General features: G+C 38.7%; 1 protein-coding gene across 3 annotated transcripts; it reads right to left on the bottom strand.

The window, feature by feature from the left end:
• Window positions 1-48,050: 48,050 nt before the first annotated feature.
• On the bottom strand, window positions 48,051-262,784 carry ntrk3b (neurotrophic tyrosine kinase, receptor, type 3b). Of its 3 annotated transcripts, none has more exons than XM_084928310.1 (17): window positions 262,142-262,784; window positions 225,901-225,975; window positions 220,870-220,941; window positions 169,910-169,978; window positions 155,529-155,683; window positions 154,878-155,020; window positions 153,305-153,446; window positions 147,113-147,412; window positions 146,516-146,530; window positions 143,829-143,872; window positions 141,465-141,558; window positions 97,737-97,925; window positions 81,138-81,268; window positions 75,154-75,326; window positions 72,990-73,233; window positions 59,053-59,211; window positions 48,051-52,143 (listed from the first exon to the last, which is right to left on the bottom strand). In XM_084928310.1, the coding sequence occupies exons 1-17, from the start codon at window positions 262,381-262,383 to the stop codon at window positions 51,958-51,960; spliced, it is 2,433 nt and encodes an 810-aa protein (XP_084784436.1). In that variant the 5' UTR covers window positions 262,384-262,784; the 3' UTR covers window positions 48,051-51,957. The 3 variants fall into 3 exon arrangements, with proteins under 3 accessions (XP_084784436.1, XP_084784429.1, XP_084784445.1); XM_084928303.1 differs by having other exon boundaries at window positions 141,456-141,558; window positions 262,142-262,782; XM_084928319.1 differs by lacking the exon at window positions 146,516-146,530 and having other exon boundaries at window positions 141,456-141,558; window positions 262,142-262,783.
• Window positions 262,785-288,358: the final 25,574 nt, after the last annotated feature.

Here is a 288,358-nt window from a genome sequence, read left to right as displayed (position 1 = left end):
AATATGAGTCCTAAGCATCCCAGAAACGACACAGAAAGTCATAAAGTCAAACATAACTTTTAAAAACTCCAGTATAGGCTCATAAGGCCCTGATAGTAAAAACTAAATTTCCACAAAATGACGTCACTTCCGGTTTCGGGCAGGTCATGGCGGACATGCGATAGTTCGTGCTGATGGACATAGGAAGTGTTACAAACAGCTGATCGGATCGGCACAGCGTGTTTGTGAAATATTATGTTTTTGTTGCTGCAAGTGCTTTTTATGCAGTTTTTGCAAAGCTATATGTGGAAGGAAACCGTGACCTAGGACAAGCTGATGGCATAAGATGTAAGTACAACTCCTCCGGTTTCATATGCAAAAAAAATTATTGCGCTAGCTTACGTGGTTGCAGTGCTACCGGGATTTTAAAAAAGTTACGCAAAACGGAGCGTGTCTGCTCCGACCGGCTTTAAAGGGTTAAAGAACTAATTATCATTAAATGAAGTAGTCATATTGTAAATGTAATTTTATTTTAACCCAAACTCTGATCTTTTAATAAAACAATTCATTTTGGTTCCTAAACACAATCAAGCAAAGAGAAAAAACAATGAAAAATAAGCAAACAGCAAGAACTAAAAATATTAGTTGACTGCAGTCAGTTAGGGCAAAGTCTTTTGACTTTTGCCATTACCTGCTATGACAGACTTTCTCAGAGTCTCCCAGAGTAAAAGCACTACAATTCATGTCTGTAAAAGAGACAATTTTGTGAATATTTCACAGGCTGCCCGGAAACTGTGTTGGAGTTTGACAGTTTACTGTCGTGATATTTTGGATGCATTCAACAATGCTGACTTAAACCAACTATAAAAGAACATTGTGCTCTAGAAACCTCGTTTTAGTAATAATGTTCAGCTATTTGCTTTTACGTCACATGGTCCTGTCAAGCTAATTCTGTTTTCTAATATGACTTCAGTTTATGAACTTGGACAGGAATAGTTGGACGCACAGTTTTTCAACAGTGATACATTTTGTAATTTAGCATCTATATACCATCACAAAGAATTTCAAATAAACAATCAAGTGCAAACTTTCAGTTAAAACTCAAAGGATATCATGTTTTAAAAATCAGCAACATTTTTCTGCATTCTCCCATTTTCTTAAAAGTAATTGGACAATTGATTGACAAACATTTTCATGGCCAGGTGAGACCTATTCCCTTGTATTCCCCCTCCATTGTATTTTCAAGAGAACGCTCAGTGTGAATAAAAAATATTCAATTCAATTTTATTTATATAGTGCCAAATCACCACAACAGTTGCCTCAAGGTGGTTTGTATTTCAAGGTAAAGAACCTACAATAATAGAAAGAAACCACAAAAACACAATGAAGTCCAAAGTGGCCACCCATATGGAAAAGAAATAGAAAAAACTTATAAAAGACTTGCATCAGATGTGGCCTACTTCATATAATGAATCATATAAGGCTTATATGATTTACTCATGAAAGTGGCCACTTTCATATATTGTTTTAGTAAGTATCCAAAACATATAAGTTTCATTTATATAATTTTTCTAGGGATCTTATATCTGTTTTCACTCTTGTATGCTTCTCATACAAGTTTCACACAAGACATATAGAAATCTTATAAAGTTTGTATCTATCTTTTCCATATGGGCAAATCAAAGAGAGAAGACACTGACAAGCTCGACAACACCAGAAGCTCTTGAGGACCACTGGAGACAACTAGAATACATTATAACAAATGGTTGAGAAAAACAAAAATTACACCGTTTAGTCAAGTTAAGAACCTTCTCAAGGAGGTGGGCATAAAGTGTACAATCAACAGTGTCCATCATGAATGTAAACGTAGAAGTTTACATTAACAGCAAACCACTGGTTACACTCAAGAACAGGAAGGCCAGACTAGACTTTACCATAAAACATCTAAAAGAGCCTGCAAAGTTAGGAAATTAAATCTTTGGACAGATGATCAGAGATTAAATTCTACCAGAATTCTAGGAAGAGAAAAATATAGAGGAGCAGAAAAACAGCTCATCAGCTGAAGTATACAGCATCATCATCTGTCAAACATGATGGAGGCAACGTTATGGCATGAGATGCCACTTTAAAGCCAGTGGAACTGAGTCTCCAGTGCTTATTTATGATTGCTCATAAAAGTAATAGGATGAATTCTTAAGTGCACAGGACTAAATCTTGGGTCAGATCCAGTCAAAGAAAGAAAGAAAGCAGCTGTAAACCTGTTTTTTTATGATTTAGTAAAGCTGTTTCTAGCCTTTCCCCCCAGTGCTAAGCTAAGTTAAATGGCTGCTGGTGTAACTTCATATTTACTCTGCAAACATGAGTGTGGCATCAGTTCCTCATTAAGCATTCAGCAAGGAAGCAAATAACTGTATTCCCCAAATACATTCTTTCAAAATATTAATTTCAGCAAATTGAAAGCAGCTGCTATTTATAATTCAACGTAATAGTTGCAATCATTTTGCTGCACTTGCTACACGGCTTCAGTTGGCTCTGAATGTGTTTTAGTACTTCCTTTTGACAAACATTCCCCATCTGCAGATGAAGACAATTTGACAGAGGAAATTAGGGATAATTAAGCACTCAACTGTAGCACCGAAAAACAGTTTTAAAATGTCCAAGCTGACTCTGTTTTAGCTAATTTTAAAAAACACTTTAAAGCCATGACATTCTTTAATCTAGAGGCAACTGTTATTACCATAAATTACCATACAATTGTTAAATATAAGCCTACATGAAGACTTGACATGGTCTAACTGGAAGACTTGACTTTTAACTTGGAGTTCTAGTGAAGTACAATGTGAACTGCAATGTATTTCTTTGAGTTGTGTTCGTAGTAAGAGAATTATTTAGACAATGTCCTTGTGTAAAAAGAAAAATGGAAAAAAGAAAGATGATTACAATTACACAAATCAATAAGGACTTCACTTCAGAGCTGTCAGACATCTGGCAAAGGACTGGAAAATTATTCCACTGATATTATTTCTTGTGTCAAAAAAAACAACACTTGGATGGAAAAACTCTTTCGCTAAACACTGGCTTCATTAGCGGTCACAGAAGCTGATTTATGAATTGAGCATGGCAGGGTTAGTAACCCTCATTTCCATGACTACTGTTTCTATTGGAAGCGTTTGCCCTCACTGACGAGTGAAGATCGAAATATGTGCGAGTTTACAACCAAGTCGTTCATCTCAACGACACCTGTCAGAGCCCCACTGACCTACACCCATATAAAGGTCTAATGAACAAATTGGTAATGCCTCTGCCAAGGTCCTGCTGAATGCCCACCACTGACTGCATGACCCCTCGGGTCATGTGACAAGCATCTCAGAACTGTAATCAAAGAAGTCCTTGCACCGCTTCATGCCAGACTACATAAAAGCAGCAATGAATGGCTGTAAAACTCAGTGAGAATGTCAGAGGCAAGTCACGTTTCATACATATGTGTGTTGTCACAAATACTCCCACTTTTGTTTGTTCCTATCACCATGAAACCTTTGAGAGGTGAGGAAATTCTGTCATCTATTTCGGCCTAGTCGAAAAAGGTTGAGGGGACTGAGATGCCACTTTAAAGCTTTGAGTCAAAGTAATTTCAGAACAGTAATTTTCCCCTTTCTCTGCGTGCAGGTTACCTACACACCACTCTGTCAGCTTTCTGAAAAATCCTCAGCAGGGGATTGCCAGCTATAAAGTGAGCATTAAACAGATCTATCACGGAGCCAGATCATTGGCTGCGACTGGCACTGGTGTCCAATAATACAGTCTGCTTTCTCCAATTTCAAATGACAGACAGGGAGACGGGGACAATAAACACATTTTACCTCCTCACACACTCTCACAGTGTCTCTCTCTCAGACCAATCCTTTCTCTTGTTATGGCTTTATCATCAGATCTTTCTCTCTCTCTCACTGAACACTGAAGGTTTTCAATTTAGCCAAGCTATGATTATGTTTCCTATTTTTATTATTATGAGAAGAAAAAAAAAATCCTAAGTGTTGATGGTCTGTTTTGTTCATTTATTGTATCGCTGCACTCTTGCTAACCTCACCATTGGGACTGATTTGCGTATGAATGTGTTTTTCTGGGGGTTTTGATACAGCGGGGAAAGTATGGGCCTTCGGAAATGTGTCTGTGGAACATTTATATGTGTGCTTCTTCTACAAAATAATGAATTTGCACCAGGGAGGACAAAAGAATGGGCTCTTCCTTTCAGGTGAAAGGAGGCAGACTGTTAGAGACAGGTTGCTTGGAGAGCTGTGGGATTATTCCACTGTTTCATGTTGAACGTTATCATGGGCAGGCAGACTGATGTGAGCTAAAACTAGCAATGCAGCACAACACCTAACCAAGGTCAAGCACTTCCTCTCTGTCTCTCTGCCTGTCTCTGCAAGTCGTAGGGAGATTTGTTCGGGAAAAAGTGAGATGAAATGTCAAGAGCAGAGTGATTGCCTGGGAAAGGGAGATCCTAATTAACTCTCTCTGGTGGAGCTCTCCTGCTACCTCCCTCATGCCGCGTGTGCCTGTATGAATCTTTCATCTCCTCCTCCTTGCCTTTCCTCAGAGGACACGGCTCCACTTGCAAAGCCAGCCAAAGGACAGACGGATACAACGAATGCAAAGGTCAAAAAATAAACAGTGTGGCTATGAATGACAGACCCTCTCTCAGGGATGTATACAGACAGCAAACCAATCCCTGCAGCATGTCTACAAAGCACAAGCAAGTAGCACAGAGAAGAAGTAACATCAACTGGTGGCCTGTTATTGAAAAGGAGGATATTGACAATGGTGGCCTCCAAAGTCAATGATGTTGTTTTGAGTCCTTATTACTGTATAATTAATACCATGCGAGGGAAGCATAACTGGAATAGATGCTATGTTAAGGTATATGTTTACTTTGCTTTGTCCTTTGCTTTATCATATACTTAACTATAACCTTGGCCTTTCCAACTTATCTTATTTAATCAGACAAAGAAGTCTCTTAACAAGCTGTAGGTGGTGAAAAGTTTAGTTGGCAACAGTTAATTTAGCTGTCACAGCCAATGGATATATACACATTCATCTGTCTTCCACTGCTGCTGTTCATTGCGTCGATACATCAATGTGGCTGTAAAGGTTGGATGAAGCATGACCCCCCCCCCTATATATTTGCTTGAATATGTGGACAGACACAGGCAAGCAGTCATTTCTACTGTTATTTTTCTAATCGACTCTGAGTGCAGATTTGTACACACAGATGTGTGTTTGAACCCACACATAACACTAGTGAACTGCATTAATGCATATCAGAACCGGATGCACATTTATGCATCCATGATTAACTAATTTTCCAGCTGTCCTATTTTTTTTAGAAACATCAATTTAACAGTGATAAATTATACTGTAATATACAAAAGAACTTTCAATCCAAAATAGTTTCGGTAACAACACTATTACTAAAATGAAACTCAACTTACTACATAAATGATATAATGATACATGTAAATATAGCTAATTAAGAAAAAAAAAAAAGAAATCAAGATCCTAAACTGAAGATATGGAAAAATTTAAATTAAAATATTAATAGGAGAAGACATATGGCTTTCGTAGTCCTGCAGGAGGAGTCCCAGCTAAGACAGTCAGGAAAGAAATGACTACAAGTTTCAGGCCACAAAACAGAGTTACTGACCTTCAAGTAAAAGTAAAGCTGTTACATCAGAATGAGCTGCCGGCTGTGTTGTCTTCAATTCTGGAAAAGGATGAGAACCTGGAGGTTTTGGAGCTGACCGAGGCGCACAGTACAGGTTTCTCTGGGGATGGATCATAAGCAGTCTCCTGCAGAGTTCGGAGATCAAAGCCAACCAATTATAACAGAACTTAAACCTCTGTATTCACACTGTGCACTGGATGACTATGACTTTATTAACCAAGTTTCACAACTATGTCTATGTCTATACATTTTCCTGACAAATACAGAGGCTCATTTAGATATTCTCAGCCAAATTCTCAGAGTAAAAAAAAAAAAAGGCATTTGTCTAAATAATGGTCTGGGTTAAAATCATTGACCTGGACTGATTGTGGGTGTAAATGCTAATCTTTTATTCATCTTCAGCTCTTGATGAATGTGATGAATAGGATGCTGTTTGGTCTATTCATCATATAAGGTCACTTGATTTCATTTATTTGGCAAAATGCTAATTTACCCACATATTTCGGAAAGAGTTCTTCAAGCAGGCGTTTCACGAAAGCAATCATGTATTGAATAGATTGAGCCCTTCATTGCTCAGTATATTGAAGTGGACTGTGTCAATAAAGGTCAGATGTTTCAGTGAAATGCACCCATGTGCCAAGAAGTTATCCATCAAACAAGACATGGATGTGGCGTGCATGGTTAATGAAGGCAGACCAGCTATCACGTGTATCACTGAGCTGTGTGTATGCTGATGGGAGCCGCTCCTGTAAAAAGCCTTGTTGTTAATAAAAAATTATATTATTGCAAAATAGACCAAAAAAAATGCAAAATAAATATTGGTTAAACTGCATGATTATGTTTATTTTCATAAATTTTAGGTTTGACATACTGACCTGTTCTCTTTTGCATGGATTGGCCACGAGCTAATATGAAGTAATTCCTCTAAAGCATGCAGAGATGAGTCATGATTACAGAGCTGATTTTTGACTGTTTTGTTTGATTCACATTAAAACAAAATAAACAAAAATCTACTAAATTACTGCCCAGCTTGTGGTCTAAGGTAGCACTTGATTGAATGAGATGCCATCTGGAAAGAAAAGAGCCTTCCATTGATATTTATCTGGGAGGATATTGGAACAGGAATGGCTTCCGTATTATTTGATTCTGTGACTGAGCCATGTTTTTCCTGTTATAGTAAAATTGCATTTCCTGCAACTGATTATTTTATCAAAATCTTGCTTTTTAAAACCGGACAATACATTTTCAGTTTCTGAAATCACATCTACATTTCCCGCAACATTCTGGGAGGCCAGCATCGCCATGGATATCTGTCAGATTCATAAAAAGATGTAGACATGTAGACTAGGGCTGTTCGATATAACGATATATATCGGATGACGATATAAAAACGTCTATGTTTCATTTTACGCTATCGTTTGTTTCGTGGTGTCGCAAAATAAACTGTTTACGGCAATATTTTTTTCATCGTTTTGATGGTCACTGTAGTGGCTATATTAATTTCTTAAAGTTCTCTCTTTCTCTTATATTTTATATAACCACACTACAGACGGACAAGCGCCTGTTTTTATGGGTTGTTGTTAGCAACAACGACGGTAAAACCATTGCATGTCCGCTTGTTTATGTTCCACATAAACCTTTCACAATAAAGCTCAAGATCCTGTTGAGACTTTTCAAAATAAACGGAATCACGTGAAAAAGTATTATTGACGGATGAGAAGCAAAAAAAGAGTCGTCAGGTGCTAAAAAATAAACCTTAGACTCAAACGTTAGAACAGGCTTTTCCCTGCACCTAATAAATACTCACAAAGAAAAAGGCGGCTGTTACAACCTATGTCTAAAAATGTGTAGTTTTATGCATCGGTTAAAACTCTCGACTCCAGGTACACGACGCCCAGCTGGAAACACTTCACCTACCCGAAATTCACAGAATTTACAGAAAATATTAAATTTTTTGTGATTTATATCGTTATCGGACGATAGATGTTTTATATCGGGATATGAGATTTTGGTCATATCGCACAGCCTTAATGTAGACTATACATCCCTCCCTATAGAATGTGTGTCCATCAAACTGCTTGTCTACTGGAAGCTTCTTTGTTATTTCTACCTGCAATATGCACCTGCCTTTTCTTTTGATGCCTTTCACGCAAACATACTTGTTATTAACAGAAATCCTGTGGTTTCACACTTGTGGTGAAGACTGCTGTGTATGACACAGCCTTGAATAATGTTGATTATTAAGTGACAGGAGCTAAATCCTCACACACTGGCTCATGTTTCTGCAACTTCTATCTCCTCTGTCTGTTACTTGTGTGACAGATAAAAAAAAAAAGGACGGGCAGTTGCTGGAACAGAAGAGAAAATAAATCTGCATAGAGAGAGAAAAAGATAGAGAGAGATAGAATGTGCTGTGCTCCTACTGTGTTTTATTAATAATTCATTGCAAGAATCTGATCAACTGGCTCTTCCTCAGGCTTTTTTTTTTTTTCAGGTATTTTAAAATTTAATATTTTATATAAAGAGCTCTCTAAACAGTGAAAATCTACTATAATATTGATGATAGGGTTGGCACTCATCAAGCATCTTTGTGAACAATTGGCAATAACCTCCGCCACTCCCTAAAAAATAAGGAAGCAGCACAAAGAAGTGTGTACATAAACTGAGGCAGATGAGGTGATCATATGTGGAGTGATCTCTGCCGTGTCTCTGAACCATTCATGAGCGATTGTGCAGTGTTATGGGGTATTTTACCATGATAGGTTAGGCTGCTGCTACCAGGGAGTGGCTATAGTCCCACAGGGGGTGTACAGCAACATTAATATGGATGGTATGTGTCATGTGGTAGTATCCACGTATATGCCAGATTCCCCTGCACAGTAAATTTCACACTGCATTCCAAACATGCATAGAGAAATGCAGTAAGCAAACTACAACAGCACAATTAGTGTAACAGACTAACTTCGCAGTCTGTTTCACTTACTATTTTTTCGCAACCACAGCTTATCAGCACACTTTATGGATGACTGAAATAATCTGACAGCCACTAAAAGCATTCACTTTTCTGTCACCGCTGCAACTTTTCTCAAACACCGATAGACTCCTATCTCCTATGACAAACCTGCTAAGTTAGACTGAGTCACGCAGCTCAGTTTAACAGGTGCTATGAAACCTCTGAGTCCATACTCTGAGTTCAGTTGAGTAAAGCTCTGAAGGTTTTCACCTAGAAACTCCCAGCAACCACTTGCCAACCTGTCACAGAACATACTTTCCCCTAGTGGTCAGTGGTTGCCATATGGTTTAGGCCTATGCAACTAGCTTGTTGTCCCCGATATCTGATCCAAATATCAGTTCAATAAGGAATTCTTGATATATAGAATTCAATTAACCTATTTGGCGATTTGACTCCAATAGTCCATCACAGCAGAATAGAATCCCAGCAGTGATAGGTCATGACCTCCTGAAGTCTACATGCTGGTGGTAAAGATGAAGATAGAGGCTTTGAAGGAGCCTGAGTAACATGGAGGAGAGGCATAGATGGGAAGGAGGTAGGTTACAAGGGAGAATGACAGATGAGCAATGAGATTTAAAGTACACAGAGTGGAGGCTGGTTGGACTGAAGAAGTCGGATAGAAAGATTATTGGACTACACCACTGACGTCACCAATGAGCCCGTCAGTGTGGGAAAGTGCAAATGATGTAAAGCATAGATTAGTTCAATTCAATTTTATGCACGTACCACCAAATCACAACAACAGTTGCCTCAGTCAGAAACCGAATATGTAACTCGTATCCCTCTGATGAAAAAAAAGCACTGTGATTACATGTAAAATACTATGAAAGCACAGCAGTATGTGGACTTACAACTATGCAATCTTTCCAAGCCAGTCCCATTAGCTTTCAAAGGAGCCGTGCTTTTCTTTTTGTAGTTTTTTTTGAATTCTACAAAACCAAAAATCTTACAAACCAAATTACAAGAAAAACTGAATAAAACATTACCTGTGCTAATCTTGTAGTGTCCTTTTCAGATAAGGGACTGAACATACTAGAAAAACTAAAAAATGCAAACATCTTTTTTTTTTTTTTTTTTTTTTTTTTTTTATCTACTCACACAGTCGACAGTGCTTTTATGCTTGAGAAAACAAATGCTGCTTTTATGCTTCAAAAAAGGGATCAATCTAGGCCAATCCTTACTGTGGTATGCCTTTAATTTGGGGGGTCCCAATTCTCTCAGTGTCTGTCTTCATTTGTCTCAGTGAAATACCATATCCAACTGGGACTAACTGCAGATGCAGTTATTCTGGCACTGTGCCTTACTCTTCATCATGCTGGTAGAGCCCAATTTAAATTAACTTGACTGCGGTATATTTGGCCTGTTGGTGGCTTTTAGATTAGAGAGCTGGACTGGTGAGAATGTTGCCAATTAGAATCCGCAGATCAGCTACACAAATTTAAGTAGAGAAAACAAATGCTCCCTCATTTTCCTCACATACTATCATTAAAGTGTCCAAATTAAAGGGGGATAACCTTCTCTGTTGGTTAAAACTAAGAGTCAAATTGCATTATTGCAAAGAGCTTAATTGCTTTTTGTCTCCACATCATCAATATGTGAAAAAAATGGAAATTTGCCCACCAGTATTTTAATTTCAAGCTATTTAATGCCCTCAAAAGACAACGGAAAACTGCTTGCTCTGCTCAAAATTCAGTGTTAAACTCCAGAAAGAAGAACATTTATCACTGAACTCACAGGATTCCTCTCCATCAACACCAGGGATCACAACACAAGGATCTAAAACTGCCCTGTATCCTCTTTTGTCAAACCCAGGCCTGCTACACATAAAAACACAATTATGGTGCACCAATTAAATACAGCATGAACCACTATGTAAGGGCTCCTTATTATCAGGATCTTTTTCAGAATAAAAGTAAGGATGATGATCCAAGTCCCACTCAGTCAACGCTCTTTTGAAAACTGGGTCACTATGCTTGCACTAGCTGTGGTGTGCAGCCTCTACTGCTTAGTATGTGTTTTATATTTTAGATTCAAAGTGTAGCTCTTGCTTAAAGACTTATCCTCTGTTGGTTATTCTCTGACCATGTTAAAAGGGAACTGAAAATAAAAATCTGTACTGTGGAAATGTATTTGGTGCTACAAGAGAAGTGTGAATGATTCAAACCACAAAACTTGATGTTAGCACCAGTTTTTATCCATTGTGTATCGTGCAAGGTTTCTGTTTTTTTTGTTTTTTTTTTTAAAGGTACTTGGTGTATGAGTTGTTCCCAGCACCTTGGAGAATTTGTCACGGTTCGTCCTACCTTGCCATCTTGTTGTAAAGCTGGATCTCAATCAGAAACTTTTGGGCATGACTACATGCCTCCTTGGTGGTAGCAGGCTGTCTAAAATTATCCATCTATCTTCATCCACTTATCCATTTCAGTGTTCTGGGGCGGGGACTTGAGCCTATCTCAGCTGTCGTACAGCAAGAGGCAGAATACACAGTGCACAGGTCACCAACACCTATATACTGTAAGTGAGATGACAGTGTTAACAACTGCACCAAGGTGCTGTTGTCTACATTTAAACCACAAATTTAATGTTTCATACCAATTTAATTTTAGTTTATTTTAATGTTATTATTTTTATGACTTTTATCATCCATTAAAATTTATTTAAAAAAATATAAATGGCAAGTCAAGTTTTGCAAGTCTAATTGTGGTTTCACATTGCACTATTGGAATCAGCCGCAGCTAATCGTCATGACAGTTTTACTGCCCGGAGGAAGGCCTGTAATCCCAGAGGAGCTACGGGGGAGACAACAAGGCTTCAGAGGTCGAGCAAAGTAGACATCTAAGTTTAAATATAAATCACCTGTTCCAGCTATCATCACAGGGAATGTGAGGTCTTCGGACAATAAGACGAACAAAGTCTGTTAGGTGATTAAGACCCAGAGGAAATATTTTAGTAGTTTAATGTGTTTTATGGAGACAATGCTACTGTGCATTCACGCTTCTTCAGGACCTTTCAGGAGAACTTGGATTTTAATTTGAGCAGTAACAAAAGGTATGAAGGGATTGTGGTAGTTATGATTGAAAAGCAGTGTAATCTCAGTTACTATGATGAAACATGTCTGTGGCCTGAAAATGGACCCAAAATGACCCCACTAGGTTTATGTATCAGGCATTTTTGTATTCTCAAAAGTATCTTATATAGATGAACCAACCTTGAAGTATAATGTGTCTTATCAATTTACTATTACAATTAACTTTTTTTAAATGTATAAAAAAAAGCCTACAAAGAACAAAATCTTAAAGAACAGCTTAAATTCTGCTTGTCATGTCTTCTGTCATCTCAATTCATGTCATTTTGCGTGATCTAAATCTGAACAGGTGGTGAAAATATTGTGTACTTCAAAATCTCATTTATGAAACATCCAAATAACATTTAAGAATCCTTCAAACTAAATTTAGGACAGTTAATCATTTTGTAATATTTTAATTAGTAAATAAAGACTTTTTAAGGACTTGCAGATATCCTGAGTAACAGATAAAACATCGCACATCATATTTATATACATATGAGAACTAACATGTGGCAAAAGAAAAAAAAAAGGCAAATAGAACTTTGACTAAAATAGGAAGCGCAGTTCAAAATAAGGTTAATAAGGTGTATTTGTATAACTCTTTATTTAGTCCTGTTAACACACAAAAGATCTTTACACAATGACCGTACAACATCACAACAATGTGTGTGACGAGTACTGTTTGTGTTTCGTTGACATTTAGTAATGTGTCCTACAGGACATAGCTGGATTTATGATCAGCACCAGGTGACTGAGGTAAAAACCTATCAATTTAAGACTACCTGAAGCAGTAATTATAACATCATTCATTGCTTTTTTTGTATGTCTTATGTTCCCTTTTAAAATCAGGCCCGCTTTGCCTTATTGAATCCTTTTGCTAGGCTGAATTCAGTTATTTTTGGAGATGCCAGTTCTTAACATAAAGCATTTTGTAATGAAGCCACTATTCCCAAAAGCCTTAAACCTTCATTATGGCTCATACATAAGTCAACCGAATAACCTAATTTCTTTCTATATTGAGGTAACACTAGGCTTGATGGCTCCACTTCTGATACTGCTCTAAGCTCAGTAGCATTTCTTTTGTCTGCCAAAAAAGCTAATTTAACCTCAGTTAGAGTGACCAGATCCAGTCCCTCAGCAGTCTGACGCTAATGTTTAATGGCATCATAAAGTCTTGTCTGGCCTGACAGCTTTCCAGGGAAAGACAGTCAAGTAAACAGCCAAAAGTCAATGCTGGCCTGAAGCATCCTGGGTACACAGGCTTCATTAATGTAAGACCACCACTCTTCTAAGTGAAAGAAATGAGCCACTGGGTAGGACAGATGCCCAGCAGGGAAATGCTTTCTTCTATCTGTGCTTAATCCAGTTTGTGACTGAAATGGCTATAGGTTCAGAGCATTTCACGCCCAAGAAATGAAGCCATTTGTGATGGCATCATTTTTATGCTCCTCACCTTTTGCCATCAATGTGGACAACACAAATAATTATCAAGAATGCACAGAAGTTTCACTAGAATTCTGTAGAGAAGCAAAATGCTGTAGTCAGTCAGGATCTCACTTCTGTTGAAAAGTTGTCTTTAAGGGGCCTCATAAGAAGCTTCTCAGACCTGCTGGGACTTGAAGAACCTTGTCTCTCCTTCACCAAAGCTTAGAAGACACACTTCACTCACTGTAAAACCAAGCACTCAGGTCGAGATTAAAGTAGGGAAGGAAGATGAGAAGGAACATAGTTGCAGATTCTTAACAGCACTCCCTGATGGAGGCAGACTACAGCAGCAATGGGAACAGAAGAACAACCCGATTAGGCTACCAGTCTGCATTTCAATCTTATTTAACACACTGGAAATACCCTTTTCCCTCTTATTCTAACATTTTCTTTTATGTTAGCCACATACATCTGTAAAAGTTCATTGCATCACACAGATAAGCATACTCATATTCATCTGAGGACAGTTCAGCCTCTGAGACACATTTGTTAACACAGCAAGCTTATTCTTGGTTTTGCATTACTTTATTGTTCCCCCGACTTTTCCTTCAAAGAGCTTGTCCACTTGTACTTTAGTCAGTTATTTTCTGTATTTTATTGAATGGCAATTCCAGACCCAGAGAAAATGTTTGAACTTGATGTTTTTTCAGTCAAAGATAGGTATATAGGAAAATAGTCCTTGATTGCTGCCACGGCCCCTTTCAGCATCACTGATTTGTTGACTTCTGAAGTTTCTGTAAAAGGGTAAAAATTGCCTTCTCCAATCTTACTTACTCAGGATTATGCTCGTTTGTGACTTTTTGTTGCAAATGAACATAATCACACTGACTGGGAACAGTGTGCAATGGTAAATGGACTAGAGATGTTCTTGGCGACTAATTTCAGACTCATTTAAACTGGAGAAAAAATATAAAACTAATAGACTAGTATAAAAGTAGAAATCAATGAGAAAACAGTCAAAATTAAGAGCAATTAAACTGGGCTAGTTAAACTGTTTTCCAACCAAATACTGTATGTACTTATTTTGTATACATAAGAGCTTTTTATGAGTCAGAAACACATTCTTCAATAACCTAATTATATTTGAAATGTTGCTAAAATATGTGGCATGTACACAACACAACAGACACATCATGTCAGTTTACTTAGAAACAGCCAACATTACATACCCTTCATTTTATACATCAAAAGCTTCAGAACTGTCCTGGTCTGTCTAATTTTTCACTACAGGTTTGGAATCCCTATAGAGTCCACAATATCATCAGAAATCTTAATTCATAAAATGATACGATTTCAATGTTAAACATTTTCCATATGCCGAGTATTACAATACCATAAACTGCAATACATTATTACCACTTTTTTTTCTCTACAAACTATATCCCAACTTTGACTTGAGCGTCTTTAACACTGTGTGTGTCTGACATGGTGGTCAGCAAATGGTAAATGGCCTGTATTTATATAGCGCTTTTACTAGTCCCTAAGGACCCCAAAGCGCTTTACATATCCAGTCATCCACCCATTCACACACACATTCACACACTGGTGATGGCAAGCTACGTTGTAGCCGCAGCCACCCTGGGGCGCACTGACAGAGGCGAGGTTGCCGGACACTGGCGCCACCGGGCCCTCTGACCACCACCAGTAGGCAACGGGTGAAGTGTCTTGCCCAAGGATACAACGACTGAGACTGTCCAAGCCGGGGCTCGAACCGGCAACCTTCCAATTACAAGGCGAACTCCCAACTCTTGAGCCACGATCGCACCAACACTGGAGCAAAACAAGGGACCATCTTCTCCCCTTTCCTATTCACCCTCTACAACACAGACTTCAGCTGCTGCACCGACACCTGCACCTGATGACTCTGCGGTGGTTAGATGCATCCGCTGGGGTGATGAGACGATGAGGTTGTGGTGGACTCCTTTGTCATATGGTGCAAGCACAATCATCTGCAGCTCAATGTAACAAAGACCAAGGACATGATTGTGGACCCTGTTTCAATCCAGGGAGTTGATGTGGACATGGTGGAGGACCATAAATACCTCAGAGTACACACTGACAATAAACTAGACTGGGTTAAAAACAAATGCACTGTACAGGAAGGGCCAGAGCCATGACTATTTATGAGATGGCTGAAGTCTTTTAATCTGTTGGACAATGCTCAGGATTTTCTATGAGCCTGTTGTGGCCAGTGCCATACTGTCTGCTGTTGCATGCTGGGGCAGCAGGCTGAGGGTTGTGGATGCCAGTAAACTGATCCGCACAGCAGTAACATTGCGGAGGTGGAGCTGGACTCTCTAAAGGCGGTGTCAGAGAGGTAGATGTAGTTTAAGCTAAAGACAATGCTGGACAATATTCTCCCAACCACTCCATGACGTGCTGGCCAGTCACAGGAGCATGTTCAGTGCGAAACTGAGATTACCCAAATGCACCGCTGAACGACACAGAAAATCATTCCTGCCTGCGGCCATCTCTCTGTACAACTCCTCCATCTAAAAGCAGAAGTACACACTGCAGTAGTTGCACACCGTTAATATCTGCACAGTCTCTACAGAGAAAATAACATCAAGTCGGGATGATAAGAGGGGCACCTCAATTACAACTTTATCTATATTTAATTGTGTGTAATATATTGAGATATTTATATATTAGAACTATTTTGCACACATATAGGGCCTTGGGGGTGGGCACGTTTTACAGCATCCAGAGGATGGTCGTTGTACTCCAACCCACCTCTGGCGCTGGTGCCCTACCCTCAATTTTAAATGCATTTAGACACTGAGGGTTTTCGGGTCTTCTCACCGTCTTTTCTCCCCTTTGGTTTTCTTTCTCTCCCTCTCTTTCTTTCATTCTTTCTCCCTGTCCTATCCCCCAGTCACGTCTGTCCCGTTTGTAGCAACTGAAAATAAAATAAATACATAATTATAATAAAGGTCAATCAAATGGACCAATATGGCAAGGCCATGATGATCCACTTGGTAAAATAAATCCGCTTGGCATCTTTCTTGGCCTTAAGACAACAATTCTGATGGCTAAAGATCCAAACGGGACACAAAAAAAAAAAAAAAAAAAAAAAAAAAGAACTATTTTGCAATATTTTGTAAAATATTGTAATATTTGATTGGTACTTTAACTTGTTAGTTAATGTTCTTACTGTCTTGGAGCAACTGTGACCACATAATGTCCTCTGGGATTAATAAAATATTCTGTTTCTGATGAGTTTTATCCAATAACATAAAGCTTCCAGTCTTTTGCTGACAGCCTACTTTTTTCCTATAGGCATTTTGATTACAGTCCAGTGGTTACAAATATCAAATGAAGAGTTAACTGTTACAAAAATAATACATTTTTTGGTCGATGATGGTCTTCTGACCTATCCGGAAACTTTCCTCCCTCTTTACCCACTGGCAGCTCAAATAAACACTGACCACTGACACCGACATCCCACACATAGCTTAAAATGGAACTAGTTAAACTGGCAACAGACCTTGGACTTCACTACTATGCCAGTGTTCCTGCTCCATTCATTAAAAAAAAGAAATGAATAACACAACAAATTTTTTAAAGGCTTTGTAAGACCTCAATTTAAAAACAAAACTTTACACCAAAAAATAATAATTACTTAGTCAGGTATGCAAATATTCAACACTTTACTAATCCTTACAAAACTCTAATTTATGTTTTTCTTTGTCACACATAATAGCGAAGTGAGTCTCATTGGCTTTTTTTGACTTAGTTCGACAAGGCGGCGTATCTGAGGATGTGAATTTGATTTGCAGTTTGAACAATTTACAGTGTATTATTATTTACTGTCATATTACATTCAGCCATAGTGCTAAAAAATTACACTTTAGTTGTAGTCTAATCTGCATTATCATGAATAATTTCCTCCCAACTGTATAATAAATGTAGAGTTACATGAATGTCAGTGTTGGGGAGTAACGGAATACATGTACCACTGTTACGTATTTAAAATACAAAATATGAGTAACTGTATTCCGTTACAGTTACCGTTTAAAAAAGTGGTATTCAGATATAGTTACTTTGCTGAAATAAAGGGATTTTCCTGTTTCATATGTTCGGCTATGCCCTCTCTATTTTTGGTTTCCACGCCCCAAATAAAACACGCATTAAGAGGCTCTCGTGTCTGTGACTCAATCTTGCGGCCCATGTCACCTCTACTTGCGGCCCGCATAATGACGTGAAGAAATATTTTAAAAAATTATTCACAAAAATGATTTAATATAAAGGCAATAGGCAGAGTGTTACAGGCATAGCCCTAAAGAATGTAGCTTCATGGGCAGTGTAGTCCATGCTGCAGGGAGGATGGACTGCCATACCCGTTATGTGTTTGTGAGCGCGAGGGAGGGAGAAAAAGGAGAGTTCAAAGGTACGAGTTGTCACCGAGCAGAAATGGGAGATGGAAGCATGTAGCTATAATAATAACCACTGCAGCCAAGAAGAGTGCCTGACGAGCCCAGTTGTAAGTAAGCTATTAAGACTCGACTGTACACTATATTCGTGTTTTCCTTCGAAACAATAAGTTCCGTTGGAGCAGCCTTTTACCGCCTCTCTTTGTCTCTCGCTAGCAAAGTTGACTCAGACAACAAAGTAAAGCTAGTTTTCGGCTATGAGCCCGACATGGAACCCAACGTATTAGCCAGAGGTCCCTTTACTACAGTTTGGAGCCGCGTACCTGTTTTATATATGCGTGAAACAGTTTTCTATACGACATCGCTGCAAAAAGTGCAGCCTTACCCTAATGTCCACCTACTGTTACTCATTTTATATTAAGATTTAAAAATCTAGTCGGTATTGGTATGACGAGTAACCTTCAGTAAAAGTAATAATTCACACAGCAATCGTACATTCATGTAGTTGTAAAAAGCATGAGAATATAATAGGTAATCCAAAGTATTCAGAATACGTTACTCTCATTGAGTAACGTAATAGAATATGTTACAAAATACATTTTGGGGCATGTATTCTGTAATCTGTAGTGGAATACATTTTAAAAGTAACCTTCCCAACACTGATGAATGTAGAGTTACACGTAGCGTTACATACTCATACAAGACCACTACCAATACATAACAGTGCTTAATGAGTACTTAAAGGCAGGCAGCAGCAGTGAGGGAATACTGAAGCATAATAGTTTTTTCTGCAGGGTCATAACCGAGTCATTGACAACTGCCCTTTGTCGATACTTGCCGACCTGGAGATTAATAAACCAGTTTCGGCTTTTATCTACAGGAAGAGCTCGTGTGGATCTTGTAGATTAAAATGGGAACACATGTAAACAGTAAGTTAGGATTCTTCACCTATAGTTTACACTGATATGACAGCCTGATAGAATAATACTAGAGTACAAACAAACAAAAAAAAATCTGCCTGATCGCATAATCTTTTCTCATATTCTGCATCCGATTGCAAGTAGTTGCTGTTACTGGCTGACAAGTGCTTGACATGCAACACCACCAACCTCTGAACAACTACATTTAATCTCAAAGTGACTACATAGTTTATCTGGTGGGAGGCAACTTGTCAAACAATTTTAGTCCAATTCAGATTGACCGCAAACTCTCCCAGCCAGATTGGCATAGGTTTTCAAATAATGGCTGTCTAATTTATAAAGTCTGACATTAATTGCAATTTCTCTTTGCAACAGCAGACTTGTGGAGTCGAGTCTGGTGTTTGGTATTCTGATTATATTCCTATATGCCAAAAGCAAGATTACAAAGTGTCTGTGTCATTTTGCAGTTAAATAACTGTTGTAACATGTCTAGATATGCCAAGATTTTTGTTAATAGGTCTTCGAGAGTAACCTTGTTGATGCAAGAATTCTATTTCTTGCCCGTTGGCAGTTTTCATGGATTTGACTAACAAAATGGTAACAAATTGTGTTTATGCAACAGGCTGTGCCTAGTGTCCCTAAAGATATCATTTAAATCTGTTTTTTTTTCCCTACAGTTTCAGTTGTGTAAATTTCTGTGTATGTTGATGACAACAGGTTTGCAACTTTCACCAAAGTATCACAGTATTATTGTTGCATTATCACAAATACATTGCATGTATTTGCAAACTTGATCCCATTCAGTAGAAAAGTAACAGCAGACTTATCATCATCTTATCTTATTGATTTCAAGTTCTTACACACAGTCACAATAATTTTGATTGTGCCGTGGTCTTCAGCCATTGTTTTCCCTGTGTGACTGTACCATTAAGAGAACTCTTCACAAGTAAAAAAAGAACCTTGTGTTACGACTTAATACTCATAATTGTAGTCAACAGCCAGTGTGGCAGTGTAGTTCACTCTGACACCAACAGCACGCCCAATCTGATCCCACAAGTGCCCAATGGGACTGAGGTCAGCATTGCAGGCAGGATATTTCATCCTTTACACTCTGAAATTCTGGAGGTAGTCTCTGATAAACCCAGCTCTGTGAAGGCAAGCACTGTCATCTTGCAGGACTGAGTTCGATTCCAGACTGTGGACATATGGGATTAAAGCTGGTTGCCAGATCTCATCTCAATATCTAACAACACTGAGATTACCTCCAATTAGGGCTGCCACGATTAGTCGACTAGTCACGATTACGTCAACTATCAAAATCGTCGACGACTGATTTAATAGTCGACGCGTCATTTGAAGCTTTGTAAGATCACAAAAGACGCAGGAATAAGTAGTAGGATTTAAGAGTGTAATAACGGACTGAAACAGAAGATGGCAGCACTGCATGTACAAGGATGCCAGCTGCCGTTAAACCCCGAAGAAGAAGAAGTAGCTCTGTCCCAGAATTCATAGCGCGGCCCAGCTCATTTTCCAACAATGGCAGCAGCTAGTTAGTTTTAATATTACTCTTATTATTCTTTCTGGGTCACAAAATAAACGTTTAACATATTTTCAGGCGAGAATGTAACTGCGTAAACCTCAAATATCTGCTCAATTTATCAAGACACCACATACTTTCAAAAGTGCTCCGACGTTTTCGGAGACGTCTGTTACCCTCTAGCTCGATAGCTAGCCGGGGGCAAGGCTCACTAGAGCCGGTGAGAACACCGGACTTCCGGCAAATCGTTTTCAAACCCACCGCCGTCTTTCGCTACTCAGGTTAAACATGATATATAAGTCACTTAGATAACTTAAAAATTTTATTGTTTGGCTTTTTTTTTAGTATTTTATTTGTTCCTGAGTAAATCGGTTTGGCTGAGATTAAAGTTATAGTTTTTACACAGCTGAATAAATGTCAAGCAGACAACTGATTATCAGAAGCATGAGATGCTCGAGAATATACTCCGGTGTCCTGTTATATTTTAGATAGCAAGGAGTTTATTAAACTTCACCGAAACAATCTGCAAATTTCATTAAAATTTAACAAACTATCATCTTGTCTTTATTTTTAGTTAGCACATACCTTAAACACTTAAAGCTATAAGCTAATGATAGTTATATAAGAGCAGATGCATGCTGGTGCAATAAGCTGTACGTTTTACGTCCAATGGATGCATGATCTGATTAGTCGACTAATCACAAAAATAATCGGTGACTAGTCGACTATCAAAATAATCGTTTGTGGCAGCCCTACCTCCAATGATGTCAAGCCTTGTTTTTCCAGCGAGGGACATGTCGCCCCACACCACGATACTGCCTCCGATACTGCCTCCACTAAACTCTGTTACCCTATTGGTCCAGCAATCAGGATAGAGTTCTCTACATCTTCTCCTTCGACCCTTAGATGCAAATGCCATAGGCAGAATCTGGACTCATTGCTAAACAGCCCTAATCAGGTGCCAGTCAGGACTAACTGTCAGCACCTGATTGTCTACGGTACCACAAGGTCAAAACAAGATGCAATAGTAAAATAAGCTGTTTTGGTCCAGACAGGTAAGTTTTTTTAATTGGTGCAACCCACATACTCAGATGTGGTAATATTTAATGGGAAATGGACAGGCTTTCCAATACCACAAATAACTACCCAAAGAATGAGTATTACTTTAATAAACAAAACTTAAAGCATTTGCCAGTTATTAACAGTATTTTAATCTAGAGGAAATAAAACTCACTCACAAAAACAATTTTAAATTACAGTCCTGATTTATTCTTTTATTGAGCGCCAAGATTTTCTATACAGGGAGTGCAGAATTATTAGGCAAGTTGTATTTTTGAGGAATAATTTTATTATTGAACAACAACCATGTTCTCAATGAACCCAAAAAACTCATTAATATCAAAGCTGAATGTTTCTGGAAGTAGTTTTTAGTTTGTTTTTAGTTTTAGCTATTTTAGGGGGATATCTGTGTGTGCAGGTGACTATTACTGTGCATAATTATTAGGCAACTTAACAAAAAACAAATATATACCCATTCCAATTATTTATTTTTACCAGTGACACCAATATAACATCTCCACATTCACAAATATCCATTTCTGACATTCAAAAACAAAACAAAAACAAATCAGCGACCAATATAGCCACCTTTCTTTGCAAGGACACTCAAAAGCCTGCCATCCATGGATTCTGTCAGTGTTTTGATCTGTTCACCATCAACATTGCGTGCAGCAGCAACCACAGCCTCCCAGACACTGTTCAGAGAGGTGTACTGTTTTCCCTCCTTGTAAATCTCACATTTGATGATGGACCACAGGTTCTCAATGGGGTTCAGATCAGGTGAACAAGGAGGCCATGTCATTAGTTTTCCTTCTTTTATACCCTTTCTTGCCAGCCACGCTGTGGAGTACTTGGACGCGTGTGATGGAGCATTGTCCTGCATGGAAATCATGTTTTTCTTGAAGGATGCAGACTTCTTCCCGTACCACTGCTTGAAGAAGGTGTCTTCCAGAAACTGGCAGTAGGACTGGGAGTTGAGCTTGACTCCATCCTCAACCCGAAAAGGCCCCACAAGCTCATCTTTGATGATACCAGCCCAAACCAGTACTCCACCTCCACCTTGCTGGCGTCTGAGTCGGACTGGAGCTCTCTGCCCTTTACCAATCCAGCCACGGGCCCATCCATCTGGCCCATCAAGACTCACTCTCATTTCATCAGTCCATAAAACCTTAGAAAAATCAGTCTTGAGATATTTCTTGGCCCAGTCTTGACGTTTCAGCTTGTGTGTCTTGTTCAGTGGTGGTTGTCTTTCAGCCTTTCTTACCTTGGCCATGTCTCTGAGTATTGCACACCTTGTGCTTTTGGGCACTCCAGTGATGTTGCAGCTCTGAAATATGGCCAAACTGGTGGCAAGTGGCATCTTGGCAGCTGCACGCTTGACTTTTGTCAGTTCATGGGCAGTTATTTTGCGCCTTGGTTTTTCCACATGCTTCTTGCGACCCTGTTGACTATTTTGAATGAAACGCTTGATTGTTCGATGATCACGCTTCAGAAGCTTTGCAATTTTGAGACTGCTGCATCCCTCTGCAAGATATCTCACTATTTTTGACTTTTCTGAGCCTGTCAAGTCCTTCTTTTGACCCATTTTGCCAAAGGAAAGGATGTTGCCTAATAATTATGCACACCTGATATAGGGTGTTGATGTCATTAGACCACACCCCTTCTCATTACAGAGATGCACATCACCTAATATGCTTAATTGGTAGTAGGCTTTCGAGCCTATACAGCTTGGAGTAAGACAACATGCATGAAGAGGATGATGTGGACAAAATACTCATTTGCCTAATAATTCTGTACTCCCTGTATACAGGAAAACCCTGTGTATGTTACTAATATTTCTACCAGCATTAATACATAAAAGGAGAAATTTAGCATCTTCTTAAATGACTCACTGTTACCCTGGAGGACAGTGATTTCCAAAGTGTGGGCCATGGAGGAACTAGCTAATGACAACTTTAAGAACTAATGAAAACTTAAGAACTGTGCACCAGGAGCTTCATGCTACAAGTTTTCATTATCAAGTCAGCTCCTGTAAGTGTAAAGTGGTTACCAAGTATTTTGTTTATTTTTTTGTTTTTCTTACTAGCGGCAAAGAAGCAGCTATTAGGTGGCAGAGGCTTGTTAATAGGAAATCAACCTAAATAAGCAAATAGTGATCAAAATGAATGCACAAAAACACAATGAAGGAATTACTTTATGTTGAGCTCATGTTATAATCGGATTTTTAGATTTTGAAACTGGGCCGTGGCAGTCTTGGGAATGTCTGCTGTAGGAAATGATGGCAAAAGATTGTCGCTGAAATTCTTACATCAACCACCATAACAGACACAACCAATACCTAATGGTTTACACTGAAAGACAAAGAAAGAAAGAAAAGAAAAGAAAAAAGAAAAGAAAGAAGACCAGATGGGGAAGAAAGAAAAGCTTATATTCAAAGGTAAAGTTTTCTGAGAGGGTACTTACTCACTGCTGATTAGAATACTGTTTGCATTTCAGTCTTAATTATTGAATGTGACTTCCTGTAGTGAGCAGATTTCCTGCTGTATCAGTGCCCATACCTGAATTTAATTTGGCCAAACAGGGTAAATCAATGGCATCTCAGTTAGAAATATTGGACTGCATTACTCTTGTAGGGCTCAAACTTCTGATTTAATAAGACGGGTGCTTGTGTACATATAAATTTGCTTCGGTGCAGCTTTGAGCAAATATTCAGACAGTTGATCTTAAAAATCCCTTTTGATCTCATAGTGAAAACGCAGCCAGCATTAGCTCATGGTCACACAGTATGTCACTGATAACATGTTTTTCTGGTTGATCTCTTAGCAGACAGTCCCTTGGGCCTCTTCTGATGTCCCTCTGACACTATCTGCTATACTGCAGTCAGACAAGCACACTACATGACTAGTAAATCAACCAGGAGAGACCATTTTCCCCCACTGATAACATCTCACTGCTGCTTTTCTTCTCACTATAGCATTCAGCAACCGCTATTCAGTACTTCATCCTATTCATTCACGTTCCACAGAGGATAGGAGACAGAGTGTGTGCCACATGCATGTAAAAGCAGATGATTGTGAGACTCATCTGATAATCCACTCAGAATGCTGGTTCGGTAGTACTACAACAGTTAATAATGTATATTGGTAGAACTGGATAAAGGTTCAAAACCAAGCTAACATGTGGTAGCAATAAAGGGAAATTACAACTCTGTAAGACTCTGTACAAATGTCTTGCTTTGACCCTACCTCAGGTATGGACAACATTTTTCTCTGCATGGCCAAACCTGGTGTGCATCTACCTAAAAATGTAACTAAAGGTTGCGTCAACGCAGCCCACAACTAGGGCTGTTCGATATAACGATATATATCGGATGACGATATAAAAACATCTATCATTTCATTTTACGCTATTGTTTGTTTCGTGGTGTCGCAAAATAAACTGTTTACGGCAATATTTTTTCATCGTTTTGATGGTCACTGTAGTGGCTATATTAATTTCTTAAAGTTCTCTCTTTCTCTTATATTTTATATAACCACACTACAGACGGACAAGCGCCTGTTTTTATGCGTTTTGGTTAGCAACAACGATGGTAAAACCATCGCGTGTCCGCTTGTTTATGTTCCACATAAACCTTTCACAATAAAGCTCAAAATCCTGTTGAGACTTTTCAAAATAAACTGAATCACGTGAAAGAGCAGATTATTTACGGATGAGAAGTAAAAAAGAGCCGCCAGGTGCTAAAAAATAAACCTTAGACTCAAACGTTAGAACAGGCTTTTCCCCGCAGCACGCCGTGTAATAAATCCTCACAAAGAAAATGGTGGCTGTTACAACTTATGTCTAAAAATGTATAGTTTCATGCATCTGTTAAAACACTAGACTCCAGCTACATGACGCTCAGCTGGAAACGCTTCCCGCAAGTCGAGCTGAATGAGATTCACAGAATTTACAGAAAATGTTACATTTTTGTGATTTATATCGTTATCGGACGATAGAATTCTTATATCGGGATATGAGATTTTGGTCATATCGCACAGCCCTACCCACAACTATTATGATTGGCCAGTTCAGTAGCATAGATCCCTTCTGTGCAATTCCAGCTACTTTTCTGCCACATTTTTTGAATTTCTCAGTGAGAGAATAACACATAAAGAATAATAATCACAGCATCAATATAATCACTCATAAATGTCAGCAAATTGGGACATTATTGAAACTGTCAGAATGGATGTACGGGAAAGTAAAAAAAAAAGTGGAAAAAGAAGAGGAATAAATATGTTTTCCCCTGACAAAAAATGAAAAATGACTTACACAAAGACTGGGGACCCAGGAAGGAAAAACGTCCCTGCATTTTGGTTGTTTCTATCATGTCTGGCAACGCACACAAATCACCAGGACACGACCGCAAGGTAATAAACACATAATAGACCAGAACTCGAGGCATAATCATTCCAAACAAATGGTCACCAATGTGAGGTTAGGTAATGTCAAACCCTAAAAGTCTGGAATGGCTGGAATGGTTCTGAAGTGGCTTTGCTCATAAAAAGAAAACAGGCTTCTGCACAACTAGCTAACAAAATACTGGTATCAGCTGCAGAATGATAAATATGACCTTGACCATGCATTTGAGTAAAGACCCATTAGATTATCATTGTGTGCAAATTTCACTGAAATCTGAACAATACTCTGGGAGTAGTAGTGATTCTTGTTAACTGTAGACAGAGGCACAATGGCATTAGCTCATTGGTCCTTTAGCTGGACGAGCTAATCAGAAGTTACAAGCCTGGGTGTTACTCAGTGACCTCAGTAATTTAATAAAAAAAACAGGAAGGCGATAAAAATCACTCTTGCCTTCAACGATCTGATTACTTTTAAGAACTTTTTAAAAAAAAGACACAAAACAGCAACAACTTATCTAAAGCTCCACTCTGAGGCTCACAACCAGTGTGAGGACAGGATAGCGACTTTAGCTTCTCCAACTTATTCCCCAGTCATTCTTAAAAGTGAGTTGTTTAAAGTTCTTTTAATGATTTGCAAAACATTAAATGGCTTAGCCCCAACCCATTTTGTAGAGGTACTAATCCCAGCTCATATCCCACGGTCCTCCAATACTCCCCTGCTGCTCTCGCACCAGAGAGCCCATAAACAAGCTGGTGGTGAAGCCTTTTCTGATTAAACACTCGAAACCTGGAATGCTTCACCATCTCATGTTAAAAAGCCACATTTTAAAAATTTGCTGTGCTTTCTAAAGAATAGCAAAAACAAACAAATTAGAATTTTTCCAAGTCCATTCACAACTTTTGACATCATCTTTTTGTCCAATTAATGAAACCACTATATGAACCACACTTTGCAAAACTTTAAATGAAATACAGATAAATCACCTGAATAACTAACTACCCACATCAGCCAATTATCAGTTATCAATGTCAAATATTTTTTGTTTTCACATTATTTTGTACTAGCTAAATGCTTAAAAATTGGGATGAAGAGCTGAAACAACCATTAAATGTTTCAAGATTAACTATCCTTCTGCAAAAGTGGGAACAAATAACTACCAAGATAAAACAAATAAAATAACAATACAATATAATACAACTTTATTTATATAGCACATTTAAAACCAAAGGTATACCAAAGTGCTTCACAATAATACAATAGACCAAAATAAATGTATATAAAAGTAGGGCAGGGCAATTAATTTTCTTATCATTGCCTAACATTATACCGGTATTACCGTGAACAGTATGATATGGCCCAGCCCTATATAGAAAGGCAGTAACAAAATACAAAACAAGCACTAGCACTAACACTAACAGATGGGAAGCACTAATTAGACCAGAAGTGTGGGCTCAATAAAGTAGTTATCAGACCTCAATTCAGAGATAGGGTCAGTTCACATATATAAAATATCAACTAGGAGGCTAAACAAAGATACAATAATAAGATTAAAATAGATGAGATGAGGGCACTAGCTAGTCGGGAATGCCAGATTAAATAGGTACGTTTTCAACCGTGATTTGAAAGATTGGATAGAGTCCGAGGCACGAATAGTAGCAGGAAGGCTGTTCCAGAGGTTAGGTGCAGCTTAGACAAAAGCACGATCACCTCTGGTCCTCAGCCGAGACCTAGGTTGCACCAAGAGTAATTGACCTGATGATCTTAGCGCTCGACTAGGAGTATACAGAGTTGGAAGAGAAGGTTATCAGCTCTGTGGTCTTATGGTCTGACACAGGCTGATGTTATTTGACAAGTGCTGCCAGAGCTCCAGGAGTCTCAGTGTAAAGTACCAGCTTTTTTTCCTCTGATTATTTCCAAACTTAAGAAGGTGCTGCTGCTCATTCCTGACAATGCTGAGAACTCAATGTGTTTTTACCACTCAGAGCACTGACTTCTGGAAGTTAAAAATATTTTAACTTTTAAAAAAAAAAAGGAGTGCTGCAAACAGGATTTCACTAATCGCAGAGCAACAGCAGGAGCCACAACTAGAATTTCAACAGAAGCCTGTTTTAACCACTGAAAAAAAAAAAGAGAAAAGAAAAAAAGATGTTAGTGGAAGCAGCTTTTTTTTTTAAACATTTGGGCTCCGTGACCCTGTCACTCTCCTCTCTGCAGACCCTCCCTTTCAAACACATGTAAACTGTCTATCTCATCTCTAACCAACACTCATCCCTTTGTACATCAGCATGTTTATTCATGACACGACTCTCACTGTGGCACATCAAGAGGTTGCTTGAGGAAGAGTGGCGGGGTGCTGTGAATTTCCACGTTGACAACATGTCAAAGGAAGACAGACACAAAGGAATAAAAAATGCCCAAATTCAATTGCTGCACAACGCTTGGGATCGTGATATAAAATGAACAGAACAGTCAAAGCATTAGACTCGATATGTGCATCGGAGGTACATACAAATCACCTCATCCAGGTGACGGCTGGAGTACTACACATTTCATAAAAATAAACACACTATTCTCCGTCGCTGATTCACAGAGACAAGCCTACATAAAAAGACAAAGCAGATCAAAGACGTGCAGAGGAACAATGTCACATCCTGTAGACAAATATGGCAAACCTTGGGACCATACTGCCTGTGGCAGTGCATGCTATCTGCAGCTTAAAGCTATGAAATCTTGCCTTAATTTGCCAAAGGTGGGCAGAGCAGGAGGCAGAGAGGGAAGACACTGTGACTGTGTGACTCACTGTGGGGTTTCAGCTCCTGCTTCTATGTTAGTCTTGTGTTTGAACATGAAGAGCTGAGGAAATAGCTCCACTTCTGCAACGCTAATGGGGCCTAAGGTTAGACATGTTGAATAAGTAATATGGGGAAAGTAACACCACCATGGCCAAGGAGTGTCTTCTAAGCCTTTATACATAATTCAATCAAAAAACGAAAAAGAGGCTCTTTTCTGCAACAGAAGGTGGTGTCAGGTTGTTGCATATTTTCTAATTCAGCCAACTTTGTCAGTGGCAGAAAGAAATATTCTATTGTCTAACAAGGGGAAGAATGTTGAATAGTAAATTTCAATCTCTGAAAAAAGAGGCCAGTTGAGGATAAAAGATACCAATTCTGCCTGAATGTGTGCGTGAGTGGCGGAGGTGTTTTGGCTCTAAGGAGGATGGCCGGCTCGCTGAGTCTGATGTAGTGCTACTGTATCGCTACTGAAGGATTTACAATAATGTCACAGCCAAGTCTGAGAATCGCAGTAAGAGGGGAAATTTAATGCAGAATCTTATTATTATACTGACATAAACATATGTGCAGATGCACGGCCCACGCACGCACAAATGTGTGCACATACAAAGACACACAAAGAGTGGAATTATTGCGGTGTGAAGCTATTTGAATTTAGAGCATATCTAATCTTTATATCATCCAAAATATGAACCACTGACTTCACTGCCACAGAGAGTGGGCAGTTTGCTGTGCACAAACACACACACACACACACACACACTACCACGCCTCCAAAACACACTCAAACTCACATATAAATATATGTCTATATATACGACATGGACAAATATGTAACAAATGCTTGTGGAGTGTCTAAAAAAACATGAGCTGTTGAAAATCCTGCTGTTGATAGACTATAATTCTCAAGAATTTTGGAATGCTTCACACAGGAAATGGTGCTTCACTTTTGAAGAAAGCAAAGAAAAGTCCTCAAACATCATCATCATTCACATCATTCACAGCCCTTCAGTTAATTGGGTCTTAATCCTTCCATCACACAACCATAATCCCAGATCAAAATACCTTTACAGGTCAAAGGCCCGGACTTCTGCATAGCAATAAAGTCGAGAGGACACTTAAGACCAGCGTAATTAGACTCCAAACTTTAAGGTCTGGTGCAGGTACATATATTAGGGAGCCAAAAAAGACCCCACAAGTCAAGGCTGTGCAGTTTGTGGACTACCAGAGTTACATTTGATCTGTGAAAATGTCCGGCACTAAAGCCTAATATTCAGTCACCACCAGAGAGTATCTTTAACCCTGTTTGATCTTCTGTGCCCTAGCGAGTCCACAGAGAAACACATGCTCTATCAGATTTTGAGTATTTTCAACATAAAGCCCGTTCAGCGTTGCAACAGGGATTTAGTGTGAAACTTCCACTGCATGTCATTCACAGCATGCAAGCAGCCAGTCAGCAGGTTTACAGCTGAGTAAATTCAACACTTTGTTGCAAGACACTGAATTTGAATTTGAATAGAGGTGCAGTGATACAGAAATTTTACAAATAACAGGAATACAGAGTGGGACACAGATGTTTTGAGACTTTTTTGCTCTGTGTTAGTAAGCTGAGGCATCACATTTATTATTATCAAAAACTATATATCAGTTTTCATCTTAACCCTTCACCTCCCACTGTGGATTCAGCCTTTTCATTTCTTTTTCTTAAATTCCTTCATAGTGACTCGACACAGCCGGCAGTTTTGTTTTAAATAGTTACTGAATTATTATAAGGGGAGAAACTTTGTTGCCATATGTTGTTCTAGTATGGATGGCATAAACAGTTAAATATACTTACATAACCTAATGCCATATATATTTAAAAGATAACTGAATATCTCAAGAAATAAATCTAGAGATTTCCTAAATGCAGAAGGGCATAAATGATATAATGCCACGGTTCTTAAAGTGGCATGTTTCTGAGTGGGCTGCAGCTGTTGCCTGCTGGGGCACAGGTTAGTGGTCGGTAACAACACAGCATCTCAAAAAACAGCAGCTAACTGGCGCTGCATTACATTAATATATTAGAATAATAATTTATTTAATCAACATGTATTTCTAGGGCTGGCTAGTGAGAGCTTCAACATTTATAAAAATGTTCCATTTCCAGGTCCAGGCCTCGTCTGTTTGGTCAATTTTCCATGTCTTATTTGCGCCATACAATGGCATCTGTCGCTGCTCATCAGATGCTCTCAACATGGACTATCACTGAGAACAATTTAACCCTCATACTGATGTGTTAATACAACCACAGCTATCTACTTAAACAGCAGGTACACATCGTTACACAATACACCAACTACACAAACTTTATAAGCCCTCAATTGTTTTTTAATTTTCATTAATAGTTTGCATCCATCAGTTAAAAGCACTACTTTTCATTTTAGTTGTTTTAGAAATACTTCAGTCAGAACATATATATCAGATATATTGTCTTCAGATGTCTACTTGCTTTAAACTGCGCAATCACTTCAAGTGAGATTGGGACCGCCTAAGTTATTATAATAAAAGGTAAAAATACATAAATGAAGATGTAAACAAAACAAAACAACAAACATTTCAACAAGTTAATTTAACTCATTCATTTATCCTCCTTTTTCCCCATTTCAATTTTTATTTCTGCATGGATGTATTTTAAGGATTTTTTTAATCTCTCCAAATGTTTGTTGTTTTACTGGCACTACAAAAGTTAAACTAAAATGAAAGTCTGGGCACAAAAATAGAAACGAAAGGAAGAAAATGTGACTTACCCAAGGTCTTTTAAACAGTGAACACTCAAATTGGGTTAGAAATTAAAGGTTTTATTTGGATCGTCCAAAACATCCAAGAGACCTTGGTGATATCTCGGTGATATCTGTGAAGTGTTTTCTTTACTAGGGCTACATTAAAAAATTCAAACTCTGAATAGTAATGTCAGGACTTCCTGAACTAGCCAGCCATAACAACAAACCTATTCTAAGTAGTATATTTAACATTTCTTCTCACCAAAAGGTTGACTTTTTACTTAATTTGCTCCACAGACTGATATTTGTAGAGATGCTGCAACAATGATGATCAGATTTTGTCTTGTGGGCCTCTGTTGTAAATTATCAACAGTTCTGTAACCCCTGCACTACACCCAAGGGTGGGTAGGTAGAATTGAAACCTGCATTTCACGTGAAAAAGTGTGAATATGCAGCGCAACCTCTGTTAATAAAATAAAAAATAAAATAAAATAAAATAAAGGTACTTTCTATCAGCACAAAATCCATAAAACATTAAGTGATATGCTTTATGGCGGTTCAGTCTCTTTAAAGATCATACACAGATCCTTTGCTCTTCTAGAGCAGTGCTCCTTATCCAGTAACAACATTCATTTCTTTGGTATATTCAGACTCCGTTATTGTCCTTAGCTGTAGTCAGTTTACTTGTAGGTCAATATGTCATAAAGGGGGGCGATCGTAGCTCAAGAGTTGGGAGTTCGCCTTGTAATCGGAAGGTTGCCAGTTCGAGCCACGGCTCCAACAGTCTAGGTCATTGTGTCCTTGGGCAAGACACTTCACCCGTTGCCTACTGGTGGTGGTCAGAGGGCCCGGTGGCGCCAGTGTCCGGCAGCCTCACCTCTGTCAGTGCGCCCCAGGGTGGCTGTGGCTACAATGTAGCTTGCCATCACCAGTGTGTGAATGAATGGGTGGATGACTGAATGTGTAAAGCGCTTTGGGGTCCTTAGGGACTAGTAAAGCGCTATACAAATACATATATACAAATAGTTCTGGCAATTCAAGCAAAAGGACTGCAGTAACTGGGTGATTGTCCTACCATAGTGCTCCCACCAAACGGAGGTCTGTCTTCTTCTTTCTGAAGATTGGTAACTTGCCATCACTAGAGATAAGCCAGAGTCCAAGGTCCAAGACACAGTATCCTTGAGAAGTCTCAAAAACCTAGCACAGACACCAACAGGACTGTTATTGTGGGTATTATTGCAGAGTATATCCTGAATAGTAAATTGATAAGCACCCAAAACTCACCAGAATTGTAATGAAAATAGATATTTAATCAGTTTTGTTTATTGGGATTTCATTTCTTCATATTATTAATAAACGATCAGAAATAGGGAAATGTTCATATTTCTATTTTAAATAAAACTGACTTTGCACGAACCAGTGTGCGAAATGACCCCTCAAATTATATGGCAGGGAAACACCTGTAAGCTAATCAATAACCCTTAACGTGACACTGCAGTTCAATCAGCCATTAAATGCGTAAAATCGTTTTCATTTTAATTCTGAATTTTAAAACGTAAACCATAGAAATTGTACACAGAATACATCTATCATGAGCTCAGGAACAGTACAAAATGTACGCTAAAATAACATAAATATCAAAAATATACATACAAATTAAAAAATATTTTAAGTGATTATACACGATGTCTTTTACATATTTTCTTATGGATGAATAAAATCATCATTTAGGCTTTAAGCAAGCAGAATACTTTCATTACAGCTAAGCATAAAGCACCATTAACCATTGCAGAAGCGTTCAAAAATTTTACCTGTAATATCTTGACAGTAAATTTTCACAGGTGTATTATTTAGGTCACGCAGTTGCTACGCATTGCGTTAAAACAGCTATTTGAACACAAATGAATCACCTTTCCAAAATGTTTACACGCTGTTTCCGCATCAGAGCTAAGAAGTTTTCACTAACTCAATTCCGTTGGTCTTGCAAGGCTGGATGGGCGGGGCTTTACGCATTTCATTCAACAGGAAATTTTTTCCTTCTCTAACCAATCAGACACCGAATTCGACCTGACAGTCAATGATTGACCAACCACGAAATAGTCCAAAATAAAAGAACACTTTATGGAATTTGTTTCTCCAGTGGATTATATATATAAAAAACAAATGTAACACTGACACGAATGCCCTCTTTTATGCAAGGACACGCATCGTGAAACACAAAGCCCCAGAGCCTAAGAGCTGCATCATTACCAAACAATATACCTTGTATTTATATTTAAACATACCTTTATGTTGGTAAAATATGTCCTGTTTGTGTTGTTGTATAACATTGCCATATGTTACAGAAAATTCTCCATGCAATCGGATTATTTTGAGATCATGAAAGATCTCTGAAAGTCACCATTTCGTAATATTAGAAATTATGATGAATTTAAAACAGCCTTCTGCAAACCCGATTTCGTCTTTTTTCCTGCTTTCAAAAGATCTGCATCAGTGACATGAGACATTTACCACACTTCTCTTCAGTAGCTTCAGGTACATCTTCATCTTGATGCCAATATAAACACCAATATGAAATAAAATGATGAGCTGAAGGCCACATAGATGCACTTCTATATGACTGTGTCTTGATTTATTTGGGACATAGCATACCTTGGGGTAAAACTGGGAATAACGACACTGCCTTTATTTTTATTTTTTTCAACTATTATTTAAAAGCTTGAATTTTTATGAACTTTAGGCAACTGGCTGATTTTTTCATCTTTCATATATTTTATAAGATACAAATTGTTTGAAACCAGATAGGTTAATGGCTAACTGAAAAATACAGAATGAACTCGTATGCCTTTAAGGGCCTGTTTCTTTATATGACTGAAGCAAACAACTAAAATGTGCCAAAAACACTTTTTCTGCTGCTTTGGCATTTAATGGTGAAAACTGTCAGTGGATTAGGTCGAGAGCTGCTTAGATTATTGTGCGTTTCACAGGAGATCATAAACACTGTTATTCCCACTTGGCAAAAATGGGGTCACCAGCATCTCCTCACAAGAAACATTGTTCTACGTTAAAATTCAGTTACTGGAGCTACACCACCCACTTTCATTGAAATGTGCTGTATTGGTTTAGGAAAATATATTAGTTTTGCCATGTTTTATTCATCCTCAAGCAGAAGGACAGAATCTACATTGTTTTCCATTTTTGTCCGAACTGACCGACAACCCCATCTGAAATATTGTTCTTTCTCAGAGTTGCTATGACAACAGGTTGTGTGACTTCCACTATGGATTTTACGCATAGCAGAGAATATTAATTCATTGTTGCCAGCTGATATTCATGTTCTCCACTGTGGAGTGATTACATTTCATTCACAGTGTATGGGTTAATTAGTAAATATATGTAATTAGTATTTACATGGCTTTTGCTCAGGAGCAGTGGTGATGAAATGATGGAAGAATTACAATTCATCTCAACCAGCATGTCATTAGTTGCCATGTTTTATGATTGTCCTCCTCTAGACAACTGCCATGTCTTCGACACAAAGTTGCGTGTAATGAACTCGACTGAGAAGTATGCAGCATTTATACTGTTTGCAATAATTTACTCAAACTTAAAATTACTTATTCTAATAATTTCAGATACTAGATTCCTGATTTTTTTGCCTCTACAGTAACCTGTAATCACATGTATTGAAACATAATGTATTTTTGAATTAGTCTTTTTGAGATGAATTAATAAAGTAATCTTTATTTTAAACCCACATCCACTCCGTCTCATTATTAGCTATTTTATGTAAGCGTGCTGTACTACACGTCTTTGTAGTTTGATGGAGTTGTTTTGTTCCCTCTTCTCGTGTGATTCTCAGGGGATAACTTCACCAGCCTTTTCATTAGATACACTGCTGAACTGCTCAATAAAGTAAACATCTAATCAGCCAGTCACATGGCCGCACCTCAGTGCATTTAGGCACGTAGACATGGACAAATGACTGCTGGAGTTCAAACAAAGGATCAAAACGGGGGATGAAAGGAGATTTAAGCGACTTTGAATGTGGCGTGTTTGTGATGCCACACAGAGCATTTCAGAAACTGTTGAACGGCTGGAATTTTCCTGCACAGCCATCTCGAGGGTTTACAGAAAAAGAAAATATCCACCGAGCAGCAGTTCTCTGGGTGATAAAGCCTGGTTTATGCGAGAGTTCCGAGAATGATGTCCAGACCTCTTTAAGCTGAAAGGAAGACAACGGTAACCCAAATAACCACTCATTACAACCAAGGTATGCACAACAGCATCTCTGAACACACAACACATTGAACCTTGAAGCAGGTGGGCTACAGCAATGAAAGACCACACTCTTGTCAGTATACTGATGGCTGCTTTCAGTAGGATATTGTGCTGTTTTGTTGAACATAACAGTGAGTTCTCCATATGCAAATGGCTTCCACAGTCATCAGATCTCAATTCCATAGCGCACCTATACATTGTGTTGTATACATAGATGTGCTCCTGACAAATCTACATCAACTGCAAGATCTAGGTAACTATCTTTTATTCTTCATGCATTTTTCTTTCATAAAGAATGACAATAAAGAATCATTTATGCTATTTTGTCCATACAGACTGAAGTCTCTGAAGAATGTTTCTAGCACCTTGTTGAATCTATGCAACAAAGAATCTGTGTCCAGTCTGGTACTAGCCAGGTGTAACTAATAAAGCGGTCCGTGATAGTAAATCATTTCACCTGTCAGTGGTCTTAAAGGTGTGATGCAAAACAAATGTAACAAGTTCACCAGATTCAAACTTGACTTCAAAATGCTGGATTGCAACAGTGTTGCAACGACAACACAAGGAAATTGCTCTGATTTGATATTGTGCTGACTAATTTGTTTGAATCATCTCTGAGGTGTTAGAGCAGCCAAAGTACATCACTGTACAACATATTGTGACAGCCCCAGGCCTCATGGTAGGTGTTTTCTCATTTCTCTAATTTGTGCTCCCTTGTCTACTCTGTCCTCCATCCTGCTGCCCGTGACCCAGAAATCAGTCTCAGTGCTGAAGGGTGTCTCTGTTCCTAAAATGCATCTGGAGGACACAAGACAGAGGGAAGAGGAGGCTTGTTGGAGGAGCTTATACAGTAGGTGTAACCTGTGTTTTTTACCTTCAGTGTTTAAAGCGTCATGGTCCACAGCTGGAATACATAAACCAAACAGGAGGAGGACTGTGTGAACAAAACTTCACATGTATTCATATGTTATTATTAAGTTTAAATGTGCTGCCTTTCACTATTTTCTATATCTTGCCACATTCTAACATGTTATGAATTTAATTAAAGGTATCTGTAAATATAAAAGAAGTCACAAGAACTATTACACCAGCTATCAGAAATAACAGCAGCTGTCAAGGTCTGACAAAACAATTAACAATGCAGGTGTGTCCAATGTCATATTTAAATGATGTTGCTATAAACGATGCCTCAGAGGTTACTCTTCATTTTGCTTCTTTTGCTTTCACTTTTTCAGGTCCCGATCAATAGGTTTTCATAGTTAGGAGTTTGCGTATGTCAGTTTCCTCCCTCAGTAGTTCTCTCTCTCTTGAAAGGCTTGGTTTACATTTTCTTTGCATTGAATGCTTTGGAGTTATCACTAGTTTTGTAACCAGTTCAAGCAACAAGTTGTTTTGGGTTATCAGCTGCTCTATTCGGTTCATCTTTAACACACTTTTCAATAGTTTTTGACTAAATTGCTGTGTGGATCTCCTTTTTTTGTTATGTCGGTGCAATGTTTGTAGACAGGCAAATTACCAATATAAAATTTTGGTGAAATATGGTGAAAAGATAAAAAAAACAAAACGTTTAAATTAGTTTAAAACGAGGATAGGCTTAAAAGGAGAGGAGCTTGTGTTAGACAGTGAACAAACTGAGGAACTGCAGCCACGGCAATCATAAGATAAACAAGGATTTTTTTAAAACTATGAATTATGCAGACCATCTCTCTGGAGTTTCAGAATAAAAATACGGAGCTGGAAATGAGCATAATACACCCACTTTAAGGGTTAAGTTGTACATTTGATACAGAATTTACCTTTTGATGTTGGCCCCATATGAATGAACCTGATAAGCACCAGGAGCAGCCAGAGTAATATGAATTAGGGCAAGCATTGTTGGGTTAAAAGTCCCAGCCAAGTTTGCCATGTCCCTGCAGCAGTGCTCTCTGATGATTTGACTGACAGGTCAGCAAATGAGGGGCAGTACCTGAAAGCCTCGGGGACTGGGTACAAGCTCTCTGTGTGCATTCTAATAAGACCCTGCTTTCTGAGCCTCACTGCCAGCTTGTCACATCCTAAACCTGGCCACAACCCTTTGGCATCAAATTTTAAAATACTGGGTATTTTAAAAGCCTATTTTTTCACTCTGTATAGCTAATTTTGTAAAGGGGTGTACTGTTAATTATTATTTTGGTGTGTAAAATTGAAAACTCAACAGTAAGTGAAAACAAAACGTACACAGCAAGTAAAAACAAAGCCTCCACACTGGACACAAACTTTGTCACTCTTTCAAACCAGAGGGTTTGCTTTCCAAGTTCAATATTGCTGTGACTGATGTGTCATGGCACCAAAGGGTGTTGAACAACTTATATATATATGTATATCTCCGAGATGCCAGCGGCTTTGACTGAAAGGCAGTATTTGATGCCATGGAAATGAGAACAGGTCGGCACTTCCAGAGGAGTTGTGCTCACAGCAGTCCAAGGTTAATCTAGATGTCAACACTTGCTGAGTCTGCAGCATATTGCTGTGGGGCGACATCGCCCATCTTCCCCTATGCTGTAGAAGCTTAACACAGCAGCTGATTCCTCCTCTTCCTCTAGCGGGAAGTGTAGGGGTTGGCATTTCTGTTCTGCCATGCATGACGATTCCTCCTGGCAGTGTTGGCTGCTGACCTCCTTACGTGCTTGCTTGATTGCTTCCTATCCACTCTAGCCACACTCCCATACTCCTCTATGATATTCTCATATGGGCTTGAATGCAGGATATTTATTTTAGGTGGCTTGGAGAAAGCAACATTCTCACAGCCTGTAGTTCATTGTGTAACTCTTTCTATTAACTCATTGATGATATAATGATAACATGATAACATGATTATGGCAAAATAAAAACTTGTGAAAAAGAGGATAAAACAGTGTGAAAACAATATTTTCATTGTGGAAATGCAGTAATTGTAATTGACTTATATAGTTCTTTGCATTCAGTTCCAATCACTTCCATGCCCGCAGGTGTATAAAATCAAGAACCTAGACATGGAGACTGCTTCCGCAAGCATTTGTGAAAGAACTCTTAATGCTTACATTAGCAAGATATTTTGGACAAGACATTCATGCTCCCAACGTTTTGGAAACAGTCTGGGATTTCCCCTACCTATTCCAACATGACTGCACATCAATGCATAAAACAAGGCCCATAAAGACATGGATGAATGGTGTTGAAGAATTTGACAGAGTCCTGACCTCAACTCAATAAAACACCTTTAGATGTTAGAGCAGAGACTGCAAACCAGTCTTCTCATCCAACATCAGTATCTGACTTCACAAATGCACTTTTCGAACAATAGATAAAAATTCCTATGAACACACTTCTAAACCCTGTGGAAAGCCTTCTCAGAAGACTTGAAGCTGGTGTAGCTGCAAAGGGTGGGCTGATATCATATTAAACTCTATGGAATAAGAAGCAGATGTCCCTCGAATTCATATGCATGTGAGAGCAGACAAGTGAATGGTGCCAAAATGCTCAATTTGAGTCTTCCCAATGTGGAGTCCAGAAACAAATGGTGGAATTAACCCTCTTTTACAAACAGTCTATATTTATCACTAAAATTATCCACTGCTCAAAGTGACATTGGAGTGATGTCTTTGGGTTGTTTTGTAACACCAAGTGACATCTGAACGTTTAGTGTTGATGTCCATAGGATCTCTGTGTACGGGCAATTTATCGTCCAAATGGTTGTCTTGGACGTCTTTTCAAGTCAAACTTACACTCATTATAATTTTTTTAATACTGCTTCTATAGGGTCTGTAGTCCCATGTTTCCCGAGGGCTGAGGACATGTTTTCTGTACAGAAACAGTTGTGTGAAGGAATGCAGTGATCAGCGGACATGATGGCGCTTAAACAAAATTACTGCTCGGTGGATTTCGAGCATAAATGTCACCAGCTTCTCACAGGCAGTTTGCAAAATGTTTGCCTCGACAAACACTGCAGAGCAGATATTCCACTTCTCACACACACACACACACACACACAATTCTCACGCCTTCTGTCGGATCTTAATCCTGCTACTGATCACAACCACATTCACTTCCTTTTACAATCAGCTCTCTTCAAAATAAGACAGGATACTGTAAAAATAAACCATATATAATGTTAACGCTCTTTTAAACTTTAAACTTTTTTTGTACTCCATTAAAAGGAATTCCAAAAAATTTTCTAAATACTTTAACTATTATTATTTTGCATTTATATATATATATATTACTTATTGGCATGTTCAACTTTCATGTTCAAACTGTAGTGGGTTACACAGTTAATTAACAATTGTATCCTTTTTATTTTTAATTCTTAAAAAATATTCCCAGTGTACCTACACTTTGCACCTCACATGATTTAAAAGCTAACTAGTCTAGTTTAGCAGAATTTACCAACTGTACACTCTCAAATCTGATCAGAGTTGTGGAATTTTATTAAATTGCTTGGTTTCAGATAATCAGATAATTTGAGTGGCTGGTTATCTGATAGCCCTAGTTTCAAATTACACATTTAAGTCCTACAAATGAAAGAACTTTTGCAATTTTTTTTTTTTTTTTTTTTTTACCTATTTATTTTAATGCACAAGAAAGCTGAAACAAGATAACATGAAATTTTTACAAAGATATTTTTTTAGTTTTGTAAAACTTTCTAAGAAAAAAATCATGAATCATATTTGAACTATTTCCTTCTAATTCACAGCATTAGTCAGCCAGAATCTACAATCTAAAAATAAATGACTTGCTATAATGAACTTGATGGCATTCTGAAAGGTGTTAAAGCTATAATTCCATTTAATAAAATATATATTTTTTAAATAATTTCAATGACACTCTCATGAATGCGCTCAATGTAATTATTTCCCATGGACAGATTTTTAAAAATAATGTTCATTTTGTGTCAGCTGGCACATTTAAAGTAAAATACATAATGAAACAAAAATGCTTTGCTGAAAGAGAGCATGTGAAATTACTTGAAAATTACAGGTCCCTTTTAGCAAATTGTGGCTTAATTGCTGCCTTCTTCCTTACAGGGAGTAACTTTTAAAGAGTTTTTAAATAACAGAAAAAAATAGTACCTTAAAAAAAGAAAGAAAAAGAAAGTGTGTTGACTGAGTGAAGGCAGAGCTTTCCAACTGCCAAACTGTTAAAGCCAGCCTGGTATTATAACAACAATAAGTTCTCAAGACAGTCACTACCCTATATTTTTCTTAATACCCTTATACTTTTCTGTTCTGGAAGGGCTCATTAAGAGATGCAAAAACAGCCACAGCATCATCAGTGAGTATCACCCACTTGACCCTGAACAATTACGCTGACCAAACACCGTATTTGGAAGGCACCTGAAGCCAAAAAATCTCATTTCACTGGTAATTGTCACCCATTCCCCAACAGTGGAGTCACTTAACCCCCAGAAACCTCCAGAATCTTACCCTCTCCTCTTCTGTCACACTTGCCTGTCTAATCCTCTGGGCACATTTTTTCTTTTTTCTTTTGCTTTTTGTCAAAATTAATTTATTTTCTTCACACATCAACCTAATTAGAAGGAAGGCTTGTGGTGAAAATACATCTTTATTGCTGTCATTATCAATATCACACTCCTTATCTGGGTCACTGCGCACTGATTGGCTGCATGGCAAATGGAGTGGAAATTTCCTATTTTGTTCTGAGCCTTTTATGTTTTAAACGCACACCAAAGATGCGCATACTGGAGGGAGTAAACAGTTAATAGGCCTCCTTTCCCCACAAACAACTTTTTGGGAGGGAAAAGAAAGACGCAAGAATAGAAAATAAAAAGATAAAGGTTAGCCTGTCTTCTGGGGACTGAGGGCACTATTCAATCATACTTGATAAGAAAGCCGTAGGGATTAGTCAAAGGCATTCTCCCTGGGTGGGGAAGTGGCTGCTCTGGGTTCAGGTACTCAACAAAAACACTGTTTGCAGTGAGATAGCACCAGAGACTGCTTTGAGGCAGAACAGAAGATTATGATTTCCCAGCTTATCATATGGAAGAAACTGCTTTTGATCAAACAGCAGCAGGCAATTTTGCATTCAAGGCCAGTATATTTGCCTGTGAGTCTGCAGGTAAGGTAAGAGAACAAGGTGCAGGTTAATATAATGAGCATAAACGCAGCTTCGCTTTTTTGTTTCACAAACTAGCTCACCTCCTCCTCTTTGCACCAAAGAGCAGATGCAAAGAGCCCTCAGCCCCCATTTCCCGTGCTTGTGTTTGCTATAAAGCTGCCACAGTTATCAATGAAGTCCAATACAAGCTTATCCACGGTGAGCTGACACAGCTGTATTAACTTCAGGATTATTTTGACAAAAGAAGACAGACCATCTCCAGTGTGGAAGGTGAATCATTTCCCTGTAGTCGTTTTGCGTTAAAAAAAAATGCAGATGAATCAAGGTGAGGTCTCTTTTAAAAACAATTTGGGAGCGAATCTTTTCCCTCTATATGCTTGGATTGCCTCTCAAATTGCTCGGCTGTGTTGCAGCACTTGATGCTGACAAGCAATACTTAAATAGAGAGAAGCAATCTTCCTGAAACATGCAACAATACAGCATATTCACTCTGAATAAGCTCTCACCATATTTAAAGCTTTCATATCACAGGGGAGCAATCAGCCAGCTAGCTGGTGTATATGGACTGGCAAATAAATACTGTTCTGTACCCGAGTAATGTATTGATTTTCCTCACAATGGTGACCTTAATCTCTCAAATGTCCAGTCAAACTATATAAAATAAAGCCCCTAACAATAATAGTAATGGATTTTTGAAGTAGATTATAATGAGTTTCAATAGGCAACCTCTTTAGAAAAGGATGACTCATCGCAGTGTTAGGTAGCAAAGAAATGAAGAAGGAGCTTTTTGCTGATGGGAGAAGGTTCTTCTAACTTCTGGTTGATGTTGTTAAGTTAAACCTAACCAAAAAATCAATGTATTTCCTGGCCGAAAGTGATGAGTGATTCAAACCAACACCGCACCTCTGAGTTTAGATTCTGTCAGTTTTTATACTGCCTCAATAAAGGCACTGGTATCAGGCTTTAAATGGATTTTTAAAGCCTGCTCTCACCGCTTCAGCTAAGTTACCCTACACATTGCTGACTATAATCTAATACATGCTTCACCTCACCTGAAAAAGTATTAACAGTTGTCAATTCCTGAAGAGGATTAAAGCAACCACTGCTTATTTAGGCTGAGGTTTTTACATCATCCTGTTTACATTACATTTTAGTCAAAAAATAGCGAATGAATTAACCATTACAATTTCTTTATCCAGTGCGTATTCACGCAAAGACCGTCTGGTTTATCTATCTTTGGAGAGCGTGAGTCACGGTGAATCTAAAAATATGCATCGTGTCTGCATGTTCACATTTAACGTTATCCTCCAGGCTGCAGGAGTCAGTTAACTGTGGGCTGCATCTTGAGCTTGGCAAATTATCCTGTATTTGTTGACATGTTACCACACTCGCAATAATAAAAAGAATGCAAAATGCGATCTCAGTAATTCATATTTTAATCTACCAATGAACATGATATCTGTCATCACTTTTATATAATACTTAACAAAATACTTAACATAGAATTGATTCTATGAGAAATTGTGGAGTCAAAATCAGTGTCTCTGTTTTATGGAAGATTATTCAAATAGTAATAAATTTTTGTTTGTGTGTGTTTGCTTATGTCTGCAGACATTCCTTCTCATCCAATTCTTGGTGGTTTAAAGTGCTTGAGAAAAAGGCAACTGGGCTTGTTTAGATTCTTAAAAATATTTCACCCTAATCTGAAAGTCTTCTTCAGCGCTTTTAAACATGTCTACATAGAGCTGAATAGAATGTGTGAATTAAAAAAAAACTGAATCCAAATTGAAGTGATTAGGCACTAAAGGTTTTAAAGAATGTTATATTTCGTATATAAGATATATCAATTATATTCATTATTATTAGAAGAATAATTACCTTCTCCAGACTTTACTTGCTTTTAAATTGATAGCATATAATAAAGGAAAAGTTCATTTGCATTTAGTGAGATGAAATATTAATCGTAAATATGCACATGTATAGTACATATGTCCATAAAAAAGCAAGACCTGTTTGGGTTGCAGTAAAACAGACAGTGATTTTGCCTTAGAAGCATCTGAGTGTGTTCTCACTCAGTGTTTTTAAAGTTTTTAACAGTTAAGTTGAAATAAATTTGTGCATCAACTAAAGGCTTATCTTCAGTATTCATGTATTGACACAGATTAAAGCTATATTGTTTTCTTTTGTATTTCTATATGAAATCTAAGTTGATCTATAACAACAGAAAATCATTCAATAATGTAAATGTGATCAAAATAACCGTGTAATTGTTATTTTGTTATTGCTTCTCTACATTTATGGTTACAGACTCCCTTACTAGCTTACTACAGTAATGTTACTGATAATATTATTGTTATCAGTGTAATTAGTATTGTTATTATTATTTTACATAGCTATAGCATTAATATCATTACTGTGAATAATTCTAAAGGTGTGCCATGCATTCAACTGTTCGCTCTCTGTATATGTGACTCATATTGTTAGGCTTTGTTCACTGAGCAGGAAAATAAAATTCTTATCAGCATGTGTACAGATAATGCTTCCTTTATGTAACTCCGCTAGCTGTTTGACACTAAACATTTGAAAACACAGTTCTGGTGTCATAGTTCAAGAGCTGCCAGATGAAATAAAATTAAACTTCCATCATCTACATTTACAAGAGCAATATTTTCATGCAGGTGTTTTTATATTTCCAGCATTAAAGCTGCAGACAACCTGTAATGGACCTTTGTGCAGCAAGCTAACTGACACTTATGCTCTTGCTCTCAGTTGAAAGCTAACACAGTTATCTAAAACTTAGAAAAACATTCAACTCTTCTAAACTTAATTACTAAGAAAAATGTACTGTGTCATACTTGTGGTACTTTTCCTCAAGCTGATGTTGGGCAACAGCCAGAAAACCCAAACCTCAGTATGAGTACACACGCACACACACACTGAATCCTAGCACACCAAACACTTTGTAATTGTAAATCAATACACAATTATAGTACCACCGTCATAACACACTGCTTACTGACCTCAAATCCCTGGGCGCTGCCTGTGTCTCAGCTTTCTTCTTGTTTGCACACATATGGCTAAAACAATACTGGACACCACTGTCATTTAATGTGGACACTTGCCAACAGAGCCTCGAGGTTTAAAACCACTAGGAAACTGAAGTTTTTCCATGTGTGCAGATCTGCAGCAATATTCATGTGGATGGTAATATTAATTTGATTGCTTGCATCTGTTGCTTTCCAGAAACAGATTGCATTGAAATATATGATCAATATTATTCACTTATTCACTTCACCTGTTTATTTAGAGTTGTGGCATATCTGTGTTGTAGGATAAGATTGAAAAGTTGAAAGGGATCATAGCTTTTGGCATTCTTAGTGTCTTAAATGTTCTTCTCTACATGTAAGGTTGACCTGATGAAGAAGGGAGGAACTAAATATGTTTGAGATTACCAGTTTTAGCTCATCATGACCTCAGAGCCATGAGTCAGGCAGTGCTTCAGGTTGCTTAATTTTAAAGTAAAATGATGCTAGATTGCCAGATCTCACCTTTGTTTTGAGTAGGGTGAAAGAACTGTGTGGGAGGTGTGGCTCTTTCAAGCCCTTACTAATTGGAATCTGCCATCAGCTCATAATTTAAAGCTTACATAAGTTGACCACACAAGAAGAAAGAAATTATGGGGCTCAAAAATATTAGAGTGTTATCAAAAGTAGCAACATTTGGGCTCATTTTAAAAATAATCTAAGAAAAATGCAGAAAATGGAAAACAAGCTTGAAGACAAGAATAGGTTCAAAATCATCTTAAATGTTCAAGAGAAAAAAACCCCAAAACCTATACAAGTGAAGAGCCAGCTATCAAAGCTCTCCAGGTTACTGGCAAAAATGTTTCCCTGTGAACTGTCAAGATTTCATGAGTGGGACCTCCAAGGGCTCAGCACAAGATGCAAACTCTGATAAACATCAATAAATTGAGAACTCACAAATAAAGAAACTAACTTTCAGACTTCTAGAGAGCGGTGAAGATCAACATCTTGCAAAGTGCTGAAATGAATGGAGGAAAAGAAAGAAGCAGCTTATGGCCCAGCGCACCACCAGCTTTTTTAAACGTGCTTGTGTGTGTGTGTGTGTGTGTGTGTGTGTGTTATGGCTTTGGGCATGTATGGCTGAAAATTCACTGCATGACATTTCATCTATCAGCCAGATCTTTTCAACTTGAGTTCTTCAGGGTGAAGAGCTGGACTATACTCCATTGATATCAGCTGCTAGATCTCAGTCTGATAATGATGCATTCATTCCCTTCTTTAAAGTCAGAGACACTCCACAGCAGGCAGAAGCTGTAGGTGTCTGCAGTGAAGGCTGCAAGAGCATCACCATGGAAAATACAAGGATCGGCTGATGTCTGAATGCCACTTCAGGAAGTAATTGGACTGTAAAGGCTTTTTCTACATAATACCTAAAACTGAAACTTTGAGTTTGAAAACAGCCAGTATGTGTGTGTATCTATCTATCTATCTATCTATCTATCTATCTATCTATCTATCTATCTATCTATCTATCTATCTATCTATCTATCTATCTATCTATGTGTGTGTGTATATATATACACACATATATACACACATACTATATATATATAGTGTATGTACATACACTAAGATATTTTATAGGGTTACTGGTTACTGTGTAAACCAACACAGCTTTAGAATTGACAATAAACTCTACATATTTTCAACCTTTGTGTCATCCATTGGTTTGTGAATTCCCATTTCTCACCAAAACTAGAGCACAGAATTCTTGGAGAGGCTGTTAGTATAATTAATAATACTGTAATCCTAGATAATTGCATTAAAATACTAGTCACCAACTAACCATACCAAATGTTGAGAGGTCTAATTCAGTGACTGGAATTAGTGAAGGTAAAGCTTAGCAGACAGCTAGTGTTGGTGTTAGGACCTACTTGTCACTCAAAGCAGCCATGCTCTTAATAACCCATCACATTAACCACGTAATCAGGTTCATTTAAAGCAATCAGCAGAAAAACTAAGCCAACACAGTTCGTCAAACTGACACATGAGGCTAACCCCCAAATTAGTCAATCCTCATAGACTCCCTGTTAAAACGTCCAAGCTGAGGGCTTAATATGCTTGCAGGCTGGTCTATATGGTGACCTCTAACCTATAAGTTAAGGCTTGAACTTAAGTTTGGCTCTGTTGGTGCATATTTTGATGAAAAATTTCTTACTATAATGTGGCACCTTTCCATAAAGTTTGTGTTCATGTTGTGCACTTCACCCTCTTGTCCAAATTGATCACGTCTGGATTCAGAAAATTATCAAATTATTATTAAATTTAATTATTAAATAATTATAAAATGCTCAGTCACACCAGAGTTAAAATAGGATGCCAACCTCCTTGCAACTAACTGATGGTTGCCTAGTGATTGCATTGAATTTCTTTTCTCATTTGGCAACTGATTGCAAGTATTTAAGGTGACTGAAATAAATGCCATCTAATTTACAAACCTGATTGCCAATATGTTGGAATCAATCAGAGCTGATCAATGAGCACAACTTGTCTGCAAATAACTGTCAGGTTGTAGACTGGTTAGATTCTGATTATATTCCTATATAAAAGCAAGGTTGCCAAGGCCTGTGTTATTTTGCAGTGAAATTGCAGTCCTGCAGCAAATATGTTGTGGAGGAATTTCTGAGTCCCTGTTTCAAATCGATGACAATCTGGCTGAATGTACACTAAGTCTTTAATGTGAATTAGTGTTTAATATGAATGTTTGTGTATGTAGATTTAAACTGGTTTACAACAGATGGGAACAGAATTTGTGATTTTTACCAGTTTATCAGTTAATTGTCAGATTGTATTTAATTGCCTGGTTTTTTTCAGTGGAATCTAGTTGACTGATTATAGACTGACTCTGTCTTATTACTATCCTCTTGACACATCAGAGTTGCTCTGACAGCAACTGACTGCGAGTGGTTGCAGACCTGGTCCCTATCTTTGGAGCCACTATTTCAAAGGCAATGAATTCCCAAGTTCATTGCACACTGTTGCAATAATTTTGGTTATCCCTACGATGTTGTAGCACAAAATAAAATATATGAAATGAAATGTACCTCCTGTTAAGTTGTCATGAAAAGGAAAATAAACTCAACAAACAAAAACTGATTTTTATACCAGGCTGTAAACATGTGGGGTTTTTTTTCCTGTTGTAAAGTTGGACATTTTAACATGGGAGTCTATGGAAAAGCCTCAAGCGGGCCTTAGACAAACAGCATTGGCTTCATTTTTCAGAAGAATTGGTTTCCCCTTGGACTCATCCTGTAGTGTCCAAGGATATAAACTATGTACCTGTAGAAATACCAAACTACCTGAGAAAAAGACATATTTCTATCACTTCTATCACATCAACAATGGATAGAAGAGGAGAAGACAACACAGACACACACTGAACCCATGCTGTTCAGCTTTGTGAGAGATTTAGATGAAGACAAAATTTAGTCAAATTCACACATCTTTATAAGACAGGACAAAATGGAAAAAGAGATCGTCTGATTGTTTGAAGACATTTTCTTAAGAGAGTCACATTAATACAAAGATCTATCATGGAATACCAGTATTTTATATACTGTAGATGTTATACCACATTTTAATATTCTGTAACATGTGTACATGGTAATATGCCAACTTTGCTTCAAAAAGTGTTCAGTTAGTTCATCCAAGAAAAAAAAAAAAGACTTTTTAAAGAATATTCAACTCACCATGAAAGGATTACAATACCCTGCAAACGCTCACGGTCTGTGTCATAATGTCTTTAAGCGTTTATCTTTACCACAAGAGAATACACAAAAACTCAATGCTTTGGGTAACTCAATGGACTGGATCTCGCCTTTCATACAAAATACTTGAAATAACCAAATGCTCATTAATGATTTACACAGTCCCAAGGGAAACAGAGACAACATTGTGATACTGTGAGAATTCATGTCAAGATAATAAGGAAGAGATGTGAAGAGCTCCTTTGTAAACCACTCTATATCCAGATATAACATGAAATAAAATAGTTGCCTGAGGTTTATCATTCAGTGTGTGAGAATGCTTCAGGATCCACTATGAAAGAAATAACTCATTTTGTCAACTGAGCACTTAATTATGAGATTTTTCAAAAGTAATATCTATTTGGTTGTAGGTTTTGAGTCGAATTGGATTTTAGAACAAAACTCTTCATATTTCTCTTTAAGTTAATACTGTAATTATTTTTAAAAACTGCAATAATACCACACAATTAGTTGACCCACTTCAGTGGTTATTATTTTTCGTGTACAGCCCAAAAATTAAGACAAGTATCCGCCTGTTGCAGCCACGTCTCTGTAATTATAACAGGAGTGTTTTTCTAATCAGCCAACATCATTCTTGTGCAGCTGATGGAAGAGAAATCATGATAATAGTAATAAAAATGCAATGTGTTTCTTTTAACAGCGTGTCTAGTGATAGGATCCTGATGACATCAACCTATAATACTTTAAAATAAGAGGTCTACATTGGGGAAAATATCCTATTTTGCTTTCTTGCTGAGCGTTAGATGATAAGATCAATGCAGCTCTCATATCGGTATTGACAATGTATAGCTAGCACCAACAGCTTGTGAGTTTCGCCTGGCTCAAACGCTGGAAATAGGGAATAGCTGTTTGCAACAAAATTAGCCTCCCAACATCTGAAAATGCACTTCAGTGTGGGGAGAAAGAAAGTTGGCCAATAACCTCAGTTTAACACAATCAAGACATAAGAAACCAAAGCTAGCTAACCCTCCATGTCCAGTGTAGCTTACCCAATTAGTTTATTCCACCGAACTGTATTTTTGAGAAATGTTTCACATTTTATGACACATTATATGTTAAAACCTTAAATTTTAAAATTTGTTACAATGTAAGGAACATTGCTACAGTCTGCAGAAATTTACTAGCAAAGCAGCATGGCTATTACTTACATTTTCAGGTTTGTTTGTAAAGTCTTCAAAAGTACTGATGTTTATCAATCAAAACTGTAGCTATGGCTTTAACTGACTCTTCTAAAAAAATCTGTTTTTGCAGCTATAACATGAATGTTGAACATACTTAATATGTTAATATGTAAATAAGCTAAACAACTAAATTTATCATTAAAAGCATAACAAATTGGTCTAATCACTGGATTCACAAAGTGTTGACCGTAAAGATACTGGAGGCCACAAGTGTTTTCTAAATGGCAATTTAAACTACAATTTTAGGAGAATTGAGTTTGTGAAAAACAGCTTCCAGGGTGTTTACATGTGAACAAAGTACTTAATCCTACTCTATAAACTTATCCGATAAAGTGCTGTTATATAGGCTAACTCAAATAATAATCCTTCTGGTTTTAATCCAAGGAACTGGTTACAAACTCAAGTTGATTTTTCTATTAAAGTTTTTCTTTTGAATTTGTTAAGGATTTTTTTAAAACTTGGGTTTGCTATTATTCTTCATTTCTGACCTCTTTCTAATCCTGGATGCTTCTTATATCTTATTAGTTGAAAGAACTTAATTTTGAAAATGAAGCTGTTTATGGAGAATAACATTCAACAAATATCAAAAGTTATCCATGAAAATGGAAATGAAATGTTGAATGTTCTACTTGTGTAATGACCAGAGATGTGATCATGCATAAGATTTTAACATTTTAATCTGAGTGTGAGTGGTCTGACGTTTGGGGTTCACTGTTTTAATTGTTTCTAATTGGCTACTCACTCTAGCAGTTTTTTTCCTTTTCGTAAATCAGTAGCAGTTTTGGGTATATTCGGCTTAAATTGGGACATAAAAATTACTTGGCAGGTTTTCCATTACAATTTCATGATTGAATAAAAAAAAAATCTGAAATAGGCCTAACAATAAAATTCAGAGCAGAACAGAAACTGAATAAATAATATTCGATTTAAAAGAAAAAGCTTTTTATGTAATTATTTTTCAGTTAAAACATTACTTATTATTCACAAAGCTACATATAAGCTCTATCAGGATAAATATATGTGTTAGTTAAAATGTCAATGTGCTTTTCAACAAGTTTAAAAAAAAAAGCTTAACTAGCTGATGCTTTTTTTTTAACTAAGCTGAGCTGACCATGTGCTGAAACCTGTAGCCACATATTAAAAAATAAGATATAAAAGCTGCATTTGTTATAACTCTCAGCAAGAAAGCAATCATATTGGTCAAAATGTCAAATAGTTCCTTTAACACATACAATAGGCTGTTTAATTCAAGACAACAACCCTGCGACTCACAAATGATGAATACACTCAAAGCTACAAAAACGCTGTTTTTTTTAAGCAGTTTTACATCAAAAAGCTTGAATATGAGAAAGCGTGTGTATGTGTATTTGAGGGCTGAGGCGTGAGATATTACTAACCAACTTATAATTCTTGCCATAAAAAGCAAATGAAAAGGAACGTGAATCCGAGGTTCCATCACCTCTTTGGAAAGTGTCATGTTGAACCATGGCTCTGAGTCATCCCACGTTCGCCAAAGTCTCTTTGATTCGGTGTCAGTGGGCTTTTCGCATTGTATTCACTGGCATTCACCTTCACCACATTAGACAACCAGCACTGACACGAGTAATTCCCAAGGAAATCTCCTCTGGATTAGGATGAAAACAAATACCATAGCTTTATACTTTAGCCACCCAGATCACAGTCAGAAAAGGAATCAAAGTAACATCGGAAAAAATAAGTTAACATAATTCTGACACATAGAATTTTACAATATGTACATTATCTTTAAATTAAAATAGATTTGTCAGTTGTCTGATTGGGTAGGTCCTCTACAGAGCGCTGCTATTTTCCAACCATCCAGTGTTATTCCAAAGAGCTCCCTTTATGAGCTCAGAGCCAGCCAATCAGAGTGCAAGTAAGGCTTCCAACGTCAAGTCCCTGCCAATAGTTTGTCGGTGGCGTCTTCAGACAGGGCCAAGCCCTTAGCAACACACATGGGAGACCCTTCAACACCTTGACAAAAAGAAATAAATATAAAATATATGTAATATTTCTATATATATTCATAAAACCAAACCTAGGATAGATTTGAACTCTGATGTCTTCTCTCCATAATATAATCAAATTGCGGCCCCTTCCTACTGCCAGTCCACTTTCCTTTCGGTCTCCATTTTTGTGTATTTTTGCAGTTTTTCAAGGAAAAACAAAAAAAAAAAAAGTCTTCTTCAAACCTGTACATCTTATACACAAGTAAACAAAATGTAAAAGTGCGTGTTTTTTGAATACGTTTTATCCACTATATCCAAAAGTGTTGCAGGCACTTAAGTCCTTCCCAAACAATGCAGGTGTTTTTTCGACAGTGAAGCAGGTTGGTTTGGTTATTCCTGGATCCATGTGGGTTGTTCTGTCTGTATGTCTCTGTCGATCTTTGCGTCTGGCGAGGCCACTCACGGGCCGCTGCTAGCCCAGGATGTCCAGGTAGACCGGCGTGGCTTTTCCCATGGCGAACAGGACCTTCTGAATGTCCTTAATGTTCAGTCGCTGCTGTGGTTCCCGCTGCCAGCAGCCTAGCATGATGTCATAAACCTCCTTAGGACAAATCCGTGGCCTCTCCAGAACCCGACCCTGGGTTATGCACTCAATGACCTGCAGAGGAGACAGGGCAGTGGAGTGAAACAGGAGATTCTCACTCACTGATTGCTTTGGTTTGTTCATAATGAGAAAGCGGTGACACTGAGCAGAAATGTCCTTTGAGGTTTGAACTAATGAAACTGAGATGAAAGAAATAAACAGAACACATTCAATCCTAAATTTGGGCAATAATAAGAGGGAAACAAGACTGTTTTTTCTGTCCCACAGCACAAACTAACAATAATACTGACTATTTGGTGGGGCTGGGATGTTTTAGATGTTGTTAAAAGGCTGATTGATCTTTTCTCTATTGTGCTTGCGCACTAATTAGCCAGAAGACTCACTGCTGTCGTGATAATTTGGCTTCATTTTCCAGGGCACTGTACTTTAAAAGAATGGATAGCAATCTATTTGTGTGAAATGATTGAAACTGTGATTTCTTAACATTATTTACACTTCACACTTGTGTACTAATCAAAAATAGCTCAAACATCTTTTTTTAAGTTTTCACTTTTCAAGGCGTAGAAATTAACAACACAGCTGAAGAGGGAAAACAGAAACTTTCCCCGTAAGGCATATTATGGTGTCATGCAATTTCACGCTCTTGCAAGTCTGCAGCACAACAACAGTGTCAGAACAAAGGATTTGATAATCTACTGATATGTAAAGCCTAATTTTCTGGAAGGAATGTATGACAAACCTGATCTGTGTTTAAATAAATGTGACTTTACTTTACTCAAGACAGCAGTACACGTTATTAGAACAAAACAGGAGGGACACACTTGATCTATTGTTCTACCGTTTGTTTACTTTCTGTTATATTCCGTCTGTCATGTCTCATCCCCAAATGATAAGAGTCTCCAAATGCGGACGGGCTACCTTTAAGACTGACTGGAGCCTTTATGCATAATTCCACAATCGCAAGCGCTACAATCAAGCAGTAGCTTTGGAAAATCCACCCAGTGCTTCTCTAACTGTGGTGCATAGAGCCACTGCAGGGGGTGGGGGAATGTCATGTTTTTGGGGTCCTTAATTTGTTTGCTGGTACAGTTTTTTTTCTTTGCGTTCCTGGTTTTCTCTTTTCTCTCAGTTATGTTTAGTTTTATGGCGCACTGTAAACGTGTTTAATCCCCAAAACCAGTTCTACTTCTAACAGTAATGTGATTGGTGTGTGCACGGCTGCAGTCAAGTGAACTGTGCTCTGGTCCAACTGAAGACATGAGCCTTGCTCCGTTAGACCCAAGCACAGTACACAAGTAGTGTGATTGGTATTCGAATGCTTCCTCAGTGACAGTGACTGCCCCTGTGAAAATCACTGTGTTATGTAAATCTGTAATGCATGTGAGAGGCCAGTGTGTCACCGCTTCCAATTAAGCTTCAAAATGCATAAAATCATGAAGCTCATTGTGCTCTCTGAAGCGAAGTTGAGATGTTGAAACAAAGTGAAGTGTACTTGGGTCTGCATGTAAAGAGCAGTTTGAGCACAGGACAGCGAGGCAGTGGGAAGATGGGACAAACACACTTGGTGTTGGTACGAGGCAACCATGCTTAGTGTGAGTACACCCTCAGTCTGTTTTGTCTCTCTGTTGTTTTACTTCCTCTTTTATTTAGTTTTCTCATGTTTAGTCTCTTGGTTTTAATTTCTGATTTTGTTCCTTTCCCTCCTTTTCCCTCCGTCTATCTTATCCTTTTTATTAGCACTTGGAGTTTATTTTTTCCCCCCTGTTTTTTGTTGTTAATGATAAAGAAAAATGAGGATTGTTTTATTGATCCACACTATTTTAAAACCACAACCACCTAAACTTTGGAACAGTCCTCCTCAGTGTATTAGGTCGCCTAAATCTGCTGAAAAAAAGGATTTTGCCCACTAATTTGGGCCACAGTTTACATAAATACATGCATGTATATACTGTGATGACACTGAGACCATATGGTTAACTATGTGTCTGCATGTGTTGGCTTTTATTTCAAATAAAGCACTTTGTAAAAGTGTGCTTTAAAAGCGCTATGCACATAAAGTTATTATTGTTAAATTTGCACAGAGACTAAGCTCGTGTTTGATGTTATTAAACATCATGGGGGCTACATTAATTTAATGGAATAACAATTGTAATCCATCAGGTTCCTCTGCGTCGTAATGATAGAGCTGTGATATCGATAAATCTGTTAACTTACACAGTCAGCATTTTTCTCAGCTTCCCTCTCTGGCTTCAAATAAGCGAGACTTTATTAATATATCAGGTCTTCTCCAGTCTTACTGACCACACACATTCACAATCTGCTGCTTTGGCTGTAGCAGCTGTGTTATTTTCAGCCTGTATTAAGTGTTTAAATTATTCATACTCTTCCCATAGTATAGTTTTATCTTTGTTTGTCAAGTCAGCTGCTCTGTTGTAAGTAGACCTGTCAATGTTTCTGGTTGGTTATTTGCACCCTTTCATGTGACTTATTAAGCTGACGCCTGCCTTTGTGTGACCACTTATTGTTACAGTTCTGGTGAGTGAAGCCAGATAATATAGATAATATGTATTCTGCAGGGCTTTGGTGATTTACAACCTTTATTTTTCCTTGACATAGTACTTGGACTCAATTAGAGCCTAGAGTAGTCTCACTTCCCATCTGAGATTCAGATTGTAGCACGCGTCCTTCGTACATACATCATATACTTGCAAATATGATAACATGTACTAATAGACAAGTGAAAGTGAAAACAAGGGTGTGATTAGTCACCCTAGTTCTATGATCACAGTTGGGGTCTCTGATCCCAGTACAAAGCATAACTCCAACCCCCTCACATAATAAGCAACTTGAGAGGACAGATAAGCAGCAGCGTGAGGGCAGATGTAATAAGGCTGGACTGGGATCAGCTGCTGCTAATAGGCCAAGACAAGAGGGGCTGCACGAAACAGAGCAGGTTGGCTATAATATCCTTGACCATCAATTTAGCACGCAGTGTAGTTTTCACCTTTTGCTTTCTGCATAGTAGATTAAATGAGAATTATGTTTTTTTTTCCAATAATGTGTCTACTGTGGGTCATGATAACTTTACACCAGGGGTCGGCAACCCTAGGCATGGTTAATTGATGGCATGGCCATAGCTGGAATGGCCATCGGGCATACCTGGCATTTGCTCGGTGGCCCGATGATTTATTATTAATTTTTTTTGGTAACGGTATAAACAATGAAAGGTGTTGGATTGGCCAGATGCTGGCCGGTGTGTAAAAATAACTCAGTTGTTTGGTGGTGGCATCGCGGAGCTTCCAGAGATTCAGTAAAATTAACAAGTGGTGGAGGCCAGCACGTGGATGAGGGAGATCTGAGGCAGGACGAGGAGAGACCCGAGGCGGCCGCCGGTCCGAGTGTCAGGTGAACTGAACTTCAGGTAAGAAGTTATGAAGTGTAGTCTATCTGGGTCAGATATAAACCAAGTTTAGGTGGAGTTTATTTTCGTTGTGCTGACTTTTTACAGTCAGTTACAATAACTCGTACTGGGTACTAGCTAGCATGACGGAGTTTCTATACAGCTGGGTGGGTGCTTTGATGTTACTGATGTTGAACTTTATTTAATTCATAAGGTTAGTTGATCAATGATCAGCTGATCGGCTTTTCTCTCTTGTTTGTTTATCGCCCACTTTGCGCCAAAAAGAGGAAACCGCCGGATGTCGCACTAAACAACAGCAGCACGTTTAAGCTTGATCAGCTGTTGTTAGAATTTATTTAATATTAATTTCTAGTATCAGCTGAGGTTTGCTAGAGCCACAGCTGTAAAAGCTGCTGGTCATGATATCGGTTTGTATATCTGGTGAGAGGGAAACATGAAGATGAAACCAGGAGATGTCCTTACTGAATCATCAGAGCTGAACAGGTGATGGAGAATCAGGTTTACCTTTTAGGTGACATGAATGAGTTGAAGGGAAGTTATGAACTGTTTCTGAGAGACAAATAACACCAGGATCCTTTTTTAAGTAGCTGACAGCTGGTAACTGTGCAGGGGTGGATCTAGCAAAGCCCTACCTGGTCCGGGGGCCAGGTAGGGCTGTTTTTATGTCCCAGTCCAGCCCTGGGCACGACACGCAGTGAATTAATCTGAGAAGGTGCATCAAAAAATAAATGGCCGCGCCAGCGGTGCACATCGCAAATCAGCTCGCATAGACACATTAGTTGTGCCTCTTCTTAATGACGGTATCTTACCTAACAACCCCAACTACCAGATTCAACTTGTAATTGGCTAAAAATAACTTAGCCTACTGGTGAGAGGGACGTTGTTAGCTTTCCACATTCCGACACTTCAACAGCTTCAGGAGCTGTTCGCTCAGCACAGCATCAGCACCACGGAGATACACGGATACATCCGTAGACTCGAGACACAATGCATTTTTGGGACTTTCAGGTGTATGGACCAATGTTTTATTTTCTGAACAAACCAGAAAGCTTTAATGAGCAGCTAGATTTGTCTCGCATTAACTGGCTGAGTTAATGCCAGTTAATGCAACATCGAAGCAGCTGGAATCCACAGCTGTGTGTGTCCATGGAGCTGCATTTTCACCTGCTGGACATCACTACCTGACAAGTTTAACTGTCTTCAGAACATTGCAGAGGACTTATTGACAGTATTTGGCTCTAAATATCTGTGTGAGCAGATTTTCTCTCACATGAGTCCTCAGGTAGCCGTCTGAATGCTGGACACTCGGAGACCTGCTTCTCTGAGTGGGAGACCAGAGATCACATTAACATGTGTGTCTCTGTATTAACAGACATGCCATATTGGCTTAGTTTATTTTTCTTATCATTCTTGTGAGGAGACCATAAATAGCATTTGTATTTTCTGTTGTACAGTTCATTTGCTGTTATGGATTTCTTGTTATGGATAAAAAGTGTCTTTTTTTTTTGCTTTCAAAATAGCTGATAACTATTCTCTGATAGCTGCCAACATCTGCGAACAAATATAATTCTATAAAGTGATTCTATATATTGTGTAACTGTTCATATAGAGCGTTATTAAATTTATTGCTAATGCAATCATATGGCACACTGACCTCTGAGGAAATTTTAAATGGCACTCGTCATCAGAAAGGTTGCCTACCCCTGCTTTACACTCACAACTTCCATGATAGAGATTTTGGAGAAGTGAGAAACAATGTGTGAACACCTTGTTCTGGAGTGGTTTGTATTAGTTTTCTGCTTCCTTCCAACTTCCAAAATTTTATATTCATTATTTTAACTGGAGAGATCATACCAAACATGGTACCCAGAACATTAAATATTTCTTACAGCTTTTACTTAAATTCATGCACCAACATTTATTTAATGGTCCATGTGTCACGGTCCTGGGTCGATGACCCAGTGTTTTGTGTATTATTGTTGTTATTCTATGATTTCTCCTTTGAATATGACTTCTTGTATTCTGAGTTCTTTTTTTGTATTCTAGTTTTAAGGTTTTGTTCTGTGCTCAGTCTGTTTCCTGTTTTACTTTGAAGGTCAATGTATTCCATTTTGCTTCCTCCCAATCTCGTCTTTGTATTTAGTTTCAGCCATGTTTCCCAGGTGTTTGCTCTTTGCCCTGTTCCCCACCTGTATTTAGTGTCTACATGTGTTCCCGTTCGTTGTCGCGTCGTCTCTAGTACTAGCCTGTGTGTTCTGTTTTCATGCCCCATTTCTAGCTCTCCCAGTTTAGGTTTTGTTTTGTATTTGCCAGCAATAAAGCTGTGGTTTTTGAGTCTGAGTTCTGCCTCTGTGAGTCTCCATATCGGGTCCTTTTCCTGCCTGCCTGCACACAGACCACGACACCATGGGGTAACCTGCTATTCCGTTTTGCTATCACATATAAAACTAAAAACGGGCATCTTGGTTAACGGGCACTAAACAGAATAACTGTTTGAGACATGTCTGACACAGAAAATGCATCACACTCTCTGCTGAAGAATGTATTTCTCTGTATAGAGTACATATATTATTCTTTGCTGTATTTAGAGATATCAAAAAACCAACCAACCAATCAAACAAAAAAAAAAAAAAGCAGACAAGCTGGTCGGTGTAGCTCCGTAGAGGATGATAGTGGAGCCAGTGGAGCCCAGAAGTGTGATGCCTGTTTGAAACATGTTCCTACAGCACCCAGGTGATACTTTACCACTGTCACTGAGTCACTAATGCTCATTTATAATTATTGCAGTAATTTTTCAACGACTTAAACAATGACAACAACTGAATAATAGGCATGTGAATAAGTGAATAACACAAGTACAAGAATTTCATCTGTACTACCTGTACGTACAAAATTACATTTGGAAAACAATTTACCTTCTTTGGCTGTGATATAATAAAGCACTCATCTCATCACAGTTTAATCAGCCGAGTGTTTCATTTAGCATGCCTAAAAACTTCTTCTGCGCAAGATGCAGAAAAATATGAAAATATCAAATTTGTATAAAGCCCAAAAGCACATTGACACTTCTATCGATATTTCCATTCTATTGTAATGCCTGGGCTTACCCTACAAGCGTAATCCTAATTGAATTTTATTGATTTAAAGCAAAGACTTCAATGAAAAAACAGACCGCTCATGGGCGTTATGTAATGTGGGCATGGGCATCAATTTATCACCTCACCAAAGAGTGAAGAAACAACACAAGGCAGTAGATTAAGATCCAGAATAGCAGTGGTCATTTAAATCTGCTATTAGCAAGCTCGGGATTTCAGCCTTTCCCCACTGCTGACGACATGTGGGGAAAGATTTTGATGTGCTTTGCAATAAGCTGCCCTACTTGATGTTTGGAAATGGAAAAGTAGACTTTCACATTTACCACTAGATGACCCGGAGCTATAATTTCCAGTGTGTGCATGAGATTCTGCAATTCAGCCTTTGATAATATGTGTATGTGCTATATCTTGTGAAGGTTTATCTATCGTGCTTCAGGCGCTTTTTACCTCGTTGTTACCCAGCTGAAACCAAGGCTGCTTCCCATAGGTAAAGATCTCCCACAGAATGACTCCAAAGCTCCAGACATCGCTTTCCGTGGAGAACTTCCTGTACATGATGCTCTCTGGGGGCATCCAGCGAATAGGTAGCATGGTGTGTCCTCCAACCTGAGAGGAGAATAGAGGAGAGGGGAGAGGAGATCTTTATTGCAAACAGAAATGTTGCAGCTAAGACAGAGATAAGAAGACTCAGTCATCAACACAACTCCCTGATGTCTGGGGATTAACTGTCCATACATGTAACTGATACTCTGGGCTTAACATTTCATGAATGCCAGCTGCACTGCTGAATGTTGACACTGATGCAATATAGAAAAATGCTGACAGCTCTGTATGCATTGAAGCAATAGAAATACTTTAGGTTATCGTATAAAATGGCCCCTTTGTTCTTAAGTAAAACAGCAATCCTTTCTCTGCAGAAGTACAGGCATTAAGAAGAGGATCAAAGTCTCACAGCATGGAGCTGAATGTGGAATTTAATCAGTTTTTAAATAAATCAACCAAGGGGATAAGAGAGCTGCTGAATACACACTTATGCACCATCATGGTAAAGACGTTCATGTGGCTTCTAAGGAATGTGATTAAATTCAACATAGCGGCATGCAAACATGCGTTTCTAAGATCTGCACAAGGCAGGGACAGTTGAAGAATAGCACATATCAGCTTGAAGCAGTTTGGTGTCTGTAAACCAGCAGCACATGAAATGAAGTCTCCCCTTGCTGTAAATCCTTTCAGGGTGGATATTAATCGATTAGACAATCACCCATTAATCATCAGCTTCCATTAGCAGGCATTGTTTTAAGATCTATTTCCCATTCGTGTCAGTGACTGTGTTTTAATCATGGCCGTGTCGGGTTGAATAAGACCGATGTGGGAATGAGCTGCAAAGTATTGCAAGTTTCAGCTCAGAATATGAGTGCAGTATCACTTACGGTGATTACAGTGAATGCTTTAAGTGTATTAGAAACAGATTTTTGTTTTTAACATGCAGGTGGTCTGACCTTTGCAGGAGAAATTTTTAGTGCTATTTTCTGATTGCCAGAAAGTTTACTGGCAATCAGAAAATAGCTTAAAGGGCTTAAATAGCCTATCTGTCATAACCACATACATGTCAACACATGATTAAAGTTCAATACTCAGGCCATGTGCTGATTTCATGAGACAACAAATGTGGTGAAAGCTGCACAAATATATTTGGATGATGAGTACATGTTTTTCTTTACTTTTTACTGAGGTAAAGGTTACTCTCAACATTTCCAAACAAAGGCTTAAGATAGTAGGATTATGATTACTAATTAACTCCCAAGAGTAAACATCTAATAGCCTTTAATAGACACTTAGTGTGTTTGTTGCCATATAGAACTAAGCAGACAGCAGTCTACATAGTTCTAGTTTATGTCCTAATCCTACTTAATCACCATTCATTTGTAACATTCTAATACAAATGACTACTTACAATACTAATTCTAAGCATTCTGTTGCCCTATCACTTCCTGCTGTCATTTATTTGTATTATCTGGTTCAGTTTTTGGCCTTTGCTGTTGTTATCTTGACAGTCCTGTTGAGATAAAATACGATGGATTCTAAGCCTCTTTGAGGTTTTTATCTCTAAGTCAGTGAAAGCACTCCTGCAGCATATCAGACACACATCTATCATCTGTCCATCATCAAAACCACCCATCCATCCATGCATTCACTGATCTATCCATCCATCCAGCAAGCAAGCAAGCAGGCCAGCAAGCAAGCCAGCAAGCTAGCCAGTCAACTACTCTTTTGGGCTCATTTTCTGTGCTTAGGACAAAATAAAATCCACAGTCAGACGTGCCATAGGCTCTGAAATCATCATTAGGAAAACCTCTTAGCTCGTAGCTGCATTCACCCTCATATGGTTCCTCCTATCTGTACCTCTGGGTTACAACACAATCAGATTCATTTAATCATAATAAGCTCTTTTCCCAACTCCATTTACCAGCTCCAACATCTGTGTGCCTTCAGCTGTGAGTGCTGCGTGGCATTTTAAGTATCGAGAAAAAAAACTCAGCTCAAGTCTTACTAATTACCTCCTAGTTCCGTAGCGCGCTCATTGCACATTTCCTTTGAAAGTCAAACACAATCTCCGTGTGTCAGCTTGACGTAGCAGATGAATCTTGGTGGATGTTTTCAAAGAGACATAAGATTTGTCAGTTTGCCAAAAGTCTACTCCTTCCTGGGCATTTATTCAGAGCGTCCTTTAGTTTGTACACTTCATCAAATTTAGTTGCTGAGTTAGAGGCCTCTGTTTGTTTTCCTCTATATGTCCTTCATCTGCAAACTTCTCGAATATCTATTAAAAGCACCAAGTTTATGTGTTAACTCTTTCACTACTGACTATTAGCTACTTTCAAATTAGTCTTTTGTAAAACTACACAAGACAGTCTTGGAAACTATACGACACAGTCTTAGAAAATATACCCAAAAGTATCAATGACAACACTGGCTGCCCTTACAGGCATATAGTGAAGATCAAGCAGCAACCTCCAGGGTTGAAAAATGAAGCTCGCCTCAAAAAATGGACCAGGAATGTGGTGTTGGTCCCTTTTAATAGAATTATCTAACAAATCATATGTCTTGCTGTGAAGTGCAGCGCATCCAAGAAGCTTTTGCTTCAGTTTTGGTAAGTATAATCATATCTTTGCCTGTGCTGGATGGCAATCACACCTCGTTAACTGGGCTTGCTAGCATTGCTAGCTAGTTCACATGTTTCAGGTTTCTGTGTTGAGCTGGGCTCTCTGCTTCAGGCTGTGTGTGCAGTCAATCAAAAAAGTACGTTTCATGTGCCTATGACTCTTTCACTATGAGTGCCACCACCTCCCATCAGAGCTGTTATCAGCTAACAGTGATAAAATCGTGAAAAAAATCTATAAACAAAAACATACTACAGTTAAAAAAAATATAACCAGGAACACAAACCTGGCTAAGAGGTTGGAATAATTTGAGATAATATGATGCAGAAAACCGTTAATCCTTGGATTTAGCACACGGTAAAAAATCAACATTTTAATTCTAATTAATAATTTTAATGCTGGATGCATTCTTGGTACTGCATCCAGGCCTGCACTGTAGAACTAGGTAACTTTAAACTGTATAAATGTAAATATTAGATATTACCATCCATAGTCTAATAAAGGAGAGATGTAAATCAGTTTAGAGAATTAACAGCTTAATTCTATATTTAGACTGAATTAGATACATAAAGAAAACATTTATACATTTGCACCACTCACCACTTGCCCACTTACAAAGAAATGAACAGTCTCTAATTTCTACATAAAAGCTATCAATTTATAACATTTTGTATTTTTATATATGTTACCGTCCATTACTATTTATAATTATTTGTAAGACTGTTTAATGCATTTATAAAAATAATCTATAAACCCAGACAGAATGAGAGTGGACTCGTCTGAGACGCATCTCTTTGCAGTAGGGGGACATTTGGTTGTATTCTAGTTATATTCAGTTTATATATTATAGTTATATAAAAACAAAGTTACTGAGCATTTATGTGAGCTTCATGTAATTTTGAAGCTAAATTGCAACTGACAGCAACTACGTCATTATTTGTGGAATTTAATTTATGAATTTCAGTTTTAAGTGCTCTATTTCTGCTGATTTGTCACAGTTAATGACCGTATTATCACAAACCGATTTTGTATAATTGCAAACTTGACTCCATTCAATCACAAACTAACAGCAGACTGACTGGTCTTGTGTTATCTCGGCCTTCACGCACCAAAGTCACTTTGAAGATGGCAGCTGACTGTGAGTAGTCACAGACAGAAAGAACCATTTCAAAGGCAACAAGATATCATGCTTACCGCACAAGGTTGCTTTAGTTTTGTTCATCACAATCTTCAATCCCTGTTTTCCCAAGTGTGACTGTAGCACTACTCAAATGGTAGCTTTTAGAACATATTAACTAAGCTGTTCGAAAAAGCCACAGGTCGCTCATCTATATTTCATGCTCTAAATAAGTCATCCTGTATTAACAAGCCAACATTAGCATTTTCCCTAAGTTCAGCTATACCAGGCAGATAGTAGGTTGAAAATAGTTATGACTCAGAAATGACTTGTTGGGTACAAGCTGTTTAATTTTAGTGATAAAAAGGTGTCAATTTCCATTTTTTAAAAGTTGTTAGATATTATAATTGGCTAAATCTGAACCTGTAAGTGAGACTAACATTTAAAAGAGGAACACAACCGTTTTTGAAAAGGTTAATTTTGATGACTGAAAGTCACACATACAATTTTGTACACACAAGTGAACCAAAATGTTCAGTGGAAAAAAAACTCACGAAGGTGCCTAGTAGAACTACCTGGTGAATGGTTTGTAAGCCTTGTTATGAGATATACAATGGTAACCTATCATCATACAAGAAAGAAGAACCCCGAGGTGTTTTTGTGTCCTGGTTTATTGAACTCCTGATTGTAGCTCCTTGTCTCAGGTGTCTTGACTAAGTCGATATCTGGTGTGCAGAGTGTTTACTTGGAAGTGTTATCCCAAAGTTGTATGCTTTTCTCGGACTGAATACAAATCAATATTTGTACACAGGGCCTGCAGGTCAACAAGACCAATAGAGACACTATTCTTTACCAACACCTATATGCTGACTGAGAATCAGAATCAAACTCCATTAACCTCCAGCATGTCAAACTGGAGGACACTGGAGGACGTTTCTTCTTTACTGAACACACTTTCATTATTCTTCCATTCACTTCCATATGGATGGGAGATGTTTAATATATGTATTGTATCCTGTAAGATTTACTCATCAAAATGGCCACTGTCACATTTTCTCACAAAAATGTAATAATAATTAAGTATGAATCATGTCAACATAATGGCTGAAATATATAAAAACAGTCTCTGAAAGCAGTTTGGAAACATAAATCGCTAAAAGTATACTTCACAGATAATGTGGATTTTGAATTTCTATTTGTTATGACAGACATTTGCATTTCTGTCAAGTGTAGCGATGTTAAGTCTTTCTATTATTCAGAGCTTTATGCTTTAAAAACTTTTCCTTCTTTTTATCAGGAGGATTTGCAGAGTTTTACCTCCATTCTCCTGCTTTACATTGACACCTCAGAGCAGCCCAGTACAACCACAGTCTTTCACTGAACCCGCCAGGGGTTAAGTGCTGTGCTCGACCGTGTCTCACTGTCGAGTTGTAAAGTACAAAGAATCAATGTATCATTCTCCTGAAACCTGTAGAACCCCGGTTGTGCTTTTCTATAAGTTGCTCAAGGGCACCTGAGTTGTTACACAGATGCATCCTTTACCTCTTAATTTCTTGAGGCTTGCTCCGCCATCTCCCTGCCTAAACAATTATGATCCGTCACCACCTTGGAAGATAATCAAAGCTGCTGTTTTTCCTTCCTTCAGTGGTAGGACAGATAAAACAGTAATTAAGATAAACATAAATTCATGAAGCGTTCCAAATAAGGTGCCCTTTCTCCACATCCTGAATTAACACACTTATTGACAATGCCACTGGCAGTAGTTCTCTCTTCCACACACCCTTAAACTCATTCTTTAGGGTTTCACTTCAAGCTAAGGGCCAAATGAACACAGACTTAGACTCTACCTGGTCTCATTACACATGGCACAGTTTAACATTGTACACAACATTAAGCCAATATTGATGCAGAGACCAGTCGCCCCTATTATGCAAAACCTCTGGGTCGAGGTAAGCTAGGTGGGCCGAGTGTGAGGTGAAGAAGTTGGCGAGGGGCTGTATACCAATCTGTCCCTCTGTGGAGCGTTATAAAGACTAAACAAAATTAATTAAGTTCCCGTTAGTCTAAATGACTTATCTGAGGTCCTCCCTGCCCACTGCATGCAAGGCCCAGCCTCATCAGATGCATACTAATGATTTAACCGGAGCCGCCGTGGCGAGGGGCATTAAAAGTGGCTGACTCGCTGCTTCCCAAATGATTGCATGCCATCACCTTGGGTTTTTGTGACAAGGCCATGGTAATTAGCTTGGAACATGGGGAAAAAGGAAAAAAAAAAGCTGAACACATAATAAAAATAAAATAATTGCCCCTGTAATTATCCTCATCTTTCTCACTCAATGTCACATCAAGAAGCTGGCAATGCTCTGCGGGGAGTGAGGAATGAGTCTGGGGCTTTTTTTGTTGCTGTGTAAACTGGATTAGTGCTCTGCCTGTCCCACCGTAGCAGGGGAGTGATTGGATTAACGGCGTGGAGAGCACAGCAGCATGGCAGGGGGATAGATTACTGGCCCAGTCGGGCTCTTCGATGGGCGCACCGTGGCCTGTAGGGAGCCCTAGGAGGCCCCAGACATCTTAAAGGGCCCCGATAACCATCTTGAGACACTCTCTCTCCCTGCTTTAACCGTGTTGCTATCTCTGCTCTCCCAGCTCAAACAGCAACGAACACAAGTTCACTTTTAGAGGCTATGATGTCCATTAGGTTTCTACCTGCTGCGCTGCTGCCAAGTGGAGATAAAGTGGTATCTACTCTGGCCACTGCACACCAGTGGGTGGTGAAACTTTCTGAAGGTATTTATTTTTTTAAACAGGCACACACACACACATATTTCACTATAGCTATCATGCAATTGTACTTTATTTTCTGTATCTAGCTCACCAGGCTGATACTACAATGAGGAGAAAGGTAGGGCCTCATTGTTGTTGCTGACTTTGAGCTGCATCTTGAATATGAATTATTTAGATACAGCTGGGTTTGGAAATGTTTGGACACTTCAATAGAGCAAATACAGTGGGTTAAATGTAAAGTGCAAACCAGTGATCAGTGTCAATATTATACGATTTACAATATAATTGTAAAATAAAAGAAGCAGTATTGATGATAAAGTGATGCTACAAAACAATATGACAGCCTGACATGTTTGTGGCTCTGCACATCCTGATTCATCCTAACAGGACAAGGACCCCTTTGACATTAGTCCACAGGGTCACTGCCAAAGTCCCTCTACAGTTGCTGATTGTACTCCATGCAAACATCTCTTAGATTGAAAAATGGCTCATACAGTATTTTAAAAAATAGCTTGGAACTTGTTTGGAATGAAAAAAAGAAACAAATATTTGTTGTGTTTTTTATGATTTCCAATCTTTGTGTCAGGTTACGCTAACCAGATGCTGGCTTTATCTTTAAATATCCCATAGAGGTATAAGAGTGCCATCAATCTCTCCATTTACGTCTCAACAAGAAAGCAAAAACATTTTCTAAATTTATTACTCCATACGGCAGTCATCATATAAGACAGCTGTGTTCTAGGCAAAGAGACAAGAACAAAACAAAAGAAACCTAAGGGGAATGGTAGAACAGACTTTTTTTTTATCCCTCCATGCAGAAATAATAAATATGGCCTGTGTACTCATTAGCACCAAGCTGCACACAATTTTGCGGAGCTTGTGCTTGATAAATAATGCAGCAGAGGAGCATTTCTTTGATCCTTGAAAAATAAAAGAAACCTGGTGACCATTTTTCTTCAAAGAAAGGCAGTGCAGGTAAGCACGGGCTTTCTGGCAGAGACACTAAGAACACCAAGTCCTTGAAAATGAGTCATTAGATTGTAACAGTGTTCGATATCCCATAGTCCATAACCATGAGTCAGTGTCTCTAAAATCATTTCAATTTTCCTAACAAATACTAAGTGTAAGATTTGAATTTTTGTTCTCCTTATTTACCCAAGCAAGGTTTACCGGACACATATTTTTCATCCTTGGTAATTATCAGCTTTACACTTAGACAATTTTGCGCTGTTTAAGTACGTTGACTTCACGGATTCTTTTTGATGGTAGCGATCGGGCGGAGACTTTTATTTCCAAAATCAGACGTCTTTATTTGCACTTCACAATAAAATACAGATGCATCCGGAGACCTAGCTAACTAGCCTCCTTCCGCTACGTCTAGCGAGGTCTGGCTCACAACCGGAAGTCAACAAACTCTTATGGGTTCGGTGTCCCGCCCATCCGGTCGTTAAGTCTGACGTCACTAGCCGTGTCTGGGCCTAAACTCCGCTGCAGGTCCATATATCAAACGATCACTATGGCATTACTGAGAGTTGAAAAACTGTCTAAAGTCTTTCATCTTTAATAAAATGATCAGCGTTCTGCTCTACCAGGTGTAACAATTGAGTTTAACATCCAGGCATCCATGAAAACGGAATTTATGACATTTAACGGAGTTTGAAGTTAGCAGGAAGTTAGCTCGCTAGCTTCTATCTAAATACAATATAGCATGTCCTGACTGCGGTTTTGGAAACAAATTAAAACGTACAGCTCTGTTATCACCAACATAAATGAAGACAGAAAACTAAACAGCAGTGACGTTTGTAGGGTTACTGAAGTTTGGCTAGCTGGTATATAATGATGTGCTACGTGACCGCTAGCGACACAGCTATGTTAGCATAATATAAACAAAACTTTTTTTCCACTCGATAAAAGTTAACATGAATGTTCTCGGTGGTCAGGAACAAATGTAATCGCATGGCAGGATGCTGTAAAAGAACCAAACTTCAGCCAGGAGAACAACTGAGATAATCCATCCACAATACGAGGTTAGTCGTTCATATACTGCTGCATGGGCTGGGCTGTAGTTACACCCTAAGGTTTTAAAAACTGAGCTTAAATAAATGATTAGCGGTAATAAAAGCCGAGGGAGGTCAACAGTGATCACTGACTGTTTTAGGAGCTTTTTGAGATTAAATAGAAGAAAATACATAACATTAAACATGTTAACAACACAAAAGCCATATTAAACGCAGACTACTTTAGGCCCGGAAGTAGGATTCGTCACGTCATCACTTAACGACCGGATTGTACCACCCCCTTCAACTGTCCTGCCTCCAGTCTTCCCCACCTCAGCACTCTAGATAAAATCACTTAGGTTTAAGCTTCCTAATCTTCCACACTTACAATGAAAATATAAAATCATGAGTACATAATCACATTTCACACAAGCACCACTTCCCACAGCGCTCAAAGAAATGAAAAACAACTCAAACTTTGCTAAATGAAAACATTGAAGGTTTTTTGAATCCTGGATAATTTTTAATAAGAACTGTTGAAAAAGTAAAAAAAGTAAGCCTTTACGTATTATCATCTGAGAAGAACCTCTATGTCAGTGTTAATAAAATGAGTCCAACCCTCTATTTAAACTAGAAGAATTGGTGCACAGCATTACAGTCTGACTGCAGCTTTCAAGTAACCAGACTGAAAACTTTTCACTGGACTTTTCACTTTTTTATGCCTTGGGAGCAGAATATGACACTAATTGCAAAATTGCTGTTAATTACTCTTACAAATCAGAAGCTGCCTTGGACTCCTGATTAGACAGAACATTCAACATAACACTCTTAGACAACCTGCATGAGCCCCTTCATCTATCCTGCAGATGCTTCTGAAACTTTTCCGAAAACAACAACAGAAAAACAAAAACAGCTTTTCACTTGCTTTTCATTCTTGCAGCTTTAATGCCTAGCCACCTTTAGAGCATTCACTGTCATTTTGCCCACCTAACCATGTATAATTCAGTGCCTCACTCTCCGAGCCCAGGAAAACATTTCCTGATATATCGCGAGGTACTGGTATAAAACAACTTCAGAGCAGGCTCGGGTGCTGCCGTCGGCCTGCACTAGCTCATGCAGTTGTCTCCTTTGAAACAACACAAAGGTATGTGCCTACAGTGTGAGGATGTGACAGATGGAAGTGATTTAGGACAATATTCGTCTTTTTCTTGAAGTTGCTCCCTCCTGCTGCAAAGTGTCTTTTGGGCAACGAGCATGGATACGACTAGTCAGCTATGGGAGTATTGTACTCTTGGCAGGACGCTGCTATTTATAATTACTCAACACAGGGAAAGTGTCCAATACTGTTAGGAGCGCCTTATCTCCGGGCTCTGTCAATATTCCTATGTGTAGGCGGGCACTGATGCTATCCCAACGCACCAAACAGCAGCTTCACTGCAATTCAGGCCACACACATCCAAATGCACACAAATACACGATAAATTCAAACTAAGACTGGTTCCCTTTTTCTTCTTCTACAAACCATTTCTCTGGTTTCTGTCTAACCCAACATAGTGATTTAAAAAAATATTTCCATTCCTCACTGCAGAGACTGTGTGTGTGTGTGCTGATTCAGTAAATTATTCAATAAATTATTCAACCATCTAAAATTTCTCCAATAAATTCACCACAGAGTTTGAAGCTAACGTTCAACTGAAAAAGTTACTCAGACTGACTCCCACCAGGCTGTTCCTGCAAGGCCTTTTTTTTTCACTGTCCCACTGTGTGTGTGTGTGTGTGTGTGTGTGTGTGTGTGTGTGTGTGTGTGTGTGTGTGTGTGTGTGCGTTTACCCCTAGCCCCTTTGTTAGCCTACGCAGAGCATAACTACACAAGAACAACCATCTGCTTGTTTTCATCTGTCAATGGGGAGCATACCATGTTTGGAAACTGAGCTCATCACCCCCACCTGAGACCTCTGCTGGTGGTAGTCAGGGTGATAAGGTGTGCTTGGAGGCTCACCTTATCACCCTCATGTCCAACCTGCTCTGCACGGACACCCCATACAACCAGCAGAACATATCAAGGACATGGTCCCCCATGATCCCAGCTTCCCACTCCCTTAAATATATTATACTGCATGTTTCACTCACACAAACAAAATCTTAAATGCTTACAAAACATGTCAAACATCTCCTGGTTGCCCAATTTGGCTTTATATCTGTTAAATCTTCTTGAAGTTACTTTATTTTGAGACCAAGCCAATAACTCACAGCACTGATATATTAAGCTTATAATTGTTAAAACAGCAACAAACAACTGAACCATTTAATCTTCCAACTGATTGGTATCTGCTGCTAAATCGGTTGTGACTGAGGAAATAAAATGGGTTCTTAACTAAAATGAAGAAACAGTCTGTTTTAAACTTTACTTGTCCACAAAGAACCACTACAGCTACCAAGAGCTATTATCCAACCATGAGCTCCATGAAGGGGCTCACAGTTAAAGGGAAGAGAATTTTCTCCAATGTGTCATTTAGCTGTTTATCATTCTAAATTCTAATATTCAATCATAATATAAAGTCAGCACTAGAAAAAAACCTAGCACAATACCTTGTAATTGGTCCAAGGGCTTGGGCACAGCTGACCAAGCCACCTTTGTGGATGGACTCTACAGTCTCTGGGCCATGCTGCAAATTTGTTTTCAATTTAATTATTATTGAGACAGCATAATTTTTCTGGATCTTAATCACCCTTCTTTCCTGCATTCAATGGATTATTTCCATTATGGGATTACTACACATGTAACCTACATATGTACAAATGATCTAGGATATTGTACAGTCCCATTTTACTCCACTTAGTCTGTGTTAAATGCAAATGACCCTCCTTAAACTGCAAAGAGTGACCCTCTACTTTCTCTAAGATCTGAGATGCTCAAGTAAAACTGCTCAGATGACTAAGGAGCTTAGAAAGAAAAGAGCATCTGGACTTCTTTAAGTTGCTTGAAGACGTTTCACCTCTCATCCGAGAAGTTTCTTCAGTTCTGACAGTTAGACTACGATGACCTGGACAGATGCTCAGATGACGCTGAAATGGTCAAACTTGTACTAAGGTTTTAGGTGTTATTACCTGAACTGTATCAAACATTGAAAATCTTGTTTGCAAAGCTCTTGGTTTTTTTCTCTTTTTCTTGTGACCTCTAGGTCAAAACCTTTTTTTTTCTACCTCCAGCTCACAAATGCTGATTATATACAAACTAACTATTTTACATTTGTTAGGTTAAGGTTTGTTTTTTTTGTTTTTTTTAAATGAGTGCACCATATCTAGTACAGGAGATCAGATATGTGTCTCTGCAAACCACACTTATTTAACAAATATGCCACTACTTTCTACTGGAAGCATCTCAAACTGACTTGGACTGTGGTAGTGAGATTTAATTTTAAAAGTTGGAGAAAAGAATACTCTTCGTCAGTGTAGCTGCTCTTAAATGTTGTGTTCAATCAGTTGTAGATTGTAATAGTTTCATTTGTCTGTTTATGTTTATGACAGTGTTTGTTGTTCTGTTGCTGAGTATTAGGGCCAAAGTAAGAAAAATATATATCTTATTGATCATTTTGAGAATGATTTTTTGAAAAAAGTCAAAATGTGGAGATTACATTTGTTGTTTCAAGACAAACTGGCACAGCTGCTGTACCCTGAAGTACCCTAAATCACACTGCAGAATTGGTTTAAGTAACAAGGAAGGAAATGATTTCTCTTTTAGCACATAAACACAGTGTGGTTATCAGTATAAGGATGTTGAAAAGATGGTGCAGAAACCTGCATCTGGTCAGAGGGAAAAACACACAAACTCAGAAGAGTAGATTCATAGAACATGAAATGGCTGGTAATGGACAGATGCAAGGTTATCGATGGTTACACCCTCGTCCAATAAAGAGGATGGATGTTGTTTCACGAGACAGCTGATCAATTTATTTCACTAACTCATCCAAACAAGGCATTTTGGAGAAGGTGTAGCAGGATATAGAGTACTTGAAACAACAATGTAATCTCCACATTTCGACTTTTTTCTCAAAATAGATTTTGGACTTTAATCTCGAAATTTCGACTCAATTCTCAAAATGATCAACAATATTTTTTTTTCATAACAAAGGTAACAACACTACCGCTTTTTTAATCTACTACTATTTTCATTCTTCCACTTTATAAATTATTGATGGTCAGCTCATTGATAGCATTGAATAATATATTTCAGAACTGTGGCTGACAAATGAACATGTCATCAAACTATATCACTGAATATTAGAGAAGTCTTTAATATTCTAAAGATTAAGTAGCTTCATGTGCACAAAAAAACAAAAAAACAAATATGCTTAAAATGACTGAGTTTGAAGTCACACTTGAAATGAAAACATATATGTTTGTGTTTTAAATTTTACAGTGGTCTTCTCAACACTTTTCCTCAGCTTAACTTTATGAAACCCTTTTGCCCAATGAGAGCCCAGACATTGAAAAGTACACACAGAATCTGGCAATAATTACTTCATAAGAAGAACAAATAATCTTAATCACTCTTATGTCCGTTACACAGATTGTGGATGGACATGGACCCATGCACCAACTGCTAAAAGCATCTCCCCTCAAATTTCCTCAGACATTATTTCATGTGTGCAGAGCTGCTTACCCAGCAGGCAAGTACTTCATAACTGCTGGCGTTGCCCCAAGCAATGTCCGAACTGTCCCAGCTGTCACGCTGGGAAAACAGAATCAGGCGCACCTAAAGTCATTTCACAGGCCCAGGCTTTTTAAAGCAGCCAGATCTGTAGCAGCCATCACTCCACATATTTGTTCAGCAAAAATGCTAAATTCTTCAGCAAAGTAGTTGCCGCCTGGCATTCATCGTCGCTAATCGTGTTAAACAGTAGAGAAGACATGAATTGGACGCTATATAAACAAGCCTTTAAGCATTAGGCTAGAGGCTCAGCAGGCTCATCTCATCTCATACCATGCTGCTAAACAGCTCCATCCTTGCCTGCATGTATAGCTGGCTGCGCAGTCCTGGGGCTGTATTATGGATGGGAGAGCTGATAACTCTCCTCAGAAAAGAAAAATTAAATAAAATAACGCAGCAGAGTAACACCCTTCACCCATTAGAAATATGTTTCTTACTAAGAGCTACAAAGGCTTTATTACAAGACAACATAGAGAAGAGGCCAAGTGAATATGGCAGAATTGTCTGAGGTGTGGAAAAAGTTTAAATCGTTTCGGCCTCACTCACGCTTGCAAACAGCTCTTTCTTTTAATCAAAAATAACAAGCGAACCAAACAATACCGGCTGACGCTTACCCTGTAGTAGTCACTGCTGTAGATGTCCCTGGACATGCCGAAGTCTCCAATCTTCACCAGCAGGCCATTGCCCACCAGGCAGTTGCGGGTAGCCAGATCTCTGTGCACAAAGTGCTGGGAGGCCAGGTAAACCATGCCTGAGGCAATCTGGGTGGCAATGTGCAGCATCTGGGAAAGGCCCAGCTCTCCGTTGGACTGCAGTGGCTGGCCATCTACCAGGATCATGGCATCTGGGCCGTGGGCTCTGTATTACAAAGAATAGTGGATGATGATTTGATGTACTTGTATTTATATTGGTGGATTCTGGATAATGTTGACTTGAGCTCTGTGGTATTATTTTACAGTTAGACTTGAATTATCATGTTGCGTCCAGTCAAATTTGAAGGATGCAATTAAGACCATAAACTCATCGGAAAGGTGTTTATTGAGCATAGATTAAGGCAGCTGAGGGGTTGTTTTCTCACAGACTTGTATACAACCAGACTTCTTTTTGCTCCAGAGGAGTCACCCCCTGCTGGCCATTTGAAAGAATGCAGGTTTAAAGCACAACAGTCTAATGCCCAAGCGAGGCTCCAGCTTTGTCTTATGAAACCAACTTTCATTATTATTTATTAGAAAGTGAACTCTGTTATTTCTTCTCTCCTACTGTAAGTTTCATAGCTACACTTTAATTACTGGCTATAGGACCCTTTAGAGAACATTCTACATGTTGAACGGGCCTGCCTCTTTAAGAAGTAATCCAAAGCTCCTTATACTTCTAATAAACCCTTATCCTGGCAATATATGTGCCTCTTTTTACCTATTGAGGATAATTACCATAATAAAGCGAGACTGTTAGAAATATTAACAAATGAACTATACTCTGCAAGCACTGCTTTACTGGCAGCGATAAACTGTTATGTGTCTGTTGTTCTTAATTCTGTGGTTGTAAGCTGTGAGCTTAGAGATTTTTTTCTTTGGCAAAAGTTTCATGTAGGCCAACTTGTCAGGAGTTTTAACCAAGTCTCTGGATTTTCATCACAGGACTGTACATTTACCAGAACAGGTTGACTGCAGGTTTCTGGGTGACGATGAAGAACTCATTTCCTGTGAAGACTTCCTGCTGTTCTCATCACCTTCTCGTCACTTTGATTACAGACCAGGTGTCATGCAGGGAGGACTACCGCTCTCTCACTCTCTCGGCCTGTTTTTCCATCCCCAAGTCAGAATTTTATTGCAGCTCAATTTTCCTCTTGTTTTTAGTGTGTCTGTTATAATTTCACTCTGCTGTTGGCGGATTAGTAGTACTTTTTCTTTCGCCTTTCTGCTTCTTATTATATTTCACAGACATACAGTAATAGGTGAATAAGAGCAGGGTGCCCTGCTGCTTATCTGAAGGTTGAGTTTGGACCTGCACGTTAGATCTTCTATTCACTCCTATTGATTCCCTGCACATCTCATCTCTTAAATGTGACCAACAGGACCAACAGACCAAGAATCAGCTACGTCTTGCACCTTGCATGAAAGAATTTCATCATTCGCGACATTGCCTTTCATTTCAGGAATGATTTCCCAACAGAAAGTCTTCACGCACTCTTGAATGCACACAGACATTCACACTCACACTCCATCGTAACATGTCATCTTTTCAACTATTGCTGAAATTTCAAAAACAAGATCGACCACACACACACACACACACACACACACACACACACACACACACACACACACACACACACACACACACACACACACGTGCATACACACTGCTGCTGCTGTGTACACTCTTGAAATAGCAGACTTCTTTCCCAGATTCCTTCTTTGCACACTGACATCAACTCCAGTGAAGCTTCCCATTACCAAAGAGCTTGCTGTACCGGCATCGTGTCACTTTTGTTGAAGCTTATCAGAGGTCACTTCCCTTGGTACAGTCTGACATTATGGAACAAAAGCACTAAAGCACTCGTGTTTGCTAACGCACAAAGCTGTGAAGCAAGCCGGATATTTGCGGCAGCTATTTCACAAAAGAATTTCAGGTTTTTAGTCTTACTGAAGCCTTTCATTTACTGTACGTATTGTGAATGAGCCGGTGCGTAGTTCCAACATACTCGCACATATTTGCATTGTTAAGTTAACCTCCTAATTTCAAGAAATGTTCAATTTTCAATAATAAAAAATTTACCTGAGGAATTTGTTGAGGTCTCCATGTTTCATGTATTCGAACACCATAATGAGAGGGTCTCCATCTACGCACACGCCATAAAATTTAACAATGTGGTCATGCTGCAGGTTGGTCAGCAGCTCGGCCTCTCTCTGGAAGTCCTTCCTGGCTGACAGGTTGGGATCTTTAAGAGTCTGAAAGGAGAAATAAAAAAGTCAGATTTACATATTTTGAAAACTACACTGGTTTGTTATCCAGGATCTAAAAAAAATCATGAAGTCTTCATTTACGTGCCATTGGGGAATCAATCATCCTTTGCATCCTGTTAATACTTACTATTTACTTTACCAGTGAACGGTTTCGTGGTTCTGAAAAAGAAAATCTGCTAAATTTGAGTGATCAATCAATAGAAAATTGCTGCTTTTCCTGGTATCAGGCACTGACAGATACATTTTATTAACACTTTAAAATGATCTACAGTATGGTGCATTCATTGCTAAATGTTTAGCTCTGCCAGCAAAATAAGGCAACCACTTCAACAACAACATCAGAGAAAGCTTGCTTCAGCTTTTAGAGGATACAACTTTTTCTTGCCCTGATTGATTCAGGTTGGCTTCTGTCTTCCAAATGAGAATCATTCACTTAGTATGCTAGACTATCTGACAGTTTTAGTCAGTCCTTAATTTACCCTCACATGTCACCATGACCTTGACAACCCAGGTTTTGAGAGAAATTGCCTGCATGGATTACCATGAAATCTGAGGACATAAGAACCTTCAAGGTTCCCAATAAAATAAATAAATAAATAAATAATAATTATGCTAATCAGCAAGGGTTAGTGAGATAAACTCAACTAGAGAACAAGCCAAATGTTATTTTCTAAACATCAGCATGTTTTCATTTTCTTTTTTCTTATGCAGCAGAAATGAAAGGCTGGAGGCTGTTAAGTTTCAATTTAACAAACAAACAAGGGCACAATGAGATGATTTGTGTAAAATACTACTAGCCTGATATAACCTGATATAGGTGTAAAATATATGTTGAAAATATGATATTTCATCCAAGTGGTCACATGCTTCATGTATGCCAGGAGTTATTATTTGTTTCCACTGAACTTTTACTGATGCACAAATAGTTTTGTTCCTAAATACAGATGGATGGAAGTTCTCTTTTTGTCACTGTTAATTTGTCACTACAGTAATTTAAGAATTTATTTGCTCACTTTAAGCGCCATACTCTTAAGCATCAGCACTGAGACGCCATAAAAGAGGATAATGCAAGGAAGCATAGCTTCTTACACCAAATTTATGTGCCTTCTATATTGGACAGAATTTTTTGTTATTATCAAGGTAAAGCTTTTGCAATGTTGCAGTATGGGTGGACAAAATGTTCAGAGAGAAAGAGGAAGACTTCAGGGGTATTCCTATAACTACAGATGGAATCTGTATTTGCCTCTGGACCACTTAGTAAGGAACATTCAGTATGAAATGTCCTTGGTTCTGTACATCCTGAGAGTCAAGCAAATGGAGTAAGCATTACATACAATGGCACTTCTGAATAATATTAGTATTTTGAAAATACAACAGAAAATTATTAATGAAGAACAAACCATGACCGGAGACAGTTGGTGTTGATGCATGTCCTGGTCTGCCTCCAACTTAAAACTTTCAGGACTTAAAGGATCTGCTGTTAATATGCTGCTGCCAGATAGCTGTAGTGCTCACAATACATCTTTCTACAAACAATTACAGCTGTCTGAGGAGTAGAGATGAACTCAATGTACACATTAATTGATCTGACTGGAAGTAAGATCAAGCAGGCAAATAAACTGAACTCATCTAAAGTGTAGACCACATAATTTTCTAAATCTTACTTGTTTCACAAATATCAAATAAATGCAATAATATATTACTGGTGCGTCTGCTGGAGGAGAAAAAAAGACTTTTGGCAGTTCATCAGCAACAGGAAAATAGGGAGTGTTGATTATCCTAGTCTCTTTAGCATTGGTTCCTGTTTTCCCAGCCTGCTGCTGACATTATTACAGATGGAATGACCTTGGCATGGAAATGCATTTACTCATATGTGCTCTTCTTGCAGTGAAATGCTAGAGGTGGTTGAGATGTACAGCAGAGTAGGTAAAATGGCCATAAAATTCTATTACCAAATCAAACCGCACTCTTAAGGAAATGTTTCTTGTCTGGGCATTCCTCCAAAACAATACCTTCAAAGTGCTTGAACACGATAAATTGAGGCAAAGCGCTGCGATGAATTTTCCCTTTGTTGACCTTTAAGAGAATTCAGAGAGCTGGTTCCTGCTTTCTCACAGGCAGGAGAATGTTCAGATGAAAATCCACATAGTATTCTGTTTTAAGGAGGTCAAGGTTTACTCACAAACTCATTTGTTAATTCTATAAGAGGGAGAAAAGAAAGTTACAGGCAGATACTCCATCACCTTCATCTGTACTATTTCACTTCTCTGTTGTCAAGGTCAGGGTGGTTTTCTCTCTCTTTCTCCCCCCCTTAGGTAGTTTTACTGAGTCCACAACCTCTTATTCACATGTTTTCCATTCAGACAACTCTTTATATTCCAAGCACTGCCAAGCACAACTTAATATTAAGCTCTGTGATGGCACACGGGGACAATGGTTTGAAATGCTTCAATCTCTTTAAAACAAATCATTAAATTCACAGGGGTATTAACTTTGCTCCGCTCGTTCTTCCATTTTGACAGATGCCGCTGGTCCCCTGACTGTTAGTAAGGCAGGTTCTAGATGGGAACAAAGACTAGAACTCCAGCAGACAGACACCAGATTCATTCTCAGCATATTCATTCGGCTTTGCCTAAGACTGTGTCAGAATATGCACCTATGCCAGGTACATGGAAACTTAGCATAAGCAATAAAGAAAAGGATAATCGTGTAACCAGCACTCACAGTAAAGATGACTTCCTTAGAGGAACTGTTGTGTGCTGTACCTGGTGTCATGTTTGTAATATAAGGAAAATAAACAGTTATTTTTGGTGCATTTGACTTTAACTTTGCCTGTAACTTTGCCAGAAAACTGGTGACATACAAGGAAGATAGACCACCCAGTAAATAAATAGACTCCCTCTGAAACCACAACTGGGTTTAAACACTTAAAGAACTTGTTACGGTTGTGCAACCCAGGAACTCATATTCCCTAATGATATCATCAGCTATCCTACTTTCTGAGTACCGATATCAAGGTTCTTACTGGAATGGTGTCCACTATGGCTGTGTAATTAAGTGCAGTCAGTTTGTGCACTGGGCTGTGATACACCATATGGACAAAAGTAGTGGGTCACCTACAGTTTACACCTACAGGAGCTGCTTGATCATTCCATGAACCATCACAGTGCACAGTTTTTGTGCTGATGTTAATGCCAGAGGAGGCTTGGAATTCTGCAGTTAGTGAGTCAGCAGAGCCTCACTGACTTTTACACACTACGTGCCTCAGCACTCGGCTATCCTGCTCTGTGCAGTAAGTCTGTGCAGTCTGCCTTTCTGTGTGGCTGAGTTATTGCGGTTGCTGAACGATTCCACTTAGTAATAATACACCTTACAGCCGATGGTGAAAGAAATATTATCAGTCACATTCAATCACAACACTTGTTGCAACATTGGCATCCTGTTACTGTAACAAATTCAAATTCAGTGAAAGAATGGCCCATTCTCCCACAAATGTTTTCAAAGGATTGCATGAAAGGGTGCTTTATTTTGTGCACCTGTGGCAACAGGACTGAAAAAAGAAACACCTGAATTTCAAGTTTAATACTTTTGTTGATTTATTGTGTTTAGTGAGCAGCTCGCAATCTTTATGTTGTTGGATAAATATATTTGTTTCCATTTTGGCTTTATTTTTCTTCCCAGTGCAACAGGGAGTTGCACAGGTGAGCTTATTTAGTAAGCTTCAGAGATGCTTGTTTTCCCCCATGAGAATGGCAGTATGAGCCCAATGCGACATCACAACTGTTGGTGTGTGCACTACACTTTGGTTGTGCATCTCTAGATTTTTGTAATTTTTATTATCATGCCATTGATCCATCACTACAGGAGGTCAGAGTTTATCAAATGGCAAAGTGGAAGATACTGCAATAGTTTGAAAAGATGAGACTTTCTAGAGGGAACTAGAACTCGCTTGGCTCTTGGCGAAGGCTGTCGCACTTTTCTCCTCTCCTCCTTCCCCTTATCTTCCCTGCTTAGCCTCTTGTGTCCTTGTCTTGTCTCGTGTGTATTACTTTTCCCTGGAACACTCTCTCACAGTCTGTTCTCTAAAACCTAAAAGAGAATTATGGATTTGATCAACTGGTCTCTGAATGCTATTGACACCCTTTTCTCAACGAGAAGTCTGGGCTCGGGAGAGCCCGAGTGCCCTGGAGGGACTTTCCCTGCCGGATACACCATGGACGGGTGGCAGAAATGGAGGGTCGTGTGCCTGGCGGGACTGTCGATCGAGGACGCTAAAGATATCTACCTATTCGGAACCATGATAATACGGTTCTTGCTGATGGGAGCTGGCTTGGCCCTGGCTTATCGGAGAATTAAGAAAGCGGAACCAGCTGTTCAAACCCCGCCAAGGCTGCCCGCTGGGATTGAAACGATGGGACGAGGCGCAACTTCTCAGAATGGGCTCACTGAGTGCAGCATGGTTAAGACCTTGGAGAAGCTTACAGCTGCCGTGAATACTCAGAATAAGACCTCTGAGCGTATATTGGGTTACATCAAGGAAAAGGCCACTCAGAATAACATCTCTGAGCGAAAGTTGGATTACATCGTGGAACAGCTCACTGCAGTTGTGAGTTCTCAGAATCGGCTCTCTGAGCACAAGAATGACAAGACCACGGAGCGCAAGTTTGATAACATCATGGAGAAGCTCGCGGTTCTCCAACGGGAGATTGAGAGACCAGTGTCGGAGTGTTAAAGAACAGCTTTGAAATTCTCATGACTGTTCTTCCCACTCTATGCAAGGCCACCTGGGTTGGCTGGTAGACTGTTTACTTCGATGCTTGTTGCCTCCTGGGAACACGAGGCGGGTCTGGGCCCGCGCTGGAGAGTCGGCGCAGTGGCAGGATGTCTGCTGTGTTGCCTGGGATTACTCCTTATTCCCTACCCAACCCTGTTGCTGGTCACGTGCTCTATAATGTTGTACTGTGGACATTTATGTGCTTTCTGTGCAGAGGAGTTTTTCTGTTTCCTGTTCTCATGCTGTCCTCCTACAGCCCAGCATGAGCAGAGGTCTCTTTTTTTCCTCTTGTACTTTCCCATTGTAGTGTACATTTCAGTGTTTTTTCTGTAATGCAACCGTTCTCTGACTTGTATCCCCATGTGATGTCTGTGTTGTATGTGTATGGTCGGGGGGCGGGTTCATTCCACTGCAGGGCAACCTGCCACTGCATGTGGCGAATAAAATTTGAACTTGAACTTGAATAACTTTGTAAAGGTACCCCTGTACCAGTGCTGATGCAGGGGAATGGCAACACCCATTGTTCAGGCAAAGAGATCTGCAAGTCTTCAGTGCAGAATGGGCAATGCCGAATGGGTACGGGGCTGTGGGGACCTTACAAATAGCACAGGAAGCAACCATAAACTCGGCTCAAAAGAGGTCATCATAGCCACTTGAGTTTAGAAGTCATCAGTTTTGAATTTGGGGCATTTTCCTCGCCCATTAGATTATGAAATGCAAAGAAAAGCATTTTGTATTGTATTAAAAATGAAATCAGTGATGGATTACCTCATTTGAATAATTTTTACTGAGGTAGGCTCATAGAAGCTAGAGCAGTCACTGTCTGGTGGCAAATGAAAATTCCACACTTGCTTTGGTTTTCACTTTCAGAAGCTACCTCCAGTCTTTTAAGTATGTTTTACACTAACCAGCAGCTGCTGAAAGGTTCATATTTACAAAAATAAGAATCTCACACAATGTTCAGCCATTACTGCAATCCTCTTTGGAACACTCAGACACACAGCTAACCACTTAAAACGTACCTTAACGGCCACCAGCATCTTGTCCTTAGTGGGACTGAGGTTGTAACATTCTGCCAAGAAGACTTTACCGAAGGCTCCCTCGCCCAGCTCTCTTTTCAGGATGATGTCTCTCCGCTTTATATGCTGGACAACTAAAACCAAACAAGAAGAAGAAATAATGACAGATTTAAAAAAAACAATAACTTTTTTAAGAATTTCAGTTGGACTTTCAGACATTTTTACGTGTTTAATCGCACAGAAAACGTGTTACATTGGCAGTGAAATGCTTTTATCAAATCAAAATGTTACCAGTAACTAAACTAAAAAGGAAGGAAATTGTAAGGCAGAGAAGGGGAGACAGAACATAAACAGCATTACTGCACTGGAAGCTGGACATGCAGCTATATTGCAGTATTTTAAATTCCAGGCAAGTTGGCAAGATTTCTACAGAAATATTCATGCTGACCCACAGGGTGGTGTTTACAAAAACTGGCACCAGACATCTTAAAACCAGTGTTTTCTGTAATGGTGAAAGCATTAAAAAATATACTGAATATTTCAATATTTTTCTCCAAGTGTGATTTGGAGAAAAATATGTGTGTGATCCACTGCAAGGAAAAAATGTTTTATCTAACTTTGGAGCTACTCAAAGAACACTTGGAGCATTACAGTTCAAGTGGTTTTAAATCTTAGAAGTGCAAATAAACTACCAGGTGACACTGGACCTGCTGAGCTATAAATCTCTTATCTGGATTCCTCGGTTTTACTGTCGCCACTGAAACGCCACAGGAGGACATTTTCTAATGAGAACAGAATTGTAAAATTTTACTCTTTGAGGAACATAAAACAACTGGCTGAGCAGAGCGGGAGAAAGCAACGTCTTTGTTTTTTTCTGTTACCTGTAACAACTTACTTTAAAGGGATATCTTTAGAGTTACGAGGTAGTAAAGTCGGTATATTTTTCTGTCGAGTGTGTGACCTTAGATCATTTTCACCTCTTTTTGCAATTGCTTGCAATATTTGTGAACTCAGAATGGAGGCTTATTCTTCTATTGATTGGCCTGGTGGAAAACGGGTGGATCTTGACTTTTGTCCGCAAAATAACAGGCTGAATAACTCAAAAGGAGATACAGGAAAAGGTAGAAATAGCACGACAGAAAGCTCTGTATGAAAGAGCTGGTGAGGCGTAGGAGTTGCTGGCTTCTGACAGACCTACTCGATGTGCCTCAGTACAAATACCGATCACACAGTTTCACAACAGATTTAAATATATAAAAGTACTGTGTATATATATATATATATATATATATATATATATATACACACACATATATATATATATATATATAGCATACAAGGCTGGTGCAGTGTACAGAATCTCTCCTTGCTATTAAATATGACTAAAGTAAAAGCTTAGCAGCAAAAACAGTACCACAGATGAATGCCCAAAAACAAAATTAGAGGTGAACACCAAAATCAGATAACAACTAACAACGTGCAAATGGTGTTTTCCAGGAATTACTATACAAGATTTAAAATACTAATCAAATACCACTACCAATACTAATTGTTATGTACTAATCTTTATGTACAAATGAATGCTAGTTTTGAGTGGAATGTTGCACAAGGCTTTGCTCTGTAGACAATGAATGAATGGTTACCATAAGGTTTGTGTTTTATCTTTTACCTTCTGTAACAGAGTCTGTATATTTGCAGGTATTAACGGTCCTTGGACAGTCGTGTTCCGGTATGTGCAATAATAATAGACCATGATGCTTGTGAGACTGACGCAGTATTCTCAAAGTACATTTTCAGCCTTCCTATTTATTCTTGTTAGATAAATCACAGAGTCTAATATGTCCTCAGTGGACAAGTAGACTTCCTGGAATTGAATCCACCCTCCATCTGTGTTCTTCGTTTGAATCGCACTTGATGGTTATATGGGGGAAAGTATGTCTCCGAGGACTCAATTGCACAAGGTTATATGTAAAGAAACACTTATGTCTGCAGATAGAGAATAAGCTATTGCATCTGTTCTCCTAAGACTGCTGGATCTCTTTCTCTAAATGAAGAGGTTAATTAAGTCTACAATTTCCAGAGCTCTGCCTCTTGTAGTTACTGTCCGTGGGCTGGTAAACTCAAAAACTTGTGACTTTGATGATGATACCACGAGAAATCACCACTGGTGATGTGAGGTGGTTACTGAGTTGAGGCGATTTGAGGCAGCTACCAATGGGAGTTATGAATACTACAAACTGACATTGGTTGGGAAAATATCCAAGAGCGTCCACTATTAAATTCAAGTAAATTTTGCTTATAGTGCCAGTCGACAATAATAGTCAATGTGAGGAATGTTATACTGTAAGGTAAAGGTAAAGTGAAAATCTCACTGATCCAACAATCAACAGCAAGGACCGACTGAGATAGAGGCGGAGTAGCTAGAGGCACACAGCCTCTTCCTGAAAGTCAACAAGACTGGAGAAATGGTCATTAACTTTAGGAAGGCCATTGCAAAGCACCACCATCTGACCATAGGGGAGGAGGCTGTGGAGAGGGTCAGCTCCATCAAGTTCCTTGGTGGTAATAACCTGACTTGATCCACCAACACCATGGCCATCATGATGAAGGCAGAGTACTAGCTCCGCCCACTACAGAGGCTCTGGCACGTCAGTCTAATCATCTCAGCCCTCAACACCTTATACAAGGCCACCAATGAAAGCATTCTTACCTACTGTATCCCAGTCTGATTCACGCCCTTGTGGGAGTTGCAAGAACAGTATGAAAGATTATTGGAGCCACCTTCACCTCCCTGCTCGAGACCTTCAACCAGTACCCTTACAAGTGTTTGACAGCATTTTACCTCATGCTCTGTGGAAACGAATCCTTAACAGTTCTGGCCCTCACCCATCAGCTCTGTGTCTAAAAAATTAACTGTAACATTATATAGAATAAACTAACATAGCTGGAAAAACAAGACCAAACTTAAACATCTAAACTGCACTGTCATATTCATATGTTGCAAAAAAAGGTGTAATGTTTGCAGGTAAGTCTTCCATACAAGCTATAGGCAAATGCTGGAGCTTGCTATCAACCAAAACTTCTTGCAGCCATTTGCAAACCAGTCAGGGAAGATGCAGTTTCTCCTTGAGATTGGTGGCTTCCAGATGGTCTCTACCCCTGTATGTCTTGGACCTTACCAGAACATTGTAAGGGTTTTAAGCTTACATCAACTGTTTTTTTTTTTGTTTTTTGTTTTTTTAAAGACAAAGGCTATGTCCACACATACAGGGGTATTTTTGAAAATGCAGCTTTTTCTATGCGTTTGGGCCTTTCGTCCACACATTAACAGCGTTTTGGGTCACTGAAAACAGATTTTGAAAAAATTCTGCCAGGGTGAAGATTTTCAAAAACTATTTGTGCGTTTAGGTGTGGACGAGGAAAATAGAGATTGAGTGATGCAACGTCAAAGGTGTGCGCCGTTTTTGACGTCATGCTGTGTGCCACGTTAGTGTTTTTTCTACAACGGTGGATCTCGACAAAATACTGTTGCTGTTAATCTTACTATCTGCAGTTTTTACATGCTGACATATGCACACGCAGTTAATGTGCCTCCATTTTGAAAGACAGAGGCGTCAGAGTGAACTTCGGATGTGGCTACATTCCACACAATCACTCTCACAACCCAAATCCCTATGTTGGTTTTGAATAACATTTGAAATGATGAAGGCACTTGAAAAAGGCACTTGAAAAGTAATACAAACTTTTCAGAAGTACTTAAGGTTTTGTGAGGGCACAAAACCCTGTTTAGTGTTTCCCTCCCAGGCTTCTAGACTTCTGATTTGCCAACATTTCTACACGGTTAGGATTTGGCATGTTCTTGACAGTGTTTGACTTTGCTTTTTAATGTGTGGACAGGATGTTTTTTAAAAAACAAAAAAATCTCAGTTTTCACAAATACCCATGTAAGTGTGGAGGTAGCGAAAATAGGCTACCACCAAAACTCTTCCAAGCATTGTTCTTTCTGACTTTAAACTCTAAAAGGTCAGTTCAATTTGCATACTCTACATTCAAGGATCCCAATTATGTAGCTTAATTTACTACTTATGAAAGAAAGTTAATAGGAAGCAGTGGCTAAAGGTAGTTCTCACAGCATAGGGCTATTATATTTCTAGAACATACAAGAGTACTTACCTCTGCAGGACCACAAAGCTAACATTGCATAGTTAGATTTATACCAAGTTATTACAGCTTGAATGTTCATTTTCTTCCCATGTTCAAACAAATTTCAAATAAAAAGAGAGCCTTATCACAATGTGGCTTTGCCCAAAAGGAGTTCACCAGATGCTTCACCAGTTCTCTCAAATATTTCCTCATTCAAGACACAGATTACTAGCTTAGTCTGACCGTTCCTCTGGGTTTCTTTTTTCTCCATAACCATCTGGCCGTGAACATCTTGTGTAGGTGATTCATAAAAAAAGTCACCTGTTCCTCTGGTGTTTCCGTCAGTTGGTATCATAACTACTATTTTTGAATTCGCTGTTAAATAAGAAGAAATGTCCCAGTTTTAAAGTAGATCAGAACAGAAGTGTGTGCAGAAACTGGCAGCCAGTTTGCAGGGTGAGAGCCCCACTAGGGACACCAACACATCACTGCTGTCACTGCCTCACCCTGTAAAAAGCTGCTTTCCAAGAGTGGAGAAAAACATCCTGAAGTCGATACACATACATTTTAATTCAAAATGTATTTTGACGGGATTTGATAGGCCAAATGTCTCTGACACTTCACCATCTGATAAAGATCTGAAGGGTTTCTCGACTCACCCCACATGTATTTCCCACTGATTGATATCTTTCTTTCTCCCTTCCACTTTTATTAAAGGAGTTATATATGGCATTCAGGTGCACAAGCATGTCAGACTAAAACAAGGACAAAAAAATCAGAGCCAGAGAGGTCTTAGACCCTTTTAGCAGTTCATTGGGGCCATATTAGAAAAGCCAGACCAATGGAAAGGTAGGAAAAGGTAGATTATATTTTTGGCTCCAGAAATGCACTTGTGTAAATATCATAAATATCACAGAAACTTTAAGCATTATAAAAACTGCTGGTCTTATACCTAATATTCATTTTTCTTTTACTTGCACTTCTCCGTCACACAGGATCATTCGAGGATCAGTGTTGGCTTTACTACCAGATGCCTGTCACATTGCTGCCATCATCCAGTTATTGAAGCTTATTCTCTTGTTGCACCCGTCATTAAGCTTCTTTGGATGAGGTAGTTGGTGAAATGCCATAAATGTAAAGATTTGAAGGTTGTCATCAATCAGCAGGTGTAGGCTTAGAAAGATTTTTAACCACATAATACCAGATTAAAATAGTCTCCCTCGTCTTCCTTCTTAAAGCAGCTTTTACAGTGGATGTGCACACTGAAGACTGTGTTAGATTGTTACCGTATCTTTTTATTTATTTTATCACTTGCTGTGATGTGAGATGATAAATAATATCTCACGTGTAAACTGGAAACATTTTCATATTATTTTATCGGTTTTATCACCTTAATATATGTATCTGTCATTATGCAAATTAAGTAAACCAGAGCTCATTAATTGTCAAACCAACAACTGTTTTACCAAGTCATGCGTCTAAAGCTGCTTAAAATAATTGGGTTGTTATATTTTGCTAGAATGAACTGAAAATGTGCCACAATGTATCAATAAAAAACAAATAAAGAAACACAAAGAAAAAGAAAGACTTTCCAATTCCCTGAGAAGCACTGCCGTCTTTGTAAAACTGGCACATCTGCCTCCTGATTTGGTAACTTTTTCAACTGATTCAAAGACCTTTAAGAACAAAGAAAATGGTACCATAAACTGGCCTGCTCAAACAAAGTGGCATATAATCATTTCAATGAAATAGGATGATACTCAAATATACTTTTATGTAAAGTGATGATCTGGTCATGCGCACTATAACCCTTGTTTCACATAAACCCTTTCACAGAAACATAAACCCTTCAACCAATTAGAATCTTCCCTAATCACATGAGCCAAGGTGTGAAAACGGGTGTAGGTCACAATCAGCCAAGGTTTCGGGTGAGGGAAACCTAGCCCCACCCTATCACGTGATTTCCTGAGGTCAGATGGTCCAGTATGTGAGTGGATGTTGAGGGTATGGCATCACCTGGGTATAGGCAATGATATGTAGGGCGGTCAATGATTTTGTCCCGTTTTCACACCTTGGCTCATGTGATTAGGTAGAGGATCATTAGTGGGTCCTTTTGTCCCTCTCAGGGGGAAACTCCCACAGGGCTTAAATCTGGGACTCTCCACCATTTGACCCTAGAACTGAAGATGCTTCTCGGATGAGAGGTGAAACGTCTTCAAGCAACTTACAGAAGTCCAGACGCTTTTCTTTCTAAGCTCCTTAGACTACGATGACCTGGATGACTGAGAAGCTTCACAGACATTTCACCATCTTGTCCCAGTTTGCATATAACCCTCAACTGATTTAAAAATATATCTTGAGCAGCTATTAAAGTTACAAGTAAGCTTATTATATAATTACATTTGGGGAAATACTTATTTAAACCGTTTCTGAATTTGTAAGATTGCCCACTTATAAAGAAATTAATTTTCTTATTTTTATAGGAGCAATGGCCTACAAGACCATCGGCAAGAAGCCAGATGATAAGCTGACAATTATGTGGAAATGAAAGAAATGACCATCAATAGCTCTGAGTCTGGAGTGCCATCCAAGATCTTGCCTCATGGGAAAAGGATAACCATTACATTACATTACAAATTTGGTGGATCACCAAAAAACTACACGGGAAAAGCTTGTTAATGATCTGAAAGCAACTAGGACCACAGTCAATAACAGCAAAGTCCCCTGCCTGTGTTAAATTTGGTAGTGAACATCTAAATGATTCAGAGACAGCTTAGGAGAAAGTGCTGTGGTCAGATGAACTCAAACTCTCTAGCATCAGTGAAATGCATCTATGTGAACATAGAGCAAGGGTTCCATACTATCAGGTACTGAATGTAATTCCACTTCTGGGAGTATGTGCATAAGCTCCTTACTATTAGTTTTGTGAGAAATTGTAAGAAAAATCTGCATAATAACTACATATCTACATAAAAAGTCCTAAAAGCTCCTCAGATTTCAATTATTTCCCTCTTGTGTGCTCTCAGAGTACCATGGTCCTTTGATCTGATTGGTTGAAGTAGCCTGACAATGAAAGATAGTAGACAATGAGAGATAGCTCATCCAATCATGTGACAATAACATTTTGAATTGCCTGCCCTTTCTGAGCACTTACCAGGAATTACTTCCCAAATTGTCCCATGTAATAAATAATGCGGAATTGCAGATTAAGAGCAAAGCTTATGGTGTTTTTAAAATGTACCCAATCATCAGTGTTTATAGTAAAATCTGAGCCGACAGAGGAAGTAAACAAGTTTTCAATTGTGTGGCAACATTTGCTTCTATCCTAAACAACTGGAGTTCCTGGAGACAATTTGGTTTCAAATTTAAAAAGACATGTTACATGTTGAAAATATAGCCAACAAAATGGTTTTAAAACTAAGTTAATGATTCAATCAGCTCTTTGTTTTTTGTTAAGTTTTACTTTTAGAACTTCCTGAAAGTATTGTTTGTTAAAATATGTAGAATTTGACCAATTACAATGTGTGAAATCACAGGCGGTGGGTTTACTGAAGTATAATCATGAACTTGTAGTAATGAAGCAATGATGGTAATGCTTTTATTTAATGCTCAGTAATCCACATTGGGGAGTGTAGACAAAAACATAATTTTTAATAACCGTTTTCAAACAAGTGACACGACACACTAGTAGTTAAATACTGATGCAGATCTCACACATAGTAAACTTTTTTTTAAATTTTAAAAACGCCATCAAGTTCGAAAAACAAATGTAGTCTTGAGCCATTAGTCTCAATAAGAGCTGATGATCAGGATGAAGAAGTCAAATACGTTTCTTGGAGTCTAGTGGATCATCTTCTTCTTTCATCTGCTCCCTTTAGGGCAGCGGTCCCAATCCCTGGGCCACGGACTGGTACTGGTACGTGAGTCACTTGGTACCGGGCCGCGAGAGTTGAGGCTCGGGTGTGAAATTTATGGTTTTCAGGGTTTTTAATGTTAACTCGGTTTCCCTGGGTCTTTTCCCGTGTCGTAGATGTGTGTCTTATTTTGAAAGAAATATTTACGTGTTAGAATAGAATAGAATAGAATAGAATAGAATAGCTCTTTATTGTCATTGTTACAAAAACAATGAAAGGCAGTTTGGCATCTCTCCGTGTGTGAAGTACACGATAGCGTAAGTATTTACACAATAACACAGACAAATTTACATTTACGCCTTGAGGTGACTGTTGTTGTGATTTGGCGCTATATAAATAAAATTGAATTGAATTTACGTATTACCATAGCGACCAGAGCGCATTAACGGGCATAAAGTAGAATGTTACTCTCAATGTTGTTGGTGCATTTCAGGAGGATGCTGCTAATAAAGTTACACAATTACACAGTGAATGTAATTCTGTAACTTTTACACAATTAAAAGTTGTGTAAACTTTTAATTTTGTAAATATTTATTATTACATTTAAAAAAATACCACAGTTTTTGTCTTGGTCGTATCATTTTATTTTGTTGTATTTATCCGCGACTCCTTAAAAGGCCGGTCCATGAAAATATTGTCTGACATTAAACCGGTCCGTGGCACAAAAAAGGTTGGGGACCGTTGCTTTAGGGGTTTCCATAGTGAGTCATCTGCCTCTATCTCACCATACCAAATAATGGTATGTAATTGATGGAGGCCGCTTTCAATATAATTGTTATTATTTTGTGTTTAACTTAATTTTAAAATAATAACTTTTCACTTTAGATTTGTACACACTTGTAACTGAACTGTGATAACTGACTGTGTACAAAACTGCACAAATTAATAAAGTAAATACTACAACACCTCATTTGTATAGGTTGACCCTGCTTCCTTATTTCCTGGGTGTGAATATTTCATCTGGTTTGTTTTGCTCAGCCGCTAAATAGCTACCAGCCACCTCATTCCTCTCCACTGATGGGAATGAAGGTGCCATTATGGAGTGCACCTATTGATAGTGGCGAGGACAAGTTACTTTAACCTTCAGTTTCCTCTGCAGGCGGACTCGGGCTGCATCCTGCAGCCTATTTACCCAGAGTGGCACGCTGAAAAGCCCTGAGATTAAATCTCCATCCTGCAGCTCAGCATCATTCATTTGTCCTGGCTCACCTGAGGCCTCAGCGCCAGCAAACATTCTCCCTGGAGGCCGAGAGGCAATGCAGCGCTGAGATTTACTCAGCTAGTCAGGTCAGGCTGCTGGAGGAGCACAGATGTTTGGAGGGCTTTGTTCTGTACCCACATGTGTGTCTGTGTGCATGCATGCATTTCACCACAGCTACCTGCCAACTTTCTCCAGTGTCAGTATGTGCGTGTGTGTTTGTCTCCAACTGCCAACATTGTGCACTGACGTGGCTGTTTATGCCTCACAGGAGACTGAGTATTTCTTTGTATCTCACTAGCGTCCCTGAGTGTGCGGTGGGTTGATCAGTGTGCATCTACTGGACATTGACAATCTACCCTCTGCAGAGTGACTGCTTCTAATATTGAGAAGTGGTGGCCTAATTAAAAATGCTGAGAACGTCCACACAAATTCTCATTTCGGGCATCAGCTTCACATTCATTTATTTTGTCCATAAAGCTACTTTTAAGGAGTTTTTGCCACTCATAAAAACTTTTTCTTATAGAAAACTAAATGGGAACTATAATAGGGTTCAACCACTATTAATTTAAATTTTAATTCAAATGTATAAAAAGCAAATGTTTTACGATATTCTGATAAGTACTGCAGTCCAAATCATTAGCATAAAAAACAAATATTATCACAAACACGCTCACTTGGAAAAAAATCCCCCTCTGTTCATTTACTGCCCTCCTAGATTTTATCACAATATAAATATAGAGATCATTTCACTGAGACCACTGTAATTTACCTGTAGTTTAGTCTGCCTACAAAAAGTGTACCACAGGATGTGAACAGTCAGAAGAGAGGCACTCATCCAGCAGCTAATAGCATACAAAAAGCTCACGCCATTAAATTCACTGCAGCATAGGGGCTGTGTCTGCTGGCATCGTTGGGCAACAGTGACATGAACACCCGCATTTACTGTTGACTCTCTGTGGGTATCTACTCCTAACCTGCTGTGGCTGGCTTACTGCCGGCCTGTGTGTTTGCTGCTGCTGCCGCTGCTGCCTGGCATTAGTGAAAACTCTGGCTTATGTGAAATAACACCTACACATGACAAAAATAAAGAATGCATCACCCATAACATCATCCTGATGACACCAGCTTTGTTCAGAAATGATTAGAAGCAAGCCCGTGGAATAAGCTGGCATTTTTTGCTTTTAAAGGTTATTTTATCATTCTTATTTTCACAGTAGCAAGGTTTTACTGGGGCACCTTTTCATTTCATTAGACATTTTTTCACATGCCCTCTTTCAAAAATGTGTTTATGTTTCATAATGGTATTTTTCCAGTGTCACTTTTATTTCTCAATGACGGTTATGAAAGAGCATAATAAAGCAGCCGCCGCCCCCTCACCTTTTCATCCAATAGCATGTCAGCCAAGAGCACACAGGTCCCCTTGAGCAAGGCTTCACTCAAAAATAACAGAAGTAGATGTGCAAAGAATGAAAGACCTCCATACACCTGGCTAATTGCTGTGGAAAGTGGGCAAGAGTGATGGGAATTTTTGGGCTATTTGACAAATATTTTGGATTGAATCATATCAAATACTGGCAAGATCACTGCTAGCCTAATTTCACTGGAACCTAGGAACTGTTTTTGGTGTGGCAGCAGCTGCTGAGCTTGCTGAAGACAGGCTTTCAATGTGACTGGATGAAAAATCGATAAAACTAGGGGACTGAGACTGGATCTTGGCATATTAATCAAAATTAGAAGATAGCAAATAAAACGAAACCAACCCCAAAGTGCCAACAACCTGCAATTCCTCATGAGGCCACATGAGGCTGGCTCAAAAACTGAGTGAATTCCCACAGAAATGAAAATGTTTTCTCCATGGCTGATTTCTCCTTGCATAACAACTAATGGAGTGTGAATCTGTTATAACTTAGTCATTCAAATCTTTTTAAGGGCTACAGTTTGCATTACTTGTCGTGAGTGACAGGTGGATGGCAACACAGGTAGCTTTAGCTAATAGTTGATTCAAGTCACTTAGCCGGACCTCTCGACTCCTTGGAGATCGAGCATTTTAATGGCATTAAATGACAAAAAAAATTGGATTGCTGTGTAGTTAAATGCAGTTAGCAAGAGCCTGTCCATGCTCCACCTTTGCTGAATGACACATTTTCTATGTGTGTGTGCCATTGTGTGTATGTATCTGTGCATATGTGTATATCTATGCTAAATTTAGTGTTTTAAACCTGGCTTTAGTAACCATGCTGTTATTCAATAGCCATCTTTTATGTAATCTTTTCTCATATTGTGCTGTCACTCTTCTAGCTACTGTGGTTGTTTCTGTGCTGTGTGAACCACAGAACATGCTCACACACTCACAGGCTAAGTGTGATACTGAAGGAGTTGTTGAGTTTTATTAAAAAGCAGGAAAAAGAAACACAGTGAAGCTGGACATTGGTGACAATGGTCCTCTCCAGTGTTTTTATACAATATGGCCAGAATGAAATAAAAATGAATCCTAATTTAACTTATATATGAAAATACAGTCACAAAAGAAGGAAATGGCTGTTGTTTGCAGGCATCACACAATTAACACAAATTCTTATTTATATACTAATAGATATACTGCATATATTTACATATTTAATATTTAACAGTGGTGCCATACTATAACGCTTATTCTGATTGATTTCCTTTTGACAATAACTTCTCCCTAAGCACAGCCTTATTGTTATTGCTGAATTAAACATTACGCTTTAAGCACTTAAGCACTAAGTTCTTAACACTTGCGGCTCATGGGAGTTTCTTTAAAAGTCTTGAGTAGTTATAGTTGACATCCTCAAGGAGATGAGGCATGTTACCCACCCTTAGCTGTTAGTCCCCATAGATACAGTATAAATTGTGTTTGTATTATAAAAGCAGAAAAGTGCGTTTATGTAACTTTGCTTGGGAAAATTGGTGTTATTTAGATTTGTATTATTCTGTAGCTGAAATGCTGCGGGCTGGGTCCTCTGTGATGGGAATTAATTATTCATTATGGTGCTGACCTGTCAACACTTACAAGAATGTGTTATTTAAATTCAAATGCACGGCTGTATGTTCCTGTGTTAATACAGAAAACAAATCAGTGTTGGTGTACTTTAAATACTCTCACACTCCAGTATATGTCCCAAGTTATAATGCTGCGAGCAATTCATTTCAATTTATAATAACAGGAGTAAAAAAAAAAAAGGATAAAAAATATTTCTGTATTTTAAGTGTGTTTTAGATTTCTTTCTGGTTTTCTCAATCGAAAACACAACCTTGTGAGATCTTCAGCAAATCTACTTGTAGGTTTTCGTCTTTCAGGAGACAGTTTTCACTCAATTTTATCAGACATGAAGAAGCATCATTTCAGATTTTGTTCAGCAAAGAACCTTCCAGGTTGAAGCTGAAAGGAAATCATCTTGAACTTTTCTTTGGGGGGGGGAGTAACACACTTAAATAGGTTGTTTGAATTCACAACTGTCTAGCCTGTGGTTCTGTTCTGTTTCAAACTATAATTCATAGAATTGCAGCCTTGGAACATGATAACTGCCTTTCAATCAATCTGCGCTGCATTTCCATTCATGTGCTTCGCTTTCAAGTTGCCAAATTAGTCACTCCTTGTCCCTGCTGGAAACATTTTGAGCTTCAAAAACAGCACCTTGAGCATTACTTTGTCTCTGCTGCACAAAAGTAGAGGGGGCAGAGTGAGGGTTTGTCCGAAACCTGCCCAGAAGTACTATCCCTAATAACATGGTTATAATGAAAGGCTATATGCTATACTCCAACATCAAAAGCTATTGTCTAATTTTGGCCAGCGGGATGTGACAAATCCGTAATTAAAATAGCAAGCTCGGTGATAAAACAAAGCCACTTGCTGGGAGACAGCGGATCTGGATAGATATAGATCTGTCATTAGGCTAAAGAATTGTCCTTTGCCTTTCCTGCCTTTATCTCCCTAATGTGGCTACATTTCCCCAGGATTGGCCTTTTTCAGTGGAAACCCCCCCCTAAAAAAGCTCATCTCAACAAATGTCATCATCAGTCACGGCTCACGCATTTGACACAGCAAAACTAGAGGCCACCAGTTCAACCGAAATATGAACCAATTGCACGAAGCTGCAGCGTGTTTCTAAATTGGTGTGAGAATGACAGCTGTGTTTTTCCAGCCTGTTTAATTCTACATGTGTACAGGTTGATGGTTCAACTAGAGGGCAACTATAATGTGATGAAGTTAATGTTCATTTTTCAAATTCTCTCCTGCAGCGAGGGACTGACTGCAGCAGTGATCTCAGGTGGCACAGCCTAAACAGCCAAGATACGGTGCGCTCTATTTAGTGTGACTGGAACTATTTAACCATTGGTGCCAATATTTATATTCTTTTGGCAGGTTTGACTTGTAGATCAAACACTCATGAATAATACATTTGGTAAGGGCACACTGGAATCATTGGTGTAAGCTTTGCAGCAGGCAGTTTCCCTTCAATGCAGCTGTTTTAACAGGAGCCAGAATGGCACACAGCAGCCAGAACAACAGCTAAATACGGTTCCTCCCCCTCATTGTTATCGCTGGAGCTGATTTCAAAATGCACACAGCATGACAGCAAGGGACACCATAAATCACCCAGAGGTAGCAGAAGCAGGCTGGGACTGACCAGCACATTAGTGTACTCTTGATGGGCACAGGTAAGGAGAAGTATGGGTGTGTTAAATTTATGTATGTGTTAGGTAGCGTCTCTATTGCTAGACTGAACTATGGATGTATGTGTGTGTATGTGTGAAAGACAGAAAGAGAGAGAGAGAGACAGAGACACCCAGGCAGCAAGCTATTCTCCTGGATAAGAAGCTTTCAAGTAAATGAATGAATACATTATGGATTAGTGGCCGAGTACCAGAAAGCAGCTATGCTGTATCTGAGCTGAGTGCAGCTCTTGTGTTGGCAAGTGAAGGTGCAAAACAATAAGTCGGCCAGGTAGACAATTTGGACCTGGAAGGCCCTTGGGGGCACCTATGGGACCCTTGACTTGGGATGCTTATCAATCATCAATTATACAGATGAAAGTAGAAAACTAAGGTGACATGCGGCAAATTCCTGGTACATAAAAACCACACTAGGAGTATGCATACATTCAGATCCATGCATTAATTTTCACTCCCATAGACCTACACACACACTAGCTGCAAATATAGACATGGATACACAGAGACATTTCCCCTCCCTGTGTCCTCAGGGTAAAGAATGCATTCATATTCAGCGAATGATCGGCGAAGGCAGAAACCGTTTGGATCCATTTTGTTTTTGTAGCCGATGGCAGGAAGCAGCGGCCATTATGACCTTGTGATGAATTCAGGGTTCATTTCCTACGGTTTCTTTTTTATTTTTTAACGCATGCACACAGAATTAAATTTAAAAAAAAGAAAAGAAAAAAAGAACAAAGGGAACTGCGCACTGAGAGGAAGAACATTCAGTAAAGACTAAGTCGAAGCTGTCATGGCGCTCATTCATGGTGTGACTTTCAATTCCAGGTGCACGGTGATTGAGAGAAAGTTTCATTTGTGCCCACTGTCATTTATTCATTAGCTCCCGATCAGCTCTCCTGTGCAAGGCGTGAGATGTTATAAATCAGTCACTGGCTAGACATTAACAATTCATGCAATTCATAATACATAAGACCAGTCATTTATTTATCACCTCTAAATGGGATTTCCTTCATTCTCATTGGCTGCAAGTCAGAAGTCAACTTCTGTTAGCCTGTCCAGCAGCCATTTTGAACCAAGTTGTAAATGATGTAAATCTGTGCTGAACAGGACTGTCAGACAGGAAGAGTTCCTGCTTCCTAACTAAATCTGGTTGGTTTGACTGGTATCATTTCAAATAAAAGCAGCAGGCGTTAGGCTGAGGCTCGCTGTTGGCACAGTAGTTTTCTGCTGATTCTCTTGAGCAGTCAATGTAATTGTGAGTAATTAGGCCTTAAAGTACTGTTGTCTTTCTCCAACCTGGAACATGACTCCCGAGGGAAAGCGTGTGATATTTTTTTTCAGGGTTTTGGAACGGCAGTCACTGATATACAGAAGGAGGATTTTGCTAAACAGGCCCTATATGAAATGCCTGGCACCATGCCACCTGATGCAAACACAATATGATCATGCCGACTCTCTAGATGAATCTAAATTATACCTTTGCCCCGAGGGTCTCAGCAATTCTCATTGAAAAGATACACAGCTAATTATAATGGAGGTACAACAGCCTCATAGAGCCTCATAAAGACGTGGTGTTTGATATCTGGCTCTCTGACCAGATGCTGCTCTTTTCTTTACACTACATAACATGCTGCGGCACTCTGTCTGCTTCATACGTGCCCTGCAGTTTTAGTTTAATTAGCCAGATCCTAGAAAAACGCTGCAATATAATTTGTAATAATGGTAGCCGGTAGTAATGAGGGATAGCACTATGATAGAGGAATATGCAGAAATGATGTTTCTTACTCAGAGAAGCAAAGAACCTTAACCCACATGTCACCTGTGCCCACTGCATGTGGGTTAAACATTGTCTATTAGAGGTGTGAACACACTGCAAATTTGGACTCACCAGTCAACTTAACATGCATATCTCTGGATTGTGGGAGCAAGCTGAAGTACAAGGAGAAAAGCAACCTACGCACAGGCAGAACATGCAAACTTCACACAGAAAGGCCGCAGGTGGCCCCCAGATTCAAACCAGAACGCGTGAGGTGACAGTTTTTACCTTTGCACTACAGTGCTGCATGGTTGGCCATTTGGAACAACTATAAACATGTGCCGCATGAATCACCATAATGGTGGCCATGTGGATGCTGTCAGCCCTTGTTTAAGGCCTGTCAGCACTAGTTTAAAAAGAATCTAAAATAAACTGCGAGACTCTAGCTGCGTATGATGCACATGTGAATTAGACCCTCACGTCCCACTTCGGTTGCCTGGTTTATCTTATCTTCGGTGTGAATGCAATGCAGCTCTGTGATCTCAGATTTTTATTCTGCTTATGATGTTATCCAAAAATCCAGCACAGTTTCTCTTTTCAATCAAACCTGCTGCTTCTGAATGAAGTGTCGGGTTAGGCTGAACATATTTAAGTATTGTGTCCTAGCCTTTTTTGGTAATTAGCCAATGCTACACATAAAAATCTCCTCAGAATGTTATAATCTTGTTCATATCTATTCCTCAATATGACTGCACTCATTCAGACTCCATGTAAAAAGTAGCATTGCTTCGATGCTGATGTTGTGACTTTTACAGAAGATTGAGCAGAAGATTTTTTCAGAGGCGATACTGGCACTTTAAACTGCTGTCAGATACACTGGAAGGACTTACGGGTGGCTGGCTTGTTGCAGTTGTGTCCATGTCTAAAGTACTGAGGGTTCTCCACTACAGGAATACGAGTCATCCCTATGACAACCGCATCAGGACTCGCATCCAGAGTACAGGGGGTAATAATCCCGTGGTTGACATGGTGAAGAGGGCTAGCAGAGTCTTCCTCACCACTGATTACAGCTACTGGTCCTGGAAAGAGACAAAAGAAAAACTTACTTCCAAAACGCATTTTTTTTTTTTTAAACTGTGAATATACTTGGTGAGACACAAATACAATTTCCTAAGGTATTCTATTAAAAAAATAAATAAATAAATAAAAATAATAATAATAATTCTGGGTGGAGACTGAGTTGCTGCAGTTGTTGTTTCTTAGATATGGTAATGAAGTACACAGTATGCATGTACAGTAAATTATCTTTTACTAGAGTCACAGTTATAAAGTAACATTTTCAAAGTGGGAGGTTGTTTTTATGTCCAGGCACAGCCAGGGAAAATAAGAGCAGTTGCAGTAAACATGACTTCATATTTTTATTGGCATATACCCACAATTACCCCAGTGTGGAGCAGCGATATAGATACAAACAAATTAAAGTTGTTTTTTCTAACTAATTCAAAACAAAATAAATGAACAGAAAAAAATCTATTTATGTTTTGTTATAGAAAAATGGTTTATACCCAGTATATACTCCAAATGACTAACGCTAGATAAGAAGCAATTCTGACATTTAGACAGCTGGAAATGGGTAAAAACTAAATTGTTTGGGGATTTGTTTAAATTTTAGTTAAGGGCTCAAATGAAAAAAATCTTCTGTAATGAGAAAAAGAAACTCAGTTTATTTATTCCTCCTTCAAAAATTAGCTTACCTGTTTAACTTACATATAAAACGGGTGCGTTTTGTTGGTGTTTTATTTCCTGAAGCTGCTAGCATGTATGTCAAAATCCAGTTTTGGATTTTCAGCTGGTCACTCATATCCATCATTGGAAAACTATCAATTCAACATTGATTGATCAAAATCTGCCCAAAAACACACATTTACAGTGTTTTTAAATAGTTGATCTGCAGACTTCACGTTTTCTAACCAGCATTTTATTCCTACATCCAAAGCTCAACAGCAACACTTCCTACACATCTCAGCATCTCACAGCTCTCAGACTAGAACATTGACGGCATTTATCTCCCAACCTGAAAACCTTCTGTCTCAGTGACAGGTAACAGGTTCATGCCTGCAAAGATAACCTACAGATGTCAGATCTTCAGTATTTCACCCCACACATGTCCTCTCTTGCAATATATTTGGGATTTTTTCTTTTTTTTTTTACTTCCTGGGCCATCTCAGTGATCTTATTTAGATGTGCTCAGAAAACTTTCCACTTCCAGGAGGGAAAAAAACTTTCTATATAGAGTTGAGAGATGAAAAATAAATTGGATGAAAACGTGACCCCTGAAATAGTGTCATGTAGGTTCTCAAACGACTGGACTTCTTTCTTTCTTGAAGACATTTCACTTCACATCCAGAAGACTCATCTAAGTCCAGAACCCTTCAATTCAAGCATTTATGGTGACCCCTGAAAAAGACTGTGTGCAGCCGCAGTCATTTTGTGTTGTGCATTCAAATGTAAAATGAGCCATTTTGACAATAGCACTATAAAAACGTGTGTCCGAAATGCATAGCATAGTACAGAGTACAGGGTTTTGTTGGTGATTTATGGGCAATCCAAAGGCAAAAAGGACTTCATATCCAAAACCTAAATATTAGCCTGTTATGGCAGGCCTGGATGGGTTTCAATCACGGTTGAATACCCAAAACTAACATGTTCGAATTTCTTTTTAGATGTTACACAAAGACCAACATGACTTTGCCAAACTTTACACAACTGTGAACATGACAGAACAAAGGAGGAATGATACTGCCAATGTAGATGGGTTAAAGCAGCAGTCCCCAACCTTTTTTGCACCATGGACCGGTTTATGCCCGACAATATTTTCATGGACCGGCCTTTAAGGTGTTGCGGATAAATACCACAAAAAAAACCCAGTACCGGTACCAATAAAAAAAAATAAAAGATTTATTCATAACTCACAGGAAAAGACCCAGGGACGCCGAGTTAACGATAAAAAAATAACGATAAAGACCATGAAAATCATAATTTTCACACCTGAGTCTCAACTCTCGCGGCCCGGTGCCAAACAACTCATGGACCGGCCCGGGGGTTTGGGACCGCTGGGTTCAAGTGTGAAGCCAAAGACAATCAAAGCCAGCCACCTCTTTAGTTTCCATATTCTTTTAGATTATTTTGCTTTTAGTAAGCACCTTGTGCAATCTTCTAAGTGATATGAAACACATTGAAAAAGACAGCAAACATGAGGTAATGTCCAGCAACATTTTATGTATAATGCATCTCAGTATCACAGAGTCATGTGAACTGTTCTTTTCAGTGGTTTGGGTGCTAGAAAAAAAATGGAGCTATGAAAATTATTTAAAAAAAAACTCAGAGTTTTTCCTCCCAAACATCTTCAGTTCAAAATTATTGTGATCTATTACCATATTTAAGAGGACAACAATTTCTTTTACAGTTTGTGATTTGTGGCTAAGCATAACCATTAATTAATGCTATTGGATTAGAGGACATTGTATGAAACTATTATATTTGCTAGTAAACAAAAGGTTTGGCAGTAACATATTCGCAACTTTTCAAATTTGTGAATGTTTCACTGTGGATGCAGTTATGTTTCCTTTAAAATATAATTGCAGTTTAGTTGAATGTGAAAGAAAGTTGAAGAAAAGTCAAAGCAGTGGAACATGATGCACAACATATCCCTCACTGACTTCTGTCATAGTGACCGTGTGAAGATTTTTGATAAATGGAGACAGAAAATGCATAAAAAATAAAGAAAGAAATTACTATCAACACAGGTAGTGCCCGACTACCGACGCCGTCTGAATTTAGAATTTATGTTGTCATACAACACACTCCTGTCAATACCAAGCATAATTCCCTTTCTTTAATCAAAATTCATAGAAAGACTCTGACATGATTTACTGTAAGCCAATGTGATGCAGTTTGCTGTTCTATCACTGCTATGCCGAAAGCAACGCGGAGCTCTGACAACTGCAATCTTCAGCGGGGAATGAGGAAAGGAAGAGGGAGGGAATGAAGGGAGCGAAGGAAACAGTGAGTGGAAATAAAGTCAACAGCAGCTGATTCAGAGAAGCGGTGACAGTGAATCTGTTTACACTCCATGTTGAGTCTTTTGCTCACCTTGACAACACTGTAAATAGTAATCAAGACCCAGGCATATCAAATTATAGACCCTGAGTGGAAGGAAGATGGGGATGAGGTGGCATGTGATGAAGTGACACATGCGAGCAACAATTTATTCACAACATTTATTCTCATTGCAGGGATTTCATACCTGAGTGCCTGCTTTATTACAGAGATGTGCACAGCAGAGCACAGGTCTTCGCCAGCAACTACCCACCCAACCACTGGGAACAGGTGGCACACTAAATCTCAGTTGATGCCTCTGACCCTCTGTTACACGGCACAGGCACAAAGATATATGTGCAGTATACCGCTTTAAACATCACTACACTTGAAATAAAATCATTACCTAGAAAATCGTTATGATTCATGTTTAAATCTTTAAAAATGAAAGAAGATGCCTCAAAAGGATCCCTGGATTATGTTCTGCTTTTTAATACAATATGAAATGGAATGAAAACCCATCTGATCAGAGTCTGGTGCCAGATCGATGAGGCCTCGGGGAAAGCCTGGCCTCAGTCCAAACCACAGTGCTTCAAACTACACAGAAACCTCCCCCTTGATTTCTTGCTAGATGAAGGTTTTCTGAGGAGTGAGGGGGAAATTGGACTTCTTGACTTGAGAACACCCTAAAAATTGCATTTATGTTACCTGAGTGATGAAAAGGCCCAACGGCATCCGAGAGGGGTTTTATCATCTGAGACGTTGCCTGTGCACAGAATGGAATTGGGCACCGGACATCTTCCCCTGAAATGTCTATCTGAGAGCAAGGTTCCTCTCTATTAAACCAACTTTGATTTATTCAGGAGAACTGGAAAATGAAATGAGCCAACTTTCAGCTATTTTTTCCATTCTTTTGCATGTCTCATCTTTTTCGTAGTATCTCACTGGCTCTGAAGGTCAGTTCCTCAAGTTAATGCAATCATTTGTCTGTGTGTATCTCAAGCCTGAAATTAGTCGGATACTTGTATCAATTTAAAGATGTAAAATATAGGTAGATGAGAAAATAAATGACCACTCTGTTTCAGTTAGTGTGGTAATTATGATGCAGCAGTATGAGCTTTTTCTCTCCAGCTGAATGTTACAACTCAATGCCTGTAATTTTTGTGCAGTCATGACTAGAGTAACTAAAGCTTGAAAGATGAGGATCCTGTTTCTCTGGTCCTGTTATGGTTGTTGTGCAGATCATAGACAGTATAAAAGGTGGACATAGCTGGTTTCTGAAATCTTGTTTTTGAAGCCTTTGATGGGATGTGTGGAACTGTAAAACCAATGACTTTACCATGTTTAATCATCCAGTTTGAAACATTGGATATATGGATGGATTCATGTTAGCACAGTACTACATAGCTGTGCGCTGTGTTAATTTCACAGGACAGTATTGTCTTGTATAGAAAATGGGAAATTCTGAACTTATTCAAAATAATGTCTGCATATTTTGTCGTGAATGACATGTTACACTGACACATTGTTAGGGAGGGAGACAGAACAAAAGAGACAGCATGGAAAAGAGCTGGAATTAATATTAACTAATGATTAACTGCAGATTGGCGTATAAACACATTACGAGTACAAAAAAAAGTGAGTGACTTGGGAACAACAGAAAGTCTACGACATTCAGCAACTTCAAGAGAGCCGGGTCCAGAGTAAAACCAGAGTTAAACTATTCTCAACTGACTACAGCGACCAGTGAAATCGCATAATAACATAATTACTGACATACAACCAGGTTGTAAATACATTAGGGAATTAACTAACAAACTGGGGCCTGTAATTGTTAAATAACCCAAATACAGCACATGGAAACAGTAGTAACTAGTTGTAAACAAATATGCAAATCTTATCAGGTTGATGTCAGTGTAGAAAAAACACAACAGTTCTCAAGGAAAAACGCAAAAGAATCCAGAAACAGGCAGGGAACACGTGCAGTGGATAAACAGATGCTAAGACAAAAGGGAAGGACTGGACAATATATACACAAGGATAATCAGGGAAGTGGAAACAGGCGGGAAACGAGACATGACTGAACATAATCAGGGTAATCATACTGTTATGATTCAGTGTTGTAATTGTTTGATTTATGTGTGACTCCTCCCACCAGAGGTTGGCTGTGTTTTTTTTTTTCTTCTGTCTCAGGTGTGGACACCTGGGTGTGTCTTATTGAAGTCCAGTGCCTGCTGGGTAGTTGGGTGTTCTGGGATTGGATACTTGGTTGATTACCCCAGTACTTAACCACCAGATGACAACCACCTGGTCCCTTCTCCACCACCCCACAGATAGCCTGTGTTTTCCGATTGTTGTTACTTAGAGTGTTTTTGCCTAAAAACGTAGTTAACTGATTAGCAAGTATAACCTGATGTGTGTGTCTGGCGCTAAAGCATTGCTGTTGTAAATAGCTGTAAATAGATTTGTAAAGTTGCTAAAGTAGTTTGTTGTACCTCTTTCATTGTGTATTTTTTTTTTTTTAAACAAATTTCCCACGCGAGGGAATAATAAAGGTTACCTTATCTTATCTTATCTTATCTTATATATTGTTCACTACAGCAGCCTGGTAGGGGTGAGAAGCCTTTTCTGTTGATTCAGTTTTCTCCTGTTTTTCACTTTAGGTAAGCGAATTGTCTGTTGGTTGGTTTTTTTTTTTTTTTTGTATTGGGAAGTGTAGGGACGGTTAGGGAGTTTTGTTTGTTATTTTGGCATTGCTCACTGCTGATGTAAATAAATGGCTGCTTAGCAATTTTGTGTTTTCTGTTTAGCTCTTTCATGGGTGGTGCGTGAGTGGAGGCCAAATTTCTTGTTGCGTTCAATGCACTCCTAGACCAAGAACGTAACAATACACTGAAGTAAAGCTGAAGATAAGACACAACAGACACAAAATAAAAATTAAAACAGGAAGTAAAAGTAACTAAACACAAGAGGAAAAAAAAAACTAAATAGAAGGAATTAGACATAAATAATGTACCGTAAATGCTATATAGAAACTTCATTTCAGAAGTGCCATAAATGGAAATCAAAATCTAAACTAAAAGCTTAACTTAAAACATATAAACTAAGGATTAAAAACAGTAGCACAACAAAACTCATGACCTAACAGGAATATCCAATACTGATGACAAAGGTGTGTACTCTATTACTAATAGAATAGTAATGTTGCTGAACTGCAGAGCTGCTTCAGTGACAGACTGCTGCATCCTAGATGCATGAAGGAGCGTTTCCACAGGTCCTTCCTCCCTGCAGCTGTTAGACTGTACAATCAGAACTGCTCCCAACAAACATCGATGTTTACATCAATGCTGTAACTGCAATAAGTTAATTAACCGATTCGCACTACAACCTGGTTTGCCTCTTACCTGTACTTATTTTTATTTAATTTAATAACTGTACAGTACTCTGTATATAGTAACCATTGTCCTTAATGTAAATATGTAAGAAAAATTGTGTATGTTTCTGTTCCGTGTCCTGTGTACTGTTTGTTTGTATATGTGTCTTTTTGGCTGCTGTTACAACCAAATTTCCCCTTGTGGGACAATTAAAGGATTATTCTATTCTATTCTATTCTATTCTATTCTATTCTATTCTATTCTAATAGAGTTTCTACTGCAAGCAGAAATAGCTGTCCAGGGTTTTTTACCTGTACCACCTCCTTGAAAAAGAGTAACATAAAATATTTTGCTTCTGTAAACCTTCCAAAAACCAAAGCATAATAAAATGTTAGGATGGATTTTATTACCTCTGGCCAGAGCCGAGCTAACTTGTTCCTTATGCTCACAGACTTTATGCTAAGCTAAAAAAAAATACAGTGGAACTCCAACTTATGAAATTAATTTGTTCCTGAGGGTCTTTCGTAAGTCGAAAATTTTCGTAAGTCGAAGCACCCATCGCGCCTTTTGAGTGAACGATAGGCTATAGGCTAATTGCTAACTGCAACAACAATACTTCGTTCAAGTGGAACAGCGAAGGGCAAGTACAAAAGCCAAGGGGTTGTCACATGATTCGGAAGGCATTGTGGGCATCCTGGGCATTCTGGGCTCAGCCAATCAGAGCCAGCGGATTTCGTTACGCGGGCATTTTGCTGTAACACGGGCAGAAATATTGCCGTTAAGTGCCTTCGTAACTTGAATTTTTCGTTAAATGGGGTATTGGTAAGTCGGGGTTCCACTGTAAAAGTGATTTGAGATTTACTGCGTCAACTTGAGAGCACTGATGTGTTTATTCCCCTCAAGAAGATCTCGCAAGAACGAAAATAATTAAGTGTAAGATGTTTAAGAATGTATAAAACTTATCTGTAAAAAAATAAATTACCATCGATAGCTCATATTTATATACACATATATTTGGTGAGTTATGTTCATATGTGGTGAGTTAGTAGTGAGGATACTTTCCAAAACCATGCAGTTGTTCTCTTCCCTATATTTGCGTTTTTCAAGGTTTTTTTTTTCTCAATGAGCTCAGAGAACTTCCCTCTGTCTCTTCCTCCTTTTCATGTATTCCCAGACTGACTCTATGATGATGAGATCAGGGCTCTGCAGGGAACACACCATCTGTTGCAGGACTTTTTGCTCTTCTTGTCTCTGAAGACAGTTCCTTATGACCGATGAGACACCCTCCAAAAGGCCCGATGCAAAAAAAATTTTCACGATGGAGAAGAATCTAAGACTTGCAAATCACTCTATAGCTATGGAGCCTCTGACACACAAGTCGGCAAGAATGCAACTGATCATCAAAGGACATGGTACTGGTGGCAAAAAAAAAATCATTTAACACGTTCAGAGTAACAGATATCAGTTTGTCATGGGACTCCTTCTGGAAAAGTCTTAGATCACTGTGGCATGCCGCGGTTTGAAGATTAGATAAATCTCATTGCTCACATCCTTCGAGCTTTTTCCAGCCAATATGTTTCTCCAGCCAATATCCTTCTCTTTTCTCTAAAATGTGTCCCTGCAGAAGACATGTCACTCAGGTCTACATTACTCAATGTTCCTTCGCAGTAACATCCCACAATCCCAGCTTGGGCGGTACAGCAGATGTTTTATGTTCACGTGCGGTTTGCAGGTACATTAGCTAATTCAGTCAAATCAATTGATCAAGTGTGACATTTGCATCATCTGTTTCTCAGAGTTTAGAAGCCAATCTGATTTACTCTACTCGAGCAGAGACAGCACAGCCTAGTCCTCCTGGGTTTTGAAATGGACTCGTAAATTAAGGCATTGTCCAAGTGCTGGGCGTCAGCGATGAATCAAAAGCATACTCACACCTTTGAACTTGTAAATGTTCAAACACAAGTCGGCTTCCATCTCCAGGCTTTTGTCACCTTGTAAGAATAATCACACTGAACCCCAACCTTTTTTTAACACGACCAAAAAAGATCGCTGATGGTGTGAAAGCTTTTTCGTTCCACCTCATGGCCTTATGAAGCCTCACAAACTCGTATCCACACATTTAGCAGGGCAGAGGTTGGGTACAAGGGGGAGCCATTCAGTCATTACATATATGCTAGTGAGCAACAGCTACAGGGAAAGAAATGTATAGCCACCTAATGGCAAAAAATAACAGCTGTTCCTCGCTGTGCTGTGTGTTTGTGTGGGGTTTTTTTTGAGTGGTTTATCACATAAATAAAGTTAGAGGATTAAAACAGTAGGTCGCCAGAAAACATGACTAAAATCGATAAATAAAAAATTTTGTCACAGTCCTGGGTCTGCAACCCAGTGTTTTGTGTTTTACTCTGTGAGTTATGGTTTTCTGTTTGTGTTACGTTTATAATCCCTGAGTTTTAGGTTTCTCTTCTGTTTCCGTGCCTCCTCTTTGTTCATGGGAAGGGCCATTGTGTTTAGCTTACGTGTCTTGAGTTCAGCCTGTGTGTTTCCTGTTTTACCTTGACAGTTGTGGTCCTTTACTCCCTGTGTCTCGCTATGTCAGATTTATCCGAGCCGTGTCTCCCTCCTGTTGTGCATCCCCCTTCGTTACCTGTTGTGTATTTATAGCGTGTGTTGTCATTTGCTCTTCATCGGTGCGTCTGCTTGTCATCCCCAGTGTAACCTCTGCTCTCCGCTCCTCGCATTTCCAGGTGTTTCTAGTTTCTTGTTTCAGGTTTGTGTTATTTTACGCTTAGTTTTCCCAGTTTAGGTTTTGGCTCGTTTTCTCTGCTCCAGCTGTTGATTTTTTTGTTCAGCCATCAATAAAGGCTCTCTTTCTGTTATCCTCCAGCTTCATCTCCGTTTGCCTGCATTTGGGTCGACTCCTCACACTCTCCCAATGATTCGCCTTTGCAAATCGTGACAAAGTTGAACCCACATCATGGGCGTTATCTAAAAATTTTTTTGGTAAGAGAAACTTTTTGTTCAAGAACTATTTTCTGTTATCTCTTTATATATTATAATAAAGCAAAACAAACAAAAGATTCTCAACAGAAAACATCATTTGTGACTATAACTTATGATGTTACACTTTCATTTTTTTACCAAGCAGAGCTATTTGACTTTAACTTTCCTTGTACATTCCAAAAACCAAGCTCTGAAAGCTTTTTCAGAATACTGAACAATAATGTAAAAACACATATTTGGCTTGGACTGTCACTGAGAATGGGAATAACTATGTGTAGCTGAAATTACAACAGGAAAAATGAGTTCATAAGTATTCATCCAGCTTCTTTTCTCTGTCATATTAGCAAATACTCTAGATTAAAATTTTTGTTTCATCATGTTTCCATCAGATTGGCAAAAACATGTTTGTTTTCTTCCATTTCCTCAAAAATACTTAATTCACTCTGAGCTGAGAAAATTCAGAAGGAGGAGCGACATTCTTCCAACAGAGAAAAGCCTTGCTCTTACCCACAGCGGTGTGAAGTCTGTTCAGAGTATTGAGCGGAAAAATATGTGTGACATTTTGCTGGATTCAAAGGAAAATATGAAGCCCCAACCACACGCTATACAAATCGCAGCTGCATACCAGAAAAACACTCTTGGCAAAAGTATCAGAATTAAAAATGATATTTCTCCCCTTACCTGTAACCTTTTTAAAATTTGTTAAAAAAAAAAAAATAAAATCGTACAATTCTTAAATCCAATGAAAACACAAGGGCAACAACAATAACAAGCTCTGTCTGTAATTTAGCAATCACTTAATGTAGCTCCTCTGTCTGTGTCACAAAATCCAAAATCTAAAAACACACCAACTGTTGCACAGGTCGATATGCTCCATCACTACTATGGACCTGTGCAACAGTAATGATAAGTCCATCCCACATACACTGTTCTGTGGCCTGTAATGCTAAACCAACCTATCTGTATTAATCAGTAGATGAAAATAATTAATTTCAGTCACTTTTGCTACAGCGTAGGGCCGTTCTATTGTTGACAATGACTTTTAAAACAATTAACAATTAATCAACATTAGGGACCGAATTTAAAAAAGATTGCTTCTTCAGGTGCAACAAGTGCATTTAGGCGAGAGTGATGTAGACTGGGGAGAGACCTCAGACAGTAGTGAGACAAACACACCGCTGGTAGTGGCGTTTTAAGGGGGTTTAAATGTAAAATGCCACCAGCCTTATCCTTTAAACTACTGTTGTTATTTGCTTTTTTCCTCTGTGCACAGAAGGCTTGGCTGCTAGTGTGTCTCTGTACTCAACTTGTCCACAGTGACCAGGTTGGTACCATCCTCCCCTTTGGTGTCTTAAGATGTCATTAACATGTCAACCTCCTATTAATCCTTTTCTTTCTCCCCTGTCTGAGCTAGTCTTTAAAACATCCTCTGAGTTTTTTCTGGTTTTACCTTCTCAGTGCTTTTATTCCACTTGCAACTTGCGATTTCACTCTGTGTTTAATGTAGCAATTATTTCTGCAAATATACCAGACCAGAGTAAACCAGCAGGAGGGGTATGTCTGGAGCCCCCCCTCCCCATTTGTTTGTGTCTCTGTTTCCCTAAAAACAAAAGTGAGAGCTGAAGGTGATTCTCAGGACAAGCAAAAAAAAGAGGCAGCAGGTGACTCTGCGGGGTTTTCCCTGTGGTGGGGAATAAATTGTGCAGAGTGTGATTGCTTCCGTTCCACCTCCTTGTGGTAATTATCACACAGATTCCTTTCAAAGGTAGTTAATTAGGACTGGAATTAACTTGAGGACATGTAAAATGAACAAGAGAACACAGGAAGGATAACTTACTGAGGCAAGGGTTCGCTTTTAGTTAACAATGGATTTGAAGAAAATTAAATACATACGTGGGAAGGGTTGAAAAGTGTGAAATCAAGGCAAACTTGTGAGTTTGCAGGACATAAATATTGGCTGTCATGGTGCTCAAAGCTTTTTTTCATGAATCCATCAAAGCTGGTCATTTGCTATTCAGCACTATGACTATATGGCAGGTTAATTGCTGTCAGCACAACCAGCAAATGTCTTAACACATTCTTAATTACAGCGTCTAAGTGGACTCACTGTAAGCCAAACAGGACTACCACCGGCTACTGTTATGATGTTGCAGCTGCTGGCTTAGTATCAGCCAAATGAGGAAATCACTACACAGTGAGTGTAGCATAAGATTTACGAAAAGGTCAGTTAATTGCCAAATGTCACCAATGTGTGAAGAAGCCTTGCAGTTATGTGCAAAACTCAAATGACAACTCCCCTTGCTGCACTGAAGAAGACATTTAAATAGCTCTTCTGACAAACAGCCTCAACCTGCTCACTCAGCCTCCCACTCAAGCATGGTGGGCACGTGACAGCCGTACAGCGGAGACAAACTCGGGGTAACCCCATTTCTCACAAAGTAGCAGCCTCCATAGTATGAAAAGCGCTGCTTCTTCAGCTGATGGTGACCAGCTGTGGCCGAGCGCTAGGACGCTGAAATTTATGGGCTACCGACAATTTACAGTCACCTCACACAGCTCGACGTACTCTCTCTTTATTGTGGTATAAACAACGGCAAACGCTGATGGGAAGGACGTCTGAGTCGAGACAGAAATAAACACTCATTGGAAATCTGCTGTAAACCTATCAGTCATCGCATCTGAAGCCACTCGTACGCATGTCCTCTGGAACACCACACCAAACATTATCTGCAATGACACAGCAGTGAAGCAATTACAGTTTGTGTTGCTGTATATATGTGGTCTTGATGCTCAGAATGATAATAAAAGAAAACACTGAGATTGCTATACTGACTCTGTTCCCACAGTGCACTATCAGCTTTTATATCTTTGACAACACATTACCCTGTAAGCTCCCTGAAGACAGACAAAGCAATTTTGCACAAGTCTGAAAAGTGATGGAAAATGACATCATCCAGTAACCGAGCTGTCCAGAGTCTGTTTCATTGATTTATGACCATGACAGAGGCTGGATCTTTACCATAACCCCGGACCTACATTTTAGTACACGTTATGCACCCAAACTCAAATTGAAAACCAAACATGCTGTAATCTGGGGAGATATTCAGAGCCACTCTGTGTGGGGTTTCATTCTTCTCTCATTGCAATGTAATCAGAAAGAAATGAAAAGCTTCTGGTGGCATTGTTACAGAGACCAGTTTGCATCATAAACTCGGCAGTAAAGTAAAGGCAACAGCACACACATACAGTACAAACATATGCAGAGCAGTAACCCGGCACTAGATGGATATATTTCTTGTCGTGGCAATAGAATATAAAACGATTCTCCGGCGTTGAGCATCTGGCAGAGTTTGCATGTAAATCACAAACGAGATGGGAAGCCACATTCAGCTACTGCGGGCCACAAAACTGCTTGATGATAGTGTACATCAGTGCTATTGGTGCAGCCTCTGCATGCAAATGTCGCTCTATAGCTAACAAGTGTTTCAGGCGTGAAGGGATTAGCACAGAGGTAAATTATTAGTTTCAGGGGCTGACAGGATTATGATTTCTTTACTCTGTTAAATGTGGGGAAATGTAGTGAAAACTTGGCTAGCGGTTTTCTTAGCAGACATACAGAAATAAAAGTAAATGAATCAGTTCAAATGCAGTATTAAACCAAAATGATTTCTGATTTATTATTACTATTTATAACTGCATAGGTAGCAAGACTGTGCTCCCAAGAGGAAAAAAAACTGCCTGAAACATGGAACATGAACAGTTCACTGCACATACACTGTAGACAGTACAATGTAGTAGAAACGTGTGTATATCTGAGTACGGTAGCTGAAACGGTAGCTAGAAGTCTCAGGACACCACCCAGCAAATCGAACAAAAAAAAAAAAGAAAAAGAAAAAAGAATAACAGTGTACAGTGTAATGCTGTTTTTCCCCCCAGTGGTGTGTTGTAAGGCAAGTCTAGGTGTGCTGTGGGATCAACAATACATCATTATAACTGCATAAAATAATGACAGATTTACTATTATTTTACTATTCCGCAAAACCCCAAAACAAAAACAGAAGCAAACAAACAAAAGAAAACCAACTTTCGTTCTTGGGTTCTTAAAAAAAGTTTTATTTAAGTTTTTATTACTTTCAGTTTTATTTGTTTTTATTATACTTTGGGAGCATTTGTCAAGGCAAAATGTAGGAGCTTCAAAAGAAATATGAAAGGACAAATAGACAACTTACAGCATGCACCAAAGTGTCTTCAGGCTGGTTTTGTTGGCATTTTTTAACACATAGTTTTAGTTTAGTTAAGTATAATAGTCTGCTTTGGAGGTGTTTGTTTCTCACTTGAAAAAGAAAAATCTTCTGCGACACTTGCGCAGCTGCCATGTGGTGGATGTTATTTCAGTATGACACATCAAAGGCCCCCAATGATAGCAAGGAGGGTAACAAAATTTCAGAGGGTGGAAAACAGATCACTATCTAGAGAGGAGAAAACCAAATTATCGCTAGTGTGACCCACAACCTAAAGAAGGAATGGGAAAACAAATATCCGCATAAAAATGAGTCATCTGGACTGTGGGAAAATATCTGATAAGGTTATGGCAGCAAGTCATATGCTAGCGGAGTTTACTTCAGAGCACAAAATTGCAAGTATCATAGGTTAGAATTGCTTTCATCTGACAATACAATCAACAGAAGGATTGGTGCTTTGTCAGATGGCAGATAGCCTTTTTATTTTATGCAGATATGAATAGATGTGCACCTTAACCACAAAAGGTTTGAAAACCACTGCCCTATCATACCTGATACTACAGGTTGATGACACTTCTACAAATGGTGTACTGCTCCATGCCGCCTTGCGAACACACTGTTTAGTTTGTTTTTCATTTTAAAGCACCATCATAAAAATGCTGAGAATTGTGAATATCAGTTTAAGTGAATGTTTGAAAAAGGTGACATCATCCTCTGATGGGGCGACCACATGATGGTGGACCAGACTCATGTTTTGACATCTCTACAACACTGAGGTACAGGACGCATTGTGCCTAAACCATTTACCACCTTAGTTTACTGTCTTCCTGTGCTAACATTTAACTAAACACAAAGTTCAACAGAAGTTATTTTGAATGATATGAATGGTTTATATCCTGCATTCATACTGCTTTTTCCCACAACCATTCTGCAGCTTCCTCTTTCTTTTTTTCAAAAGCAAACAGAAAATGCAAAATATTTTATAAACAGTTTTGCCCAACTGCAGCAAACTGACTGAAAAGACATCACTATTTGTACTTCACTCTGACTTATTACTTATTATTAATATTTGTCTTGATACATTTTGGTTTAGGTGAAATACTATTTCAATCTTGTGTATGATGTATCATGCCAATTCATTCATTTTAAATTAGAATAAAATGATTGTCAGGACTATAAATGTGATGAGAAGTCGAGGGTATCTACTCAGGCCAATAAGATATTATTTACAAATGTAAACCTTGTTATGAAGTGAAGCAGATTACAAAAACAAATGAGGACAAGTTAAACTCTTTAGGGATTTATCCACTGAGGAACAGTGGCTTGGAAAAAATAAAGTCAGGGGTTCTCCAAAGTTGAGGACATTCATCCTCAGAGAATTGTCTCCATTAAATAGCTGCTCACATATTTCACGACAGACAAAGACATTTTAGACCTTGATGCTGAACAGAACAACGTGGCACAAGCTTAGAAAAGCACCTATAGGTTTTTCCAGCTGGTTAAGGTAATGAAGAAAACGCTCTAACAGCAGTTTAAAATTAATTGAAAGCAGCACATTAAGGTCATTGTTAACCACACTTTCTGCACTTTGTGGCATCAGACCCCATTTCTCTAGCATTTACCCAAACTTAGTTATACGCATTTAATCAAATCCCTATCCTACTAAGAAATATCAGTCAAGTGTCAATATTCTCTGTTTTTCTCTCCACCCTCCCTTCCTCTCATGCACTCGCTGCTCTTTGTTTTCTTTAAACAATTTTCCTGATTACTTTCTCTGCACTCAATAGCCTGTTGTCAGGATGTTAAACATGTTGCCGAAGTTTATCTGTGCAACCATATGAATACTGATAAGAACATAGATTGCCTTCAGAATGACAGCCAAAGCAATAGATCAAAACCTAAATTCCTCTATCAGCATGTTTTACCCGAGCAACTGCTGTTTCATCATAACTTAAAAGCAGTTTTTAAAAAGACTCACATCATTTATTTCCTCTCTCTCTCCCTCTCTCTGTCTGTCCCTGCCTCTTTTTTCCTTGTTCATGGTTCTAGTCTCAGGGGTCTTGATTCCTGCCTCGGTTCTTTCACAACTGCATCCCTCCAATGGAGGGTTCAGGACCAAACAGATTTGTTACCCCGGGAGGTGAAGGCATAGGAGAAGGAGGAGGAAGAGGAGGAGGAGGCAGGGAAGTGTGTTTATGTGCACAGTGGGGAAGCGAGGGGAGTCATTCTAATCGCAAATCTAACCATGACACATGAATGCAAATCAACCTTCACACTTCCCCCACCCATTCTCCTCCATTCCTGAAAAGTGACTGCATCAATTCATTATGAAAGAAATGTAAGGCGGTCTGCGGTATGTTTTCTATCCACATAAATAAGTTACCATTGTAAAGGTACATCACAAAGTAACTGAGCACACAATACTTTGACTTAACACTGGCCACAATGCTTTAACACTGAAGTCCTCTTACTCATTTGAATAGATACAATCTGCTGTTGTAACGAGGGCACCAGTGATGATGGGGTCCAGAAAAGGTAACACAGGATCATCCAGGAAAATGCTCAAATAACATCAAGATTTGGATTTCATACATTTTCCCAGTCTCCTGTGTTTAGGTCCTCTCTTCTGAGAAATAACACATAACCTTTGTTTATAAGGATGACCTCCTATTGACCTAAAACTTACTGAAAGGGTACGATTTTGTTGTTCCAATGTTAGTGCATTGCAAAGATTTTTGTCAAGCCCATATTAAAAAAGCAACACTTTGAGGTTTTTATATCTACATGATGACAAAGTCGGGGGCTTTCTTTCATTGCTTTTCTTCAAAAAACTGAACATTGCTTAAATGTTGGAAAAGACTTAGAAATGAGTTAATACAAATGCAAGTTTTTTTCCTTGGAAAAATCAGACAAGAAATAAATAGAAACCTTTATGAATGTTGGACCTTGATATCTTACTTACATTTTTCTACATAGCTACATGAAGGGCACGGTACTTGTTGCACTGGCACTGAACATTGGCATTGGACAAATATGGATAACTGTGCTGAAGTGTTTTATTACATTATGAGGCCCGGTGTGCTGTACAGTGATGTATGACAGGAAGAGGTGACTTCCAACTTCTTTTCACCGCTGCAAGGGCATTGCTTTTTATAATAGCAGGATGTATTTATACCCTGGCAGTATTTTACTTTAGTCCTCCTTCCTCAGCAGCAAACATGACGCACTGAAGGGAGGTCCTGTCAGTCACAAATGTATAGATAGATGGGTAAATATATCAAAGGATTGATGGTAATATATCCATTACTCTGAGAATAATCTTGCGCTCTTGTTTCACCTTGGTCTCCATCCGTTACAGCTCTACTGTACCTGTGACATATACTACTCTCTACAGCCTGGTTGCTTCATGCTGAGGCCCGACAGTAGGCGAACAAGCAGGCTCTTTAATATTTCAGTCAGACTCCCAGCAGACTGATAGCTTACAGGGGCAGCCATGCAGGGCGCATAGCCAAGGTTAGCTGTAACATCAACCTCCCTACATTTGAACCCGAACGCTGTACTACTGCATACACAGAAAGGAGAGCTGTACTTCACAATTTCCTTAGTTCAGGTCAGAGTTCCACATCACATAATGCTTCAAATTTAATATGAGGCTGGCAAATCCTGAATTAAGTACTCTGTGTGGTTCTTAGCTTTTTTTTATGTTAAGAGTTTTCTAAGCTGTTAAATTAAGCCGAAACGGATCAGTTTCTGTTTGATATTACGGCATGTGTGACACGCTGCAATTAAAATGATTACATTAAATATTCCTTTAGGAGAAGTTTTTAAGTCAAAGGAAGGAAACTCGCTGTCATTACACCGATTAGAAACAATCAGTTTCAGTCCTAGTTTGACTAGTAAACTAAAACTGACTTTATTTTGAGTATGACTAAATAAAGTGTTCATTTGGTCTAATACAAATAATTTAGTTTAATACAAATATGACTTCTTTCAGTTAAAAATATGGTATAAATTTTAATGTTATTCATGTTTAACGGTTCACTTTTGTATCACTCATGTTTTGTTTTTGTTTTTCTGGCAGTGCGCCTTCTACCCTGGAAAAAAGATGACTGTAATAATGTCCATCAAATATTTAACATTCCTAAAATGACACAATAATTTCTGTACATAAATTACTAGTGTATATATTATTAATACTAATAAAATTAAATAACCAAAATCTAAAAGTGTTACACTTTTTCAACAAAATACTAAATATCAAGTTTTCATTGCGGAAATATTATAAATAAGACTTTGTAGTGTCACAGGGTTGCATAGGCAGAAAGTGGGCAACAAATTACACATAGACACTTTGTTCCCCCATAAATTCTCTTTAAACTCTTTAAAGTGATTGCGTTGACTGTCGTTCCCCACACAGATGCTTCATCTGGTCCAAACATACAGCAGGAGATGCTACGCTAGAGCATATAGGCATTTCAAACAAAACAAACATCAAAACCTCTCCGAGGGCAACTGCTGTGGGAGACATGTTGTGAAACGGAACACATCATTACCCACAGCGAGCTGTCAATCATTGTCATGTGCATAAAGATGAAGTTGCCATATTTAACTTTCCCTGTTGCCCGCATTAACACATGTCAGAGGAAACACAGAAGACCATGGACTTGGGCACCAACAGGGTCTTATTATCAGATTTTTATTCACACAAATCAATCTAGTAAAACCTATTTTGAGAGGATCTTTTGGAGATAAACTAGGATCCGTTAAAGGAACCTAAGAAAGACATGCAGACAAACTTGAAGCTCCAAATCAAGATGTGAGGGGGAAAAAAAGAAGAAATAAAATGTAGGTCGCCTAATCCGATTCACTGTGACTGGGGGGTACATAGAACAAGAAAGAGAAGCAAATCAACTAATACAGCCAATTAAACCTCCTCCACCCCCACTCCACCCTTCTTTAGCGCACACTTCAAAGTGCTGCCATCAGCGGATGGCAATAAAGTGAATGAGCTGGCTGTAAATGGACTTGGATGCTGAGGATGCTGAGGCAGGGGACTGTCAAATGATGCTCATCACATAGAGACAACAGTGTTGCCATGTTATAAGAGCGAAATGGGTGTCCCACACCTTCATGCAGAAGGAACAAACCCCACTGAGTCTGGAAACATAATACAGCACAAAAGAGAGCAGCCGGTTATTGAGTGAAGGGACATTTCTTTTGATAGCCGGTTGGTTGTGTCTGAAGAAAGCAGAGCTACATTATTAACGCTCCGTGTCAGTATGTCCTAAAAGACACAGCCATCTTTTAGCAGGAGCTCTGAAATGACACCCCCTCTTGACGACCAGCGCAATGTCTAAATCTGACAAAATACAGAGTCGGAGTGTTTTTGTGAAATGGAGGATAGGCTCGCTGTAAGCCGAGTACAGCCGTTTCCACGGGGGATGGGCAGGAGAAGAGATTTTTATTTTCCAGCTCCAGGTAACGCTGTTTGAAAGAGCAGAATTGGGGCGTCTCATTACACAAAATACATTTCACACAGATCCCTTCCTTTACATAAAACCCTCAAGTTTTCTGCCCCTCTTCTTATTTTTTCCTCTCTCTGTCCTTTCAGAAATTCTCCTCTCTCTCTCTCCCTCTCTCTGGCTTTCTCTGTTTCCCTTCCAGAGCCCAGCTGTTTTGCGTCCTGCTGGGCATTCGCAATGGGACAATTTCCACACAGATCTGAGCGCCATTTAAATAAACATCAACAGAAGATGTCAGAGGGAGACTGTGAATAACACCAGGGGCTTATCCACTTCCACCAGCTTTAAAGAGGGAAGAGGAGCCATCCAGTTCCTTCATTTCTGTCTGTTTGAAATAATCAGCAACCGGCCATTGCTGCTTTGGCTTTGGCTGCGTCCACTTTATGTAAGCCAGAAAGGCCAGGACTCAGCTCCTGGTAGGGCTGGCTCCCTGCTTTCCTGGAAAGGTTTCTCATATAGACATTTTTTCTGTTCCCTTGCATTATCAGTGCTGTGCTTGATTCTTGGTTAATTGTGATTCCAAAAGGCTTTTCAACAGGAAAGCGAAGCGCTTAAATGCATTATGTGTGAGGATGCTATATATCCCTCGAACAAACAAAGCATCTAGAGTTGCCTATGGCTCTACTTTGAAATAATGCAAGAAAAAAACAGCTGACAGTGACAGAAGGATGGTTCCTGTGGATCATAATTTTTTAAGATTATGTGTATAAATATAAAAATAATTGCTTTTTCTCACAGCCTTTCCAATCGCAATCAGAAGCATCAGCTGCAATCTGAAGACCTTGACACAGCCCGAGCTAACTCTTCTTCACAGACCTCTATCTCTGCTGCCTTCTCTCTTCTTTTGTATTTGCATTGCTAAGCTGTTGGCAGCGCTTGTCATTTTGTTTCATAAGTGATAGCAATTACTATTCCAGCACCCAGGATCAAAGAGACACCAAAAGGAGGTTTTTAGACAGTAGAAAACACCAAACACTGTTCCCCCTCTTCTGTTTACACTGATAGAGGCTGAGGCCTCGGAGGCTGACTGAATGTGAGTGACAGAATGGGAATACACCTCCTGTTTTAATCCCGGAGAAGGGGAAAGACAAAGGGAAGGAGGAGAGGAAGGAAAAGGAGATATTTCCACAATAAAAGGCAAACTGTACCATTAAACAGAAACCTCCCTCCTGCTTAAACTGGATTAGTCAAATTACTGATTGTTTTCCAGCTCTGAAAAAGGTGGATGCATTGAACTGAATCATAGTAACACTACTCGTAGTGAGACGGCGGGGGGTTTCAGTTCAAATAATTGGAGATTCATTTTAGTAAAACAAAGAAGGATGAACAATGTAGCTTGTCTATGTTGTCTGCATTGCATGTCCTCACTACCCAGTGCACATTTCTTCATATCTGGAGTGACAGTATAGACTATTCCAGCACTACTAAATTTAGTAAAGAGGAGACTGCCTCCCTAAAAGATTGTGTAATCACATAACAATTCTGTTGTGGGTTCAACTTGGCCAGTTTTGCAAACTTGATATCACATTCTCTTGTTGGAGATTTAGACATGCTTAATAACCAATTTGCGAAACCTGAGCCAAACAATCCTGTTTTTGTATTTTACTCAATTAAATAAATGGAGCACATCTGCAGGCTGTAGGTAATAATTAGTTCACAGTTAAAAATAAATAAATAAACATTTTCACATTCTATAAATCAACTCACCGAGTGTGAACCAGCTACTTTATGGGCAAACTCTTCTGAACGTGATCACTTTATAAGTTCTTGTGTAAAGTCATGTTGAACTGTTAACTGCTAAGAATTAGTATTGATGTCTAGTATCTCAGCTAGCTTTGTGAATATTGCTTTTTTTCCCACTGCACACAGTCTTTTCATTTAAACTGACAAGAAATGGTAAATGGTAAATGGCCTGTATTTATATAGCGCTTTACTAGTCCCTAAGGACCCCAAAGCGCTTTACATGTCCAGTCATCCACCCATTCACACACACATTCACACACTGGTGATGGCAAGCTACATTGTAGCCACAGCCACCCTGGGGCGCACTGACAGAGGCGAAGTGTGTTTAAATAAAATAAAAAAAGTCCAACTTGAGATGTTTTCAGCGTAGGAGTTGAAACATATTAGTGCGACTCTAAAAGAGGGCATTGGCTAATAGTCTGAAATGTAAATTAAAATGTTGTTGCCCTGGTCACGATACTTGTACTGTGGGATTAATCTGCAGTGTAGTGACAAGCCCAGCTGAACAATGTGCAATGCCTCCCCTCTACTCCCTGGACAATTCTCCCTGACACGCAGAGGACAGCTTCCTGGCCCTCTTCCTCTCACTGTAATGGAGGTCGGATGCTGCTTTTCCGCATTTCTGCCCACATTAGCATCTCTAGTTAATTGGCACCATTTGCTCAATGGCATCGCTTGAGTTTGTAAATTACTTTTACAATTGTCGCTAATTATCAAGCTCGATGAGTGGAATTGGCGCGATTGGTCCCCAGTGGAGCAGAAACACAACAGGCGGAGGAAGGATTAAGACTCTGGGGGCAACAAGAGGAGCTGGCTAGCTGAGAAATACGGCAGAGCTACATGCTAATCAACAGAGGATTACATACAGATGGTGCTACTGTAGCGCTGCCTCTCTGGGCCACATGCTAGATGAACTACTGATGCACTTTGGCTGTGTCCTCAAGAAACCATATAAATTCTAATTAGTTTTTTTTTTCATTTAATTTATGTGGAATTGTTTGCAGAGTATCTGGCAACAAATAATACAGAAATAAGTGAGCCGACCAAGTTTGTCTAATCTACCTTAAGATGAAACTATAGCATGCAGAATATTTGATAACTTGCTCTGTCACTCTGGATTCAAACAGCCTGTCAAGCTGCACAAACATTGACATCGGTTGAAGGTTTTGCACTTGTTGTAAGATAGACGTAAGCAGAAGCAGCTTATATCTCTTAGCTTTAAAACTACCGGCCACAACTGTGGGTTTTACACAAGACTGAGACATCAGCAGTAGGTAAGCATGGAAGGTAAGAATATGACATGATTTTTGCATTGTGATGCAAATATCTCAAAAACTGAGGGTACACAAAGGTAAACAACAGTTACAAATACTGTATCAAACTAAAGAAAACACAAGCTTTATAAAACAGAACAAAACCCAGTCCAGTCCACTCCCTGGATATTTTCTCTTTTTCAGACTATTTTCCACAAACTTTAGAAATGGTTGTTTGGAAAGATCTGCTGTTGAACTGCTGAAGTAGATCAGCAGTTTCTGAATTACTCACAGTAGCCCATCTTTGACCAACATCTATGCCATGTCCAAAATCATTTAAATCTTTTTTTTTCCACGTTCTGATTCTTGGTATGAACTACAGCAGGTCATCTTTATCTCGTCTTCATGACTAAATGCAAATATTTCTGTGACCTCTTTCTGCGGTCGTATAGATTGCTTTCAAAAATGTTGTGGATTCCAAATTAATTAATGATGCTGGACATGGGTTTAGAACTACAAGCCTTTCCATCAGTGTGAACTGCCCAGATGGTAAACAAACAAACAAACAAACAAACAAAAAGCTAGTCAAAACTAAACAAAACATCATAACAAAACCCCCCAACCAAACAAACAAAAAAATGACATAATTAAATAAAAGTATCACATGTGTGTGGCTTACAAAAACACACACAGATTAGTTATGTTCTCTTCTTTGTATTTCCAAACTGCATGTTTAATGTTCAATGTAAAAACAGAAAACTACTACTGTTTAGCGAACATAACACCACTGGGGGTAAGAAGTCTGGAAGAGGTTACTGGAATACAAACTTCACTAAATCAAATAAGTCAGAACATTGGCTTAAAGCACCTTGGAACGGCACCACACACTGGGAAGAAAGTACACACAAGATACAGGCAATCTTAACATAATCAGTAACACCACAAAATAATGAAGAGCAGGGTAAAACTTTAATGTCTTCAAGTAGTCCAAAACACAGAGTTAGGTTTTACACATACATATGGGGCATTGTATAATGCACACTGGACACTGGACTGTCGGAAACTGCTGATTTCCCAAATCAGCAGTACACTCCCTGATTTTGCTGAGCATCCAAAATTATGGATTGCGTGCTTGACAGGACACTCACTTCAGACTGATGCTGAATGCCACAAAGGGGGACATCACTAATCTTACTTTAACATTTTTTTCTAGTTTGGACATTTAAATTTGTGTGATAAAAATAACTTTTGGACTTTGTAATTTCGCAGAATGAATTTGCAGCATTTTTTCCCACTAAAGCTCAATTTTTCACTAATACACTGACCAATCACACCACAATATTTGGCAATAAGTGCGCTTGTAGCTCAAAACGTGCACTGGTACTGACTATACAATGACATGAAAATAGAAGAACAATTATTTTACCACAGACACACAGCTAGACAGTGCCGTGAGTCAACTGGGTCCCTGAAATAATTTCTCTGCCTCCTCAGATGTGGTCTCAGCTCTGCCAACAAGAGCTCAAACTGCCCCACTGACATCCCAAAATATGTACATAAGTGAGTATGATCCAGCTTCAACTACTGAACCGAACCATAAAATTCTCTTGAGATTTGGATGAATCCAGAATTTGTTTCTTCCTCTTCCTGTTTGAAAACATCAGGACCAGCTGAGGTCGACTTCTTTTTTTCCCCTAGTGTGTAGTGACAAATATATTGCAAAACGCAATACTTTTAGTGTGTATATAAATGAAACAAGTTTGGATTTGAACATTTTTGGATATTGCGTCATTTGTTTATAGCGTACTCTGTGTGCAAAGGCCTTAAGACTACCAACCCAGCAAATCATAGAAAATGAAAGCACTGACTCAACAAAAGAAAACACTGAAGTGTCATGTCTACATTAAATCTTCCCATCTTTCTTAAAATTAAAATGCCTTTATTTGCCTTTTTTACACAGCACGTGCATTTCAGTAAAAATGTAACTTCTCACAAGAACCAGATATTTACAGTATATTGCTGCACTACACCCACTGGCTCACCTTTAATCAGACATGGTGCACGGACAGGGGGACGGGGCCTCCTCCGAAAATCAATCAACATGAAGCATGAAAAGCCCCCAGGTTGGAAAGTTGGACATTCTATAATTAGGCAAGACAAACACATTTGAATTTATTCTTTACACTACTGCTCTTGCATTCTTCTGTTTTGGTTTCACTACCACCTCATGCAGACATTTGCAGAAGAGTCCCAAGCCTAACAGCACCGTCGTGCCTACGTGACCTGAATACGTTCTGATGCTTGGGTCTAACGGTCTCATGCTGACCTATGAGCAAGTGTTTCTCACCACCCAGAGTGACACAGTGACAAAGTCTGGTGGCAAATCAACAAGCCAAGTTGTAGCTTCGCTGTGAGTTGCGCTGCTTATCTCCTGCAGATGACAGACGTGCAGTGCAGGGAACAATCAGTTCAAAGAAGCCTAATAATTGAGGACGGAGCAGTTATCTGAGAGACTGTTTTGTGTGTCTTGTCAGTATGAGCTAGACAGTCCGGCCTTCTGAAAGGCCAGACAATTTGCGCTCCAAATGTCATGTTGCGAGAAGGCAAACATGGCCTGGTGGAAGAAGGCCAGGGAGAGACAAAGGCTCAGGTTAAAGACGTGCCAGACAATTATTCTTCTAAAAAAAAAAACCCCACTGAGAGTACACAAAATATTAGCTGCTGTATGTTGTGTTACTACAGTATGTAAAAGCTAAGTAGTATTCTCCTGCAAAATATTAATCATTGATTAAAAAACTGTTTTTGCTTTTCTCGTTTTGCTTTTTTCCCCCTGCAGCGTGGAGGAAATTGGATTTTGCCCTCTGGCACAGCAGCAGGATCAGATTGTGACTGCAGTACCGTGGATCTTATCTTAGCTGCAGCATTGGTCCAAAACATATTGCTGGCCTTCTCTCAGTGGAAATAGGCTTCAACTGGGCTTTACTGTTGACAGCACAAAGGTAGGCAAAACACACACACAAGCAAACACATACAAACTACCTCCTATATCCTTCTTTTCTCTTTTTGTGTCCTCACGTATATTACGCTTTTCCATACAAATGTGCTCACACGGGTGTGTATATGGTGTGTGAGGGGTTGATATATAAATCTAAAGGATGCCAACTCTCACATGACCCAGAAAGTGCCTATTGCAATGAAGATGCTCTTAAATCAGCATGCAGTCATTGGAGGTGGTAATAAATCAAGTGCTCACCAGTACACACACACACACACACACACACACGCTCCTCAACAAATCTGTTGAAACAGACCATATGTATCATTCTTTAGACATAATATGAATAAATGAGCATATCAGCACATTATGCCTTTGATATGATGTCACTTTCATTGTTACTATAGTGAGACAATAAAGCTAGACTCATGCTGTTCTTACGTTAAACTCAATTTTCCTTGCTCGTATATTTTTGTAATGATATTCATAATGTTCTTGGCTGTTTAAACCCAGAGTTGACCTTACATCTGTCGGGACTGTGGAGATTTGTTTTAGAGACAACTCAGCTGCCTCTGGGTAAAAATAATTGAACCTACTACAGTGAAATGTTGATCTCCACAGTCACAGAGGAGAGTCAGCAGAGTAGCCAGTTCACCCATTAGCTAAAACACAGCTGAGCCAGCCTGTCAGAAATCCCTTAACACCTCCCTCCCCTCACTCTCACCTCCCTGTTTCCCGTGCTTTGTTCAACATTTTTCCTCCTCCTTCATCTCTCTTTCCTCCCCATGCTTAAAGAACATGCTGTGTTCAACTGACTCCTTTGTGCTGTAGCACTGTTAGCTTGTTAGCTTGTTTGTTTAGCTCATCATCACTGTGCTCCCATGGGCTACATGGAGTTTATCTCTCTGCCATCCTGCCAGTTAACTGCCACGAAGCCCAAACAAAGAAATAAAGTCAGTTTTCTAAGGAGCTAAAACGCAGTATCACAGCTTCAGTGCAAAATTACAGCGTCATTTTCAGAAGGTTTTCAAAAGCACTTCAAATGGAAGAGAAAGACGTTCAAGATGTTTTCTTTTCTCAGACACGGCTTTAACAGAGGAGATCCACATTCCAGTCACAGATCATTTCGACAAAACACACAAAAGGCTCCTTTTTCATGTAAAAGGATGCAAGTGCATTCATGCGTTTTTGTCATATTTTGGTGACCAGGCGTATATGCCCAAACTTGATGTAGCATTCAAAAAGATTGACAAAGTAGCAGGAGCAGCAAGAATATACTGTTAGCAAGGTGGCAGCACAAGGCTGAGTTAGAACATGCCTGATTAAGAGGCAGTCACATCCTGAGGCACTGCAACGTTTGTTTGAAATGTGAAAATCAAGTGAAATCGAATCAAAACCACATCAACGGTCCAAATTACTTGCACTATAAACTCTGAATTTGAAAGCTGTAACACTGTGTGGAGGAGTGAAGTCATCTACATATTTTGCTAGAGCGACATCAAAAAGTAAATGGAAAATGATAATAACACGTTCCACAAACAGCAGCAGATTAAACTGCAAAAACGAACTACTCATCCAGGACAGGATATGCTACTTGCATTAGAAAAAAAATATTAAGGATGCTTTGAACAACAATCTACCAGAATGAAGCATTTCTGAAAAAGGCTATAGACATTTTGGACAAGGCTATGTTTGTTTTTGAAAATCTAAATTTTGTGCAATTTCTTTATAATGGAGGTTATGCCACACAGAAACAAAGGCACAATTGCACTCCAAAAACAGATTTTCTTTTTGTGACAACAGAAACCTCTGAGAAGTCCCTCACCTTTGAGACTGACTAAATTGCTAAATTTCTTTCAGCTTAGTAATTGCACAAAATGTAAAAATCTCAGTGAGTTCACTTGAATCCTGTCAAAGGACTAACTGGCTAACTCACTGTACGATTACGTGGCTCAGTTGCACCAGAATACATGAGCTCAGTACACTAGAGGTCAGGTGTTGGGAATCAGCAAACCATGATACTGAGCTATCAAGATGTACAACCGACAGCGTATTCAGTCATTATTGCACCTCTAAACAAATAAAGCGACTGTCTGCCAGGAGAGACATTGCCATTGTAATAGTTACTCTGAGCACAAGAAGCTTCATCCCGATGCCATCTGGCTACACCTAATCATTGCCGGCAACACCCATTTATCTGCTTTTCCTGAGCATCACAGCCCTTAATGCACATTTCAACTCCAGACACTTCTGGACTCATTACCAGGCGTTAAGGTGTCACAGAGACAAAGGGGGTATAAAAAAATGCTGTGGCCCAGAAGACTGTGACCTGTAAAACTGACATAATCTGCTGCCTTTGAGAAGCAGGTAATGACCTCTCATCGCAGAGTGACACACTCTCCATCTTCATTTCACTCTCTCAGAGAAGCAGAGATGGCCTTGGCATTTCCTTAACAGCGTCTGAAGTCTTTCGTAACCCAGGCTGCAAATGTTGTGCATCTCCTGTTGCTCGAACTAGACTGGTAAAAGCAAGGAGATGCAAGAAGGTAATGCATTCTTCGGTCTTTGCAGGCTAATGGGTAACAACTTTATGCTACCCATTCAGAAAAGTTACCATTTCCTCCCTTACATGCACCTCTATCTATTTTGCATCACTGTGTACTAACAATGCTTTTCCACGGGTTAATACTCGGGTAAATGAGGAAGGACAGGGCCACAGTAAAATGCTGCTAAACCAGCCATGCAAGGTAATTCGTCTTGCCTCAGAAGTGTCTGCTGCTGCAGCTCCCTGCTCTTTAATTCATTCAAATGAATTTTGTTTTAATTGTTTAATCCTCGGCGCTCACTAACTCCATTAGTGAGGAAAGAGAGAAGGAGATAGAGAGACATACGGAGAGAAAAGTGCAGGGAGAGAGATGCAAATAGAGGAAAAAGAGAGCAAGAAGACACAGAGACAGACAGAGATTGGAGGAGATTCACTGTGTGTATCTGCATGTGTAGGTGTGTGTGTGTGTGTGTGTGTGTGTGTCTGCATGCTTCTATGAATTATTAATCCCTTACTCATGATTACACAACAATTACTCTCCAAACCTAAAACTTTAACCATCCTTATAAAAGATGGAGCCTTGTTTTCTATCTATAACACGCAGGTCTGGCAGTCCCAAAGGTGTGTTAATGCAAACTATGAGAGGCTAATGGGAACAACTCCTGATGGAATATATAGGGATAGTGAAAGAGCAACTGATGGAAAGACAGTGCTATATTTAACATGAGGAAGGCAGCATGACCGGGATGACTCCAGGCTAACGGAGGTGCTGGATGAGTTGTATGCCAGTGATGTTGTTTACTCAAGTTAAGAGCGTGACATGCACAAAGTGTTGTCTTGCATATATGAGTGGCCTGAAACAGAAAGCAAAAAAAAGAAGGCTTTCTTTAGCTCTCAATAGTACTACCTGTCAGTTTTATTTGGTCTGATAAAGAAAGATGAAACAATCAAAGGCATACAAATATTTGGCTTTTTATGCTGATAAGCTTGCAGGCAAGGCACTAAGAGGACATGGAATAATTACAGAAATTACGGCTTTCTTTATATACAGCTGCTTCAGACCAACTGTCTTTCTATATCATTAATTTTGTTGTAGATTTCATTTTACATTGATGGCTGTTTTGCCCACTAATCTACAGACAGTACTCCACAAAACAGAAAAATGTGATTTACAAGTACTGAGACCCATTGCTCTGGCACTCCAAATGGATACCAAGTAAATCGTTTTGTGCCATTATTCTTAATATGTTTCTTATTTCTCCTTCAAGTGTGGCCAAATTAAAAGACTGGACATTGTTACTCATGGCTAATGCCTATAGATTAAGTATAAGTAGTTTGGTCCCACAATTTACACAACTTTATCACTGCTGTGATAAAAATGTTGCAAAGAACACATGAGGGGAAAAGGGAAGAATAACTTCTTTGAGTTCGATAGTTCGGAGGAGCACAGTGGATAGGATTACAGTACTGTAGGCTTGTCAACACCATCTGGAGGGGGATTTCTATCTTTTAATTGATCTTTTGAATTTTTTTAATTGACCTTTCTTAGTGTGTGTTTAGTGCATACCTAATGTATTTACTGCTCTCCACTAGTGTAGAGCATGCACTGTATGTTAAAGGCTTTAAGGTGAGGAAACTCCTTTTCAAAGCTCACACAATGAAGTGATTTCACTGAGTTTTAAATTGAATTGAAAAGGCATCTGTGCTCAGCCCACTCTATGCATTAGTTGTGAAAGTGACCCTTTCTGCACCCAAATGGATTAACACTTAATTCTTAAGTATGTGTTGCATGCTGAGTCTTATGAATAGAAAATTATACAGTACAAGGAGCTCAATAATGGACATACAATCCTCAGAGTCTTGTATAGGACAGGACAACGTTTTTTCCTTTTGAAGCTTCTTAATTGCAAATGTGATGATTTATTTTGTTTGAGTAATTAAAATATACGATTCATCATCGTTGCCACTTGGCAAAATAGTCTGCAACTACAACACAAATATAACAGCAGAACAACTAGAGAAGGTAACGATGGGAGCTTTAGTTGCCTTTCCTGACAAGCTGATCTTAAGCCATAATATTTTTTCCTATTCCACACATCATATGTTGAATTTCCGATTAAGTAAGGAGAGGCAACCATGATTTCATTTTTGGATCAGTCTGGGACTGTAGATAACTTTAGATGAGGTAAGACAGTGTTAATCCTTATTTAGAAAAACTGTGATTATTTAACAATGTTGTAAAACTTGAAATGCTCTGACTTTAAACGCAAAGTCACACAGCTCACACTCATATGTCACAGACCTCTGAGAAGACAAAAGTTCAGATCACAGTTTAGAAATGAACTTTCACAGACTATGACATGCTCTTTTGCTAAAGCTTACATATAAATTTACAGTTCTCTGTAACAGAACAAAGATATTGACTTTCAAGCTGAGGAAATGAGGGGTGATAAGGCCAAGCACAGTAGGTCTTCTTTATTTATACTGTCAAGAATAGTGTGCATAAGGCTGTTATATTTAGGACATTTATACCCCCAGATAATACATATTACACCATTAAACGCATATACTAGGAATTTAAGTTTAAATAATAGGTCTTCTCTTCTCAGTATACCAAACCAAGAGTGCAATATTTACTTGTCTATAGCTATAGTTGGATATTCTGTAGTAAATGTGCTCACTCTTACCTATTTAACTATATAAAGCTGTCACATACTGTCACATCATCTTTATTTTAGCAAAGAAATTAATTGCCGTCTAAGAGCTGCTATTTTATATTTGTCAGAATATAAGACTCACAATCCTGTCCAGCGTGGGAGTGAGCATGCGGCACCCTACATTTGGTTGTTACATAATATGATCTGTTTCCTGGGCCGGTGGCTAAAATTCACACTGAATTAACTATTGCTTACAGTGGGGGCTAAAAACCTTCACAGCAGTTTTCTCTTCTTCAGTACTGTGACCCTGCTTTTGATTTTGCTTTTCTTTCTTTCTTTTTTTTAAATTAGGCAGGAATATCCATGCAGACCCCTTAAATCACCTTCCCACCTTTGAGTGGATGCTCTCTTGTGCAGTATAATGAGAAAAGCATCCGTATGTAGAAAATCCAAACTGGAGTCATACCAAAGGTTTCCCGAGGGGAACAAAGGGCTGGGTTGCTGAGCTCCACTGGCTGGAGGTTTATGACTGAGCAACACCTCTTCATTCAGCCTGCTGTTTGGGATAGTTTTACACTGCAGGTTACACCACAGGTTACAGTCTCTCCAGTCTGTTCATAGCTGAGCTGTTGTTCCAACTTGCTGCATTTAAGGGAACACGCTAAAATTTGGGCTAGGCTATCATATATAACGTTAGCTGGAAACTGCCAGTAACCTGTCTTTTTTAATGGTAACAATAAGGGCAGCACTTTGAAATAACCCTTACCAACACTTTGCAGTCAACAGGGAACAGTCTGTTCTGAGTTATAAGACATGGAAAATGCTGTCCAAGCTGACTTTGCTGTACTCCAAGAGGGTTGTCTAGTGAGAATCAGTCCCTTAATGTTCATTATCTTGGAAGAAACTCATCAGCACAATACCGCAAGAGTCTATTTCAAGGCCCCATGTAAACTGCAGAAAAAAATGAGCACACTAATCATCAGCAGAGCCTTCCAGGATGAGGGATGTGCTGTATGTTTGGGAGGTTGAATTAAAGTTCAAAGCAGAAATAAATGTATTTATGGTTACTTGTTATATGATCAGAATTCTCTTACAAATAAAAACCCTAAAAGGAAATATGGCCAACGGGAAATGGCTGAGAACAGGATGTGGGTGTGCTGAGCGGGATGCATTTTTAGAAATGTGACGCTAAGCCCAGGTTAAAAAAAAAAAGGTGTGAAAAATAAAAGACTATTTGGCATTCTATTGACATAAAGACAAATTACTTAATTGATATTGGAACAAAAGCACTGTTGATGTGCACTGTTTAGACTGACACTAAATGTCTCAATTTGAGAAAAAACACTAAAAAATACTGTCTAGTCCACTCAGAAGTTCTCTTACAAAGCAAGACACATTATTGCAGTAATGACAACAAATGGATGTGAACAGACAGCCACACAATGCTGCTACACAATTACCAGTTACTCATTATTTAAACATAACTCTTAATGTGTGTGTGTACATTTGGTCTCATTTGTTGCACAGTGGATTTAATTATCTCACTCCCATAGCCTCTCTTGCTAGCAGTGTCTCCATTACCCACGTGTATTGCTGCCCATAGAGTGTTGATAATTTAGGTCAGTAAGAAGAAATGGCCTCCAGAGTTCGAGGTCAATTGTCTGTGACAATTTCTTTTTTGTTTTTTTATGGGGGTCCTCAGAGAAGAATTGAAAGGTGTCCTGTTCCTGCAGACTCACACGTCATATGGACTATCATCTACAGGCTGATGTATCTGTCAATGAATAGTATTTGTATGAATGATTAGCAGCCCCTCTTTTGTTTTGGTGCGCTTTTGCGTGTGCACAAGTGTGTGCACATTTGTAAAGTATGCCTGTGATTTTTATTATAATAAATATAATAATTTTTATTATTACATTTTGTTTTTCTTTCACCATTAACCTGTATTTTGTTACTAACTGTTGTACACAAATTTACCTTGCTGGAAAACCAAGAAGGACGTCCTTCACCCAAAAACAATGTCCAGCACGTGCTGTTGTTACATCACTGGATTACCTTTATTTTGGAACTTATCAATACAAGTTATCGAGAAAAGACCAACAGCTCGCTTTTTCCTGTAACTTGTAAATTTTCATTCTTTTGTAAAGCAAAATGCTTTAACCTCATACACAGTTAGTTCTTCTACCGTCATATGGCTGAAAAAGAGGAGCAAACATGATATTTATGGAACAATTCCTCTTGGGGATCAATCTAAATTGGTGCAGCAATTCAGAAAGCCTTCTTCTACTCCTACAGCTGTATTCTGCAATACTCTGACATTTTAAAAATGCTATATTAAGCTATTGTTAAACTCAGAAGACTGAAGACAGCCTTCTGAACTATTGATGGCAAAGACTTAAAAGGGAAGAAGCTTCCAAACACCCAATGAAAGCATTCAACGAGACCACTCTGCAAGCCTTGCCTTTTACTGGGGGTTATAATGCATGGCACAGCAAAGCAGTGACCATCTCCACAGAAAGACATCATAAGGACATGAGGCACTTAGCTATTAGAAGTCTAGTGCTGAAAATCCAAAAAAAATAACCCTGCAAAAAATAGAAATCCTATTTGTATGAGGAACAGCATTTCCGCAGCAACAACCTCGGGCCACCCTGGCACTCAATATCCACAGAACCACAGCCAAACTCCTTGGGAAGGCTCTCATGCAACTTTTAAATGAAATAAATAAATAAACAGCCCTTTTTTGTGTTTTTCATTTTCCATTCAAGGTGCAAAAAGAACTAAAGAAGGACATGTGAGATCATGCTGTGGCTGAGAGGTGGCAGGCAGCATCCAATTCCTTTTAGGGTTTAACTAAAAGCTCTGGCAATCTGTGGCATGCATCAGCAGCAACAATATGACGGCAGAGATGACGGTGAGATTAACGTTACTTCCTAAAAATGTCCTTCTTTTCTAGGACGAGATGTATAAAAGGAAGAAAATGAGGAAAAGGAGCTCTTCCTGGTGGGTCTGTTGTTATTTTCTTAGCAGTCCCCATCTGTCGCATGTGTTCACAAGAATGAATTACAGCCAATTAGGATGACGGTGCTGTACCAACTGAGCAAAGGGTAAACACAGTTTGTGCAGCAGACACGCGGTTAGTGATCCGTTTCATTGTGTTTGGTAGATGATGCTGAGGTTTCTTTTTATATGTGACTTGATGTCTTAAATGTGAAAACCTAAATGAAGATGGAAGATATGCACAGAAACTGTTCATATGGATTTCACACTGCTTATATTTGCCACTATAGTCAATCTGCAAAAATATTTCCAATGCAACGTGTACAACAGACACAAAGAATAAATAAATAACAAAAATATTGTCATTTCCATCTGCAGTAATTTATATTTGACAGTATTGCTCTGTTTTAGGGGCTTTCTATCCTCTCTTTCACTTGGGTATCATATTGCAGGAAGAAGAGAAGAAAGATCTGAGCACAGAACGGAGCCAGCATAATTGACAACAGACGTGACAGTGATTTAGTCAGAAGGAGCCTGAAATGATACGCTTGGGTAGAGGTAGGGGTCCAAAGTGGTTTGCAGATGTACAGCAACCATGGACAAACTAAATCAACCTGTAAATAGTGATTTAGCCCCTAAAATATGGGATTCTCCAGCTGGATGTGTAAAAGTCCTTCAGCTGCATCCATCAGTTTATGGAAGTTGGTGTTGAGACCTGCTGGGAGTAGCATACATAAAGGTTAAAATTTAGGTTCAAACCGTTTAAAATGTTTTAAACTTAAGGTTCAAGGTTTCTTTATTTTATACGCGTAGGTAAATTTGCTTTACAGAGAAATGATAGCATTTGGCATCCCTTTACAAAACACACACACACACACCTATTTAAACTTGACGACACATATTTGGTAATTAGATAAGATGAATCAAATCAAAAAACAGTTCTTATTAAGTTTAGTGACGGCAGCAGGAACAAAGCTGTTTTTTATAACACTTTGTTCTGCATCTTGGAACTAGAAACCTCTATCCCGAGGAAGAAACTGAAATTGACCCCGTAGAGGATGGGAACCATAATTAAGAATGAATAAACCTTTGTACCTTTGTAGACCGATTTGCAATTCTCATCAAAATTCAGTTTTTCATTGATTATGGTCGCAATATATTTATATGATTGCCCTTGCTCTATTTTCTGACCTTTAATTAAAGTGACTCCATGCACATTCTATTGATTTCTAATATTAGCTTCCAACACTAAACATGAAATAAGCCAAGTTACATAATTAATATTGAAAATCATTTTTCCATAATTGTTTGTAAACATATCCATACAGCATACTCTCTCAAGGTTGTTTTTTTTTACTTTATAGTTCCATTAGTGTGATACTTCAACAAATAACTCAACAAATACATTAACAAAAAAATGTTTTTTTTGTTAGTGTAAGTTTGTTAGTATATTTATATAGTCACACATCATCAGATTTGACTTGTGTATTAAAGTGATGAAACATTTGATCTCTCTATGTAAAAGATTTTAATCTCTTTAAATTTTTATCTGATGAATAGCTGGCCATGAAATGGACTAAAGAAAAAAAAAATCCCTCCGAAATTAAGAGAAGATTGAAACTACAAAGCAAATGCAGGAATAAAGTTTGCTGGAGTAAATGTATGTAGCTACTTTGCAGTGCTGTTCATTAAATTTTAAAGAAAAATGGTCCATTTAAGTCCCTTTAATGTTTAGGAAGACAAGTAAAGAACTTTTAATTGAAAGTTGTTTTCCTCACAGACACACAGAGTGTCTATCTGTCTTTAGACGGGCATGTCTCAGTGCTTAGCAGCAGAGCTCAATCTGGTCACTGGAGGCCGAGTGAGGCAGTGATGCAGTAAATACTTCTCTATGTATGTGTGTGTGTGTGTGTGTGGGTGGGTGGGTTGATCATCCCCAGGCCTGGTTCAGGTAATGTAGCGGAGAGGAGGGTAAGTCACCCTGACACACACGTGTGGATCACAGAGGCTGGCAGGCCGCGGGGTATGGTTTGTGTGTGAATGTGTGTACTTCAGTGTCGGTGTGCAAGTCAGTGAGTTCGCGGGCGTCTCTGTGATTTATGTACTTGTCTATCTGCCCATCTAAAAACCCTGAAAACTGTTTAGAGAGCGGACGGGTAAAAAGTCTGAAAAATGTCACAGGTTTAGTTTCCACAATGAGATAATGACTGAAATACTATCTGAACACTGTGAGTAGCAGTGCTAACTGAACAGCTAAATTTGCTTACATGCGGAGACTGTTACTGACTGATTCAGAGGCAGCAAGCTGCCCGTTCCCACTAGTTATGCTTCATGTCACTCGGACGTCTTGTTTTTTCAGCATTGATGGGACAGTCATTCGTTTAGGACATCATTTACGATTGCTTCATATTAACAGAGGTAGTTTATCCAGAAACTGTAGTATGTTGCTCGTCTTAAGTGGCTGGCCTTGTGTTAATCATATAACTTTGAATGAAAGAGGACAGTTACTAAAAACCAAAACCAAAAATTCTGTAATTACCACCTGCTTTTACTCTAGATCGGAGTCACTTTGTCAACTTATCAATGAACCTCTGGCTAAACAAATATCAGTAAACTGTGAGAAATCACAGTTTCCAAGAGATTTATTGCTTGTTTTGTCTGAATGTCTGAACCCAAAACATTCATTTTGGAGGCAGTTTAAAAAATCAATACGATCACACAAGCTTTAGAAAAGAGCAAATAATCTCATGCAACCAAAATAAAATATCTCTCAGAGTTTACCAAGTCCAGCTCTTTTGACTGCTGTGATCTCTGTGTGTCATGTTCAGGCATGGCTGAGAATTTGAGGATAACTAGCATCTAGTGTGATCACTAACTGTGCCCAAGCACTGGACGCTTTCTTAACATCAGCAGCATGACCGTAAATCACTGATAAATGCATTTGTAAAATAGGCTAAAATTAAATATACACATGAAGTCTTCAGTCCAGTTGTCATTAGGAATATGCATGACTAGTCGACTAAACGTTCACATGCTGCTGCCTTTGCTAGTTGGTGCCAGAAATGTACTGAATGCATTATTCTTCTTATATTAATATACAACCGCATACATGTTCTCTGGATGCTGTTGCTAATGTTAGGAAAACTCTGCCAACTAATCTGACACCGTGTGCATTTGCAACATTATAAACAGTGGAAAGTGCAGCACATTCTTGCATCATTTAAAGCATTACTGACAGTTTTATATAGTTCATAAAATACACACAAATATTAATTTGATTGCATTTTATGTTTAATTTCATCTATTTAAAGTCTCAGTTTTAAAAGATTTCGGAGGGTTTTTTGTCCTTTAGACAAGTCGACTAGTCTCATTTTTTCTCTTGTTTAAGCAACTAGCAAATTAGTTGCCAGGAACATACGTTGTCATCACGATAAAGTGTGGGTGTAAGAGAGAAAGGAAGGAGTTAACACGCTCCTTAAAACAGAAAGAAGAGCAGCAGAGTAAAGTAAGGTGTGCAAACTGAAACATTAAGCTCAGCATGACAGCATGCCAGCGGGGGAGTGAATTGGCGGGTCAGTCATGCTGATGTATGGTGTGACCTGGAATTCATCCAGTTTGTGGAGGTCAAATTAACACCATGATTTTTTTTAGAATATGCATGCTTCACAGATTCAGAAAAAGCATTTCCTGACAGCAAACATCAGCAACATCCCATCCCTGACCACCCACACCACTGATCATTCTCATGTCTCGATATAACATCTGACAGTCACAATTCACACAACTATAGTTACATATTCAAGTCTTGTTTTAGTATCTATACCAAGTGGCATCTTCCATAGCTGGAGGCTGAAGCCAGTGGTTGATGATTGCAATGATTGACAGCCATGATTGATGGTTAGCTTGCCTGCTGCTCTCCTGAGCCTCTGTCTTGAACCTTTGCAGCTTCTGTGAAAGGAATAGACAGTGACTTTCCCCACACACGTAGCTCCACTGTGTTTGTGGTTAGGGAGTTACATTAATAAGACCCTAACAGGATGCTGTCACTGTATAGTAAATTTAATTTACCTTCCTTGTTAGCGCCATTTATGCCACACCTATGTGAAGGCAATCATGGCTCGAGTAATAGATCTAGCTGTCCACTAATTGCAGGATGTTCAATCCTTGTTCAAGCTCCAGCCTCACTATGTGCTGAAATGCACTTAGCCAAGAAACGGAAACCGAAGTTGCTCCTGATCACTTCAATCTAAGATGGTGCTGCCAATACGCTGCAATTCTGGGCGTCAAACCAGGTCCAGTGCAAACTAAAGGTTGTTATTTACATAGAAATTGCAAAAGCCAAAATCAACTTCTCAATGTTTCTGATGACCACGGCAAGGGGCCAGAGCAGTGTGAATTCATGGCTTCAAGGTTACTTTGTTGAATTATGGACAGAGAAAAGTCTACAAGTTCAGCAACATAAACTAGTACTGGTGCACGGACCTATAGTGCTTTAAAGCTGCTGTGTTTCTCAAACTTCTTTGCTTTTTACTAAATGTGCAATATACCAGTGAAGAATCTGAATATTGTATTTTTTTTATTCAAAAGGTAAACTTTCAGATATAGTCTATTCCTCAACTATAAAGGCAAATATTTTTGCTTTGGATTATAGCTAATAAAAATGTAAAGTTCAGTATCTCTGATTAGGATATTTCAAAAAGGATTTGCTGCATAGAAACTCTAGCTTCTTAAAAGTATTCATTTCACATAGTTAATACTTGATTTGGGGCTTCTTTACTGGCAGTTACTGCATCAGTTTTGTGGCACTAAGGCAATCACATTCTGATACTCCTGAGGTGTTGAAGCCCAGGTTGTGTTCATAGTGGTGTTTTGGATCAGGTGTGTCTCATCTTCGTTTTGACAATCCTCCCATCTCCCTTTTCCTATTTTATTTTTGTCAAGCACCTTGGTATACCCTTGGTTTTTTAGTGTGCTTTATAAATAAAGTTTATTATTATTATTATTATTATTGACAATAGCCCATAGATTCTCTGCAGGGTTAAGGCCAGACGAGTTGCCTGGCCAGTCATGCACAGTAATGATATAGTGAGCAAACCATTAGGTAGTAGTTTTGGTGCGGTGGGCAGGTGCTAAGTCCTGCTGGAAAAGTAAATCTGCATGAAGCATCCAAATCTGCCTCTCCTGTGAGATGGCTCTGTTGACTCTGGGCTCAGTAAAACACAGCGGATCCACCACCAACAACACCAACAGATGGCACCTCAAATTGTCACAGACTACAGAAACTTCAGACTGGACCTTAAGCACCTTGGATTGTGTATCTCTTCACTCTTCCTTCAGACTCTATTTATATCTTGGATATAATTTATGTATAATCAATTTAGAATAACTGAAGTCTACATGCTTCAATTAAATTACAATAATAATAATAACAATAATAATGAAGCTTTTCCTAAAATTTAAATATACTATATGCTCTAGTATGTTAAGTGTTAAATTGAGATGCCTAATATCAAATGGACCTAATTGCTAAAAATAAAAGTTACTGTACAATAAAAACTAAGCATAAAGTGACTGTGTTGTAGTAGAAATTTTGAACCTGTAAGGTGAAACAGGAAAACAAGATGGTTGTGAGTGGTAAACAAAACGAAAATCACTTTGTTCTGTCGATATGACAAATAACAAAAAGGTGTATATAAAGCTATGTGAGTGCACTGTAGGTGATAAACTAAAAATAGTAGACTGAACAAGTTTCTCATAGTTTATTAAGAAACATTAATCTCTGCAGTGCTGATGTATAAACACCTCACTCATCATTTGTCACTTTCCCCTGACATGTTTGTTCCTTCACTGTATATTTCCAATCAAAACTCTGTAGTGAAATAAGGCCAGAAATAGTGCCTGTATCATTTGCTCATTGTGTAAACACATAGCAACTGCCAGCAGCTATTGTGGATGAGCTCGGATATGTGCAGCAGAATGAGGCATCGATTCCCAAAGTCCGCCGGGACCCTCGGAATTGGCTTGAAACTACTTGATTTAGAAAATTTAAAACTGGATATTTTACTCTATTGTAATGACGACAGAAATCTGAGTGAGAACACAAGAAGGTGCATATGAAGGCTATTCACAATAATGGATTTTTAGAATTTTTAACCTTGTTAACGAATCCCCAACCCAGGTTTAACTACTGGGATCAATGTTAGATGCAAAAATATTTTTACTTGAGTTTAATTTGCAAAGTTTCATGGTTCTGCAGCCAGTTTAACAGGGCCAGTCTACTGCACTCCTCCTTTACGACTCACAAGGTTTTATTGAAAAGATAGGGAAGGTGACAAAATGATATACATTTTGTTGTATATTGGCTGCATTTCCAGCAGCAGGGGTGGGGTAATTCCCCCCAGAACATAAGAAAAGATGACAGGGGAGCTCAATACTTATTACTGACATGCTGAGTGTCTTTTTCTAAAGAAGCATTATTGATTCCCTGCTGACAAAAATCTGCGTGAAAGACACTTCAAAGCCCACTGGTGTGAGTCACAATTTGAAAGATGAGCCTGATGCTTAGGCTGCAAGATGTTTTAGCTGGGAGGTGAGTTGACAACATATTGATTAAAGCAACAGGTTATCTACAGTATGAGTAGATATGCACACACACACACACGTGTGTAAAGTATCTTTCATATAACCACGATTACAACCACATAAACCAAACAGCTGTGTATCAGTCAGAGCTGTAAATGTAGGGCAGCCAGGGGACTGATCTGGCGTTAAACCTTGACATACCAGCAAATCAACTGACTGCAGTTGACACACACACACACACACACACACACACACACACACACACACACACACACACACTCCAAACAAATAAAAAGGAAAAAAATAAACTTTTTTATTGGATGCCCAGAAACGGTCAGTGATCAAACTCCAACTACCAAAAGAGCCACAGTGATTTAGTGGAGCTAAAATCCATTATGGCTCCATCTAAAGGTAATGACTTCTTCAAGCCTTCCAGCTGATTCTTCAGAACAAGTGTGGGAGGGGAAAATACACACAGTGTTTGTTGAATGTTTTCAGTGCTGAAGCACATCATCAAACTCACCTGCTGAACCCTGAAGTCCTCATCAATACACTGCATAGTTAAGCTGATGAGAGACACTCGGCTGGCATTGCTATGTCACTTGTAATGCTTATGAGCTTTTGTCAGTTTTACAGCTTTGTTAGTCCTCTTTCTGTGATGTGTTGATGACTGGGAATCTCCATTATGGCTCCAATATGCTGACAAGGCAACAGAATCCTGAATCATCTACAAATGGCACTGTGGAAAAGCAGACAGTGGGTTGGGCACTGGGTTGTCTCTAGACATTTTCTCTTATCTCTGCAGTATTGGCTGCAAAGCTGGTTACTACTGTTTCATTGCACGCCTGCTGTGTTTTCAGATATCTTACATAAATACACATACACATATTTCCACAATACTGCTCCTTGTCCACCTACCTGCCCAGCCAGGTAGCCAGTTAATGTTTTAAAGTGAAACGAAAGTAAATATAAGAACAAACAAATGAGCACGGTACAGCACAGTACCAGATACAGGAACTGAGATCTACACATCCTTACATGGTGCTGACATTTATGCAAGAGACTACTATATTTCAGCAATGCTAATGGTTCAACTTGGTGATTTGCTCAAGCTTCAAAGTGCTCATTCCCCCCCCACTATTACAGTCATTTATAAAACTATTTGTTATCTTGAATGAGGCAGCTAAACTTAAATGACTCTAGGAAACATTCTGACAAGAGAAAAATCTATGAGAAATGCTTTTCAAGTGTCTGAACAGAAATTGTTGAGAAATGTGTCTTGGAGCAAAGCGGGGAATCTTAACATACGGCATGAAGCAGTAATTGCTGATGGAGAATTGCATGGCACTTAGTGATTTAAAGAAAAAAAAAAAACCCTGAGCTGAAGTGTGTACCTTCCCATCAAGAATTACCTTTCCGCTTCTCCTTGGAAAGGACTAAAACTGAATTTGAGCAACCTTTTGCAAAGAGTTGAGCATCGAGACACAGTAACCTCCAAGTCTTGACAACAACGTGAAGCACTGCCTTTCCTTTCAATACATAGTAGGTATAAAATAAAGGTAACATTGTAAACCAGATCTCTGGCAGTGAGTTCTCCACTCAGATTTATATTGATTTTCTGATGCTGCATATATTAAGTTGTGAATCAAATAAAAAATGACAATAGCAACTCATACTTGGGGGCGTAAATAAATATCACACAGGTCTGCTGGGTGTAAAATACATTTCCACCTACTGAATAAAGACATGAGAAAGTTATAGTAAAGCAGAAGCTTCTTTAACAAGCAGCTGTAGCATCAATGAAATTTTATCTCATATAGACAAATGCAGAAGGTCCAACTGCTGTTATGCTGCATAAAAAAACCAATTGCTTTGCTTTTATTCCATAAACCTATTTGTTAGGAAAGCTAGAAATAAAAATAAAAAGTCCCTATGACATTACAAACATGTCTATAAAGCCTCATTAACTCCGAGACTCATCCTTGATTAGAGCCAGCTTTAGGCCAGTGCAATAATTGGCATCCTCCAAATAATTGCAGCAGAGAGTTCTTTACCGAGGTAGGTAACGAACTCTCATCCTGTAAAGTGCTTAATTAAAAGGTGGAAGTGGCTAATGCTACTTACACTATACACTGTACTTACAGTGCATATGAAGAACATGCATGGTCTGAGGTGCGGGTCATGATCGTATGTAATTAGAAAATATTTGGATTAAAGTAGGAAAAGGGACAAGTGCTAGAAGCTGACAGAAACGAAAAAAAATCTGGATATAGAATCTGCACACCTTGTCATAAAGTGACTCAGGAATTGTGTCTGTTCTGAGTCATCCACAAAACAACCCACCACAAACCACCAAACACATGCAAATGCTCAGCCCATAAACTGGTCAGGAGATGTGGTTGGCTCCTGGGCAGGTCAACGCTTGAACCTGGACCAGCGGGACCTGAGCCACTGCCGCCCCCTCCTCTCCTCTCCTCTCCTCTCCTCTCCTCTCCGAACTGCTCTATACGCCTAGATCATCACTAAGGCGCCTTTTTCCTCTTCTACGACGCCAACGCTGAAGAGATAAGCAAACCTGGAGCTGAACCAAAGTGAAAGCTCAGCATGCACAAAAGCCACATTAATCCTATTGAATTCCTCATCATGATCGACAGCCCCAAGTCCATTAATTAATTCATGATCCCTTCTGTGATCGCCCTACATAGCATGCAGCGAATATACAGACGGGTCTCAAATTATGGGAAAAACTCAAATGCTTGAGCCCTGTGGTGGTTTCCATGGGGGCATTTTGGTTGCATGCCTTGGGCCCACTTGTCTTGTTAGAAGGAAGGGTCATTACAAAGTTGTTCAGGGTGATGAAACATTTCTATTCTAATGGGAGAGGTCTTTTCCAGGATGACAATGCTGTTGATGAAAATGATGTGACTCATACGCTATAGCATTCCCTGTCACGAGGCCTCAACCCAGCTGAACTCCTGTGGGAGATTCTGGACCATGTGTTAGACAGCTCTCTCCCCTACTGTCATCAAAACACCAAATGAGAGGATATCCTTTCAGAAGAATTATGTTCAGTCCCTCCAGTATAGTCCTGAAGGCTCAATCAGGAGAAGCACTGAAGCTGTTCTGGCAGCACTTTATTAAGACGATTAATGTTTGTTTTTTTTTAATTTTTCACCTATTTGTATAAGGCCTATGCACAGTATCACGATGGCAAGTGTACTCTCCTCTAGCACAGATATTGATTTATCTTTATGCGCAGACATTTACAGATAGCACCCAGTTACATGTTGCATACAGCAACACAAAACAGTCACAAAGACAATTTATATCCGATTCCAAAGGGACAAAAAAGCATTATTATTCTAATTGAGTTCTCTTGAGGATATGACTAAAGAGCAGCAGTGGTTCAGTAAACATGCAGTAAAAAGTAGGACTTCTACAGTAGCCACACATGTACATTTTCTAGCGAACAAACGTACTGAAGAGAAGATTAGCTGGAGGAATGGATTCTGCACAATGATGCAACTGCCAGAAAGGCGAAAAACAAAGCTAACTGTCTGCCTGACGATCTGCTTGTCTCACTATCTGTGTAGACTTACCTTTCATACCGAATTTGGAGCGCCGGCCGTATTTGTTGATGAGAACAAAAAGGACTAGGAGGAGGACGCAAGCAAAGCCTGCCAAACCCACAGCAATGGAAACCTGCAGAAATGAGATGCTGTGTCAGATTCACGCAGCCATCAGAGGAATGTGTTCACATCATAATCCCTTCCAAATTTCTGATCACCTTAAGCAGAGTTTAAGGGACTAGATTTTGACAACTGCTTTCTTGTAGATTACACCAGTGTGGAAGAAAGTTAAAATCTGTCCTGTTTGTGATGTGTTCTGGTTGACAGAATGTAATTTAAATACGATTCTCATCTACAGCCAGACTTACTGTATGATGTGACTCTAAGTGACTGATGCTGCTTTGGAAAATCCCGCTTATCCTCCTCATCAAAACCTGTTATTTTTGATTTAAACTGAATAAACCAGGATGTTTAAAAATACAGCACACAACTTCTTTTTATGGGTTTATCGTCACCTACAGGTGATGATGAGAACCACACACAATATTTGATTTTTGCTGCTCTGGATCTTTCATTTAAAAAAAAAGTAATTGTTTGATGATTGCATTTTGTATTTTACAGTGAAAATCTGACATTACTCAGTTACAGTTTACAGTCTGGTTAAGCAATTTAACTCAAGGTCCATTAATCCATGTTTATTCATATTATGCCATTTAAACAGAACTAGAATTTTTGAAACTTAATAATTTGTTAATTAAAATGCACATACAGATACTGTAGTTTTTGTATGGCAAATTCAATATTGAGGTAGCCCAACACTGTTATCTGTAGTCAAAATAATCCCACAAAGAGTTGTGTTGAATCCAATATAATGTTATTAGGTAGACAAAAGGTATATAACTACACTGACACAGAACCAAAATGAAACTCATGTTATACTGCATATAAATATGTATTTCTCTGAACACTGTTGGATAATTTAAGTACTGAAACTGTGTGCCAGTGTGCAACACCGTTTGGCTATGAAACCCTTTGGCCAGAAGTGACCACATAGGTGAGAGTGATATGATAAACTATTGCCCAGTATGGGTAAGCTTGGTAGCCTGGTGCATCCATAGTATTTCTGGGTACATCACACTGATACACACTAATTAGTACATATTAATATGCAAAGAGAATGCTGTAATTTCACTCATCAAAACTGGAGCATAGACTGGCTTTTAGTACAATTAACTGTGTTCCAAGCCATTATGTCTGTCAGACAACAATATGCAGTAAAAATACTCGTAAAGGGAGCAACGCCAGAAACACTAGCGGAGGCGCTGCCTATAACTAGTGGCTTAGTTGGCACCCACCTGTCACTCAAAGTAGTCTCATCATCAATATGCATAACGTCAAGCTTTAATGAAAATTACTAAAAAGAATAATAATGACAATAATCCGAATAAAAAATATTACTAAAATGTGAAAGGGCAAGCTATAACAAATTTCACCCCCATGTAGTTGTTATGACAGAAGAAACTCTACAGTGACCAAAACTGTTGATAGCTGTAAAGTTGTAGGAATTGCAATTTTGTCTTGTATTTATATTTAATGAAAGAGCAACTTAAGCAAGTAGAGCAAAAAAAAAAAAAAAATCAGAGGGTATTTCTATGGATGGTATGTGTTTTTTTTAACAGCCTCTGTAGTAAAGCTATAACTGTAACATTAGGTCTAAAGCTAGGGACCACATATTTTTCTAGTTTTATTCATTTTCCCTAAGCAAAAATTCTAAAACACCATCAGTGGCAAATTTGGCAGCAAGCAGATGTAGCAGCAGAGACGCAGTGATGTTACTGCAGGTTTTTTTTTGATTACAGATATTTGAGCTGGTCATTGCAGGAAAAGCACGGGCATAATTACCGCTAACAGTGTGTCGCTTCCATTAGGATATGACAGGGAAGCATGGATGTACAAGTCCCGGAAACTTTCCACCTCAATAACAGCAGCCATTATTGATGTTATTGGAGTTTCTGCTAGCACATGTCAACATGTGTGCTATTAAAAAAGTCTATTAAAAGCACATTATTGAAATCCAGTGGAATAACTCACCAGCACTGGTTTCAGAAACTGTACAAAATCCCCACGTTAAATAACATTTCAAAACAGCATCATCCACTGCAGGATATCATCATCAGCATCATTAAAGTCCAAACATATAACTCTGACTGTAACATTGTTTGCTGTGTTGTAGCCTTTGAAGCTCAGCGCTGCATGTCAAGGCAAGCAAATAGCCCTGCAAGGGGTCTTTGACAAATAAAAAGTAGTTTATGCTTGTGTTGAAACACACATCAGCTTTCTGCTGAGACCAGGGGCCCCATCTTTAGCAGCTGTTTCATCAACATCATTAAGGAGAAAACTCACCCCAAATGTATCTTCGTCTGGTGGTCTTGGATGTGGCGGCGTAACTGCAACACAGAAGCACAAAAGCAGGCATCAGTGGCTGTGGTAGGAAAAAACACTTTAATGATTGCAGTTTACTGCAACAGTCCTTTTAAAGTAAATATGTATAATGATTTTACACTTCATACTGTGTATTCTCAGGGAAAAAAAGTACAAAACACAGCGGATAAAAAAGAATAAGCAGTTTTTTTTAATCTGCAGTGGTGTTATTCCACTGCATGAACCTGTTTATGCACCCGTTATCACACTAAATAGGCGAAACATTTACACGGGTTAAAGCACAGCCTAACAGACTTGAATTAGGTGACCTGATGTGCTCTCTAGTATATATAATTGAGAGCATATTTTCAGTATCTCCATGAAGCCAAATGGTGTGATTAATGTTTTCAGATGGGTCTCACTGCCAGCTGAAAATATTCATTTGCAGTTTTCTCATTTGTGTGTGTGTTTAACATAAACTGCTGGAAATAAATAGTGTACAAATGTTGTGCCTCAAAACATAAACAGACTTTGCCCTCCTTTTAGAAGCATTTTGACACAAGCATGAAGAGTGTCGCCTTCACTTGTTTGATCCATCAAACATTGCTAGAGACAATGTCGGCGACCAGAGTGTGTGTGTGTGTGGTTTTTTTTAAATATAAATTTTGTGGTGTTGAGTTAAAAGTCTGTACAGGCACAAATGCATATTCAAATCTGACACCTGTCACAAGTTTCCTACCAAAGCCTGAAATTTGCTATCCAGTCAGACTCAAGTCTCACATAAAAAGTAACAAAAAGACATTGTGGAGTTTTTAGAACAGTTGAACAAAGACATGGTCGTGCTTGCACATACGAAAGACAGAATAATTACAACAAGCTGCTTAGCAATTATACACAATTATACAAGCAGAAAAAAATCAAAAGAAGGTAACACAATATTGACTGACAAATATTAAATCAGGTAAAATGAAATCAGCTGAAAAAGGCACAAAAATTATATAGCCGCACAGGACTTCAATTTTCTGTTGTACTCAGCTCAAGCTGCAGAAATCTGCGGTCAGCAGGACTAATTTCTTCATGTTTAAATACTAGATGTTGCACCTATACACACAAGAGTTTGGCATACAGGGGAGTGTCATGAGACAGAGCCATGAAATGAAATGAACTTGTGCTCTAGTCTGAGGCTTCCAGCCAGGACATCAGAGAGTAATTGTGGGCAAATTAATGGCCACATGGTAGACTGGCTGCTACTGGCTCAGACACACTGAAGTGTGAGTGTGTGTGTCCTAACTACCATCTCCCTCCAAGCCTTCATCCCTCTCTCCTCTCCTCCCTCTGCCCTCCTCTCTCCTCATCACTGTTAGTATCAGCCAGCCTGTCAGTCTCTCTTGTATGGCTGAACTCCCTCGCGCTCTGCTGCCATAATGTTTCACACTCTAAACACCTCTCCCTCACCTGCCTCACTCCCAGAAGCTGCGTGACTGTGTGCATGTATAGCAACGTGATGTCGCCGCCTGCCTCATGCAGCTCGCCACAGGGTCAGCATCCATCCGTCTCCATCTCTGGCCATGCTGCAGCTTTATAATACATGCCTGATTAGAAAGAATGGCCTCATATGGAGATGGAAGAAGATGCTGATGAAGGTCAGAGATCAGGCGAGCCCACTTTGTTTAACAGTGAGACGGCCACAACAGCCTGAGGCCAGACAGCACATCGCACACCGGAGATTTATGATGCAGCGAGAGTGGGCCGAAGCCATTGTTCCAGCAATATGACTGCATTTACACTACACTGCTTCCCAAACAATCGCACATCAACAGCTAACAGGGTTGGAAATTCACCTGCTTACACTGTTGCTGGTTATTTTTTAAAAACTGAATTATCTATAAGACTATCCTTTTTTTACTTACTGAAGTGTGCCTATTACAAATGTTTTTATTGTTATTTTCTGGTTTTCATGCAGCTTCTCAACCCCAAACTGTTTTCTACTATGGGAGGAAATGTCTAGAACAGGGTTATCAAACATAAGGCTTGTGGGCCAGAATCGGCCTGGAAGAGACTCCAATCCGGTCCACTGGACAGCTTTGAAAAATGTGAAGGAGGGTATAGATTTTGGACTTTTAACTCTGTTTTCATAAGTTTTGCAGCATTTCCTACTGATAAAGTGGTAAATCTGGCCCCAATGAGCAGAAAAACTCACTATGACAGTGCATGTAATGTTTGGGAATGTAGGAGAAAAACCAAAGCTTCTTCTGAAATATCAAATTTCCTGTAATAAAAAAAGGCAGAGAAGTGTCTGCTGAGACCACTGAGAGACAGCTGTCCTGGTTTAGAGACCCAACTAACAGTAACATAAGACATGGGTGTGTAAAGAATCACATATTTGTTTAGTGTATAGAGTGATCATTAACCATGTAAAATGAAATTGGATTTTTTTGTCTGGGATCCATGATTTAAATAAGGAAGATGATAATGCCATCTGACATTAACAACACAATCAGAAAACTGAGTAGCAACACAAAGTGAACAAATTTCTCCACTGTTACCGAGTCAGTTGTGCTCGTCAAACACAAGTAGTGTGTGTGTGCGCACATTTACCAAACAAACAGGAAAAAAACAAAGCTGAACAAAAATTTGACAGGCTTACATTTGAAAATAGACACACTCACCTTCTTCCACCGGGTCTGCAAAAGAGAAGACAGACAAAGTCACGCTATGTCAATAAATTGACACAAGGTATTAACCTTGCAATATTGACCATAAGGAGAAATTTGCCAGTCTTTGTGGGTTTAGGCCCCCTCCCTGTGAACTCAGCACGAACCGCAAGTGAACAATCTACCTGACTGAACTGTGGATGAACCCTGGCGGCTGTAAAACCAGCAGGGATCAACTGTGCAACCTGTGCCCTGTGAAGGAAGATTTTAATAAAAAGTAAATGCTCCCAACAGAATTTCCAACAGCAACGCAACCTGTGAGTCATACAACAGGTAGTTAAAAAAGAAAAGCAATCCAACAGTGATGCTCACTCCCAAAAAGTGGGCCGAGCCAGCTCTTATGGGAATCAAGAGTTACTTGGCAGCATTTTATTCTTTCCTCTTTGATTCTTATTTAAATGCAGAGGAATGAAGAAAGGCAATGCACAAACACTGAGCGCTAGTATCATTTGTATAAAGGTCTTTTTCCCATGCGTTCACTATCAGTGCTGCCAAATGCACATCACTTGCCACCTAGAACAAAATGTCTATAAAAAGTTGTTATCCATTCACCTGGCTCATCGGGGTTCTCGAGGAAGTGACCATACACCGTCTTGGTGACCGTTCCCAGAGCGTTGCTGGCCTCCAGGGTATAGTTGCCATTGTTGATGTGAGTTGGGTTCTGGAAGGTCAGACAGCCCTCGAGATAGTCCTGGTAGAAGTCCATTTCGGTCCGGATGTAGTCATTTTTTATAATTTCCTTCTGTTTGTGGAACCAGCGCAGCTGGGGTTGGGGGTAACCCCGAACCGTGAATTCAATGCAGGTATCAAGCCGCTGCTCAGGCTCAGCCAGCCTCAGGATGACTGGAGGAACTGCAGTGGGAAAGGAGACATTTGAAACAATGAACGCATACCTACACACATTCACACATGAAGGAGCAGATCAAAAGTTATTTGGTTATTAAAATCCTCATCAGTGTGCCTGTTTGGTGTTTGACATAATACAAGCCCTATGTGCTGAGAAATTTCCACAGCCCTTGGGGTGGTGAAAACCTTTCCTAATTCTCTGAATAACCGTAAAAAAAATACAGCAGCATACCAAACAGCGCAGGCTTGTTCTGGGGAACAATGACATTTACAGGCAGGTTTCTTTCCTGGGAGTGGCAATGAGCCTTTTACTGGGTGATGCATGTTGCAGAAGTACATTGGATTGGGTGAAGAATGAAATATATAGAAGGTCTCTTCGGGCTTGAAATAAACTGAAAAATGTCCTCTGCTTAAACAAGCACAGAGCTCCTCTTTCCTGACATGCAGCAACACACCTCTGAATCAACAATGCTGCCAAGCTGAGAGGCACTTTGTCACTTTAATATCATCAGATACATTTCATAAACAATTCATCCACTGATTTGTCTACGTAATGAGTGAATTTTGCAACTGCAGAATTAAAAGAAAATATTTGGCAGTCAGTATTACCTGGCAGTGCCTCTCTGTCACCTCCACCGCTCATACGCACATGCATTCGTGATATCATTGATAAACCTATTTATTCAATTAGATCAGGGTTGCAGGTATGATTTAACGCGGTCATTCAGCCTCACCAGTGAGTCTCCACCTGCAGTTTCACAACCGAGAGTGAGCAGTTTGTCACTGCGATCAAAGAAAGTGATTGCAAAAGAGAGCTGCTTGTCAGATTGTCAACATGTTCCAGAAATTCCCTACCCCGACACTCTCCTAGTGTCAGAAATAGCGTCAATTCTTGTAGCTTTCTAAGACGGTCAATCTGGCTTTCACACCCACTTCATGTCTTGACTGGCCAGCTGTGCGAAGGTGAGAAAGTAGGCATGGGTTTAAACTTTTCTCTCTTTCTTATTTCTTACGCAATCATTTCTGCTATTTTTCATGTGCAACACTGAGGTCAACACTATGGATCCGTTCCAAGAGAGACTGAGTCTTATCTATATCCACGTAGTAATACTTTGTCTGCATCTCTGTGATGGCTGGCCATCCAGTGATGATTTTGGAAGAGCTAAAAACGCATTTGAGCGTAACACAGCTGTAATTGTAAACACTGCAATCATGCTTAATTATTAGCAGTAATACACTGTGACTAATTAATTTGAAATGCCTGCCAGATAAGCTGATAATAAAAGTTACTGTCACTTTCAGCTCTGTCACTGATAGCTCATGTTTTCAATCCAAATGATCGCCCTTTAAAGACTTGAACAAACTATTTATTGGTGTGTGAAAGCCGCCATTTAAAAAAATTGCTTTGGTGACAGACAATAGTGACAATGAAGTCATTCAATTGAACTAAAGGCTACGGCTTGTGTATGTGCGAACGGGATGGTGTGGGGGCGTGTGCAGAGCTGTGATTTTGAGTGCAACAAGAAAAGAGAACAGATGACAGTAAAGAAACAGAGGAGGAGGAGGAGGAGGAGGAAGGAGTGAGGGTGTCTATAGAACCATACAGCCTAAAGAGAGAAAAAAAAACAGACAGAGAGGAAGAAAAAGAAATTTTCTTGTTGATGGACAGTTAGGGACTGATCCATTTTCCCCTCAGCTCGGCTGTCAGCTCAGTCTCGGTCAATACAATATAAGTCATTACTGTGCCACATACCAGTCTATAACAACATGGTGTCCTCGTGGTGCTCATACAGATGACAAGCTTTGATAACTACATGCGTTTGATCAGCAAGAACATTGAATACAAGGCTAGTTGTAATGTTATCTAGTGGTAACACTGGTGGTGTATTTCAAATGCCATGTTCCAGCCTAACTACAGATACGACATCGTGGCTGGCGGTGACAGGGGAGGCAACAGCTTCATGGGACAGATATTGCTTCATAATCCCCGGGGCTAAAGCCCATTGCGATTAAGTTTAACCTGTTAGAAGCAGCACCTGTACATGTAGAGTCACAGCAGGGATTCAATCACATAATTTCCCCATTAATTATCCTTAATTAGAGATTACGCCCTGCTCTACCTGTACAGCTAATGAGGGAGCAGAGCTACTAATACAGGTGTAAATTAGTGCCATACTCTTAATAGAGAGCTACACTTTGGCTACAGCACTAAAGGAGGAAAACATGTGAGTCCACGCTGCTGTAGAGCAGCTATTGTTCCACACAGCAAAAGAACAATGTGCCTGCAGAATTTGCATAGTGTTTAATTACGGTTTCACTAAAATAGGGAACTCATCTTTGAATGCAGAGAATGTCACTTGACGGCTGGTAATTTCGCTGTCAATCAGATTACTCCCTAATCAGAGAAGCAGTTTAAGCTATTTTATGACATTTCCAGAGACAATAGGCTGCACAGGGGAGGAAATGTAATTACCATCAGAGCATGTGGTGAAAAATTAATAAGTTAATTTGCAGCACCAGCAGAGTGTCAACAGGAGAGAAAAAAAAAGCCTGGGGATGTACATCCATAGACTGTCCATGTGGAGGAAACCCTGAAGACTACATGGTACAAAGTCAATCTGTCATTCTAGCATGGTCCTTAGCAAGCTCTGCTCCAGTAGGGAGTGTTTGAATTGGTGACAAATCTCCCCTGTCCTGTAGCATGATGCATCGCAAACAGCTACAATAGATTGAGTTCTACAAGAGGAGGCTTGCTACAAAAAGAAGGATGTCAGGCACCTTTGATTAATACTGGCTTTGAATACACTGTCCCAAATCTGCCCGGGGCCAATCCACTGGGTAAACTTATGTAAGAGCTCAAGTATATACTGTAACTCATGGTTGGGATATTAGAAATACGTTCGAGTGGTTACCAAATCATTGCTTTATCATAGCTGAGGGTGAGACTCCTTTCTCCTTTTCTTTCCACTCAGATCAAGGCAGAGCTTTCATGTGGGCTGGAGGGTACATTCTTGCTAATTAGCTACATCAATTTCACTTGGTTTGTAGCTGTGCAACACCTCATTGCATTCTAAATGTACCTGCATAATTTGGCTGTTCTGCTTGATAAAGAAGTTTTTTCCCCCCTGTTTTAAATTATTCTCTCAGACAGTCAGTGTCATTAATACATGATATATTCTGTCCCCAACATAAGCCCATCAAAGCTGCCATGAAAGACATTTTATGCACAAGAAAACCACCAAGAATTCTTGGCTCCAAGCATTCATACTGCCCACACTTGATTTAAAGTTTTAATTAAAATGAGGTATTTTATAGAGCAATTTATTATATTTTTGCGTTTTGGCTGATTGAGCATCAGTACAATTCCACATATCTTTGCATTTTTATTAATCCACAGTGTTCGGCTAAGGAACTCCTTTTTCAAAATGTATAGGCTCATATTACATACATTTACTGCATACATATACATTTAATGCTTACATTTATTCATTATGTCTTAAAAAAAGATAACAAGAGCAGTATTACATGTGCTATACACTTATTAGTCGCTACAATTTTAGGACTGGCACAGAATTTACTATCACATCAACTATTATGTGCTATAAAGTTTCTGCAATAAAGCTGCAAACAGTTCAAATGCCATTTTATCACTGATACTTTGAAATTTTCTACCTTTTAGCAAACTGGATTATTAATTGCACCAAATCTTGCAGATTTTTACCAAACCATGACAGTCCCCAGACAAGCTGATGGCCTCCAGTGTAGATAAACCACTTGCACAGTGGTAGGTAACAAGATTTCATTCCAAGTAATCACTAAACCAGCAGGCTTCACTGATTAATGTCTTCAACAACAGGGCAACATAATTCCAAATTTTAAGCATCTGAGTCTTGGTTAGAAGATCCATGACAAGTGAGGAAATAAGATTTAATAACCAAGAAACAACTACTGAGGGACACAATACATATGTTATGGTGACTTCAGTCAAGTGTTAAGTATTCCTGTTATAGCTGGGTTAATTGGGGTTGTTTCCCTCTAACTGAGCAAACAACATGATAGATTAACATTTTTTTTTCAGCCATGCTAGCAGCATGGCTTTGGGCTCACCACTTGTGTCCACACGAAAATAACTCAACGACTGCTGGAGGGAAGATAATAATTTTTTGTACAAAAAGAGTCCTGCTGAATATGATATTTCCCAAATCTTTCATCTTCTGCAATCTTCAGATGGAAATACATTCTGATTTCTTAGAAACTGACAACTGACATTCATGTTCCCCTGAAGATCATATAACAAATTTTTTCCAGTATTTTAGTTTGCTTTTCCAAACATTCCCATTCTCATCGGATGCTCTTTGTCTTGACAGCTGATTATGGAAAGTTAGTATGCTGCCACAGTAACAAAAACAATCAAAAACTGTGAAACGTTGTCAAAACTTTAGCAGGTTAAAGTTAGCTGCCAAAAAGGTTGAAGGCTCTTATACCATGTTTTCATCTAGTACTGACATGTTATCTCTATGTAGAGAAATTATCTGGATTCCAGCATTTGATTCATGGCTCTTTGCATTACAACTTATATTCTGTATGTTGACTGACTTTACGGATTTTAATTATCTGCTAATCCTTATTATTTATAGCCATATGCATTTCTGAAAAAGCATAAAGCTGATTATGGTTAGACAATTTATTTTCGCAAATACAATTCCTCTTCTGCTCTCCACACAGACTGTTTAACGGCATACAAACCCTCTACTCAAGTGTTATTGGTCAAAATTACTCAGACTAGTGGACTAAAAACATAAACAAGGAAGCTTAAGGTACTATTTTTTACACCTTGCCTACAGATTCTGTATATTCATATGCAGCTATCTGCTTATTGAGATTGCACCGCTGTCTCTCGCAGGTGTACAGAATGGGTTTGTTGCAGTGTTGTATTAAGATTTGCCCAAAGAAAGATTATAGCAGCACTGCCTGTTACCCCATGCATGTGTCGTTCCTAATATGCGAAATATGGGAGGCAGATCATTGATTGGATCAGGAGTTAATCAGATGTTGTGACCCCATTTAAACTGTTGTGAAAACAATAACCAATCAGGCAGAAATTCTGGCAGAGTTAGGTGACCTGTCAACTTACAGGGTAGATTTGATTTCCTAAGAGAAGAGGCCACGCTTTACAGAATACTTCTACATTTGGCTTAGATCCGAACACAGTGAGAGCCTGAACACCTCCAATTTTTGGACAAAACTTCAAGCCTTTAGCATTTGTTTCAGTTAAATGATCTGGCTACAGATCTTAATAACTGAAAATGAAAATTAGTCAGCGTAAAAGAAAAATCAGCATGTCTTTTCACTGTAGCAACACATTTTCCTTAACATTTGACATAAAATCACCCAACTCAGAGCTTAACTGCAAATTGAAAGCAAAGGCTTAAAAAAATTAAAACAGCCCCTATGCTTCTTTTTTTTTAATTGCTCTATGTTCTTGTTGTCATTGTTTACTGGTAATATTTTTCCACAGTGTGCACACAGTATATTCATCTTTTTTAAATAAAAACTGAATGCAGTTGTTATTCTTAATGTCCCACCATAAACCTCGATGATATTAAACATAAACAGCCATGCAGATTAGGATATTAGTCAAACTAATTAGTCATAATAGGCAACTATTTTATTACAACATACTTACCTTCACTTAATATGGGCAGCATTAATATAGACTACGAATGGCAAAGCACTACAAAGCTTTACTTAGTAAGGCAATAATTTTCTCTTTATGCAATAATGCAAATGTGCATAAATAAATGTGTCAGTGTGTTTACAGTGGGGCTAAAAATCTCCTGCTACAGTGCCTGGATGGAGTTTCAATAGTATTTAAATCACAGGAAGCGTCCAACTTACACTGTACGTTGAGCTGGATGGAAGAATTGGTCATCCCCACCACGTTCTCTGCGATGCAGGTCAGCTGGAAGTTGTTGTCATCTCGGCTGATGTTGAAAAGAGTGAGGTTGATAGAGTGGATGTTGGGCCAATATACGTTTGACTAAGGGAAAAGTGTGAGAGGCACAGAAAAAACAGAGGCATTTAGGTACCTGAAGGATATACTGTACAGCAAATACCATTATACCAGTGGGTTTTAAATCTTTAATTACTTAATTAAAATGAAAGTTAATTATTCATTAGTTAAATTCCTGTGGAAGGAAACGTAATAAAGTCAAGGACTACTTGATACCTGTGGGAATTAATCACTTCCCTGTCTGATTTCACTGGCATAGATCTAGCATGGCAGGAAGAATGTAAAGAGCAATATTATCAAATTTTGCAGTACCTGGACTAATTACCACCCTGCTTTTCACCATTAGGAATCTAATGGTAAAATGCAATCATGCTTCCTTTCTTGGTTTTAGTTAGTTAGTTAACTCCCAAACACTTCACTCATCCCGATACAGCATCCTTCTACCCTAAAACATCAAGCCTGAGGCTGAAGTAGCTTTCATCTGTAAAGTCACTGCAAGCATTAAAGACACAGATGACAAATACAGTCACACAGCAATTTCAGAGACTCCTGTTCGTTTCTTCTTGCTGTTTATCTCTGCAGTTGTTATTGCTGCAACGTCCCTGGGGCCTTTATCGGGGAGCGAGATTAGTGGGTTAACAGGCTCACCGTGGGTTCAACCCAGGCCTCCCTGTCACAAAAAAGTTGTTTGTTTTGAGCAATTTTGATTTTTTTCCCCCCAAATCTGATAACCTTTACTGCACATCTAATCACAGAATCATAGGTTAATCTTGGACCTGGTAAAAACAAAAAGTCTATCCACATAGTAAATAGTTTAAGGTTTCCCTGTCAACATCATCTAAATGCAAAGACATTATTAGCAGTGAACCAATCAGATTGTTAAACTTGTTCCTGTTTCTTTGTTATACATAGAATATATAGGAAATTATAGATGATTTATCTTTAGCCTACTTTTTTTTGGTTCTTCAGCATTTGCTTAAAATTTATCTGAAGCTTCTGTCAGGGCAATGAGTCTTAGAGCTTAATCCTACAAGAGTGTGCGCTTACTGACACCTCAATTTACCACTGAGGCCTTTCAAGGTGAACTACATACCTGAACTAATTTTGTGTTACAAGTAATTTATGAATCTGAAACTCCAATGTGCATAAAATACAATACAAGCACCAATAATTAAAGTATAGAAAATGTAAAAACACAGTTTAGTGCAATGCAAAACAAAATATGAGGTGTAGCAGTGAAGGAGAAATCAATCATTAGATTGTGCTCAAAGAATTAAGTTATCATAATGAGAATTAACAGGATTATTTCAGCTTAATAACTGTATATTAGCCTGAAGCAATGTTTGAAAAGCAGGCAAAAAGAAAAACATTGCTAAAATTTGTTGGTGTAAGGCAATGTAATTAATTTAAAAAAATCTTTAATATGTTTGCTGTTTTTAGTATATATGCATGTCTAACCAGATGTGTGTTGATGGAATGCAGGCCGCTGACAGTCCAGTCTACTTCAGGCAGAGGTGATCCGGATCCGTTACAGCTCACCGTCACATTGTCACCCTCCATCACCAAAACACTGCTGTGGCTCACACTGATCTCTGGTAAGTCTGAAAACATACACGTATACACACGTTACTGCACACCTGTCGCCATCGGTGTCTACATACTTTCACACCAAATCAATTAATCACTTTTCATTAATGTAATAAAATTAGTACAAAGGAAGCAGCGGGACACACATCCAGATACAAACACTCACACGCTTGCACAGTGTCACAGGGATGAGTCACCGCCAGGAGATAATACTGCAGAGACTCCAGCCTCTGTCAGAATTAACACACTGCTCCTCACATCAGATTCACCCTCTGAACTCTGTCACACCTCCTCCCTTTCCTGTCTCAACTACTCTCCTTGCTTCTCTTCTCATTCCTCTAATTCACCTTTAACCCCTCCCTTCCTTCCCCTGCTTTCGTGTTGCTTTGTCGTCAGCCAATCTTCTTTTTTCTGCCTTACTCCTCTTCTTACCACCCCTCCTCTGCTGCTTCTTCTTTCTTTTTATTTTTTTTCTCCTTTCTAATCACAGACCTCACCTTTCCTTCCTCCTCTTACACTTACCACAGTTGTGGATGTACATGTTCTCCAGTCGTATCTTGGAGGCTCCATTCCTGCAGTACAACTGCTGTGTGTTAAGCTTTGCTTCTCCTCTTTGATGCCACAACTGGATCCAACGGATGTCACAGCCGCAGTCGAACACCACACCATCCAGACGCCTTAGAAATAAGCATAATTAATATCAGTAACAGACGGAATAAAACACACGGTGAGCAGCTCCAGCAATATTACAACAACTTAAAGAGCCTTAACAACAACATGAAAACAAAAAATGTATTATTACACAAATAGCAGCTAATGTTGCTAAACCTATAACTGACATGACTTCCTACAAGTTTTTTCACATGTGATTTCCAATGAAAATAGCAGCAGTACCAGAAACAAAGAATATATAGCATGCATCTTCCGAATATATTAAAATACACCAAGTGTAGTTCACAGAAACACAGATGTATCCTTACACAACTTTACAGCTATTACACTCACAGACAGACAAATGTAATTATCACAGCAGTACAACTGAATTATCTGCAGTGGCTTCGTGCTAAAATGGTAGCCTGCTGTTCAGGAGTGAAGTAAAATATTTTTAGAAGTGTGAACAACCCAGAGGTGTTTAAGGTGTTTTAGTCAGGCAGTGCAAGCACAGGAAGCCCAAATGTTTCACATATTTTAAAATCATTCTATAAAGATAGAAGTTTGCACATGCAATACGAAACACTAACAGCCAAAAACAAATACTACAAAATCATAAGACAACTTGAATTACTATAATTTTAGCAGTCATTATTTGTGCTTGTGGGTTATACATAAAAAATCTATGTAGGGCACGAAAGGGTTATACATATCCCAGAAAGTAATCATTTTAAAAATCAATGGTAAACCTTCAGTTCCTGTCACCGGAGGTAAAACGCATTACTGCCAAGCTCTGCATGAGCAACAAGGCTTGTGGCAGTACAACTGTATGCAAGGAAAACGAGAGGAGCATTTTTACCACAATCTCAATCTAATCAGCGAGCAAATTAACATCAATCACAGATCAATTGATAGCGACTGATCAAACAATATCCACCACAGATGTACCTTTTCTAATGTTTTGTAAAAGTCAAATTAATTTGAGTCAGCAGACAAGAGGAAAAACAACGAATGGCTGTACTGAAGGATTCAAATGTGAGGAGGTCAAAGGTCAGAGCAGTGTTCCGGCTATCAGTCTCAGGCTGCATTAGCGTCAGACAGGTATCACGAGGTTCCACTGTGCATACGTTTCAGTCTCACAGACGGGTGCACCAAAGGGCCACATTATTCAACACAGTATGCCACCTCTGCATTTTGCATATGTCCAATTTGGAAGCTGTGATTGGTCAATTTAGTCAAGATGAATGCCTGTCCAAATGCCCTTGACAAAGGTCAATAAGATATTGCAGAAAGCATGAATAATGTATGGACTATGTCTACCACTCAGTATAAAGTAATGAGAATAGATTCCCACAGGTGGATCTCAGTTATTATCACCTGCCCACTGGATCTTATACTGTATCCCTATATGTCACTATGTGACAGCTAACTCACTGAGCCCACTGGTCCTTCCACCGCATCAGCCAACTGTAAACTTAATTTCCCTTTAATTACAGCAGCAGAAAACCTATTCAAAATATTAACACTTATTAGCAGTAAACATATATAATTATATTTGACATTTAGTCACTCACATTTTTATCATTATACTTATAAAAAAAATGCTAGACGGGCTATTTTTTCCCCAATGTGTGATAAAGTAAGAGTGAGAAAGGCCACAGGTGAATTAATTCATTTAATACTGTACAATGCTGCCAAGCTTTGTTGTTGAGAAAAGTCAAATACTTAAAATTTACTAACTAATAATGTCACTTTCATTACAGTTATTAATTTGATTATTAACTGATATTCCAAATCAATATTTTAGTGTATTTTATATAAATACCACTGTTGAGGTGTTTACCCACTACTACCACGGATGGCTGCTGGTTACATTTACCATTGCAGGTGTACCTTTTGTTTTTTCTTGATTCAATTTCTATGTGGAACGTTTGAAGGGAAGATTAAGTTGCAGGATTTTTATCACTTATATATTCAGCTAAAAAAAAATTAAAAATAGTACCAAATATATATTCATTCTGGAAAACTGCTATGCTTATGAAAGAGCCTTCATCTGGTTCCCTTCCAATATGAAAAACTGCAATAAAAAGGAACTTATAGGATATTCCTACATTTTACCACTGCAGGTTTGCTCTCAGGTAACATCTCGAGCAGAAAATCTATCTTTCTTACTGAAGCGATAAGACAAAGTACTCAAACTAAGATGCCAAGAAGATTATAAATAAAATTAAATTGATTGTATTCACTTAGATGTTGATCTTCGTTTACTGTAAGATGTTTTATTTAATGGTGTTTTTCTTCCAACAAAATTACTTTAGAAAAATTCAACAGCTTATAAAGCCAATTCTAAACTCTAAGGACAATAACCGCCTCAGAATCATAATTCGAACTGTAATACAAACCATAGCTCAGATTCCTTTTCAGGACACATTTAGGGAAAGACAGGTACCTCCCCACATCATGGTGCTGAGGAGAATTTCAAGGTTAAAGGTTTTCATTTAACGCTGAGCAAGCTGAACCACAAGGGATCAAAGCTCACCAGAGTAGGGCGGCCGAGGCTTTCCCTCTTGTACTGTAATTATGGTCATTATTAACAAGAACCACCACCTCAATACATTACCCACTATTCCTCTGGGTAAAGCTGATCGGCGCCTGTACAGATACAGCTGAAAAATGAGGGATGTCAAACCTAAATGGGAAAGCAGAAACCCGGCATTTCAAATGTGTGCCCAGCCTGTGCACTACAGTAACAAAGAACCATTTGAGTTTAGAGTGCTCCCATCTAAACAAGCAATAAGACAACAGGGAAAAAAAAGAAAGCAAACTGACAGCTGGAAGCTGATACATGTCTGAAGGAGAGCAGATTAGACTTAGAAAAGAACAAAAGCAAACAGCAGTGTGACCCCAGATATAGAGAGCTAACAGCATGGCGTTTCCTTCAAGCTGGCTAACGATCCACCCTGCTACTCCAGAGAGGAGGTAATGATCACCACCGGAGGCTGTTTTTCTGGGAAATGTACACACAGGTGCTTTAGCTGAGTAGCCGTGGATCACAAGCAATGATAAGCCATATACTGCATTGTTGTTCGCATGCTTTGATCTCAGCTTGAATGCACTGCTTCCTCTCCTTTTACTGGAGGAATTATTTTAAGTTTTTAAATCCTATGTGTTTAATAAATCGCCTTATTTGGCTTATTTTTACCACAGTGCTGAGCTGCCGGGTTTGACTAGGTGTTGTTGTTCCTGGCTTTGTGGTAATTCAGTACAAAGATGTTAGTCTATAAATGCTCGGGCTACCGGTTTAACTGGCTTTTGCTTACTTCAGCTACAGATGTTAATGTCTCCAAGAAGAAATGCAATATTTAGCTGACTTCTAGCTAAACCACTTTACTGATAACAAAATAAAATGGCTGAGTGGAGGATAGTATGAGGGTATTTACGGTAACAGTTATTGGCATTTGGATGCCTTTTTACCATAAAAAGGTAAACTGTTACAAGACATGCCAAACAATGACCCTAAAACTTTTTTTGTCTTTGGAAGGACGCAAACATGTAGGACTAACATACCTAGCTCTGTTATATCTCAAGTCACCGTGAGTACTGCTGCATACAGTGCAGTGTAACCATCACCTCCAAACACTCGAGTGCAGAACACTGTACTCCTCAGTGGTTAGTATCTTGGCTACATAGTAGAAAACAAGCCACAAAAAGTATTTGGTCAGTAGGAGGAAGATAACATGTTGATGCCACTCAAAGCTTGTTTTCTTGTTTGTTTGTTTTGTTAACAAGGCCTTGTATTGTTCATGTATTGCATTTTGGTATTGTTTGGTGCGTGTGCAAGATGGTGGTGTTGATTCCTTTAAGGAATCTAGTGAAATGTAGCAACGCAGTTTTTGAGTCATTTCAAGTGATTTTTGCCAGATATCAGAAAAATTACATTATAATTTACAGCATAGTATACTGAATCTAGAGTATACTAAATGAAGTATCTAATATGAGATGGAGTGTTACTTTTATTTCCATAGAAGTAGCTGTAAGTATGCTAGGTTACCTCAGAAAAGCATTTTTCATAAGCTGTGTGAATGTTATTATGCAGCATTGTTGGTTTTTTGGGGATTTTTTTGGCTCAGTATCCAGCAAATCAACCAAAGCAACTGTATGTATAATTTACTTGAGAAGCAGCTCTTAGCAGTTCTCAGATAATTCTTATACATTCCCATTTTTCACACTTCAGAGACATTCACGTAGAGCAAAACTATGCGTAAAGAGTGCAGGGAGGAAAACAAGAGTGCTTGACATGTTTACGATGCTGTGCCAAGAATAGCAGCGGAATGAAGACTGGATTTCAACACACATGCTCTTTTGCATGGATTAACAACAAGGATGCAACATGTAGCTTAAGCTACAGTCTGCTAGAATGAATTAAGCTTTCATGCATTAAACACACATTAAACTTGCTTTAAGTTTTAAATCTCCTGGTTATCATGGTATCATGTACTGTACTAGAGGCAAAAGTTTGGCAGGCTTTTTGCTTTTATTATATAATAAATGGCCTTTATTTATTGATTTTCGGTAACATTATTCTGATTTTTTGTCTCCAATTTTCATGCAGAGCATTCGTTGCTGTTGTTTTTCTGCACATCACTTCACATAGATCACTTGTCAATCAAACTGTGTGGTGAGTATTGTCATTATTATTGTTATTATTACAGCATGGAAAAGAGATAATCGAGCTGTCATGCCATCAGATTGGATTGGATAGTTTTGAAGAAGTTGACTGACAAACAGACGTCTATTCAAAAGCATTGGGTTCAGTAAATAGATGTTGTATGAACTGGTCTCAAATCAGCAGTGCACTGTTTGTTGACCTCAGCAAAAATGTCTTGTTGTGTAGCAGAAAGTGGATAAAGTCTTGACACAGGGTAGTATAAAGTATTCAGGGAGAATAAATGTCAAAAAACGAAAAAATGAACAGTCGACTCAAACAAAGCCAGATTTACAACAAGCATTTTCCCCTGAACACTTGCTTTTAGCACACTCTGCTAAGTGTGCATCATCGTTTCTTCACACTCCTGTTTGCTGCTGGACCGCTTCCATCATTCTCACGCTGCATCTTTTGCTTATGTCATGGATAAAGTGGCATGCTGCAAATAAATAAATCACTGTTTTGTCTCGTCATTGCTTTTCTTTAAAGTTGCACTGATCTGGTCAGTCAGTGTGCCTGCAGCTTTTCTCTCGCAGCCTTACCCTTTTATTTTCTTTTTCAAGCCACTAAGGCATAATTTGTCTCAAGAGACAAACCTGATTTTGGCTTATCGACAACAGCTCCTGCACAGCAATCGTGGAGAGGAGTGGGGACACCCGAGACATGTCAGGGAAGGCTACACGTAGGAAAAATGGACAAAGTGAGCAAGAGCTTAAGGTGTTTTTCCCAGTTTCAGTTTCAGTTGGGATTCTTTGGATTCTTCAGGTGCTATTTTCATGAAACACTTTTATGATTGTAGTATTTGTGGTGAAAGATGTATGCAATACCCCTTTATAGGCTGGCATCTACAGGGAGTGCAGAATTATTAGGCAAATGAGTATTTTGTCCACATCATCCTCTTCATGCATGTTGTCTTACTCCAAGCTGTATAGGCTCGAAAGCCTACTACCAATTAAGCATATTAGGTGATGTGCATCTCTGTAATGAGAAGGGGTGTGGTCTAATGACATCAACACCCTATATCAGGTGTGCATAATTATTAGGCAACGTCCTTTCCTTTGGCAAAATGGGTCAAAAGAAGGACTTGACGGGCTCAGAAAAGTCAAAAATAGTGAGATATCTTGCAGAGGGATGCAGCAGTCTCAAAATTGCAAAGCTTCTGAAGCGTGATCATCGAACAATCAAGCGCTTCATTCAAAATAGTCAACAGGGTCGCAAGAAGCGTGTGGAAAAACCAAGGCGCAAAATAACTGCCCATGAACTGAGAAAAGTCAAGCGTGCAGCTGCCAAGATGCCACTTGCCACCAGTTTGGCCATATTTCAGAGCTGCAACATCACTGGAGTGCCCAAAAGCACAAGGTGTGCAATACTCAGAGACATGGCCAAGGTAAGAAAGGCTGAAAGACGACCACCACTGAACAAGACACACAAGCTGAAACGTCAAGACTGGGCCAAGAAATATCTCAAGACTGATTTTTCTAAGGTTTTATGGACTGATGAAATGAGAGTGAGTCTTGATGGGCCAGATGGATGGGCCCGTGGCTGGATTGGTAAAGGGCAGAGAGCTCCAGTCCAACTCAGACGCCAGCAAGGTGGAGGTGTAGTACTGGTTTGGGCTGGTATCATCAAAGATGAGCTTGTGGGGCCTTTTCGGGTTGAGGATGGAGTCAAGCTCAACTCCCAGTCCTACTGCCAGTTTCTGGAAGACACCTTCTTCAAGCAGTGGTACAGGAAGAAGTCTGCATCCTTCAAGAAAAACATGATTTTCATGCAGGACAATGCTCCATCACACGCGTCCAAGTACTCCACAGCGTGGCTGGCAAGAAAGGGTATAAAAGAAGAAAAACTAATGACATGGCCACCTTGTTCACCTGATCTGAACCCCATTGAGAACCTGTGGTCCATCATCAAATGTGAGATTTACAAGGAGGGAAAACAGTACACCTCTCTGAACAGTGTCTGGGAGGCTGTGGTTGCTGCTGCACGCAATGTTGATGGTGAACAGATCAAAACACTGACAGAATCCATGGATGGCAGGCTTTTGAGTGTCCTTGCAAAGAAAGGTGGCTATATTGGTCGCTGATTTGTTTTTGTTTTGTTTTTGAATGTCAGAAATGTATATTTGTGAATGTGGAGATCTTATATTGGTTTCACTGGTAAAAATAAATAATTGAAATGGGTATATATTTGTTTTTTGTTAAGTTGCCTAATAATTATGCACAGTAATAGTCACCTGCACACACAGATATCCCCCTAAAATAGCTAAAACTAAAAACTACTTCCAAAAACATTCAGCTTTGATATTAATGAGTTTTTTGGGTTCATTGAGAACATGGTTGTTGTTCAATAATAAAATTATTCCTCAAAAATACAACTTGCCTAATAATTCTGCACTCCCTGTATATAGTACTGTCATTACTGTCATTTGCTTTAATGGATAGCTCTTATTTTACTACCTGTAGCCTGAACACTTCTATGCTTACTATTCCAGTACACCCTCTTAAAATAATGTTGTTTTGACTGCCAGAATCCATGCCTTCTTTGCACCTGCTTCGCCTAATGTGCTTAAAGAGCAACCAGACAGAGACTGCTTTGTCAACCCACAGCAAATGTATATTTTCATTTTTATATTATTTCCAGCTGTTTTTAGTAATAAAGATCTTCAGTGGCTCACTGGTGTAACAAATGAAGTACTTCAAAGGAGCAACCAAATGAGTAAATAGGCAACTATATTGCTTACAACTTTACTGTATTATATAATTACACTATCTGCTTTAAGTCATCATAATAAACAGGGAAATTACTCTGCTCATTTCACACAGCACATTTTCATTCTTGGGTTCTATTAGAGTAGCCTTACATGAGTCACAGTTCAGACACTCCTCATTTAGTTTATACTGAGCTTTGGTGTAGCTCTGTCACTCGACATGGAGTTTTAGCTCCTCCCCCTCGGTCAGATTAAGCATGTTCTGACATCAACAGGAAAATTGATATTTTCTTTCTCTCATTTTAGCAACCCACAAAACAACATCTGGCACAAAGTGAGAAAGTCTGATGGAATAAATTAGAATTTCGTAGCTTTACCAATGTGTAACAATTTTGACATCAGAGAATGCAAATTAATAACAAAATATTGACACTTAATGCTCAGAGAAAAAAAACAGAATGACAAATCTAAATATAAATCATTAACAACAAATCTGTTGCTTATTATGCCAGTGAACAACTGATAAAATAAGCAAATTATTAGCTTATCTTTACTTTACTACCACCCAATCCCTCCTAGACACTCACTATTTGGAAAAACACAACCAGGCCAGCATTTTCAAATTAACACATGGCAGGCCATTTTCTAAAAGTGTTGTTTACGGAGCACAAAAACACTGTTTGGGAAGAGAATGGAAACTGAAAGGGAAAAAAAATCAGAAATAAATTAAACCCTTAACATTCAACCTCAATGTTACTAAAAACGACTAAAAGCTTCGAAGCATTTTGTTTGTTTGACTCAGTTTAAAGTGAAAACTGTGATTTAACAAGTGCGTGCCCCTATGGTGAAAAGGCAGGAAATGATTGTTTTATTTTTGTGCACATTTGATTATAATTAAGGAACTATTGTTGCAGAGTTACTGGTATCCTGGAATAGTTTATACCCCTTGAATCATGATGCTTTATCATTTCAAGGAATATATGATTTTTCAAATTTCATTGAGAATAGGCTGATGACTCTAAAAATACAGCACCTCAATTTAGCAGCACACGTTTTAAGGGGTTAGGTTTGGGCTCTACTATTTTGCTGTTTGTTACATTCTCCTGAAATTCAGAAACAGGTTTTGGTCTTTTCTGCTTCTTGTGAATTTTTTAGACACACAGACTGGTGAATGAGCAGACTTTGATACTAGCTGTTTTCAGATTCCTCAACTGAAAATCTTTAAACGATTCCCTTAAAACCTGAGCTTGAGGTGTGACCCTGAAAACACGATTTGTGACATCACGCCTTATTCAGAAATCCTCAGAACTTTCCCAACTCTAATATCAAAAATTGCACCATGTATATTTTCATATTTGTGTACTGATACACAGATGTTTCACTGAGGGTGAATCCATCTAAACAATTTTAACTTAGACACAAAATAGGATTCAAAGCAGAACATGTTCATCTATTACCAAACATCAGATGGGAACCTTTAATATTATGTATTTAGCTTTTAATTCAATTTTAACTTACTGGCTTTAATCAAACTTCTCTAAATACCTTAAGTGCATCATCACAGATATGGTGGAAATTAAACATACAGATAACCAGTATACATTGAAATAACTATTTATACTACCACAAATGCAAAGTGCATTTTATATGAATCTATCACACAGTCATACCTAAAGTCAGAGCAATCGCGTCAAGTGAGAGCTTCTGTCATGCTGCCCTGGGATTGTTTCCTGTATACCATTACAATTACTCACATTTTAATTGTATAAATTCTATGTCATGTAAAAGTGGTTGGGCTTTCAGTTTTTAGGTATTCATGTATCTGACAGTTTTCTTCACTGTATTTGGGGTAGGGTAATTATTACACAGGTGTAAACACACACTCGTGAGCTTGGTATGACTGTTTAAATGTTTAAGCGGGCCAGTTATGCTCATTCAGATCCATATTTTTATTCTTGGACTTTACTAGAGGAGATTTGCATATTTCACAGCTCAAAATAATTCATATTTTTCACTTTTATTCATCATTTTATTAACATACTGGGAATTGATTGGTTGAATTGTCACTGCACCATCTGAAACAATGTTAATCATTTTAGTTTCCTTCCCTTTAAGGCCACCCTGCCTTTAAGCCAACTATCTTGAGATTGGCTGCTTTTCCCAAACAGAAGGTTGACTAGTGTAGGGCTTGCTGCTCAAAGCCAGATCGGTGTACCTGATATCCCCTCTCAATAACATCACACAGAGCCGAGTGTAGAAAAAATAAATCTCAGAAACCAAGTTATTATAGTATGAAAAGGGAGATTTGGCTCACAGGCATAACTTGTACATATGCTCTTCTCATTTTTGAAACTTTGGCCATTGTAACAGAATATGATGGAAAATACGGAAAAAGCACAATAGATCCACAGAACCTAAACTGGTTTTGATGTTTGTAAGCATACAAAGCGTGCTACAGGCGATAAAGTAAATTTCCTCCAGCTGTCTTGTGTCAAACTAAGAGATTAAGCCAAACTAAAAGATGACCCTACAACAGTAAAGACATCATCTGGTGTGACAGAGTTTTTTCGGCCAAGTGTTAAGTGTCTTTATGCCCCACCAGTAGTTCAGAGGTATTGTTTTAAAAGGGAAAGGCCTTGTATTTTAAATTTTTACTCGTGGCTGCTTTCACAAAGATCTGTGTTGACAACTTGACACGTTTTCTTCCCTCTGCACAGATTGTACCCAACAGTCTGAGTTTCAGAGCATGTGGTGACCTCTTGAAAGTCTAGGCCACTGCTGCCCCCAGTCAAGTCTTTTCCACCACATTTAACATTTTAATACTCCTTTACCTTCATGTGAGTCAGTCTTTGATGTTTCTGAAAAGTCCATGTAAATGTCATGCATTTAAGTAAGTCTGTCCTGAGTGCAACTAGGTCCTAATAAAATGAAGGTTAAACTTTAGCAATTTACCTGTCATGCTGCTCTTGGGAATTCGGCATTTAATTCTTTCTAATCACCTGGCAGCCATATCACAAGATTACCAGTTTGATCCATTCATACTTCACACATACTCAAAGAAAATTCCATTTTGCAGCGAGAGGTTTGAATGTTTGACTTTGCGTCGGCCGCTGCTTCCCTGAGAGTTGGGATTAAAGAGCCGCTAACAGAATAAAGGGATTCGAGAGGCGCGTTGCCTCAGGCAGATCGCGTCAGTTGCTAAAGAAGAAGAATATTTGCAGCCGTTGTACGGCTTATGATTGGCTGGGTTTGCACCACATCGCAGTAGCTCCAGTCCTTTGGCTAAAGGGCACACAGACAAAAAGGCAGAGCCGATTATCTGTGTCTCATCCAGAGGCAGCACACAGCAGACATCCATTGTATGGCTTCAATGTGATGTTGAAGCCTTTCACAGGAGTCACAAAAGACTTGAGATTATTGAGATTTCCCTGATAGTATTGCCATTGTTACTGATATTAAGATATTGCAAGGAGTGTGAAATATCTGTGCAACCAACCTGCAAAACAAAGTAACTGTTTTAGAGTTACACTTTAGTGGGCTTGATAAGAAGTGTTTGATAAGAGTAAACACATTGAATGATAACAACTCCTTCACCCTCTTCAGTTTTCAGTGTAGTCTCATTGTAATGGGTCCAGTGTAATATTTGGTGAATGAGGTGCAGGTTCAACGTATCTGAACCACAGCAAGCTACTGAAAATGTAGAGGGTGTTTGAGGTTAACAGGAGTCATGCCTCCATGTTAAAGCAGCTGTTGCGCACCACTTTCTACTGACGGAAACATGCTTTACACCAGTTTAATTATGTGTAAAGCAGCACTCAGAAGCAGGAAATGCAGCGTTTAATTCCAAACTTGGCCAATCAGTGCTCCTTTGATGAAACTGTGTGTTGCTTAATGGTGTTGTCAGTGAGTACTTTTATCGTTTTTTTTTGTATCATCTTCCTGGTCAGCGTTTGATCTGTATTAATTAAATTCTTTTTTAAAAAACTGTTATTTGCACGTGCCATGTGGTACGCATAATTTCCCCCCTTTATTTTCATTCACAACAACTTGTGAAAGCAATTAGAGCAATGCTTTAAGTAGCAGTAATGATACATACAATGAATTAACCAACAGAGAAGCTGTTATTTTAAAGCTTGTAAAGGACTTCCAGGCTTAAATTAAACCATTTGCACATTTCCTATTCATTGCAGGTCACTGTCACCACTGTGTTGCAGCTTTGAAATTGGTTCACTTTCATTGTTAAAAAAAGAATGAAATATAATTACAATAACAGTGCCTAGAGTGACTGAGATAACACGGTTTAGCGACACCGTCGTGGCAAAGGGCCACGCTCTCCTTTCGTCACATAAAACGGAAATTATTTCAGCTGGTTTGATCTTCCTCTATTTACATAATATCAGTGTGGTTGAGCAGCACGGGTGGGCATTTATCATTGATACTGCATTTTGAAATATTCTAATAATTAAAGGCAATAGCTGTCCAGTGAGCAGGATTCATTTGGCATGATTGAATGATTGGCACTTTCCAAGCCAATTTGGTTTCGGGTGACCATACAGACACGGTAAAGAGAGTAATGATGTCAGGGACACGTCGCCAGCTCATGATAGAGTGACTCATTTCCTATTAGCAAGGCCTGATTCCACATGGTTTCCTTTTTGCATAATGCCTCGACCCACGTCTGTGCCGCCACGCCACTTCGACTGACACCTCTTAACTAAACACACAAAATGGAATAGACATAAGCCCTCACTCCTCATCAGCATTCAGTAGAAACACGGGCATCACCCTGGCCCTGCTTTTCATGTAGGAAAACAAAGACACCATTTGTACGCATCTAGAATGGTTGCTTAAGAAGAAATAGGATTGCACATCAGAGCAAATCGTGCCCTGTGAGCTGTAACAGTGATTTGGTTCAGGAAGAAACTGAGCTTACTATTTTACTCTGCTTTGTGTGATTTACATTGTGATTTCAGGTCATCTAATTGTTGAATTACACAGCAGCCTTCAGTGTTTACTTAGGGAAAAAGTTCTGGATCTTTTGTGTGAAATTAAATCTACAATGTATAATATATTACTAAAAAAAAGTGCATTATGTGCTGTTGCTGTGCTGCTGTTTGTTATTTATGGCAAAAAGAGAAATAAGATTTATTCTGCAGTTTTGGCTATTAGTTTCTTTGCAGATGAATCTTATGCATGTTTCTATATATACAGTATTGGTCTAGTTAAACTACGTGTTGCTAAATTTTTTTGCAGCCTGGGCGACTGGAGAAAAGATTTTTCAGTGAAATCTCTCATAATTCATGCATCCATCCATCCATGCATGCATGCATATCTGGGTCTGGGTCGCAGGGGCAGCGTCTAATAAGAGATGCCCGGACCTCCCTTTCCCCACTCACTGGCCACACCACGGCGTTCCCAAGCCAGCCAAGAGATGTAATCTCTTGATTCTGACCCTAATTGGACATGCCAGAAACACCTCAACCAGACGGCGCCAAATAAGTTAATCTCAGCCAACCTTTTCTGGCAGAACAATGCTACAGATTTACAATAGTATGCAACTTCTTAAAAAAGGGCTATTCCGGTTACTGAATATGCTTACTTAAAGCCCCGGAGATTTTGACTTAACTTTGCTTTTTAAGGATTTCTTTAGAACATAATGCATTCATGAATAAATAAAGCCAAGGTTAAAAAATGATGAGTTGACACAGAGAGAAAAACACAAATAGAGAAATCTCTCATGAAAAAGACAAAAAATACTGCTCATGTGGGATCCCAGGCTTTCAAGGCCTTTAATAATCATTTGGAAAGCTATATTTTACACTGTGATCTGGAAGAGGAAAATTGTGAAAAAACTATGAAAAGATATTTTATATATAAGTTAGACCCTGTATGAGTAATAAGATGAGCCAAATGCCAAACTAGATTGAGAACTGGACAGCTGGTAAGACAACAAATGTGAAGAATTACCGTTTTTAGTCAGGAATAAAATTCACAACCCAATAACAGGCACAAAGAGGGATTCAGAGACCCATCTGCCTCCAATGCGGGCCCACAGTGAGACGACACTTGTGTAGCTCTGTTATAGGGTATGGTGTGAGCTGCTTCCTACACAGAACAAAAAACATCTCTCCGTAATATTGGTGAGTCCTGCAAGTGTGAGGGATACGTTTGAAGCTAAATGTCCAAAATGCAAGCCTACAACATAAATGTTTGTAGGGTTATCCCTCTGCTCTGCTGTTTGCAGTGTACGACCAGAGATCAGCATTGTGTCGTGCTCTCTGTGGACCTGCTCTGCTTCTACCTCTGAAAATAGCACAATAAGGAGGCCTGCTTGAAATAGCCTTGTATCACATCCTGCTATACCACAGTTTTATATGCCAGGAGGCGCATATGAGGAGCGCAAGCGTTCGGGGAGCAGCTAAGGTTCATATGATGGACAGCGCTGACAGGCGTAATGATGTGTAAATTACAAGCGGGTCCACATCGCAATGTTCTCCCTGGTGGTGAAAGAGCAAACTCATTTCATAAACACAATGATCGCTAAAATATTCATAACAAACAAGGAAACGGGGTCAGATTCCCTTCTCCTACCAGGCCATTTGTGCACGTTAATTAAGTCAACAAATGACTTATAAGATCACAGTGCCACTATAGTGCCTATAGGGCCAGTCTTCTGCATGCGCTCCGACAAATTAGAGGTTTTGTACAACAAAGACAGGAATTATAATGGTATGCGGTGAAGACAATTTGTATTGAGGCTGATAGTACGTAGGGAGCAGTGATAAAGTGCTGTAATAAAATACAAACAAAAGGCAGCGAGACAGATCAGACGAGACTTACAGCTCTTGGAGTTGGAGGTGCTGGAAGAGCTGCCATGACAGAGTGGTGAGAGGATTCTTTGACAAGTTTCTGTGGAAGAAAGAAAAACAAAAGGAATGTTAAATTGAGTTATTTTATGTGAATTATTTTAGGTCCCTTCCTTGATGTCATGTTTGTTCTGCTTTTGTACAATTTCTTCTGTTCCATTTACGAGGTCTTTTAGTTCCAGAAACCCAATGGCAAAGCTTTGTAGGGTCATTTTGACATTTTTCTCCCCCTTTTAAGCTAACAGGAAACTTTTAGTCTCTTTGGGTTTTGTTTTTTTTGTGATGTTCTATTTTTATTTTTAAACAGATAAAACTGGGATTTCCCCATCAATCTAGAAGCAATGAACTATAAGCACAAGTTTATGCCTTTATAGATGTTTGCAAATTTATAATTTAAGACCGAAATATTTAAATCTCTCATTTAAGCATTCAGAACCTTACCCAAATACACAGAAGGAGCCATAATGGCAGCAATGACTCTACAGGCTTTGGATTCAGTTAATGTTAGGAAAAAACCAATTTTTTTTTTTTTTTTTTATATATAAATAAAATGTTTTGCAATGCCAAAACAAGTTAAAAAATGGTAAATGGCCTGTATTTGTATAGCACTTTTACTAGTCCCCAAGTACCCCAAAGCGCTTTACACATCCAGTCATTCACCCATTCACACACTGGTAATGGCAAGCTACATTGTAACCACAGCCACCCTGGGGCGCATTGATAGAGGCGAGGCTGCCGGACACTGGCGCCACCGGGCCCTCTGACCACCACCAGTAGGCAATGGGTGAAGTGTCTTGCCCAAGGACACAACGACCGAGACTGTCCAAGCTGGGGCTCGAACCAGCAACCTTCCGATTACAAGGCGAACTGCCAACTCTTGAGCCACGAGCCACGATCGCCCACAAAACTCAACTTACACAATTTTGTCAAGTTTATGGGAGAACCCATTTCTAAAAGTTGCTTTGACACATAACTATAGAGTATAAAAACAGCTAGAGCAAATGATGTGTTCTTTTGATGATGATGTGATATTTTGGGGGTGGACAGTGTCAATCAATCAGTCTGAATGGGTATTCATCTTCTACAGTTCTGACCAACTCCCTGTTCCTGGTTCTGAGAGGCACCCCAACAGCAACCCCCAACTAAAACAGCAAATGCCATACTTTACCATTAGAATAGTATTAGCTAGATGATAAGGTGTTCACCAGATACAGCGCTTTGAGGTCTGATTTCCAGTTCACCTTATTACAAACTGAAGTGCCAAATACTGAATATGAGAAGTTTTTAGTAAGTATAAATGTACAAAAAACAAAAACCCAAACAAAACACATTTTCACTTTGTCATTACTGGTTGCTGAGTGTATTAATGGGGAAAACACATTTATTCATTTAAAAATGGATCTGCAAGTGTCCAAAGAACCAAAGAGGTCTGAGTATTTTCTTTAAATAACAAAGCCACATTTTAGTAAGACAAAATTAAACAGCCTAATTGCAATGAGAATCCACATGCCTGTATTAATGGATGAAAATAAGGCAAAGTACTATTGACAAAGAAAAGGGAACAGCCCTGGCTGAGTGGAGCTTCAGGGCTCAGCCAACTCAATAAAAGTAAGTTGACCGCTTTCAAGTCAAATAATTCAATTGACTTAAGGAAACCCTCTGGCTTAGGAAGCCATTAAATTCAATAGCAAACAACCAGAGACTTACAAGTGATTTGACCAGAATCTTGAATTAGTTTAAATATGAACATCAGGCATCTATGAATACATTTATTAAATCATATAACCTCTCTGTAAGGGTTTTAAAATAGCAGTTTATCATAAAGCAGTGTACAATATTGAATCCTATTAGCTGTATATGAAGCATCAAAGTGCTCTATTACATCATGAGAGAATCATTTTACCTGATCATTGTTTTCTTTGCTGTAGTTTCAGAGCAACACTCGCTCAGTGACTCATACATTCTGCACATTATTGCTGCTTTGAACTGATATAAAAGTAAGAGCATCTATAAGAGGAGGAAGAAATTATTTATTCAGTCACAGGAAATGACATGATGCAATTTATGATACATATACTGAACCTTAAAGGAGCAACTCAAAATATAATTCAGCAAATAGATAACAGGTTGATTATCAAAATATGGATACCTAATTAGTAAAAATTTTAAAATGAACAGTTATCTACATATATCAGTAACATCAGGATTGTATTACAGAGCATAAGACCATTATTAGAATGTGTCTAAAAAACATGGAACTTGTATAAACAGTGTGATATATAATTTAAACAACATTAAATTCCAATATTTAACATAATAAAAAAAATAAAATAATAAATAAAAAGTGCCAAATACACACAATAGAGTATGCAGTTTTAATATTTTCTGTCTCTTTCTCTCTCTCACACACACACACACATACACACTCACACACTGTCTAATATGTTAATTTGTATGGAAGACATTAGATGCTCCTGTATCCAGACGTGTCGCTATAGCAACAGGGAGCTAAGGATGTTGCAGGTCTGACTTATTTCCTGTGATATCACACATGCAATCACACATGCAAACACACACACTTGCAGATTAAAAAAAAAAATGCTCACAAATTTACATCTGCATAAACACACTCACACGTATTGGTTAAACACACTTGAAATGTACGCTGATGTGAATGCTCTAAATAGAGGAGATGTGTGGCAGAATATGTAAAGATGCTGCATGAAATTTCATCTCCAAAAGGAAACCTGTGTTCCCAAAGGGGTTGTATTATGCACTGAAAGAATACATTATGGGAGAATGAGAAAGAGAGAGACAGACAGGGAGAGAGAGGCAAAAGGTGGGCGAGCAAACAGCAGCTCATTAGTTGATGCAGAGCAGGGCTGCTCAACACCAGCATCAAATCACACATCCCGAAATAGACACATGTTTAGACCACAGATCTCCAAATAGGTACATGTCAGTTGACAAAAACTACATCAGCCATACATCAGACCAAAGGCCTTATAATCTAAATACATTAGACCTGAGAGCTCCAAATGAGCAAAGATTTCAGACTCAAAATAGACCTAGACCAAAGCACATAGTATAAGATTTTGTTGCTTATTTTATATGCTACCCTAAATGGAAAAAATAATCATTGTAATGCAACATGTCATGAAATACCCACCCTTAGCCCTAGAGGGCAGACAGCACTAGCAAAGATCCAATTTCATGCATTAAATTTTTGAAAAATATTTTTCTAAAAATATATAAAATTGCTCCATTTGCAGAATTTTGTTACAGTATATGCTATGAAAAGCTGCATTTTCTTTGTTTAGTAATATCAACCCAGTGAATAAATTATTTTACTAACTACAATGACAATGTTGGGCCATTTATGACTTCTACAATTTAAAACCTCAGGTATGTTTTGGCTCATAACTTTATTATACTCTATTATAAACAGCAGTTTAAGTCATAATATATGAATGTCTTTAAACCATATTTTTTTTACTTCCATTACTAATTTCAGGTGGAAAAGGATGGCTACACGCGTCCATTCTGGGACAGGATATTGACAACAAGTTAAACTGGAAGACCAACACAGAGGCTGTGTATAAGAACAGGATGAGCAGGCTCCATTTCTTTAGTGGTGGAGATTTTCTATCACTCAGTTGTGGGGAACATAATGTACTTTGCTGAGTTCCACAGGGAGAGTAGACTGACTCTGTGATTGGCTGCCAACTCGACACTTTTGAAGCTATGGTGCAGATGAGGCACCAAAGTTTTGTCTTTTTTTTTTTTTTTGGATAATCTTGACCACCCTCTGTGGCACCATTTACTGGTCAGGCAGCTGAGCAGCTTCTCTGATTCAGCTCCATGGTGTTCACCACCACTAACCACCACATGGATAGTTCATTTAGATATACAGAAACAAGACTGAAGCTATTAAGCTATGAAAGTAAAGTTATTTTTGACTAGGTTTTTTGAGATATTGACAGAACTGTGTGGTAAGTCTATATGCTTGACTGTTAGCTTAGATAAACAAGTGTAAGAATGTGAGAAGATTGGAAGGCTTTAGTGGCACTGGTAGGGTACTTTTTCTTTCTGTTTTGTGGGTGAGCCAGACTAAATGTTTCCCTGTTTACAGTCTTTATTTTAAGCTAAGATAAATATCTCCATGTAGGTGTATATTTAACAGACTCGCAGCAAAGAAATTCAATTATTTGTCACCATTACTCTTCTTTGATTAAAATGTAATTCATAATGACAAAGTGTGAGCGGAGACGCAATTTATTCATTTATTTTTATATATGGAACTACAATGTGACAACTAAATAATCAGTGGAAAGCAACTCATGTTTTAACTATTAACACTCATGAGCCTTTCAATTAAGTGACAAATATGTTTTAGTTGTTCTATGCTTGCATACATTAAGTAGAAAGGAGGAGAGGAGGAGTGCCTTCTGAGCACAGAGTGAGACCTCCTTCACATCTCCGCCAGGAAGTGTTCTGTTTTCAAAGGTCATCCTTCGCATCTCGACAAGAAATGTCAGCTAAAATTGGATTGGGAGGGGGTAGTAAATGAATTAATAAATATATAAACAAATCAGAAAAGAAGCCATCAAAGACAAGGGAATGCCAAAAGACAGGAGGTGAGGAAGGCCAAGAGCTGCAGAGTGGAGGAGGGAGTGATTATTAAATTAAAAAATTAGCGATGTAGAAAATTAATCTATTTATAAACTAAGCAGCTTAGTTACCAGGCCTAGAAGGCTATACCATACCACCTCCCAACACACAAAACCACATACACAGTATATACTATACACTCACATTCACGCAGACTTGCACTGCTTTGACTAAACTGTAAAACAACATCAGCATCCACACAACAGCTTTTAGTCACTGAGCCACAAATCATCTCCACTACTTAGACAGCGCTCATTTAAATAAGGAATTATAATTATGTGATTCACATGAAATTTTCATTAGGTTGGGGTAAAGGAGAAAAAAAAAATGTATTACAGCGACGGATGTATCTAGGTGTTGATATTGATGACAGCCTTTGCTCACCCAGCCACAGGGTGACGAAGTGAATGCTAAACTAAAACTGGATGTTTTGCTCCTCTGCAGAGGAGATGCAGCTCCTCCTCCCTCTTCTTTAATAATTCTGTTTGGCACGGATGCCACTGGGAGGGCTTGGCCACTTGAGAGGGTTGGCTAATTAGTGCGGCATTACTGGTAGCTACTGTCTGAGTGTGGGGGAGCTCAGTGGATTGACATTCAGGACCACGCGGAGGAGAACCAGACAGCTACTGAGCGAGATGTCGCAACGGATCAGCAGAACGGACATGGTGGAATCTAGTCATCATCTGTCACGCTGAGGAGAAGCTGCTAATTTTTGCTACAACAAAACATACTAATTGCTTCCTTTTGCAACTGTTCATTTTTACAGCATTATGTTAATCATAAAAATATTTTCAATATTTTCTTAAAATGTCTGAGAGCTCTTTATTTTATGACTAATGACTGTAATTGCAAAAAAAAAAAAAACACTTTCCAAAATTTGATGTCAAGCTTTGAAATATCATGGGTGTCAATCTTAAAGGCAAGTAGTTTTCCTCAGTGCTGAGATGCTGACATTTTAGGAAAAAAGCAAAAGAAAAAAACGGACTAAGTTTGACAGCAGCCATATGTAGTTTATGAAAGTGTAAAATGTAAAGGTGGAAGCATTTTAACCTAGGTTATCTCTTCTCTGAAGTGCTAGCTACAGTATCAGAACATTAGCCTCCAGATTACTTAAAAGGCAACTATAACATTACATGAAATACATCAATTCAAACCTGTTCCACTTTAACTTTTATTTAATCCAGGACAAAACACCCTCTTTACCTGGAGACACCTTCATTATTTTGCTCTATTTCCTATGTTGATCCACTGCCTAAGAATTCATTGCTGCACATCGCGTGAGCTACTCCTTGAAGTAAATAGTTTCCCTAATTTGCTAATGTTCAACTTACTGCAACCCCAAACAATATCCTATATCTGGAAGGTCACTGATAAAAAGTCAGCTCCACAGAGGAACAGACAACTTTATAAACTGTGCATAAATCTACGCCTTTCCAGCCAGGTGCATGCCTCCACCTGATAATGCTCAGAACTTATTTCATGTCTTTCAGGTCACTTGGTATAACACTATGCATTTCACGATCCACAGGTTCATCCCAGTTTAAATATACTACATGCAATCTCGCTGAATGCATCCAGTAATGGGGTACTTAATATAGGTTTATATGCATGTCCCACCATAGCATATATTATGTATCTTAGCTATATTAAGCTACATTCTTATCTACATTCAGGCTGGAATTTTGTGCTTTTGTTATTATCCAGTTATTATTTACCCCCATCACTGTAATACTGTAGCCAGAACTGCCTGCTCATTGACTAGATGATCACGGATTGATAATTTTTATGCTATTCCTTCTACTTTTTATTATTATTTTTTTAAAATCAGCTCATTAATAATTTGTACTTCTGTCTGAAAGTGTAATGTTTTTGGTGCTGTGGTCGACTGGAAACAAGCATCAACTAATACACTGGGTCATATGTGTAGCAGTTTTACAATAAGACTCCAATCTCTAGCAAGCTTTTTATCTTTAAACAGCATATTTTTTGGATAAAAAGCTTTAAATGTGCTACTCTAATGTAAATCTGTTGGCTCTTTTTTAATTCCTATATTTATATCCATTCTGATCAGGGTGTACGCTGAAATCACATGAAAACTCAAACAGGTTTCCGGAGCTGCCACGACCCTGAACTTAATCAGTAGTTAAGAAAATGGATGGATGGATGGATGGATACTGTTTACAGTGTTGTTATTGCACCATCATAGTTAGGTTTTTTTATTAGATTTTTGTGCAAATGAAAGTGGTTAATATTACAGATTATGAGCCCTAAATGGAAGTCACAATGAATGAAATCAGTATGTTTTGTGTCTAACTTCCCCCACCCATCTCTCCCCTTCATCTCTGTGGCTATAGTTTGTCTCTTACAAGATTAAATCACATAATGTTGTTTTATAATGGTTGAATCTACCAGCTGGAACAATGAATTTCCAATGCACAGAGTGAATATTTTATTCCTGGCTTCCCTTGTGATGTGATGGCCCTTTACTCTACCTTCACACTGCCATACTGTCTGTTTAACTACATTCTCAAAATCTGCTACAAGCTTCCCTCCTGAGATATTTTAAAAAGGCAGCACAGGAGTGGGTGGGTGAGCACATAGCTAACTAGCCATGAGAAGCTGCTGGAAAGACAGGCCATTACAAGAAGAACATTTATGACCCTTTGAGAGAGTCCCTGTGTGGGTGCCCGTAGGGTTTTGTTGGAATATAAGAACATGGCTGTGGTCCTGGTTTCTATTGTGGTTTATATGTTACTGTATCAGCTCATAGCAACCACATACCCCCCTTTTTCCTTGTTATCCTAATTTGACTCTGTTTTATGCCATGCTCATCTGCCATGTAGCTTGTCATCCTCATAGATCGGACCAGCGGTCCCGTTCTGTGCTCCAGTCCTCATTCTTCATCCAGCACAGTACCATGACTGACTGGAACATGGCTCAGTCTGATCAAGGTGCAGCAATCTGTGCACCTGGTTTTAAAAGTGCAACTAATCTGTCAAGTCGTGGCAGCTATGGTTTAATGTGAGCAGGCTTGCCTCTGTGCCTCTCCTATCTGTAATCACTTACTAGTTGATACTTATTGTCTTTGAGCATCACAGGCTGGTGGTCACTTGCAGCCTTGGTGTGTTTCTGTATCTGCTTGTTTGTGGTTTCGTTAGCTCTCTGTATTCTGTATTGAATTACTAGTGGTTACTCTGTAGTTCGATTGAATTGCTGTACTGAGCCACTTGTTTGACTTCCTGGAGAGTTTTTTTGTGTCATGTTCTTGCTAATATAACTAGCAGCTTTGTGAGAGAGGTACAAAGATAATATAGGTCAGAATCAGCTTGTGTTATGCTTCTTATACTTGACGCAGTACCTATCTCAATCAGGAATATCAATCCATGAAACAATGTCTTTCCTATTACCTCACTACATAGTAGGAAGAGAACTGGGGGCAACTGAGGTTTTATATCCAAGAGAAACAAGTAAATTGGATGTAAAATTACAAATTATATTGCCAAAATGCCCCACAAATTCAGAATATGAAGATAGTACCAAAATATGTGAGATTTCTCTCCTCATTCTTTTCTATTTCCCAGAGTTCCTCCTAGAAAATGCCCACCGCTTGTACATGCAGTCCTTGGACAATTTCAGTGAAACCATCACTCCAAGGCTTCAGCTCCCCTCAACAGAAAACCTTCCTGCTTATGCTTTTAGGAGTGTCGATATTTCAAAGAACTCATGTTCTCATATGAATGCATGTTGCATATGTACGCCTTGAAGTACCACATGAAGATGAGTTTTCTTGTAGACTCTTTGAGAGCAACAGTGCTTCAAAGAACCTTTTCAGACACATCTGTGATAAAACCTCTACAAAATAAAAGGTCACATCATTGATGATGGTCACACTTACAAAGGTGTTGCTGAGATTAGAAAAACAAAATGCAGTGTTTGTACAAAATGGAGACTAAATGGTACAATAAATAAGATTAGACATGTTAAAAGGATATAAATGATACTAAAAGCTGACATCACACCTTTAAGGTGCACTGCAGATTTATCGCTAAGTATAAAACCCATTTAGTAACTCTTAAACATGGTTCAGCCCACCACAATCTGATAAACAGATTGCTATCTTGACCGAAGTAACGCACACACACACACACACACACACACACACACACACACACGGAGAAACAGCACTGAATGCAGGTTTTACTAGTCAAATGAGCTGCTGTGATTCTTAGTAAACTGTGAAAATCACTTGACCCAGACTGAATGCAGCATACTCATGCAAATACTTTTCATGACTCAGTGATTAAAAATACATTTTTTTCAAATTAATTTTTTAAATTCTTCTCTGCTGGTTATATTTGACTTGCATTTTAAGTTCAATTCAATTCAGTTCTTTTCATGCATTGTCAAATTACAACAACAGCTACCACAAGGTGCTTCATACTGAAGACAGAAAACCCTCAAAATCAGATGATTATCTTCGGGCAAGCACCAGTCAAAAGTGGGGAGGACAAACACCCTTTTAACAGGAAGAAACAGGAAGGCTCAGGCAAGAGCAGTCATCCCAGACAAATGGCTGAGAGAGTGAGGGGAAAGAGAAATGGGGGAGCATAGGAGACAAGACAAGAAACAGTAGTCTTCATCCTCGCTGACTTTATAAATGACTATTTTCATACTTAATATCCAAAAGATCCCCGGGTTGGAAGAGAAATAAATCCCTGGGGAGGTTTGCATCAGAAAGGACATCCGGCACAAAAATCTATGCCACATTAAATATGGGGATCCATCTGCTGTGGTGACCTCTTGCGGATAAGAGAGTGACCAAGAAAAAAGCTACATAAATATTTGTGTATTTAAATCTTGATCCAGCGAGACCCAAATCCCAAATGCTTAAAATTAGAGATGATTGAATAATAGCTGAATTTTGTAGACATCAGAAAAGTGTGGTATTTTTTAAAAACACTGGTTTACCATACAGTGGTAACATTATTGTAAACAATAATGTAAAGAAAGGAGGACGCTCATTTGTTTTTGTTTTTTTTTTGTTGTTGTTTTTTTGATTTCCCTAAAGTTCCCTAAAATGTTCTTTTACCCTTTAAATAAACCTTTAACTTTGTTTGATTTTTGGCTCAACATGTCATTGTAAAATGCAATGCAGAAGCTGACAGGCTACTCAGTGACTGTCTCATTTGTTTACAGTAATTACCCAAATGTCCCAAAATCAATAAGGTAATGATTTATTAATGCCAAAATGTGGGATGTAATTAAAATAGAATCATTTGCACAATGCTAATGCTGTCTGTCTTTTTACCCCAGCCGTCCGAATCCCACCCTGCCTCTCCATCCTGTCTCCACACACACACACACACACACACACACACACACACACACTTAGAAAATATACTTTTTATACGTTTTCATATCTTAGTGAGGACATCTATTTAACACAATAGGGCACACCAGCTTACCTCAACCCCACCCATCAAAAACACCTAAACCTAACCATAACCTAATTGTAACCCTGACACTAAAACCACATTTTGAGCCTGAAAAACACCTTCAAACTGGTGGAGATGGGCATTTTGTCCTATAAGTGAGTGTTGGTCCCCACAAGTATAGTAGAATGCCAATTTTGTGTCCTCACAAAGATGCACACACACATGCATACACACAAACATTCAGTTCGTGTAGTATAGTCGTTGCACTAAAAGCAGCAGAGTGCAGCCACAGTTCAGAATCCCCAGAGAAGCTTTTGGGGGCAAACGCGGAGAAGACAACATTCACCTGTCATAGCTGGTAAAAGTTTTATGTACTGGCTATCCTCTTTTGAGCTACTCTAGCTTATGATATTTCCAAAAGTATCAGGTAAAATCTCAGTCTTGGTATAAATTTTCTGTATTTTCAAAACATCACAGAGTGGTCTACTACCAATCTAGCATGAAGTCCCTGTAAATCATTCATGAAAAAGAAGAATTCATTTCATGATGTAGTGTCGCCTGTGCTTCAGTGAGACAGCACTTGTATAGCATTACTGATAAAAGAAGCAGAATGAATGGGCTTAAAATCTCCCTCCTTAGGCAGTTCAATCATTGAAAATACAAAGCAAGGGAGTGAGTCCCATAAAATGTGTTGGAGGTACCGTATGGAATTCATTTCATCAAAACAGCCAGAGAGAAACTTCAAACAGCCACCACTTCATTATAATCGAGAATATTATTCACCCCAAATCTGCATCAAACATAGGTAAGGATGGCTCTGGGGAAGAGGGATAAAAATAGTTGATTCTTTAATCTCAGAAAAATCCTCTGGTTGGGGTATATGTGTGCATGTGTTGCACTAATCGCACTGCACAGCTCCTCTCATCTGCTTTTAAACCTGTTTATTCCTCCTCCACATCCAACCCGGTTAAATAACGTCAAACTGAGACAACTATTAATGTATCCCTCAACAAGGTACGTAACTCTCAGCTGTTTTAGTAAGTCCAACCGTTTGTCAAATGTATAATAGCAGCTCAGAGTCTGTATTAAGGCTGTACTGGGCAGCCTCTTCAGCAGATATATGCAATCTAATGTGAAATAGAGTGGTGCAGAAAAATCAGCCTGCAGCTAGCCATCATATTAATACAGAAAAAAACGCTTGCGGGAACATTTTGTGCACCATAGGTCTAGCAGGTAAGCAGCAATCAGCTAGTGTCAGGTAATCACAACACAACTGCAGATATTCTGGATATCACAGAACCCAACAAACAAACACTGTGCTGAAAGAAAAAAGGGGGAAAAAAAGCAATTGTTAGTCTTTCAGTTGCCATGCTAACATATTCTAACCACAAGTACAAAATAAAAAGTGACTGCATTTATTTATTAAAGCATTGATTAAACCAATATAAAATAACAGTGCATAGACATTACTTTGTCTATGCACTGTTATTTTATATTGGTTTAATCAATGCTTTCTGGCTTGGGATTATTTGTGGATGAGAACACAGACTCGACTATCATGTCTGCACACCCAAAAACAGTTAGCTTGGCAATAAGGCTAGAAATGGAGCGAAGGCTCTGCCTTAATGTATGGTAATACTTCACCAAGGTTGTTTGATAATTATAACGCACACAAGTAAGTTATTGCTCCAAAGCAAGAAACACTCAGGCTTAAAATGAAAAAGTTAATTCACTTTGACTTTTAACAACCAGACAGAATATGTTATTTAAAGATAATTAAAGAGGTGTATGTAGTCAAAATTGGGTTTTGGATTGAGTTATTGTACAAACAACTGTTTTCTTCTTCTTCAAGTCAACTGGCTGACCGTACCTTCATTTAATGGTCAGATGTGAGTAGTGCTATTAGTCTTTTCCTCTAATTTAATATGATGCTTGATTTGGTGGTTTACCAAAGTCAGCAAGCTTTATCCTCTCTGAAAAGCTGTCTTTATAAAATTTCATGCCAGTCGTTAACTTTTGAGACACATCTGTTTAAAGATATCTGAAATTCCCTTGGGTCCACCACGTAGACTGGCTGAAAATCATATCCACACAAGTTCTTTCATGGAAAAAAACCCCCAAAAACTGTCCCTTTATACGGGGAAAATTGCTACCTAGAAAAATCAGTATTTGAGAATAGCCGAGCTAATCTTTAGCTCAGTAACTATTCTGCAAACAAAAGCCTTATGGTGACTCATAACATTAATAACAGCCCGCTGTATCTGTTAATTTTATTCCAGCAACAGCTGCGAATGACGAGGAATGATTACTTTTAATAAGGGCTTAATCCTGCCTTTTCACTAGCTTTTTATGAGTCCCGTTATCAACATAATAACACCAACAAATTAGTCTGTGAATACGCAGATTGTTTGACTGATTCTAATCTCTAAACAGCACTTTTTTGTGCCATTTCTACATTAGTTGATGTGAATGTGTAGCCAGGTGAATGAACAAGGATATGACGTAACAGGGGATATGAAAGGCATCCAAACAAGCCATTAAGTTAGGTTAGGTCTATTATGGTAAAGGCATTGAAAAACTGCAATATCAGTTGAGATTTAGGATTTTCAGTAATTATTGCAAGACAATATTGTGCACAGTCATCCATCTAAGCTGCTGATTGCAGGGGAGAGATGTGAATCAGCGTTCCAAGACACAAGAGAACGAAGCCTTTAAGCCATGATTCTGATTATTTTTCCAGATAGGGTAGGAGATGTTAATATAGACTGTGTAATGTAATGAAAACTGTCATCAATCTAATGAGACAAGCAGAGACAGAACCACCAGCGGGTTGACAGCACTGCCACAGGTAGACTCAAAGCTTTTAGACATAATTCTGATAGTGTTTGTTAATTATTGCAATGAAATATGTACATCGCCTGAAACAAAATGCAATCCAAAAACGTGCTAAGAGACAAACAGCGGGCAGAGATGTAGGAGTTTTTATGACAGGAAACCAGGGCCTCAGGATTCCCATGGAGAAAAGTTTGCTGCTTGCTCAGCTGAAGGTACATACTGCCAACCTGCTCTGGCCTGCTGCTTTATGAAATGCCTCTTGCTGAAATCAATAAAATGTTAGAGTTGATTAAAACACCAATAAAGACACCCAGGAGTATTTTTCTCCAGACGACAAGAAACATTTCAGCCTCTCTTCTGGTCTTGTTTCTCCAGTTGCCCCAATAGAAAGCAAGCAAGTCAGCATGAGTATAGCGAGTATGATGCATATTTCTGTTTGTTTTCTGAATTGTAAAACCCTGCTGTCTTTAACAGAATATCGGTTTTCTATGTGTTCAGACACTGCTAACAGTTATTTACTTACTAGCTTACTAGTTACTGAGCTAGCTTCAAAATATTTCCAATCAGATAGTCAGTGGGACACATTGAGGGTGACTTAGCATATTTTCCCAAAGAGAGTGCCATAAGTCCCTTACAGTGAGCTTAATTCTATTTAAAATTCAGACGTTTCAGAGGTAACTGAGGGATTCCTAAGAACTGGAGCCTGCTTCCAAATCCACAGCAGCCCAGAGCAGTAAGCCAGACCAGAGTGAAACACTGGGCTGCAGCTGTGCCCATTTGTTCTTCCCCTGACCCAAGGACTGGATTAAACATTCCTTTAGTTAATTAAAACATTTCCACTGAGCCACGAGCCCACCTCTACTCTGTCTTTGACACAATGGTTGCTTCTCCCAACCAATAACAGAGACAATAATAGCCATGGGAGCTAAAAGAAAATGTACACATCTCTTTATAGCACTGAAGGGTTGTGCAATCAAAATTCTTATCATCTAGATGTGGAGCAGGGGAGTCCTGTGTTGTCGTCAGAAGCTGCAGGTTGAACTCTTTAAGGAAGTTTTTATTGCAGATGTTACTGGGAGTACCCTAAGGTGTCTATTATGGTCTAAATCTTTATAAGATTCATTATACAACACCCTCACCCCGACCCCCTTTTTCTCTCTCTTCTTTTTAACTAAAGAAGCTATACTAGAAGATTACTAATCAAGAATTAAAGCTTGAAAACATTTGTGTTTTATTGAAAATGTTTGGCAACCACTTCATAAAAATGAGAAGTATTAAGTGTAAACCTGTGCAAACCTGAGTTGATTGGGCATGATTTGGAAATGTACAAATCCGTCTACACTGTATAAGGTCCCATAGTTGACAGAGTATGCCAGAGCACAGACTGAGCTATATAGTCCAAAGATTTGTCTGTAGACTGTTGAGACAGGATGGTAGTGACACACAGACCTGGGTAAGTGTACAGAAACATTTCTGCAGCATTGAAGGCTCCAGTGAGCACAGTGCACCTCATCATCTGTAAATGGAAGAAGTTTCTAGGAAGAGTCCTGGTAGAAGAATGGCCAGTCTGAGTGACGGGGTTAGAAGGGTCTCGGCAATGTGACCAAGAACCCAATGGTCACTGTGAAAGAGCTCCAGTGTTGCTCTATGGAGAGAGGAGAACCTTGTATAAAGACAACGAACAAGACAATGACCTTCAGCAGCCAAGTTGACAAAGGAGTTGCTTCGGGACCACTCTGTCAATATCCTGTGGCCCAGCCAGAGCCCAAAGTTGAACATGATTAAACATCTCTGGAGAGACCTGAAAATGGCTGTGTAATGATGTCCCCTATCCTGTCTGGTGAAGGTGGGGAAAAATGTGAGAAACTGCCCACAAATAGGTGTGGCAACATCATACTCGAAAAGACTTGAGGGTTTAATTTCTACCAAGAGTGCTTCAAAAAGCACTGAGCAACAGCTGTGATTACATGTGCACATGTTATATATATTTTAAAAAAAAATTATTAATTAATTAACAAGAGATTCAGACATGTGCTTTACATTTAGCCATTGCAGGCTATTGTGTAAACAACTTTTAAAAATAAATTTCATCCATGTTGCAATAAGGGTTTAACATGGCAAACTGTGGAAGTGAACACTGTGAATACTCTAAGTGCACTCGATTTTCTTTCTAATAAAGTATTAGAGGCATAATGTAGCACAATAAGGCAATTCAAGTAAAATCTCCAGAGAAACTGTATTGCTATATTTTGTCCCTGCTGCATTCATGACCATAAACTCTATCTTCTTCCATAACAGTTAGCATATTCTACATGTTCACCAGTTTGTTCTAGATACTAACCAAGACTAGGCTACAAAGTCGCTCTTCTGTAGATTTGTTATTTTGAAAAAAAAATGCCACCTTCCATAAATTGGGCATCAAAGCCTACGTGGATTAAAGCTCATTTTATGATTTGTTTACATCATCAATATACTAACTGCAAGCTTATCTGTAGTTATTGAAAAGCAATAAAAGCAAATGAATGCAGGCATCAATCACTGAAGCTTATTTTTCTATTAGGAATGTACTGCCAATGCTGCAACAATGTAACACATTGCCAACATAGCATACTGCCAGCACTTTGTAGTAATGGAGATGCTTTTATTCATTTCAAAGGAAAACATTCCTTCTGTGGCTGTAAAGTATCTTAGCCTCTCATCTCAAAACACTTCTGTGCACTGGTTACTGTGGAAACCAGGAGACCAAATGTAGCAAACACTGAGATACACAGTCTTTTAATTAAATTTGTCAAAGCAGGAGACAAGACATGGAGTTCTGACTGAGACAGACAGACTTAATATAAATAAGATGTTGCTCTTCAAATGAAGGCTCATGAAGAATGCTGCATGCAAGGTAGTGATCTCCTATCCAGGATGAGATTGTTTCTATAATGATGGCCCTCAGTGTATACAGTGTGTGTCATGAAACCACACGCTCAATGAACACTTGCTATAACACACCCAAACAGCTTGTTAACCGCATATAACATTCAAGAGCAAGGCAGCTAGGAAAAGCGTCACACAGGATGCCAACTGAGTATGCTTTACAGCCGTCAAGTATTCAACAATCAGATGGATGAAATGAGGATGGCCTGCCCTCCTTCCTGCTCATAACAAATAAATAAAAAAATACATAAAAGAAAAAAGCCAATTGAATATGAAGAGAAGTTTCTCCTTGACAGCTCAAACACACTAGCCTCAAGGACACTCAAGTTCCAATGCCCCACTTACTAAAACAAAACACTGATGCAAATTTATGTAAATTTAAGGTAAGGGTGTGGGGAATGAAGATTTACTGTCAAAGCATCTTCAGATAATGTGCTGTTATCTTAAAATGATGGCCTGCCACCCACACTTTGACAGCTACTACATACACATAACACAAAGCTCAGGTTAGGAAGCTCTGTAAGCTTTGGGTTGAAGGTCACTGAAAATGAAAGAAATTAGTTTTGAAATAATGGACTCTTTTGCTGTGAGAGTGTGTACGGATTTTAGCTTAAAATGTACAGTGCATATGTCATACAGACAGTTTAGAAACTTTAGACAGTACAGGGAACAAAGAACAAATGAGGTGATGCAAGAAGGGATACATCCATAGGTCACCAAAGTCTAGACCTTGGTAATTGTTTTTCAAGCCAGTACAAATTGGCATAAATCAGTGTGTGATGCTGTAGATTGCTTTTACTTTGAAATGATTTTATAGAAATTCTACAAGATTAAGGCCCACCGTACACTGCCTCTTACTGGACTCTGTTGAGGGAGTTGGGTCCATCACTAAGAATGATGATTGGTTGGTTTAGGCAAGGAAGTGAACCAATTGATAAATAACTTTTTCCCTTCTGCTAGTTTAATTTCAAGTGAAGGAATAATTCTGTATTTTGTTGTTTGGTTTTGGGGGTGGCTGTAGCTCAGGAGTTAGAGCAGGTCATTTGGAAGGCTGGTGGTTTGATCTGTGTATGGAGCATAAGAGAAAGTACTTGTGTGATTGTGTTTTATTAAGCGTTTTGAGTGCTCTGGGAGAGTAGAAAAGCCCTATATAAGAATCAGGCCATTTACCATTTTTTGTCATTGTTTTATAAACTCAACATTCATCAGTTGCTTCTGCAAAAGAAGGAAGCTGCAAAAAAAGTACAGTTTTAAAAATTTCTGCTGTTGATTGTGCTGCACCTTAATTATGATACATTAAGAGAAAAGCTCTGGACTTCACCAGTTTCTAAACCCCGTAGTCCTGGATACATTTAACAAATACATACATATTCTAATGAAGAGATTGTTTTTTGTTTTGTTTTTTTTGTTTATTACTAAAAAAAGAGCTACAGGATATATAAATATATATAAAGATGTATGGAAAAAATGTTTCTAATAATTCTCACTGACACCAACACCACACTGTGTTTATGTGCTAAGAGAGAATAAATTTACAATTTATGTACAATATCACAAACTCATCTGGGTAAGAAATTTTGCAGAGGGCTTTAATCTCCACATTTCGACTTTATTCTTAAAATGATCTATATTTTTTAACGTAGTTTTAATATTCAAAGAAAAGTATATAAATACATTAAAAAACTGTACCAAGTACTTAATATTTTAAGGCAGATATAGTAATGAGTTAGTAAAGACTACTCACTATTTTAAACAGCTTATGTCAAAGTTTCTGCAACATATAATTTCTTAGTTTTATTTACTTGAACGGGAGTGTCATTTACTTTTTTACATTCAAATCAATTGCCTTAAAAAGTGTTATTCGTGTTATCGAAAGACCATAAAAAACACGATTTAAAGTATAATAATATGCATATTTTATTTCTGACACTGCTCATCTGAAAATTTAACTTTCACCAGGGAGGCAGCAACACAAGGCCAGCACAGTTTTGTTTGGCATGGCCCAAATGGCAGAAAACTGGTTTAGTCTGCCAAGTTGGCACAGTTTACATATAAAAAGCCACAAAGCATAATTTAGTTTTATGTGTGATGATTTAAAACCATTGCTAGACAAACACATAGCTAACTAAAAAGAGATTTACGTCATTGCTGCTACTGACTGAATTAAAATAAGTGCTATAACTTGTAAGCAAATTATTAAGCAATCTCACTGATTAAATGAAACTTTATCCTACAAGCTGTGATAGGTAGCAGTTGTTGTAGACAGCTTCGCCATTTGTACGAAAATCCAGCTGGCCTCAAATGTGCTACTGTGAATTATTTCTAGCAAAAAAGCACTTCAGGAAAATTATTTCAAAGAAACAATCAAATGAATCCAACAGGAGGCATTTTCTAAAATTCACCAAGGAACTGCATCAAACTGAATAACATTCCAGAGGCAGTGAACTGGAAGTAATTACTTGACCAACTCCCACAATAATGCTGAAAATTGCTCATAAAAGAATAATAAAAGCAGATTGAAGTGTTAGAAACAACTTTGCATTCAAATAAAGTCACAGCCTGCCTGATGCCAAAAGAAATATAATTAAGAGGTCTTTAAAGGTGTTCAATAGTACAGAGTTAGAAGGTATTGGGGGGAAATGGCAGGTAATGCTACCATCAAACACCTCCTTGCTACAGTGAGCCAATTTATTCTGTAAAAAAAATGCCTCCTCCTTAATGGTCAATAAATACAAGCAGAGGTTTAGTGAACAGCAGCTGTTTGTCAGCTCTACCCGAGTTGTCATGTCTAACATCTGCACAGCTGGCAGCCTCTCTGCAGAAGGAGCGAGGCATCGGGGCTGTGAGCTGAATGACAATGATGAATTTAGGTGGACAGACCTCGTGTTTCAGAAACATAACCCTAGCAGGTGACATCCAAATCATCCCTGCTCTCAGCAGCAGAAATGAGAACGGCGACATTCAGAACATGAAAAACAGCTCTGCCGCCCAGCCAGAGAGAGTCGTTCCTAGCTCGGTTACAGCTGGCTCCACTCAGTGGGCTGCAGGTTGAGCTGCCTCCCTCCATTAGCCTGGAGGATCCATTTATCCTTTCATCACACTGCACTCCTGCAAAACTAACACCATCACCTTGCCGTGCGTCACACATCAGGGTGGCTTTGGCCAAGAGGCGTATCTTTAGCACTTCCAGTAATGAGTGATGGTTTAAAGAAGAAGGAAAATAAAGCTAATCACGTCCTCTTAGGTGTGCTGGGTTTGAACTCCTCCTGAGCAAGATGTTAGGAGAGAAGAGATAAAGATAGAGGGATGTGAGATGAAAAAAGTAGATGATGATGGCATCACCTGTGAGTAAATTATGCACTTACGGCAGCAGCTTTTTTTATCTCACATCTGAATGAGTTGAATCTCACTTTTTGACATCAGTCTTATTATATTAAAAACCAACACTCAACATCTCTGGCAATAACTGATTTGGCTGTGCCCAGGCCAGGACGCAATAATTTGTCATAAGACACAAAAACCTACACTACATTAAGGTAAAACCCAGATAGTTATGGCTAGTTTTAGTTAAAGACCTCGGTCACACTAAATAGGTAAAAATAGGAAAGCAACCTCTGTGTCCATGAAAACTGATTGCTGGTGAATGATTACATCGAAAAGTCAGAGCTCTTTTGAGCCAACCATCCCTTTAATGTTAACTAGTAATGACTTCATGAACTTCTTCACAAATAAAATTTTTATCATTAGAGAAAAAATTACCATAATGTAATATTATCTACAGCTACTCCTGTATTGATGTTAAGTTAGACTCTTTTTCTCCAATTGATCTTTCTGAGTTAACTTCAATAATTACTTCCTCCAAACCATCAACGTGTCTTTTAGACCCCATTCCTACAAAACTGCTCAAAGAAGTCCTGCCATTAATTAATTCTTCGATCTTAAATATGATCAACCTATCTCTAATAATCGGCTATGTACCACAGGCCTTCAAGCTGGCTGTAGTTAAACCTTTACTCAAAAAGCATCTCTAGAACCAGCAGTCTTAGCTAATTATAGGCCAATCTGCAACCTTTCTTTCATATCAAAAATCCTTGAAAGAGTAGTTGTCAAACAGCTAACTGATCATCTGCAGAGGAATGGTTTATTTGAAGAGTTTCAGTCAGGTTTCAGAGCTCATCACAGCACAGAAACAGCTTTAGTGAAGGTTACAAATGATCTTTTTATGGCCTCTGACAGTGGACTCATCTCTGTGCTTGTCCTGCTAGACCTCAGTGCAGCGTTCGATACTGTTGACCATAATATCCTATTAGAGCGATTAGAACATGCTGTAGGTATTACAGGTGCTGTGCTGCAGTGGTTTGTATCATATCTATCTAATAGACTCCAATTTGTACATGTAAATGGAGAGTCCTCTTCACCCACTGAGGTTAATTATGGAGTTCCACAGGGTTCGGTGCTAGGACCAATTCTGTTTACACTATACATGCTTCCCCTAGGCAGCATCATTAGAAGACATAGCATACATTTACACTGCTATGCAGATGACACCCAGCTCTATCTGTCCATGAAGCCAGATAACACACACCAATTAGTTAAACTGCAGGAATGTCTTAAAGACATAAAGACCTGGATGGCCGCTAACTTTCTGCTTCTTAATTCAGATCAAACTGAGGTTATTGTACTCGGCCCTGAAAATCTTAGAAATATGGTATCTAACCAGATTCTTACTCTGGATGGCATTACCTTGGCCTCCAGTAACGCTGTGAGGAACCTTGGAGTCATTTTTGACCAGGACATGTCCTTCAACGCACATATTAAACAAATATGTAAGACTGCGTTCTTCCATTTGCGCAACATCTCTAAAGTTAGAAATATCCTGTCTCAGAGTGACGCTGAAAAACTAGTTCATGCATTCATTACTTCCAGGCTGGACGACTGCAATTCGTTATTATCAGGATGTCCTAAAAACTCCCTGAAAAGCCTTCAGCTAATCCAAAATGCTGCAGCAAGAGTCCTGACAGGGACTAGAAAGAGAGAGCAGATTTCTCCTGTTTTGGCTTCCCTTCATTGGCTTCCTGTTAAATCCAGAATTGAATTCAAAATCCTGCTCCTCACATACAAGGTCTTAAATAATCAGGCCCCATCTTATCTTAATGACCTTGTAGTACCATATCACCCTATTAGAGCACTTCGCTCTCGCACTGCAGGCCTACTTGTTGTTCCCAGAGTATTTAAAAGTAGAATGGGAGGGAGAGCCTTCAGTTTTCAGGCCCCTCTTCTGTGGAACCAGCTTCCAGTTTGGATTCAGGAGACAGACACTATCTCTACTTTTAAGATTAGGCTTAAAACTTTCCTTTTTGGTAAAGCATATAGTTAGGGCTGGACCAGGTGACCCTGAATCCTCCCTTAGTTATGCTGCAATAGACGTAGGCTGCCGGGGATTCCCATGATGCATTGAGTTTTTCCTTTCCAGTCACCTTTCTCACTCACTATGTATTAATAGACCTCTCTGCATTGAATCATATCTGTTATTAACCTCTGTCTCTCTTCCATAGCATGTCTTTTATCCTGTCTTCCTTCTCTCACCCCAACCGGTCGCAGCAGATGGCCCCGCCCCTCCCTGAGCCTGGTTCTGCCGGAGGTTTCTTCCTGTTAAAAGGGAGTTTTTCCTTCCCACTGTCGCCAAAGTGCTTGCTCATAGGTGGTCATATGATTGTTGGGTTTTTCTCTGTATCTATGAAGCGCCTTGAGGCAACTTTTGTTGTGATTTGGCGCTATATAAATAAAATTGAATTGAATTGAATCTTTTGCTGTCTGGGACCAATTGCAAGCACTTGCAGCACCCTGACCCACTTTTGGTCACTAGGAAGTTTATAAATGCAGACATGTTACTGAGACCTTGCCATTGTCAAAGTTGGTCTCATCTGCTGCATCAAATAATGAAACCATGAAACCTGAAATCTTTACTAAGGTTACTAAATTACTAAGAACAGTTGGAGACTATTTACTGTAAACTGTGCTGAATTTAACACCAAAATGGATGCCTTATTTTGAGCCCAATATATGTGTGACAGTTGCTGCTCTGAGTGTTTATTTATTTGGAATGAGAGGGGGAGATGTTATCAGAACAAGTGGGTAATTGGCACAGCTGGATGGCTTAGAGCTGTGAGCATAGTGCCAAAACTTTGATTTTGCCTTGTTGCTCTTTACTCAGTCCTCACTCTAAATGATTATAGCAAAGCCCTGCATATTCCTATTCTGCAATAAGACTAGAATTTTATTGAAACAGAGCAGAACTAACCTGTACTTAATGTAGCATCGTTGGAAATGACACCTTGTTTTCCTTTTTACAGTGAGGCCTTACTCAAATTTGTATGCAGATATCTGTACATGTCTTTTCTGAGCAGTGTGAGCACACAAAGCAACCCTCATATTTCCAGCTTTATTTTCAGTTTCTTTTTTTAAAATACGTTATTGCATAACACATGGTCTGTCAAACTGCTATTAACGTGACTGTGTTAGTGTGTTAGCTTTAATTTGGAATTTTGCAGTATGTTAGGCGTAGGGTTAATTAAATTAACACTGGGCAGTATTCCCAGTCTCAACCCAATAAACAGCTTAATAAAAAAAACTCCATATATTTATTGTCATTTGACCAGTTGTGCCAATTTACTTAAATATTTAATATGAATTGCTGTCAAAATCCAACAATTAAAAAAATATATTATTACAGTACAGCAGATTCCTAAGAAAGCATTTAGCTTAGATTTTTTTTATGCTGTGCTGCAGAGGATCATCTGTAGCACACATCATTAACAAAGCAGGTGCTAAAACACTACCATGATGGAGAAAATAAATCAAGTTTCACAGCTAACTTAACTGATCTCAGTTAACTTTTAATTAAGCTAGGCCTAAATTTAAATTTCATCATCGAAACATGGGATAAGCAATTATTTTGGGCACTGGAGCCAGCTTTTTTGGCATCACACTTCCTTTGACAAAGACAAATAATTACTGTCTTTGCTTTTTTGTTGGTCACTACAATTCCAGAAGTAAATATCTGAGTGCCTTTAGCCCAACTAGAATGAGTGAGAATCGCTTAGTCTTAATAACAAGCGCTGTCTTTTGCAAAAGAATACAGGTAACTGGTTTTAAGAGTGTAAACGCTAATATCGTGATTTCAAAAATGAAAAGAAACAAATGATTGTGTACAGGATACAGAAGATGACACTAAGCAACTTACACAATAAATCTCTTATACTATAGAACAGCGGTCCCCAACCTTTTTTGCGCCACGGACCGGTTTATGCCCGACAATATTTTCACGGACCGGCCTTTAAGGTGTCGCGGATAAATACAACAAAATAAAACTAGTACCGGTACCGAAAAAAAGAAAATTTATTCATAACACACGTGAAAAGACCAAGGAAAACCGAGTAAACGATAAAAACGATAACAAAATAATGCTGAAAACTGATAAAAACCCTGAAAACTATACATTTCACACCTGAGCCTCAACTCTCGCGGCCCGGTGCCAAACGACTCACGGACCGGTACCGGTCTGAGGCCCGGGGGTTGGGGACCGCTGCTGGGGTTTTTTTTAAACATATAATACAAACAAAAATTATATAACTTCAATATAAACTAAATATTTGATTTTGTGACTTAATACTACTTAATAACAAATTACTTGCTACTTTGATTGAACTATATTAGTCAGATTTATTTTTAAATATAAATGTAATATGTCTGGGATGTAATTAAACATATATTCAAATAGACATTTAACATAATTTGTGCATAGGGCATTAGGAAATCTGCAGTTCAGCTGAAGCCAGCTTTGTTAAGCTCTGTAAAGTATGATATAAATATTTAGCATGCCACTTATTAAATACTCTCCACTGGGAGCAATAAGCTATCTAAAAGCAACACATAGAATATTAACTAGTTTAAACAACAGTTTTGGTTTTCCATAGCTAAGAAATGCCGCTATATGACAGTTATTGAGTTATTTTAATTTTTTGAGGTATGTATTTGAACTCTGGATCATAAATATAGTTTCAAACAGTTCAAATATTTTAAACAACCTGCCAGATTCTGTACCAGTTTCAAAATATCTTCCGTATCATCTCATGAAACTTGCAGCCCTTGCTCCAGTTTAATATCTGAAATCACAAATTTTTCCAGGACTTGAACACTAGAAACTGCAGCTTACATATCCAACCGCTATAGCTCCCACGTCACAGAGTGCAGGAAGGCTGCCATAGCCCTGAGCTGATCCAAAGCTAAATTGTAATCCCTGACCAGCAGTCTGTCTGGTGAAGCGGGCAGCAGGTTGCTACATGGCTGTCTCACAGCTGAGAAGGTGTTGAGGTAGTTATATGATATAAGACCAGCCCAGGCTTGCCTGGATGATTGCCACAACCGCACAGCAGCACTCAGCATCCCCTCTGCCGTAGCTGTCATACACAGCCACCTGGGGCTGCCATCTTGACTTGTTTTGACGAGCCTTGCTGAGCGGAAGGAGGAGCTGGGGCAGATGGTGCTGTTAAACTGGCAGGGGTGACGTGGCTGGCATCAAGCCGGGTATCCCTGTAAGTCTCAGACAGCAGGAAGCCACCTTGACCCAGCTGGGGCTGCCAGATCTTAATTCCCATCACCCCACTGGAGACAGGGCTGCAGGCCACGCAGATCTAGGCCTTGGTGAAGACAGCTCAAACATCCCAGCCTTCCATCAGCCCCTAGGTCATTGGCTAGCACTCTGCCAAACACCCAATTAAGCCTAATTTTGTAAGTTTGGGCTAGGCTAAATTTCTGTGCCTCTAAATGCAACAATGTGATGACTATGTGCATACTAATGAGATTTTTGATCAAGAAACAGTGAGAACGAGGGAGAAAGATGTAATAACATACTGCTGAACCTTAAACTAAAAAGAAATGAGGATAGCTGCTGAGAGTATTTACCTATTTTTATGAGTATTTGCATTTTCAGTTTGCACATAAAAACCCTTGCTCTAAAAGTTTTCATCCATCCATTTTCTGACAAGTATTTTGGGGACAAGGACAACATAAGGAAATCAGTAAATTGTTCAAGCAATTAAATCCAAATAATAATAATAATGATGAAGCAACATCCAAATCCAACATACTTTATGAAAACAAAGCGTGTGAGCCAAATGTTTCAGTTGCTAATTTCACTTTCACTTTATGAGGTTTCTCTGTTGCTGTTTCAATTATCTCATTGTAATCTCATTTTCTGCTGCAGTTCACTGGGACCTGACTATGGAAGAACTGCCACTAGTAACAGTAACACAACACTGGTGGATAGATGTGAGCATTATTTCAGTTTCTTCAGCAGATTTATTTTTGAATTTAGTTGAAATTTGTCCTATATTTGGATGGAAATCCAGTCAACCAAAATAATTAGGAATACAAAGAAAATACTGCCTGTCAGTTTTTGGACAATGACCCACTTTTTGTAATTCATTATGCACTCAGTAAGTGCAGACCTTCAGCTTTAATCCAAAGAGTTTAACAAAAGTATTGCAGTGTGTTCAGGAACAGCTATGTTTTGTTTATTCTCTGATGCTTTCAAAGGTTCAAAAGAAAGACAATTCACTGACAAACAGTTTCATGCTGAAGTCTGTCCCCTTTTTATTCCATGACAAATTAAGCAGGTAAAAAAATCCAGAACTGGAATTTGTTAACTTTTCACTGAGTCCAAAGAGATGTCATGTTAGTGACAGAAGCCTCATTGCAAAGAAATGGGATATTCTTCAGTGGCTAAGTGAGTCCCCTGACTTCAACTCAACAGAGCATCCTCTCCAACTACTGAAGACAAAATTGAAGGCAGAGAGACCCACAATTAAGTACCAACTGATGGCAGCTGCAGGCCTGGCATTTGGTGATGCCCATGGGTTCTAGACATCAGGCAGTCATTGACTGCAAAGTAGGTTCATCCAAAGTATTAAAAACAATCCTCATACTTAAAATTACATTAGTTCCAATCACTTTTAAGCCTCTGAAAAATGGAGGACAATGTAGTCTTTAAAAATGGCTTTCATTCTTAAACAGTTACTAGAATTTTTTTCTGTTAAATCCCTTTGAATTAAAGCAGAAAGACTGCATGCCAATCACATCTTGAATGTTTGATTCAAAATCCACTGTGGCAGAGTACAAACAATAATAATAATGATAATAATAATAATGACAATTTGAAGTAAATGCTAATGGAAACACAATGCCAGTGCTAACATCTGGATACTGAGATACCGCTTATTTTATACCATGTTCAAGTACTGTATAAGTTATCATTGGGAGCTGCATTTGCTTCTACACTTAATGGCAAAGGGATCCCCAAGCAATTGGAATTCATCCTCTGGTAACTATGAATTTAAAATTGCATAAAACTCCACTAATGCTGCATATATTTTCATTGCTTTTTTAATAAAACTAGTAAATCTGCTTTGAACAAGTAGAAATGCACACTTGAAATATAAATCCATCTAGTCCAGGGGTGGGCAATCTCAGTCCACGAGGGCCGGTGTCCCTGCAGGTTTTAGATCTCACCTTGGGTCAACACACCTGAATCACATGATTAGTTCGTTACCAGGCCTCTGGAGAACTTCAGGACATGTTGAGGAGCTAATTTAGCCATTTAAATCAGCTGTGTTGGTTCGAGGACACATCTAAAACCTGCAGGGACACCGGCCCTCGTGGACTCAGATTGCCCACCCCTGATCTAGTCATTTGAAAAATAGTTAATGGAGTTTTAAGCAAACAGGTCATATCGGTTCCTCCCTGTGACTTTAGCTTCAATACAGAATAAAACTGAGGAAAAACAGAGGAAAGGAATATTTAATAGTAAATATCATCCACCTGACCAGACACGTTTCCCCACAGTGACCTACTGATCCATATATCATGCTATGCTATGCTTTGCTTTTCTTAGCATCTTTTGCTTAGGGTGGAAAGTTAAAAAAAGAAAAGAAAAAAGGATTAAGTATTGAGCATCTATAGGATTAGAAGAAAGAGCAGAGAAGCAAGAGGCCTCAAGCTGTGCAGGAGGCACTGTGAAGCTGGAGTATATTATCACACAAGAACACCATTCAAACCAGAGGCCAGAGCAATCCTCGCCAGATAGCCAGTAAGCCAACTGTGAAGCCGGGGAAGGCTATGCCAATGTTTTACTCTCCGCTGACATGACTTAATTAAAGTGCCATAGCCTTTCTTTAACTTATTCTCACTTAACTGGATCATTAGCAGAACAGATTTAATTACAGCCAGAGCTGAATGGTTTGCATTAAACCTGCACCTGGAAAATTTGGTCGAATATCAAAAACCCAACAAGGATGGAGTTTGCTGAGAGGAGCTGGTACATTAGACTCCTCACACTTTAGTTTTGACTGAGGTTATCTGCAGCTGCCAAATAACACACGCATGCATGAACATTACAAACAAATTTGCACAGTTCAGTTAAAACAACGTGGCATCAAATTGATTTGTATCAGAAAACAACTCAGGTTTGAACAGACAGACCCAAACCACAGATGTGCCCCAACTTCTGAGCATTTGATAAATGTGTTTATTACATATAAAACCTTTAACACAAGATCTTCAAATAAATCCTGAATCAGTATTGTACAGGTCCACTCAGAGCACTGCTGTCTCCTGGATGTGGTTTGCTCGGATTCCTTCATAATGACATAGGAAAGCTGCAGAAACACCTCTGTGTGAAATGCATTTTGTGGCAATGGCAATTAATTACACAATACATATAAGTGTATTTAGTAGATACACCAGCTTTACAATCACTGATGTGAATTCAATACACTAATAAAATGTGCTGAAACAAATGCCAGATTACTCTGCGGGGTCTTCTGGGTCTGAAAAAATGCAGGAAGTGTGAAAGCTTTACGCCTTCATTCTAATTCTGCCTAATGGCCAGCAAGAGTGACACCTCCTGTAGCAAAAAAATCTGGGAAAAAACCCAATCCTACTTCATATCAAATTTGTTATTGTTTTCCTATTCGATTAATATAAACTAAATGAAAAATCTGACATGGGACTGTGATTTTCTGAACAAATGAATAACTGATTGACAGTCACACTTGCATTATCCAGTAAAATAGAAATAAATATAAAATACTAATTGCAGATTAACTGAATTAATCAAATCAGCTCGGAATCACAATGACTTTTATTGTCAGAGCATTAACTATAATTTTTTTTTTTTTTTAATTGAGTGTGTAAATCTAGATCAGAGCTAAATGTGAACAGGGAACACACCCACCACTAAAAAGTGGATGTAAGAAGAGCAGAAATCACAAGTAAAGGAAATGAAATTAAAATGTGGACAGTGATAATGACAGCACATTGTGAGTGTGTGCAGCACACTACGCTCATGCTGACATTTATGAGAGAAGGCTCTAGTGATTATCAGAGGGTTCAGCGAGTCTTAAGCTGTGATTGCTAACATCACTTCAGAGTCTTTTAGACATTTGGAGAGAGGCAGGGAGTTAGCACCTCTGAAAATTATCACTCACTCTAGCAGTCTCATCACTGTAGATGGGATCTGAACCTCAAATATATATACACTGTAGTTGGCCATCTCAAGCATTTTACTTGCTCACATTGCAGTGATGTTGCTCTATAATATTGGAAAATGCCTTATTGGAATTTGTCTAACCAGCTTTACAGATATTTAAATAAAATCGAATGTACTGGAAACGGAAACCGGATAAGCTGACACTCTGTTGACATAAATTAATAATGTTGATCTCTCTGGGCTAATTGTGTTTGTCCCGCTTTTACCACAAAGTTCATTCTGTACCTCTGGACACAGAGTTTTCAGCGGGAGAAACGTTTCATCACGTTTCATCACGTTTCATCATTCCCCCCAAGTGACTTTTCAGTCTCAAGACTGAAGAAGTCACTTGGATGCGTGATGAAATGCTTCTCTAACCGAAAACGTTGCGTCCAGATGAGCAGAATCAACTCTGTGGTAAAAGCGAGACAAACACAATTAGCCCTCTAACTTTCTTTCCTAGATTATTGAGAATGCATCATGGCATTGTCTTGCTTTTATTTTTATTATTTATTTTTATATAAAACAAATTTCCCACATTTGCGACTAATAAAGGTTCTCTTATCTTATATTTTATTTTATAAGTACACAACTAATGTAATGTCTTAATATAATTTGGTGCAACTGCATCAAACATCAACACAGTGGGATTACAAGTATTTCAAGTAGATACATAGTTTATAATTTTAATAATAACTGTTGGTAGGTTATTATACTCATTTACAGCTCCACATTTTTTATTCTGGCACTAGACTGGGCATCCATGATTTACAATTAAAATCATTCCTATTTATCTTTTATTGACCCTTGATGCAGCTCCTCACTTCATCCAATGGATACTAGCTTCCTGTGAAATTTCGCATTGATTTTGAAATTCTTTTACTCACTTATAAAATCTTAAACAATACCGCGCCTAGCTATTTAACAGAACTTTTGTACAATCCTAAAAAAAGCACTGAGATCTTCAAACCAGATGCTCTTAATGCAACCTAGGTCCAGGCTTGCAGCACCTAGACTATGGAACAATCTCCCTATTGCCATTCGCGCTTCTGAGTCTATTCAGTCTTTTAAATTTTGCTTAAAGACTCATCTTTTTACCTCTGACTTAAGTTAGTTTGTCTATCATTTGGCTGGCTTCTAAGTTTGTCTTGTCTTGTGTTGCTGTTTGGTAAATTTGTCTTGTTTTATTTATTTCCTAATTTGTGAAGCACTTTGATCGACATAGTTGTTTTTAAATGTGCTATATAAATAAATTTTGATTTGATTTGAACATGCCATTTTAGTCTTTTTTAAAGCCTTCCTTCATACAATCTCACTTTTTATCTGATTGGCTTACCCTCACCTAGCCAGCACTGACTCACTGCCTCGGTTCTTAAAACAAACTGATCCGACATGAAAAATCTGAATCTCTGGTTCTTGGTTGGAAATTAATTTATCTTTGAAAGAGATCTCTTGGTTGAAAATTACAATTATCACCTTCTTATTGTGGGAAATGATAGTAGCTTTAGCCCTTCCATTATAGTTTGCCTGAAATGAACACATGTGGCCCGAGATGACCTGTTGATATCAACCAGACCCAAGAGCAGAATAGACGGAAACAGTCTACGGCTTATGGGGATTAATAGTGCATATGCTGACCTGATTATTTCCAGCTATGGCCATGTTAATTATGAGCATCTACCATTGTAACAGCATATTAGGTCCAGTTCACAGAAACACTTAAAAGATTTGTGTGGTAGCTACAGATTCAGATTATGATGATAAAGAGTGTTTCTTTTATCAGGAAACCATACTTGACTATATATAACAGCTCAGATACTTGTTGCAGAAAGAATATTAGCAAGTAAACAGTCAAACAGTTTCGTTTATGTTGTTTTGCCAAAATCACAGAATGAGCATAAATTAACTACAGCTGAGTGAATTAATGGCAAAAGTTGCCATTATAGCCCCTGAAATTAACAGTAGCTGTCGAGTGCTTTGACATTACACTCTTTCAAAGTTTGACTTAAAAACAATGCGTCGCTCAAGCTGAGCACAAATAAGACGATTTGGGCCAAAACCATGCTCATAGATTGCAGCTGTTATTCATGATTGCATTTCGAAAACAAAAATGATGTTTTCCCACAAAGTGTTATTAAAACTGAAATCTATGATTATGTGAATCTTCTTAAGCAGAGAGCTGTGGAGATGGAACCAGACTGTAACTCCAGCACTCAGAGCAGCAATCTTATCAGCCTCCCTGGATACACAGAAGAAAAAAAAAAAGCTTATTTCCTTTTTCACATTATCAAAGTCAGTCTCCGCTATCTGTCTCCGTCACTGTGAAATCAGCCCACTGCCACTGCCACACTGTCACGGCACCGCACCGCAGTGGCATATAAGAGGCCGGAGGCTCCATCCAGAGGCCATGTAGTGAAGCCACAAGGCTGGGGAGAAAGCCTCGGCCCTGGCCCCCAACTCCACCCCCCACGGCACGGCAAATAGCTATCTGCACTGCTGAAATCCTCATCCTCTTGTCCAAACACATCCAAGGGGTCTCTGCCAGTGTCGTTTGACTGACAGCTCCTGTGTCGGAGGGCTTGGCGCTGTGTACACCGAATGTCAGGCCCCAGCCAGACGACTGTCTGTCAGTGCACGGGTTGCTGAGTGAGTGGTGAGTGATGTGGGGGGATGGAAGTGGTTGGGAGTGAGCTGAGGAGAGAGGCTGGGGCAAACTGCTGCCTCAGGAATCAGAGCCTCATCTGGCCTGTGGGATTTGGCTGCCTCTGAGAAGAGCTGCTGCTGCCGCGACTACTGCTTCAGCTTTTAGTCTCAGGCGCTGACAGACACCCATCAAGCCAACACTGTGAGAGTGGAGCATGATGACACTGCATGTTCGACCCCTGCCCCGTGACTTGAAGGGACTCCAGATCCTTGGCTGAGAGAACGGAGGGCCGTACACAAGCTCTAGCACACCACCTAAAACCACCACTTTACAGAGATGAAAGAAAGTATTTTTAGCTCCTCTGACAGCTTGATCATTTTTTTAACCCCTCTGGTTGTTCAACACACAAGAGATCAAAAGCGACATCAGAAAAACAGCAAGATGGGGGAACAGTGGAGTGTTGGTGGGAGGTCTGAGTTTAAGGTAGGAAAAAGTGTGGCGTTAGAAATTCTATCGATCCAGTCACATCAGCTGACATGGAGAGCGCCCAGTCTAAATGTCGTGTATTTCAGATTAACTCAAGCCATTATTCCTGTGGCTCACCACGACCCACAACCACCCGCTGCCATCTCAGGACCAGCACAGCCGTCATAAAGCATTAGACTCTGTGAGAGTGCTGTGATTATGGATGTAAAGTCTCCCGCACAGTCTGGCTACTATGTCTCTCTGGATGGGCCTCGAGGTGAAGAGCTCCTTGTCCCTTAGTAGTGCTTTCATGCATAATTTCTCCGTCTCTTCTTCTGTCTCCCTGTCGTTATCTACAGTTTCTCTTTCAAAATCTCTCTTTCCATCTACTGCCTTCTTTCACACCCAATTTCTCTCTTTTTCACTCAGCTTTCAGGCTTGGTTTAAGCCAGTTTTTCTGTCTCCTGTCTGTTTTTGATCACATTTCCTCTTTCTGTGATTCTCTGTCACTAACACGGCCCTGTGATCTCGTATCAAAGTCTGATTTAGTGTCAAATGACCATCTGTCAAATCAGAGAACAATGCTTTATGAGCAATGGATTATTACACAACGTGCATGCAAAATATGCCGAGGCATTTCAAAGTCATGCATCACCCCGCATCAATTTGTCCAGACGTTGATGGAGTGAAGCAAAGAAAGTAATTAGGACTCAAAACACACACACGCACGTGCATGCACTTAAACACACAATGATAGGTATCTGCCTTAAAGATGCATTAAATGATTTTGAACCAACAGGAAGTAATAAGATTCAAAAAAGACCTAAAGAAAACAAAACATGCAAGTCATTTAGGTTTTAATTTCTTATTTTTCTTGTTTTGGAGATCATCTAATCATCATTAGATATTTATTCAGAGATGTAAATACAATAAAGTAGAAACAGATGAGGTCATAGTGGTTTTAGTTGTAAACCTATATAAGAGATGGTAGTTAGTTTGGTATAGTTTCCATCTCCCAAGAAGTGAAATCCATTAGATGTCTATTATTTTCTAATGGGGGTGGTGACTTCTGTGATTAAAACATAAGTCCAACTGATCCATGGGAATGTATAGCCCTTAGTTGCTTGTCATAGAACTTGACTTTCCTGAGAATTTGTGATCTCAATCGCTTATTTCTTATCTACTGCAATATATTTATTTGGTGAATTAAGGTGTCCATGAGAGTGAAAAAAGCATGCTTAAGGGCTGGTCTACTGTGTGACTGGCAAACTGCAACCCTGTAACCATGTTTCTATTTGTTTCACGCCTATTCTGTCTGGAATAGCCATGAAACAAATAGTGACAATGTCTTAATGAAAAGAAGGGAGTAGAAAAACTATGTGCACAAAAAGGAAAACTTACTGCAAAACATTCAGATGCAAAGGACAAAGAAAAACTGAAAGACTAACAAGTCAACTTCTAAACTGCTCTTGATACTTAAAGTAAAGATAGATTTTAAATACCTTAAAGATTAAATCTCTAGTAAGTATTAAGTATTAAGGACTCATAATGAAGTTTTCTCAGTATAGCTCAATGACATACAGTTGTTTTGTGTTTGTTTTTTAACCCTTTTTGGAGAACAACAAGCAAAGCTTTTTAGTAATCCAAATGAATTTATTATTTAATTGCTGGATTTGATTTCCTCAGTTGGTTTGCTAACAGTGAGCAAAATATTTATCAAGACCCTGACCTTCTAACCTTCTAACTGGCTGAACCACACGACACTGCTGGTTGGAGTAGAACAACACTTCCTATTTCAAACAACACCATGTTGCACTCTGAGCTGTGTATGTCTAAGCTCAGTGCAATCTCTGCCTGTTGCAAAGCTTCTTCTATAGAGACTATAAATGTACTCACTATAGACCTAAAGCATGAACTCCATTCACAACCAGCAAGCATCCCACTGGTCAAGCCATAGCAGACAGTTGGTAGGTGAGCAGTGGAGCATTTCTCCCTGCAGCCCACACAGCCAGCAGATACCATGCTCCATGACACCACTATCAGAGGGTGGTAAGCCTCCGTGTTTGTGTTTACAGTGAGATTAGCCACACACACACACACACACACACACACACACACACACACACACACACACACACACACACACACACACACACATATCCGAGCACCAGAGCATGAGGATGGAATGTAAATTTGAACTCGGTATGAATTTATGAATGTGCTGATTCAATTTGAACTGCTTGTTTGCTCTCTCTAACCTCCACATTTGGGAAATAAGCCTTGCTATATGCCCTGTTTAGCTGGCGAATCTAATGTGTGGGTTTCTGACACTGAGTTTGCAATTTGTTTTCTTGAAAAGTCCCCAAGTTTTCTATTGGAAAAATCCATTACCCCCACTGACAATTACCAACCAGAGATCCAGGCAACCAACATTATCAAACACCAGTTCAGTTCACCCACAGGCAAAGCAACAACATGTCCACACTGGAGAGTGATTTCATGTGGTGCATTGCGGGTGGTGAGGTTTTGACAAATGGCGGGGGTGGTCTACTATGAAGTCTACTGTTAGAGGGAGATCCTGAAGTACTCTTCACCTCCCCATTAGTTATCTCCAACAGTCACATGGCGTCAGCCCTGGCAGAGTGAAGCGGCAGGGCGGCCTGTGGGAGGAAATCAGGTCCACGCAACTTTTACCCACAGAGCAACGCCAACTTCCAATTTAACATACTGGGAAAGCAGAAACTCGCCCACACAGAGCACAGTGGGCAGGGTCCGTTAGAGAGGGATCTTTTCTAAATTACTGTTGATTCAAGGATGAGTTCTGCAGTGCAGTACAATAAAAGCATGTGCATCTGGTGCATATGTTTCACACACCCAACTTAATAATGCATACATATCCTGATGGAAATGAAAGCCCGTTAGAATGAACAGTGTTTGCCTTCAAAAGGTTCAGCCTGAGTGTAGGAGGAACTCCTCCTCTAGAGCGATGCTAAATTGAAAAAGGACAGAAAAACAGCAGTTCTACATTTCTTAAAGGATCAAAAGTCATATGATCACTCCCACAGAAGCAAAACATTTAAAGTATCCCGCAATCCTGAACTCACTTTTACAGCTTTGCAAACACGGTTGAACGGTTATTTAAACGTATCACATGGGAGAAGAGTAGTAGATTTCTTATTGTAGTAGCAATCAACACAGATGTATTTTAATTCTTTTCTAGTCGGGTGACTCTTGAAAAAAAAAAAAAATAATTTTTATTTTTCTCAACAATAAATTTATTTGAATAAATAAGGGATATAAAATGCATTGCAAAACATACTAATACACTGTAATTGCAGCAACTGTAGCTACCTTTTTCAAACGTTTTCCTTCTTTAGAATACAAAAGCTGTTTTATCATAAAATGGCATAATGAGGCTTTGTTCAATAATCACTGAAAAAGAATGAAATGACATGCTCCAGTGACAGAGACTCAGCGACAGATCGAAACAGCTGCTGTAATAGCAGGTGCATTACTTGTTAATAAACCATCTAAAGCCGTCACTAGCTTTACCAGAGAACTAATTTGTTTTTTGCAAACATGCGCTCAGCATGGAAGCCGCTTCTTCACAGCACCCCCACTTGAGATTCATACTGTTACATACATAAACTCACCCTGTGAGCTCTCCAGTACAACTTGGTGTCTCTATTGAAGTATTTGTGTACATTAAGAGAAAATCCGTCTCAATACTTCCTCATACCTTTCGTCACTATGTTCAGGTTTCCAAATGACAAGATAAATGATAGTTTACCTTTCATCAGCAACTTTCCTTACACAAATCTGACATGTGTAAAGCATCTTTTCTTGGCTTGGAGACCAGCTAAAAGGCACAGATTCCATGCATATTTCAAAATTCACCTGTCTAGTCATTCTAGCATTATGGCTGCAGAACTCACCTCACTAAAAAAGGTCACAAGCTCAATCCCTTCAACAGCATATGAGTCATGACAGCACCATGTTTAGTCACAATGACCTCCAGTGTTGCACTGAAGCCCACCAGCTTTCTCTTGGTAAGAGCGGTGGCTAACTGCCTTGAGTGTGAATGTAAAGCTGCTTGACACAGACAGTGACTCGTGGTTTAGCATTCATTTGTAACTTTCAGATCACCCCTCTATAAGTCCATGGAGGAGCCAGGCACAATACAACAGAGACTGCAGGTGTCATCTGGGTAATCATTTCATCTAACTCAGCCACCGCCTGAGGTGAACAAGCTAGCTGAAAAACCTGAACAAGTAACTCTTTCTAAAAGACACGGAGGAAGCAAAGGAAGTCTATTTTAAGGAATGTTGAAGAGAAAGCAGAGAGTTTAAAAGCCTTGACAAAATAAACAGAGAATAATCAGACTTCTAATTAAAGGTGGTCTCAGGCTAGCTGGCCAGATGACCCGAGTATGAAAGTGACATTTAGGGGGAAAAAACACATAGCCAAGAAGATTTAATGAGAGAGAGTCTCTCCACTTCCCTCTCCCTGTGGGGAGTGACCTTTCCAACTCCCAGGTGACAACGTTCCCTCCAGATTTACCGGGCCTCTCCCTTGACTGCACTGGAATAAAGAGAAGAGTCGCCTCCCTATCCAGACACTGACCTTTAATTTGACACAGGTGTGGACAAGCATGGCGTGCAATGCCTGGCTGACCAGCAGCATCAAAGAGAAAACTAGACTCAGCAGTGGCAGCGATGATTTGAAAACCCAAGACCTTGTAGTGGCACCTTTCTTGATTGCCTTCATTTCCACCTGGTGCTAAGTGTGCAGGATAAACATGCGTAAGATGAAAGTCGTAGGTTATTCACACCCACACACATAGAGGGACCAAAAAGAACAGCTGCTGGAATGACACTCATGGGTGTTCACCTAACTAGTAGCCAGCTATTGTTTTAGAGTATTAATTAGCAGTACAGATTATGGGTTCCTTGTTTTACACCTAGGTGACAAATTTGAAAGGAAAAGTGCATTATTTTAGGAAATGAGCTTATTTGGTTTCTTGAAATGAAATGACAGCATCAATACCAGTTTTATTTATGTACAGTCAATATGGAGCCAAAGCCAGCAGCCAGTTAGCTTGTCTTAGCATGAATAAAGGCAAACAGAAAAAAAATGCACCCAGCACCAACTCTACAGCTCACTGAGCAACCTCAAGGGGCTCCTGGGCAAGAAATGCAGAATGGATTTTGTGAGCTTTAAAAATGCTACTAGGGGTTTTGTTTTTTTGTTGTTTTTTAACTGCGGACAAGGAGAGCATGCAGAGGACTGGTGTGAGATAAATGACGATGCTAGAGATAGGGTTATGATCTGTCCTGGCAGCCCCTAAAGGGAACAGTTCAAAGAAGGAGGACAGAGTTTTGTTCCTTCTGCCAGTCTTGGCATATCCTGCCCAAGATTTATAGCTAAAGGTATGAAATGTGAGTATGAGAAAACTGGTTTTGTAGATTACATTATATTTGATGATTAGAGTATTATGTGTTCACAATAGCAAGTAATAATTTTGATTGGAGATGCTTTAGAACTGATACAAAAGACGCCAGGACTTTTCAGCTTAATTTCACAGCTAAATCAAGTGACTTCAATGAAATCAGAGTGATCAGAGGGCTCTCTTGAGAAGGCGAAAAGCGAATGTCACTTTGTAGTGTGACCATTGCATAACACCAACTCCTACACAGCGTGTTGCTGTGTGGGCCGTTTGTAGAGCCAATGTTGCTAGGGTAAAATCCATTCATTATCTGTCTTAATCATCCTAATAAGTGTTCAGTTAGCACAGTTTAACCCATAACTGCTTCATGACTTGTGTTTTGTGTTTTGCTGGAAAATAAAGTAATAAATAACAAAAACAACATATTCATATTTAGTACAGATGCAGAACATTTGTCAGTCAAGAATTAGTGCTGACAAGGGAAAAATACGCGTGTTCAGTATACTATAACAAAGCTAATAACAGAGGTTTGATAAAAAATGCTAAACATTTTTGTTTTATGGAGGAAGGCTTCAACAATAATACTGTGCTTCATTTAAGGCTTCTCCAACAGGATAATCATTCACCTGCCTGATAATGTGCAGGTCACCCTCATGCTACAAAAGCTCCACTTGGTCATCAAGGCATGTAAGCACAAGACCTCTGGATGTCCTATTGTGTCTGGCACCAGGATACTGCCATAGGATACTGTGGATCCTGCGGGTTGCAATTTGGGGCCTTCTGTGATTTGCTCACAAAGCATATCTTTAATCACATTAGGCAAGTTCAACATCTTGGGCCATTCCTGAGAAGTTTCTACACTGCAGCAGAGCACACTGTGCTATTGGAAAGGGAAGGGCATATGTGTCAGTTCTCATTGAAGAAGAATGCCAGGACCCGCGTTTTCCCCAAAAGAATACTGGATTGTAACAACACATCACCTATTAATGGTTTTAATGTTGTAGCTGATCACTGCATATACTCTTAATCAGTGTCCTCTGACATTCAGGTCAAACCACAAACATGCAGCAAGTACAACTGGTCCAGTTCAGCAGAAGAAAAAGTGGTGTTTCTATTCTGGGTACAAGTAAAGCAGGGTCACATCACCAGTTTTTTGGCACTTCGAAATGTGCAAGTGTGGAAGTGGGTGGAATGAGCTATCGCGGGCAATAAACAACTACGATTTAAAAATAACAACGCTAACACGGTACAGTCCCACTGACATTTTGTGTTAACGGAATTACCTTCTTTAAAATATAACTGCATGGCACCAAATGATGTCCTTCACTGTGACCGCTTTGCAATGTAATGTAACTCAGAAAAGAACGTTCTGAAGGAGATTAAAGCGTCTGCACATTCCAGCACATAAAATAAAATATTTTTTTGTGTTTACACTCACTCTTTCAAATAGATGCAAGTAAAACACAGCAGAAAATAAATAAAATCAAAGACTAGCGGTCCTGTTGCTCTATTTTCACCTGTAAAGCAGGAGTTGGGTAGGCGGAGGTTTCTGTGAATTTCCCATTACGTCGTAGCGCACTCGGTGCTTGCTTGGAAGTTTAGGGGTTTTTTTCGCTGTAAAAAGAAGTTTTCTTCCCACGCACAACAGACGCTAATGTTTTTGTCACTTTTTATGGAATCAAACTCAAAGTAAGGTCAGTACTTCCACGCTTTAAACGCTGCACGCTCATACTGTCTCCCGCACGCGATATATTATCCATTGTTGATCTGCACACAGCTGTTGTCACGAACGTCGCACTCACTTACGTCACTGTCATGAGACATTCTTGCAAAAAAATCACGGTTTTAGTAACGCAGTAACGCAGTAACGCAGCGTGCTTACGGGAAAGTAACGGTAATCTAATTACCGTTTTTGCAATAGTAATCCCTTACTTTACTCGTTACTTGAAAAAAGTAATCGGATTACAGTAATGCGTTACAAGTAATGCGTTACTGCCCATCTCTGGTTGCTACCACTGAAGAATATGTAGTAACCAAAAAATCGTGGACAAGTTTGTTTCTTGTTAAGCGAGAGGGGTTAACAGTGTATTTGTGTACACTGTCTCTCATCCTTTGACAGCTGGAAGAGGTGGATGGATGGATGGATGGATGGATGGATGGATGGATGGATGGATGGATGGATGGATGGATGGATGGATGGACGGACGGATGGATGGATGGATGGATGGATGGTGAGCTAATGTGATGTCACGGGGTCTCGATCAAGCATCAAGCTCCACAGTGATTTGTGGCTTCAGTAAAAGTAGTTTTCAATCACCTTGCTTCACTGCAGAGTTTCTGCTGGGCTACTTGATATGTTAAGTGAGCCAAAGAGGCAATAAAGCACTCTAACAACATTACTCATACAGTAGAGGCCCTGATTCACTTGCAAATTTTACGTTTATATAAGTTTTGAATATCTGAGTTATGAGACGTTTCCTCACATTGCTTCATTGCTTTGGTCACACTACCTGAGAAAGACAATGAAAAATTGTCATTAGTTTTAAAAGCAGGGTAAATCTCACAGCATATGCACAGAACCTATGGAATTAATTCCCTCATGTGCCTCTGAAGTAAGTGTGGACATTGAAGACTAAAGTCTGTTTAAGTGATTTTGTACACTTAGGTGTATCCTTTATTCAGCTATGCCATAATTTTCTATATATCTGATTCTGATTGAAGTAGAATGCAAATAACACCACAAAGCTTATCCGTTAGTAATTCATATTGAATAGATATAGAAAAAATATTGAATAATTGTAATATTTGAGCTAAAAGTGGTAAAATATGTCAAAATATCCAAATTAAACCATTTTTATTAATCTATTGTCCAGGGAACTGCTTTAAAAATTCTTTAGCATTGTGATTTATTATTTTTCACTTTTTTAATATCTAAAAGTGCACTGTTGATATTCTTGTGTAATGTGGAGTGTTTCCACAGAAAGCTCTGGGGAGTTTGCTTTCTGACAAGTCCTTACACAGTATAGTCAGTGAGGTCTGCGACCTGCACAATCATTTTATATCACTTTATGTGTTTTGAAGACTCACAAAGGAGTTGTTGAAGGGGACTTTTAGGGTTCCTAGTTAGAGTAAATTCCCAGACACCCTGCTTTTCTGTTACTAATTCGTTTAACACAATAGTGAGTGTGACTGTTTTACCTTTTAATTGTGCTTGAAATAAACAGACCAGGCACTGGGGAGTTAACGGATTTCTGTTCAGTGAGCCGATCATCACCAGGTTTGTAGATTATTCAAATGGATGGGATATTATCCAAATTATAAAGTATAAACCATTTCGTTTTTATTTTTTCACTGAAAGCACATCAATGCCTATTTCATCACCATAAAAAATAACAAGAGGTAAAGGATGTCTCTCTAAACAAGGGATGTAAAAACGTGTTTGCACTTTTATTTTTAGCTGGCCAGAGATAAAATCACAAAAGTACAAAATGTTGTTGCAAGTCTTCACCAACACCGATAGAGTGGCCTAGCTAGACCAGATCTTAAATCACTGCATTAACTTCTTGTGTGTCAAAGGATGGATTTTAAAATCCTATTACTTGTTTATAAAGCACTGAACAGTCTTTTTGAACCATTCAGACCCCCTGGGTTATCTGGAACAGGTTTGGTTAGTGTTCACAGGATCAAAACTAAGCTAAGCTATGAAACAAGCCTCCTAAATTCCTATCGCCTTCAAAAACTGTCAGCTCATATAAAACAGGCATAAAATATGCATTAAAAAAAACAACAACTCAGGCTAGCCAGTAAATCATTTGTTTTTAACCAGAAAACAAAACAAGGAATTTAGCATTATTATTTTATCATTTAATTATTCATGCTTCCTGATTTAAACCTGGCTGTACTTGTTTATACATTTATTTATATTATACTATACTGTATCATATACTATATCTTTTGTATCTTTTATTTTTATCCTTTCTTTCAATTTACTTTTGAATATGCCATTTGATAATGTCAGTGAGCAGTATATTTCAAAAGCCTGTTTTTTTCCTACTATATCGGTCAAGCCCATTAAACATGACGTGTTTCATGAAAAACAGCCATGTTAGTGACATAGCATGCCTACTCTGACTACTCAAATCCCTTTTTTCTTTTCTAAAACTAATACAGGCCACTGCAGCAATCACAACAGACATAACCAGTGTATCCATTTCAAATAAATCCAAGACTATGTGGAATATTTTCCTCTTGTTGTTTAACTGTATATGCTGCAGTACATGTCACCCTCAACAACAGGCCCATGGATTTTTTAGCTAAGTGTCATACATGTTATGAAAACTACAACACATGCAAGCATGCATTCTTCATTAGCCTAATGCTTCTGACTAAGGCATCAGTTACACAGGTCACCATGTATCATATTTCCCAGGGGATCTCCAGTCAATAGGGAAAATTGTGCATTTTGTCAAAGTCGAGAATGTTTGCTTTTAAAGTAAAAGCTGTGCGCTGCTGTTGGAACCTCTTGCAAAGCATTTGTTAACAGGTTAGGGAATACACAGTTTTCTCTAGCAAACAGTGGTTACCAGGGGGTCACAAACCAGAAGAAGAAAGTTACAGTAAAGTGCAAAATGCATCCTGGATAGAAACAACTATCTATTGCTGATAAGAAAACACAATCTTGCAGCATGCTAACACAAACCTAGAAGCAAAGACTGTGAGTGTTGCAAAAGCTGAATATCTGCTGACCCCAGCAAAGCAACAAGAACCCGATCTTCAACAGGTAACAGAAACAGAATTCTTCTTGAACATCTACAGTAGAGTCACAGTTGAGATATCGTGTTTGTGTGCTCATTATCTTTGTATTGGTGTGTGGGACTGTAGCCTGAATTATATATGCTATTACAAATATAGATATATTAGATGTTGTTACATGGTAATTATATAAGAGTGCACCTCAAGCGGCGTTATAAATTAAGATAAAAATAATGAAATGGGTAGTGTAACAAATGCCTATATTCAGTGATTTACTAAGTAAAATTTTGTATGTCATGTCTATGCGTTTTAGACTTCCCCACATCATTTTACAGTATTTACTGACACACTCAAAAGCTGCGGTTACAGGTGAGTATTGTTCATGGCGTGAAGTGAAGCAGAAGATGAATAAAAAGTCAGCTATGATAATGTGATAATGTGTCATTCATACATTATTTATAGAATAAGTGGCTGCCAAGAAACATTAAAACAATCCTATGTGGTGTAAAATTAAGAGGAGAAACTGCCAAGCAAATTAACTTCTTTTGGTGTATGGTTGTTGCATACTTATCCATACATTGGTGAATGAAACTGAGCTAAGTGTGGTAACACACGTCAAGTGTCATCAGGGGAGCAAATGCTGGACATGCATGTGATGAAATATGGAGTTAAGATGTGACTGCTTGTTTACGAAGCTCAGAATAGCAGCAGCCATTGATAACCGTTGACTTGCTGGCACCGGAAATTGTCATTATCTGCAACAACAGTGCAAAATATTACTGATTGTTCCTTTAATGTCCCTTTGTGGTACTTAAGAGGATTGAGGCTGTTTCATGAGTTTCTCCAGCCACAACAATTGGTGAGATGGGATTTGCTGCTGCGTCACTGGTGCCACTGAGACAAACACAGTAATATGTTTACTTGATGAGTTGTCTTTTTGAAGACAGATATCCCATAGAGATATTCTTAAACTGCTTCACCAGAGGAAAGTTTTTATGTTTATCTAAATAAAATGGAAACTTGTTCCAATAATTTGCACAATCAGCACATTTTCCTGAACCGATTGGGCTGAGACTTCTCAAATCTGACACAGACCTTCTGGGAAAAAGCACATTACACACAAAGCGTTTAGAAATTACATAACTGTATACCTCAACTTGAATATTGACTAATAAAAACTGCATATAGTAATATTGTATGCAAACCATAGCCACAAGTTAACAAAGTGCCCATAAATTATTAATGCATTCTGTTACTCCTTTATTATTGCTTTTGTTTCTAAGTTTGAAATATCAGAACATAGTAAATAAAGTTAGATGTGCTGGTAGGAGTATTGCCGTTCCAAAAGTAGCAGACTAACACGCATTCATGTTTAAGGCCTATTTTCTAAGCTGAAGCAACCACCTAAGAACTGTGACTTTAAGTGAATAAACTGGAGAATGGTTTTATTGTTTTTATATAATAATCAAAGAAGCCTAATAAAAAATTTAAATATTTTAAAACTGTTTTGGTGTATTTGTTCCTTTATAGTTCCTATGGTTTTGCTTTTGCCATATGACAGAAAGAATACTTACAAGCATTTAATACAACAGCGTTGCACACTGAAGTGCTGAAGTCCTCTAAGTGCACACAGTTGAACAATTAGCAAAATCGCATTCTGGTCCATGTCCTCTCTCATACACTAATGACAGAAGTCCTGTCTGGTCAGCTTTAAAAACTGATGTTACACTCATGGGTGGTACTTTAACATCTGTCAGATCACCATCAAAACAAAACAATCTAGCCACTTTAAACGAGAGGTTGTGCTGTTGGTGTAGAATGCTGATTAGTTTGATCATCTTCTGTTCTACTTTTACTGCAACTTCAAGAAGCATCCCTGCTGTTTTTTGTTCCGAATGCACCAGCACAACCAGTGAGTCATTTTGCAGGATTACAACCTAAAAATCCTTTGCAAAAGGAACTTTAAAATCCTTATCAGGTGATGCTGATGTGTGATTTCCTCACATCTTGGTGTCATGGAGGATACAATACCACTGCCCTAAATCACATTTGCTATATGAAATTTAACACTTGATTACTTTGTTCCCTAATTTTGGTTTGCTGATTTCAACAATAATATCTATTTTGTTCTATTTTGCACATAGCATTTTTCACTAGTAGCACTTGCAAGTGTGATCCAGATGTTTTTTTGCAGCCTTTTTTTTTTGCTTGGCATATTTGTGGTCGACCAAGACAAGCCGAACTCAAAAGCTTGGGTTTCATATTCCAATGGAATAAAGGGAGCCACTGAAACACTTTGATGACTGCTACTTCTATTTAGTCAATATTTCTGGATACAATTCCAAAACTAAATAATCTCTTACTTACCCTAACCTGCCATCAGCAATGAGACCAGCAACACATTTAAATGAAATACCACCTCCCATTGTTACTGGCTTAGATGCGGAGTGAGATGAGTATGATGATGTTTTGTCTCCAGATGCAAAGTGATGAAGATTTGGAAAAGTTGTCTTCTAGTACCTCATCTGTCAGAGCTAAATGATTTAGTACGAGATTTTGATCTGCCAAAAGAAGCAACTGAGTCGCTTGGGTCTAGCCTCAGCGAGGAAAAACCTCCTTGCTCTAGCATCTAAATTTTCTTTTTATAGGCATCGTGAGAAGGATCTTATTCCATTCTTTGAAATTGATGATGACTTTGTCTATAGTGGGGATTATGAAAATCTTTTGAGAGCAATAGGTTGTGAGTATGATGCAGATGAGTGGAGGTTGTTCATTGACAACTCAAAAGCCAGCGTAAAATGTTATCCACTTTGGGATGGCAGCAATTACCGATTGGTCATTCTGTCCAGTTAAAAGAAACCTCTGAAAACATGCAAATTGTGTTAAGGAAGCTGAAATACAATGAAAAAAAAAGGCATTTGCATTTTGTAACAAAAGTGTATGTGACTGAATATTTTATTGGTATCTCTGAACTCAGCATCATTGAATTAGGTTAAGAGATATTAACTACAGTGGCTTGCAAAATATTCGGCCCCCTTGAAGTTTCCCACATTTTGTCACATTACAGCCGCAAACATGAATCCATTTTATTGGAATTCCACATGAAAGACCAATACAAAGTGGTGCACACGTGAGAAGTGGAACGAAAATCATACATGATTCCAAACATTTTTTACAAATAAATAACTGCAAAGTGGGGTTTGCGTAATTATTCAACCCCCTGAGTCAATACTTTGTAGAACCACCTATTGCTACAATTACAGCTGCCAGACTTTTATGGTATGTCTCTACCAGCTTTGCACATCTAGAGACTGAAATCCTTGCCCATTCTTCTTTGCAAAACAGCTCCAGCTCAGTCAGATTAGATGGACAGCGTTTGTGAACAGCAGTTTTCAGATCTTGCCACAGATTCTCGATTGGTTTTAGATCTGGACTTTGACTGGGCCATTCTAACACATGGATATGTTTTGTTTTAAACCATTCCATTGTTGCCCTGGCTTTATGTTTAGGGTCGTTGTCCTGCTGGAAGGTGAACCTTCGCCCCAGTCTCAAGTCTTTTGCAGACTCCAAGAGGTTTTCTTCCCAGATTGCCCTGTATTTGGCTCCATCCATCTTCCCATAACTCTGACCAGCTTCCCTGTCCCTGCTGAAGAGAAGCACCCCCAGAGCATGATGCTGCCACCACCATATTTGACAGTGGGGATGGTGTGTTCAGAGTGATGTGCAGTGTTAGTTTTCCGCCACACATAGTGTTTTGCATTTTGGCCAAAAAGGTCTCATCTGACCAGAGCACCTTCTTCCACATGTTTGCTGTGTTCCCCACATGGCTTGTGGCAAACTGCAAACGGGACTTCTTATGGTTTTCTGTTAACAATGGCTTTCTTCTTGCCACTCTTCCATAAAGACCAACTTTGTGCAGTGCACGACTAATAGTTGTCCTATGGACAGATTCCCCCACCTGAGCTGTAGATCTCTGCAGCTCGTCCAGAGTCACCATGGGCCTCTTGGCTGCATTTCTGATCAGCGCTGTCCTTGTTTGGCCTGTGAGTTTAGGTGGACGGCCTTGTCTTGGTAGATTTACAGTTGTGCCATACTCCTTCCATTTCTGAATGATCGCTTGAACAGTGCTCTGTGGGATGTTCAAGGCTTGGGGAATCTTTTTGTAGCCTAAGCCTGCTTTAGATTTCTCAATAACTTTATCCCTGACCTGTCTGGTGTGTTCTTTGGACTTCATGGTGTTGTTGCTCCCAATATTCTCTTAGACAACTCTGAGGCTGTCACAGAGCAGCTGTATTTGTACTGACATTAGATTACACACAGGTGCACTCTATTTAGTCATTAGCACTCATCAGGCAATGTCTATGGGCAACTGACTGCACTCAGACCAAAGGGGGCTGAATAATTACGCACACCCCACTTTGCAGTTATTTATTTGTAAAAAAATGTTTGGAATCATGTATGATTTTCGTTCCACTTCTCACGTGTACACCACTTTATGTTGGTCTTTCACGTGGAATTCCAATAAAATTGATTCATGTTTGTGGCTGTAATGTGACAAAATGTGGAAAAGTTCAAGGGGGCCGAATACTTTTGCAAGCCAATGTATTTTCTGGAAAACAGAAGATAGTTTATTTTAAGATGAAGGGAGGTGTAATCATAAATCTGACCTCACTTACCTCAGAGGCTAGAATATGAGGCTTATTTTAAAGTTTCACTCATCAAACAAAGAAAGAATTAAATAAATAACAATAGGAGAGGAAGACCAATAAGAAGAAAGTTACAGTAGTCAGTGTTGGACATAACCAAGGTGTGAACAAGGATGGCAATGGGGAGTGAAAAACTGTTACATTTAGACAAGGTGGATTTGATGCCAATGAGGAGAACTACCGTTTTATCGATAAGGCTATTTGAGAAGATGACAGCAGGTGTGATAGTGGTAGTAGGTTTAGTAGACAGGTAGAGCTGGATACCATCAGCACAACAATGGAAAATAAGAATTAATTTATCTATGACATGACCAAGATAAAGTATATTGATGATAAATAAAAGAGGCCCCAGGGCAGATCCCTGGGGCACTCCAGGAGTAATTAGAATTGAGTGGGTTTTGAAATTTGAGTTAAATGAATTGAGTGCAGCTGAAGAGATACGATTTAAACCAATTTAAGGCTGTATCTGTGACGATAGAAGCCTTTCTGTCTGCGAAGTAGTGTTCAAGACCACAGAGTGGGAACGCAAGATAACTACTCAGTGTAAGGTTTATGCCACAGCTGCAATTGATAATTACTAAAATCATTTTTTTATGTTTCTGGAATGGTTAACCCATCATATGCCCAAGCACTTTAATCAAAATCATATTATGATATGATATATTGTGATATATAATTATTATTGTTATCCCCTAATTGTTATCTGCTAATTTTTCAAATATAGTGTTTTTTTTAAAAGAAAAAAAAAACAGCAAAGCACATTATTATGTTTTGATTAAGATGCCATATTAGTTATTTATTTACAGTGATGAACAGAAAAAAACATGTTTTAGTGTTTGACTGTTATGCTTGATTAATTTCTGACTCACAAGTTTGAATTCAGATAGCTATTTTCCTAATAAATAATATCACTTTTAGTTTTTATAGATTTCTATTTTTTCTATAGTTTTCCTATATTTTATTTCTATATTTTTCTTCTGTCTTGTTTTTATGGCAGGTGGTTAAATTTGTTAAGCACTGTAAGTGTCAGTAATACATTGATTAAATATTTTGTCTCATCACCACCCCGCCATGCTGTATAATTTTTGGGTCACATTTAGTTTACTTATGCAATGTTCAATTGGAAATCTTTTTTTGTTGTTGTTTTTTTTTTACTGTGCCACTAATTGTAAATTTTTCCAGCATCAGCTTGATGTTTAAAATGTAAATGTTATGACAGTTTGTTGATTTCATGTTTATGTCTTGTAAGCACATTAATTCAAAGTGCTGCACAAATATTTGTCGATGTTACACATATTTAATACTGGAGAGTTAATCACATTCTGGAGCCTTGCACAGTTTATATTTACCTACATGTCGCTCAGTTGAAGCGCTCGTCTTAATTGTCTTAGCAGAAATTAAGGACTGCATGTGTTGCCCAAGGACACATCAGTAATCTGCAGGGCTACTGAATGTATTGGTTGCTCATGGATAAAATCTCTCGGACCTCTGCTATGAATTGCAGTATCCCACTGATGAGAATAAAGCACTCTCACAGGCTATGGTATATTGTAATTAGGTTTATTTTGGGCTCACATAAAATATAGAGGGCCCACAGAGGTCACCTCACGATGACAACACTGATGCTTTGACAAGTGCTGTTAGGAAAATAAACAATGCCACAGGAAAGGATTTTAAATATAGCTAAATTAATTTCTACTGAAAGAGGTGGACACAGTTCAGACCAGCATGGTTTAAAGCTGTATTATACGTTTACTAGCTGTTATAAAGATTGCTGTTGCTGTGGGGTGTTTTCAGCAGCATTTTTCACTTAATATAAGCCAGCATGCTCATACAGCAGTGTCTTATCAACCACAAAGTAGCCCTGTCCTAAAGTACCCTGCTTTATTGCCGATTGCAATCTAGATGTAACCATTTGTTAAAAACAAGACATGTTTATTAAATGAACCATTAAATTAGAATTTGACACAAAAACTCATAAGAAAATGTGTTTACTTAGGTCAAAAATCAAGGGAGTACTAAGATGATTTATTATACATATAGACTTCTTTTTACAGCCACAGGTATCAGACCTTACTAAGTTAAAGCAAATGTGGAAGGTGTTTGATGCGCCGATCTGTTATAAATGCACATAATAAGCTAGTTTATAACTTCACTAGACATGGGAATGTTTGGAGGATCCACTTCAGCAGATATATCCACTGTGCTATCAATTCCTTCTATTTCTGTTATTTCAGTTTTTTCCATCTGTTTTGTGAAGCACTTTTACAATTCATGATCAACTAAATTGTACAAGCTGGAGCTTATCTCAGCTGTCATTGGGCAATAGGTAAGGTATGCTCTGGACATGTCGCCGGTTTCACAAGGCTTAGACAAAGAAGCATTATTCACGCTCACATTCACGCTCACTTAACCTAACATGCATGTCTTAGGACTATGGGAAGAGGGAGAACCCACACAGGCACAAGGAGAGAACATAGAAACTACCTAGCCCTAGCCAGCCAGTGGGTTTGAAGCAAGAACCATCTTGCTGTGAAGCAAAGGTACTAAACCAGTGCAACCCATGTCACTTCTATCGTGTATCTTGTTTGGATTTGGTATGGTTAAAAAAGTAAACACGATCCCACCTCTTTGTATTGATGTGCTCGTTTTCACCAAGACATACTGTAATACATGCAAAATAATGGACGCTACACGTCTTCAAAAACAGAGCAGAAGAACACTGATTGAAAAGAGAACATAACTAGGGTGGGTTTTAATTACAGTCATCACGTTTATAGCGCACGGGATTAATATCTTCGCTGTGACTAATTGAGCCTGTTTTGGCCTGAACATGTGATGAAGACAATAGCTTCAATTCTCCTCACAAAGCAGCAACCAGTTGAGTGTCTGATGGCTTGGGCTTTGAGCAGACCTGTCTGACACAGACATCAATGAGGTCGGTCTTCTGAGGCTAAGCACAGGCATAATAATTAATCTTCTTTGACATCATCATCCTCAGAGTCACCTAGCAACTGTCCACCTGCATTAACAAGAGCACAATAGAGGCCTGTCATGGACTGCCTGAAGTGGGGGTGTTCAGTGGTTGCAATCCAAATGCCTCCATGTAGGAACAGTAGGAATGTACCGGAGGCTAAAATAACATGATCAACACTTGCTTTTGGGTTTTTTTTTTTTTAAACTTGTCAAACAGCATTTTATAGATTGTTGGATTGGAAACGTAATAGAATTTCAAAATATATTTGGGACAGGCTTTTTCAAGACACACATTAATTAACACATCTCTGGTGAGATTTTGATGTTAGCTCAAATTGTTTGCATCTTAATTATCACTGTGGGTCTGAACCCACACTCATTTATTTATATTACACCATAAGTGAGAATAAAAGGGAAAGAAGCATGAATATTCATTCACCTGTTCTTCTTTTATGTGTTCTACACCTCTTCTATCTTTTTTTAGCCCCGTACCACTGCACAGCAATTATTTTTAGCGGGAGAAATGGAGGAAGAGGTGAGAAGGTTACAATCATTTATTTGTTTTCGGTCTTGTGTAAGCAAATCCATCTTCTCGAAAGAAAATTAAAGTGAAGGCAGGATTTAAATAACTTTCATTAAATGTTGATGGGCTCGATTAGCTCAACCAAACACCTAACTAGATAAAAACACCAGTAATGTCAACATTTTTTAAAGCAGTCTACACACTAAAAAGACAAAAGTGTGTGCACCCAGGAACTCACACACATACTCAGATGCCAAAAAGTCAGCTTGTATGACAGCATAGTCCAACCAGTATTTTTCCGCCTCAGTAACAGGTATGATTAAGTTCTCAAATGAAAAATGCCGCATTTTTAGTTTCCATATTATGAAGTGCTACTTGCTGTCTCTCTCTCTCTCTCTCCCACACACACAGATTTAAGCCTAACAGCAGTCATCTGCAGTAGAAAAGAGACCAAGCTGCCTATCAGTCGATGACTGGAAATTGCAAATGGCAGCGTGTTCAGGTAAAATACTGTGAGTGAGTTCCTCAACGTGTTTACTCCTGGAAAATTGGGGAATAACAGGCTGTCATATGGTGACACATCAGCCTTTGTTAAAGAAATTACTTTGCTCTTCGCCCAGCTCTCTGATGCTCGGCCTCCTGGACAAATTGTCCATTTGGCGAGTGCAGACTAAATGGAACTGCGTCTTCGGCATGCTGCTCTACCGAAGCACAAAGAACCCGGGGCAGATAGGAATCCAATTATCCAAAGCAAATAATGGATGTCTCATTTAAGATGTGCAGCAGTTGCGACAGTAATGGCAATGCCACAATTTTCCTGAAGCCAACCTCTATCAATTGCATCATCTGCTGTTTAACACTAAGTCATCTACAGCCATACAGCCGACTACAAGCTGTCAAACGTCACATAACATAATAAATCTTTTCATGGCACGGGAAACATGGTCTCAAAGATGGAGTGTTTACTCACATGGTGCTTAGGTGCGGGTTCTGAGCAAACGCTCGAGGCTGGATAGACTTCAGGTTACAATTCATGATAGTTCTGAAATGAAAAGAGATCAAATACAGATCAAACTGTGTGGAAACCTGCGAAAAAAGACATTTGTTTTTTCCTAGTATGCTCACATGCAACTGTATGCAGTCCATTTCAAGTCATTTTGCATGTTTTTTTTTACCACAGCAGTGCACTGTAACAAGAAGGGTTCTAGCTTTTCCAGTTTTTCATATTTAAACATTTATCTGTATTCTGGCACACCCCGCAGAGCTGACAGCCAAGTGAAAATTCACTTTGATGCGCCATTTGATGAAAGATTTGTGAACTTGTGTGTCTTTACTTTGAAATGACTGAAACCTCTGGTTAGAACATGCATTCCCTCCTTGTATTAACAGGCAAATTAAACTAATACTCATTTTGCTGCGGACCCAGTGGATTCTTCACGACGACTCCAAGAATTCCCAGCATCCCAGTTTGGAAACCACTGTTCTGGGCTACAATGGTAATGACTTCTAATCTTGTAATCACAGATGTCTCTTTCCAAAGACGTCACTGACGTCTTCAGTGAGCGCCTCATAACGCTGTGTGCTGATTACAACCAGCTGTTGGCGCCAATTACCTTCTACAAGCTTGATCATGCCTCTGTGGTGTTTGGCAAGAATGCGGTGATTCATTGCCCACAAGTTCCCAAAGAGGGGCTCTGGGACCTCAGAGGGTCCTTCAAAGAGTTTAGGGGAATTCCTTACAAATAGATTCCCTCACAAAAAATGAACAGCAATATTTCGACTTCTATTTCATATCCATTAAATTAGCACAACCATATACATAGATGACTGTACTGCTTTTGCTTTTGTCCTCCCAGCAGTAATGACTGGAGCAAAGGCATTTATACTCAACACAATTATCTCCTTAAACAGCAGTGAATTAAATGGAGACATTACAGGTGAATGGGGTAAACATTTACCTAATGGATATCACCAGGAAACTTCCCAAGTCGATTGCTTAGGTGAAAATGATGTTTTGTATTAGATTCTTTTCTGAATGTATTTATGTTTAAATATGCAAACAAGATATTATCTAAAACTGATTACATATTCTTTGCAGAATGGAAATCTGTAAATGAGATAAACTTTGATCTAAAGGTTTCTACAAAGTAAATTTTGGGGTGTCACTATCAAAAGGCAGAAAAAGCAGATTTTCACCATGTAATTAGAAATACATTTAACATTAATTTAATAATATCTCCATTAACCTGCATACACAGAAATACAACTGGAAAGCTGGGTTTGCACGTGTGTCACTCAAGTGGTGATTTGTGGCTCAAAGTATGAAGAAAAGAATTTTGAGATAGTATGATCGAAAATTATGGAACACAAAAGATTTCACATATTTTTAAGGGGAAAAACCCACAATTTTCCAGCGAATCTTTCACCAAAGATATAGTAAATGGACTGGCACTCGTATAGCACTTCTCTACTCTCACTGAGCACTCAGAGCACTTTTTACTACGAGCCACATTCACCTGTTCAGTGCTTTATTCTATGCCTTTGAGTAGTGAATGTGGATGGGAAGAAAAACTCCAAAGTAACCAGTGTATAAAAAGCATGTGTGTCACCTTAATGTTTGCTAGATTTGAAATTTTCAGCTTTCAGCACACTAAAACATTTCATTACATGAAAAATAATGCCGCAGGATCATTTTTGTTTTCATTTATTATAATTTTTTTTTAATTTTATCACTTAATTTAATAAAACCAAACTAAATGAAAGGCAGTAAGAGCTGACCGAAACATTTAACCTATATGGGCAAGAGTACTGGACCACCTCGACTTTACACCAGCAGAAGCTGCTCAGCCAAAGAAACCTATACCATGAAGTTCTCAGCACACACATTTTTTTGCTGATGTTTATGGCAGAGGAGGTCTGTAAGTACAGCGTTAGTTACTTTTTCACACTATTCACTTCAGTAAACAGCAACCCCATTGTGTAACTTTATGTGGCTTTGTGGCTTAGTTAGGTGTTTCCTAAATGCATCCACTTTACAAAATTACCACTTACAACCTATTGTGTAATAGGGGAAGACATTTCACAAACAGACTTGGTGCAATGATGGCATTACAGTACTACGCTTGAATTCATTAAGCTCTTTAGAATGATCCATTCTTTCACAAAGCCTTAAGCAGACTGCATAGCTAAGTGCTGGATTTTGTATACTTGTGGCAATGGGACTGATGTCACCTGAATTAAAAAATTAAAAGGCATGCTTTTTTCCATGAAGTGTATAAATTATGGGTGCTTTAAACCTAGCTTGAACATGTAACTGTCAGCACTGCTACCTTTGTGACATTTATGAGGCAGCAAGAAATCTACTGTAAGGTGTAGATGCCTGTGGAAGATGCAAAGTAACAACTGCATTTGCAGAGTCTGGTAAATGCAGTAAACATTACACCAGTGCTGTTTTTATCATATTTGCTACATTGCAGAATAATCCGGATTATACTGAGGCTAACACTATGGTAGCTAAATAATGAAAAAGTGCAAACAAAGTAAAGCATGGTTTATTTTTCAGATTCTTCCTGATTCTTTTCAGATTCTATTGACAGCATCTTAACCAGCATCATTAACTCATCACCTGAAATGATTTTCAATATAAAGCGAGTCTTGTTAAAAGTTAAATGGTGAAGTTTCTTCAGTTTATGGTGTGCTGACAATGTGTCAGCATACAACCAATAACTGCATTCAGACACTTTAGTAATCCATACTACATCCAACAACTGAACTTAGTGAAAGCAAACAGACTATTATTATGTAATGTCAATATAGTTTCTTAAAGCACAACCTCAAAACCTATGGCAGGATCAGTGAATTCATCCATTCATTTTCTTAACTGCTTATCCACAGGGAGGGGCAACAGTTTAGCTTTCATGGGGTGAGGAGTCGGCTACACCCTGGACAGGTTGCCACCTTATAATCAATAAATTCCATTAGTGCTTCTGGTAGCAAAACAGATCATCTGTTTGGAAAGAGACAGCCTAAATATGGCATTCATCACGTCGTGTTCAAACTGCTGTGAAGAAATCACTAGTCAGGTGGGACCAAGAAAAAGATTAAAAAGTCCATCTGAAATCTTTGCTTTGGTCTGATGAGTCCAAATTTAAGACTTTTAGGTCAAAACCATCAGGTCCTTCCCACTATGAAGCATAGGAGCTCAACTGAGATAGTCTGAGGTGAGGTGGACTGCAGATTAAAAAGCAGCCAACAACGGATTTGCATATGTGGGCAGAAAAATAACGCAGGTGATGAGCTCATGAGGCTGGTTAACAGAATGAAAAGTTGGCAGAAGGCTTCTAGAGTATTTTGATGTCAGCCTTTCAAAAAGTTCACCCACTCAGCTGCACTAAATATAAAATTACATTATTTGGATAATATTCTGCCCTCACAACATTTAATAACACTTAAAAACATAACTGCTGCTGTGGTGAGTCAATTGTTTCGAACAAATCCTCAACATAAAACAGCAGAAAGATTATGTTAAAATCCACAATACTTGTTTTTCCTTTGTATGATATTTGTTGTACCTGTAAGATAAGCTTATTTCTGAAGCGTGGTTTCTTTGAAATATGGTGTGCATTGGTTTGATAGGGACATTTTGTACAGTACGTGCAAAATGAATAGCACTCATTTGTTAATGCTGCTTTCATTTTGAAGACCACTTTGGGTTTGTTAGTGAATAGTCAGGCATCTATAAAATGTTTTCTTTGTTTTGGCAGGAAATTAGCTCCATATATGAGAAGTACTTGCTAAAAGCTACAGTTCCTGCTGTTTCAGAAATGATTGAATAATGAATGTCAAAAGCCTTATAAAGTAAATGAATCCAGTCAATTACATGAAACTACAGTGTTCACTGTGCTACAACAAAACTCGTTTCAGTTATTTTATTCTACCCTGTAGTCTACTTTTTGTTTATTTATAGGTAAGTAAATGTAAGAATATAAATGTATATATATTGAATATAACTGTGCTGAGGAATACAAGCAGTTTCCTGTGCTTTAGACAGAGAAGATTTTTTTTTTTCATTTTATTCGAATAAAGATGGTGATGATGAGGTCACATGCAAAATAAGATGATAGAAGGTATGCCATAGTGACTTTTTCCCTTCTTATCCCACACACCATTAACAGCCCCTTAAGGCAGCATCGCGACAGCTTTCCCTGTGAAGACTCAACTCCAGGTGGGGAGGAGCCAGTGTCCCTAGACAAGGCAGCAGGAGAGAAGCAGTGGTAATGAGAAAAATGCTAATTTAGCCGTGGAGATATTGCACTTGGCCTCCCTGATAAGGGATCAAGGGGATCAGGGGAGAGGCCAGCTCTGACTTTGGAGGGCAAAGGAGAATGCGATTCTCTGTAGAGTGGGGAAAAAATGAAGAGGAATAGGAGGCTGGGGAGTGGAAGAGGTGAGAGAAATTAAAGGATGTGGCCTCATAGTGCATGGTTGCAAAGCAGGAAAAGAGCGTAACATTGCTTTAATATGTGAAGAGATGAGAATAAAAAAAACCCCACAATGCTACAGCAGGGACTCCTAATTCAATTTTCCCTGCTGCTTTTTAGCATTATTTGATCAGTGGCTAAGCAAAGCGAAGGGGATGTTCCACCAGCGTGTGACTGTTAAGAATTAAAAGCTTGTTTAAACATCTGCTAGTGTTAGGATCAGGAAGACACCCCTCACCCATGCTTCTCTCTAACACTCTGCCCCCAAAGAAGTATGTGACATTTAATCCAGATGCTGCAACTTGGGATCTGAGGTGAATTACTGCACTGATCGCTAGGAGGAAACCGCGGCCTCTCTGCAGTAGCAGGCGGGCAACCTGATGGAAAACAGGGATTAACAGTGGTACAGTTTCTACTGTGCTTTTCCAGATCTGCAGCACAGCAGGACTAAAATACATTGAAGTGTCTCTCACCCCACTGTCACAACCACCACCACCACAGATAACAGCATCAACACTTACAGCTTCTGTAGTCCAGTGTAGAGCTCCATATCGACGTCTCTCAGAGTCTGCAATCCTGTCCAGTTCTCTATATGTCTGTAAACAGTGAGAAAGAGAATTGTAAATGAGAGATTCCGGTTCATCCTAGAAGAAAAGAAAAACAAACCAGGACACATGACAGAAGAAAACTCTTTTTTTTATAGTCCCAAGTTGAAAATTAACAAGCTGTGTATTGTCAAAAGTTTTCTGAATCCATATTCATTTAAACTGCAATTATTGGAACAGTTCTGACAGAGCGCTCTCTGCTGCCCTCTGATAGATTTAATTGCCAGGAGGCAGCTTCTGAACCTTAATCTCTGTGAGGGGAAGTGTGAGGGGGGACACAGCAAATAAACACAGCAGATGACTTTACTTCTGCTAATACTATCACAGTCTCAGGGGATGTCTATGTGGTGGGATAAAAGGAGAAGCTGGTGGCTTTAAATTAGCTTCAGGAAAAAAAAACTGCATTTATAAATGATTTGTTTGTTAGGGTTTCAATTGAGCTGGGGGAAATGAGGAGATGAAGGAGAGGACATGGCAAAGGTTTTATTGCTTTGTGTCAGAGTAAAGAAAATAAGATTGGAAGCTCATGGGAACTTTGGTTAATGTCACAGATTTGAAATTTGACATTTAAGCTAAAGAAGTGGTGAAAATATGACAACTGGCTTGCCCTACGTCCATATACAGTTCAAACACATGGAGTTGTGTTAAAAAACACAAATCCATTAACATTGAAGCACAACACAATCATGCAGTCTAAACCCAAGAGTTGTGTGATCACATAGCAGCTTGTATTTTATGACAACAGCAGGAAAATAACATTCCTGCAATTGTTTTTTGGCAAAACCTGAGCTTCAGTGTATCTTGTGGGTCTTGTGCATCTGGTGTACAATTATGAAGCAGCATCTAAGACATTCTGTTTATTTGAGCCCTGTGCTCCGGGGTGCACCACCTGATTTTTGTGGCGGGGAGGATACAGATTTGCCAAATGCAACCAGCACTGCTGGTACCCTGCTGTGCATGACTTTATTGATGGCTAACTGGGTTGCCAGCTTTTTTTTTTTTTTTGGCTGCCAGATGGGAGCAGTAGGCAATGAGATCACGAGTGACACTGTTGTGTGATATTTTTACAGTAAATGAGCGTTTATATTACAGACAGAATATGTATAATTCTGATGTTAATACAGAATGAGGCAAGGAATATCAAAGAGGAGATAGGAAATTTCAGATATTAATGCAAACTGGTTAAATGGATAAGTTCACTCTGTCATATCTACATGTTGTCACACTAGGCTCCTGCTGTTCTGATCCACATTGTACAGCCAGAAAAAAACATATACTTGACACATGGTTAGGTCTAATTCACTCCGTAATGTGGTAATAATAAGATGGTACTTAAATTGTCCAATAACCACTAATAAAATGAAATAATAATAACTTCTAAACTGTAGCAGTTTAGCATTAATCATGAGACACAGCTGTGGTAATCATCCATCACTGGAAGAGCAACTGTAAAATTGTAAAAAAAAAATTATTTTTTACTCAAACTTGCATAATAACATTTTCAGTTATCAGAATTTGTTCTTACACAACTGGGTTCTATGGAATTAATATTGAATTAATATACATTTTCTATAGTCCAATCCCTCAATGGGAGTGATCATTGATCAATCTATCCGCTTCTCTTTGATATCCTACTAGCAATAATAGCTAGCAGGCTATATAAACTAACACAAACATGGATACATTTTTTTACAAACTCATCAAATGCTGTCTTTCATTCTCCTCTTTTATCCACACAGATAATTATGTTATACTGATCAGATAAATACTAAAAAGTCATTGGAGCTCCTCAGTGAATGTGCCGGAATTACTGAAGGAAGAAGAGAACAATGGTTAATATCCACATAATTGCAGGGCTAATTAATTATTCTTTTCCAGCATCTGGCCAGAACATGTGTCTACAGCTGGTTTTCAATCTGTCTTGAAAGCATAAATTCATTACATTTAAAACAATGTAAACGGGAAACCAAACAGCACTATATAAAGAAAGGAGAAAACATTAATAGTCTGACAGCAATAGAGTGCAGTAGAGGGTGCTAACAGACACAGTCGGTATTGATGTGTTATGTAGGCTTACTGATATTATACACCGTCACTTATTCATAGATACTATCATGTAGACATTCATAATATAGCTGTCGAGGCACTAAAAGCTGACCACTGAGTGTAAATGTGACAGCACTGCTGAAAACGTGTGGCAGCTGTAAGTGCTTCACGCCGGCAGAGTCACGCTGTTGATGTTCAGATTAGCGCTGAACTGGGGGCAGCTGATTCTAAAGGCAGAGAGCTGACTCATTAATGTGACCTGCAAGCAGCAGAGATGGATTCCCCTCGCAAGGCTTTGCATGGTCGCAGTACTGCTGTGTTACCCCAGAGACAGGAACAGAGAGCAGGTTTGGAGGGAGGTAAGTACAAATAATGTGCTCTCGTGTGATATTTGGTGGGGGTCTTCCAAAAAATATTCAGTGCAAGTATTTTTTTTTAACTAAATGATATTATAGCGTGATCTGGACATCTTATAAAGACGCTGATGTGACGTTAGGAATGTTAAGCATTTGATCATCCGTAATTTCCATAAATGTCGATTGGGGTTGGGGTCAGGTTAATTGCCACTGGTTGAATTGCTACTTCTCCTTGGTCAGGGTGCAGTCACTTCAATGCAGTTGTCAAACATGGATTTTTCAGGGTGGTTTTCCATTTGTACTGTAAAATGCTGGCATCTATTATCTTATTCCAAGTGTTTCCTGTTGTTTCCCCTTGACACCCCATTAGTCTGGCAGGTTTTTCTTAAGAAATGTTATGTCTCTGATGATGAAGTTGCTTTTCTTTGCCTCAGTGAACAAAGCCTGATGAATTCAGGTTATCAGAGAAAAGCTTCAGGCCAGCAATAATTTGACAGTAATCAATCTGAATAATTTTACAAAAGCTTAACTTCTGAAACTTTCAATTAGTTCCGATGCCACGTTCACTATCCCAGTGGTCTCAGAAACGTTTGGGCGCATCCATATTTATAACAAAACAATGACTGTAAGTGGATTACATTGACGAGCAAGTCTCTGATCATCCAATACACCTGAATGTTATCTGAATGCTGCTTCAGTGGAAAAATGTACCTTTCGGACTTATTATGTTGAGTGTCACAAATTGGCTAAAAATCAGCTGGATAAGTGTTAGTCTTTGTAGTTTTTAAAACATTTATGCATCATTAAACTTCTCTATAATTCCAAGATTAACATTAAACTAGTTGGATTTATGATGTGAGTTAAGGATCTAACCGTATATAAAAGTAACCAGCAAACAAACAGTTTATTGCAGCCAATGTTTCGTATTAACAGATAGACACATTCAGTGAAGTGTTCACTGTTCATTGAAATAAACACTGATTTTAGAAAGACAAAGAAAATATAAGAAACTTCTGTAATAAATTAAGCCATTTGGCAACTGCAGTTGTGTTATTGAAAACCACTAGTCTTGCTTATTGTGTACCTTACTGATTAGTGAATTAGCTTTAATAAAGATGAATGTAAGATTGCAAAATGCTCAAGCAAAGCTTAAGATTATAATTATTCTACACAAAAGCAAACCAGCTGATTTGTTTAGTCTAATTTGAAAAAGTTTGGCACTTAAAGAAAATTTGTATGTAAGTTGGTTCTGGAATTCAGCATTACATTGATTAAATGCACAGTAGCCTGCATCACAGGCACATGGTTTCAGCAGTATTATATTGTAAAGCATTGATGTAATATTTCTGTATAGGGGAAAAAAGTGCAATTTAAGTAACATCAAATGTTTTTATTTGCAGTTGGGCTCTATGGTTCCCATATAATTTTGCACTATTCACATTCACATGGCTGTCGACAAACAGCACAGAGGATACAGGTAACACCTCCCTGTGGACCTGAGCACGGTGTCTGCTCAGAACCCCTGATTGTCCACGCCGTGCTGAATATGCAAGTGTATTAGGCTGCTGTGAAACTATGGTATGAATAACAAAGATGCTTTGACGACACGGGAGCATGCAATCTCTGTTCTGTTATTCATAGATGCTCCGATTATGGTCAAAGGAAATGGTGCAAAAGTAAAACCAGCATAATTCAAAAAGTAATGGAGATACTAGTGTTTTACATTTCAGACATTCAAGTAGACTCTCTGATCCTGACTTAGAATGACACAGAGTGCAATGATTGCCACTTTGTCAAAATGAATATTATAAAGAAGAAAGGAGATTTGAGCAAAAGGCCTGTCTCTTATTTCTGTTTCTTCCCTTTTTATCAGTCCTTAAATTATTTGTTCTCTGCACAATGTTTTATCCTGTTTTGTTAAAAGGCTCTCTATATAAACTTGAGGTGACATGACCTGAATAACAACTGCTGAGTACAAAGGAAATGAGCTGGATACTATCAGAACAAACAGCAGAGGCAGACGCTACCAGCTTGCTCTCTAACATACAAGCCTCTAAAATTACAGCCACCTTCCATCTGCTTTAGAAAATGGCCTCCAACAAAGTACAATCTGAACTGGGTGGCAGGGCTGTTTGGTGCTTGAGGAGAACACCCTGGAACCAAACAGTAACAGATTCGATCTCAGCAACAGCCATCTGTTGTGTTGAAGTGGCCCTGGGCTGCGCACTGAACCCCTACCTGCTATCTTGTCCTGGGCTTCTGTGAATATGAGCACCAGAAAAAAAATATCAAGAAAAATTTTTCTCAATAGGTTAAACACAAGAATTTCACTGAAAGGGGAAGAAAACAATGCTAACATTGAAATAATTAGACATCATCTGCTTTTATTTAGCTGTTGCTACTAATGTATGGAAGTTTATTAATGACGAAACAATTTAGAACTTATTTGAGTTGTAATTACCTTGACTTCTAAGGAACTGTTTTTTTAATTGCATAACAAATTGTGTAAGATAACTGTGAGGAATAATTTTGAGCAATGAGCAGCATGTGCTTCGTTTCTAGTTTTGGCTCTTTGTAGGTGCACACCCACTGCATGCAGAACTCCAGTTTCTTGGAACTGATATTGGAGGAAAATGATTGTTGCCTTCTGCTGAATGCCAGACTGTGGTTTTCATCTTCGTAAGCAGTTTCTCAAATCTTTCGTTTTGTATATTTGATCCAGATCGAGACAAAATACATTTTATATTGCTACATCATATCTCTGTATATACAGACTAAATTGTAAATTGACATGACGCAGGGTGACACGAGGAGGATAGAGGTCTGTTTAAACTTTCTGTGTGTTCTTTTATGCTCTCTTCTAGCACAAACACCTCACAAAAATGATGAATGATAACTGATGATCATCATTAGTAACATAACGTAACTGTAGACTACAAACTGACCAGCTGGTGGTGTGGTGTCTTGTAGAGTAATGTTCTTGGAAAATTACCATGGAACGAATGCATCTTTTTAATGTAATTAATAAAGTCCCCTCAAACTATCTCTATCTGACTAACACATGTATTACCACATTTACAATATTTTGGGGGAACAGTGTGAAATACAAGCAAGTGACAGTTTAAAAGAAATAACCAAAGACACTAAATAAAGGCAGATGTTTTCAATCAAAATTCAACATATTTAAAAAAAAAAACAAAGACAAATTAAATTGTTTTGTCGTCGCAATACTTGATTAATAGTTTCTGGTTTGTGAGAGAGAGTGTGAAATGGAAACAATCTCACCATCTGGCAGTCTGTCTCATACCCACATTTTGTTTCTGACTAGTAGCGGGGGGTAGCAATGTTGCTGTTTTTAATCATGGTCTGCAGTATGTATAATGTTAAGCAAGCCCAGTAATTGAGATTTAGTCTCAGTGGATGATGAGAGACAGAAAGACACACACCAAGGAAAGACAAGTCTCTCACTCAAGCATTATCAATCGGAAAAAAAATAAAATAGTGGACCGAAGCAAAGTAGGTCTTTATTCCATTTAAAAACTTACGTAAAAACAGTAGACTGAAAAGGATTCGATGGCTACCTAACTGTTGTAGATTTAATAACAGGGCAAAAATGGGCCATTCTTGGTTCACAGTTATCAGGAGATTTAATCACAGAGATGAACTACAGTTAAATCTGCATTCAGATCCAGGGGAAAGACATCAATAAATATGGTTTGTAATATACAATGCACATTTGCAGGCAATGCACAAGCATTAGTACAGCATCTAAAGTTAAAAAAGAAGCAACCATTCCTCAGGTGGCTCAGAATTCCACTGCAAGACAATGATGTGCAAAAAGAGAAATTTTAGTAGGGTTGCGGCCCATAAAACCCCTCAAAAGAAACCACAGGTAATGATGTACAGAGATGCGTCATACTCGGATGAGTCATCTGTCACTACATTCTTGACAAGTAGGTGAGTGCATGGATTGCCTACACAAAAGGATCGCTGTTGATTTTTCCTTTAATTTGTCATCCGTCTGTGTGTGTCAGTCAGTCTTTGTGAGTCAATAAGATGAGACAAAGGTCATTAGCTCCTGGGCTGTGCTATGTCACGCCTGTCACACCAATATGTGTGTTGTGAAGTGTTTGACCGCAATATCATTTTGATGCTACACTATGACTCGAGCACACCTGAGATGTGTGGTAATGAAAAAACAAGATGCATGAGGTTCCCTGTGGCACAAACACCAAATGGCTCCTGTTCCTTGGTAATCTCCTCTGATTCTGCCTATTGTTTCCAATACTGCTGTCTGTCTGTGATTTACAACTTCGTCGGGATGATCTACAATGCTCGTGCCACAGCCTTAATGGGAAAACGTTTAATAAAATAGAATGTCTCTGGTGTGTTCCTCTGGTATTGATCTACATTCAGCCTCCCTCTCTGTTTTCATAGAGGCAAAGAGGCACTCTTCTGCAGCCCAAACACTTCAGCGAGGTGATGCAGTGGTGAAGTAGCACTCCTCTAGATTAAAGCACTCGCCTAACATCAATCAGATAACATTTTTTTTTTATGTTTATGTTTATTTATTATTTTTTTATGCCTGACTCATAACTGTTGCTGCATTGTAAAGGCAAGAGACACATGAAAAGGATGCGGAGGAAGTAGTGGTGATGAAAAAACAGAAGAAAGAAGCTATTTCCCTCAACATTTGCTGCAAGTGGAGGGGGGGGGCGCTAGGAACAAGTCATTCTCCAAACCAATCATGAGGGACATTTGGCATTCAAGGCTTGTAAATGGGAATCAAGTATTACAATCTCTCCAGTTTCGCTCGCTGAGACAAACCCACGCCTGTTAACTCTATGCAAATGCAATCACATGCACAGGCAGACAGATGCACCGGCTTCCCTCCTAATGTATGAGCCTATGAAATTGCATCCACCTTCCATCTGTTGGTCGGAGTCTGAATTATAAAATGGCCTCCAACAACAATATTAATCGGCAAAGCCAACTGGAGCATACAGTGTACTTTTTCCACCTTTGTTTCTCCAGAGAGCATTGTTGTTTCATGTTCACAGAGTCAGTTCTAGGGTCAGTGAAGATCAGTGAAAAAGCTCTGGGGGTGTTTGCTAATTGAAAAATACTAAAATACACCAAAGTGCTCTTATAAAATGATGATTTTTATAAGAACTAAAGAAATTTAATTATCAAAACCCTTTCAGCGTGCTTTTTATGCCAATACAATTTATTACACTCCAGACTGACCCCTAAATGATGTCACCTATAGGTTCTGAAGCCTCGAGTCTGGTTTTAGGGTTGTAGCCGTGTGGTTTTCTGGCGCCAGAGTGAACATATTTGGATGTAAATAGGGAAGCTTGGGTTCTAAAATAAAAGCTTGATTGGTTATTATATGGCCCAAAACATTAATATTTAATAAAATTTCTTACTGACGATCTAATGTGGACATTGTTATCTTTAGTCAGAATCAAAAGCACATAAATAATGTTTGTTGTCAGTTTACAGTGAATGAAAAACTATCCACCAAAAGCAATATCTTAAAAGGCACACCAGCAGGTATCTGTCATCCAGCACTATTTGTTCTTTCTGGGATCAGGATTAACCAGACTGCAGTTTGGACTCACACCGGGCAGGGAAACAACTTCAGCAATACAGTATTAGCATCACCAGAGAGAAAGAGTCTACATAGTCTACATAGAATAAAAGCACAAAAAACTTTCAGTCACCTGCGATACTATGGTGAAATGAAAAATGGAGTAAATACTTGAGGATTTCACAACTTCACAAGCTTTAAATAAACTTGGCTACTTTAAGCCATGATTACATTCTCATTTTTAACACCCGACAGGCAGCACGGAAAATCAAGGTCGCTACCAGTTCAGTTAAAGGACTTCTGTCCTTTTATTATGAGAACAAATAATATAAAAGTCTAGTGAATGTACAGTTCTTGAGCTGAAAATCTATGGGAATTTTATAAGAGCAAAGATTAAATTGATGAAAACTTTCAGTAGAAAATCTTTTTTAAACCCTTGGAAGTTTTGTAACACCCGAGTACTCAACATATGCAGCTGTTATCTTTGACATACCCATCAATCATTCCACCTGAAACACACAGTCAGACTTTTATACTGACACTTGTGAGTAACCAAAATCAGTTGTTACCAGAGCCTTGTGATACATGAGCTAAAAGCAGCAACAAATGTCTGCATAATAAGGCAGGGAGGATCTCAAAGGTGTTATTTATTGAGCTTTTAACCATGACACCGTTCGTGTAAACTGAACATTCATGTGGAGTTTGACTTTTGCATGTTGCTTAGTTTGGTATATGCACCAATCTACCTGTTAAATAAAAAACGCTAGGTGGTTAGTGCTAGGGAATAATTACAGATTGGTTTGAAATGCACAACCTGATGTTCCCCCACTCATTTCATCTCTGTGGTAGTCATACGAAATGAAATGAGCATTCATGCACAGGGAGCCATCCATTAATAAATGTTATTCCATTCATCATTTTCTTCTGCTCATCCAAGTGAGGGTTGTGGGGGTTCTGGAGCTTATCCCAGCTGTCATAGAATGAGAAGCGGGGTACGCACTGGACAGGTCACCAATCTATCACAAGGCTAACACAGACAGACAGATGACAAGTCATGCTTGCATTCGCACCTATGGTTAATTAAGAATTGCCACTTAACCTAACCCTATGTATGTCTTTGGACTGTGGGGGGAAAACCCAGAGAGGCATGGGGAAACTATGAAAAGACCTCAGTGGACCCAAACCCAAGACATTCTTGTTGTGAAGCAACACTGTTATCCACTAAACCATCACATTAATTATTAACGTTAAAATATTTGTAAAATAAATGTTAAAATTGAAACAAAAATGTTTCAGTGTGCACATGACAGACTGAAACGTCATAAAAACAAGGGCTCTGGTACTTTTCCCCACCACAGTTTTTACTGGAAAAAATATAAAAACGCTCGCAAATTGTGACAATTTGTCTCAATTACATTAACTGCAGAGAGTGTGAGCTCGAGAATATGATACCGATATAAAAGTGACAGGCAAAATTTACCAAATTACAGTTATATTAAAAATGATTCCCCCTGCATAGAAACGATGGATTCAGCACTAAAGATAAAGCCCGATTTTCCCAGAAACTGCATCTGAAAATCCATTGGACAAGACAACTGGAGGGAGAGAGTGATTGAGAGGGGTCTCACAAAGGACTTTGGTTCAATAAAAAGTAAAACGAAACACACTGAAAAAAAAAACAAAAAAAAAACAAGGATGAAATTTCCATTGATTGTTATCAGTGGTTTCCCGGGGAGTGCTCCTCAGGGGAAAGGATCGGCCTGAACTATGGTCCGATCAGCCAAACAGTTGCCTCTACTAAGTGCTCGTCTCCATGGACCTGCCGATTATTTAGGCTACAAAACTTCAGTGCTTTTTAAAAAGGACACTAACAATGGTTTGATGCTGCATATCGATCATAGTAATCGGGCCTAGACAGTCTCCTTTACCTCTCCCACTGCATACTGTGTGTGTGTTTGAGTTTGTGTGCATCTATGTATATGTGCACAGTCTTCAAATTAAAACTTCTATCATTTAGAGTTAATCGTTTTGCAGTCTTGGGATCACCATATAAGTCCTAAGATATATGTTCTCTCTTACTCTTAATCTATTTTTGTCTGATACTCATTTTTGTAAGGCCCTTTGTAACCACTGACTATGCAAAGTGTTACACAAATAAATATTTCTTGAATCAGACAGAAAATTAAAGAAATAATATTTTTAGACTATTAATCTCTCTGATCGTTAATTCAATATGCTAAGCCATATGGATATACCCCAAATCACAGTTACAATGTTTGACTGTTCTATTTGTTTAAGGGTTTTTGCATATTACAAGAACAACTCCAGCCTTGGGCTTTTGTTGCAGCCTATTATACATTAGGAACTTATTGAGAGATTCATTCATCCAAAGTATAGTACCTCGACTCTTATGTAAAAACAATGATTTGTGAAACCATGGTCATTAGTAATTTGCTTTGGAGACTGAATTATTTCCACTTAGTTTCTAAAAGTACACCTCTATGTTGAGTGAAAATAACTGTTTACCATTCTGTTGCTTTTTCTCTGGGTGAGGGCTGTGCTGTTCTGATGCCATGCCAGGGCCATCAGCTCAGAGTATTTTAACATTGCTAATATTCCCAGCCAGGATGCTGTCCCAAGGCTGCCCCCAGACTGTTCCGTGTCACCAGTTTGCCCATCCGGCCCTGGGTGGAAGCTACCTAAGCCTCTGAGTGTCACTGCTCGCTACAGTCTCAGCCAATCTGCAGCAGAGATTTGGCAGGGCTAAACGTCGTGGGAGCATTGGTCCGTGCTCTGAGAGGTATCAACGCTTCGCACATGACTAAGCTCAAGCATTTCTGCCCAAAATGAAAATGACTATAATTAGCATGCCATTTTGCCAAGTGTCATCAGGCTATGATCCTCTCCGGATTCAGCTCCATACTGGAGTTACTCAGCAGTAGCTCAGAAGGCAATGGATCTGCACATCAACGAATGTCACATTCAACACTGTATACCTCCATCTGTGCGGGTTAATAAGCAGAGTACATTAACACTGTCAAGTCACAGTTATTGCACCATTAAATTCCTTCAATCTAAAACACAGACCATTTTCAAAGTGCAGCAGTGCCCTTTCAGTGCACCATTCAAATAATCCTAAAATCATTTAGAGAAGTCAGACTGCTTTGTTTTCATAGCAATAAGCACAGACTTTTGGGTCACTTAGCAGCAGCAGAACAAAGTGCAAACAAAACACTGACAATTTAACACTTTTTAAAGAGGAGCACTAGTAGAAACCGGGACTCCAGTCCGGTCAAGGCAAACAAAAATGAATTTAATTTCTTCATTTTCATAGACACGAATTGTTCATTTCTAATTTTTTTGTTAGAAACAACAAATAAAATAGAATAGAATAGAATAGAATAGAATAGAATAGAATAGAATAGCACTTTATGTTCATTGTACATGTACAAGAAAATTGTGGGTGCGCCACACCAATTGTGCCGGAATAAAATATAAATACTAGAAAGCAGGAATAATAAATAAATAGCATACAGGAGAAATATATACAATCAAGAGGCATATACACAAAAATAAAAAGGCACACATTAGAGAACAAGTTGCAAAGTTCTTAGAAGTAGTGCAAAGAAAAGACTTGATCTTTGAAACCAGTGTAGAGAATGAGACTCCTCAGAGGGATTCATCAAAACGTGAAAATGTGAAAAACTGACAGCCGTTTAACCCAAACTATGATCTTTATCTAGATGTATCTCAGCTATTTTACAGCCAGACTGGGTAGTTTCATTTCTCAAATGTAATTAAGTAGTTTTTTGATGCATAAACTGAATCATATTCATCTGAATGAAAAAAATGAGAAATTACTGTCCAGCAACATGAACAAGTATTCCAAAAACTACAGAAAAAATGTGTTGCAGTATCCTATTTGAGGCACCCAGCTAAAAAATTTCCATTTACCCCCCATTAAGTTCTGTTTGGTGTTTCCAAAAGCTCATATCAAATCTCACTCATAACCGTTAAACTCTGCCTTTTTGCAGTTTAGCCACCCAGTACTGCAGGTTTTATTTCCAACAATAAAAGTGGTGAGAATGGTGAGAATTAATCAAAACATTGTTAAGGAAAAGGAGTGTTTTTTGGCACAACTTTAATAAAGCTACCTCTAAGGTGCTTTGAGGAGAGGAAAAAGTCTTAAAAGGTCAAAGTGCTAGCAGCTCATGTGGTACTTGGAAATGTCTACAACATTTTGGCTATATCAACATGTTTCAGCTTGGGCCTTCATTTCAGTGGTCCTAAAAGTCACAGTGAATCACAACATTAAAGGTAAATGGAGAAAAAGATAATAACAGCTAAAAAAATGGTATCATGCTCTCTAACCCTGAAGGGAACTGCAGTGTTGGATGGTAATTTGATTCATGCTCGTCACAATCAAGGCCCATTTTCTAAAAGCCATTCTCAATATAAAAACATTGATCTTTAAGTTAACAGCTTTTCCAGGTAAAAGAATACAAAATAATTCCTGCTGTTATTCAGTTTTCCTTCAGTAGAAATCTAATTTCAGAACTGATTGAGGAAATTCCACAGCAGAGTTTCTGAAACACTTGAGTCAAAATAAAATAATGTGATCGATTACAGAGACCGTCTGTTACCGGTGTGAACAAGGAGAATAATAGATGAGAAAAATCCAAAGCGCTTTTTTTTTTCTTTTTAAGGATTGCATGTGTTAGACAGGAAAGGGAAGCTTGAAAGAATGCTGCGCATAAATAAATCAACAAAACATTAAAAGAGAAGAGAGCATTTAAAATTTAAATAGAGACAGGAAATCTCTTTAAACCTACAAAATCAATCACACTGGCTCTAATCACAGGTATGTTCTACACAGTTCTAGCCTACTGTGTATATAAAACTAGATCGTGGAGGCCAATCTTTCCGTTCATGACCACAGCACAACCTTTGCATGATACATAAGACTTGCTGTTGTCAGCAGATATAGTTCAGCGTTTCTCAGCACCCCAATGTCCTGCTGATTATGATAATGTTTAATCAAATAAGTGATTGTATAGTGCTGGATTTTATCCAGAAAGCCCATACTGCATGCAAATGTGGCAGACCTTTAGCAGAGAGACATGCAGTTTGCTTAAAGAACATCCCATCTGGATGCACAGGCATAATTATAGGAAGGAGATTTATTAGGTTGTATTTAAAATTGCCATCTGCAGACTTAGATAAAATCTTAAATAGTCTGACTGTGGGAGACTAATATATAATATAATACACAAGTTCCTATGGAATAATTGCACACAAGAAAAGCAGGTAAAGGCGGGATAAAAAAGGACAGAATATATGTAATTAGAAATAAAGGATACAGTACAGAATATATCAAAATAGGACAGATTATAATTTAGAAAAAATACAAAAGAGCAGGGCAGGATTTAATGGAATAGGATGCAAAACAATAGGATATAGGATAATGGAATACATGCAAATAGGAATAAAACAAAGGACAGGACACCAGGTAAGATAGGGCTAGGCTACACTAGGCTACACTAGGCTAGTAGGATAAAATGAAAAAAGAGGCCATACATGTTTACGAGTTTGGATTATAAAGACAAGATAAAATATGAAAAGCTATGCCATGATGAGAAATAATACGGATAGTAAAAAAGGTAGGTAAGTACAAAATATATGCAAAATGATAACAGATAGGACCTAGTACATATGGAAAAGCACAGTAGGATAGGACACAGAATGGACGAGAAAATAGTAATGTAGATAAGATGTAGGACATAAGCTGATAGGAGAGATGTAAGAATACAAGACAAAATAAGATAGATAAAAGGTAAGAAAAACATACTTTATTCATTATCAGTATGTTGGTTAAAGTAAAATATAGATCATGATATAGGAAACATGCACAGAAAGGGGAGGACAAAATACTGTGTGGGATACGACATGATGTCGTAGAAAAGTATATGATCCCATAAAAGATAAGACTATAACATAGGATTTGATACAGAGTAGATGATATTGTTAAGATAAAAAATGTTGCAGGCTAGATAATAATATAGAATAAGAAATTTGATAGAATTTAAAGACAGAATAAGATAATGAGATCTAATCCCGATGATTAAGGACTGATATTGATAAGACCCTGGTAACTACCAATTATCTATTCTACTTATAGGTCAGTTTCTTTATTGATTCTCTTATTGATTCCCGATCAATTTTCTGTTTGAAAAAGCAAGACTACTACGATTTTTAGCATTGATGAAAAAGTTTAATTATCTCTGGCGCTGAAAACGATCCTGAAAAAAGGCTTGGATGTGACTCACATGTGCTAAAGCTCCGGTGCCTTGAGTTTGACACGATTGTTTTGTTGTAAAATGAGCTGGAGAAACTGGAAATCCAAGTAAAAGGGAAGAATAGGGAGATTAAGATTCCGACTCAAAGATGGGATAGGAAAGTATACTGGATACAGAACAGATTAAAGACTATAGACCAGGTTAGTACAAAATGAAGGACTTAATAAGCTTTTAAAAAGATAAGGAAGGAAAAGATACAGATAGAGGAGTAAGAACTGGGATCAAAAAAGACAGGGCAGGGCAAGATTTCAATGTCATAAAGATAAAATAAACAGACGTGATCCTGCCACTGTAACATAAAGCTAAACATTTTAAATCCCACCCTGTAGATTTCTGCCCTCTACAACTGTCTCCTCTTTATAATTCACCTACTTATCTGCACTCCATCTTCATGTTAACAAGACACCCTGTCCTACTTTCGACAACCTTTCTGATGAAGTGGCTTTGAAAAACAATTCTCCTGGTTATCTTATCTTCGATGTCAAACCCATTCATTACTACAATATGGAGACGAAAGCAAAGGAAGGCAAAGGAAAGACGCAACATTACAGGGAAGGAAAATTTAGAGGTGGAGAGAAAGTGAGTGCAGACATATTGTGTGCTGAGCTGCATTTAAGGGGCTTTGATTATAGATTATGATGCCATCTGTTCAGAATGCTGGTCACACTGTACATGATAGGCAGCATATTTGATATCAGCTGTGTGCACCTCCTGTTGCTGCTCCTGTTCACCTCAGGCAACAATGAATACAAACACCTCTCTGAAGGCCATTGGTCCACTGTGGGATAACTCTAGCCCTGGCATAGAGTTGATGGTGCTGGGCTTACAGCATGAGGAGTGGATTAAATGTTCTGCACACGTCCTTCATGGAGCCAGACTCTTCCAATTTCAGGATATGATAAATCTGCAGCTGAGGGGCATCTCTCCTGGAGAATTCAATTAGGTAAGAAAGGAGAAGAGGATCACAGCGATATTAGAGAGCTGAGTGGAGAGCTCCTCAGCCCTCCCAGTAATGAACCGCTCCGTTTCTCCACCGTGACTAGATTGATTTGACTAGCTGAGCTCAGAGTTCATCCTCGTCTTAAAGCAATTCAGAAAAAAAGGCTTGGTGTCATTGTGGAGGGGAGAGGTTTGAAATTTAGAAATGGACTGAAATATGAGTAAAGCTTGTCGATGGAGGACTGAAGTCTCTGCTTACTCCAGACACCTGCCAACATGTTGAGATAACTTTTGAGGGAACTTTATGATCCTCTCCAATTCGAGCTAGACTTGAAAAAGCCTGCTCTGCAATGACTTGACATCACAATTATTAGTTTAAAGTAGCCTGAATGATCTGTCTCTGATTCCTGTCTATGCAAATAAAATGCATCTATGAATATTTCATATTAACGGCTACTAAATAAATATCTGCCTTAAGTCACAGCCCTGAAATGTTTCCCTTTTGTGATGACCCATCTCTGTATCCTGGTTTCATCTATACATTCGGCTCATGTCTACATTCTCCATCGAAAGTTGAGATCAGTTTGCAGTTGTGAAAGTGAGTCTCAAGGATGTACCTAATTGTGTGGTTATAAATAGGATAATTAGCTTAAATAGGATCTGATAAGAATCTCTATAACGACATTACGTGACAAAGGTGCGACCATTGTGATAATTATGAAACAGAGAAATTAACTGGGTTAAATGTGTCTGTCTTTCACTCTTGTGATATCCATTCGCTTCTACACAGCATAGTATGTCATTCATAAGCAATATCTAATACCTAGATTTGCAGACTTTTTTGCATTGTTCACAAAGAAATCACAGTCGGATTGCAGAGAAAATCAAATTCCCAAATGGATTCAAGCCATTACCATTATCTGTTACTTAAAGCTTTGCTGCACAGCTAAAATTAAAGTATTCTTCAACATTCTACAACTTTATCCATTAGTTCTTAAATGCAAAAGCCCCATTTTGGTAAATTCTGGGCATTTAGGGACTTGAAAGCTATGAACAGAGTCTCACCTGCATTATCCAGGCAGTCCCCATCAGCTGGGGAAAAAAAAACTATAATTTGAGTTGAGACACACTTCACTGCACTCCATCACAGCCTCTCTCTAGCTTCCAGTTTATAGTTTACAGTAAGAATATCCTTTCACTTCTCTGTTCATTTTCCTTTCTTTATCTTGCAGTTCTTTTATCTTTAGTCGGTGACCACCTATTGCTGATGTTGTTCTGTTCGTGATTGGCTGTTACATTTGTGATTTGAAAAATAATCCTTCTTTAATTGTTCAATGCATAAAGAATGAAATAGCAGCTATATGCATAAAGTGCCAATTAGAACTGTGGCTAGGGTTAATGTTAAAATAGGAGATAAGGGTAATGCATTCCAGCAAAATCATACCCTATCCCCACCCCCAAACCACCACCACCACACACACACACACACACACACACACACACACACACACACACACACACACACACACACACACACACCCCTCTTTCTAGAAGGAAACTTGAGCACAAAAAAATAAATAATTGGACCAACTTTTGCATGCCTTATGGGTGGTAGTAAGTCTGACAACATTACCACATACTTCCAGCAACAGCGCTGACATAGAACAATCTAGCAGTAAACTCAAAGCTATCATTAAATGCAAATTTCAGCATTTTGACTGAGACTGCCAAGAAGTTTAACACACAATAGAAATGACTTCTGCTCATTTTATCCCTTACTTACTAAACAGCAAATGTTTAGTAAGTAAGAGAAGAGTATATACCTCTTATGATCAAGGCACTGAAGTGCTACAAGAATTTGCCAGAATTGTCGAAAAGTGGTTGGAATCTGAATATTTATAAGAGGAATTTTACGCCCACTGCAGGTGCAATCGATCTCCCAAAGAGCCCTACACCCATAAATAGTGAACAATAAAGGTAATATATGTTTCTGCATTATAGATACTAGTCTGCTCAACCCACGTGTGTCGAGGAGTTTCTTCACATCTCATGAGTCTATATTTTCAGCACTACAGCAGTGGTATTTTCTACAACTACAACGTCTTACTGAAAGACTGGCAGTATTGTGATAGCTATTTAAGCAGAATGATGTGCATACATACAACATGAGCACTGACAAACCGCAAGTTGCCAAAACTGTATGATCCATTGCATTAAATGCAAATTTCAGTGTAGAAACTCTGTAAACTCTCACTTTCCATCTACACAATGCAAGTCATGTAATTTTCTTCAACATAATCATGGTGTTTATATTAATTATATTGTAAGTACGAATCCTTCAAATCTCTCAGTCTGTGCATTCACATTACTGCTGTCAAGAGTCAGTCCTTGCGGAGTTTTCAGAAGTGTACTTGCTATGCCAGTCTACTACTGTTGTCATGGTGAAACATGTTGGTGTCAGCTCTTGCTTTTGATACTTTTCCCTTTTGCTAAGAAGTGACATGATCAACCCAACATGTGAGCTTCAGGGAGATTTTTTTTAAACACATCAAACTCGAAGGTTTTTGTGCACTTTTCAGTTTTTTCAGAAACCTGAAAAAATAATTAACCAAAAACTGAGCTTTTACTCTTTTCTTACCCTTTTCCTCTGAAACTGATCTTCACTCATGTTAGTGCATTGTGCATAAAATCCCACATCAGTCATCAGCATCATAATCAGTTACTGCTTTGTTTATTAATTTTTTCTTAAAAAAAAAAACATAAGAGGGTAGAGCGATAGAAGATGAAATGGTGATAGAAGAAAGAAGTCTGAAGGGTTAATTTTATGCCAGGTTCTGACTGCAAAATAACATGACCTGAATGGTATATGGTGTCAGCACTGAAAATGGGCATCAGGTACAATAATTGCTTTACCAGTTCAGCATCCTAAGCTGCAAAGGATGACGTCATCACATTTAAAAAAAATAAATAAAAAATGTACTTGTGCCTAAGGCATGCCTTAGCCCTCTTGAATTATAGGTGTTACTGGTGAGAAATACACACCAATGGACAGCACATACAAAAAGTAGGAGCATAGCACAGGACATACATCATTGAAACACACATAATTGTGTTTTTTCACATTTATCGACAGAAAGCTTCATCTTTTCCAGTTGTTGTAGCAATCTCTCCCCACAAGCTCTTACCATATATAAAAATTGGATGATAGCAATGCCTGTAGAGATGGAGCTGCACACACATTGTGCCGTCAGGGCATCTATTTTGTATATTTGACTCTCAGCCCATGCCAAGTTATAAGATTTCAAACGTATACAACTTGCTGAAAAGACACCAAAGCACACTGCACACAAGTAATAATTATAAAATGTTTAGATTTTTGCAGTATTTCATACTTCTCTTGTCCTAAATGACAACTTACACAACGCCTGATTGACAGAGTGCTTCCCTGCACTGGTCAAATGAAAGACTCTGCTGGTTTGCCCCATTGATGGACCCACAATTTTCTGTGACAAGTGTTGAAATCTGTGGACCCAGCTACAATGCTGTCCAAAGGAGTGTTAACAGCCATTCTTTCTTGTCTCCAATTGTTTAACTCCTGTAGACTCTTTTTGGTGACGTCACATTGTAAAAGAAGCCAAACTGTGACTGGGTGTCTCTTCAGTCAACTCAAGTTTTTGACAACTCTATACTGTGACATATTGAGAAAAATATGCTGTCTAAAACTACATTAGAGAATTACATTATATTGAATTAGGCACAAAGTACAAGGAATGAAAGTCATAGTAATTCTGAGAAATGACTGGACTATAATCACAATAATACAACAAAGATTTCAGCATAAACACAGCATATGGGTGTATATCAACTGAAGTGCATAAAATTGGAAACCAATTTGAAAATGGCACAAGACCATATAACATAGTGTTAGAAGCCACAGGGGCAAACAGAGTTGTTTCCTGCAAATACCAGGAATCAAGCCTGAGGGAAATCAAAGCAAAAGGTTAAGTTGAATCATGTGTATGACACTTCTCCACCTGAGTCCTTCTGCTAATTAGAGCTCCAGATAGATTAGCATTTCCATGTTGACGAAGGACTGTGATGGGAGGACTTCACACCTGCAGCAAAGAAACGACGCTCACAGCTGGAATTAGACTGAGCTATGGTGATATTTAGCCAGGTGTCAAAATAACAACCCTGTTTCTACACATAGCAACTGGTTAACAGGGCCCAGAATGAGGGAAGGTGTCCTGTTTTAGTGAATAAAAGGACAAGGAAGTGTAGGAAGAGAGGCAGCACAGTGCAATCATCACCTAAACTTAAAAAAAAGATCAACGATTTTTTTGTATTCAAAGGTTTGGGTTATTTAAAGTTTCACCTTAAAAAGAGATTATCAAGATTAGAGGTCCATCCAGATTTGATCAGACCAATTCTTTTTTCCCCAAAAAGTAGTCTGTTTCAGTATGGCCAATTCATATAACATATGTTTACATTAAACAATTGACAAGCTGCTCCGTAATCACTAAATGTTCCTGCAATAGGTCCTATACTACCATAAAAGTTCATACAGACCACTAATACTATAAAACTGCCATCAATATGAACATATTCAATTACAGATTTTTGTGTCTTTTTTATTATTGATTTTGAACAGTTAAAGTTGCATGCACAGCAGACTGAAAGATCAACAATACAATTTCCACCAGCCTTCGAAGCAGTTTGGCAGTCCAACAATGGAACAAATTATTAAGTAATGTACTTTTAAATTAATTGCAGGCTTGTAGCAAAAAAGAAAGAAAAAATGCTGAAATTATTGTCATACTCTATAATTGACTGGTGGCAGTAGAGCCATGAGTTAATTAGCTTAGTGAAAAAAAGAGTGGAATCAAGGGGAAATGTGTACATCTAAAAGAAACTGTCTATTATTACAGGTGTGAGAGTGGTTTTAGTCCACAAAGCAAAGATCCATTTCTTCAACAACAGGAAGGTGTTTCGTTTATATTCATGTCATGTATATTGCTATAATGCTGGGTATTCATTTTAAACATTGATGATGTTTCAAATTATGAGGTCGCCATATGCACATGTATTTTGTGAGCTCAGCTCAAGATGCTCCGCCTTTCCACAGATTAAATCTCGTCTTTGCAAGGGAGCAGACAATCAGAAGAAGGTTTGCTTAAAGAAAAGAGGAAGGGAGCTAGTTTCATGTCTTGTTTCATTAAGTGTTAGAACTGGGGGGCTGCACAATCTCAATTCCTATTTTGAACTGTGAATCATGCTTCTAAAAAATTGTAAAAAATAAAAATAATGGATAATTTTTTTCAATTTAAATTTAAACCAAAATGCTTGTTTTTTAATCAGAACTTTTAAAAACATTTTTGGTGTGCAACAATAATATATCAAATCTCTCAGAACTGCCCCAGTAATCCTTAGCACTTATCATTGAGGCTGGCACATGCACAGGCTCCGTCTTAATATCTCAAACTGAACTACAAAATAGATGTGCTTGACACTGTTGATGTTTGACTGAGGAATTCCATCATTATCACCCAATACACAATGAATATAAAAAGCTACACCTATACAATTTCAACTCTCTGGGTGAATCAATAAACATCACTTTTTCAGCTTTAGTGAAATCTGAGCACAAAGGGAAGTCTTAGAAGTTTCTTGTTAACTTTCTCCCAAATTTGTCTTCTTGTTTTCTGACTGAGATGTGAAGTGTGATAACATCTAGTCCTCACATACTACAAATCTCTCACAAGTCTACAATGTCAGCCAATTACCTCTAGAAGAAGAGATGGAACTAAGGGGAGACGAGGCTCAAGGTTGTTGAATATTTGATTTGTTTGCTATTTTCCTTCCTGCTTCCTTTTAAGACAAAATCTCTCTCTCACACACACACACACACACACACACACACACACACACACACGCGTACACATACTGTTTTACAAAAATACACACTTAGTATTTTATCAAAATGAGGGTTCGTGAGCCCAATTCTAATCTGTCCACCCAGACAAGGTAACTTAAGGACTCGTTTCATCAGTCTACCTCCATACATGAAGCCTTGGCAGTCTCCTGTCACCTCTGTGTGCTTGTTTTACAACTGGTACTGAACATGCCATGAGTGATACAAATGCATGTATTACTGAACAGGGGACAATGTGTCAGGGGAGCCCCAATTCAGAGTCTATGAATGTTAAACTTCTAGGTGTAAAGCCACAAAACAAACAAGCAAACAAAAAAAAAAAAAAACAAGATACGTGAGGTGACTGCAAATAAGACTCAAAACACCCACAAAAAATGTAGAATTATCATAGAAATACACAAAAAACTCACACATTACTACAAAACAACTGAAAAAATAGATCATAATAACAAAGAAAAAGCAAAGTGACTCCAAATAAGATGCAATACCATTTCAGAAAGTTGACAGAAAAACTGAAAAACAAAATGAACTCCAAATGACAAGGAAGTCACGCAGTCTGGTCTTCTGGCTCAAAAGCCTTTTTTAATATATATTTCAGTCCACCTATATATTATACTGTATTAAAAGTAGAAAAAAATATGTAAGAAAATAAAACAATGCACAGAAACAGAAATCTGCACAATGCTGACAATCGGTTTCTCTGTGGAGCCGAGACAATCTCTCCAGCAACAATAAACACATTAGTGATGCTAGACAGGTGATGACTTCGTTGGGGGAAAAAAAAAGAGCAGCTACAGTTCACAATGTCAAACACAGACAGCTGCAGACGCAAGGTACTTCTCTGGAGTGATGTGCCGTCCAGTTCCTCCATCAACGTCTCATCAAAGAAAAGACACGAGTTTTACACATGGAGGCTAGCTTTTTGTCAAAGTCCTAAATTAATCCAATTCCCACAGGTGCCACTGCTGCTGGTAATGTATGCATTCTCGGCTGTTGTTGTTGTTGTTTAGCCCCGTTGACTCCACTGACATTGATTTGTATAATGTGGAGCCCAGCATTTTTCATTAATTATACACCAGACCCTGTGTTTCATGAAGTGCATAAAATACAAGATGATGAAATTTGTTGAAATCTCTTGTGTCCTGATTATTATGGCTGCGTGAGGTCAATATTTGTTAAATGTTTGTCTGTTACTGACTTAGCAATGCACAATTCTGCGCTGCACTATAATCAATGACAACTGTTTGGAAAAAAATACACGCTAATAAATCTTAAATACACTTGATAATAGCTCATTTTGCACCACATTAAGTTCATGCTTCATCTGGCATAAATGGCATCTAGTAAATAACATAATAAGTGGATTTGCACTTACAAGGTTGTTTGTTAATTCAGATATCCCATGTCCCAGATTATTAATCACGTGCAAGACAATTTTCAGCAGACATCCTTATGCAGAAGTCTCTGCTTTCACATTCTTCTTCATCTCTAAAGAAATTCTGAGTCATAGCAGCAGCAAAAATATGTCCATTCAGCTCCTTCAACAAGGCAATGCTCTCCCTCCCAATTCATTTCATAATTTTGGTATGCAACTGAATAACTGTAATCCGTATTACTAAGCAAATAACAAAGGGCAAATTTGAGAGATGCAGTTTCCTGAATAAATCCCCTATCATTCTTTTTGCTTTCCATTTTAGTAACATTTCATCGTGTTAAAATAAAAAACAAACATAAACAAAAATAAACAAAATAAAAGAACCTTAAATTATCTTTTTACAGTGCAATTTAAAAAAAAAATCAACATAACATAACATTTGATGACTATTACAAGTGAAATAGCAGGCTAACTTAGCTTAGCATAATTCAGAGTCTGACTTTTATCTATCTATATATAATATATTAATTTGGTAGGATTAACAGTAAAGAAACTTGTTTTCTTTCTTGCAGAGAATTACAGATACCATTCTGACATATTTGATAGAGATGAAGGTGCAAGTAGCTACCTAGCTTAGTTATGCATACAAGCTAGCTTGGCTCCACTTGAATTTAACAAAATCCACAAACTTCTATTAATTTGTAGAGTTTTTGTCACACTGGCGTATGTGTGGGACAGGAACCACTGAAGGAGCTGAATATCAAAAATAACAGCTATGGGTTTTTATGCTTCAAAAAGAGAGCATATTGGAGAAGGGAGATAAATATGAGAGAGGAAATGTGATTCAGCACTAAGAGAGGGTGATGTCAGGAGCTTCTTAAAACGATGAGTTTTTTAAGTCCAAGAGAGAAGATGGAGAGTGACTGTGATATTCTGATTGGAGTAACAAGGTCATTACAGCAACAGGGAGCCAGGAGGAGGAAGAGCTGAGTCTCAGTGGGCCATTTACTTTTAATGTGTTCTCATCAGCCTCCACACAAAGCACTGTCAGGGGTCTTTAAAAAAACCCCTCTTGGTACTCAACTCCTGGGTGGCTACCGAGCCTTCAGCTCACTGAGAATAACTGGTGAGCATGGCAGAATGGTGTGCCAGGTCCATAATAGTTTGATATAGTGCAATACCGATACTCTACAGAACAGAGCAAATACAGATATCAGACCATCTTAGGCGATCGATAAAAAGAAGCCGCTGTGGTGCATGCTTCTGCTCTGTGGGAAATATGAGGGAACATCTGTGCTGCTGTGTTTTATTATGTCCTTACCGCCAATGACGTCGGTAGTCAAAGCTAAACAGCCGAGATTGCAGCGCCAATAATTCATTATGAGTGTTTACCAACCAAACATTAGCACACATATTGCCTCCAACACATCTCACTGTTTTGTGCAGAGAGAAAACTGATGGACAGATGCGGGCAGGAAAGGGCGCCTCACTGCGCGCTTATCTCGGTAATATACTGGTGTGCTTTGTCAGGAAAAAAGAGCCAACAAGTCCTCAACAAGTAATGAAAATAAAAAACTATTTTGCCCATTTAGAGCTTACCAAAATGCTGTGGCCTTAAAAATGCTAAAAAAAAAAAAAAACATAACTAAAATAAGGATTACTCTAGTATTAAGCTGAGATGAGCTCGAACCTCCAAGTGAATCTCCTTAGACACATCTGGGTGGAATTTCAAACGATATAGGACAGCAGATGAATGAAATATGGACCTAGATGAAGAAGTTGTTTTAAAAGTAGAACTTTGTAATAATAAGTGTTTCCCTTTTCACAAAAGAGGAGAGAGAATGGTGTTGAATAGCATCCATCAACATGCGCACCGTGTAGGACAACGTGGCTGAAGCTCAGTGAGAATCGAGACAGCTGCATTATTCACACAGCTCTGCCAGTCATCGCTGACATGGAGGACAGTGGGGTGACTCATCCTACTTGATAATACATGATTGATGTTTTTTGAAACACTAAACATCCCACATGAATAACAAGCAGAAGCCTTATTAGGGTTCCGGGAGAAAAGGAAGGAAGGTGGCATTTCTACAGGAGCCGACACATCGTGATGGACACTGTGAGGGTCAGACATACATCCTCACCTGGGAGGAGGTTATCTCTAAGGAAATGAATGGTGTGTGTGTGTGTGTGTGTGTGTGTGTGTGTGTGTGTGTGTGTGTGTGTGTGTGTGTGTGTAGTTTTAGTTAGAGAAGTACCAAGGAGAGAGGAGAGAGACAGAGTAAAAAAGACCGTTTCCAAGCCACCACCATCACACAAACGCACCACACTATGAATCATCCATCAATATCACGCAGAAGAAGGAATTAGCAGTAATGCTGCTTTCAATGTAGCTTCACTAAGCCTGCAGATACCATGTTTAAACATGATTAACTGTAATAAAGCTTCAGTAAAGCTCATGTTACCTAATTAGACATAAAACTGACTTGTCTTGTGTTCATAAGTAGATATCTGAGAGGAGCAGGTGCTTGATAAGCGTTCCTTACAAGTGATCATTCACAAAGCAACCTTAGGAATAAATAAAACAGCAAAAAGCAGTGCATGTAAACTGATTTAAAAAAAAGGGGGAAAAAAATACCACTTTGGAACAAATTTCAGTTTAAATAGGTAGAGAGATGATCTCACAAGTTTGACATCATAAACTGTTGCACACAGTGGTGACACTGAATCATAATCTGCTGTATAGAAAACAGAAGCTCAACTAAATGTCAACAGAAAGCCTCTGGAACGCTGCTGCAAGGCTTTAAAGGGTTTTTCTAATCCTGGCTAAAACAGCAGAGCCTTCAGTATTTTTTCACCCCTCTATCCTCAATGCATCTTTTGATTGTTAAAGCGGGGGAAGGTGCTTCATTAGTATGCATCTTTTAAGGCGCAAGGGCTGCCTGCAGATGCCGGAGTTGAGGTGGTGGGGGCGTGGGAGAAGCTGGGTCAGCCACATGGCCGGGTCTTCTCACAGAAACTCTGCATGCAGAGGATCTGAACGAAAGCGCCGCTCTCTCCTCCCAATTCTCAGATGGCAGCCGTGACCTACTTTCCACAAAGACAGGCTCATGCAAACTTGATGATATGCTTATAACAGAGGAGCCTGTCGTGCGCTGCCTGAGGTGAGCCTCGCAATGCGGAGGCAGCAGGGGGTCTGTATCGTAAGGACCAATTGGCAGGACGTGTGTTAGCAACTCTGCCCTGGGTGGTTAAACAGCATCAATGGTAATGACGCTGATGATCATACAGCAGGCCTGAAGGTATAAAAAGATTCTTTAAAGGTTGTCAGATCACCTAAACCCCCAAAGCAAACAGCTTCATTTGACATTTCATAGCTGATGACAGAGCAATAATCTGAATGGGCCCCTTATGAAAAGAAGACAAAATGTCCTCCTTGTTGCATCTATGCTGCAGCTACTGTACTTTCACCGAGTGCTGCAGCCACTGCAGCAATTGCTTTTAAAATACTGAAGTTATTTTTGTAGCTGAGTGGGCAGATTGCAGCCTCTTAAATCAAACACCAGGCCACTTATTATGCACCGTTTTTTTGTGCGTCTGTTTTAAACACCAAAAAGCAAATCTCTATATTGACCATTTGCAATGGTTTAGCTCAGGGTCCTAACATGCCTCGGGCCTATGTGTATGAAGTTAGCATGTTCGTCCTCCATCTGTGTGGGTTTTCTCTGGGTTGTCCAGTTTGCTCCCAAAGTACAAAGATATACATGTTGAAAAAAATGGGTGCAGGTGTGGATTTGAGCATGAAGGGTGAGATGACAATGTGTCCAGACTGGACCCAAGACTCTTGATCAGTGTCAGCTGGGATAGTGTCAGCCCCAAACCCAATTGTCACATTTGAAGGTATATTGCAATCTTCTTAATGTTGCTTACTTACTGCAGAGGATCATCAGCAGTCACGTGACTCTATTTTTAAAGAGACTTGATAAAAAAAAATCCATGATAGATGCTTGTTTAGGTGATAGCACGGATGGATGATAGCAGTTATCTTAACTGAAAACAAACTAGTCTTGGACGTGCACAGCCTTGAGCTGTAAAGTTTTGCAGTGGGGAATTAAAGCCATTTAGAACATTGCCAGCAATATTATACACCTCTACAAGAGCAAGCACACTGTTATACTGTAAGACCTTAATTTAGTAGTTTTGTGATCATTGTTTCTGTTATTTTGTACTTATACTTTGATCCTTGTAATTGTGAAATTTTGTGTCTAGAGTGTGGCCAGGAACTGTATTAATAGGCTACTATGAGCGAGACCCCTGTAGTGATTAATTAAATTGTCATGGTTATTTTCAAATGGTAATTAAAAAAAAGTGTAGTTAATATTACTGAAAATGACGTAAGAGTACTTTTGCTTTACTTTTTTTAAGACTCAGATATCACATTTCTGTCTTCTCTTCTCCATACTGCACAGTTTATTTATTTTATTTTATTTGTTGTATTTAAATAAACAATGTACGCAGTATATTTAACAATTCATATAATATTTTAAATTCATATAATTTTGTCTAATTTATGTAATATAAAACAAAGGTTGGAGAAAGGAAGGTTTGGGAATAAGTAGTAAGCCTAAAGAATTACATGCTAATATGTATATTTTAAAAATCAACTGTTGAATCATGAGTCAATGAATCAACCACTTTGCAAAGAAATCAGGAGTAACAGTGCAGAAATGGTGTGGTAATATAATACAGTCTGATATTTGCTGAGTAGATTTCCAAGGCTGGTGTCAGGTGTAAAAGCAGGTGACAGGTGTAAATCTCTGATCAAGTTTAGGCAGAATTTATATACCAACACAGCAAAAACTGCAGATCACAAAGAGAAGCCTCAGCAAGCTTGTAAAATGATTCTCAGTCCTAAATAATAAAACAAAATCAATATTATGGAAACCTCAAAGTGAAATATGATCATGATAAAGAAAAATAAATCAAAATTACAACCAGAGTCAAGTGAACTGGGCATCAGAAAAACAGACATCAAAACATCACAACACAAAGAAAACAAAGAGAAAGAAGTGGGTAAAGAGGAGTAACGTCCAAAGGTAATGAATAAATATGACAGAATTAAGGAGGGGAAGGAAGGTAGGAGTTTCTCAGTGAGAAGGAAGGTGTGTACCGTTCTACGCCACTGCATACATCTGACATTCCATATTACAGGGAGTTACAAACCCCTATGACATTTGTTCCAGCTTACTGCATCTTGGAAACAGGTAGTCATCTACCATTTTCCAAACAGACATAAATATAAAGTAATTTTTAAAACATCTGAAATCCATCAACTGTAGTATTCAAGGGTGCTTTTATAAAGTAAAACAGACAACATTATAAAATGTCTAAAACTTCATTTGATTTCCTGTTAGTTCTCATGTTTCCCATCATGGATATTGTTCTTATCTTTTACTAATGCTACTTCTTTAAATTGAGCTGCAAGGCTGAGAAATAAACTTGTGGTATATGTCACTAAAGTAAAAAATATTACTAACTAATTATTAACTATTATTACTGTAATAGTTAATCCAGTTAAATATTAAAATATAAAATTAAGGAAATGATACATTTTTCATTAAAATCATAACATAACCCTAATACCTACAGGTGGCAGTTCTGTGAATGTGGCAGGGTGAAAACTTTGGAACCACCAAAGTAGTGAAACTCACACAAACTGCCCTATCATATCCTGTAAACAGATCAATTTCAGGCTTGTGCTAACTTGAGAACAATCTGTAGTCCATGTGTGTGTGTCACACAGTGGAAAATTGTGTTTTTATATTTTGTTTTGTATCAGACTGTGTGTTGGTACATAGTGTCGATTTTATTTGCATGATTTTATTGTAATAGTGATATTGCATGTTTGCTTATTGATATTCCTATTGCATGATTTTATCCCCATATTTTTAGTGTGTGTTTGGTGTTGTTGTACAATATTCTTTTTATTCCACTGTGGATTAAGTGGACAATGGTAGGCACCTGTGAGGTGGGGGCGTTCCCCGAGGTGGCCTATCAGCCGCCAAACTGATTTAAGGGAGATGGTGAGCCCAAAGACGGGAGGAGAGACACACGAAAAGTGAAGAGCTGGAAACAAAACGTGTGCAAGCCAGCATGTGTAAAGAAGGACCTCCGGCCTGACTGTGGGGGCGCCACGAGACATTCGGCAATCGGCCAGCATAACCCGGCGATCCAGTCCCGACGGACAGAATAGCGACCGTGGGAGGCGACGCGTGAAATCCACAGCAGGGCAGGGGTACGCCTCTGCCTGCATCTGGTGGAGCTACGAGGGAGGAAGTGCGCGGGTGGGGAGAGTGGCTGGACTGCACGATCGCGCACCGTCAGGTGGAGATAGGAGCCTCCTCCCTGGTCTTCTGCTGGCGAGATTCCCCATCCCCAAGAGGAGTTCCTCTCCTGTCTCTTTCAGCTAAGGAACATTTGCCCGCGTGTGGCCGGACCGTGGGAATATAGGACTCTGGGGGGGGATGTTTTTAGCATATGGAAAACATTCATTTAGCTTTGTTTTTTTTTTTAGTGTATGGTTATTCCTGCCGGCAGTGCTTTTAGCGGGTTGTGAACATTATTTTTATTGTATAGCGGGGATTTTAGCTTGTATTTGGGGTTCTGACTGTGTTTTATCCTGAAAATAAATGGTGTGTTTAAAGCCGGCTTAGCTTCTGTGCTCCGAGCGCTGACCCACTCACTCCCTTTCCGCTTGTATGTATACAGACGTGGTGGTGAAGATTTAGGTCCACCAGTTTAGCGGCTACATGTGCATGTGTTGATCTTTCCTGTAAATTTCTTATGTTGCTAAGATGTACACCTTCTTTTTTGTTTCAAATGTTTATATTACCTAGTGATGCAGATTGTGGTTTTTGGGTGTGGGTGAGCATTTACCTTTTTTGAGCACCTACAAGCGTCTATAGTATTAGCAGCTCACAGGTGATAAGCAACTGATGTCCTGTACCAAATGATTTGGGACAAACGGCTTTAAACGTTTAGTCCTAATGCACTGACCATGACAAAAAAAATGCAAACTTTATAAAAACATTTTTTTCTATCCATTTTTTAAAAATTACTTTACTCCTCACAACGAGATATAAGCAGAATGTGAAAGCTGATATAATAATGTTGAGACAAATATTAAATGTCAGTAAGTTCTGGAAGCAGAGACACGACATTTAGCAAAGGTCTAATGAAACATAATAGGAAATTGTAATATGGAAAACGGATGTTCTACTATTTCTGGAGCTAAACTAGTAGTATAAGCTAAAATTTAGTAGATCGTTGCTTATGATTTTGATTTTAATCATTCTTTAAGTCCTCCAACCTAATGGAAAGCCAACCCTAAAATGCTGGAGTGCCCCTCAAAACAGGTGATCCAAATGTGTGCAAGATCTTTTTCAATATGGGTTCAACTGATACTCCAAACGCTCAGATGAACAGAACATACTCCACTTGTAACGATTTCAATAAAAATCTACAAATGTTCACTTATCAAATTCCCATTCAGAAGCCTTACACAAGATCTCTGTAGCAGATATATCTGGACTGAAGTTGCTATTGGCTACAGTTACACAGTCTGTGGGCTGCACATGAGCTACAAGAGGTAGAGAAAACGCTGAGTTTATGTAATGCAGTAACACACAGTGTCTGAACCAGGGGACACTTGCAGCCTACACAAGCCACCTGAGCAGACCTTGCTGTATAATTCAGGTTTCTTTGGCAGCATCTGTAAGCTGGTTTCATAGAAAATGTGTACTTGAAGTTGTCCAAAGATCGATAGTTTAAAGCTGAGCCATGCTGTTTTAAAAACTGAAAAAGTAAGAAGGCAGTATCCACATAGAGTTTTTAAATAAATACTGGAGATGGCAGCTCATTACATTTAAAAGTGACCCCTGCTGCAAGTAACGAGATTAATAAAGATAAACACAACATTATGATGGAAGGGCTTTCGACTTTGAAAATGAGACTACACACATTCCTATAGATTTCAGAGATATTAAACGATAAACTTCAAGCTGCATTTTGCAAAGCAGATAAACAGTAAATCATTTAAGAGTGCGGGACTCTCAGTTTGTTTGCAGATAAACAGATGGCAATTTTACAATCCACATAAATCTCTTTGATTGAAGAAAGAGTTGACATTAAAGAAGCTGAAGCTATAATACTTGTGGAAGAGGCTTCTCATTTCAAAGGCAAATAGAGGATGTTGGATTTTTTACGTTCACACGAGACAACATGACTGCCAGCAATAAAAACAAAAACCCATCATAAAATGTGCATTTGAATGACATCATAAGACATCATGATATGGTGTGACATTAAAACAAATATTACACGTTTTAAATCTCCGTGTGGATGTTTGAAACCTATCCATGAAAAACTGAAGGGATTTTTGCTGCTATTTTGCGAAGAAATTCAATTATACACAGTTTATCAGCTTTATAGTCTCGACCTCCAATAAAAATGGTATCACAATTGTGCCATAGGAACGCGTTCTCAATCACTGCGTAATATGCAGCTTCTAATGGAAAATTGCAATCTCAAAAAAAAAGAAAAGAAAAGAAAAATCCCACAATTACAAAGATATGTTCTATTTAGGACCCTTGGGTGGGTCCCAGCCAGTTAATGGTACACTACAACACTACAAGTCAATAGTCTGCCAAGGTAGACGATGCACCCCAACACATTGAAAAAACTGTTCAGGAACAGTTCTAGGCACACAAATCAACCACGACAATAACCAGGCCTCTACACTACTTAAAATGAGATCTGTTAAGATACTAAGATAAGTAACTGAATAAATTAAAAAAAAACATGAAGGCCAGGTGTGGCCTGTTCTCTTACAATTCCAGGAATAGTTAAGCAGATAAAAGATGTGGAATTGATTTCGAGTGTTGAACCTGCATTTCGTTTTTCACTGGAACTCTCAATATCAGATCCAAAAAACTGTCAATACAAGGCAAGGAAGCCATCATTTACTGAAAAACCAAAAGAAGCCTACCAGAGAGATAGCAAAAAGGTTAAGAGAGATCAAATCAACAATTTGCTACATTCTTAAAAAGAAGCAATGCACTGGCCAGCTCTGCAAAACCAACAAATCCAAAAGACCATAAGATAACTCAAGTGGATAAGATAGCCAAATCAAGGACATGCTCAAGGGTCAAAGTCTACAATCAAGACAGTCTTCATGAATAGAAATACAAAAGGCTTACAACAAAGATGAAACCACTGGTTACACCCAAGAACATGAAGGCCAGATTAGACTTCACCAGGAAAACGTGTCCAAGAAAATTGTTGGACAACCAAGATTGGCTTGTACCAGAATGATTGGAAGAGAAAAGTACAGCGAGTGGAGTGTGGAGGCCTGGCAGTGGAGGTCAATAGTGTTTATTGCATATTAAAGAAAACAGTTGATTTCTGAAATGTACAGGGCTATCCTCTCTTCTCGGAATCAGTCAAATGCTGCAAAACTGATTGGAAAGTGCTTCACAGTACAAATGGATAATGATTCTAAGCATACTGCAAAAGCACTCGAAGAGTTTCTAAAGGCAAAGAAATGGGATCTTCTCCAAAGACCAAGTCACACACCAGATCTCAACCCAAACATGCCAAACTAAACACAGAGAGACCCACCAACAGGCAGCAACTGAATGTGGCCACAGTAATGGCCTGGAAGAGTATTTCATGGGAAGAAACTAGATTTAGCTAGTTTGTCAATTATACTTGAGCATCTGAAAATGAGGCCGTGTGCATAAAAATGTTTAATTCCTACACAGTTCGTGGAATATTTTTGTAAAACTCTATCAAGTCGAAAGATTGTATTTTAACCACATCTTAATTGCTGGGTTTCACCCCATGGGAAATTATTTGCTGTCAGGATCCCAGTATCAGGTACCACAGGACACACAAAGGTCTTGGTTGTACTTGAAGGTGTCTAAAGATGGGATAAAGGAGAACTAAAACAGAATTGTCACTATTCACTGACAATTGAAGTTTCAGTGAAGTACCCATTTATACAGTTTTTAAGCCAAAAATACAAAAATATGCAGAGTTTTGTTTTAACAGAGGAGAAAGAGTCAAATTCGTTTAAAAAAAAATCTTTTTGTAGGTTTTTTCTACACACCAGAGCCGTCTTATTTAATCTACATGTGCTACATGTCTTTAAAGATGTTTGGAGATATAAAAAATATAACTGGACAAATACTAAACCCGTACAGGATTAAGACATGCAAAATTCAGTACAGTGCCATAAACCCATATAAAAGCAGTTCAACTTTAAACTACATTTTGAGAATCTGGAAAACATTCCCTTTGTCCCCTCATGTTTAAGTAAGTGAAATAGAAAATTGTAAAATGCTACACTTGAACACTGCAAACAGATATAGGGAACTTGGTAATTATCTGTAAAATTTCAGATCATACCAAAGGTTTCGTTAAAGCGGATGCTTCAAAAAAATCTTCAGATGATGTGCTTTTATCTTGTGCACAGCAGACATCACATTTCAGCACTTTAGGGCTTTGCAGTTTTCATTTTCATATCATTTTCATATCTTAATGAACTGTTTGTAACTAAGACTGGGAATACATTTCTACTACCACTGAAACTGCAGCAAGATCATAGGTTGATTACTATCACACAATCAAAGATGGACCTTTCACACTTTTACCTTCACAGTGGCAAACTGATTGAAAGATTTTTTTCACAACAGACATTTTGTGCCACAGCAGGACAAGCATCCATGGAATTAAAGACATCGTTAATTATCCATTTACAATACAGGTTCCTATAAGCTGTCCTAGTCAGCCAGCATGCACAATACGAGGATCATCTCTAAGTGCAATGCACGCATCATTAATATAACTGAAGTCTGTGCTTTTCCTGCAATTACAAGCCAAAATGTCTGCCGTGAAATACGGCTTTAGTTCAGTGCTTTGCAACAACTCCAGTAATGACAGTGATTGCATGGATGCAATGTTGAATTTAAGGATCAGCTTAAGTACGCAAGAGATGGGGAGGTTGCAAGGGTGATTTTTCTCCAAGTATACATTGGAGACGTTTAGCAGTTTGACAGCGCAGTAATGACCATAGAGATTGGTCCGACACTTTAGCCTCTCCTTTACAAACCACACTTTCAGCAAAAAAAAAAAAAAAAAAAAAAAAGAAGAAACAAAACAAAATGAGACCAAATGTCATCACTCGAGGTGGAAAAGCTGATTGGATTTTGAAAACAAATACGCACCTGTGCTCAGAGCCAGACTTACACAAACCCGTCAAATGCTTCAGCTGCTCTCAGAGAACGATTTTTCCCCCTCAAGTATAACAGCAAGGCCTTATCTTATCCACTTCAAGCAGTGATGCCTCTTGTGATGAATTTCTAATGTGTGAGAACTGGGAAAACTATTATCTGGACTTGGCAGTTTTCTTTGGCTGGCCAATCACCTACACACCCCCTCCACAGTTCCAGCTAGGAGCCCTCACTCTAGCTTTCTATCTCCATAAATTGTCCCCTCACCTCTGAATATTTCTTGAGATGAATGAAATAGAATTCATGTCATCAAAACACATGTATCTCCCCACTTGCAAAGAGAAGGGATCGTGGATTCTATGTGGCCCCAGTCTCTGAGTGCTCTTTATTACAATGCACCAGTTACTATTTTTTAAGGTCACACATTCTGGCCAGATAATAAATTAGCATTTGAACATAATTTATGGTAATACATGTTTGTAGAGATGCTATAAATGATTGTGCTGTAGCATTTTAACATAAATGATTACAATCTTTGAATACAAAGTAATTACTATATATGAAATAGCTAATTATTGTTGCTGCGTGGTGTGAATGCACAGCTAAATCAGACGTGTTAGCTCATGTGACACTGGGTAGTATATGCTGATATGCTGTTACTGAGCTGCTGGTGGTGCTAGTGGAGGTTGCCATCCATACTGAGCAGCCAAAAAAAAAAAAAAAAAAAGCCACCAGCTGGCCAGGGGCCATGAAATGCACAATTAGTCCTGGGTCAGTTGCATTAGGTTTTCTCAAAGGCAAAAAAGGCGATCAATGTGTGACTTTGTGCTTGGTATAAACTGAATATTTGGCATTTTTAACTGGAAATCTAAGAGGTTGTTGACTTCAGTGGATGAGAGGAGAGATAAATGTGAAACGAGCAGGTTTCACGGGAAGGAAATCTTTATACGAGGGTCACTCGAGGGTCACGCTAATCACTAGTGCGCCGTGAACTCTGACCCTTTCTTCCTTCCTTTCCTTTTAATACAGCCGAGCTTTAAACCTGTGCTTATTCCTTACAGAAAAAGTACCCCCGATAAAACAGTCACGTAAATGACTCCTGTGTTGTAAAGAGAGCACTTGATTCCCAGATTATAGAGGGTACCAGGCTACCCTCTAGCGGCACGGGGAAGCGATGAACCGTGTCACAAAATAAGTTGTCTGCCTCATACGGATAAAGGGTAAACGGGATACCAAAACTGATGACAGCAAAAGTCCTTTGTGGCGTAAGACGACGCGGAGGAAACCGTGCGGGGAATTCCAGTGCGTTAACGGGAGATGTTTACTTTATATGCAAATCAGCTTCATCGACACCAGAGGTCTTATTTAAGGCCCGAGCTCGGCTTTTTTTTCTTCCTCCCCTGACTTTTCAAGAAAGAAAGCTTTGATGTTAGCAGGGAGGATCGATGCCAGGGAAAGAGAGCGAGAGAGAAAGAGGGAGAGAGAGGAGAGCGAGGGGGTGTAGGATGCAGAATGAGAATGTACTTCTGGGGGTGTGTGGGTGGGTGGTGGTGGTGAGGAGAGGGAGGAGGAGGGGGGTAGTCTGCCGTCATCATACATAGCGCCTCTGTTTTGAGCAAAGCCTTTATGAAACCAATATTTCTGCATGTCCATCTCTGTGGAAAGGAGAGAAAAAGCCACAAGTGACGTTTTCACATCCCAATCCGCTCCGCATAATCTGGACACAATAAAGTTTGTCAGGTCGCGTCGTTCTCAGAGGATGCGGGCTCAAAATGTAACTGGTTGACCTTACTGCGCCATTTACTTCTGTTTCATTTAGCACAATCTGTCAGAACAGTTGCTGTACATGACGACGGAAATCAAGCGGATGGGTGATATGAGGTTCTCCGCAACATCCTTCTGTCATTTGGACGTGTAGGCCTGCGGTGCCGCTGCGGAGGAGCAACTTTATGGGGACACACTAGGGATGGGGGGAGAGACACATTCGACATTCACTGCCCAGGTTCAAGACCGAGCAGTTTATTGCTAAGTGATTTGACTAATTGGGCACGTGAGGGAAAACAAGCGCATTTACCCTCCATTCAAGACCATTTATCAAATATGGCTTGGGGATCTTTGGGCATTAAGGAGACCAATAGAAGTGTAAAAAGTCTAAGAATTAAAAAAATATCAGCCAACAAGTCGGATCAATGCAAAGAAAGCAACATACAGGGAATGGGATCAATCAATGATTCCGAAACGCACGGCACAATCCGTACAATGTACTTACATAGAGGTGATGTTTTTGAATAACTCCGCTATGTCAACGCTGGTCCCATTGCTCCCAGTATCTTGCAGGGCGAGTAAAGGGAAAAACCTGCCGTTGTCGGACTTATTGCAAAAGATTTCTGTTTGAGAGCAGCTGCAGGTCGGCGGGCAGTCCAGCATGGAGCTCAGATAGTCCTGGAAAATACTCATCAGAAACAAAACCCTCCACCAGCAAATCCGGATCGAATGAAACCATAGATCCATGTCTCCGGGCAAAGTGGGGAAATAGAAGAGGTCCCGATGTCCTCTGGGTTAGAACAGAACGACAAAAGAGAAGAGCAGGAGAGTGGGAGGAAGGAAGGAGGAGGATGGTTGGTGCGTCTATACAGAGGATGCTCTATGCGAGCGTTTCTGCCGTGGATGGATGCTGTAGTGTCCTTGCGCGTCAGAGATTGGGTGAAAAGGAGGAGGAGGGGAGGAAAGAAAGAAAAGACGCAACAAAAATAACGCAAATCAAAAACAACAAAGCGAAAAAATGTGAGCGTCCACTCGTCTTGACAGCACACGATGCATGGTGTTCCCCTTAATGCCGTGCTTCTGATGTCGTCGTCGCCTCTCTCCAAGCAGGACCAGGACGACTGGCTAGAGAGCAGAGAGGCACAAAATGAGAAGTTGGAGCATCAAGTCCCTCCTACCGGCTACAGTCATACTGACACCTGCAGAAACTGCATGCAATCAACAGTGATTACAACTGCACTATACAAGAATTGCAGGACTACAGAGCAACATGTAGCCTGATATAAGATTTAAAAAGTAAAAATGCAGGGGCGACAAGCTGATTCTATGTCCAAAAAATTGCAAGAGATTTTACTGGAGGATTGATAGATAAATTATTTATTGTTATTTTATGTAATCTTTTTTATTCGTGAGATAAGATTAGACCCACTTGTTGGAAGAATTCCCAAAACATTTCCCCCAGGAAGCTACTGAGGATTACCTGTATAAGAACACCCAATGCACTTAAAATGGTCATTTTTGTCTGATATTTTTACATTAAAAATATTCACATAGCTAGTTAGAAATTTTTAAAATGACATTTACACCTCCACCTGACTAAAAAATTCAGAACCTATGAATATGCAAGCATTCATCAGTCAAGCTGAACTCCTTCAGGCGTTAAAAGTTCACCAAAAGTCACATTTTAGGTGAACTTAGGAGAAACTTTCCACTTTCAGCCGACGGATGTAAAAAGAGCCTTTGAGTGTCAAATTCTGCAGTACATCATTCTGCACAGTGAAGCTCAAACATCCCAAACGAGTCACTGAGTGACTTTGAAGGATAATTTCAACATGGCTGTTTTCCATCCACGCGCCCACTATGGCTCTATAGCTCATACTAGCGAGAGAAAGAAACTATGACTCAGACAAAACAGTATCAGCAGCTGGGCAAGTAGTGACAGCTCTCTGATTTTCCATTTTAAACATTTGCTTTTGTGTCTGACTAAAGGTAAACACAGAATGTAGTCTCCTGAAATATCCAGCTTGATAGCTCTTCCCAGTTGAAGATTCACAGAGCCACTAGAGCCACATTATTGGAAAATACTGCAGGTTGAAACAATTACCCCTTAGGTAAACAAATTGTATAAGAATAATTAAACAGAATCTCTACCTTGAGTATATACTCAAATAATGATTTGTGTTTTATTGCTAATTTAACTGTATATTTGAGCTTTACAGTTTGGAGTGATGCAGAATTTGACACTAGAAATCGGATTTCATTTTTAGCCCTGTACCTCTCACTTTCCCCTCTTTGTTTTCTCACTGAACTCTTTTTCTCCCTGTAAATTCAATGTCTGTCTTGTAGCCCCCCTCTGTGGGCTTTTCTTTTTTCTCTGTTTTTTGTCTCTCCTCTCAGCCGTCGTACTACTCCTGTCTGTGACCCGGAAATCAATCTCAGTTATGCCAGGTTGAAGGATTCTTAAGCTGCATCTGGAGGAGAGAGAAGCAAGGAGATAGGAAACATTCTGAAAGAGCTATAATCAAGCAGAGGTGTGAAACACTGTTGGAATATACAGACCATGGCAAGAGGAGAGCTCTACCTTGATGTTCCTTTCTATGAACAAGTTTCAGTTTTTCAAGATGATCAGCTGCATGGCTGAAAAGGAACTTTCTGCCTTTCACTGTCCATGTGTATACCAATGTGATTTAAAAATACAGTATATGTATCTTATTACATTCTGCTATGATGTGAATTTAATTTAATAATATACCCACCATGTTTTAGTGTAATGACTATTGTTTCCTTAATATGGCATCTAAAAAAACAACAACAAAAAAAAAAAACAAATACAGCAGGGATTGAGCTAACAAAACAACTGACAGATGATGCCATATTTTTTAAACATTACCAATCTCCAAAGATTGATTCTGTTCCTAAGCGGAAACCTGTAGTGATCCCGTGTGTGTCACGAGTATCAGAACAGCTGAGACGCATTTTTTCTAAACACTGTGTCTCTGTGGCTTTTAAACCCCAAAACACGCTGCGCCAAAAATTGGTCCACCCCTAGGATCAGGTCCCCCGACACAAACAGACACTTAACACTGTTAAGTGCCAGGAGGATTGCCAGGATTTATACATCGGGGAAACCAAACAACCTCTGGCGAAGCGGATGGCACAACACAGAAGAGCTACCTCGTCAGGCCAGGACTCTGCAGTCTATTTACACCTACAGGCCAGTGGACACTCTTTCAGTGATGAGGATGTCCACATCCTGGACAGGGAGGAACGCTGGTTTGAGCGCGGAGTCAAGGAGGTCATTTACGTGAAAAGGGAAAGACCATCTCTGAATCGAGGAAGGGGCCTAAGGGTACATCCGTCACCATCTTACAATGCTGTGATTGCAGCCATTCCCAAACTCTCTGTGAATGGTACTCATGGCCATTGATAAGTGGCCTTTGATCAGTGGTTGTTGATCAACGGTCATGAGAATTTGTATAATTATGATGAAGGAATTGACCTCCCAGCCCATTGTTCCTTCAGCAGTGCTATTTTCAGTCATTATGCAAATGCACTGTTTATAAGATTGGGGAAACCTGCAGTCAGCTGAGATTGAAGAAGTCACTCGGATGAGTGATGAAACGTTTCTCCCACTGAAAACGCTACGTCCAGATGAACAGAATCAACCTTTGGAGATTTACTTACCTGGATGATTGAGCACGCATCAAAACATTACCAATGATTTTCCTATTCAATTATAATATTTAATTTTAGTTTTGCTTCTCTGCAGCCTTTGGCACCAATGGTCATGACATTGTAACTGACAAATTATTTACATGTGTCACATCTCTGGCACTACTCTCACATGGGTTTCATCATATCTGACAGACAATTCTGAATTCATATTAATAGCTATGTCTAAATCTGCTCCTCCTTCCCTCGGGGTCCACCGAGGTTCAGTCCTTGGACCAAATGTAATCTAAGTAACAACTTAAGCCATAGCATAGCAATCCTATCATTACTATGCTGATGATACACAACTGTACATTTGTGTTAAGCCTAACCACATAAGCTAATTACATATGGTCAGGCACCTATATTATATATGTCAGGGCTGCTGAGACCTTATTCAAATGGTGAACCTTTCCAATCATCTTATCTGGATTTGAAATCCAGAGGCAACAATGCTTTTAAGATTGTAGCTCTTTGGAACTTTGGAAGAGCCTCACTCAGCCTGTAAAGCTGCCAGAGTTAGTGCTTTGTTTCAAGTGGCTGTTGAAAACTAATCTTTATAGATTTCCTTTATTGTTAGCCCTTGTTTGTCTTTATTTCACATCAAATGCATGAAAGTATGTATGTATGTATGTATGTATGTATTATTATTATTATTATAGATAAACTTACCACACCACAGAAGCAAGAATATTACATTATACTCCTACCCTGAACTCCTTTTCCATCATGTCTCTCCCTCTGCCTCTCCTGCTGGTCTAAGAGGAAAAAGATATGAAGAGAAGAACTGAGGAAAGATATTAAGAATGTACAAACTGAGGAATTTTTAAAAAAAAGTGTGTTTCTGCATGGAGGTGTGGCTTCTTAGTCTCCTGCATTTCTTGCTTTGCTTCGATCAGCATACACACCTGTAGCCCATTAATCACCACCCCACAGGAGATCTATCATGGCTCTACAGTCATTCCCACCAGATTGTTCTGCCAACTACTGTAGGCTAAAAGAGATACTCAGTTCAGTCAGTTTTGTGCATGTGTGTGTGGGTGTGTATGTGCATCTAATTCTGTCTAATTCTGCTTTCTTGCTTTTAGGCTTTTTAATGACATCACCTGCCAGCCTAGCTCTGCGTTCCCATTCCAGTTCCACTACTGTAACTTCCACAGTAGTAACTTCCTACCTGCTCTCACTCTGGTTTCACTCCACATTAGCCAAGCCTCAGACATCAGTCTGTCGTCTTCCTGCTCCCTCAGCTCTAGCTTTGCCAAACATCTCATTCTGCTCCTTCCGTCTCCACTGACTCATCATACTACAACCCAGACATTGGAGCATTCATTATAAAAGCCTTCTTGGAGGTTTTTCCAGCTTGACTCGGTGTGTTTTGGCTTTTAGTTTGTGAAGGTTTAATTCAACATAACAATTTAGAAAAAACGTTTCTCTATTATACAACCACCCATACCCAAATGTGCAACTTACATATACATAGTTTAAAAACCAGAGAGTTAACTTTTTTTATCTGAAGAAGGAAGCAAAGAAGTTAAAGTGTAGAAGTATTATCTGCAATTTTTTATAGTATCAACTTAAATGAAAAGTTTTCCTCCTACATAAAATTTGCTGGAGGAATAATTACAAAATTAGAAATTTTGATGGATTATCATATGCAGCATCGTACCAAACATTGTGAGATTAAATGAAAATTGTTTGAACATCTTTAAAAGACACATGACCTCTGAGGGTGTCCTGTGGCTTTTAGGACACTGGCAGTGCATTCTTTAGGTTCCTTTGTTGGGCCTCAGTGGATCACAATTGCTTCAGGATATCTTAAGGATGTTCTGTCTTAAAAGTCTGGAAACTGGATCAAAACCTTGAAGTGAAAAAAGACCTGATGTCCTTAGAGCAGCAGGGATGTCAAACTCGTTTTACATCATGGGCCACGTATCGCACACTACCTATGATCCTATGTGGGCCGAACCAGTGAAACTCCCCTTTCTGTCACAGAAAAGGGAAATTAAACTATACACTTAAGAAAAAGAAGCACATTTTAAAGGGTGCATCTCACCTTTTCTACATGATAAAGAAATTCTGCTGTAGTATTAGTAGATGAAAGAAATCTTTCAGTGTGGCTCTTTGGCTTAAATTGTAAGAAGTAAATGTTTAAAATACAGAAATCTATAACTTAATTACTTTGGTGTAGTATGAGTCCAAAATATATGCCCTCCTTCCTATTTTCCAAAGCCATCCAATGGGCTGGATTGAAGTCTTTGCCAGGTAGATTCTGGTCCCCAGGCCTTATGTACCCCGGCCTTAGAGCGAGTCTTGAGCAATTTTTAGAGTGTGGTGGGGGTATTGTCCTGTAGGGGGAGACCACTGACACTGGGGAATGCCACTGGCTGTGGCAGTGGGTGGTACACGTCAATGGCATAAACATGAAAGACAGGAATCCAACATAGCTTTGCAAATAGATGATCAATGTTATTCACTCTACCTGTCAGTGGTTTTATTGTGTGTAGTCAAGGATGATTGTTAGGCACTGTGACAGTCCAGAGGCCCGAACAAATAGGCTCACTGTGTGACAAATGATAGGACAGGCATTTAATAATAATTTACTAATTAATTTGTAGTTCAGTCAGATCATTTATGTTTGAAATGATTTATTACAGCAGCAGAAAGAATATAGGAGGAGTTTGGCGCAGATGCCAAACTTCAATTTTATATACTTGTGTATAGATGGGAATTTCTGGAGCTTATAATGCGAGGGTGTGTTTGATATATGATTTGAGGAGAGTGAGGCATGTTATGTGTGTATAATGCAATGGAGCTCAAGCTGATTGCCTGACTCCTGGCAGACTGTACTCTATACGCATAAATGGCAAAGAGTTTTATGGGGAGGGCTCGTCTTGGAAAAAATATCTTAACAGTTGCACAGCACTGCAGTAAATGTTGTTGCTACTTTCCACTACTAGCTGTAACTACTTCATTTTCAAATACACAATCTAAAGTCACTAGTAAGGGTCTAAGGACAAAAGCTCCTTCTCTCAACTAGAAGAAAAATGTATCACAACATTATGAATTGTTTGAAGAGACATATCTTTTTGGTTCTCTCCTTCTGATAGTTGGTCATTTGAGTTTTAGGAAGGCTGGACAGAAATGGAAATGGGCAGACACTTTTTGACTCTTTGACATAATATTACATTTGCGTTGTTACCACATTTTAATGATCCAAAACAGTCAAGCAATATTAGTTTATTCTGGAAGACAACATTAAACACAGCTTGTCCTCATTTTAATGACACAGCTTACATTAAATTAATGCACAATTTTATTGGTGAGAGACAGCATTGTCTGTATGTAAAGAAGTTGGATTGTAATTGCATGTTTGCGTCTTACACACACACACACACACACACACACACACACACACACACACACACAAATCCAATTTTCATTGTTCAACTTTACTTATAATCACTACTTTTCTACATTGAAACTAGGCTGTTATGCTTTTCCAAAGTATTTAAATATTTAAATTAATCATTATTAGTAGTAATAAAGATGATAAGCTGCAATAGCCGACAGAATATGAAATAAACGTCAGCAACAACAGATGATCTTCAGAAAAGTGAATAACCATTCCAGAGATGTGCAGTTCAATGTGCTCATTCAGTGTGTTTTTGTGAATTTTTATACATTTTGATCAATTATAATTTATAAATGAATCCGTTTTATAAGTGTTCCCATGTCCCATTCTGAGCTAGTGCTGCATACAGGTGCAAACCAAGTGCACCTTTTTTTCAGCTTTGCCCGTCAAAATCAATTTGTATCACGTTCCCAGTATATTGAGTCCAAGGGGAAACTGAGTGACAACCATACACCAATAAAAGAGAAAAAGTAATAGATAAAAAAAATTCAAACTAATCCAAAGTAAAAGAAAAAAAATATATAAAATTAAAATAAATATTACTATGTTAAAAAGCATATTTAAACAAATATTTCATTATGTTTATTCATTCATTTTTAAATGAGCTGTTTTTACATTTTTTGGTTTATTTAACTTATTTACTCATTTACAATTTCATTAATGTATCATTTACGTTTTTAAAAAAGTGAAATTGTTTTTGTCACATTTAATCTCCTCTAAAGTTAATCTGAAAGCTCTGTTTGAATTGTCTCATGCATTCTAAAAGATTTTTTTGTCACAAGGCCGGCTGATTGTGACAACCACCTGTCATAGTCTTTTTGACCTAATCCAAGATGAAGTTTCATTTTTAAAAAACTAAACAGATATGACAGCCCTTCGAGAATGGTCTTTTCAAGTGTCATCCGGAGTGCTATGAAAATGTGGCTGGCTCCTTAGATGCCTCCCGATCCCCTGATCCCATCCTGAAGTTCTATTTGTCCTTGTCTTTGAAATATTTCCATTAATGAAGTTTGAAAAAAAAATTCATGAAATACCTTATCAAACACATGACAGCCTTCCGTTGCCAAATGAATGAGAATGAGTGGAACTGTCACTCTCTTGTTCCATTAATCTTCTCTGAGCAGTTGATAGATTTTATAAAACCTGTATCTTTGCTGTGGTCTACCTCTCACTAAAAAGGCCAACCAGGTGACAGAGGAGACGTACCCTGGAAAAAAGCCTCCATCTTACTTCCTCCAACAAAACCAATCTTTGGTTGATCAACCATTCATAGACTTGCTACACTTCTTTACTGCTAAGCTGGTCTGCTAGAATAAAACACCCAATGAAACTGTACAGTCTTCAAAGAGTCTAGCTGAAGATGAAGGGCTGTATGAGCAGAGCATGGACTTGTTGAAGACTAATTAAGTTGTGGGAGTGTTCTGCTATGTCTCCAATCTGAGCAACTTAAAAGAGGACATGCCCTCAGATCTCTTGTACCACAAAGAAAGGAGCAGTAGGCAAGTCTTAAAGTTTAGCAGAACATTGCTATAAAAACTAAGTTGTTTTTTTTTTTGCACATGTTCCGTTCATATTCACAGACTTGCATAAATGAGAAAAAGCATCTTTTAGCTGATAAATTCATACTCTGGAAAACATCTCTAGATCTGTGCTTTTATGTAGGAAGTTAAAGAGGATGTATAGATAGTTCCTGCGTCAGAGTAATGGTAAAGTTATGGGTATTTTTATTTCGTATATTATGTTGTAGCTCTTGAATTTTATGTTGTATTTAGAGTATTTTTTAGTTGTTTTGAGTTTACGACTCATGACTGATACCTTGGCCAGATCTTTCTTGTAAAAGAGTTTTCATCTAAATGGGAATTCCTGGCAAAGTGAAGCTAATAATAACAGTATTAGTAAAAAAAAAAAAAAAAAAGTATTATTCAAAATATTATTGCCATTTCTCCTTTTGAACACATAAAAGAAACTGAAAAACATAATGTTTACTTCCATTAAGTCACCTTAGGGTATACTTCTTAAGACCACTTAATGGTTGCTGCGTGTGCATGGCAGGAATGACACTTCGGGGTCCCCATAATATGTATAGAAGCATCCCCATGTGGATTTACTATGTATAGGTCAGACATTTATGTCTTAGATACTGAGTTAAAACATAATGCTAATTTAAATATCAAAGCTGTGCTTTTTTCCCTTCTTTTCCGTACTGTAACCCATTATTTTCAAGGTATCTGAGTAAGATTTTGAAAATAAATGACAGGGCACATACACTTATGGCCATCTTAATTTCTTATCATTTTTATGTATCTCTCATACTAAACCATGTCAGATCCTTAAATACAATCCAACAAAGTACTAACAAAGCTATTATAGATACCCAGGCCAATTTACTTCTCCAAAAGCAAGTTGGCTGAAAGTTCTTACCACTAAGAGAAAAGAAAGAAAAGCAAAGAGAAACAAAGACGAAGGTGAATGAAATACACCAGTTTGTGAAGGGTAAAACAGCTATTTCTAATGCTCTATGACTCCACAGATCCTCAGGGAGAGACATGATCTAGAAATGTGGCTTGAAACAACAGTGAACCTTCGAATAAGTAGTTGACCTCCTCCAGAACACATCATCCAGAAAGTCACAAAAGATCCAAGGAAAACATCCAAGGAACTTAGGCCTCTATCACTAATAAAGGGCAATTTATATGAATTCCTTTTATATAGTACCCATTAATAACATTAGTCATCTCAAGGCACTTTGTACTGCAGGGTAAAGACCTTACAATATCAGAGAAAAAGTCATTGTTCATGACTCCACTGTGATAGAAACTGGGCAAAAAAGACTCTACAGGAGAGCAGCAAGACAAAAACCAGTTACTCACTCAGAAAAATATTGAGGCTCAGCTAAATTTTGCCATGTTGTATAGCGATGACCCTTAAACTTTGAGAAATAATGCCTTTTTGACTCACCTGTCATTAAGCAGTTCAGCTTACTGACAGGTGTTTTTGGCATACTCCAAACACACAACTCCACAGAAAGAACATCATAGCAGTAAAAGAAGAAGAAAGCACTGTAATGTTGTAAAGGTCCCTTACTGCTTTAGCACCACGGCGACTTCCCATAACTCAGGGAAACATGAAACATGAATTCAGACTAAAAATCCTGAAGGAGAACATGAGGTCAAAGGAGCAAGTCCACCTCTAAATGGCCTAAAAGAAATGAGATTAAAGTGTGGAGCAGCTAGTAAAAGTCGAGACCCCAACCCCATTGAGATGGTGTTGTGGGAGCTGAAAAGAGCAGTTCATATTCACAAACCCTCCAGTGTGGGAGCACTAAAGCAGTTCTGCAAAGACGTCAGGGCCAAAATCCCTGTAAAGTAATGTCAGACACTCCAGGTCTCCAGTTATCAGAAGTATTTGGTTGCTGCTGTTGACACAACCAACTATTAAGTTCATGGGGGCAATTGCTTTTTTAAATTAGTGATTTTGGTATTGGATAACCCTTTTGCTTCAATAAAGGATTTTTTCACATCACTGCAGCTAAAGAAGAAATTGATAAGTGCTTGAGAGTTTTCAAGTGGGACCTCAGAAATTACAATATATTGTAGTCATAGCACAGGAAATGAAGGTAGTCACGGTGTGAGTATAAGTGGTCACCAAAGTCAAGTGGTAGTTTTAAATAGTGCAGAAAAGCACTTTGGCTTCTTAGAGAGTATCATAATAAAGTAGAAACACAAAGCCTGCCCCCTGTTGAGTTTAAATACCAGTATTTAAATAGTGCACTTTTCTTGCCTTTGACTTACAGCGCATAAAGATTTTAAACTAGACGTGAGGATTGTGGGTGATGTTAATGGCTGATGAGAGTAGCTGGAAAACATTTCCTATGAGCTGTGTCTCACTACAGGTAGTAGTGCAACAATTAAAACAATAGTTCCTCCACAGCTGAAAAATGCTGTTATATCGAGTCCATGGAGGAAGGACTGTTATGTGGAAGTTTTAAAACTAAAGCCCTGAAGCTGTGCAGCTCGGTTTGTCTGTTAGCAGAATAAACTACTGACTCAAAAAGGAGTTTGTCAAAGATCTCTGTTGGCTTGGCGTCTGACCCTGCTGGCTACCGACTGAAGCCTTTCCAGAATAAAACTTCTTTGCTGTTTATATTTTTCTTTTTCTTTTTTTCTCCTTTGTAGCTACTTTGCACGTTGAACTTTCTTGTTGTCACAATGGTTCTTTTCTGGGCTGGTCTTTTTTTCTCTTTTATAAAAAAGCCTGGTTTAAAATAAGTCCTCTGTGATCTTCTTGGTAGAAAAAGTGATAAGACAGCAGCACATTTACAGAAATTGCTAAAGAAAAGTCGCATACACTGTTAGGATGAGTGCAGCTGACATCCCATAATCTCAAATTGTCTGTGCCCAGATCCATAAACAAAACAAAGCAAAAGCATCATGTAAAAGGTTTGGCTTTCCTGGATCTTTGCTGATTTATCTTCTCTCTTTGATATCTTATTGTATATTTTTCACTAAGCACAATCTCTGATGCTATAACTCCAAATTGGCTCTCAGTATTACTTACAAGGAATTTGAGCTTAGATCAGCTAATAGTCTCTTCTGTCATAGCGTATTCTGCACAACATAAGTCAATAAAAACCTTTTCTCTAATTTTTTTCTCTGTTATCCATTTGCAGACATTTCTTACACTGCACTGTTTCTGTTACATTTAAGTCAAATGTAATCTTTCTGATAAGCCATTAAATCATTTACCCACATTGTTCTTGGTAGTTTGCATGTATATTTGTATGATATATTTTTTTTACAGGTGAATAAAAAAAGAAATAACTCAGCATCTGTAGAAACATGGTAATTTATTTTCTTGGCAGTGTTCATCCTGAGTAAACCCTGTCATATTTGCCAGTAATTAATTTTCTTTCTTAGCTTGGGTATTTTCTTTTCACATTTCTTTGGATTTCTGCTTCATTATGAAAATATAAACAAACAGGAACAAAAAAAAGCATTGTATGTATATATATATATATATATATATATATACATACATACATACATGTGGGGTTTTTTTTACATCTATTTTAAACTTCATCATCATCATAACACAGAATCTGTTGTTTTAATTTTTCATTATTATGTTTTATATATTTTTGATGCTAGTGACTTTGTTGACCTTGTATTACTTGAGCTCACTGCTGTATTCAATGCAGTGGACCATCAGATCTTGATCTCCCATCTTGCCCTAAACTTGTTAATGTCTTATCTGACTAACATATTCTTTTTTGTCAAAATCAGAGGTCTATAATTCAAAAACATAATATTGCATATAACTTGTATGTTGAAAATATGTACCGTATCCTTGGCAAGTTGTTTAGCAGATACTAAATTTGGCTGTCATAAAATGTCCTCGATTTTAATCAAAATTAAACTGAAATTTTAGTAATTAATCCCACTGGTCTGCAGGCAGTTATACTTGCCAATAGTCTCTCAAATACTGAGTCCCTGGATTTATAATGTAAACCTAATGTGAAAAATTATTAGAAAAATATTTTTGATTCTTGTTAAAATTAGTCTTCCATCAATCTATTAATCCACTTTCTTCTGGGACCGTGGGGCAACAGAGAAGCCCAGATCTCCCTCTCCTGAGTCACTTCCTCCAACTTATCCAGGGCACCTACAAGACATTCCCAGGCCAGCCTAGAGATTACATCTTTCCTTTTTGTCCTGGGTTTGACCCAGGCCCTCCTCCCAGTGGGATATGCCACGAACACCTCACCTAGGAGGGAAAGAGATGGCGACAAGCCGCCATTTGGAAAAACTAATTTACGCCATTTCTATCCACAATCTTGTTCACCACTCCAGATCTCCATGTGTCAACCAGGACAGCCCTACAACATCCAGAGCCTTTATGAACTCAGGACGAACCTCATCCACTCATCCACTCCAGTGGCCTGGCCACCAAGAACTACCTCAGTGACCTCAGTGATGGGCAAGTCGTCACCCTCATCCCTAAATGCATCCTCTAAAGAAGACGTGTCAGTGGGATTGAGGAGGTGCTATGCCTTCCACAGCCCAACTATATCCTCTACAGCAGCCCACCATTACTATACAACATGTGAGCAGAGCACTGCTTTCCACTTCTGAGTCACCTGACACTTTGTCAGAATCACTTGGCGTCACCAATCTCTTCCCACAGTTCTGCCATGTTCCACTTGGCCTGGCGGTACCCATTAGTAGTGTTAGGAAGCACACAGGCTAACCAAGACCAGCAGGACCCCTTCAGCTTGAAGGCTCCCTTCACCATTGGTGTTCACCATCTACTTTGGAGATTACCACCACAACAGGCACCAACCGCCTTATGGCTACAGCTTCTTGCAGCAGACACAGCAATGGAGTTGCAAAACATGGTCAATTTGGACTTAATGTCCCCAGCCTCCCTTGGAATATTGTTGAAGTCTGCTTGGATGTGGGAGTTGGAGATCTTGCAGACCGGGGTCTATGACAGGGGTTCTGAGTGCACCCTCACTATATATTTAGGTGTGCCAGGTCTGTTCAATGTCCTCCCCCACCACCTGAACCAACTCATCACCAGGTAGTGATCAGTTGATAGCTCAGCTCCTCTCCTCTTCACCCAAGTATCCAGAACATACAGCCACAGATCTGATGACATGTTTACCAAACCAATTATTGACCACTCCAGTGTGAAACAGAGTTCAGAGTCCAGACTGGTTCCAGAGATCAAGCCATGTGTTGATGAGCCTCGCTATATCTAGCCAGTATCTCTCAACCTCACACAATAGTTCAGGATCGCTTCCCCACCAGAGAGGGGACATTCCTGGTTGATTTTCTGTTAGTTAAGACTTGCTAAAACATTTTAACTAAAGACAACATTTTTCACTTAAGACTTATATTTAAGGTTAAACCCTGTCTTTCTTTTACTGACCTTGAGATAGCTATTTCTGCTCGTATTAGATCAAAACATAATTACTGCAATTCATTATGCTGGATGGTGCAACTGCATGTGAAATACATGCATAACTGTACCTCTCATTATCTATCACACGGTGGGACATATCACAACTGTAGTGTGTAGAAAGGTGGGGTTATTTTTATTCATTGTGTTGTTGCTGCTGTTTTAATTGATGATTCCCCCCTTCAAATACTTGTTTTTATTTACATTTTTATTTCTTGAAATTTTATGAAATAGTTTACTTGTTTGCTGTGAGGCAGTTTGGTCAAAGTTTGTCATATTTGAATGCAAAAGTAAATTAAGATGCAAGTAACAGAAATATGTCACACTTTATAAATATATAATAATATATATATATATATATATATATATATATATATATATATATATATATATATATATATATATGAATGCTGCACAAACACTCTCTGGCCACTTTATTAACTACACATGTTCAGAATCAGAATCAGAATCAGAATCAGAAAGGGTTTTATTGCCAAATGTTGAGCAGGTTTACAACATTAGGAAATTGCTGCGGTGCTTAGTGCAAACATACTGTCATAAATAACGCTTAAATAGACATGAGAAAAAAAATAAAATAAAAAATAAGAATAAGAATTAAAAGTGCTAAGTAGATAGATATATACATGATATATACATGAGTGCAGGTGGTGATCAGTGCCAAACATGGAATGATGCAGTGAACACAGCGTAGGGTCATGTGTTAGTGGTGGGAACAGTCATACGGTTATTGTTCATGTGTCCAACAGCAGAGGGGAAGAAACTGTTCTTATGGCGAGAGGTTCTGGTGCGAATGGACCGGAGCCTCCTGCCTGAGGGGAGCAGGTCAAACAGACTGTGTCCAGGATGAGAAGGGTCAGCTGAGATCCGAGCTGCACGCCCCAGTGTCCTGGAGGTGTACAGGTCCTGCAGAGATGGGAGTCTGCAGCCAATCACCTTCTCAGCAGAACGCACAACACGCTGCAGTCTCTGTTTGTCCCTGATAGTGGCTCCAGCGTACCACACGGTGATGGAGGAGGTGAGGATGGACTCGATGATTGCAGTGTAGAATTGCATCATCGTCCGTGTTGGCAGGTTGAATTTCTTCAGCTGCCTCAGGAAGTACATCCTCTGCTGGGCTTTCTTAATGACGGAGGTGATGGTGGGCTCCCACTTCAGATCCTGGGTGATGGTGGTACCCAGGAAGCGGAATGAGTCCACAGAGGTGATGGGGGTGTCAGTCAGGATGATGGGGGGGAGTGGGGCTGTGTGCTTCCTGAAGTCCACAATAATCTCCACTGTCTTCTGGGCATTCAGCACCAGGTTGTTGTGGCTGCACCATTCTTTAGTGCAAATGCCCACCCATGCAAATGTGGTCCATTTAGACATGTACACATGGCCAAACCATGGCCAATAGCCTGCTGAAGAAGAAAAGTGGTTTCAATAACTTTGAACATGGTGTGGTTGGTGATAGAAGGGCTGGTCTGGGTATTTCAGAAACTGCTGATCTACTGGGATTTTCCCACAGGACCATCTCTAGAGTTTACAGAAAAAGGTTCAACAAAGAAAAAATATCCAGTGAGCAGCAGCAGTTCTTTGTGTGAAAATAACTTGTTGAGGTACACAGAAGACAATATCTGAACACAACACCTCGAAACTTAAGGCATGTGGGCTACAGCAGCAAAATACCACACCAGGTGTCACTCCTGTCAAGAACAGAAGAGTGAAGCTACAAATCGCAAGAACTAAAACTGGACAACAGGAGAGTGGAAAAAGGTTGTCTGGTCAGATAGGGCTAAGGTTTATATGATATTTGGTCTTGATAACAAGAACGCATGGATCCATCACCCTTTGCATTAACAGTCAAGGCTGGTTGCATACAGCTGCATGGGATATATTTTTAATACATCATGGGTGCCTTGGTACCAACTGACCACTGTTTAAATGCCACAATGTAAATGACTACTGATTTTGATCATGTCCATTCTTTTATGACCACAGTGTACCCATCTTCTAATGGCTGCTTCCAGCAAGATACCATACACCGTTATGTCAATATGGATGAAACCATGAAGAATCACGGTCATTCTGAAGGAAAAAAGGAGTCCAACCCAGTACTAGAAAGGTGTAAGTAAGTAATAAAGTGGTATATACTGTAACATATATTGATTTTGATGGTATTTTTCTTTTCTTTTTTTTTGGGCAAAAGATTCCAACGTTTCAGTGTCATCATCTCTTCGTTGTAGCTTCATATTGAGAGACATTAAAGTGACATTACCTCTACCAAGACAGCCATTATGCACATTTTCGAAAGGTTAAAGTATTAATTTAAATGTTTTTTTAAAGTCATGATAAGCATACTTACCATGCACTGAAGATGCCTGCTTTCTCAGTCGTAGAGGTACGTTTTCTGTTTTTAGATGAGAAGAACCATCCCAATGGCATGATTAAAGTTAGACCAACAAGTCCATATTTGAAACTTCTTTTGAGCAGGGCAAATCCTTCCATTCTGTTTTTATTCACATTACCTATATTATTATTTATTTTTGTTAAACAGGTTTGCCAGTGTCAGCATCACTGGGCAGAGAGGATAATATATTTCCATGAATAGACTTAAAAGGTCCCCAGTAATCACACAAAAGAATGCTGTAGTGACAAAAACACCAATTACATCGGTTAGACAAACACAAAGTAAACAGGAGAGAATTTCTGCCACGTCATTGAGATGACTGAAAAGTGGGCTGCGGTTGCATCAGGTCAGGATCAAATTTCCATGAAAGATATAGTCAGCTAATACTGCAGTGTCAGGAACATAATTTGCTTTAAGAGATTACGAGATCAATTTTCATGTGTACAAATCAAGACTAATGGAGGAAACCATCAAATTCAGTCTAATATACAGACGTGGAAGAGAGATAGTTTTAAATAGTTCAGTTCTGAGAAACATCGCACCCACACGTTTCTTTTGGATTAAGTGATTTCTTGCAGGGATCATTCATTCTGTTGTTCTTGTCCTCAGGGCAGACGTACTGCTGTCACCCTCCATGTGTGTGTATTTGTGCGTGTGTGTGTGTGTGTGTGTGTGTGTGTGTGTGTGTGTGTGTGAATGCACAATAGCATACTGTCCTACTGTGTCAGAATACTCTGACAGGTGTTCATATGGCATATCAGCAAAATACTGATAGTAATAGTAATGGTTGAGACAATTTAACCATGCATGAGTATTCATGTAATCATGTATTTATAGAGCAATGACTACTAAGATGTTAATGGATTTCATGGCTGCTATGATTGCATCGAAAAATGGAAGGCATAGATGGTATGCTTTCTGTAAAGCAGTTTGCTGATGAAATTTCTCTACTCAGTGCATGTTTCATATTTGTCTGATTTTTTTTTTTCAATATATAAAGGACTGAAGGACAAAATGTATCAGCAGTTCATTCAAAAGTCAGATCCTTGTCCTCCTCCCGACAAATAAAAGGGCAACGGACTGATGGGTGACTAAGCTCTTATTGTGTGGACTCTGCACAAGTCTTGAAAACATTATTTTTTAAGGCTCCTGAGCATGACAACAGTTTATACATTATGATTTTCTTAAAAAGAGCCAGCTGACAAACTGTTGTAGCAAAGAGAAAATAGAATTTCAGTTTCAAAATGAAAAGGGTAAGTCAAAAAGAAAACATAAAACATGCACACTAAAAGGAGGGGATTGAACGATAGACTTAGTTCACAGGGCAGTTCTCATAATGTAATAATAATAATATAATGTATTCACATTGCAGCATAAAAGCCTAGTCTTTCGCTGCATGGTGCTCAGTTATGCTACACTTTGCTAAATAGCAACATGAAAATCAGAAATTGTGACATTGGTATAATAATAAAGGCCATATCTGCAACTTCTGATTCAGCAGTTAACTCCTAATGTGGCACCAAGATATTAGACATTGCAGTTCATACCGCACAACTTTTCAAACCTGTATTTAATTAAAAGTGTCAAAATTTATGTCCATGAATACAAATGAACAGATTTAATTTTGTTACAGTTTTACAAACTGCCTTGATAAAATTTCACAAGTATTTCATGAAATGCCTCAGACTTGCAAAGGTATGCAAGGCTTGAACAAATTGAACAAATCTTTTAACCCTTTAAAGCTGTTTTGCATAACTATTTTTAAATCCATGTAGAACCCCATAAGCTAGCGCAATAATTTTTTTTTGCATATGAAACCGGACAGTTGTACTTACATCTTATGCCATCAGCTGTTTCCTTCCATATATAGCTTTGCAAAAATTGCATAAAAAGCGCTTGCAGGAACAAAAACATAATATTCCAGAAACATGCTTTACCGATCCGATCAGCTGTTCGTAACACTTCTCACATTGAAACAGATGTCAGTGTGAACATCGCATGTCCGCCATTTCCTGCCCGAAACCGGAAGTGACGTCATTTGCGGAAAATGTAGTTTTTTTATTTGTAGGCCTTAAAAGCCTATACTGGTGTTTTTATAAGTCATGTTTGACTTTATGCTTTTCTGAATAGTTGCTGGGATGCTTAGAACTCGAATTGCACTGCTGGAAATAGTTTATTTTGATGCATATGCTGTTTTCTTTGCAAATTTGCATCATAGGATTGTTTTTCGTTTTTCCTGCAGTATATAAAAATTGGTGTATCTCAAAAATAAAACTATGAAGACACTCAAAATAAATTTCCTGTGGTTGTAAACTATTTTTTGCAACTTTTTTGTATTTAAAGTTTTGAGGGATAAACCTCTTAAATTTCTCCAAGTAGAAATATATGTAAAAAACAAAACAAAAACGATTTTCAATTATTTTGTAGTTTATTGCACTTTTTTGCAATTAATGTAGTTACTATGGACTTAATGCATACATATTATTAAAATATGGGCTATAACAGTTGTATTGATGTATAGCAACTTGAAATGCTCCCAAAAATGGCACTACAGCATGTAAAAATATAAAGTAAGCTCTGGCGGACTTGGTTCTATGGTAGGTCTTAAAGGGTTAACTTACATAGTAACTGTCCTGTGATCATTTTCTGCAATAACGTGAATTCACCAAAACAGTCCAGTTGGAGAAGATGAAATGTGTTTTTTTCGACAATTCTCCAGCTCCGCTGAGGATGCAGCCAAGGGGCTGCAGTTAACGTATCCCACCTCTGCCCACAACAGCTTTATGTTTCTCTATTTTCACATCCATTCTGCTCCTGACATTCAAAGATGTTACAGTCAATTTCTCAAGGTGCGTTACTGTCATCCTGACCTGAGATTTACACCTCTCGTTGCCTGTGTTGCACAGGAGAAGAATGTTCCCCCCAGAATGATGACAGTTTATGTTTCTTGGTAGGATATTGGATTTTCTTGACTATGTGGGTTCATCTGTTTGAGGACGGTTGTAAGAAACATGTGTGGACAACCTCTTGTGATCCACACATGACTAACCTGCTCACATCAGAAGAGGCATATAAGCAGACAAACAAAAATGCTTAAATGACAAACTTGTAATTTAATTTCGACGGCGATTAATAAATTGTTTAAATTGTCATTACCAATAATTTGATCTGCACCTTTTTAGATTATAGAAGTGTGATGGACCAAACTGTGTGTTAATTTGCTTTGACATACTCTAAGAGTATTTTTACATTTGCACTGTTTAGTCAATTTAAATTAAACTTTTAATTTGGTGCAGCTAGTAATCAATCAAAACAACAACAAGAAAACCTTTTGGAAGAAGAGGGCCTGTTCCAGTTTCAAAAGAAATCCAGAGCAGCTGGTTTATGTGAACAACCTGGTCTTACTTTGATCCAACCCACCTACCACCTGTACATTGGATTTTCCTGTAGCTAGGTAGGCTTTGCTACAGGAAAGCCTACCTAGCTTCACAAACAGTTTCCTGTTTTGACTTTTTTTTTACTGGAGAAAAAGAAAGAGCAACCAGAATGAACAAACTATAAGTGTGGAAATACTAAATTGTAGGCCTTTAGCTTACAATATAAAGTGCCATGAGGTGACTGTTGTTGTGTCTAGTGAAGTGACATATTTTGTGTACTAATGTTTCTAAAAAGCTGTGCTCAGCCCTTCCACTCAGGGTCCTAAAAAAATTTCAGCTAACACTGGCAAAAATAAATAAATAAATAAATTGTCTAGGCCATCAAATCCAGTCACGGTAGCCGCAGGCTAATCAGAGTATTCCGGATTATTCCTTCTCCCTAGCAAGGCCTTCCCGTTCTTCCTATGTGATCCCTAACCATTCCGAGGCCAAATAAGAATTGTTCTAGTTGCTCTAACTCTGAGTCTGCTTCCAGTTGGCCATGCCCAGAAAACTTCCAAAGAAGAGCACCCTGTAAGGAGCTTAGATAGAGGAAGCTCCAGGAAGAGCCACAACTCTTGTTGCCAAAAGGAGTGGCTCTTCTTGGAGCTTCCTCTATCTAAGCTCCGTTCCTTTCTCTAACAACTAAAGCCCTGATAGGAGGAACTTTGATGTACAGAGGAATTCATAGCTGACTTAATGACTGCAAGCTGCCCAGTTTCAAACCATCACCCCTCCACCACCATACTTAATAGTCGGAATGGATTTGTGCAGATATACTATATTTAATTGTTTTCTCCAAATGCAGTGCTGTGCATTAATGTCAGACATCTCCACTTAGTCTGGAAGTATTGTGGTTTGGTCAGATGTGGTTTGTTATGCTGCCAGACATGACATAGGTCTGTGGGAAACAGGGTTTCTCTTGCTGCAAACATTCCACACTTGTTTTTTGCTCTTTCTAATTTTGCTGCGATGAACTTTAGCATTTAACATGCTAACTGAGGAATGTAGATTCTAAGATGTAGCTCCTTACAATATGCATTATAATTTCACTGAGCATTGAATTTGCTGACATTTTCCCTCCTGGGAACACTGTGGCACTGTGTTTAGACACGCCTGAATGTTGCAAACCAGCAAATTGCAACAACTTCTGCTTTTATAGAAGTGCTCGCACTTGCTGATGATCTGGTGAATTTGATTAGCAACACCCAGCTGCAACCCCATTAATTCCAGTGGAACTGGTAAGGATTCACATAGGCCTGCACAGAGTTCTGTGAAAATCTTTCTTTGTTACAGGACTGTAAGATGCAAGCCGCTGGTGGCAAATCTTAATTCTGTAAAAGTTGGCAAAACAGAGTGTTTGTTGATATGAATTTAGGAGAAACATGCTCTCTTTTACCACATTTTTTGTGCGATGTAACTGTGTTACAGTTTTACAGTCTTCCTAGTAGCTTTGCAGTTGCTTTTGTGAAAAGGCATGCACCGTGAGTGAAGTTATGTACACAGTTAGTAACCCCCTTGGAAGCACAGTGTTAATGGGTGTGTTCAAATGCTAAATAAACCAGCATTTCCCCTGAGGCTGTGAGCCTGTGAGGCTGTGATTTGTATGGAGCACAATGGTTGCTGTGAGAATTATTGTCTGAATGTTTGAGTTCTTCCCAAAGTAAATCTTCACTTTGCTACACCATGCAAAAATATATAAATTAATCAAGTGATTAATTTCAGTAATAACAAATAAAAAAAGATATTCATCAGTTAAGAAGCTATAACACTTACTAAATGTGCTTGTTTTCCACCACTGCTTTTTGCCATACTTGGTTTAGAAAACAATGCAAGTATTTTTATATTCAGCACACACTATAATCACTGAGTGGTGTATTGCATTTAGCTTCATTCTCAACATAAAAGTGCAAAGGTTCCTTTTGTTAAGAGCACCTCTTTTCCCAGCATGGCCACTGGGAGGAGGAAGACACTGGGGGAATGAGTCTGTCATCTATAATTAGAAGCAATTCTTCTTAGCCTGGACTGTTATCTCACCCACCTACTGTACTGTAACTGAAAGGAGCAGGCTGCTTTTTAGCAGTCATCGTTTAAGGTCCTTCTGCTCCCTGCAAGGCAAACACAAACACATCACTGCCATTAGGACAACCACAAACAAAGCATGTAGAGATAAGTTTTTAAACAAGTGAGATTGTTTGAAAGCCTCCATCTTTTTCCTTTGTCTTCACACTGAACAGGATTCATCTGACAAAGGCATGATGGTCTGAGCTGTCATCCTTGGTTAAATGAAACATCAAGGCACCTCCCTGCCACCAACTGATTAAAAATGGATTAATCAAGTTTGGTAAGGGGCAGAACAGTATAGAGATTCAATTTATCACCCCAGCCTATTTAAAATGTAATTACATCACAGGCGTTGATAGATTTGAACAAGGCACAAAGGTTTTTAGATGTTTCAAATTAGCAGAGTCCTGACACCGCAGCTTCATTCACTCTGTTAAAGCCTGTGACAGCAGCGAAGTCCTTGCCAGGCTTGTTGTCTGACAGCCTTGGAGGTATAAAAATGATTTTAAGTCTCCAGAATGAAACTAAATTGAGATATCACCCTGCTTTACTTGTGCATGTGAACAGTAAGGATAGAAGTGAAATTTCAGCGTTAGCATCTCTAAACTTCTCTCAATGTATTCAAAAGTGAAAGTTGTTACATTTCAGTCCGTTGCTTCCATTTTATGTGGATTTTATGTGAATTATTGAAAGTGCATTTAACAAATGTGACCATGTAAAGAAAAGACCAGATGAGAGCTTTAAAAAGTCAGTTTCCCAGCCAACTAGAGTCAGTTCTTTGAAGTAGGTAGTTAACTTTTAGAAAAACCGAATATACATATTTCTACAAAATCCTTTCTTACTGTGCTGAATTTCAAAGAAATTCCTCTGCAAAAAAAACGGTTGGATATTAATTACGGCTGACTTGTCTTAGCTGACAAATGCTGTCTCTACTGGGCCATCACATATCTGAGTGATACTGAGACTGGAGTGAAAATTTTCAACATTCACTTTCTGTGATCATCTTTACTGGAGACTACTGTAGAAAGAAAAGAAAGAAAAAAACAACAAAAAGGAAAATAAAAAGTGATTTTTAGATAGCTCACAATTAGCTCCATGGCTGTGAGATCTGAGTGGAAAGCATCCAGAAATGGTTTAAAAAATGTGGGTTTGTGAGCATAAGGTTGTATATTCAAATCTGTGATCTGCTGGGATAATTAGTGCTGGGAAAAAAGAGAGCAAAGTGCTCACATCAGACACTCGTCTCCTGTCAAGGTGCCAGTAAGCAATGCATTTAACACTTAGATGACTCAGCAAGCGGCTCACAATCATAGTGGGAACTTTCTCATAGTCACATTTAAATTAACTGTGATCACACAAAGCAGAACCAGGTTTTAAAGTGATAGAACCGATATGTAAAAAGTATGCAAATGAAAAACAGCACAGTGCTTAAAGCAACCTTTTGTAACATCTGAAAAATGGCTGGTAGCTTTTAATTTAATATTACATCACTGATAAATCCCAAGTGTTTTACTGAAAGTAAAATACAGCAGCTTCACTGCTAACAAGGACTAAAAAACTTATCTTTAGCTTTCTCAAGGCTGTTGTTTATCACTCTCCATGCATTTCTTTCCTGTCACTGGTCACTCCCCTTAAGCCGGGCCTTTACTATGACAGGCACTTTAAGGTTCATATCATGGAGACCTATTAACATAGCACCCAAATTACATAGGTTAAAAAATAACTGGACTCCTGGTTTTCAATCAATATCAGGAGAATGGACCATGCAAGTGAAGATAAAGGAGAAAGGCATGCCAACATTAACAGTGGAGCACAAGTGTGATGAAGCAATATTCTGTCTTATGTAAAAGGAAAAGCCTTTCAAATGTTCAGAGTGCTTCACTGGATGTAAACGAATATGTTTCAGTTTTTTTAAAAACATTTTTCAAATAAAACTATCATGTGAGGACACAAGCATTATTTTCATTTCCATAGACTGTAATTAAAAGATTGTAGCTTCCAGGTCTCAAAAGGAGCTTAATCCTGTATCCTCTCTAATGGCCGGTGTGGGGCTGTTTTTGGACAGTGTCAACATCAAAACAAGCCTTCAGCTTTTTAACTGTGACTTTTGATCCATTATCTCAATACTTTTTTCTGATATGAGCACTGTAACAGTGTTTTTATGCTGCCACGGGTGTTGTGAGTGTTGATTTTGATGCTGATTTTCACGTCACATCACGTGTCGTGCATCATAATCTTTGTGGTGCTTCGGCTGATTGTGCCCTTCTCGATTTTTATACCCTGGGGACGCTGCAGCCGATATTCCAACACAGAAGCTCAGAGATATACAGATACACAGAGGGAGATGTTGCCACTGTTTGAAGACTTGAGACTTTGCAGAAAAAACCTTGCAAAGAAACACTCTGCAAAGTCTTTGATTCCAGTTTTGACTTCTTCTCCTCCTATGTCAGCATTTATGTGCCGGTATTGTCTGAGTAGCGACACCTATCATAAATAGAAGGTCAGAAAATTAGGTATACTTTCAATCATTGATTGAGTCTCATCAAACATGCAGAAAAAAAATCTATTGAGTCAACAGCAAAATGCTTTCAACCACAAAAATACAACATACAACATCTAATCTATTGAACCATCTGACATGGCAGCAGCAGCAGCAGCAGCAATGGCAAATTGTTATAAACAAACAAAACTCTGGTGCTGCCAGCAAAGCTTCAACTGCCAGTGATGCAGACTTTCTGGCAATCAGAAATCCACTGAAACAGAGTTATTTGAATATGTTAGCATCAGTCCGTGTTTTCATGTAGTCATTGTAGTATAGGGAAGTTATAAATGTGTGTTCAGAAATGCTTATAGATATAATCCATTTTTATATTTCATCAACATGTTATTCCTGTAATTTTATCTAAGCATATATCTGTGTTTTTATTTGTTATTGTAATGCACACAGACTGTAAATACCAGAATAATAGAAACCATACAGTAACTCAACTTGAAGAAGCTCAAGCCACTATAGGTCACAGATCATTCAATTGTTTGTTTTGATTGTTAATACTATGTGAATCTTTGAATCACCATGAAATATGAAATGAGTGATTATTCCAGTGTGAACATGGCTGTTTCCAAATGCTTCTGTGGTGCTTTAGTGTAATGGACAGACATGCTGGTTTCATCATCTAGCTCTGAAAAATAAAAAAGCACTATAAAATAAATGTCAAAGTAGTGCTTTAAAAGCAAAAGAAGTAAATTAATCAGAAGTGCCCTAGATTGTTTGGTTATTTATGAAGCTGGAGTTTTTGATCCTCTGCACCTGTCAATAAAATGTACGAGCATGATAGATACCTTCACTAGAGCCTTTTCATGCTGCTGCAAATCAGAATGACACGGTATAAACTAACTTTTGCAGTTGCATCTAAGCAAGTTTTCTTCCTCTCTCTGTAATTTTGTGCATTCCACAACTAGTCTGTGCTAGTTATCAGCTATACACTGCGTCAATGTGTCCTTGGGTGAGACACTGAGGCTCCTGGCTCTGAATCATGATATGAGTTTGAAGCACTAGTTTGTGTTTAGACGTCAGTATTCACAGCACTGATGATGCATTTCATATTGTGCTTCCTTCTCTAACCTGGTTTGCTTTATTTAATTCAGAACAGAGGAGCAGTAGGTGTGTTGCATCCCGCTGCAGTGTGTGTGTTTGTGTGTGTGTACTATGTTTCTGCACATGCTCAATTCAATGTTATTTACAAAGCAATTAATTCAGGCCACTTTGTAAGTAAAATCATAGAAAATTATAGAGAACACAGGTCCAAGCACCTGTGGAGACAAGGGAGAAAAATCCTCCCCTTTAACAGGAAAAAGCCTGGCAGTATCAGGTTTAGGGACGGCTTGTCCAATGTTTGCATGTGCATAAAGAAATAATATTTGAACCTTTTACCTGTACCTCTGCTCCTGCTTTCCTCTCTGTGTCACTCAACATCTAAATAATTAACCCAATGCTGAATTTAGACTGAAAGCTCTGCTGCGTTAGGGTGAAAATCCTGTATTCATGCGCCAAAATCAACCGTCCACTTGCTGAGATGCAGCAGTGTGATAAGTGGTCGCTGAACTCTGGTATGCCTGCAGCCAAATGTGCCAAGCCTGTAGACAACCACACTGCAGACAGATAATATTGTTATTATGCACAAATTCCCAGTGCGGACTGATTAGATAAATGTGAGTGCATGTGTGCTGTTATTGTTGCAGTAATTATTCACTGGCTATTTTTATTTCTCCCTCTAAACTTCCCTTTCATCCCTTGAATTTTTCTTGGAGCAGGCATGCATGTACGCAGCATAGAAAGCAATGATGAACAAATAATCACAATTCAGTTTTAATCCATTTTTATATACTTGGCCCTAAATGCAATCACATAAAAGGGTCAAGACTGTACAATATTACGGAGAAATCCCAGCAATCTGGCCTTGAAGGAAAAAAAAGAACAAGCTAAAATGTATTGGATAAATATGAATTAAACAAGCAGAGTACAGTTGTGTTAATCCCAAGGATATGTTCCAGTCTCTGTGATAAAATGTTGTGAACAAAGATGTTATGCAGCACTAAGCTCTAGCAGGAGACTAAGAACAGAGATAAGTCTATTGTCTAAAGCTCTGGTGACTTTCAACAAAGCTCTTTCAGTGCTATGATGTGCTCTAAATTTTGACCGAAGCGCTTTAACACACACTTGCTGTGCATATAATTGATTTGAAACAGCTTTTC

The sequence above is a fragment of the Perissodus microlepis genome, chromosome 1 (genome assembly GCF_051167445.1).
Source record: "Perissodus microlepis isolate ML-2025 ecotype Zambia chromosome 1, ASM5116744v1, whole genome shotgun sequence".
NCBI lineage: Eukaryota > Metazoa > Chordata > Actinopteri > Cichliformes > Cichlidae > Perissodus > Perissodus microlepis.
This window is presented reverse-complemented; position numbering and strand designations above follow the sequence as displayed.

Bases quoted from the DNA above. Each gene is read 5' to 3' on its own strand.
- ntrk3b (XM_084928303.1), bottom strand. From the start codon at position 262,383: ATGGATCTATGGTTTCATTCGATCCGGATTTGCTGGTGGAGGGTTTTG. The intron at 169,979-220,869 runs GTGAGTAAACAC...TTTCTTCCACAG, and splicing joins AACCCGCACCTAAGCACCAT to AAACTTGTCAAAGAATCCTC. The intron at 155,021-155,528 runs GTAAGTGTAAGA...GTATGTTTTCAG, and splicing joins CATGTACATCCACAACTGTG to ACTTACCAGAGATCAGTGTG.